Source organism: Dermacentor andersoni, chromosome 4 (genome assembly GCF_023375885.2).
Source record: "Dermacentor andersoni chromosome 4, qqDerAnde1_hic_scaffold, whole genome shotgun sequence".
NCBI classification, from domain to species: Eukaryota; Metazoa; Arthropoda; class Arachnida; order Ixodida; family Ixodidae; genus Dermacentor; species Dermacentor andersoni.
Genome location: NC_092817.1, coordinates 91,045,502 through 91,253,005, shown reverse-complemented (window position 1 = coordinate 91,253,005; position 207,504 = coordinate 91,045,502). Strand labels below are relative to the sequence as shown.

At 44.4% G+C, this 207,504-nt stretch overlaps 9 protein-coding genes and 1 pseudogene across 15 annotated transcripts; 6 read left to right on the top strand and 4 right to left on the bottom strand.

The window, feature by feature from the left end:
* Positions 1-26,427: 26,427 nt before the first annotated feature.
* Positions 26,428-26,608, bottom strand: LOC126537216 (U2 spliceosomal RNA; annotated as a pseudogene).
* A 2,633-nt stretch (positions 26,609-29,241) lies between these two features.
* LOC126536464 (uncharacterized) lies at positions 29,242-39,387 on the top strand. Its single transcript, XM_050183427.3, has one exon. It carries the CDS (start codon positions 29,476-29,478, stop codon positions 30,106-30,108), a length of 633 nt encoding a protein of 210 aa, XP_050039384.1. The 5' UTR covers positions 29,242-29,475; the 3' UTR covers positions 30,109-39,387.
* A 739-nt stretch (positions 39,388-40,126) lies between these two features.
* LOC126536463 (uncharacterized) lies at positions 40,127-59,432 on the bottom strand. Its single transcript, XM_055074022.1, has 7 exons — positions 59,405-59,432; positions 57,613-57,663; positions 52,602-52,734; positions 50,216-50,378; positions 43,338-43,522; positions 41,903-41,926; positions 40,127-40,382 (listed from the first exon to the last, which is right to left on the bottom strand). The coding sequence occupies exons 2-7, from the start codon at positions 57,619-57,621 to the stop codon at positions 40,219-40,221; spliced, it is 678 nt and encodes a 225-aa protein (XP_054929997.1). The 5' UTR covers positions 57,622-57,663; positions 59,405-59,432; the 3' UTR covers positions 40,127-40,218.
* Positions 59,433-80,762: 21,330 nt separating this feature from the next.
* On the top strand, positions 80,763-89,777 carry LOC126536461 (coiled-coil domain-containing protein 43). Its single transcript, XM_050183425.3, has 5 exons — positions 80,763-80,996; positions 81,093-81,192; positions 81,306-81,450; positions 82,125-82,210; positions 83,959-89,777. The coding sequence occupies exons 1-5, from the start codon at positions 80,832-80,834 to the stop codon at positions 84,144-84,146; spliced, it is 684 nt and encodes a 227-aa protein (XP_050039382.1). The 5' UTR covers positions 80,763-80,831; the 3' UTR covers positions 84,147-89,777.
* A 38-nt stretch (positions 89,778-89,815) lies between these two features.
* Positions 89,816-105,684, bottom strand: LOC126536460 (tubulin epsilon chain-like). 3 transcript variants are annotated; one of them, XM_055074020.2, is made up of 13 exons: positions 105,405-105,684; positions 105,154-105,245; positions 104,945-105,051; positions 104,605-104,673; positions 103,088-103,203; positions 101,627-101,748; positions 101,068-101,134; positions 100,576-100,696; positions 99,147-99,298; positions 98,075-98,215; positions 96,368-96,508; positions 93,533-93,707; positions 89,816-91,007 (listed from the first exon to the last, which is right to left on the bottom strand). In XM_055074020.2, the coding sequence occupies exons 2-13, from the start codon at positions 105,176-105,178 to the stop codon at positions 90,852-90,854; spliced, it is 1,392 nt and encodes a 463-aa protein (XP_054929995.1). In that variant the 5' UTR covers positions 105,179-105,245; positions 105,405-105,684; the 3' UTR covers positions 89,816-90,851. The 3 variants fall into 3 exon arrangements, with proteins under 3 accessions (XP_054929995.1, XP_054929996.1, XP_050039381.1); XM_055074021.2 differs by having other exon boundaries at positions 105,154-105,240; XM_050183424.3 differs by having other exon boundaries at positions 104,972-105,051; positions 105,405-105,683.
* Positions 105,685-106,009: 325 nt separating this feature from the next.
* Positions 106,010-124,019, top strand: LOC126536451 (uncharacterized). Its single transcript, XM_050183412.2, has 6 exons — positions 106,010-106,301; positions 106,793-107,084; positions 112,767-112,958; positions 114,773-115,211; positions 116,457-116,778; positions 120,709-124,019. The coding sequence occupies exons 1-6, from the start codon at positions 106,259-106,261 to the stop codon at positions 121,137-121,139; spliced, it is 1,719 nt and encodes a 572-aa protein (XP_050039369.1). The 5' UTR covers positions 106,010-106,258; the 3' UTR covers positions 121,140-124,019.
* Positions 124,020-125,484: 1,465 nt separating this feature from the next.
* On the top strand, positions 125,485-134,000 carry LOC126536450 (uncharacterized). Of its 2 annotated transcripts, none has more exons than XM_050183410.2 (3): positions 125,485-125,683; positions 126,095-126,214; positions 129,046-134,000. In XM_050183410.2, the coding sequence occupies exons 1-3, from the start codon at positions 125,657-125,659 to the stop codon at positions 133,879-133,881; spliced, it is 4,983 nt and encodes a 1,660-aa protein (XP_050039367.1). In that variant the 5' UTR covers positions 125,485-125,656; the 3' UTR covers positions 133,882-134,000. The 2 variants fall into 2 exon arrangements, with proteins under 2 accessions (XP_050039367.1, XP_050039368.1); XM_050183411.3 differs by lacking the exon at positions 125,485-125,683 and adding an exon at positions 125,725-125,942.
* Dolk (Dolichol kinase) lies at positions 133,972-135,919 on the bottom strand. The gene has a single exon (XM_050183417.3). It carries the CDS (start codon positions 135,606-135,608, stop codon positions 134,082-134,084), a length of 1,527 nt encoding a protein of 508 aa, XP_050039374.1. The 5' UTR covers positions 135,609-135,919; the 3' UTR covers positions 133,972-134,081.
* Positions 135,920-136,010: 91 nt separating this feature from the next.
* Positions 136,011-175,075, top strand: LOC126536454 (sialin-like). Of its 4 annotated transcripts, none has more exons than XM_055074018.2 (10): positions 136,011-136,733; positions 137,790-141,225; positions 142,898-143,148; positions 149,124-149,307; positions 155,273-155,403; positions 158,551-158,700; positions 159,793-159,925; positions 165,130-165,285; positions 170,984-171,069; positions 172,420-175,075. In XM_055074018.2, exons 2-10 carry the CDS (start codon positions 140,850-140,852, stop codon positions 172,630-172,632), a joined length of 1,680 nt encoding a protein of 559 aa, XP_054929993.1. In that variant the 5' UTR covers positions 136,011-136,733; positions 137,790-140,849; the 3' UTR covers positions 172,633-175,075. The 4 variants fall into 4 exon arrangements, 3 of the variants coding, with proteins under 3 accessions (XP_054929993.1, XP_050039372.1, XP_054929994.1); XM_050183415.3 differs by having other exon boundaries at positions 136,015-136,733; positions 141,007-141,225; XR_008613709.2 differs by lacking the exons at positions 136,011-136,733; positions 172,420-175,075 and adding an exon at positions 170,272-170,442 and having other exon boundaries at positions 140,664-141,225; positions 170,984-171,070.
* Positions 175,076-176,059: 984 nt separating this feature from the next.
* Positions 176,060-205,530, top strand: SCOT (Succinyl-CoA:3-ketoacid CoA transferase). The gene is made up of 16 exons (XM_050183416.3): positions 176,060-179,677; positions 179,770-179,839; positions 180,348-180,447; positions 180,948-181,081; positions 182,721-182,813; positions 186,368-186,517; positions 189,855-189,961; positions 190,819-190,879; positions 191,009-191,116; positions 197,648-197,753; positions 199,255-199,349; positions 199,823-199,944; positions 200,572-200,647; positions 202,048-202,224; positions 202,704-202,805; positions 203,248-205,530. The coding sequence occupies exons 1-16, from the start codon at positions 179,568-179,570 to the stop codon at positions 203,287-203,289; spliced, it is 1,653 nt and encodes a 550-aa protein (XP_050039373.2). The 5' UTR covers positions 176,060-179,567; the 3' UTR covers positions 203,290-205,530.
* Positions 205,531-207,504: the final 1,974 nt, after the last annotated feature.

Sequence of the window (207,504 nt, the reverse complement as noted above, 5' to 3'; positions counted from 1 at the left end):
GAACAGACAATGACGCGACACATATTCACCGTCAATTAGCTTCAGGTGACGCTGGTTTCGTCGCCAACTCCTAGGTGTCAAAAGACGATGAAGCGTGAATGACATTCCATAGCTACATGCTCGCCGGTGTGGATCTCTTGTCCAGAAAGACCGTCAGGCACAACAGCTGTCAGTTCACACGCTGTTGATTTTCGGCAATTAGCCGAAAACGGACGCGAGCACGACAACACACTCACGCCACGTGGACAAGAGCAGAGTCCTCGATGATTTATTGTGGGCTGTGCGATGGTCGCCGGGCCAACATTTTAGGGCTAAATTTAAACCGACGTAGCATGAGCGCGCGCACAATTGACGTCACGTTAGCGAAAACAACAGCGTTCGACCGATGGTACGACGCGCTGGCGCAGCCAACGTAACCGGACGCGCCCGGCGTCCAGCGACGATCGCCCTCGCGCCGATAACGTCGGACAATAGACTGTTTTAGCAGAGCGCGTTGCTTACACTTCGCGAACGGCGCCCCGTGACGTGTCGCCTGACTGCCGTCTCGCACAGAGCCCCTGGCATTAGGGTGCGGCGGCGGATATTTCCTTGAACGAAGCACAACTCTAATTCTTGAGCCAAATTACTCCAAGAGGCTGTCATTGCTCCTACAAGAAATCAAAATGCCTAATCGAATAATTAACATAATTCGGCTAATTAACATTTTAATCGATAACTTTACAGCACATATTTCAATCTTACGCAGGACGTTTTCCTCCGCCTGCTGGACGCGGTCCTACGCGACATCCTCTCGGGTACGGAAAACATCCTGGCTGCTCTCGCTTTGAAGAGCACTTTCGACACCATAGGTCATGAGCTCATCCTGCAGGAACTCATCAACACCAACTCGTCAAACCAGATCGTCTGCTTTCACTATGCCCAATAGAGGCACTCCTCAAAGAGCCATATTATCTCGATCCACTACTTTTCATCATCGGTATGGCTCGTCTCGCCCGACATCTCGAGTCCATACCCCAGTTGGTCCAAATTTCCGGAGACCCCCACTACGGCGTGCCTTGTTGGACACGGACCCTTTTCCTGGTATCACTCGAGTTCCCCGACCACATCCAATCACCGTCGCATGGTGCGCAGGGGCGCGTCGACCAGGTTCCCGGACCTGTCGGACAAGTTGGCGACACCCACTTCATGCACAGCACGTCGCGCTATTGTCTCCACCCCTGCTTGACTCTTCCCGAAAGTGAAACGGGAGGCTGACACGGTTCCAGGTAGTTGATCTTGGTCCCGAGCAAAGCTGTTTTGCAGCTCTGAAAGGTGGTTCGAAAACAAGCTGTCTCCTCCACCTGAGGGCTCTCAGGCGGGGAGGCTATACCAAGGCAACGCCGGTGGTAATTCACCGGTCGACCCGTCGGACAGTGGAGCCACTGGAGCGACCCAATGGGCCGAATGTGACGGCACTTGCACGGGTGCCTGCCGTTGGACGAAAATGACGGCACCTGAGCGGGCTCGACGATTGGCCGAAAATGACGTGACCCCTAGAGACCGAATGGGTTAAAAGCGAGAGACAGGGAGAAGAGACACTCATTCTTGCATTCATTCATTTTCTTTCGTTCTTCTTGCCATGGGCCGCAGCGTCCTATTTGCTGCCGGCCGTCGATGACTTTATGACTGTTCATTACTTTGTGTTATTACTGTAAATAATATAAATACACCACCAGTTTCATCTCAAAATCCTCCTCAACGTTGGTCAACTCCTGCACTCAACGGCAAGATCCAATAGCCTCATAATTAGAAAGTGGTTTTGGCACGTAAAACCCCATAATTAAAAAAAACAGACTTGGGTTATGCACTGTATGCCGATGACATCACATTATGGGTGAACAGAGGCTCTCTCCGACACAAAGAACATACTCTGCAGGAAGCAGCACAGACAGTACATCTCTTTGCGGAGGGCTTTGATATAAGCTGCTCCCGGCAAAATCCGGAATTTGTACGGCTGTATGGCAAAGGTCTACGAGGCAAACAACCCTTCGACTTGAGAGTTGGTGAACACGCCATACGTATGGCGTGTTCACGCATAGTTGTTCTCAGGGTGCAAGGTAAGAGGAGCGCGGACCACGCACGACAGTTAAACAAATTGCACGCATGGTACTCAGTAAGGCCGAGGTCGAACAAGCCGATACGCTCACCCGTACCGCCTACAAGGCTGTCCTCAGACTACTAACAGGAACACCTGCGAATCGCCTTGTAACCTTAGGGATCTACAGCACCTTTCAGGAGCTGAGGGTCGCAGTCCTCATATGTCGCAACGAGAAAGACTTAGCCTCATGCCCACGAGTAGGGAGATCCTACGTAGCTAAGGGTATCCCATGCGGCCGCAATACAGTGACGAAGACTTCGTATTCCTTTTCGCCTATATCCGAACCCAAATCCACATCGCGTCTATGCTGAAAAACATGAGTTCCTTGTACCACCGAGCGCGTCGCGACGCCAGAGCCAAACTCGCAAAACACTACGGAACTCACTCCGACACACCTTACACGAACGCAGCCCGCTGTGGCACACGTGGCTTCTCGCTGGCCGTCGTTGGCTCGGCCTGCAGGCCAGGTATATTCACCTACGCCTTGTTGTACCTGGCGGTCCCTCAGAGCGGGGGACGCCCCACCAGCGACATGCAGCTGTCACGGGTGCTGTTTTGCTTGGCGATTCTCAAGAACAGAGGATGCTCCACCGTGCGACATGAAAATTTCACGGTTGATATTCACGCCTCATCATTCACTTCGCTTCAAGACAGCAACGTCGCCCCTCCTGACCGTGACGAAGAGGCCACTAATCGAAGACAAGAGCACCACGTTGGAGACAGCACCACGTTGGAGACAGGTAAACAAAGTTGGAGACAAGTGGGGGTTCGGCGTATGTGATTGGCCAGTGAATTCCCTCGACGAGGGAAAGAGGGAACCAAACGGCATGAAAAGCGGACCCGGATGGCTGTGAAAGAAAGGAAGAGACGCTCGGACATGGAATTACTCTAGCATGTAGTGTGCTCGATAGTTGGAGCCGTGTTGTAAAACTGAAATATGTGCTTTTTTTTTACATATAATCTCTTTTTTCATTCTCTTCAACGTCGCTCGGAACCTTTCTTTCTCCCGGCACCAGGCACGGCACCATACATGGAATCTTCGGGGCCGCACGGACCCCCGACTTCACAACAGCCTCAGCCAAGACCAGCTCGGCAAAAATGGCTCCCGCCGTATTTGCCGAACGTCGTCGCACTCTGCTTCGTGAGCGGCGTCAACGTAGGCCCATCCCGTGTAAGTGGTTCCCCAGTTTCACGGGCCACTTCCTCCGCGTCCGCCTCGTCCATTGGCAGCTCACACGAGTCTTCACTAGTTCCGGAGCCAGCTATGCTCGCCCGCACATTGGCCGTCTTCGTGGCCGAACCGTCGGCAGGCTTCGCAACGTGGTGCCCGACACTGTTTTCAGATGTGGCCCGTACTCCGACAGCGAAAGCATAAGGGATGCCTGCCTGGTACGACGACAAGCGCCAACTCACCGCTAATGTTGAGCTGGTGCGGCAAGTCGTCGAGCTTCACGCCAGCTTTCAACCTGAGTGTGACGAGCCACGTTGTGGAGCCCTTCTCTGACATACCCCGCACACGCCAACGCTCCCGGGCAACTTCCGTGACTTTTCCGCATGGCGCAAAGGCAGAACGTACATGTACATCTTCGTCCGACACGTTGTGTAGCAGCCAGTGAAGCTTCAGTCGCACGCCCTCGGTCGCCAGGTCAATCACCAGGCAGAGGCTTTCTTTCACAAGCAACTCACCGACGCTGATAATCTTCGTTACTGCTTCGGAATCCTTGGAATCCTCGGAATCCTATCGCCCCCAGGGCGATAACGTAGGGGAGCTGCTCACGCTGAGCTAACGCGATCCGTAAATCCTCGACACGGGCGGGCCTTGATATCGGCGCTCGCGACCTCGCACCAACGCCAAGCGTACGCTCTGTTTAGAAGTATCTGTGCTAAAATGTGCACACATCGACGCTTCGCCGTGCTATCTCAGTGGCTGCATAATTAAGCGTCATTTCCTTCTATAAATCACTATCGAAGGATCAACATTTGGGCAAGTTGGTAGTGGTTGAACATCTTGAAGGGCCAGTACAAGACGACAAAAACAAAAGGCAGGAACACACGTTCAGCGCTGTCCTGTGTGTTCCTGCCTTCTGTCTTCGTCGTCTTGCGCTGCTCCTTCAAGAGAGATCACTATCATCATCACACAGTCGCTGAGCGGAAACGCTGGTGCGCGTGCGGCAATGCTCGGGCCAGCAGCAGAAAGCACAACAGTGGTCCTCACTCCGCAACCGAACATCGATTTAGAACAACGCGTAGCCGTCAGGGGGTGGCACGCCGGGCGTGTGCCCCCCACCTCCCTCACTCTTCCCGTCCCCGGTCAAGCTCGCCCCCCCCCCCCCCATCTCGCCCCCCACCCCTCCAAAAAAAAGAAATTCACAGTTCCGACCGAAAGTCGAAGCACCGATTGCGATAGCAAATTAGTAGATATATGTACGAAGTAAGGGTAGTAGTTTTACTGGCCGTATAAACTTGCAAACATTCGCGTACTAACTAAAATAATTATACCATGTGTAAGCGTGACTCAGCGAGGACGTAGGAAGAAACACACAGAGACAGCGCTGGTCTTTGCGTGCACATCTCTGCTTCTTTCTACTGCCTTGTTCAGTCGCACTTACACATTCTATCATGGATTCAAACCAGCTATCCCGTCAACGTGTTTTAACTAAATTAACCAACACGGTGCCACGCGCGCACAGGTAAACATGAACACACCTCACTCGATGACAGCGGAAAGTGTCTGCGAAAACGCTCGAGTTAGGAATCGCGGCAGCAGCAGCAAGCCACTTGACCTCCATGCATCTGTTGCTTCAACAAGAACGAAACGTCGATAGCACAGCGCATGCGAAGCTACCGGCACTATACGCGCACTCTGCAAGCATCGCAGATGGCTTTTAAGATGAGGCCCGCGCGGGCACGCACTTTGGACTCGTCGCAGATCGCTTTCAAGACACACGAGCGCCGGCAACGCATCCCTACGGCGTCCGCCAAAGGCGTCTACTACGACGTCCGCGATTCGCGTGGCCAACGCCGTAGTAGACGCCGCGGTTGTCTCCACTTTGTACGGAGCGGTGGGCGAGGAGGACATCGAGGCTGATTGAGGCATCCTAGCAGCCGCCGGAGGACACCCACTCCTCCCTCGCGCGCCATAGGAGAGGCAGGCCGCGTTCCTCGCTCGCGCACGCGATTGAATTCCTGTCGAAGCGTCTGGCACAGTGGCGTCTCCTGCCCGACTCCTGCAACCCTGTTCTCTTGCGAGCCTGCGTCGCCGGTAGACGCCGCCACTGCGGCCGCGTCGCTGATGGACGCCACCATTCCAGCCACGCTCTCCGCTTCCTCTTTGTCCATGAGCATCTCGCTCCTGTCCACTTCTCCGCCTGCGCTTGCAACTCTGGCGTACGAGCGAACACAATTAGCCTGTTCGTGCCCGAACGCTCGGCAAGCTGCGCACCTGGGCACTCGGCATTCACGTCGGGTGGGTCCAGTATATTGTAGCAATGAAGGCATAACGGCGCACGTCCAGACACAACCACGAGCGCAGTGCCGCTACCAAGACGCATTTGACGCGGGATGCGGTCTGACGTGACACCCTCACGCAGCGAAAGACGTACTAGACGAGTCGTAGACGGCGCCCTCATGGTCCTCGGCCGATCATTGATGACTTCCTTTACCTCTCCATACTCTCGGAAGGCTCATCGAATGGCCTCAGAATGACGTCCAACACGACCCAGTGTAGCTTAATCCTGAGCTCTTGCCGCGCCGGATCAATGACGAGGCATGGCCGGTTCTTCACCAATAGCGGTCCGGCGTCTAGCAGCGTCTGCTTTGCCTCATCTTTCTTCATGTTCAGCAGCCACACGTGCGACATTTGGTATGCACCAATTCCACTTACCTGCTGAATTCCTCCAGCATCCTTCAAGGGCTTCCGGAAATCGTCGATTCCATACGGGCGACCAGTGACGTCGCAGTGCAATACAACTGCGCGTCTTTGTCCTTCACCTGTTGTAACGGAGGCAAGATGACACGGTAATCATTGGGCAACGCCGAGCACGGAGCACCACGGCCGGTTTCGCAACTCTCGAGGAGCCCTCCATTCTGCGTCCGTACCGCACGGCGTCCAGAAGCAGAATGGCAAAGGTGCTACGCGGCACTGACTCAAACAGCAACTTCAAGAGTATTGATAGCCCTAAGTTTAGGGAGCACATGCACCTGTGAGCACCTATGTATTGGGTTAAACGATCAAAGCTTTCTAAAGGCTACTGTATTCGTACATGTGTGTGCGACGACGTCGCACATAACTGTTAGTCCAACATAATGAACAACTCTCACAATCACAGCGAGTAGGCCATGGCCAGACGAGGTAGTATTGCTTAGTAGTTGGCTGCTAGTAAAAAGGCTGCTTAGTAAAAACTAAGAGCCTTACTGGCTAGAGGCAGCACTTACTAGCTTTACTGTCACTGGCTAGTACAGAACTAGTTAGAAGGTAGTAAAATGCATAGTAATCTAGTAAATGCGTACATTTACTTTACTAACTTTATATTTAAGAGTGTAACTGCATGGGGTTACATGTAATTGGTTACTGAAAAAAAAAGTAAATGAATTACAGCGAGCGCTACAGACTAAACACGTAATCGATTAATTGCAAAACTGCCATAAATGTAACTGATTGCTAGTAATTAATGACGTATTTGTAGTGTACAAATCTGCTTCAAGCATACATGCACTTCCGCAGGTAGGGCGTAATAGAAACCGTCGCGCACGGAACGGTCATCGATGCGCCAAACCGAGCACGACGCCAGCGGCAAACTGGCACTTACGTCAACAGATCGCAGCGCATGCGCAGCTACCGCAGCCCGCAGCGTAGAAGCATTTATTGCAGGGTTTCTCGGGCAAGTTGCCATGGTTTCCGCCGCGAGAGAGGGAGCGTGTCGGGCAGAGAGAAGGTGCAGGGGAAGGGCAAAGTCTCGTTGCTTGGCGGGCTTGGCGGATTACTGCGCTGTTGGCGCTCACGTGCCTGTAGGCAGCGTGTATCTGTAGATTTTTGCGACGGCGAACATGAGAGAGTTAGCGGAGCTTCAGAGAGGGAAGCATCGTGCAGGCATACTGATTTGGTGTGCCTTATAATAAGAGTAGAGCATACTATGCACTTCGATTCATAGGTACCTAGATTACTGATAGCTAGTAAGGTTCTTGTGATGATCCTCCTGAACATGAGCAGCACTATGTCTTCTTTCTTTTATTGCACAAAATTCGGAAGCATGAAAGTTGGCGTTAAATTTTCTGATATTCGATATTCGATGAGATATTCGGGGTTTTCTTGATTCGATTCGATATTCCATTCGAAATATGCTATTCGGTATTCGCACACCCCTATGATTACCATTAAAGCTACGTAGCGGCACATCGTATTGCCGACGACATGACAACAGATGCATGAAAAGGGCTGCATGACGACGACGCAATCATATATACAGGGTGTTTCGTTTTTTTGGTTGCACCAAATTAAAAAAAAAAATGGCGTGTGGCAGATAGTACAATTCTAACCCTTGATCTAAATTACGCGATGGGGGACGCCATTACTCCCACGAGAAATCAAAATGCTCAATTGAATAATTAACACAATGACGCTAATTAACTTTTAATTATTTATTTTACGGCACATGTTTTAATTTATGAATTTCAGCCGGTGAAATAGCCAGGCGTATTCTCTTAGAACGAATTCTCAGGCCTGCTCCTGCTTCGAGATATTAATTTTCCAAGTGTCCGACGAAAAGCATTGGCGTTCCAGTTACTTTTTTAGAAAAATGCAGACACGCAGACCCATGAGGACGCGTGTGTCCCGCACGAGGATAGATTTTAGGGCAATGAGAAAAGAGCGGGGGTCAGAGGGAAGGGAAAGAGGAGTATTGTCGAGAAACAGTGAGCAATGCTGTCCGCAATGTCGTTGTGGTCATGTGCCTGCACACAGCGGACAGTAATGGTCAGACGTGTCGATTTGTGAATTTTACGAATCTGCTCACAAATGTGCAACGTTTTGGTTATATGCTTAAGCTGCTTAACTGTGTCGAGGCTTTCAGTATAGATGTGGGCTTCGTTGTCGTCAGGCAAGCTGACGAGGGCTTCCATCGCATCGTCTATAGCCTGCAGTTCAAATAATAAACGACCTGGAAAGTCCGTTGCATAGCTGCGGGTAGCTTGGATCTCAGGGTGTGTCGAACTTGAGAAAGCTATTTGTCTTCCTCAGTGGTTTAATCGCCGCGTCCGTGTAGATCACACAGTGTCCCGTAGGTATATGGTCGTTTCAGTAGTGGGAACAGGTTGAACATGCATCGCGGGGAGTTTTGTCGTCTTGTTAGTTGTTATTGATGTCTAATTCCACGGCGGAAGAATGCCTAAAGGTCGTTGTCAAGCCACAATCTCATGGAAATAGGACTGCAGCGCCGCGACTGTTGGTATGCGGTATCTTTTAAGCTGTCGCTGATCGTCGCTGTCGCTGTTGCTGTCGCTGATCAATAAGCTCGGAAATGGCGTTAAGTTGCGCGTGCTCTTTAGCGGTGGTACAGGTCTCAGACGTGGGAGGTCAGCAATGACACTTCTGTTGACGACCTCCGGTTTATAGCACCGCTCAGCAGTCAGCCGTAGGAACGGCGTTTGATATACGGGGGTGTCATTTTTTTTAAATCGTTAACAGAATTTTAAGAAAGTTCGACTGCGTTTACATAAAAATTGGTACTAGCTTCGAAACTCCTTCCCAGTGGATGCGCCTTGTGACATCACTGGCTTCATTTCGTGTATTGCAATGTGTGCGCTAATGTAATGAGCTTAAAATTTAATTAATGACATATTGTTAATTAGTCAATTAGCATTTTTTTAAATTTCCAGTGCAAGTAATGTCTGCCCATTTGGGTAATCCAGCTCAATAAGTAGATTTCTGCTACATGCCGCAGACCATTTTTTAAAAATTCTGTCAACGTTAAAATAAATCACCCGGTATAATGCGAGGCTGCAGGACGGAGCTCACAAGGCAACGAGATACGTCAATGCGGGTTCCACCACTCCATGGCGCAATTCTGCGAATCAGGTGAACAGTTTCTGCTAATGTCTCGCTGACATTCTTAATCCAATTCACGCTAGACCTCGACAGGTGAACTTCCGAGACGAGAACCCGCCACTCTCCATTGTCGGGAATCAGTGATGAGCCAGTGCCGAGTTGGGAGTCGCTATCTCAAACTAACTTCCTGCCCGATTTGTTGGCAACCTCTGAGCAGGGATATTTCTGCGTAGATAGCTAAGGTCCAGTGGTCTGCACGTATTCGTGTAGCTCATCGATACCTTTCTGCAGTTGTTGAGAGTGTATGACTCTCAACAGTGTGACGTCATCGGCGTAAATGAGAAATTTTCTGTCATGGACGTCCTGCAGTTTCCACGTTAGAGGCATGAAGGCAGTATTAAATAATAGCGGTTCCAGAACGGAGCCCTGTCGTACCCCATGGTTTGGTGCGAAAGAACCGAATTACTGTCCGTGTACACGTATAGAAAATCTTCGGCAGCACAAGAAATGCACTATTTTCATCACTTGAAGCGGGAAGCCGAGTGTGTCCATGTTTCGTGGGATGGTCTCGCGTTGTACATTACCGTGCGCTTTGGCTATTTCAGTAGCCGGCACAGTGAGCACCAGATGACTGTAAGGTGATACATGCAGGTCTTCATCTACGAATATAGCTATAGACCATCTTTCATACCCAAATACGGCCTGAATCTGATCTGAGCTGGTTGGTATGTAGAGTTGCGTCCGAGCCACCACCCAAGTTGAGTTGCCAGCCTTCGCGCAAGCAATTTGCGGATAGTTGGTGTAAAAGAAATCGGCCGGAGAGTTTCAAAACTTGTTGGCGGCTTTCCTGGTTTACGTATTTGCGCCACTGTTTCCACTCAGATGGGAGATATCCCTCGATCCATACGCCATTCATGATCTGGCCGGAGTAAAGTTTCTCAATGGTCTCACCTACCAATTTCTTAAAAGGCTCATACGGAATACTGTCATGTCCAGGCTTTGAACACTGCTTTGTGCCTTCAGTTGCAGCGAGTAACTCGGCGTTTGTAAAATGCACTGTGATGCCGAAAGTCTCAACTGCGTCAATTAAAGGACTCCGTGGCTCCGTGGCTTACGTGGCTTTCGTGGCTTACGACGGCAAGGTCACTTGTTACACTTGTTGAGCGGACAAGCGTTAGATATTATTGCAATTCAAAAAAAAAAAAATTGAATCCGATGACGACACAGCGGCTGCTGTAGCACCATTTCTTTCGGAGTATGAAGTATGCGTAAGTAACGCGATTGGTGTTTCTGCAGAATGTATATGTGAGGAAAAAGCGGCAATGCAATGTGTTGGGACTGTCCACTGATAGGGGAAGGCGCCTTGCATGGTGTGATGTCAATATAGAAGGTCAAGTTTGGAGGTTTCTTTGCGTGTACGCGCCAAGTAGAGCACATGACAGGGTGGACTACTTTCTCTCGTTGACACAGCACTTACAAACTGACCGTGTATTGCTTATCTCAGGTGACTTTAATTGTGTGTGTAGTGCACATGATCGGACGCCTACAAGACAGCGCCACGATACCAGTGTTGACGTCTTGAGTGCCATGACGTGTCACTACTAGCTTGTTGATGTAGGGGAACACAAATGAGGCCCATTTTGCTACACAGACTTTCAAGGTACCTCTCATGCAAGGCTCGATCGGATTTATGTATCATTACCCATCCTGCCTAGACTATACGGCTACAATGTGCGCCCTGTGTTCTTCAGTGATCATTGTTTGGTGTCGATTTGTTTTCGCAACCGGCAATTTCAAAGTTCGCGGATGAGCTGGGATTTATGGAAAATTAATACCTTACTGTCACATAAGCCTTTTCCAAAGTGCGTCCCGGAAATTCTTATTGAAGTATCAAGTCGCAGTTCTCTATCTCTCCGCGTAGTAGGAGATATTCAAGCAAGTTAAAATCATAGCCATTGAAGAAGCTTTCATATTGTCTTCTGAGAGAAAAATGAGAATATAAAGAGCTGTGTAAGTTGCTATACGAGCTATACGAACTTGAATGCCTGCATCTTGGCAAGTGCATTGAAGACATCTACAACATTAAGGTACAATTGCAGACAACGGACACTAAGAGATACAGAGGTGCACTAGTCCGAGCGCTTACACGTTGGTATTTGGAGCAACAGCCTTGTAGTCTTTCGCTTGCTGTTGAGCGTCAACATACTCTGTCGAAGCAAGTGCTCGAGATAGAGGATGCCGGAGCGATTGTTAATGACCAGGCTAGAATAGTGAAAGCGCTCACGGATCATTATAAAAATATTTTTCAGTGTCATAAAGTTATTAATAGTGAAGCTGTAACGGAAAACTGTTCCGCTGCTGCCAAGTCAAGAAGAATGTGATGATTTTGATAGATACATATCTATCACAGAAGTTGAAGCAACCATTACTTCGCTAGCTAAAGGCAGAACTCCTGGGCCTGATGGCTTGAGTGCGGAAATTTGTCAGTGGTTTTGCTCTATATTAGCTCCCTTTCTGCTTAAAATGTATGAAGGTTACCGGATTGGATACCTACCTACCCGCCACGCTCTATGAAGGGCACACAGTACTTATACCAAAAAGAAGTGATGCAACTAAATTGCAGGAAGTCGAGGAACATCGCCCCATATCAATTTGCAACGTGGATTATAAAATAGTTGCGAAGATATTAGCTAGTCGCCTTCAAGACGTAATTCGATCCGTGGTGGGAGACCACCAAACATTAGAGGAAGATTAATACAGACAAACATCCATGTTGCGCGGTCTGTGCTGGAGTGTGTAGAAGAAAGTGCAGGTCAGGTCGCGATAGTTCAGGTTGATCTTGCAAAAGTATTTGATAAGGTTAATCACTACTTCTTGTTTCGTGTGTTAGAGCACATAAACATTGGGTCTCTTTTTTTTTTAAAGGCATCACTATCTGTTATGCTAATGGCACAAAAAGGCTAATACTTAATGGTTGTTTATCCTATTTTATCTTCCTGGGGGCATCGGTAAGGCAATGCTGTCCCTTGTCCCCTCTATAATGCGCTTTGTGCTTAGAACCGCTTTGTGCACGAATGCTGAAGGATCATGCTTTTCACGGGTTCAAATTGCTATCCAATGAAATCCGCGTACTTGCCGATGCAGATGACATAGCCTTCTTTTGTGCTGCCAAGAAAAGTGTACATAATGCCCTTGCCGTAACGCAACAGTTTTGCTCAGCTTCTGGCGAAGCAGTTAACCTTTAGAAGAGTTCAGGGTTTTGGTTCGGTCTATGGTGTACGATACCAACCAACTTCGCAGGTATTCAGTGGAGGCAAGACATGGGTGTACCTCTCTCTTCCAATGTGTTCCTAGCAGGTCGACTTATGTATGTCTTGCAGGTATTACACTGCTCACGACTTAAGTTGCAAGCTTTCCATCGTGTGTTTGCTACCTATGTAAGGTGCTCACGTTTGAGGCCATGCGACGTGATAACCTTTCTTTTTCCTCTTGAGAATGGGGGTCTTGACCTAGTTCACCTTTTTGTTACGCAACTTGTCTCCCGGTTATTCTTCCTTCGTGATGTAAACAATCCATTTCTAAGAGAGATGTTACAACTTCGATTAATCAATTACCTTCCAGAAATAGTTGTGTCGTCATCTGTTAGAGATGCACCACGAGCTCCTTGGGGCTTCTTGAAAGAGGTTGTCGAAGGATTTCACTTTCTTAAGGCTCGCTTTAGTACGGATTATATTTTCACTGCCTCCCGCAAAGAAATTTGTGCTGCACTCATTGACACATTGTTTCCTGCTCCCTATTACCGTGCGCCGTATTTGGAATGCCATTACCTAGATGTGCTTAAGCGTGTCCGTCGAATGATCATTCCTCCAGGGATCAAAACTTTTTTTCCTTAATTTACATTCGGTAACCCTCCCTGTCAAAACCTGGTTAAAAAACGTGGCTGTTTCGTGCCGTAGTCGACAAACTGCCGCTTCTTTCCACACGCTGAAACGATCGATCACTGTTTTGTAGATTGTAGGGACGCCGTGTTCTTCTGGGACATTCTCCAAAGAACACTTAATACGGATTTACATGTCACACCATACACAATTCGTTTCCTACCTACCTTTTAAAGATCTCTGTGACCCACCATGTGATATGTTCATGGTACTTGGCCTACATAGCCTTTGGCGCAGTAGAATGCGTGACAGGCACGCTGAACCACCGCGAAGCACTCGGTTGTTTTTTTCAGGAATCCGTTGCCCACTTTCGTAGTGTGCACGCTGCACAAGAAACAGCGCCGGGCTGGATGCCTTTATTGGATGCTTGCACGTGTCTGCCTGACTTTTGAATGCGCTTTCAGCCGCCTTAAATTTCTGTAGCTATTTGATTTTGTTATTTTATTGAACCGTCTGCTCTCATGTAATTAAAAAAAAAAAAAAGGCGCCGCGGCGCCGGGGAAGCGTGCTCGTCTCGCAGTCCGGATACGAGGGTTCGACTCACGCCCGAACGTACGAAAATTGTTTTTTTTGAGCCTTTGATTTTCTTTGTTTACAGGAGCCTCCCTAAGAAATTTGGCGTCAATCCGAGCATTTTTTGACGCGTTTTTACTCTTTGCGCCGTCGGCCATATTTTCCCAACCATTCATTATGGTCACGCCGGATTTTCTGCCTCATGGGTCGTATAATGCTTTCGCATTAATAATGTAGGCTGTTGTGTAGATATTATATGCTCTAGTGCTTATGATAAGTAAGACAACGTTTTTAATGGCAAGATATAAGATTGAACGCTAACTAAAACTTGGTGGCACATGCCCAGTGCACATCCCCGTCGCCCAGGTGGCACATAATTTTAGACTGCACATCAATGTGATCGGCCCACCAAAACAACAATAGCCCCTCACCCTGAAAAAAAAAAAAAGTAACTGCGCTTGTAGAAGGATGCTCCGCATTAAAATATATTTCTTCGCACAGTGATCAGGAAGTACGAATGATGACTGATATCATGACTTTCGTTTTTCTTATCTTCGCAGAGGCGAAATATTCAGGCTAGTGAAGCGCGGCGCGCTAGCACGACGCAGCCAATGTTGCGGCGCAACGGAATCAGCACGATAGTTTTCCGCATGGAGGAAGGGAAAAGAGAGGAGGGAGCATACAGCAACGCAATTGAAGCCAAACCTGGTGGCCCAACACGTGAGCGCACGTCAAATTGCCAGGGTGGTTTTAGCGTCCCCGCCCTGCAGGCAGAGCCACGCCAGGGCAGCCGAATAAGCGCGCACCGAATAAAAAACTATTGGCGTAGGTACTGGGAACCAAACGCCTCAGCAAATCTCGATTCTTGCGCCGTGATCGCGACGCAAGAGGTCACGTGTTGGGCCACTGCTATGGCTTCACGGAGCGTTCGCTTGCCAAGGCTGGCTGCGTGACGTAATGCTCCCGCCTACGTTTTTTCCTTCATGGTTTTCCGCGTCGGCTTCAAGATGGCCGCCTCAACGTGCTCCTCCCTCCCCTACCGTCCCAGCCTCACTGCCGGAACCGAACCGGCCGGACTACTTTATCGTTCCCGCCAAGCCACCGAGCGGCTCTCAGGGAGCGGCGGTCATTTGTTCAAATTGCAGAGCTCGCTAAACGGACGGCACGCACATAGTCGATGACTCAGCTACCGCATGTAATCTCGACAAGCGGTTTTGTAATAGCATCCTCGATCACTCGCACCGGTGCGCACCGGGGCGCCTTGGTGCGCACTTTCATCCTCGATCAACCGCACCGGTGCGCACCGACCATCCTCGATCACCGGAAGCGCACCCTGTTGGAGCGGTTTTCCATTGCCCCGTCTCGCACCGAAAAAATCGGCGGTGCGCCGGGGTGCAATCCCGGCAAGCACTGCGGGACGCGCGCGCGCACTGCCGACCATGCTGCCGACTGCAGAACCGCGGATGCTCTGACCCGATAGCTGCGGTTGCAACGGAGTTGACGGAGTTAGCCAGTGGAGATGTCGGCAATGAGAAAGGAAGCCCTGCTAATTGCCGCAATCGATGAGCTTTTTTTCAAGTTCATCTGACAGCGAAGACGGCATGCTGATCGACGTCGTCCAAAAACAATGTGGTGAATAGCGGCCGAAAGTGGACAGCTTCGTTGAACGGGTCGTCAGGATTAATTCTGAAATCCATTGGTGTTTGCTTGCAACCAGGTATGTCGGAGCACGCAGTTTGACAAGGTTCGAGCGCTTGCCGCAGATGCTCAGCACCTGCAAACAATAAAATTTGCGCGCGCGCGTTTTCGCGCACGTCTTGCTCGCCAGGGGCAAAGTAGCGCTGCATGCAAGAACCCTGCACGGGGTGCAGTTTTGTCCTCGATGTTGACCCTTCGCAGTGCGCCACCACGGCGGTGCAAAGCGCACCATTCTGGTTTCGGGGCAACCCCGGGGCAAGGTGATCGAGGACGCTATAAGATGCAGGTTCCTCATATCTTTGTCACAATGCTGCGTCATCAGCGATTCGGCGCTCAGTCTTTCCGCACTAGCGTAAGCTTGCACTGCCGTCGAGGGTGGGTGAGTGCAGAGACAAATTAGATTTGGCGATCTGTCACAAATCGGGAGGCAGGCCTCGCAAGTCGCGCGCGTATTCATCGCCTATCGGTGACGGGTCACGTATGTCAGTGAATCGTCTTTTGCTGCGTGTGTTCATGATAACACCCGTAGTTAGTGGGACCGAAGTAGTGGAACCCAAATGAAAAGCGCGCTGAAAATGTTTAAAATTTTGATGAAGTGTTGGCCATTCGCTTTGCGTCATAAATAAAAAAGGTCGAATCGATTTTCGTTCGTGTTCCAGTGGTCGCGAAAAGGAGCAACACGTTGCGATTGGAAAGATACAAATCACATGAGAACGACTTCATAATACGCAAGACGGTATAGGTGGCGAGTAACTTTTGCTGAAATTTCCGCACAATCTCAAGCGTCAGGGAAACCACGGCCACCTGACGTGTATAGGCGATAGATTTAGCACGTAAATTTATTCGCTAGTTCGTATTAACGCTCAAATAGCGGTCAAGGCAACCAAGATTTCAAGCACGGACGAACTGCCTGTACTACGTGTGCAGCTGCCGCCATCTGTTAGCTGCATTTCACAACTGAACGGGGAAGGCCATTCACGCTATGGAGAGATGGAGCTTCACGGCGTCACCCGTTCTCTATCACCCGTCGTAGTGTTCAGTGGCCCGTGCTCCAAAAAAACATTCGCTTAGTAATAAAAACGGTGCTCAATCACGCCCTAGCGCAGCTTCTTATATGAGAATGCGAGCTTTCGAATTTCAACTAGAGTCAACAGAGCCACTGTGAACAGGGCAAACGTTTTTAATGGTGAGCGTAGAAACGACGACGCCACCTGGATAGCACGTGACATTTGCGCGCGAACGACTTCTGCATACAAAGCATCGCTGTGAACAAAGATGTTTTGTCAGTGTTGAAGGACTCTGAGCGTCACCTGGACGTCTAAATGCTAAGCGTGGAGTCACCTCACGGTCTGCTCACGGTCGATCTACTCGCTCTAGGATGGCAAGCTCAAACATGCTTTTTCGAAATAAAAAAAGCATCTACTAACCTTGTTTGTCTTGTTTTCGTTGGCGCAGTAACAAGATTCCTTCTGGTTGGGTCAATGCCTTGAGCCTTGGTTTCACATTGAAACAATACAGCAAATAAAGGGCGAAGGAAGCGAAGAGCGAGCGTAGAGCAAGTGGTGCGCGCACTACGTTTATGTGCCCACGGCTCAGTGAGACAGCACTCGTGACACTGTGCTTTGTCTACCCATAGCGCGCACAAGAATGTAGTGCCCCTGAAACCCATCCCTCTCAAACTTTGCCGAAACTTCTAGCAGTGGATGGAAGTGAAGTTGTTATACCTCACTGCAGAGGTACAAATGCGTGAGCTTCGACGGTACTTCGATGGTACTAACGCAGTAACGCTGCTGCGTTACCACCAATACAGTTGATTGGCTGTAGGGCGACGTGAAACTCCGAGACTCCAAGATCGCGATTACTCTTCTTCGGAAACGGTGGTTCTGATCATGCCAGGTCTGCGTTCTGGACCAGCGTAATTATAGTAAGCAGTCAAAATAAAAAAAGGGAAGAAAAAATCACTCGGGAGGTGCGCGAAAAAAATGCATTGCTATAGTACGTGCCTGCGAAGGCCAACATTAGCATATTGCCAGTAAAAATGGTTAATTTTTTTATTTGTGCCACCAAGACGCAAACAGAGTGCGTATTCAATAGTTCCATGACCCATGAGCGCCTTCGATAGTTGCTGGTGCCTTTTAATGTGTTAGAATTAGGAGTTTCAAAGGGGAAAGAAGCGTATGTGTGTGAAGTGTGGGAATTCGGTGGTATGGTAGAAGGTATGGGAGAGCTTAGAAGATATATATATAACTGAAGAAGTAGAATTCTCGTGCATGTCACGGATGAGTAAAAGAAATGTGCTACATGTCACGAGTGATTTTTTTTAAATATTGTTAACGATAAAATAACAATCCTGTGTAAATATTATTCTACTTCTTGAGCTAGGTTACTCTGAGAGTCACACATTTTTCACTGCTCAAGAAATGAAAGTGAATGTCTGACCAATTAACAACTTTTTGCTTGTTAACTTTTAAGCTAATTACCTTAAGCCACGTATTCGAATTTACGAATTGTAGCCGGTGACATTTAAAGTCATATCCACTTTGGATGTTTTCTGAGGAAGCCAGCAGTTTCAAAGTTTGCAACAAAATGCATTGGTGTTTCAATAACTTTAGGCTTCAAAAAGAGCAACGGGAACAACAATGCATTTTTACAGCAAGTTTGACTATGCTTAAATCAAAACTGGTGCTAGTTTCCAAATTTGTTCCAAGTGAATGTGCCTTATGAAATCGCTGGCTTCAATTCGTGTGCTGCAATATGTGCCCTAATGCAATTAGTTTAAAGATCAATTAGTGAAACTTTGTAACGTAATCAATCGCGCATTGATTTTAACTGTGTGTAATATACCTCTTCGAGTATTCCAGCTCAATAAGTTGATTTGTGCTAAATATCACAGGCGATTTTTAAAAATCATGTTAACGTTAAAATAAAACACTCGGTATGTGTGCAGATATATATATTCATATAGTGCAACTTGCACTGACGGTGGTCTGCTCCGGAGCACCTTCAGTGCACTTCGTTCCTCGTAGAGGCAGGGCGTGTGTCGAGTGAGCTCTTGAAGAACACTTTGCTATGTGGCGAACGCGCTTAGAATCATGGATCCGGGACCTCAAAGAGGTGCGACGTAAAGCATTTATCTCGCGTTTACCGCCAGGCACGTACCCAGGATTTTTTTTCGGGGGGGGGGGGGGGCCCACCACCTCCATCATCATCATCATCATCATCATCATCAGCCTGTTCTTTGTCCACTGCAGGACGAAGGCCTCTCCCTGCGATCACCAATTACCTCTTCTGCGCCAACCGATTCCAACTAGCACCCGCGAATTTCCTAATTTCATCGCTCCACCTAGTGTTTTGTCGTCCTCGATTGCGTTTCCCTTCTCTTGGTACCCATTCTGTAACCCTAATGGTCCAACGGTTATCTAACCGGCGCATTACATGACCTGCCCAGCTACATTTTCTCCCTCTTGATGTCAATTAGAATATCGTCTATACCCGTTCGCTCTCTGATCCAAACCGCTCTCTTTCTCTCTCAACGTTATGCCTAGCAATCTTCGTTCGATCGCTCTTTGCGCGGTCTTTAACTTGCTCTGAAGTCTCTGCCCCATATGTCAGCACTGGCAAAATGCACTGATTGCACACCTTACTTTTCAATAATAATGGTAAGCTTCCAGTCAGGAGCTGGCAATGTCTGCTGTATGCGATCTAACCTATTTCTATTCTTCTGTGAATTTCCTTCTCATGATCAGGGTTCCCTGTGATTAATTGACCTAGGTAAACGTACTCCTTCACAGTCTCTAGTGGCCGACTGGCGATCCTGATCTCTTGTTCCTTTGCCCGGCTATTTATCATTATCTTAATCTTCTGCTTATTAATATTCAACCCCACTCTTACACTCTCTTTGTTAAGGTCGACAATCATTTGTTGTAACTCGTCTGCTTTGTTGTTGAATAGAACAATGTCATCGGCAAACCGAAGGTTGCTGAGATATTTGCCGTCGATCTTCGCTCCTAAGCCTTCCCAGTTTAATAGCTTGAATTCTAAGCACGCAGTGAATAGCTTTGGAGAAATTGTGTCTCCCTGTCTGACCCCTTTCTCTATAGGTATCTCCCTGCTTTTCTTGTGTAGAATTAAGGTAGCTGTAGAACCTCTGTAGATATTCTTACGCGAAGGACGAGTCAGTAAGACGAGAAACTATTTACAGATTATATTTACAACAACGGTTGCAGCGCTGACCGGTTAGATTCACAGCGCGAGCCCAGTTCGTTCTTTCTCCTCTTTTCTGGAGTGATGGCGCCTACGCGCCTCGTTCAAACAAACAAATACCACACGCATGTAGCAATATTTTCCAAGCTTTTTACGTAAGCGTTCTGTACTCCTTGATTACGTAGTGCCTCTACGATTGCTGGTATCTCTACTGAATCAAATGCCTTTTCGTAATCTATATAAGCCACATAGAGAGGCTTATTGTACTCTGCAGATTTCGCGATAACCTGATTGATGACATGGATGTGATCCATTGTAATGTATCTCTTCCTGAAGCCAGCTTGTTCCCTTGGTTGACAAAATCCAGTGTTGCCCTTATTCTATTGGAGATTATTTTGGTAAATGTTTTATATAATACTGGGAGCAAGCTAATGGTCCCATAATTTTTCAATTGTTTAACGTCTCCTTTTTTGTAGATTAATAGAATGTCTGCATTCTTCCAGTTTTCTGGGACCCTTGCAGTCGATAGACACTTCGTATAAAGAGCCGCCAGTTTTCCAAGCATTATGTCTCCTCCATCTTTGTTTAAATCGACTGTTATTCCACCTTCTCCTCCCGCTCTTCATCGTTTCATGTCTTGCAGGGCCCTTCTGACCTCATCGCTAGTTATAGGAGAGTTTCTGTATCCTGTTCATTACTGTGTCTAAGTGAGGTATCGTGATTCCTCTGGGTACTGTATACAGGTCAGCTTAGAAATTTTCCGCTGATTTTACTATATCTTCGAGGTTGCTGATGATATTATCCTTCTCATCTTTTAGTGCATACATCATGGTTTGTCCTATGCCAGGTTTCTTTTTTACTGATTTCAGGCTGCGTTCATTTTTTACGGCTTCTTCAGTCTTTCTCATGTTATAGTTTCGAATATCAGTTATTTTCGCCTTGTTGATTAGTTTTGACAGTTCCGCGAATTGCGTAACGCTGTGCGGCCGCCAGTCCCACACAACCGCGTAGAGCGTAGGACTCTGCGATTCTAGACGTACTGCGCTCACCGCGAAAGGTTAGAAAAACACCCACATAAGCACAGCAGAGAAGCGGCTACGTGAGGCGGTTCGAGCGATAACTGTAGAAGCGTCATTCAAAACAAGCAATTGTTCTCTACTTCCGGCGGCGTTTTCCCTATTTCCTTTTTAAATAAAAAGACATTGATCCATAAATATTCTCATAAACAACGATTAACTTTTTTATTATTCGCTTTTGCTCGCAGTTTGGTTGTTGCCTTGGCTCTCTCCCTTAGAAGATCGCTTAATTTCTCAACTCCTTGCGATTTTTGTTTCCAGTTGCCAATTTTGCACGAAAAGTGCTATACAATTAGGGAAAAACATACGAGGTAACGGGCGACAGTCATCTTGCTTATGGGTTTAAGGGTTATTGCAGGGTTTCATGATGGACGCTCTTTCACATTATTTTATTTCCCACCTTATCTAACCCATATCACGTGTATATGGTTCCGGGCAGCGCTTCCGGCGCATCTGCCAGCGTCGCGGCGAGCCGTAAGTCAAGGAAATAATGAAGCAAAGGGATAAGTTAAACGCAACTGGCGTTTTCTCCGGCCGCAACTCGTTCCAAGAGAGTACAGAGCAGCTGAGTAACAGCCGCATCCCTCTCCTGGTCCCAGGATCAGCCTAAACAAAGGAGGTTGAACTAACAACAGCAACAGCTATGCGCGTGACGGTTGAATAGATGGTGACAACTGAACGCATCTCGAGTTAATCGCGCGGGTGCGGAATCTATGAGAAAACCGTCCTTCACATTACAAGATATGCCGATAACTACCACCATCTAAAAGGAGTGAAAAAGGTAGCATAATGCTGACCGATGAACAGCTGCCAAGTCTCAACATTGATCTGGCGGCGTTTTAGGAATGTGTGAGGAGTGGTGGCGTGGGTGGGGAGGGGGGGGGGGGGGGGTATGCCACTTGATTTCGGGGGGGGCCCGGGCCACCCCGGGCCCCCCCTTGGGTACGTGCCTGTTTACCGCTAAATCACCTCTGAATTTTTGTTGGACAGGGTAATGGCGCTGTTTACTATATTCTTCGGTCATTCAGCATTGGTCAAAGCAATGCAGGCCTCTGCTTTAAACAGGTGAGGACAGGATGTGTAAGTGCTAGAACCTTCACTTAGACTATTCATGTTATTCTTAGTCCTTGATAAGTACAATGCAAAATCTTTTGTGGAGGCCGTGTTCCATTTCTAAAAAGGTGTAATTTTTGAAGTGTCTGATTTGTCTGATTGCCACCTGCGCGGCAATCAACACTTTGTAGATTTTGTTATACAACAGAAGATATGCGCTAAAGTGTCGCTTCTTTGCAGCGAGCAATTTGTACCATAGTACTGCCAAATTCTGGAAAAGCAAAAGGACGAATTCTGGGAACCGAGAACGGTACATCAATTGATTGTACGTTACTGTGCACTGTAGTGTGATATGATATTTATGGAGAGGATCCAACCCTTGGGGGAGGGTCACACTGGACAGAGAATGAAGGTCTGACCAATTTCCAAGGCGTGTCTGGAAACGTCTTCGCATTGAGCCGAGCTTAGCAGTAGAACAGAAGCAGTGTTACGAATATGAGTCTCAGAGCGTAAATTGTATTACGTGTAAGACCTCCTAATAACAGTCGCATCAAGTTTCACAAATGTCTAACTCTGACTGTCTCATCTCTTGTTAACCTGCGGTGAGAAAGTCGATAGAGTCCTCTTGTATTCTTATAGTTTTGAGCACTTCAGTGTATTTCTGACATGTTCCATCGCCTGGCTACCATCCACCGGCTCTGGACTATCAATCCCGAAAAAAATAAAACAAACAAATGAATAAAAAGAAAAAAAAAGAAAGCAAGGAGAAGAAAAGGTAACCATTCTTTAACACTGCAACCCAGACATAAAATAAGTTTATAAACTGCGCCTTTTACAACATGTAAAGCGGACAAAGGAGAAAGAGAGAATTAGGGCTGAAAGGCAGAGAGGTTAACCAAATTAAGTGTCCGGTTGACTACTTTGCGCTGGGATGAGAACAGAAAAGGTGAGGAGAAAAAAAAAGACAGATATGAATAGCATATATCCGCAGCAACACAGCTCTAACATATACCACCGATATACAACTTTAGGAAAATTCTTTATGCCGTCTCTCTCTCTCTCTCCCTCTCTCTCGGAAAATCCTCTTAAGCATTGCAACAGTTTCCCGTAAGCTATAAACTCATATATCGCTCTTGTCCGCTTTAGAGTCTCTGAGCACATGTAGTTTACAGAACTACGTTATGTTTTCGACGCTGAGTTACGGATTTTGTAACTCCTAATTGCTAAAGCACCGCAGCTGTGTAATGGGAAAGATGTGGGTTCGGCCCCCGCCGCGGTGGCAAGCTGTCGTCTCTGCACACTTTGATTTTCCTTTGAAATGATTTCAGCTGCGTTAGTAAATTACCCTCCTACAATAAAAAAAAAAAAAAGAAACACTCTTAAGAGGAAGCTTTAGCTCGGGCCCAACTCCGACGCGGCCTATTCAAATACATGTGAAACGCAAAACGTTTTTCTGAGATAACCTCCGGATCGTTTTTAATGAAGTTTGTTGCATTTGAGAGAGAAAATTAAATTCTAGTGACTGTTGGAAGCGGAATTTCGATTTAGGTCCTGGATCTTGTTAAAAGAATTTTCTAAAATTCGGATGTTCGAAAAAAATAGAAGAACGAAGTTTACAAATTCATAACTCTGCATCAAAAACTGATATCGCGGTTCTGTAAACGGCATCCATTAGACCATTTAAAGCGGACAAATTTGATATGTCATTTTATATCTTACGTGAATTTGTTACGTTGTTTACAAAGGTTCTGCAAAAGCTGTATTTCCATATTACTAAATTTTTTTTAGATTCATGTATAGCATATCAATTTTGTCCGCTTTAGATGTGCTATTAGATGCAATTCAAAGAATTGTATTATCGTTTTTCGTTTTAGAGTTACAGAGTTGTAAACTTGATAGTTTCTTTTTTTTTTGAAAATTTGCGATATTTGTCAAATGTTAATAAAAAATTAACGACCTAAATCAAAAATTCGAAACCAACAGTCACTAGATTTTAAGTTTTTCTTTTAAAAGCAACAAATCTTGTCAAATTTGGTGCAGTGGTTGCCGAGAAAAACGAATTCTCCTTTTACATGTATTTAGATAGGAGCACCCGAGCTAAAGCTTCCTCTTAACGCGAGAAGACGCTTGGTGCGCCAAAAAAGAAGCAAGTATACGAAAGGCGGGTGGCAAAGCCGCCGCGAAGTTCCCGCACCGTCTGGTCGCCACTTCATAGATTTCGACGCCTTCTGCTCGGGCCTATGGAATAGTTTATCAGTAAAAACGGACTACACCGCGTTCAAATAGAATCATAGATCGAACTTGGGAAGTTTCAAGCGCTTTTACTGAACCACAACGGCTGAAATGCGAAAAAAGAAAACGCTTTGAAATCCGTGACGTCACACTGGCCCTGGCGTTCCGACGCGAAATTAAAAAAAGAAACTTCACGATCATTCCCCCCGGCACACTCCTCGTTAAATAGACGGCAAGCGACGGCATGGCGCCTCTTACAAACAGATACATATCCGAATCCGGTGGCCTACCACCGCTACTACCCGGACCTTTACACGGATAGATGTAGATTCTGTGAAGAAAGGGCGGACCTACAACATATGGTTTGGGCTTGTCCTCGTACACCCATACAGAATAATATAATGAAGACCAGAGAGCAGTGGGAGACCGCGTTGCTCAGCTGTGCACCGGAAGACCAACTCAAGGCAATCCAGCAGGCCGAAGATGCCGCCAGGGCCCAAGGGCTCGAGGCCGTCATTTATTTTTTTCATTTTTTTTTCATTTCATTTATTAATACTATCAGCCTCATTGAGGGGATATAACAGGAGTGGAAAAAACGGAACTGAACAGCAAAATAAGTAGTACAGAACATATTGAAAACCATAGTTATACATTAGTTAAAGGAAAAAAGATCATCTCGTGAAATGCACACATAAACAAAAACGCATCACTCAGAAATCAGAACAGCAATCTTATACAGCAGCAATCTGATCTCATCGCCCTATACTAGGGCCATAGATGAAATTATCTAAGTGGCGTAGGAATTCAGCCAATGATGTCGACCGAACAGCAGAATCTGGAAGAGAGTTCCAGTCTCTACAAGTTCGGGGAAAATAACTAAATATGGTAGAGGCCTTGGTCTCAAATCTGCTGTGCACAAATAAAGTTTATTCCTCCTCCTTCTTCACGATCATTTTCTCGTCTAATAAACAACCCATTACCGCGGAATAAGCGGGAGTTCTTGAAGAATGCTTAATCAACGTAGTCGGCGCCTGTACACTTAATCAGGTATTGATATTTAGTGTCCCTTTAAGGGTATTGTAAATCAACAAACACATATCAATGAATTGTCCTTATTTCTCTGACTTCATCGCTTGTTTTCTTCATGCCAATAACACAAAACTCGAGTCATTCGGTTCCCTTTGTTCTTCTCGTTCGTTCGATGTGATTAATTATTTGCTGGTTTAATATTGACAGTTCAGGGGAACAAAAATGATGTAGCTACCATCATTGTGGAATCAAATATTTATTGGAACTCCTTTTCTCACGTGAATTGCGCGATTACGGCGTTTGCACGAAAGCATGCCATCTTGCACATCAAGTGGTGCAGCACAGTGCACCGACAGCAGACAAAATGGGAACACACACACACGCACATGTGCGCACGCACACATGCACACACGCACGGACTGTTGCTGAAACCACAAGTTGCATGTAGCTATACCGGGTGTTTCTACGAATACACTAAGTAATATTTTAAAAATTGCCTAATTGAAATAAAGGAACGGTTCCCTCAGAGACATGCCGTCAGTGTTGCCGTACCGACCTCGTGGTGACAGGTGATAGAGGGTAATCAGTCGCTAATTAACAATATATATTAATTAACTTATAAACATTTAGTTTCAAAGGGCTCACCGCAATCGTAAAATTGAAGCATTCTCAGTACAAGCCACGTACCATTTATTTGTTTTTTATTTTATGTAGCCCCCCTCACGCAATGTCCCAAACTCTGGTACCTAAGAGGTAAATAAATAAATAAGCCATATCAAGTTTTGGATCAGGAAAAGCGCGATTAGCCGTGGCATTGTGGCACGGCGAATTTCGGCTATCAGAGCGCGCGAAATGGAAACTTTGGGAGGCTGCAGCGAGCGTAATGCCGCGCCCCTCGAGGCGACGTTCTGCTTACGTCACACAGCAGCGGGCAGCCAGCGCGCTGCGTCTCCGTGCTCCTCGCTGTGGGTGCGACTGAGGATCTCCGTTAGCTCGGGTTCGTTTGCCAACTTTGTTCACGAATAAAGGTCGAGATTCTTTGGTCATGATTGTAGGTCGATCTTCACTTTAGATAACACTTCCGAAAAATAAAAGTCGACCTACATTCCCGTAAATGCGGCACTTCTGTAGCAATAAAGGATATCACGTGGCCTCTGTAGAAGGCAACGGAGACGCCCTTAAGAGAAAGCCGAAATTTTATCCATCTGCAAAGGAAATTTGCTTTTCCGCGCTGCCGTCCTTTGTATCCTACCACGGATTTGAAACTGCGAACCACGCAAACGCAATGACGTCATCATATATGCCTGTGTCGGATATGCAACGTCGAACGAATATGGAAATAAAGCCGAAACCGATACTTATTTTTATGAGCGCGAAGAAGTATCAGTTCTTTAAAGTTAATTTTCCGGGTGGAGGTCGTAGGGTTTTACCGCGAAGCTGCATGTGGCTAGGTTCTAGAAAAAACTGCGTGCGTCTATCGAGCCGTATAGATCGAGAATTTCTCCCCATACGTGGGTCAATCCCGAAGATAGTGAAAAATTGGGCCGTTCCGCGGCGGAGGTGAAGCACGCTTTAAGCCCTCCGCCAACTTGCAAGCATACATTCAATATATTGTGTCCAAATACAACCCGTATCAGATATTAAGCTGATGCGAACAGATACTACACTTTGACCCCCCGTCGGCCATGTCAACGTTCGCACCGCCCTCTCTTTCTCGGAGTTCCAAGCGCTTGCATATCACCATGGCCTCCGAGATTTACCCACGCGCGCGCCGCGGTGGATCTCGGAGGCTATAGTATCACGTTTCACAGGAGCAACGGCCAGATATCAGAGGAAATTTGTGGGGAACCAATTTAGTGTGGGCATGCTTGTGGTTTTCGAGTGACCTAACAACCATTACTGCACTGTGGGACGTCGACCAACGCACGATCGCCTTGGCTATACGGTGAAGCAGTGTGTGCCCTCGGAGTGCGGTGAGGTGCGTGTCTTCCTACGTGCCGGGATTCGTTAATAAAATGTGTCGTGCCGCGTTTTGCCTCATCATCTTCCGAAGCTCAACATCGTGGAGGAGCTACTAGTCGCGCCTCGCCTACCGTTAATGTGCGTACAGCGTTTGACGCTCGGCATTGGACAGTACGCCATTAAGGGGCCACATACACAGCTTCGCTGGTCATCTACCTTCACAGAGTGGAATGGCATTGATATTTTTTATAACGTAAATGCATCTCTTTCACGTCTGCGGTACCTGGTTCAGATACGGCTGGCCCTTTGACGAACCAGCTTGGTATAGCTGGGAAAGGCCCTTTGTGTAATGATAAGACCAGGCATGTGACATTTAATGGTCTTTTACTTGATCATTACAAGCCTTTCCAATCAGGGAAGTCGCACGATATGGTGGCTGGCTGAATTGTTTAGTTGGTTTGCGCTAAAAACATGAAGACGCGTGATTTTCTAACCAGTACTTGCAGCTTTAACTATCTGAGATTTCAACTCCCATTTGAATACTTCGTTTTTGCTGGTTTGTCGTGGTTTTAGCGGATCGCAAATGAGACCAAGACTAAGGTAGAAAATTTCAGCTCGTCTATTACTGAAAGAGCCAATGTGTTGGTGGCGGACGTTGTATCAGTGGGGTTTGCGTACCTGCGACTCAGCGAAAATTTGATCGCTTTGTGACAAAAAATATCCTGCAGTGTGGTTTCTCTCTCTCTCTCTCTCTCTCTCTCTCTCTATATATATATATATATATATATATATATATATATATATATATATATATATATATATATATATATATATATATATATATATATATATATATATATATATATTCACACATACAGTCACAACCCTATGACGCCAGCAGATAATGAAATCAGGAAAGCATAGGGGAAGTTATTCGTCGTTTAATTGAATAAGCTATCCATATCTACCAGGCTTTGCTTGCATGTTTGGTCGGGCAGGTATAGCTGAATGAATATTTCGCAGACATCCGGAAAATTTCGCAAAAAGGCAATAAATTTTGCAGCTAGCTTAATTTCGCCTGCCTATTTATTGCAAATAAAATCCGTCAGAGTTGGCCCCAATATCTCGTTGCGTACCATTCTGTGCCCCGAGGTGCACCAGACACCACTCTGGGATAAACTCCCCCCCATATATATATGATCTCAGAGAGCATTCTATTGGCGGCAAATAATTCTAGCAGTTTCAAGTTTCTAAATCATCAACACCTTTTTTGTTGGCTGGGTCAGCAATGAAGATTGCTCTTTGTTAAATTAGTTGGTTGATAACCACAGAACATATTAATATATTAATGAGCGTGAAATGAAGCCGGAAACTAGTTTTAGGTTTGAATTGTCTACGTGTTTCTAAAACATGTATTAATATCTGCTAACATTTGTTTGACTTACTTGTTGATGAGAAAGCCAATTCAGTAATGAATTGTTCTATTAAGATAGCCTTGCTTGCTTCGCGATTGATGGCTACGAATGAAATTCACATTACCTTCGTCCAGTATAGCCGGGGTTCAATGCATATTAACTTGTTATCTAGACTAGAGTGTACTAGAGCATTCTAGTACATGTTTCGGAAATTTAACAGCGCAGAACAGACAAGGACGAAAGAAAAGAAAAACACGACACTGGCGCTGACTCACAACTGAAGTTTATTTTGAGGAAAGTCACATTTATATACACAGGCCAACATGTCAACAACTAAGCGATTGTTCAAGCAAATTTGCAGCCATCCTGGTTACTTGTCGAAACACGCGTGGAAAACATCAGTGCGTCATTACGTGGACAAAACCAGTGCGTAAAAACATAAAATACCATAAACTCAATAGAAAACTTCTTATCAAACTTAACAACAACCTACCGTGAAACACTTTCTTCCAAATATCTCAATTCTTTTTTACTAAGAGTGACACACGGTGCACTGATGCACCTTTCCCCTTCCCTATCAATATATAAAGCTGTCGTGTTCTTCTTTTCCTTCTTTCTTGTCTGTTTTGCGCTGTTAAATTTCCGAAACATGGATCACCATCAACTCGCCCAAGTTTCTCTTCTAGTACATTCTATTCTAGGCCAAACCACATATTTCGATTAGCTGTGCTCAGGAATACGTAGTCTTTTCATTCTTATTTTTACTTTTAGCGTTCACTCACAAATTCTTGTTGTGACATCGATCTGCGCAAGTGAATGAGCACGGCCGCTCGTTGGAACGAGAAACCGAAAACAAAAATGCCTGTTTCGTCTGACGAAATTGTTAAAGTAGTCTGGCCACCACACTCGACAAAGAAGCCATTGGCCATGTTTCAAGCCGGTCCAAAGCCGCTCCAATCGCTTTCTTTTTAGCTTTCGCTGCCGAGTTCCTTTGCCTGTGTTATCGTTTCTCAGCAGGGCGAAGGAATGTCCCAAATAAGGGGACGACGATGCGTGCAATGAGCAACGTCCGTCGAGGTCGAGTTAAGCTTGTTTATCGTGTGCCTTACTGGACAGCGTCGTGACAGCGTTCAACAGCAAAGCTAATGCGGCTCGAAGATCTTCTCAGACGACGACGATGAGTAAGCGGTCGGAACGACTGTCCGCGGAACGGCCGACGGTCGAGGGCTCGGAAAGAGCCAGCCGATCGCCGGCTGACGGCGACTTGGACCCGGACGCTGACGAACTCGAGCGATTGCGCTGCTCGAGCGTGCAAACGGAGCAAGTGATCGCCGAGCGCAACCGACGCAATGCTCGGCAGCCCAGCGCCGGTTACCCGGGGTTGGCGTTCGGCGGCTCGGTGTTCTCGTCCAGCACACTGATGCGCTTCAGGTTGATTGCCAACGAGCTACACAACATTACCAACGTGCAGCTTAAGCGTGCCGAGGGCGAAGTGTCGGCGCTGCGCAACCGCATCAACGCGCTCGGGGAGAACTTGGGCCGCGAGGAGACTGAACTTCGCCAGGCGAGCCAGGAGGTGTCACTCGTCAGAATGGAGAGTCAACAGGAGGAAGGCGACGGCAAAGAGGACGGTGAGATGTCGCTGCTCGACACGCAGCTGATCGAGTCTAAACTCAGGTACGAGGCTGTTGCCCGGCAAATCGCGCTTCTCGACGCCGAGTTCGAACCGACCAAGGCAGCTTCGCCGTGTGGTGCCGAAAACGACTCAAGCTCAGTGGCGTCGACGTCTGACGCCGCCGCACCTGTTTGACTATTGCTGTGTTTCGCACCTGACACTGTCAATTGAGTGGAAATGTGAGTATGATCTTGTTGTGTGTCGCAGTAGAGAGCTTTCAGCGCCTCTGTGGTCAGTGAAGTCAGGTGAGGCTGTCGCGAAATTGAATGTGATTTGTAACGAAGCTTGCGCTAGTTGGTGTTTCGGTGGTTTGAAAGAAAGCAGGTCGGAAATGGCCCAAACTAGCGTTGCTATCCGCCTACAGGTGACTCAGTGTTTCATCTTCTGTACGACTTCCGCAGCATCATACTTGTTAATTTCTTACCTTCGCTCAAACCTAGTGTGCCTTTTAGTTGTCAAGCTCCTGTAGTGTCAATATTGTTGTTGACGGGCTCCCAGCAATTCTATAATTGTTGGAAGACTGCTGCTGCAGAATGTCACTTGCGGTGACAATGCAGTGAAGTAGCTGAGGCATACGTACTTGGGCACACAGCCAATGTCAGCAATGAAGCAACATTCTACCATCACAAGAAATAAAAAAAAAATGTATATATATATGTATGTATTCAGAAACCTTATTATGAATGTGACAGCAATTGCTGACATTTAAAAAAAATTGTGAAGCAATAATGCATTGCAGCTATAGAGGCATATTTACGTGCAATCGGAGATGGTAGTAAAGGGGCATAAAATTGTCCTGTCCAGATAATAAAACATGACTTGCTTGGTTTTTGAATATATATGTCAACCCCATCCCTTGAAAAATCAACCTTCAGATGTATTGTTAAACAGTACTGGCTACATTGTTGCAATATTGAGCAGAACTGAAACTTTTTATATTTCTGGTAGAAAAGCCACCACATGTCCAAGACTAATGCTTATATAAGTGCAGAGTGTTGCCACCAATACCGCACTGGTAGTGACATGGTTGAGCGTAAAGCATGAAGAATGTGTCACTGATAGAAATGTTCTATATATTTATTGTGCTGAAAAGTAATATTTTGAATTACATTTTTATCTTGGTGACTATTGCAACTGCACTGGGGCCAGCCAGGATGCTTGCATGGTGACATCTGTGGTGACATATGTTGAATTGTGAGAAGTCTCAGCCAGTGTTCATCTGTGCTTGAAGGCACGCCAATAGGTATGAGTCTCAAAGCATACTGTGCCCCTTTTGGCTGTTGCTTTATAACACAGCAGTATAGCATTTTCTCTGTGCTTTTAGTCACAATCTCTGTGTGATAAGTGCACATGCAGATACTGCAAAACAAGCACCCAAACTCAGCCATCCGTTTGTGATAACGTCTAGTGCTTCCTCTGGCTATCTGTGGCACAAACACTTCAAAGCCCGTCTTTAGAAAAGATCTATCTAGTGCCTAAATTAAGTTGTGGCAGCTTTAGATTACAGTACTGCCCTAAGCCACATGATCTTTGTCATGTGGGGAGTGTTTTCCTTGTAGTGTTCTACAGGGGAGAAATCTCCTTTGATAGGTTTGAGGGTAAAGTCCATTTTCATGATGTATTCTTTCTTAGATATCCACTCTTGCAGTTCTTTACACGTGTCCTCTGCTGACTGCAAGCAGCTGCGTTAAACCATGCCTTAAATGCAGCTTTAGGTGCCCAATTTTTGTGAAAAAGCCTTTTTAAAAAAACCTGAGTGCCTTTCAGGCGCACTCCTCATGGAGTGGTGACCTGTACAGTGACTTGCACTTTTTTTTCTAGCACCTTTATTAGAAAACCTTGTGCTTACAGTTGCTCTGTCTAGGCTCAAATTTGGCAACAAATGGCACTTTTAGGCCAGCATCATTCAGTAAGACATTTTGCACCTTGAATGTCTAGTTCATCAGCAAATAAAAAAGAAGCCTACCGTTATATGTGCACTTCATGATTGGAGACTAAAGCTGCTACTGAGACGACTGGTTATGGCCACCTGCCAGCAACTAAATGTTTCGGCAAACGAGGCAAACCATGATTTCAAGTGTTCACTTGAGCGATGTAGACAAAAAAATGCAATTTTGTTGTAATATTTACTGACAAAGTATATTGGCGAGAACTTCAGTATACAGAGCAGGCAATGTGCATAAAATTTTATTTTTAAATTGATAGAATAAATGCAGGAAAGTGTAAATACTTGGAGTGCCATTTGTGGTAGTGAAAGTTATGACTTTTTGAACAATTAATAACTGAACACACCAGAACACTCCCGAGCTCAATTATGTGTCCTGGTTTTACATCATAACTACCATTGCAGTGCTGCCTGCATGTATTGTGTTTGCTGTTGTTAAGCAAGTGGCAGCTGTGTTACTAGCAGGCACATGTTTTGCTAACCACGAGTGTCGACTTGTCCTAGTCCTGAGCACCACATGTAGTGATCTGTATCTCTTGCTGCGGTGCATGAGGTCAGCTGTTCGATCCCTGGCCACATAACTGGTCAAGATGACAAAATTTAGGCAAGCCTGCGTAGTGAGAATTCAGCACACTTTTGACTTCTTATGGGTTAAATTTTATTATAGCCATTTAATAAAGCATCCACCATTGTCACGCTGTGGCTTTGGCATATAAAATGCACTATTTTAAACACAATTACTTATGGGGCTTTTTCAAGTAGGTTGAATGGTGCAGTAAACTCTTTGGTGAAAGATTATCCAATTACTAAAGAATGGGTGCTAACCTTGCTATTTCTTTTTCTTCTTTTCATCTGATGCTGTTCTAAAGAAAAGAGAAGAAACTGAGTGGTACTGAAGTTGGTTTCATTTCTATGGGAAAATCAAGGGCGCAGGGTAGAGTTTAGGTGAGGGTCTTGCTTTAATTGAAAACTTTGATCAAGTAAGCAGGAGATGCTTCAGTGACTCTTCGTGGCTGTACATTTTGACTATCGGTGGCAGGAGGCGAGTTTTTTCCGGCCTGTCATTTGAGGAAGCTTTGAAATATTCTAGTGTAAGTGTATTGTGTGTTTTATGTACACCGTAATGTGCCTAAATGATACTGTGCCTTGGTGAACATTGTTACTACTACTGGGGGGTATTCTATAAATGTCCACTTAGCGTACATGTTCATTTTGGCTGCTGTTGAAGTGCTGATTGGCTGGGCTAGGGTTCCAGGGAGAAGGAAACAGGCACCCACAGTGAGTTTTCTTGTCATGGGCTCAGCTCTGGCCAGTCAGTGGCAGCTGAAATGGACAGTTCACTAGGTGGACATTTACAGGATACCCCATCACTCCTCTGTTATCACACTGTATACATGCAAATCTGCTCAATGGAATGAGTCTCTAATGATGATGAATCTACCTACATATAGAGCTGCTGACAGAATTTTTAGAACATGGAAACCAGAAAAAATATATGACATCATGCAGACACTGCATGAGAGGACTGACTGAATATGTGTGCAACTTATACAGTGCACCACTCAATTCTGGATATGAATTTGTGCCTTAAGTAAACCAATATTAAAGTGACCTATTGTAGTAACCTGTGGAGATGTATTTGCCACATCAATGCTGTGCTTTGCCAAATGAGCGACTTTAATCTATATCTTGAGCACAAAAGACCTATATTGAGGTTTTTGTTATTCACATTAGTGAAAATTGGCTAAAAGAAGCTCGCTGATGAATAAATCCTTCATCACTGCAGCAAATCCTCGTTTTTTTCTTGCACTTTGTTTAGAAATATTTTGTCAGATAGTATCAAATAAACTTCAGCAACAGCGATTGTACACGATAGCAGTTATAAAGCAGGCTGCTACATAATAGGTTTATGGCCAGTTCACTGCGTATGCTGTGCCAGTATGTGCCTTTGCTCAAGCTGAAGCCACCCAGCTCTCTGTTGTCATGGTCATAAACCAAGCCTAAACTATGTGTCTTAGCACTGGTTGAGCTGTCTACAAATGAGGCCCGCCAGTGATGTTCAGAAAGTTCACACACCACTGCAGATGTTTGTGGTAGCTAATGTAATATTGCACTAGCAGTTACTATCACTGCCTCGCACTTGAGGTGAAATTGATCGTTTTATTTCCTTGACTTCTATGTTCTAATAACTTCTGTGAGCAGCTGTGTTATGCCCAAGAGACGCAAGTTGGCTGACTGATTTCTTTGTTTACTTAACATATTCTATTTCTCACATAGAATTTGGGAAGTTATGGTCCTTGTAAGCTTTGCAAGAAATCTATTGCAGCAACAACTTGGTGCCTTCATACATGTGTAAAAGTATCGCTGAAGTTATAAAATTATGCCCATAGTTTTACTAAACTTAACTTTTTTTGGGCATGGAACTGGCTTTTTTTTATGTCATGTGTTGTGAAACTATTTTTCCAGTCATGGTATATGTACCAAAGACCGTGGCTTATATAAGCTGTAAGCATTGTAGATTTATAAAGCTGCTACATTAATTTAGTGCATTGATGGTGCAGTCATGAGACTTTACATATTGCAATTTTTAAGGAATTTATAGAGCAGCCATTAAATCTCTATATCTTTAGAATAGCACTGGCATTTCCTGGTTAGTGCCACAGATTTCAGGTCCTTTCTTAGTACTGCCAACTGTTGATGGTATTTTTCCTGGCAGGCAGCTATCAAATGGTTCTAAGATTGCAGCTCATTATTTCACCGATAGTGCTTTCTTGGTACTTGTATCGTTACTGTGTCATGCAACCATTGTTGTTTTGTATTCTGTAAATTTCAGTGGTAGCGTGGGCTCACTCTTTATATGTTAGTTTCATAGTGATAAAGTTGTGTTGGCTCTAACCACCACCTTAAAGAGACACTCAAGGCAGAAATGTCAAGATTGATTGCTATATTTTCAGAAACAGCAAACATGTTGGTTTTACCAAGAGCAGAGGTTTGGTAAGCAAAGAAACCGTGAAAATGAACAACAAATGCTAGGGCTAATTTTAAATTCCTGAAGCAGCATTGTGTGACACAAGAAACCTTGGCAGCAACTGACAGATGCTAGTTAAGTCTATACTTTGAATATGTTTTAAAACATGTACCGGAAACCTTGTGGGAGGGGGGGGCTTTTATTTTTTCCATCTTGCAACAATGCAGGTTCAATATTGCAAGAATATTGTGAGGTCTTGCACACCATGCAGTGTGAACCATGCATCATAATTTTGGCCATCATACTGTGATTTTACTATGCTGACAAACAAACTAATGATTGGTCATGCCTGATTTAGATTTTCCTTTAGTGTCCTTTTAGTGTGATGGAGTAATGTGCTTATAGTTTTATATAAAGTCACTGAAGGAAAATTATTAGATGGGAAATACTAGTTCTCATGGGTAGTCTACTGGTATATATATATATACTCACAGCTCCAGCATGGAAGTTCAACCACCGTGGAAATGATAAAGGGTGCTTGGCTTTGAGCATCCTTGCGGCATTGTGTATTAACTTTAATGAGACAGTCTGGCAGGTATGACGATTACTGTTCAGTTCGTTGCAAACTACCTGTGGCAAATGTTCCTTTCGAAGACAAGGTCTTTGTTGGAGACTTCAGATTGATTTGGGGTTTGTGGGAACTATGTATCTGACTGCTTTTGTCTCGTCAAGTTAAAAAATTTGAGGCCTTCTAGTGCACATAGAACAATGACAACAACAACAACCACCACTACAAAACACGCCAAAATGAAGCTTGGGACGAAATAGATGCAGCAGGTTAGCGTGACTTATGTGCGGAGCAGTAATAATGTTTATTTAGCGCAAAAGGGCCAAAATTAAACGCGGATGTGCTCGTCCAAACTCGACGTGCCTAAATACGGAAATTGAAGTGTGAGTTTACCTAACGAAAAATATGGGCCGATTCCAAATGTCGTACAGCCAAAAATGTGGGATGATCCCGAAGATAGTACAGTCTAAACAACAAACCACCTGATGCACTAATGCATAAGTGGAATATGAACCAAATGTTAAAAAATGTTGCATTATAGTATTGAACAGAATGTCTAATATACATTTTTGCACCGTGTTTTAAAATGAGGCAAGGATGAAAAGGAACAAAAGGCTGAAAAATGAAATTTTATGTCTCAATACTCGCAACGTAATTTGCAAGAGGGCACGAGCCATGTTCTGAGGCAACAACAGTTGGCAAGTCACTTCACCTGGGAGCCAATCTGTATGCAAAAATTCAGATTGCTCGCAATTTATGTTAATATCACCATGACACTAATATAAGAAAAGCCGTGACACATAGCCATGTGTACATTAAGTATAGGTTGATTTTATAGTTATCTAGTCTTGAAAGTGATAGTTTTTGTCTTAGAACTACAACATCATACGTTGTTAGTGAGCCGAATATGGTTAGCTTGACCAAGAGACACAAACTGTTCAGCCGAGATAATAAATCTGGATGCATTGTTGAGATGACTCTCAGAATACCTGTACGAATATTTGCCCTTAACATAGACCTCGTATTGAACAAAAAGAGAGGGAGAAAGAGAGAGAAAGAGAATACGAGAATTAGCGGAGTATCTGAAGTTTTTAGCCAACACAGGCAGAATTACTTTTACCAACTAGCATGCTCCAAAGTAGTAGCCCTGACTATCTGGCTATAGCCAAATATGTGAAGGAATCGCATATCAAGCTTCGATTCGAAACGATACTATTCTATTTTATTCAAAGTTAGCCCAACCCAAGCATGACAGGTCGCAACCACATTCATAGTCCTGAGTTTAAAGCCCAGTGGTGGCAGTGTGCAAAAAATACTCCCTGTTCTAGTTTCAAACCTGACTCACAGGATTCTCTCTCTCTCTTTTCGGTGCTACTTATAGGAACAGGAACACACCACGAGAAACAAACAGACAGCAGTGTCAATGTGACATAGTCGTGCGAACATAGTCGAACATAGTTGTTATTCTGCAAGAGATTCGAAACTTGATGTAAAACAGTACCCCTGTCGGGTTGGCAGATTTAGCGTTACTTCAAGTGCAATTTAGCGTAATTTTTACTCTACATTACTGTCATTCGCGGTCGATGAGTTGGGGAATTCTTAATAAGACTAGCGGAAATTGCCGTTAACGGCCGAATGTTAGTTGTGAATGATCATTTTAATACTAATTCACAATTATTGTTACAGCTTATTCTTAAATATCAACAAAGCTAAACCATCCTTTTCACTCCCTCATCCATCGTCAAAGTGCAGAGGTTCGATCAAGTTGGAAAAAAAAAAGAACGTCGTATGGATTGAAGCTTTTGTTTGCAAATTGCCTCTCTGAATTTTGGACATCATCTCTCTTCTGCTGCTGACCATGTCAGTGAAGTCGCGGTATTTCTCTCTGCCTAGCACAGGATAACTTCTAAAATGAAGAAAAAAAAATATTGGACAGCAATCTGGGTGTGAAATTTCCTAAGAGAGTAGTGAACTTTCCTAGTGTTTTATTTTGTTCCTAAACGTCGTCGCTATTAGCTTCGAGCCCTCCACGGAGGATCATGCAGCCCATACATGGCGTTCTGCTGTTGAGCATGAGGATGCGGGTAGGGTCCCGGTCATGGCGGCCGCATTTCGATAGGGGCACAATGCAGTAACGTTTGTGTGCTTCAATTTAGGAGCACGTCAAAGACCCGTAGGTAGCAAGCAAGGTCCATGTTGCTTTTGCGCTGTTACCAAAATTACGATGAATCCCAGGTGGTCAAAATTAACGCGGAACCCTCAACTAACAGCGACCTTCGCAGCCCACCGCGCAGTTTTGGGACGTTAAACCCCACAATTTTATTACTTCGAAATGCACTTAGCATCACCGTGTAGCTCTGTTCCTACAAAACGACAATGGAATGAGGCACACTGGTGGTTGAAAGTGTTGCTACGTTAGCAGTACAACAAGAGTATGGCCGCGTTACTGTCATTTGCCGGTCCTAACAAAGGTATTACTGTAGTTCCTCGAATCTAAGCACTCCGCTAGTTGTATCTTCATGAGAGAAAAAGAAGTGTTAATGCTGTTTTATTCGCTTCGTATCTAAGTGCGCTTTCTCACTTTGGTCCATTATCATGACATGAGCACGGAAAAGACAAACCATTAAAGAGGGACACTCAATCGAAAATCAAGTTGAGCTGTATTAGTAAATCACTTTTCTACAATACCATAACAGCCACTCTCGCCTTGATAGGAGGCGTGATAAGCCACTAAAGACGCAAAACCTAAGGACGGGGGGGTAACGCCGCCTTGAATTTCCCACGCCAGCTGAGTGTGACGTGCATTTTGAGGGTGCCTACTTCCTTCCCTTTACCCACTCCCCCATATAGGCCTGGAACCATCATTTAAGTATACCATTTCTCTGCTTGGGCATAGTATTAAGTTTTTGTTCATCGGTAAAGATGGACTACATTGTATTACAAAGGAGCCAAAGACTGAACTTCGGTTACACTTACAGCGCCACAATGGTCGATAAACAAAATATTAAGTACATGACGTCATGCTGACATACCGGCATTGAAGTTGGGCCTTCATTTTATCTTTTAGTAATCAACTTCCTACAGCAACATTAACGAAACGGACTATTTTAATGATAGTTTTATCTACCAAAACTGATTTATTGTTTCTCCTTAAATTCGAATAAATGCGGTACCTTTACGCACGGGGCTGCTTTACGTCATTCGAACGGTGGTTGAACGATCGCAGTGCCGGACAGCTCTGTGGTATCACGTTCTGTAAAACTCTGTGCCGCCGTGTTGCTTTAGGCGCATGACGCACGTTGTGCCGAGTTGTGACATCGATTGTTTAGACACGTTATCGGGCAGAAATTGTGTGCATTCGCGTGAAGATGGCAAGAAAAACGAAAGACCGGTGTTGCGTAGCCTCCTTACTTGTGTCGAGACGCCGAAGTAGCGGCTTGCCACTTTCGCTCGTGACGAATTGTTCCGCCGGGCGGCGGAGAACACGTGTCGCACAGAACAAAGGGTGGCTTCGTGGCCGGTGCTCTCGCACAAATGCATTGTTGTGTACTTCCTCGGGCCCCTTGTTGTCATTCTTTTTCACCCTATTATGTGAACTGGCGACTGGAAAGCAGTAACAAACGCGCCCGCAAGGAATTGACGTTTTGTCATACCTCGCGGATCACTCGTGCAAGAAATGTGGGAAGTGTGCAACAGCTAAAACGAACTCCGTGCCAAGCATGATTTTTTTTTTCTCGCCCGTACTCATTTTTTTTAAATATTTTGATTACCCGCCTTTGTATTGTGCAATGCAGTGCAGGCCTGAGGGAGGAAAAAGAAAAAGACGGCTGCCTCAACTGTGGAATAGCAGCGAATGTAATTGTTATACCGTTTACAGTGTTTGAATATTTTGTATATATCAATTTTTGCATTAAACAATGTGCGAAAGTGTGACTTTCTTTATTTTCATTACTTGCGCATTCATAGGACACACAGACCGAGGCCACATTGTTTTATTTTTGTCTCTCTGACTGTGTGTTTGTGTGTGGGGGTGGGAGAAAGAGGAGGACGGGATGGGGCAAAGATGTATGCAAAAAGCACTACCCGAAGATATGAAATCCGTATGCGAAGCCAACTTACAGCGTCTCATTTTACGCTGTCCCGTTTTCAATATCTATACAGACGACAGCAATATTTTTTTCTACGTGGCCGTATGGAAGCTTTACGGGACGAAATTTTCGAAAACCCCGATCACCTAGTAACGTTCACTTACTTAGGCGTTGCTAGCGGCCTGGCTCGCGCGATTTAGTGGGTGTCTACTTCTCCTTCGTATCTTCCTCCTTCCCCACCGGCACCCTTCATCATCATCATCATAATCATCATCAGCCTGGTTATGCCGACTGCAGGGCAAATTCCTCTCCCATGCTTCTCCAAGGGGCCGGCACCCATCGGTCCTCCCTTTTCTGAATAAAAGAATTCATTCATGAAATATCAGATAGGTCGTCTTTGCCCACGGGTTGCCGTTGCGAATCGCTGACAATCAATGTTGATTTATTGTGGACTCCTGAGAAGCGGAGTGGAGGGGGGGGGGGGGGGAGGTATTACATACATTCGTCGTCCATGTGTACTGATAGTTCACGTTTAGAATGCCACTACTTTGTGACCGTATGACCAGACGAAAACGTGCCGCAGATATCATTCAATTCGTCTTTAATTCTCCGTCCAGTCCTCGGTGAGGGGAACAGGAGCTTAGTCGACAATGCACGCCTGGCCGTCTGTTTCCATTCACGAGACCTGCTGCCTCTCAGCCCTCTTCGTGGCCAGGTAATCCTGTATCTCGAGTCTCTTGTAGTGCTGGTTCCAGTTGGCGGACACGACGGCCAGGTACGCGCAGAAGTTTGCCAGTACGGTGACGAGCGTGAACCAGGAGGCGTCGGACATGCCCAGCACTTCGAGGTGAAGTCGATGGAAGCAACAGAAAAAGAAGAAAAAGTCACTCGCTCACCAACATCATCTGCCTATTTAAGATCATTGCATATTGCCATCTCCAAGAAATATCTCCGACTTCCCCTGTACTGCCTGAGCTGGACCCACCCTTATATGCTTGCACGTCTAATCCCTCCGCCTACAAGAAGTCGATTACAGCCCAGAAATTAAGTACGAGCTCGGCCCACAAAAACTGCACTGCGCCTGCTCTCTGCGTCTCCGCTGCTCCGAAACATAGTTCCCGAGAGACGGCGATATTGAAGCAAATTCGCATTGGCGGTAACGTCGCGGAAGTGAGCGAGCGTAATTGGCCCTACAGCATCTGTACAAATTCTGTCTGAGCTGGAACAGCGGTTTATTTTCCAACCGCATTCTATAAGTTGTCACCGAAAGTAGATGATATTTGGTAACTTTCTAATGTTCTGAAAAGAGTGCGATGGTGAAAATTAGAGGATAAATCTCACTGCATTCAGCAAATTGATGATGACATGTTGGGTTAATGTAATAAACTAACAGGGCTGTTCGGAGCCAAAAGGGTGAAGTTTAAACAAATCCATACGTGGTATATGCCGCCACGTTCCCATAGTGATAAAGCCTGCTGTATACATGCAGCGCGCGCAGGAATGAACGCCAGGTTTCCCTCTCATATTCTTTTACTGCGAAACTGTCCTCTCTGACGTCGAATTGCATCCACTTTACGTGTTTCCCAATAACGAACGACACTGCCTTGAAGGGACGAGCGTGTATTCATACGCAAACAACCCTTGCATTATACTGCACTGGATGTTGCATTGCCATCGAGGGTGTAAGCTCCAGTATTCGCTAGCTGCGGCATCGCCGAGATCAAACGAGGCTTTCTGTGTGTCAGCGTAAGGTTTCATGTGCGCACTCCGTTACTGCACTGTCAGTCTTACTCGTATCCACACTGCAACATAGCTTGCACTCGTAAAAGTGAAGAAGGGTGTAAATGTAAGTATAACTCGCAACGTTACACATTTTTTAGATGTAAGGGTGTGAGTTATAGCCACATTTACACCCTTATTATTATTTACAGCGCATATGCATAAGAATGCGAACAACACAAACGAAGCTTGTGGCTACTTGGCCGTCGAAGAGTTCGCGTCTGTGAGTGCACCACAAAAGTGCGCTTTGGAAAGCCATATTTAGAGCAGGTGCTGTACGCATTTCTGTCTATGCGAACCAGCTGGTGGTTGTAAAATTCTCGGAGAACATAATTGCTTCCTTCTTCCCTGTAGCAGGCGCACGCGCACACACACGGTGAAATATTTCTTCCATTTCGTGCCCCTCGCCACTACGCGGCCTGAGTTGGGGAGGCCAGGGCGTCACGACAGTGAGCCCGACAATTATCAGCAATTAGACCGAACGTAATAGCTTTGTGCTTCTGCCGTGCAACTGAATGCCCCAAGCGCCCACGCTAGTTTAAAGAAAAGAAAACGAAAGAAAGAACAGAACAATTACTGACCTCTTATTTCTTTTGCCTTCTTCACTGTAAGTGCCACAGAAAAAGAACGAGCACAATAATTACGTATGCGAAACAAAGAGAGGGAGTTCGTCAAGAGCACATTAAAAATTTACTAAGAAATGCACAAATTCAGAGCGAAATATACGAGGCGCAATGTCTTAAAAAAGAACATCATTAGCATCGCAAAAGTAACCACGTACTCCCGCTTATCAATCGTAAGAGCACAATAAGTGTACACAACTCTATCTGCACAGTTTCTTCACTGCACATCTCCTATTCTTTCGTTGACTGCTTATGTGGTGGCGGCTATTCATAAAACACTGTCGCATCTGCAGCGCTCTCACCGCACTGCACGTTGTCGGGATGAAAAATGTTCCTTTTGTTATCGCGCAGCGACACAGCTATATATATATATATATATATATATATGTGTGTGTGTGTGTGTGTGTGTGTGTGTGTGTGTGTGTGTGTGTGTGTGTGTGTGTGTGTGTGTGTGTGTGTGTGTGTGTAAACTTTTCTTGATTATGTAGCGCCGTCGTTAAAACATATATGTATTTTCTTTTCGGAGCACTGTATGTAAAAAAAATAAACGGTGTTGACCCAAGCAACTGCGCCAAGTATAAATATCTGCAGTAAGCAAAGCCGCAATAAAATGCATGCAGTCCATGGCAGGCGAAGAAACCGCTTTTCATATTCGCTTGACCATCTTTCTCGTGGCGAATATATAGCAAAGCTAAACAATACAGCTCGATCCATAAAACACAAAGAGGTCTTGTGAACATGTAGGACGTCTTTGACTAAACAAGGACGTGAATAGATTATTTTTTTCCCAAAAGATAACGTACAGGTGTGTGGAAATCGCCTGGAAGGCTGGACTATTCTGCAGTATATATTTTATCTGCGACGACAGAGCACTCCGTGTCTCACTCCATGTCTCTCTGGGCACTCACTGAAGCGATTTTGGTAAGCGTACATTAAACGTCTAAATTGAGGACATTTTTAGATGTTTTTGTCCAAGATCGAGTGCATAAAATGTCGAAATGGGGCACTTCACGAGTCAATTATACCCGTCGGAGTGAGTGAGCAAATGACGGCGCGCGCACATAATGATCCATTGCTAAACAAAAGCATCCATAATTGTGCAGTAATTTCACACCACAATTAACTCTTATTGTTATATGTTGCTTCCAACGCAGATCGCAGTTGGAGTCTATAGGAGATGCTAACCACCTGTGAAATTCTCCAAAGATGGTAATTATAGTATGTACAAGACGGGGAGGTCGTCTTTCGTTTGTATTTAACAACGTTTCCGTGCGTCCCCTGCGTTCCGGCGCGCGATCTATTCCCCCGTATGCCTGTCGCACCGCAGCTGACGACAGACTAAGCGCCAGAGCACGCTTCACTGCAGCACACGGGTGCGTCGCATGCGTCGTACCGTACAATTCGAGGTGCCCCATCTTGACGCCCATGACCGTGCACTCGTAGATGCCCGCGTCGCGTTCCTTGAGTGGCTTGAACAACACCTGCTGGCTCGCAGCGCTCAGGGACACCCGGCTCCACGTAGGGCGAAGCTTAGAGCCGTTGTGGAACCACGTCACCGCCACACCGGGGCCCGACACGCTGCGATAGCGCGAACGTGGGTGCGGGATAGAGTGGGGTAGACGTTTATTTTCGCTCGAGGTACTGAGTCCTATACGGGTGAAGTACACACATCAAGTCTTATGCACTGGACCAGAATGCTCCACTGTGTTCGTGTAAGTTCTCAAGGAGGCTCATCCATTCGCTCCAGGACAGGTGTTGATTTGAGAGGGCAGAACGCTTGTCCTGTAGTATGTACATTTAGAATGCGGGAGCAAGCCAACAGCCAATGAGCTGTGTTTGGATAGCCCTGGCAGTTAACTCGTTTTGAATACAGCCATGGGTCGGGGCCATGGCTCGCGAGAGGCATGTGTTATTACACACGCGGTCATTTTACAGACGTCGCACAGGCTCGGTCTACCCTGAACCTGCAAAGTTCCTTATTGCTCCCAGTGGTTCTCCATCGACTTGTGCTATGTTGCCTTCCCCTTTGATATTCCATCTGTCGTCTTTGTGGTCGTTGCTTCCCCATCATGGTTACCTGGCTGAAACGGTTTCGCTTGCAAGAATAGCGTAACTAGCAGTTCAGTAGTACAAAAAAGAATCCCACGTTTTTATGTTTCTTTTTTTTGCGTTGCTGCAAGGAAAAAAGAAAAAGACGCTCGCGCGCTTAGACGTATAGGTGCGCGTTAAAGAACCCCACGTCATTGAAATTATTCCGGAGCTTCCCACTTGCAGCGCTTCTCGTGGCCCGTGTATGGGCTTCGCGACGTGTGAGCAGCCGCTAAATTAATTTGAATTTTTCACTATAAGGCTGCGTCGGGAGGTGGATCACTTTTTTTCTCCGACGCGCCCACGTAGGGAGCATTCATATACGCACGCCTGCGCGCTTTGAACGTGCGTGTGCATCAAGGCTCCCCAACGTGCGCCGCCACGTTGAACGCCTTCGGTATCGGTGTTGCGGACGCAGCAGAAGAGAAGAAGGAAGTTGAAACGCGCAGCCAGCTTGCGGCTGACGTCACTGTGACAAGCGCGGCGGCGTTGCATGCTTACAGGCGGGGTTCCAAAAGAGTCGTTCACCGCCGCCGCCGCCATTCTATACCGCCGCGCTTTGTCTGTCCGGCGCCTACGTACTGCAAGGCGCGCTGTCGGCGCGTGAAAGACAAAAGAACGAAGTCAGACGAAGCGAAGCCAGCGCGTCATCAGCAGGCACAAAGAAGCGCTGACGAGGAACGAAGTGCGCCGGCTTGCTGATTTAATATATTACTTAATTAGCTCTATTCCTTGCCGTCATGACGTAAGCATATATGTTTACGCCAGACACGTACCCAGGATTTTTTTTTTTTTCGGGGGGTGCCCAACCCAAGGTAACTTTTCTATGCAAATGAGGAGGAGGGGGGGTACCTTTACTAGTGCAAATGTGAATAATGCCCACCGTTCGCCACAAAGACGCGTAAACCCGCAAAAGAGAAATGAAAACTTTTGGAGGACGCTTAAGCTTCGCCTTTAGAGTGGAACGTGATATCGTTCAAAGACCCCTTTTCGTGCCCCCCAGCAACTGCCGCTCATGTAACCGTAACGTTTATCGGGAAGCGCTGGGTGCGAACGCTATGCACGAAGGCGAGCTTTCTGGTAGAAACGCGGCCTCTTGCGTGAGTCGATATGCTGTTATTGTTTCGCACATTTTAATATTTCAGTCTGAGAATAGCTCACATGAAGGACATGCGCTGTCGGTGTTTTTTTTTTCTTCATTACATTTGTTTGTTGGCTGCCGTTCTCAATATTCCGAGGAATAACTTTGTAAAGAATGAAAGACAAGGTATGAGCAACTTTGGTGGTAGGGAAGTGGTTGGGTATGCGTGGTTCGGAATTTGGTTCGAAATACTTTTTGCCGAGGCGATGACCGACGCTGGATTTTCTGCGACTTTGGCTCCTTAACGCTGTCGCGTTAATAAGGTGTATCTCACAGGTACGCCTGTGAGATACGCGTCTCTTTTACTTGGCAAACAAGGAACCACATCAAATGGAGTCGTGCAGGAAAGAAGCGCAGGAAGAACACTGCCAAGAACAAGTAAACAAGCGAAAGTGTAAAATAAAGATTTCTAGCATCGTTTCCTTTTTTTGTTTTGAATTAGCTCTTGAAGAATTATACAGAAATATATATTTGCGAAACAATCGCAGTTCTTTGTAGCCCTAGTTTACTGCTCTATCAAGTGCCAAAACGGACTCCTATTGTTATTAATAATTGCGTAACGATGCGCGGCCGCCAGTCCCGTACAACCGCGTAGTGCGTAGGACGCCGCGGTTCTATAGACGTACTGCGCCCACCACGGAAGGTTTGAGAAACACCCACATGAGCACAGCAGAGAAGTGGCTACGTCAGGCGGCTCGAATAGTAACTACAGAAGCAAGGTAGAAGCGCCATTCAAAACACACGGAATTCTTCTCCGCTTTCGGCAGCGTTTTCTCTACTTCCTTTTACAGCGAAGCTGTTTATGCGGACCCTGTGCAGTCTTTGCCGGACTTCGCTAAAGCGGGGCCACGTGGCCTAGCGGGAGAGGAAGAGAAGAGCTCAACATGGGGAAAGGGGCTAGAGTGACTTCCTTCCCCCTGCGAGAATTCTATCTTTAACGCGAATCTTATACGGTTGTCACACTGCATTTTCGGGCGATCGAGCCAGATCGGCATCGAATTTATCGACGATTGATTCCACCCTGCCGCGAAAGAAACATGTTATGCTGGCGGTTTGCGGCCAACGAACAGTGCCCAGCCATTGAAACGATTGAAACGTGATACTAGGAGCGAGTGGCTGCCGGCAAGAGCCGGCAGCCACGACAATCGTCAAACCAATCCTGCCAATCGTCAAAACGATTGCAGCGCCCGCATCTCCAGTGGTGGGCCTTGCGCCCAATATACGAAGCTTTGGATTAGTGTGGTTCCGCACGTTCCATCTCAGTTACAACTATGGGGAGAACACGAGTAATGCGTACTCCAGAGGAAGAAGCTGCCTACCGCAAAGTCGAAAATGAGGTGAAAGAATGGTGAAACAAAAGATTTACAATATAGACTGCTTGCGTAGTTTGACTTGCATGGCTTAACACTCGGTGTAACTAACACAGATTTGCTGTTCGACCACCTTCACGGAATGGAAGGGACGGTGATTTTCCAAATGAAAAGAAGTTGGTTCATAAATATTTTCGCAAACAACGGTTAAATTTGTTAATTTTCGCTTTTCCTTCCTGTTTGGCTTGTGCCTCGGCTCTCTCCCGTTGTAGATCGCTTAATTTCTCAACTCCTTGCGACTCTTGTTTCCAGTTGCCAATTTTGCACGAAAAGTTCTGTTTAGGGAAAAACCAGCCAAAGTAATGGGTTTAACGGTTATTTAAGGGTTTGATAATGGACGCTATTTCGCATCATTTTATTTTGCAACTTATCTAACCCATATCACGGGTATATGGTTCCGAGAATCTGCCAGCGTCTCGGCGAGCTATCACTCGAGAAAATAATGAAGCAAAAGGAAATGTTAAAACAACTGGCGTTTTCTCCGGCCGCAACTCGTTCCTCGAGCATACAGACCAGCTGACTACGAACCGAATCCCATTCCTGGTCCCTGGATCAGCCTGAACAAAGAAGGCTGAACTGACGAAGCAACAGCGATGTGCATGACAGTTGCAATAGATGGTGACAACAACGTATCTCGAGTTAATCGCGCGGGCACCGAATCGATGAGAAAACTGCCTTTCACACCCCAGGAGACGCTGTTAAGAATGGCCGTACGGGGTGGCAACGTGCCAGCTTTCAGCCCGCTGCACGTGTTCCAAGCCCACCAGTCGGGGCGCCTTCCGAGAACTGCGGACGGCCGGCGGCCACGTGGGGCGCGATCAACTCCGGAAATTGGTACTTGGCCGAGCCACCCGGGACAAAGCAGTTCTACGAAGCCCTCTGACGTCGGCACTGAAAGCTGGGCGGTACCGAGAACTGCGGATGACCGGCAGCCACGTGGCGCGCGGTCAGCTCAGGAATGTGGTACTTGGCCGCACCACCCGAGACGGAGCACAGTTCTACGAAGCCCTCGGTCGTCGACTCCGGAGCCTTTGTGTGTATGGGTTCGCACCTGTGTGTTTGCGTGTGTTTGGGCGTAAACGATAGTGCGGGGCGGCGGCAAGTTTAAATTGCTTGGACGAACCTTCCCGCCATTCCTGCTCCGTCCCCGCCGAACGATGACGTCGAACTATGACGTCAAGCGGAGAGCTTATAAGCAGCGTTTGCCGGCTGCTAGGGAGTGCTCGTGTCGTGCTCGTTGTCGGGAGCTGAGTGCTCTGTCATGCTCGAAATGTAGTAGTGAGCTGTGTGCTCGTAAACTGTTTGCTGTATGTTAGTTTTGCGGGCTCCATATGGGAGTCGCGCTAGTCTGCCAATGTATGTCCTGCTTTAAATGTAAATCCTGCAATTAAATCCTGCTCGCCTAGTCCTGTCGTCCCAAGGTCCTCGCTACGACTACGACCGCTCCAATGCTTACAACGCCGATGACAACTGCCACCACAAAGGAGTGAAATAGGCCGGAAAATGCTGACTTCCGAATAGCTGTAAAGTCTCGAGATTGATTGGAATGTGTGTGAGGAGTGGTGAGGTGGGTGGAGAGGGGGGGAGCCGCTTAATTTCGCCCCCCCGGGTACGTGCCTGGTTTACGCAGATGGCATTCAGTCTCTCTGCGAGACATTGCAATACTATACTTGATCACCCTAAAACACTTGTTATAGGAGGTATTCACTTTCTTCTCAGTGTTAACAAGATTGACGTTCTGGTCTTCCCGCTAGAGTCCACTCTATATATCTGTCTCCTTTCAAACAATATCATACCCCAAGTTCAAAATACTAATCATATTAGGTTGATCTATGGCAGCAAACTCGATTGGCTACCGTATCTTGAGCACGTTGCTGAGAAAGGAAGTCTTGCTTTCGCAATATCACGACAACCGAGTAATAATCGAGCAGGCATGAGAAGAGACGGACTGCTAAAGATATAATCCATGTATGCGAGACCTATAGTAGAATTTGGGTGTGTTTTCTCCGGAGCTGCCGCTTAATATTGTAAGATTCGTTCCCTCATTCTCCTATAACGCGATGTGCTCCAGCGCCTTTGCCTTCGACTCCCCACGTTCGTAGCAAACGCTCTCCTCTGCCTCGAGCGCCTTCTTAACAGTGGCGAGAGTTCCATTGCTAGCCGTCCAAACCTTCTTGCGACTGTATGAGTTTTGTCTAAGCGTTCACTGGCTCCGCTCTCATACGCCACAGGTGGTTTCTGAAAGAAAAAAAAAACAATTATGGGGTATTACGTGGCAAAAACCACCGTCTGAGTATGAGGCACGCCGTAGTGGGGACTCCGGAAATTTGGACCCCCTGGGGCTCTCTAACGTGCGCCTAAATCTTAAGTACACGGGTGTTTTCGCATTTCGCCCCCATCGAAATGCGGCCGCCGTGGCCGGGATTCGATCCCGCGACCTCGTGCTTAGCAGCCCAACGCTATAGATAGCCACTAAGCAACCACGCCGGATTAATTGTTTTTGAGCAGGCGCTACTCGAACCTTTGAATGCAAAAAAATAAAAAAAAAATTAATACCAGACTTCGATGTTACCGACTCCCACCGAAATTATTTTTGGAAGTGTCTTACCAAACAATGCCAATTCTCTCATGAATTCTTTATGGCTTGTCGGGTTATCACTTCTTGAGACACCTTCAGACCAACGCTATAATAGTGACGGATGCCTCACAGAGTAATGAAAAAAGCCGGTGTAGTAGCTTTCTTCTCCTTATCTGGATTGGCCCTTTTGGATGAGACTTCCTGATTTTACTCCTGTCTATCGAGCAGGATTCTCGGCTGCAGCTTTCATCAGTAGCTGTTACCACTGCCCTCCCTCTGTTTATCTCTTACAACGCGCAAAACTCGAAGCGTTTGCAAGCATTACATCTATTGGCTCCTTCTCACTTGCACTTTCTTCGTTTTCATTTGTCCAGCACTACATTTCTACTTGCACAGGTCTGGCTTGGCAGTATCTCCTTCGTGTATACATTGCAGTGAACCGGAAACAATTGACCACTTTACGCTTGCTTGCCGGTGATTTTCCTCACGAATAAGATTTCTCGAGGTCCCCATGAACAAGCTGCGCCTCAGCATGAATGTTCCCGTCATGCTTTCCTTTGGAGCTTGTTTGTAATGTTTGCAATGGAATGCAAGGCTTTATTCGTGACTCATCGCCTTCTTCGCCCCCCTCCCCCCTTCACAAGAAAGATTACATTTGTTGTTATTATTATTTTTATAACATATACTTTTTTATTCAATACAATATGATGACTGTTTCACTGTGAGAAACGTGCAATAACACGTCTTTCCCCAGTAAGACAATTTTTATCTTCTAAAATTGCTTGATCACTTTGCGCAAGCCGCCCAATTCTTGGCCGATCGGTGCACGGTGGCTACGTGCCACTTGTGCAGTGGAAACAAGTTGTTTAAACGGCATTGTTCTCGAAAAAAAAAAGACATTTTTTTTTCTACAGTAATTCGCACCGCCGACAATGGACAGCCAGCAATATCCTTCATTTAGATGCACAAAGCTGCCATCGCAAGTGCTTGCATGGTTCCTGAAGGGCACGCGAACACTTACGCGAATGGTAAGCATGTTTCGTGCTTCTTTTACAAAGAAAGCGATGCGTACGAAGCGTACACATTGTGCCTACCCAGGACAGATCAGCTTGATGTTCGTTCCAGGCCGCTCAACTCTTTTGAACTCGGCGACATCCAGTTCGACAGTCTCCTCGTCTTCGGCCTTCTCAATGCTCATTTGACCGAAGAAAGACTTGTTGGTCGGTGACATGGTGTGCTTCGCCTGGAATTCTTCGTCTGGAACCATTCAAAAACTAAATGCAGTCGACTTCTACTAATTTCAAGCCGCTTAACTCGACTTTTCGCTTAATTCGGACGCAGTAGAAAGTTCCGGCGAGAATCCATACATTGATATGGAAGGAAACTTACTTAGTTCGAACACGACAACATGCCGCTGCGGTTGACTGCACCCCCACCGGCACGGCACCCCTCACGCAAGCAGGGATTACTAAAAGCTTGAAAACCAAGAAATTCAACAGACGGCACTGCTGGTTCTCTAGGCAAAGACAGTAACGGCGGAAGCTTGTACCGCAGTGATCACGACAACTTTCTCTCTGCCCTGGGCGATGTCTTTCTTGAGAATATTGTCACCGCCGACGACACTGTTGCGGTCTGTGGGCCACTAGCTGACGACGATACGTAGAGTTAATGTAATGCTGTATTTACGTAGCCGGCTGTCAACCATGGCAGACTACTTTAAGAAATAAGAAAATATGTTATTTCCTTCATTTTTGCGGCTATTGGTTAATTCGACTTTCGGATAATTCGAATTAGTCTTGCGATCTCGCAAGGGTCAAAATAATCGACTGTACAGGTATGCAGTAACACCTTTCTATGCCAAAGAAAATAAAACGGGGAAAGATCAATACAACTATGGCTTCTGCGCAAATCTGCCTTGCCAGAAGTTGGAAACTCGAACGTTTGTCTATATATAGGCATATACAACTATAGTTTTCACGCATAGACCGATGGCTACTCCATTGTTTGTTTGTCAGTGACTGAGCACTGGTTTGTGACAATGTTCTTGGTCGTGGAAGCATCTCCGCTATTCCGAAACGTTCGCCGTTGCACTGAGGTGATGAAACTAATTCGTTATTTCTCTCGGGTTTTCACGTAAAACTTCACTGTACGACCCGTTGAGATATTTCTTTCCCTGCTCTGTTTACGCTTAAACGTCGTGGTCACACTTAGACTAATAGCTCCAAGCCCTTCTGAGACAAACGCGCTCGCTCGGCTACAAGTCTGCTTGCTATAAAATATTTTTCCTATAAAGGTATTTGCCTACTCAATTTGACTATCTTTAGTGAAGAAGTGCTCTGGCCTGCTTTGTTTTAAAGGTGTATCACTATAACTGGCACGGAACGAAAGAAAGACACAATATGATGGACAAAGCTTTGACTTTCAATTGACATATTTTATTGGATGTACGTTTATCTAAGTCACATGCTAACTGCACGAGTCACTTTAACAGGAACCAAAAGAGCAAAAAGAAGAAAAAGAACAAACATGATTGGTATAGAGTGCACTGCGATAGCGGCGAATCGGAATAAAGAAACCAACTGCACGGTTTTGTTGTAATCAAAGATCTGAAAACATTAATTCACAGTCCAAAAGGTTCATCGACGACTGGCTCACACATTTTGACTGATGTTTATGTGTAAGCTTCGTATTTTATATATAAGAAAAAAATTATAAGATATAAAATCAGTCTAAACATGTGCATGCGCCAGCCGCCGATAACTCTTTTGTACTGTCAGTTAGCTATTTTATATATTCGATGACAACGAAAAAGTCCTGCTTTTCTTTTTTCGCTTCACGGCTATCGCAGTGCGCGCTTCACCAATTATATTTGTTCTTTTTTTATTTTGCTTGCTGTTATCGTGAGTCGTGGGGTCAGCATATGACATATATAAATCTTTACCTAATAAAATATGTCAGCTGAAAGTTAGTACTTTGTCCGTCGTGATGTGTCTTTTTCTTTCGTCCCGTCAGTTATAGCGTTACCCTTAAAACATGAACCAGTACCGACTCGTCCAGTTTACTATTCTTCGTAATGGCTCCCTATGCTCTTTTTTTCCTTTCTTTCACGTTACTCCCCCCCCCCTTTTTTTTTTTTTTTACTGTGGAGGAAGTGAGGTTTTTTGATCGCTTGACGCTTACCCTCTAAACTGATTTTTTTTTTTCTGCAAGCCGTTTTAATAGCGGTAGCCTATCTATGCATTCTTCTTTATATACTTGCAACACGGACGATTATAGTTTTCCTGAAGCCATGTGCGCTGCTATATATCACTACTGTCATAGCTAAACGTAACAACCCCTGAAAGATGAGTAAATGCTTTCCAATTACACAAAAATGTTTAGCTGTTGCAACGTTAACCATGTGGCGAGCTTCCTTTCAGGCTATCGACTTCTTCGGCCATACGGCGAAAGGGCCACATACACCGAAGAACTTCGACCCACCGCATGGCTCCTGGCAGTATTCGGTTTGAACGAAGTCCGGAAACGCGAACAGCTGCCGCGAGATGGCGTATCGGCGTAACAGCGCGGACCTGCAGCTTGGCCCCGTCATCGGCACGGTGATGTTCAGCGGAACCTGCGAACACCAATCAAGTCTAAGAACTTCGCTTCAGACTGAGTATGCAAATTACGCCACAGCTCAACCTACTTGATGTATAAGACCTTTAAAGGGTTAATTTTATCGAAAATATCGGACACTCCTATGCAATGACTGCTCCCACGCGAAAGAGTTTCGTTAGTGTGTGTAAATGACGATGGCACCTGTTCTTGAAAACTTGAGTTTGTGCAACGGAAATAGCCAGGACACGAACGACTTAGACGGCCGCTGACTTCCTTCCACCTACTTTATTTTGGAATCGTCAAACTAACGTTTATACCTACAGATGTGTTATAAAAAGAAACATCAGAGCTGAACGCTCAGAAACTATGGCTGACTTTCTTTAACGCTAATATTTACGCCAGGGGCGCTGATAGAGCGAGCATCAGCTTTCCTAATGTCGGTTGCTTCAGCAACGTCTCTTTCTGTTTTCGCTTTTTGCATGTCTTAGAAAGGTAGTCGTATACAAGTGCGGTGTGCATCCGCATGTGTTCCCTTATGCCCTTTTTGCTCTGCGCAAACTCAGTTTTGAAGAACAATGCACGCACTATGTAGCCCGCGAACAAATTATTCTGTTGGTAACTGTGGGATTCTGGCACAGGACCCACGTTTGTAGCTGTTTCTGTGGACATGTCTGGAATGCCTTACTTTGGTCTACTGGTCTCCGACATGATCGACCTGCTGACTTCAACGCATATGAATTCAAGCGGACTGTCATTCCTCAATCGATACGAAGTTTGTACGTGATGTGGGGTTGGACCGATTTATATACAGAGCTCAGCAATTAAAATAGTGTCGTTAGTTCACGAAGCGAAGAGGCAGCTTGTACTAAGCGTTCTAGAAAACGACAACGCAGAATTAATGCAGACGGCATCGGTGGGTGTCGCCTTGTCGTGCAATTCAAGGACAGGTTATCTTTAGCCGGTACATATTGTAGTGAATCAGTTATCAAACACCTTACATGCTAAGGTTGCGTTGTTGCTCAGCAAGATTAATCGTCTTCATAACATCGGAAAATAAACTATGAAAAGTACTTCTCGCGGTGTAATGTATAGTTATAACAGTGAATATTCTCTTCCCGGAACGCAAATGCGCATGTATGCACTACCTGCGTGCTGAGCCTCTCGTACCGTGTGTCTTTTACTTTTGGACAACGCAAAAAGCTACGCCATCATTCAAGTTCCGGTAAGTTATTTAGAGCACGACGACTATGCTCTCACAGGGCACTATACGCCCGGTCAGCAGTCAGCTGCGCTCTTTTCGGAGCATTTGGACAGCTAACCTTTGTTCGAAACTGGGCCGGTGACCTGAATCTCGACGCTCTCTCTCTGTCTTGCTGTGAATTGGTTAGAAGAGTGTAAACTACACATTTTTAAAGGAAAGGTTTCTTTCTTCGATTGCACAAGTTCCCCTCTCTTTTAATTCCTACATCAGCATCACTATCGTCGTCGTCGTCACCGTCATTATATCCTTGCTTTCCTTCCCCCATTACGTCCCCCTTACCACCACAATGAGATGATTCAAGCTCCTTCTCAAGAGTTTGTTCATAGTAGACCTCTTTAAGAGAGAGAGTGCCGAGCACGGTATATGTATCAAATCGTGTCAACCCTGTCCTCGCCCTCATTTGTCAAGCACAAGCTAACTCACTGCTCATCCCCTGACGCATGCACCTCCATCGTGTCTTTCTCAAAGAGGAACCCCTCGCCCTGCCGACATTGTTGAGATCTCCCAAACGACCCGCACGTTCTCTGGGTCTGCTATCCCACACCAACTATCTCGTCGCCCACTGAACTCGCCCCCACCCCACCGCCGAGTAGATGACCCATGTAGTGCAACGGTGTCTGGAGGATTTCGTCAGCGCCGCGCTGGAGTGCGCCTTCAGCAAAACGCTAGACGCCCTGGACTTGTGAATTAATCAGAAACGTTTGGTGAAGATTTCGTGACCCGATCAATACTATTTAATTAAGAGAGAACTAATAATAAGGCGTCTCCTCCCTCTTTTCAACTCGCCTGGGCGCCGGGAGGCATGTAGAGGGCGTTAATGCTGGTGCGCAGCTGACAACGTCCGTAGCGTTTGCGCAGTCCCACTTCGCCGCATCGGTCGCAAGGCTCCCAGTCATCCCAGCTCGTGACCACGCCGTACCTTTGCAAAGGGCCCTCGAGGTCGAGCTTCTCTGGCACACAAACAGCGACAGTGCCACGTTGCCGCTTAGCTTTCATGCAGCCACGTAGGCGTGAAAAAGTATATAACCATTCCAGATGAGGAACTTCCCATGGTTCCTCGTGTTGCTCGAAGTGGCACACGCTGAAAGCACTTGTGAGATTTAGAAATTCTCACGCCATCTGGGAAGAGGCAGATGAATTTGCTAGTATTGCTAGTTGTCAATGCCAGGGGCGCTATAACGTAAAACTATTCCAAACATTTCTATTCCAATTCTGCAATCAGCCTTCCGCGATTGGTCAAAAACTTTTTTGAGCCACCCCCACTTCAACTATAGGTCGCGCGACGTCACGAGAACCGCGATAGCTCCCCATCTGATATGACGTGTACACACTGATTATGCATGATTTGACCGAAGAACAGAAAAATAGTTATTTCTGATTCGATGCCTTTGCGGCACTAGCCTTCGGCTATTGGTCGAAAGTTTTCGGGCAGCACCCACTTCACCTGTCTGTCACGAGGCGTCACAAAACTGCAAAAACTCACCGCGTCAGAGAAACGTGTACGCGTCAAAGATTCATTAATATGCCGAACAAAACTGAATTTTCTTCTGAATAACCGCTGGCTGCCCCGTTCCGAAAGGAATAAAAGGTGGCTGCTGCCGATCGCTGATGCACTAGCTTCTCGCACCTGTCGGAGAGCAGGGGTTTATTTGCGTGTAATGAAACATTTTGCGTAGCCGTGTAACGTTTTCGAGCACTTTCGGAACGTTTACCACCGCGTTCTGCCAACTCTTCTTTGATGAGGATCCGTTTTAGTGTCATTCTTAAGCTTCCGTTGCATGCCGCGGTGATTTCCGACTAGCCACCGCAAGCTAGGTAAGGGAAATCGGCCCAATCGCAGACGCCGGCACCACCCTCTTCATCCAGTTATCGATATTCAGTGCAGTGGCTCGGCCCCATTGAATCCCTCTCCACTTCAGCGTGCTCCTCGCCTCTTGTCAGCCAATTAGATAAGACAAGCCGCTCAGTGTAGGCAATGTTATTCGTTTTTCAAGCAAACAAAAGTAACCTCCTATGAACGAGGAGAGCGTTTGATTGGTCTGCTTAGACAACCCTACGGGTAACCACCCGATGCTTGCGTCAGCGGTTACGCAAATTTGACGTCAGAAAATTGGAATAGAAACATATTGGAATACTTTTACGTTATAGGGCCCCAGGTTTCGGGTGCCTTACTCACTGTCGGTACGATCAATAAACCCGCTAAATTTCTCACCACAACGGACCACCTAGCTTGAGAGTTAGTCATACACATACTGCTTATGCGTATATTTTACTGTTAGTTACTTATATGATACGCAGATATTAATTGTAACCTGCCGAAAATCAGCACATGCAATGCCGATTACCAGTTCTTAAGAGGAAGCTTTTAGCTCGGGCCCAACTCCGATGCCGCCTACTCAAATATATATAACGCGCAGAAACGATGTTATTGGATAACCACTGGGCAGATTTTAATGAATTTTGCTGCATCTGAGATAGAAAGCTAAATTCTAGTGACTGTTGGAAGCGGAATTTTGATTTAGGGCCTGAATTTCGAACAGCAATTTTCAAAATCTGGTAAGTGAAAATATAGAAGCACGAAATTTACGAATTCGTAGCTCTGCGCCAAGAACAGATATCGCAGTTCTATAAACTGCATTCGTTATAGCATTTAAAGCGGACAAATGCTAGATATCAATTTATATCTGACATGAATTTGTTACATTGTTTACAATGGTTTTGCAAAAGTCCTACTCACATACTTGTCCACTATTTGAAACCCAGGTAAAATGCATCAGTTTTTTTCCGCTTCTGATGTACTATTAGATGCAATTTACAGAATTGTGATATCGTTTTTCATTGCGAAGTTGCAGAGTTTTAAACTTGGTCATCTTTCTGAAAATTATCGATATTCAAGAATCGTTATTAAAAAAAATTTACGAAATAAATAATTCGTCGCTAACAGTCACTAAATTCTTTCTTTTTGAATGCAACAAACCTCATCAAATTCGGTGCAGTGGCTGCCGAAAAAAAAAATATATTTCTTACCCATATTAGAGAGGAAACCCCAACCTAAAGCTTCCTTTTAAAGCTGAGTTAGTATAGGGCTTTGTGTTCACTTATCCGGTTCAATTCAGTTTTATTCCTGCCAGAAACATTCTCGAAAGGTTCCTAGACTAAAATCTTCCACAAACAGTGAGGCAGTGCTAAGGAACCTCTCTGTGGCAGTGTGAAAGACATCCAAGCAACAACTAAAATTCATCACCATGGATGAATCGCATGACATATGTATTCGTCTCCTACCAAATCGCAAAAGGAAATAACGGGTGCACACCCAATCGTTTAATTACGATCAACAGGGAGCAAGAAAATATGTGATAAAGAAAACAGGCGTACATACCACGAAGTTTTATAGAATATCAAACGTGAACAATAAAAATAAGTGGCTGGCATTTATAACAAGTTGTAGTTTTTGTAAGAGGACGTCGGTAGGAGCGCGCAGAGTAGTCAAGCAGCCGAATAGGCGTATATCTGACTTTGTGTGTATGTGTGTGTGTGTGTGTGCTTTATAGAGATGTTCACTGTGTCTCAACCTGCGCAATTTCCTGGGAGCTACGCAGTGATAAGCGGCAGAATAAACTGTAATCATCATACCGTAGCCATCTTGCAACTCTTCCAAGTACTTCTTATGTTGCTGCTCGTCACCTGGAAACGGAGAAGTGAAAAATGTTGTTACTCTGCTCACGACCATGTCAACTAAACTGTCTCGCCCGATTACTGACAAGTGTAGTGCGCGTAATTGTGGCATTCACCGCGTGCCTTCACCGGCACATAAGCCACCACAGAACCGAGGAGTTGCAAGGAGCGGAACGTTGTTCATTGTTATTCGTTATAATCCATTTGACCTAAGGCTTTGCATATCGCAAACATGCGGTACTTTACTTCCCGATTATTTTTCTTTGAGAGGAGTAGCCAAAACGGCGTACGTTAGCTTTCAAGGAGTTACCGAAAGCTGACTTCTCTGCGTGAAAACTGGGTAGTGGAGTGAAGCAAGAAACCCACGGAAAGGCGACTGAAAGCGCGAGGCTGATCATAAAGGCGAGTCACTTGACAATGGCGTCCCGTACCGACAACTTGCCCGCCTGAGGCCTGAAGTGTGTTTTGATGCTATCACACGTGACACTAGCGTGAAGTCTCGCACTTACGCAACCTGGAGACGTCAGCATAACCACTACGTTCCCCAGGCGCTGTATACGACTCGCTCTCGGAAAGTGCACGCGCCGAAGGACTCGCGGAGGCCACTCCAGTTCGAATTGGCTCCCAGAACTGTGCACCCCGCGGTCCGAACCAACAAGAGATGGCGGTCTTATCTCGCATGCGCTCCTGCCCATGCGCTTCGCTGAGAGCTTACGGCACCATGGACACCTGACGATCCGGCATCTTGGTGGACTGCCTCGTGTTGCTCCCACTCGTGACTCATTACCTTCCTAAGGAGCTACGGAAATCTTTAACCGTACTATAGCTTGCCGTTTAACTCATGCTACTCCTTCAGCTACTCACATCGTGCAATAAAGCGTTGTTTTTTCTGACTCCTCGCCTCGTCCTTGCTCGCGCCTCCACCATTACTTCCTCGGCTAGGCAATTTGTTCGCACGTCAGCCTTGGTACGAAGCAACCTTCAGAGCCCCTAAGTCACGCATACCATGGCACGCTAATGCATGTTGTAATGACGTTTAGAATGGTAACCTTTATAGGAGGCTATGGTTGTAATTGCGAACTTTGATGAACATGGTTCCGAATAAATTGTTTGTCAGAGATTCGGCTTACTTGCATAGTTATTTCTTACTTCTTTCTCATTGGCAATGATTCGTTCATTATTATCTGATGATATTTTGCAGGTTTCGCTGAAACCGGCGGTACTTCGGAGTCTGTGCTTTCTGTATTTGTCGCTGGCCGAAACATCTTTTTAATGCTAAGAACGTTTTATGCTGCTGCTGAAGCTGACAATTATCACAGTGCTCCCCGATTTATTATCTACAGCGTAAGCAACCGGTGCGAGTGCTGGATGATTATCGCTATACTGCTCCCCGACGTACCAGCTTCAGCGTATGTGCAAATGCAGGATGTTTTCAGTGTTTGTTTCAAACAGATTGTGGCGCTCTTTGGCCATACCTGGCCTTTACGCCGTAAAACAGCACACATCATCATCATCAAACGGATACCGACCTTATTGAGCCCTTCAGCTGCTATACAATCGTACCTTCCCCGAACGTCGCATTGTATTTAGCTTTGTAGCAAAGGCTGTTGGCACGGCTCAATATAGGGCGCTTTATATTACGCGCTCTGCAACCTCAGACATAAACACATAGTATTAGCCCCCAAGAAACGGACACGTACCCACGTTGCCGTGTGCGAATATGAAAGTGATTACCCTGGATGCTGCTTACCTGTGTGCGGTTCAATCTGTCTTGGCACGGCCACTGCGGCGAGAAGGCGACATTTGATAAACGTGAAAAGACAGCTCAGACGCCGACCTTGCAGAGGTGAGAAAAAAAATTAATCAAGAACTTCACGTTTCGACCCCCAAAGGGGAGCCTTGTTCACATCGAAGGATCTATACGCTCATACGACACAGTATAGCGACCTCGCATGTTGGTAGAAAGAAGTACTGCTTCATTCTGCCTTTAAACTTTTTTTCTCTCTCTCTCAGATACTCTCTTACTCTAATATGCGAGCTCCGTGCACTGCGCAAAGCAGAACTCGGCGCAGAAAGTGATCACAGTGTTGTGATAGGCCGTTCACCCCGCGACAGCCTTCGGTCACGGTTCGCACGATTGTGGGGAACGGGCCGACGGCCTCGTCGGGATGGTTCTCGACCCGGATGAATTATGACCAGCGCAGGCATACCTCGTTCATGAGAGGTATCAGCGATCAGCAATGATACGACTGTCACCTGTCAGCAGCACAAACTGGCGTGTCCAAGCCAGAGATGCGCTCAGTATGACCCGGCCACCACCCCTCAGAGAGTACAATCGGCGTCGGCGAAAAGGCGACCTACCTCCGGATTGGTGGGACCTGATGTCATCGACCCCCTGGCACCGGATTGGGAGAAGTGACTAAACAAAGTTCACACGCGGCATAAAAGGAGCTACGGACGGCGGCAGTGAATCAGCGACTACCACTTTATCATCAACTTTTCTGTATTTCTTTGCATTTCTTTGTATATTTTTACATTTTCTTCTACTTATGTAAATATATAAGTGTTTGTTCAACGCCCTGAATATCGGACCCAGCCTCACGTTCACTCACTCCTCCACGACGAAAGAGGATCCCACGTTTTCGAACCCCGAGACGCAACAGCAGAAGAAAAATAAATGCACAGGCGTTGGACATTGATCCGCGATTCCATCCACGTTCCTCGTACAGGGGACGCTGCTGCAGCACTCGGTGAAAAGCTCCCACTGTACGAGTGTGCCCGAGCACTGGCGTTCACCACGAATGTAGACATTGACGAAGGCATGAAATGCTCGTTTCTTGTGTCACCGCCCAAGTTCACATCCACGTCTTATCTATACGTATGCCACCACTATTTTCATCTCGGTTACCTCCAGATACGTTCATCATTGCTTGCTCGCGGCCACGAGGTTAAACCTCGTGGCCGTAACCGTATATGCAAATTCTCGCGAGTAACAAATGGGTCGCCGTTTTATTTTCGTTTCCCTGTGCACAATGGTGGATACACGCTAGCGGAATTAGCCAAGAAAGAGGTTAACAAGCACCTTATTCAACGCGCCAATAAAGGCTGCGTTAGAAAAACAACCACATACATGACAGCGGAATTTCATGAAGGGTGCCTGTGGCGCATTGTTTGATGTATTCGTGGGGTTCATAACACTCCAAAGCAACACTGAGGCTATGAGGAATGCCGCAGGGTGTTAAATTTGACACACGGGGGTTCAATTTAACGTGCACCCAACGCACGGTATACAAGAGCGTTTTCTGCATATTGCCCCCATTGCATGGAAGGCCACGGGCGAAGCCGGATATCAAACCTGCCACTTCGTGCTCAGCAGCATAACGTCGCAGCCACCGCTTTACCGCGGCAAGTCTTGTGCGATTTCACATGCAGTTTGTATCCGTGGGGCAGAAAGAACCTATAACGTTGTGTACCTGTTCGGTATCGCCAACTGATATTGTGGGAAATCGGACGCATCTGGAGGCAACACTTTGTGCTTGACCTCCCTTTGGAGTGGCTCAGGCTGCTGCTTACTTTTTTGTCCTGCAGCAGCGCTTCAGCAATCGCCGCCATGGACCGTGCAAGGGAAACCACGCGGCTTGCACCAATCTTACCATCGGTGAGTAAAGCTAATCTGCGTTGCTTGTGGGCGCGACATCTCCTATCGGCGAATACTTGTTGCGGCCCCTATCTCGACTCCCTTAGACTATATGCACACGCAGAGTCATAAAAGTCAACACGAACGTCCGGTGTCTAAAACCAGGCGTAAATACAAAAACTGGAGCGAGTCATGCGAAGAAAGCTCCTGTGTATAAAACGTGTCCTCCCCTCGTTGCAGAAAAGCGGCTTAAATAGAGTCAGCTTCATGGTTCGTCAAGGTTTATAAAACAGGCGTTCTTAAAAGAATTAGCACATCGTCAACATGCAATAGAAACCCTCAGAACAATATTGCCATTTCAAATACCCTTGCCCTTGTCCGAGCTAAAGCCCCTTGTTCGACGCGCGTACGGCAACGTTGCTGCCGGAAAGGTCACAGAGGGGCTTTAGTCCGAGCCTTGTCTCTCTCCGTGTTCGTTCTATGGTTTCTTCCCTATAGCCGTAAGCTACCAATTTCTTCCGAACTTTAACACATACAGTAGTGCTAACAGAACATATCCTATCAGTCCAAACAGATAGTCAGCTTCTATACTGTTTTTCCCTCTAAATCCGGCCGCTAATCAGGACGAGAAAGAGCCGCACCGTCGAGTAGGTACTCCATCCTGTAACGCGTGGGCGGTTCCTCGTTGTCGTGGCACACGTAGAACCCGACGTCCGCCTCGCTCACGTTGGCCAACGTGAGCGCGTGGTCGGCGGCCACCGCCACTCGGTCCAGCGCGGGGTCGTCGTGCGCGTCGGGCTTGAGGCGCTCGAAGTCGCCCTCCATCGGGCGCCGGAACCACTGGCGACCCGTCGGCGAGGCGCCTTCGTCGCTGCTCGCCGCGGTGAAAATAAATCACTCGCGACGCTGTCATTGCGTCGGGACGACAGTTCGCGCGTCGCGCGGCTCGAGAATTATATACGTAATATAATTAATTGTGCGGAAACCGTCGACGCGATTATCGTAATGTAAGCGGATAACCAAACCCTTCTAGAAAGCCGCTCGCTTTATTAAAGGGATGATGCCCTCGAAAGTGTGCGCATCTGATGCAGTGCGGATATTTATCGTTTCTTGTTTCATTTGCATCATTACGTAGAGAGCAGAGTCGTTAACCAGCACGTTTGTAGCGGTTAGTGTACGTGGCTACACGCGCATAAATGCCGATTCGTCGTACGTGCGTACTGCTGTCTGCAGGGGCGCGAGCGTACGGCGTGGAAAAGCGTCTGCGTGCCACCATCCTCTCCCGCAGCCGCGCACACATCTGGTGAGTGCGTCGGGAGAAGCTCAGCAAACAGCACGTAAACCGACAGACGTTTAAAAAAAGCTCCCGCGCCAACAGCGTGTGCGCCTCAAATCGCCCCCTTGCATCGGCGCCTGTGTATCTTCGGTGAAAGCCTGGCCACCACCGATCGCCTGGCTCGAAAACAGGCGAGGAGGCCGCGATTAAAGCGATTCGCTTTAAGCAACCTTTATTTATTTTTTTTGCGCTGAAATTAATATTTCGTTGCCTCAGGCCGACGTCATAGCACTTCCTCTTTCCATGACGATATTTGAGCAACATCGTTTCGCTCTACCCGAGTGGCGTGCTGTGTTGCTGCACTGTTGCGCGCAACTCCTACCTGTGTGTGGAGCACTGAGCAGAGAAAAGAGCGATAACGATTTGATTTTAATCAGTCCTAATTGATGGCACAAATGAGCGAAGTTATTATTATTATTATTAATATTATTATTATTATTATTATTATTATTATTATTATTATTATTATTATTATTATTATTATTATTATTATTATTATTATAGGACAGACGCCGGCTTTTTCGCTCGATGGGCCATTTGATATTTTTGCATCCAAATACAAATTTGCTTAAGGCACTCTATAGGTACGGCCACCTGTGCTTGCTGTTATTAGTACACCAATAAACTTCCCTTAGTAGAATACCGGTAGGAAGCCTTTTTGAGACGGTGGCACACCCGTGTCTTTGAACTAAGGAAGGGACAGGTAGATGTAGTTCCCAGTAGTTCCGTACTGAGGCTCCCAGGCAAAGTTACTGCATGAGGTCCTGCCTGAATACTTGCAGCTCAAGCTAGCTGGCGTTCTATGCGTAGAAAGTGTTTTGTGTGCAACCTCCACGACGTCTAACCGGTCCCCCATGTGTATATGTGAGGCCTCCTCAGTATGTAAAGCAATCCGCTCTGGTTTCCAGTGTCCTTATAAATTTTGTGTTCTTAAAGATACGCAGTGTTATACCACAATAGCTTAGCGTCTACTTGTGAAACAGTTTTTTTTTTTCGACTTTCTGTACAACAAATTATGTGTGCAATAAACCTTCCAGTTTGCTGGTGCATCTATGCAAGTTGTGTTTGAGTTGGACAGCGTTGGGCCTTTTAATTCTTAGGCTGTCACATGACTATAGTAATTATTTCATGCTCGCCGCCTGTAGATTAATAGTAGACGTATTTAGCAGAGCGATTACGGTCTGCTTCGCTCAGACCGGTGTATCCTAACAATTTGCACATAGCCGCTCACGTACGGCGGGAACGCAAATGTGCATGTGCACCATGCTTATAGGGTATAGCGGAACCTTGAATGCTTCCCATGTTCCGCTACGGAGCCGATCGAGCGGAGATATGTTGTTTTACAGCCAAGCAGATCTAGTACGTCGCTGGTGTCCCTGGGAGACGCGCTTGTTAAGTATAAGCGAGCTCAACGCATCAGAGCATGCATGCATCGCGACCTGTGCTCGTGAAATGCGAGGCGAGCCTGCAGCGCTCTGCTAAACATGTCTATTATCTTTTGGACCAGCAACAGCCTGTACCACGATTTGCAGGTTACCCCCGTATACAGAAATGCGCCTTAACTTGAAGGCCGTGCTTGATCAGGGCCGGACTCGACTCACTCGCTCCTGCGCGCGGTCCGGCCGTGGCTTGACTTGGTCAAACGAGCCGAAGGAAACGCTATAAGCGCGTTAGGGATGTTCACGCCGGGCGTCATCTGGACCAAGTCAAGTACAGGCTTGAAGTTAAAGCGCATTTCTGAATACCGGAGGCTCAAAGAGTTCGATTTGTTGATTATAACATATCCATAATTGATGCGACACAAAACTATAGTTGTTGCTAAACTCCGTAGTCACTGCGTAGAGTTTCGTAATTACTCTTTGAATACGCGTAACATGGCTGAAACATTGACGGCAGCAATAAAGAATTCCAGTACAGCTGTATATGTCTTTTAGCTTAAAGGGACACAAAAAAAAATTATATGAGTATACCACCCAGTCCGTAACCCTTAATGACCATCGGAGGGAAGATAACCGATGGTCATTAAGGGTTACGGACTGGATCCCAAGGGAAGGGAAGCGTAGCAGGGGGCGCCAAAAAGTTAGGTGGGCGGATGAGATTAAGAAGTTTGCAGGGACGGCATGGCCGCAATTAGTACATGACCGGGCTTGTTGGAGAAGTATGGGAGAGGCCTTTGCCCTGCAGTGGGCGTAACCAGGCTGATGATGATGATGATGATGATGACCACTAGTAAATTACCTTTCTACAATACCAAGAAGGCAACTTTTACTGAGAGAAGGCAGAAAAAAATCACCGGTGATTACGGTACCCTCTAATGCGAAATTTGAGTGCAGCCGTTCAGGTGTTTTGAATTGGCGATATACTGCGGCAAAAAATTTGAACGGCAGGGTCCTCTCGACGGTGGCACTGAACCTTTGCTCGGGCAGCTCGTTTAGCATCAGCGGCAGACGAAGCACTTCCACTGGTTGCGTCGTTCATTGTTCATAAAGAATAGAGCTACTGTATGTGGCTCCCGCAGGGAGCCATATGCGGGAGCCATATACAGTAACTCTAATAAAGAAAGCTTGAACAAGGGAACGCGTGGCTCACGCGGAGCGCATTCTGTAGCGGCCGGCAGCGGCGCGGCCGCGCATTCCAAGAGCGCATGCGCGGAGGGTCCGAAGCCCAAGCCAGCGCTTTCGGCCCATATATGGCATCTGTGGACACGCCTGCCGCATACCTTAGTAATGACGCCATCGGAGACTGGGGGATGGCGCACGCTACTATGGCGTCATCTCACCGCCGTGGAGCACGTCTCGTGCGGCACTTCGATTTCCTCCTCTCTCTTTCGCCATATATACTCTCCTTCTCCGCTTTCCTCCTCATGCTTTCGCTGTACTCTCCGCCTCCGCCTTCCTCCTCGCACTCTCTTCGTTATCGCCGTCCTTCATTCTTCGCTGCGCTCCATGTTCGCTCTTTTTCATCCTTCGGTGGGCTAGTTCGTTCCACCGGTTACGCCGACGCCGATCAAGGCCGATGCTGAACGCAGAAACGGGCGCCTAAGCTGCGCTATAAAATGTGTGTTTCGCCCGAAGAGCAAATCATTGACAGCGATAGCAAGGTTTATTGCCTTGCGCTTGGACTCCTCGGACGATGTTCTAACTGTGCTTGGGTGCGACATGTCGGTGCGACGCAGCACGCAATACAACTCCTGCTGGGTAGAAGGAACATCGCCCTCGCAGCTACCAGGCGTCTCACGACGCTGGCGTGGAGGAGCGTCGCCAGTGGCGCTGCAGGCGTCGCAGCTCGATGGTGCACGATACCGACAGGAAACAGTCGGCATTAGTCATCGCCCAGTGAAATATCAGATAAAGTTAGCTTGACGCTTACTGCACGTTCCGCTCCACATCAGTGTATACGCACAGAAGCTCAGCAAGAACACTAGTGTGCTTAGTCGTGTGTACACAACGCTAATGTCAGCTGCGGAGGGCAGAACGCTATATATACCATGGCTCCGCCATCAAGGCCATTGAACATAGCGTGGACGGCCCGTGGACTTCGCTTCGTTTCTTTTTGTTTTTTTTTTCTTGCAGCCAAACGCACTCCGCGTTTCTGCAGGCCCTGTAACCTTTGTTATGCCTGGCGGTCCTTATGGACAAAGAATGCTCACCGGCGAGCGTGCAGCTATGGGATGTCATTCACGCTTCATCGGCTTTTCGATGCCAAAGCGCTGGCGACGAAACCGGCGTCACGTCAAGATAGTTGACAAGCGTATATGTGTCGCGTCTTCGTCTGTTCAACGGCCCGGAGCTGATGAACGGCACGAGTTCTGGGACCCGAAACTGTAACGGGGTCATCGGCCATGTGCAACTTGCAAATAGCCTACGCTGACGACTTCGTGGGAACAGCGTCGACCCCGGTTTCACATGAAATTGCATCTTCATTGCATAGAGGGCGTGTTGAACGTTGGATGCGAGGCGGAGCCCGGCGCGGGGTAGTGCGACACCATGGATGGGATTTCGCAGACTGTGCGACAGTTCCAATTGACCGAAAGAAAGAACATTGCAATCCCTCGACGAGTGAAAGGGGGTAACGAAGTGCCTAAAAAGCGGACCTGGATTATTGAAGGGTCTGGAACAAGAAAACCATATCATCATGTAAATTTGCGCATAGAACCCTCTTCTCATCTCTTGGACGTCGATCTGGCCCTTTCTTTCCCCCGGCAATTGGCATGGCATCAGCCATAGAACCTTCGTGGCCGCTGGGACTTCACAACACCTCTCGTGCGAGCCGCGCATGCGCCCTCGAGCGGTACAGCACAACAGTGGTGACGGCGCCGATGGCGTTTTTGAACCTCAAGCGTCTGTATAAGCGCTTCGTTTTCTACATTCTTCGCTCCACAAGTTTCTTGACACCTACTTCGTTGATTATCACCACGCAGGCGGCGTTGCAACACCACGCTGTCAGCTTTCACCATCGCAGCCGCACAAATTCCTAGTTGGCCTCCAACGTGGAGCCGGCATAACGTGACTTACGAAACAAAAACTTCGAATTACTAATTAAACAAACAGAGCATGTAAATTGCCGTTCTAATGAGATATACGCAACGTAACTTTTTATTTTATAATTAATGATCATAACGTTTCAACGCGAGTTTGGAAGCCCGACCATGGAGCATGCGATGCATTACATTTGATAGGGACCACGCCGTCGCCACACGATAACCGTTGCGGGACAGTTTCGCTTGAAAATGCAATAGCAAAAGATGGCCGGCGACGCCAACAGTGCTAACGCGCTTAAGTAACTGAACTGCCATAGTTCAAGTCCTCAATCGTTTATTTACTTTAAGTCATATGTATTGCGAACTCACCGCTTACAATATGTAAAATTGCAATATGTCCCGTAAAGTTATTATTTTAAGCGTTAATTAGCGAGGACTTGATAATGAGCTATTTATTTATGCATTTTGATTTATCCTGTTCATGATGTCCCCCTCAGAATAATTCAACTCAAGAAGCAGAATTGTACGACATGCCAGAGGCTTTATCATAAATTCCTGTTTACTATTTCAAAAAAGCAGTCGCAGGTCAGCCCGAAAGGGGAAGAATCGATAGCGATAGCAAAGTATTAGACAACTTCATCTTAAAACTTATTGTGCGCAACAAACAGGGACGAAGAATAGAAGAAACACAAGGACGAGCGCTTTCTAACAACTGGTTTCATTTTTGAAGAACCACCTGCTTATATACCCACAGATCTGCGCGATCTAGTCAAACAGAGCACGCCTATAGCATAGGCGTGCTTCGACGCGTCTCCGAAACTTGAGATTACGCGACCTCCAACGGGTTACGCGACCTATAGGCGTGCGGTAGAACAGCGCACATGATGCGACCAGCCATCTCTGCTCGGCCCAGACCTTGAACCCGCCACAAATTATATCCAACATATAGCGCGCAGGCCGTGTATGCAGTCAGTCGCGCGGACAGCCATGCGGAGCCGCGCGACCCGGCTAGAGAGCGGGACAAGCGCTCACCCGCACCCCCTAGCGCGCGCTTGATCACGTGCACCTCCAACATTGTGCGCGCGGGAGGACGGCGCTAACCAAGCCGCCACCATTCTCGGCTCACACTGGCAAGCTTTTCCTCGCACCCACAGCATACAATTTCTTGCGATTATTTTTCTTCTGTTCTCTAGTAACAGCTGATAGTTGTTACCATCTCATTACTGTATAATCCATCGTGACGCTGGACATGTACGAGCGTCTGTCGATAATATCGTTTTCAGAAGTGTAAGAATGGCTCTGTTCTCATTTCCTCTCGCAACCATCGGTTCTTCTGAACATCCGATATACTGATAATTCCCAAAGCTGCATAAGCAGTCAGAACAGCCACAGCAGAGGTCTGTCTGTCTGAGGTCTGTCTACTTATCTACGCCATTGTTATATTGGATTATTGGCCACCGAATTCGTCATTCGGTTAAAACAAAGGGTAGGTATAAAATTTTGCGCTTCAAGTGGCTAGGCGTTTCGTGCTTCAACAAAACTGCAGTCGGTTAAGCATACTTTTGTTGCCGTTTATATGGTCAGAACAACATTCGCAGTGAAACACCAACTTTTTTATTCCTGTACATGCCACAACATGTGAAAATGAAAATACGTTTACACGAATGACGTTCTCGATTTGTCATCGTGACTATAGCGTAGTCCACTGCGATTGCATTTACATACCAGCCATGAGTAGCTGTCTCCTGTTAATAAAATGTATATTACCGTACGCGAAATCTTCGCTAATAAGTGCAACAGTGTGACAGCATCAAAAGTGTAAGAAAGGACACCATATCGTTCCTAGCTCACTCATGTTCGTAAGTGTTCATATCGTATTCATATGGAAGCTAAACATCTATGTTTTTTCCAAAGCTGGTCGAGTAGCCTAATCTGTATTTAAAAAAAAAAAAAAGAAGAGAACATTCATCTATGGAAGACAACCGTTTACTTGCAGAAAGGCAATGCCCGCAAAACACGCGTGCTCGCGTTTTCTCGTATCAGTACTCTAGAGTACGCTGATATGGCAAAGGGCCGGAGGACAATTTCTCAGATGTGCCACGCCACGCTTTCCATCATATGTGCAATATGTTTTCATACACAGTCAGTAAAGTCAGCACGATCTCATTCCCATTTTGCGGCTAGTCAGGCTCTCGATCGGCAGAACTCGGAAGGCGTCATGTGGCGCCGGAGCCGGTTGCGGCATCAGCGGTTGCGGCGACGACGACTGCGAAAATTAGCCTGGTGTGTCCTTATGGCTGCTATCACAATAAATAACACCCTATATAGTAGCAGGGGTAAAGAAAAAAAAATCAACAACATAGGTTGGAGCGCGTATGCACGGCAGTTGGAGCGCGTATGCACGTCCTTGAAAATAAAAGTATGTACAGCCTGTTCGTTCTACCACCACCAAGATATTGCGCCGCACTGCAGCCCATATTATATGATAACAAATAAAACTGAAGAAACTGTACTGCGGAACGACTGATGAAACTGAAAATTATACGCGTGATGAAGAGCTTGTGGGTGAGAAGTTGGAGATCGGAGGTTCAAGGTGTAGAAAAAGGTTTATGTACATTCTAGTGCCTGCCTCAGCTCGGATACCAGGTGGCGCTCTCCGCGAGACAAGAGCTCCAAGTAAGAAGAAAAATAAAGATAGGTAGTACGGCGTGTGTTCAGTTATGCGTCCTGCAGTCCATGTATCAGTTGTATTTTCTTTCGCAATCTACAACATTTTTAGGTGAGAGCGTGCATTAGAACGCGCTTATCTACAGGCTAAGGGGCACTCGTAGCTGCAGGAAAGTCGAAGCACAGCCATCTACCTCCGAGTACCACGTTGAAAGGGACACAGCGGGAACATATAATCCTCATTGTCCCAGTGATAGAGGCAGAGGTCAACGGCACAGCATATTCACTAGAAAGAGTGGCACATTTCGCAATTGATGCACTTCGGCTCGTTTAATGGGCTGGCATGAAGCACCAATTCTTTTCGGCAATTAGCCGGCTCTCCGTGGCTGTTGGCTTGGCCTGCTTGCAGCGGTTGTACGCCATCTTGAGCAATTTCTCACAGGAATCTTGGGAACCGTCTTGTCGTCGTGCACCTCGTGACGAAAGCCGTCAATTAAACAGCGCTTTATAAACATGCAGGCTTGGAACACTATATATTTCCGCAGTGACGGCGCGGGAGAGCCGTTGAGTGGAGTCGTCCTGCTGCCGGAATGGCATTGCCAGCATTTCAGTGCTCATGCTGGTTATGAACTTAAAGGGGCCCCGAACCACCCCTCGGGCTTGGCGAAATAACATAGTCCGCGGGTAGCATACGCTGTTGTGAACATCTCAGCCAAGTTCTGCTGTCGGGCGCGGTCTGTGGAGCTCGCAAACGGAGCGCGAAGTCACCTTTTCTCAAACGCTCTCGTTTCAAAGACCCCATGATCCTCGCTCTTTTCTGTGTGCTGTATTTCGTCATAAAGCACACTGCAATACGCGGCTGCTATTGGTCGCTGCGCTCGGCTATACCGCGGCCGCCGCTAGATGCCGCCACGAGTCCAGTGGCTAAGCGCACTGCGGCTCCCTGAGGACAGCCGCGTTTGGCTTACGTTTAGCGCGGCATAGGCACCAAATCAGAAATTTCAACTGCGCGCCACGGTGACGTCTCCGCCGTAGCCTTCGCAGTGCAAGGCATTGGAGGAGGAAGGGGAGCACAGCTGAGGCCGTGTTTGATTGCCGATAACTCCGCTTCTGCTGAACGCATTGAAGTACTATTTGCGGCAAAGTGCTTCTAAACTAGCCTATCTTCACTTCAACTGTCTTTCTCAACTTCGATAAAAAGTGGTTCAGGGCCTCTTTATGTCGAATGCTGTTCTTATGGATATTACAATGACGCCGGCATCCGGTCGTAATAATGATCGAACAGGAAGAGGGAAGAGTGGTCGACATAGAGCAAACGGCCGGCTGCAGCTGACATTCTGTAGTTAGAATTCAGAGGAAGAAGTGGAACTGGAGAGGTCATGTGTAATGCATAAGAGCAGATTAAAGGTAACAGAGTGGGTCGACAGAGTGGATCGCTTCGCGATATTATAGGCCATTTGGGTAGGCGGAATCGGGTTGCACATGTAGGACAAGGGTGACTGCCAGAGATCGCTGCGACAGGCCTTCGTTTTGTAGTGATAATAAAGTGGACTGAATATGATGACGAACAGGCTCTCAAAGCAAAGCCTTGGTGCCACTGCTCGTAATCTTGTCTACAAGTCATGGAAACAACGCAAAACAGAGTCGCTGTTAAAGCTTAGCTGAACTATATATATTGTGCGTGTGCGTGTGCGCACTGCGAGAACGTGCGTTTGCGTGACTACAAGCCTGAGCGTGCACGTGAACGAGTGCGTGCGTCTGCGCTGTGAGAACCCACGTGCGCGTAACTGCAAGCATGAGCGCGCACGCGTGCGTGTGCGTGCGCTTTTGCGCTGCCAGAACGTACGTTCGCGTGGCTGCAAGCACGAGTGCGTGAACGTGTACGCAGTGCGTCAGCGCTGTGAGAACGTACGCGTGCGTGACTGCAGCCATGAGCGCGTGAGTGAGTGCGTATACGCAGTTTGATTGCGTTGCTCGCGCACAGACGGGCGTGCGTTAGCGCTCGTGCGCTGTGTACGTGCATGTGGTGTGCGCTCTCCCGAGCTACAGAGTTCTTGTGGTGTTCGGCCGAGCTTGCATGGCAGCTGGCGTTAACGTGTCTGAGCGCGCGTGCGTGCGTGATCGCGCACGCAAGCGTGTGCGCAGAATGTGTGCGTGTGGGTTTGTTCGGCACGCACAGTCACGTTGCTGAAAACACGCGGTGCCCGCGGTCGAATGGATCCCAAGAGGGAACGGCGGCGCCGACATACGAAAGCATTGGAGAACTGAACACCGTTCCAATTATTTTGGTCTTTATTAAACCAATTTTCCGTATTCAGGCGCCACCTTGGGACCAATATTCGATCACGAGCACTATGCTGCTGAACGTGACTCTGTATGTCAAATTGTGCCAAAAGCGGTGTGTGCGTGCGCAATTGAGGCTCTCGTGAGCTCAAGGGTCCTCGGCAATAAGCAGCCAGCACATGCATCCCTAGAGGCCCAAGCTACATATTGGACAACTTCGGTCAGTGGATATGTGCGGCGGTTCAATGCGCAAGATGCATATGGCCCAACCATGCATCCAAAGTGTCCGAAGATAAAAAAGAAAGCTTTAAGACGGACAAGGACAAGCGCTAAGCTTAGTGTCACTTCGTGCTAAGTTACCGTAGTTATACCACAGAAAAAGATGATACCACTTACAATTACAATTACTTAATTCAAAATTTCAATTGATTACAGTGACCAGTTATACTTGTGCACGAAAGTAACTGAGGAATTACTAAAAGTATGACCAATTAATTTTACGTTACTTTCCTTCCAACTTTTGTTGGAAGTGCGAATATACAGTAAATAAAGCGAGTCGACCCGGCTCTTTCAGCGCACGTGTGTATAAACCCTTCAGTGTATTCAGAATAGAGAATTTTATATTATGGTCTGCGAACGACTTGGAGCATATACGCAAGCCACTTCGGCCCCATTATGAGCTAGGAAGAGTTTGTGCTTTTACGAGTATGGCGCAAGCCGCTTGCGTTTAATTCCCAATGTAGGGTTCTCCAATGTCGAGAGGGGAGATACGATGACATAACCTACCAGAAGCGGCAGGCCATCTCGGCGCGGCCACCTTTGTCAACACTCTTGACGTGCACTTCAGGTTCAAGCAGCATTGTAGAAGGGGGAACCAAGCGTTTCTCGCAGCTGCTGGCCACGACCAGTGTCGCCCCTGCGTGGGAAAAGGGAATGCTTCGATTGCTTCAACGATGCTGAGACAGGAAAAAAGAATAGGGTTAAGCTTCGCCCTTAAAGATCCCCTCACGACGCCACATAGCAAATTTTCCTTGTATGCTGGAAGTTGTTACGAGCCCTCTTGGGAGCGTGCTACCTGAAGAATTTTTCAAATTGGTTCATTATTAGCCGAGATAGACATATTTCAGTGCCAGGAAGCATGATTTCAGGAGGCGAGCTTCACCGCCAATAAGGACACTCTCTCCACCTGCCCCATCCAGCCTCCGCAACCTTCCCAAAGGAGGCGAGGCAAATAAAACCAGCAGTACGGCGCTGCAAGTTATTGGGAGAGCCTTCATCCCGGAAGACATCGCTGACGTCCTCAACAAAGGGCCCAAGTTCAGCTCCGAGCCGAGGATCCCGGCACATGAGCTTCTTTCCTTGAATAGAAGAGTTTCTAACAAAGCCGCACCAGAGGACAAGGAGAGGTGTCTGCTGGACGGAGCTGACAGCCTGGCCAGAACGGTGTCTACAAAGGAACTCGCCCAAGACACCCCACAAAACGTATCGTGAATTTTTTCAAGGACGATGACATTCGACTCCTGCAGGCCGACAAAGAAGGAGGGTTTGTAGCCATGCCGTCGGGCATATTTAATGAAAAAGCTATGCAAGCCATCCAGAAGAATTTCAAGTTGACGAAACAAGCCAGGAAAGAAAAAGAGCCGTGACGAGGTGCTGTGTCAGCATCCCGTCTCTGAATATTCAAAGAAATGAAACCGTGTATTTAGATAGGTTTTAGAATTTTGTTAATCTTGTGATTCCCTTCCTATACATCTTCTGCGTTCTTGGGCGTGCGCATTCGCATGTTCAACGCTCCCTCTTTTACTTCCCGCTCTCCCCATGGCTATATATATTCGGCCGCTTTTGACCGCAATAAACAGTTGCAAGCGCCTTGTCCTGTCATTGTTGTTTCTTCATTGGTGTCCTGTTTCTGTTGGCCCTTCATCCTTTGAGAGGAACACTCTCTCCACTTGCCCGGTATAGCCTCCGCAAGCGAAATTCCTTCCTTGCGTTCTCCCATACCCTATCTCGAGGACTGCGTGACCGCATACGTACCGGGCCCCGTCATTTATTTTTCCCCCTCGCTCTTTTTCTACGCGGCGCACTTCCGCTGACGGTGTAGCGCGCGAGCTGTTGTGTTTGTCTCGTTTCGCGCAGCGCACGATTGTGCGCGCTATGCACGAGAACACCTTACTAGCGGTATAAGTCAGCGCTACACGAACCCTAAGGTATACAGACACAAGCGGACCACAGAGCATGATCGCGCGCCGGAACACGGTATTGAAAATGGCACAGTTTCGATTCCAGAGCGCGCGACCGAACGACGTAGGAACAAGCAGACGAAGCGGAAGTACATCTGTCTTTCTGCGGTGCGAAGTAAAACGAATACACGCAGACATTAGGTTTGTGTGTTTTATTATTTCTCTAAACCTTAATTCATCTATCGATGCAACAGATTACACAAATAACATATGTTGCCCTGAATAATTCTCGAAGTCATGAGTCACTAAAAGTCACGAAGAGCGACGTCACAGCGAAGAGACATGTACGTAGGCGCACTAGCATGTAGACGTCATCCCTCCGGCTTGGAGCGTGGCGTCCGCGAGGAGAAGGGCAAACGGCGTTCGGTTTGAAATATCAACTCTTTCCGCGGCGCGTATTGCGATGTATACTTAGCAGACACGATCGTTAGCGCGCATTGTATGCACGGCGCTTGTCAGCTCAACATGGCCAGACCTGGTGAGGGACTCTTTAAGAGTGGAACGCGATAGCGTTTGAAGATCCCTGACTGCTTCTCACGCTTCCTGGCAACTGCAATTTATCTAACCGTAATATTTATCGCGAAACGCTGGCAGCGAACACTATGCACGAAGGCGAGCTTTCTGGTAGAAACGCGGCCTTTTGCGTGGGCCGATTCCGGAGGTATTGCACATTGCACTTCCACCCCGAAGTCACAAGAACAGCCGCGCCAAAAAAAAAAAGAAAAAAAAAAGAATGACACCATTTACAGGTTTCTGTTATTGTTTCACATTTTAAATATTTGTCTCAGAAGATTTAACATTAAAAGCATGCGCTGTCGGTGTTTTGTTTCATGACATTTGTTTGGGGGCTGTCATTCTCAAAATTCCGAGGAATAACTTTGTGAAGAATGTAAGACGAGGTATGAGGAACCTTAGTGACAGAATGGTGTGGCAATATAACCCGCATATACCGCATATGTCACAAAGCAAGGCGTGGCCAGCATTATGCATATACCTAAATATATACGGAAATTTTCGCTCACGGACAACGCCGCCGGCGCCGACACTATAGATTTTCTGTGACACGGGACCCTTAACGCTGCCTCGTTAGTAAACTTGCAGAAAAGCACTTTTGTTTTTAAATGTATAGGTTTCTCGAGGTCGAGACGCAGATTTATTCGCTCAATCGCCTGTCGCGGGAAGTGGGACTTCCTCCATTCATCCGCGCCCATCTGCATGTTCTATTCGGCTAGCTGGCATTGGTTTATGAAAGGTGCAGTAAAGGCCCTTTTGATTATTTGCACTATTGTTTGCCGTTCCTTTGTCCCAATGCAACCAGTAAGCGCATTGGGCTAACGTGGTGGACAGCGGCAGGCAAAATGATGCTAAGCGTAAAGTAAGCGATACAGAAACGGTAGATTAGATGGACGAGATTGGGAAGGACCCCGCTGTGGAACTACTGAACATCAAGCTTTCTAAGAATGAAATCAGCAGCAAAAAGAAGTTTGATAATTGGGAGAGTAGTGCTTTGTTTACTGTCTGAAGCCATATCGTGGAGTAAAGCGCGAAGTTATAAAATAAAATCTACCAATGACGAGTTGATTATATATGCATTATATATAATGACAAGTTGATTATATATCAGAGCAAGCAAATGAGGGAGTGCAAAACATAGCTTGACCCTGTCGATGTCAGCAGTGCCAACGCAATGTCACGCTACAAGGAAAATAAAACATTGATGAACAACAGCGGTTTTCTCAGGCTGGAAGACAACATTCCTATAGTACCGAGATTAAATGGGCCAGGACTTGCTTGCTACTTACCAGAAGCAATGAGTAACGTTGACACAAACAACACGCAGAGCTTCATAGCGCTGGCATGGCCTCTCTTTGAAGACGGAGGCCACTCGCCTCACAAACGTGCAAGCAATGTTCGATAGTGCTTACCGCAGTGCTGGTCGCAGGTTGCTTGGCACGAGGCTCGAGGAAGTGTCGCGAGCTTCGCTCAGACTTCGTTTCGTCACTTATAAGTTAGATAACTCGTACAACCGTGCACTTCACGAAACAAAAATGCCTCGTAATGAGCCCAAGATGTTTTTTTACATTTGGTGAGTGAGTTTCGCTACCTGTAGATTAATGATAATAGCAAAAATAATTGGGAATAAAGTACTTTTAAGGGTACCTATTGTTCTGTCAGAACTTGACGTCAGAATTGTTCAATTACTACTCGTAAGTAGCGCACATATCTGTTTAATCTCAAAATTCTTTCTCGCAACGCCAGATTTTGCAGCAGCTATAATTCTGCAACTGGCATAAATTAATAGAACACTGTTTCTTCATGCTGTGCGTGTCCGCCCTTTGTGAGGCTGGCGCTCGTGTCGCCTACAAAGACGATATACGAAGTGCGGACACCGCACGCGGTCGCACGAAGCCGTGGAAAATGGCGCGCAGATTTAACGAGACTGATGTGGATTAGCAGGTAAAGGACCACTCAGTCCGGGACGTCTGGTGCCGACATTCCTACCATGCATGCTGTACTATACGTCGAAGCCAGTGTTCACATGGAAGGCTCGTCCTCAGCCACCTAAGGTTTCAGCGCAGGCGAACAGCACTGAATATAACCTGTGTAGTGCATCTAACAACGCCCCCCATATATAGAAACACGTAACACAATCATATGGCATTTGTGAATGGGGGTGGCGTTTCGAAGCTGGGTTTAATTAGAGCACGCAGCAAGCACACTGCAACACTGCACGCTCTGAACCATATGTGCGCGTGGTTCGGTGCAGCATGCAGCGCATGGGCGCACCCCAATTACCATATCGCAGGCGGCGAAAGCGGATGCGCGCCGCGCTATGCTAAAAGACTGCAATTATATGCAGAAAGCTTACCCTCAATCTTCTGCCCGATTGTCCTAGTTTTAAGCTAGCGCGGAGCGTACTGCGATTGCCCGTACTCGCGCATTACGCATGACACATACACCGTGTGTTTTTTTTTCTCTTCTCATTTTTTTTTTTTTTTTGACGTTTAGGGCAGATAGCACTATTCCGCCTTTTCAGAATAGTTAGTTGAAGAGGCAGGCGATGACCATCAATGGTGGCAGCATCAATCTTGGTTCCATTTCATTCTCGTCCCACCGAAGCTCGATAGGTTCCACTCCGCATCAAACGTCGTGGGTTCGAGTGCTTTAACTAACTTTGCCTTAATTAACTCCAAAGGTCGTGGTTCAATGGGCATTTGAACTCCACTGGACGTCCGCTGAACTACCGCTTCTGGATATCTTGGTCATCCGTTGGACGTCCGCAGATCACCTAAGGGCGTACGGCGGACATCCGCTGGACTACCAGGCGCATACTAATTGGCAGTCCGAGTGTCTCGCGGGTGTCTAGAACGGATATACGGATGCTCCACGGACGTAAGAATTCGTTTGTGTTTTCATTGCGTCCGTCAGACATACTGTCACGTGGTGGTGACGTTGAAGAACACAGTAGCAATATTGTGAAAGACAAAACTAACTTTTATTGGGCGAACCTGTGCCCGCAAAACAGGCTACACGGTCGGCGATCGTCGAAAATCTGATCAGCGGGTCAAGCGTGTCGGCTTTTATACAGCAGTTAAAAAAAAAATTAAATTATGGGGTTTAACGTGCCGAAACCACTTTCTGATTATGAGGCACGCCGTAGTGGAGGGCTCCGGAAATTTCGACCACCTGGGGATCTTTAACGTGCACCTAAATCTAAGTACACGGGTGTTTTCGCATTTCGCCCCCATCGAAATGCGGCCGCCGCGGCCAGGATTCGATCCCGCGACCTCGTGCTCAGCAGCCCAACACCATAGCCACAGAGCAACCACGGCAGGTTTATACAGCAGTCGTCGAACGTTCCAGACTAATCGTTGGGACCCGCGTGCCTTCCACAAAGTTCTACACCATTCGCGTCAGGCGATGAAATCAGATAACATAAGGTTCGGCGACAACAGACAGCGGATAGAAGCATCGATAACTTTCCAGAAACTACGGATACATGCAGGCTGTAGGAGTTGAGGAGGACGTCGGGATGAAAACTTGGGAGGTTTATTTACATTATTTACAGTGAGAGTCAATTAACAGTCTTACAGTCATTACGGGCCGCTCGAAAGAGATGAATCAAGGAATGCTCAAGGAATGCTCTTCTGCTGCTCCCGGTCTGCGTCTTTTAAGCCCTTCGGTGTCTCGAAGACACGTCACGTTCGGCCAATGGGAGAGCCCGCTCAGGTGACGCCATTTTCGGCCAATCGGCGAGCCTGCTCGGGTGTCATTTTCGGCCAATGGTAGGCGCCCGTGCGATGGAGTCACACCCGGCGAAGAGAGTCGCTGCTCGTGTGTTTGTCCGAGGGCTCTCTTCTCCCTGCGGTCTTGCCTTGCTGACTTGCAATGCGCCGTCTCAATAGATGGATGGGGGCGACGCCGCCAGGTTTTCACGGCGCATTACAGCCGTCTTGCTTCGGGACTCACTCTACCCGCAACAGTGCCAGGCTCTCGCTTCACCTTCGGGAAGAGTAAAGCAGTGAATAGCTCCACCGGCGGCACACGAAGTGGGGTCCGCCAACTTGTTTGCATGTGCCGTGCCTCAGGAATGTGGTATCCGTGCTTCTGCGCTCCTTAATTAGCTGTGGTGCGATTCGATGTGGTCTGGGGAACTCGAAGTAGGCTCAGGAAACGGTCCCGTATCTAACAAGGCGCGTCCCGCGCTGTGCGATAACATTTGTTAGGCGGCGAAACGTGGTCGCCCGATAAAGACAAGTACACGTGTCAATACATAGGACAAACCATGGACCATTAATGGATATCTGCGGGATGTTCATTTTTATTTATAATCGTCTGAATGGCGCAGTTGGTGTAGACAGCCTTTTGTAGAATATCTGCCGCAAAGGTGACGCAGTATTGACACGTACCAATGAAAATACAACTTGCACCCATGGAACACAGATTACAAAAGCAAGCTCTGTTTACATAAATTGCACAGACAATCGGTTTCACAGATAATAATGAGACGGTCAGACAAGCCTGGTAGCTTGCGATCACGCTGTGCTTTAAAACCAGTCCAGAAACCTGCCTCCGTGGGTACCTGCATGCCCTCCACCAGAAGAAAAAAGAATCCCAAGGGCGGGTAGAATTCGATCGAATTTGGTCTATTTACTGGTTGATATTTCGCTGAGAAACGTTGATGTCTATATTGAACAAAACTAGATGTGGTTCACGTAGCTTGAATGAACTCGAGGCAGATTCTACGTTGGCATTTGCAACCGCAGAAATTATCAGCAAGGGAGCAGTTCGTCACTAAAATTCGAACAAAGTCCGGCTCGGTACATATATTGGCAAAATGTCCAGCACGAATGACCTAAGGACGCCCGCAGGAGGATAAAAAGTGGATGTTAAAAATTAGTCCGATAATGATATCCACTGGATGTCTCCAGGACGACTGCTCTTGGACTTGGACGCCAGGATCTTATCCGGACGTCCGACGGAGTTTCAATGCCCATTGGGTATGAGTGCGGGCTGTAAGTGCAGCGGAATGTTGTTGACACGATCATGGTCTATTCCAAATATTGGGTGATGCGAATACGGTATAAATAATGTCCAGAATGCGTTATGTACAACTACGTTGCGGGAGGAAGCGAATACTTTGTCATATACAATGCTGGATGATACGAGATGAACATAAAGCAGAACATTCTTGAAGATTCGTGCTAAGTAAAACCCGGGCGTGAACACGCTGTCTTCATCGAAGGCCGCAACGCACGCTTCACAGTGCTTTTGAAGGTCCCCGAGATGAACTGCGGAAAAGTAAGCGATATCAGTGGTACGCATGCTAGTTATGCCCAGGCGATATCAAGGAAGTTTTGTATACGAGGTTGTGCCCAGGCGATATCAAGGAAGTTTTGTATCACGAACATTTCACGCGAAAGTAATGGACAGAAATAAGCGAAACTGTGTGTCCTTTTCTTCAGAGGTCACTTTTGTGAGTATGAACAACTTTTTTGATCATACAAATTTTGGATAACGAGGCTATGTTAATTTGTGTCATAAAGGTTCTGCTATTAAAATGCCGATTGTATTATAAATTTGATCAATAATTAGAAACCTCTATCATAACCGCGCACACTGTATTAAATAATGTTGGACTTTTTTACAAGTTTGTTGGAGCGATGAGAATAACATTTTGGGCGCGCAAAGTTACGCTATCGAGTTGTACCGCGGCTGCAAATCGAGTACGAAACGTAAAACGCCGTTACATACACCTGTGGCGAAAAACAAAACCGAAACTATTTGTACTACAGCATCGTCTCTGGCGGTGGAGAAAGAACACCCTCAAACCAACTAGTTGAAGCTATTCAATAAAATTACTTGCGTATACTTATAGTTGCAGTCATCTGTAACTTTATCAAGCGACAGAGAGAAAAAAATTAATGAGTATGCTCCCACTTTTTGATGTGGATAATGTGAGGGAGACGCAGCCAGTGTAGCAGACGGCAGCCCGCCTAGGCGAAGGCGAGTACGGTGGGCTTCGCGGTCAGCATGGCGGCTGTGCACAGCGATTTCGAACTCTGGCTCACCGACAAATTGCGAGCCTTAAACATTGATCCGGACGTTTTTGGGAGCTACATCACTGGCATACTCGAAGGGAATGAGACGGAGGACGAGAAGTCCGAGGCGCTCCAAGGCATCCTCACAGAAGTTTGCGTAGGGAATCGCATGTTGCATTGCGCGAGCTTGCATTCATTGAAAGTTTTCCGGTCCACGCCAGCCGATCTTATCTGCTTGTTTCTCTGTCGACAGGAGGATGCGCTGTGCGACGTGAAGGACGAGATATTTAATAAGTGGTCGGAATATAACGAGCGACCAGCCGAGGGAGACGTGCGGGTGAATGATGAACAAGGTAGAAAGCATGCGCGCTTGCCGCTGGCATGCAAGGTGCATGTTGCATTCGTGTGGAGTGCTGGTCCGGAGCCTTACGAGTTTAACGACGCGCTTTGTTATTTTGATGCCCAGGTAAATACAACGTCGAAGCGAAGCTCGTGAGTCTCATGGAGGAGCAGGCCAAATCTGTTGTCGCTGAAAAGAATCTATCTGTGGAGGAACAGAAGTTGCGACAGGCCATTCTCGCGCAGTACGGCGAAGTTTCCGACGGAGAGGAGTAAGTTGGTGGGATTGTGCGGTGTATGCTGGTGTGCGAGTGACAATCGTTCCACCGCAATAACGCAGTTACACTTTCCTAAATTGTCGATGGAATGTGAAATGGTGAACGGGTTTTCTCAGACGCTTAGTTACGAAGAGTAAACACACCGCGCGTATCCACGTGTGTTAGTCAACGTTTAAGTCTGATTTGCCGAAGCTGAAGGTTAACCTGCATGATGCAAGATAGCCATAAGGAGTTGCGTTAACTTTCAAATTCATGCTAAGGTACTGTTTTGTTGCTGTAATTTTTACCTAGGAAACGGTTCATAAGCTTTTACTTAGTATTAGTGCCATGCATTAAACTTGTTGAGACTTGGCATGATACAAGGTAGTTATAAGGAGTTGCATTAATTTTGAAATTCGTGCTGAGGTACTGCTTTGTTGCAATAATTTTTACCTAGGAAACAGTTCATCAACTTTTAGTCAGTATCAGTGTCATGCATTAAGCCTGTTGAAACTTGGCAGACTTAGTGCTGCAGCAGGTTTCATATACATTTGTCTGTATCTCATGCTGTGTACCTACAGCCAAGTTTCAATCTATTTCATGCAGGACTAGATAGATGAAGTGAACTGTACTGTCCTCTTAGAATGGATGCCGAGATTTTCATTATCCACACTGTATCATATGTGCAGGGATGTGGTAACAAAGCCATCAGCAGAATTGGTGGCCACTTCTGTGGCCTCAGGAGCAGCTCCCAAGGAGCATTATGTTCCAAAATGTATCCTTTTGTTGCTCACAGTGTGAGGGTTCTTGTGCTAGTGCAAGTCTTGTTATCGGGTATGCACATTTTACATCAATTCTTTGTTTTCCCAATATTTGCTTTGTGCAAAGGACTGCGTAGTTGCGACAGTGCAACTGGACACGGGCTGACTAAGAGGGACACCACATGGTACCGTGTGGTGTCCCTAATAATTCCAGAGCCACCCATTAAGGCAAGTCTTAGTCTAATGGAGGCTCGAGGATGCGAAAACCCACAACTTAATTTTAATTTCCCCAACACTACAATTTTGTCTTTGTGTTGCAGAACTGACATTGTTGCTGCTTTTTCATTTGCAGTTTAAAACATCTTGGTTTCTTCTTGAATATGTAGGCTTTGACAGGCAGCACAGTGTTTTGTACTCGTCTAGGTGATGCTGTGGAGACCACATGCTTTACTGTCATAATCTTACATTGAACATTTTAGGCTAAAGTGGTCCAAGTCAGTGACGATGACTGTGTGTTAGCTCCTCCACATATCACAACTATAGTGTATCATGTTAATGCTGTATCGAGTCACATAATGCTTTCGCTAAAGTGGTCCAAGTCAGTGACGATGACTGTGTGTTAGCTCCTCCACATATCACAACTATAGTGTATCATGTTAATGCTGTATCGAGTCACATAATGCTTTCACATTTCTGTCTGATATTATGTAACAATATTTTTGGGCCATGAACATGGCTGCAGCACCGTGGAATCTTTTCAGGCAGTGCAGCCACAAAAATTATTGCTCTGTGCATTTTGTGGTGATGTGGATATAAGATGTCCTCTGTGTAATAGCTTTTTTGTATGCAATGAACTAACATGCAAGGCTAATGCTACCTTTAATTTCCCGTGATGTAAGGTTTTCATAGTTATGGCTTTCAGTTCGTGGCACACTGTTTTGTTTTTCTTCTTTTGTTAAAGAATGCTGGCGGTGCCATATATTCCTTTAGCTGTAATGTTGCGTGTTAAATGTGAAACCGAGAACAAGAATTTGGATTGGCTTGCAATTTGTGCATTAAGACATGTACAATAAATCTGGAGTAGTCTTTGCTATCTAACATCCCACCAACTGATGCAAAAACACAGGAAGTCGACCGCACCTGTCTTTTCTTCCTCTTTCTTTCTTTCTTTCTTGTTGTGTGATCCTTGGCTGTGATCCTTAGCAGGCAGCGCTACGGAAGCTATACAAGCAATGCAATTACCAAAATGTATCACACTGCACATTTCGAACTGAACTGGCCTTTGATCTGCAATATCTTCTACAGAATAACTTCTTGATACATAACTGCAATCACATGAAATCACATATTGCTTGCATGCAGTGAGCTTCCATTATGTAATGCACTATGTTTTGGTCATGGATGCAGGCGCTGCGCTATGGAAGCTGCGCAATCAGTGATATATTGTTACTGTAATCTGTGAAGTTAACCTTGCACCAAATTACTTGGCACATTCCGGTTTCATGCTGTCACGTAGCATGCACTATTTTTTGGTCACAAATGCGCATAGTGTGAAAAATTGCTCTAGCCTCCGCAGAATTGCCTGCTATGTATGAGACAAACTATAGGATAACAATAAAGCTGAAGGCATGAACATGGGACATGCACGTTGCGTCTTGCATGTTCCTTGTTTGTGCCTTAAGTGTTCATGCTATTGTGGCGCCGCTTTCATAATGCCAGCCTTGCAAATCTGTTCCTTGACTGTTTGTGATGGGGCTGGCAGTGCTTGCGAGGAACACAAACGCCGAGAATGTGGCCCACGCCGAGAAAGAGAAACGAGAGTTGAGCAAGCAAGAGCACGAGCGCAAGAAGGCCCAGGACAAGCTGAACCGTGAAAAGCAGAAGCAGCAGGCACAGGAGCGCAAGGACAAAGAGCGCAAACGTACCCAGAAGGGCGAGCGGCGCCGGTAGCACCGCATGCCGACTCGCATATCCTCGTGACTCCCGCCTTTCCCTTGTGGAACGTGTTGAACAGACACTAGGAATATTTTCTCAGCACTTGCAGAAATGTTAACGCAGGCACAGTTGGGGTATCGCAGCTACCTGAGTGGTCGACGCGTGACAATTGGTTCACAAACTTCCTGCATCCTTCCTGCCTCAGGACCACAAGAGGCGGCTATGACCTATTGATGAATGTGGCTGGACTAGAGCTTACCGTTTCAGCTTGAATAAAAGCCAGCCATGAACGTGGTGGATGTTCCCACACTGAAACAAAATGCAATGCATTTGCCATAAATTGTCAATGGATGCACAAAGCATTAATCAGTTGTTTTGAAATTGCATGTGACGATTGGTTCCCAACAATCCATAACTCTTTCTACATGCACTCCCAATTACCATTGGAACCAATGGCAGTTGAAACCTGCAAGCTCTGTTGCGGTGTTGGAGAATTATCTCAGTGGAGGCCATGGAACATGCAGATGTCAGTGATCGTTGCTTTCACTGGTGCACTGGGAAATGCATGTGTGGCACGGGTATTAAAGTCACTGGATACTACATTCCCATTGCTAATGATGAAAGGTGCTTGATGCATTATTTCATGCTCCATATTGACTCACTATGAATAAAGCCAGCTGTGTTCACAGATCTGGACATCATGCTGAAACCGAATGAAATGAATTCGCCAGTAAAAGCCAATTGATGGATGCACGGAGTTTGATCGCTAGTGAAATCGCATGTTGTGATTATAAATGTTCTCCTCTTGAGATTACTGTGATGTAAGGTGCCTGTGACCCATGCGAGTCTGGGTTTGCATTTCTCCTCGTGCTGATAGCATAGCATGTGTGTTGTTCGTTGCCCGCCTTAGCGTGCCAGCGTGCCCGAGTTTCTGCCCTAGCACCAGGAACGTGACATATGCCCTACGGTGCTCGTATTAGAAAGGCGGGAAAAACCTGTAGTAAACTATAAGTACCCTCAGGCCTCATTGTCTTTGCCATTGTGATGCCTAAGCAGTTGACAGCTTGTTGCTCTTCCTTCATATTCATGGGTCAACCTGATTGAAGTACGCTCCGTTGTGACCCTATAGTCCTTTGTCATAGCAGCAGCAAGAACCACTGGTGAGTGTTCAGTTGATGCAAGGGTGTGCTGTTTTCTTCTTTTGGCAGCTGTTTTGGTGGTGCATAGTTTTCTTTTGTCATTGACCACCTGTATGGTTAGAATTTAAATGCATTAGCATTATTGGCATTGAATTGTGGAGGCGTATAATTTGTGCCAGTTGTGAGGGAATATATTTGAAGTGGGTGCCCTCCCCACAGCTTTGATCTATGGTCACCAATGCTTGAGATTTGACATCTTGGCTCAGAAGATGCAATTCTTACTGCATAACAAGCACAGAACACACTATTTTGTTGTATCACATAACTGTTGTAAATTATGTGGAGTTCTTACTCTGCTTGGGCATGAGCTGTTAGTTTTGTTGTCTCTGATAAGGAGGTGATGATACACATTTGGTTATTGTGCAGCACTACTGTGGAACCTTCAGTTAGTTGTTTCAGAGTGCTCTTGTGCTGATGAGTTTAAAGCTTCCACGGCGATAATGAGATCATTGTTATAACACTCTGCTTATGTTTCATTAGATGGATTTTAGCAAACAAGCAGATAGCCTTCTGAAAACAAACCAAAAAAGTGGTATGGTTTGTTTAAAGATAGCTGAAAAAAATGGAATAACCTATTCAAATTATGTAAATATTTGTCTTGTTTCAATATAAATTTTGAAGTTTCTATTTCAATACTTTTGTTTTCATCCTACCGAATAGCTAGAATTCATACATTGAGGGCAAAAGGTCAGAAACCAGTAAAGAACGTTGATTACAATATAATCTTTTGCAGTCCGATTAAGGTAACGACTCCTGTAATCGCTTTTTTTTTTCTTTCTTATGAGAGTTAGGATCCAGATGAAAGCTCCAGGCCACATGGAAATTTTGCTATGTTAAGTGGCTTGTGACTGCATGAATATGCACGCTTTTGCCAATTTACTGGCTCACATATCTACAATACCAACGAATCAAAAAGCCCCAGCAAGTGACTAGAAAACATCACAAGCAACTTGGTGCGAGCAACAACCCAAACGTGTTTACAGTAACAGGGACTGGTTCTATCTGCCACGCGTTATTGTTATGCAAGTGAAATGTTGCTCTACATGACTGTTGCAGCACTGCTGGAGTGCTTCGGGTCAATCACTCTAAGGCACCATTAGCTAACGCAGCCCTGGGCACCTTTTCATGCTTGCTACAAAAGTGGCAGAAAGCTGTCATTACCATGAGATTAAACACTTTAAGAAATTAAGTCGGATGCAGCTAACACCTGAGCTGGGGAATCGAATCGGGCTTACTAGTGCCTCCATACGAAATCACTATTGACCTGTGCGAGTATGAGCTTTCCAAGTAAATTACAACACCAGGTTACAGAAGCAGTTCTGCTCTTGTTTGTCTCAAACTTGAAATCTTCCTGGTGAAAGTGTATTGACAAAACACATGATCTCTTAATGTTTTGTGTGCCCGTAGCAGTTCACAAGCCATGGCCTAGCTTTTGTATGTGCAAACATACCTATTGCATTTACAACAGTGTTCTCAATGGCTTTGCCTGTTTGCCACCTTTGCTCGTGCAGTGTTTACCGGCACATTTTCTCCCTTCTCTAAACTTGTCTGCAAGTAGGTAAAGCTGTGTTTTAACCTTATGGTTTGTGAAGTACCACTGTGCTGTAACCAGACTACTATGTCAGTTGCCTAACCGTAGCCCTACACCACACCTTTTCTTCACCAGCTGCACCCACTGGGAAAAGTGCATAGCATGTGCCAGCACGTAGCAGACATTGGCAGAAGGTCGTGTGCAGCATGGCCTCCGATATAGCGCACGCACTCTTTATCTCGGAGACCATGCCATGTGCGGCCTCTCTCATTTGCCATGTGGCGATGTGCACGGAACACTCTGCCCAGCAGGCATGGCAAGCAGTGGAAAAGGGTCACATTTCTGAGGCACTCCAAAGTGGAGCTGGAAACTGACCATGCAGTCCAGTAGGCAGCTGTAAATAAGCAATTAGTTTACGTGGTGATACTGGTGGCCATTGCCCTTAAGCAGAAACAGATTCTTGAGACATGAGTGGCATGCTAATTATGTGCAGGTACATTGAGAAATTAATGGAATTCATTTGGCCAGGACCAGGAGGTCTGTGTTGTGCACAAAGAAAAGCAAAAAGAGAGAATGTGGATGGTTTAGGCAGGTGTTACCAGCACGAGTACTTGGAACATTTACAGCAAAGATGGTGTCCACACTTGTGATTTAGCCCAAACCAAATTTTTGTAGGCTTTTCTTAATGCTTCTACCAAGTTATCGGCTGTACTCTTCCAAGTCAAGCCGTGACCAACAATGAAGGAGGTCTTCAAGAAGCAAACCTTTTTTCCTATGCATCCTGGCAATTCCTGTGAACTCAAATCTTTTATAGAGTTACACTGCTAGTCAATACCACCTTTTCATTTTTTTTCCCATGTCACTCTATGTTCTTTATAGTAATTTATCCGAAGCATTTGATATCTTGAAGGTTGTTCCATGCCATTGCTTCCACCTATAATGGCAGTATTCTTTTTACATGTTCTTGAACCAGGTTCTTGCACTTGTTCTGTATGCCACTTTACTATTGAAACCTGGCTCACATGTACTTGTGTTCATAGCATTTTCAAGCTACTGGGCGGTATTGACTTCTAAATTAGCACTTTCACAAACAGCTACTGTGTACAACTTCCACAGCATATTTACTTTGCCACCGCTAGAATGTCCTAAAATACTGAACATTCACATGCTGTTTTGAAATAGCTAAACATCAGCTTTGCTCAAAAATTCAGAGCGCCCCAGAAAGTTTTGTATTGTGTAGAAGTGGTGGTGCAATGGTCCGTTTTAGATTCATACATGAACGTCATTGTGGAAGATTCGGAATGTACTGTTTTCATATTACCTTCATCCAGTCATCTTGGGCTTGCTTTATTGGCTTTATTTAGTTGTTATACAGTGATATAGTCCAGAGACATTATATGCAGTACATCAGTTATATACTCAAGGTGTTCACTTGCACATTTAATATGCAGCTGGTGCTTTACAATGAAATGTTAAAATTCTGAAATATTCATTTGTATAATTTTCATACTTTTTTTTTTTGGCCATTTGGTGGCTGTACTTGGGCCATACTCAGAATTGAACTTTTTGGGACGTCACTTTCAATGCATGCTGATTGGCGAAGCCGGCAGTTAGAATTCCAGTCAATCCAGTAGAGGGTAGGATAGGACACAATGCTGCATAAAAAAAAATAATCAGAAGTAATCACTTGACAACATGGCTCCTGCACATACTCAAGGCTCCTTAATGTATTGTAAGGTGGTTCAAGATGGGGCTAAATCTTTTCGTGCGTATTAGAACGATTGTTCTCGCTGCAGCAATCTAGTAAACGTACTGAGTGAACTTGGTAGGCTGCAAAGGGAAATGGCCATTGTAGTATTTAGCGTACAGCCATTATATGCGAAGCCTTGTCTGCTGTTGTGGAAAGGAGCATCCTCCATGTATAATCACTTGCATGGGAGCATAGTGTAGCAAAGCACCTGTAGTCTCTGATGTGCTGCCAGTGTAACTTCTTTGTAACCTTAACACTACCTGCTGGGGGATGTGCGACTATGGTACTTAAAGGGTTATTAATGAACACACCAAGCCAATGTATAATGTGCACTGCCAACTGCTTTCTCGCAGCACACTCAAAGAATCTCTCGGTATACTGTCCATGTCTTTATATTGGCTCTTAATATGCACAACGTCAATATAGACTGTGTCTTGTTCAGGGAGCACACCGTTATATTGCAGTGAGTAGAAAGTTAGGAACCCAATGTTCAAAAATTGGAACAAGGCTGTGGCTAAGATTTCTTTTGGAACTGGCTTATTTTTGTTCAGTGCTGCTAGAGATGGCTGTTGCTTGCACTTTTTTTTTTCATTTTGTCAATCTTGCTTCAGTGAAGCAGCAAGAGTTTCACCTGTAAATCAGAGACTGATTGCTTTCAATGGGAAGCTCAAGTTCCAATGGCAGTTAGAAGAAATCCGCTTCTGACAATAATTGTGGTTCTGTTTCATTATAAACTGCTTTATTTTTTTAAACTTTACAATTCATGCTACCATTTAACAAAACTTGTTGCTGAGCTAGTTGGTTCATGACTTAAAAACAAAGATTACGGCACTAAGCAGACGAGGACGAAGTGAGACACAGAGCTTGTATATGTTGTTTATGTCCCACTTTGTCCTTGTCTGCTTAGTGCCGTAACCTTTCTTTTTACGTCATGCTATCAGTTATGTGCGAGAAGAGTGTCCACAATTGTACATTTGTTTGGGTAGTGTGTGACGAGATGCAGTGGCTTTACCTGTAAATCCGAGGCATTGCGTTGCACTAAAATGTGATAGCCCTCTTGAGAGAGGCATTTCTGTACTATAAGCTTGATGTTGGCACTTTGCTGCCTGCTCTGTTGTGCTGCATGTCATTTGCCCCTGGTTTAATAAATGTTACTGGAAGTCGTGCAGGCCCATTGTATCGCTGAAGAGACTGCACGTTGAAATTCTTCGCGAGTTGTCAGTGGAACACATCTCGTTATTGCTTTATTGCCATATATGCGCATAAATACAGAGGTTGTAGCCCAGAGGCCGCTAACCTGTTGTCGCAGCTAAAAACTGGTTGCAGCTCAAAAGGTGAATACTAGAATAGTAAATATAACATCTACAAATTGATGAAACAGTGTGTACATATAATGCTTCACCCATCAACTAATGTATAAACAAAATGGCAGGTGTAAAATGTGACATCATGGCAGTGTATTATCACAAATGCCCTACTCTATAATATACAATACAATACTATCCAATAAATGCTAATGGTATTGTTACTTACAAAATGATCAGGTTCCTTTTCATGAGGTGATATGAAAACTTTATGTTCTACTGTTTACTAGTGTGGGAGAACAAATACCAATAAAGAGGAGACCTTTTGCACGTATTTCACCTATTCACTGGTGTACTTATGACATGGCAGTTCAGAGGTATCACAAATGTCTTGTGCTGCTTTATTGTAATTGTTGTAAGTTAACTGTAATAGTCATTAACCACAGGCGTGTTACGAATACAACTTTGTTTTTAAGCAACACGTTGCATGTGTAGATAGCATCAATTCATTGTCATAAATATAACACGAGTGAGCGCTGCCTCTCAGACCTCATATCATAGTAGGTGCAACATTATGCTAAAATGGCCAATTGACTTATCGAATGCCTACTTAAATCTGTTGCAAAACCATTAAATATTCGGCACTACTAAATGGCGCATGCAGCAATTGCAACTTGGCACAAATGTGCACGGATACCCAGATGGTCCAGTGCCATTTCTTCTGCTACACAATACTGCTACATGAAATCAATCAGAGTGAGCTTGCCTTTAAAATACTAAGCTCAGGTGTGAATTTAAATTGTTTTGATTTCAATCAAAGATGGTTGATAGTATTGCAACAAAGACGGCGATAGTATAAATGCGCAAGCAGCAATATAAAACACTTGGGACCCAAATAGAACATGCAGTACTGCTGCTGTAGAGGCACTTGTAGGTTCACAGTGAAACTTTGATCCTGGGAATAGTTAGCTTGCTGAAGTCGGTGGCCTCCATAGATCGGTACATGGCTGACACTTCAGCCAAGCTGGTCAGGGCTTCTTGGAAGTGAGATTCCTCCATGGAAGGCACTTGGAGAAAGTGGTGCACGTGTGCCTACAAGCATCGAATAAAGCCATGAGTGAGACCCTATTATGCCCAGCTCATGCGAGTCACACTTCCTCCACTCTAACCAATCTTAACCTCACAATGCCCAGTGGACATGCTTGCTTTGATATATTGAAATTCTCATTTACGCATGGGAAACAACTCGAAGCCCATAACTAGAATTTTTTATATCCTTGAGTGAGTCCTTAGTTGCGGATAGTCGAGGAAACCAATGTCATTAGTTACTTAATCAATTAGCACTTTATTGCGATTTGTACTTTTATATCCGGCTATGATATACTCCTTGTAGTCAGGTATAAAGGTCAACAAGCCGTTGTAATTTTCCTTTATGTGGGGTGCTGTCTGGGCTTTCCAGGGTTAGTTAATGCTCATATATAGACGCAGAGGAGACCCCGCACCCCCCCGCTAGTCCCACGTAGAGACCGCCAAGCCGAGCTTGACAGCCCGAACACTGGAACTCTGGACGGCCAGGGTTTGGCCATTGAGTTCGGCGTTGCCCAAGAGCACAGCCCACCTATCCTCGCTGAAGGAGGAGAGATGGGTGATTGAAGATCTCTAGGAAGAAACTTTGTTTGGTGTCAGACTTCAAATAGATTGGAGACAGCATGATTGGCTACAATAGGTTGGCACTATCACTACAAAGCAGAATATTGTGACATTCAGAGCAGTGGCAATGCACGAGGAACATAGATACTCAATGAACACGGATACTTAAGATAACATAGGCACCAGAGCACGAGGACCATAGTTCACTGCCACTATGTTCCTCTCTTTTGACTGAGGAATTTCACACAGATAAACTTGCAACACTGCAGTAGCTGGACATAATTTTATGTGAGCTTCTAGAAAGCCTGTTCTGAAATGAGGCATTATCCCAGTCTCTCTGTCTCTTTTTTTTTTTTTTTTGTGCTGTGTTGGCAAACAGGCCCCCATTGCTTTGTGAAAAGTTGAACATTGTGAATTCATTCCCAGTCTCTATACATATAAAGTAAGTTCTCATCGTTTTCTAGCAGGCACATTAGCTATTAAAGGGACACTAAGAAGAAAAGTAAGTGGAGCTGCATTAGTAAATTACCCCTTCTACAATATGTAACAAGCAACCCTTAACGTGAGAGGCGGCTTTGAAAGCCAGAAAAGATGCGAAAAGGAAAGATAAGTAGCAACGCCGCCTTGAAGTTCCCATGCCAGCTTGACCTCACATTGTAGATTTTGAGGCGTCTGCTTGGGCCTAATTATTTTTTTGGTAAAGATGAACTACGTTGTGTTCTAAAGGAGCCAGGACTGAACTTCACAAGTTTAAAGAACTTTTACTGCACTACTACGCCCCAAATATGAGAAAATACAATGAAATACAGGACGTTATGTTGACATACGGGCGCTGGAGTTTCGTCACAAAATAAACAAAATTTTTCAACTTTACTTTCCCTCATATTGATGAACCTCTGACAGGGGAATGAATGTATAATGGCAATAAGCGAAATTTCGGACTCCGAAAAGTGTTCCACGCACGAACAGTGTGTGCGCTGCTGCAAACATGCATGGCGACCATCAACAAAGTTACCGTCATGTCGAAAGGCACGAAACCGCAATTTTCGTTGCTGACTAAGCAGCGCTGGTTAGGCCTAGCACCGCTGCAGTGCAGCCGACGGAGTGGCTAGTGACAAGCACTAGTGGGAAGCTTGCTGCCAATATGTCTGCACTCGTAGACCTTATCGGTGATCGAGCACGAGATCAGACGCAAGAGCTAGACTGATAACTGTAGTAGCAAGGTATGTATCCACGTGCGGTTGCCTCCGTGTCCGAGAAGCCTAGTGGCGTGAGCGTTTTTGTTTGCACTCGTAGGCCTTATCGGTGGCGACAGCTGAGAGAAGATGCGCAGGCTATAGATTGACAGCTGTAGAACGAAGTAGGGATCCACGTGCGATCTCCTCCGCGTCTAAAAAATCTGTAGGTGATGTGCACGTATTGGCTAGCAGTGTGGCTTGGCTGAAGTGCAGTTGGCAAGCCATGCAAATCTCGTGCGAGAACACCGATTGCATGATTGCATATTCACGGCAGTACAGAGGGTGTTTATGCGATCTATTGTTCCCATGCCTCATAGCATATCGATGGATCATCTAGATCCGCAGCAGACACTTAGCTGACTCATTGGAGCTATCCAGCTTGTGTTTTCTTCTTTTTTTTTTCTTTCACAGACAATGTTGATTTAGGTATTTTTTCACTGATATCTATGTGTATGTTTAAATGAATACTGGATATAGTGAGCATATTTTCTTGGTCAATGCAAGTTCATTATAACAAGGTTCGACTACTGTGGGAGTTTTCTTTACTCTATTGATACTGTAGATTAAAAAATACTATCGATAGTCAATTTACCGATAGTGTTGCATAACTTGGCCTCATGCTTGTATGCTCCTGCATTCGGTTTACAAATTAAGGGCATGCTCGACATGGTTATTTGTATTTTCACACTTGCACACTTGTTCAACTTTTGCAAGCCTTACAGTACTTGCCTTGCGATTATACAGCTTGAGGAATCCAGACCTGAGCCGGCACAGAACATGATGGAAGGAACTAGTGTTGCAAAGTGTCAGCAAAGAGTATCGCTGGTGTATTGGTGCCGCAGAACACAGGCCTGTCTTCCAGCCATCCTGGTTCCAGTGAACAAACTTGAGGCCTGCTCGCAATCTGCATTCAGGCAAAATTTGAAATGCAACACGAAGACCTGCCAACCTTAAAATATAAATACGAGTCGAAGCCCTCCCCTCCCCCCCCCCAAAAAACAACAAAGAAATACTAATATTTGGCAAATAATACTAAAGTAGTGTCACTACTCAAGATGTTGACTTTATACTGTAAAACCTTTAATTTTCGCATGCCCTTAAGCAAATTCTGTGGTTGGGGAATGTTGTACTATATAGGGGCACGTGAAACTTTCAAGGATGAAATGTGAATATTATGCTGACAACTAAAAACTTATTTTCCCAGATAGTTCTGCTGGCTCTATTCCATAATATGCGGCGACATTGATTTATTATACTTGTCTGCACAAGCTTGTGCTTAGTCAGTCCTCTCAAATGCTATGTGGGGAAACTCCAGACTCGCAGAGAGAGGGTGCCATACTTCAATGAGCCAGGCGGCGTGCCATAGCTTCATCAGTGAGGCTGTTAGAGGCACTTTGTTGTCTTTGACCAACTTCAGCTGCATCGCATATGTGTCAGCGTACCGCATTAATTTGGTTTAAAAAAATAGTAAATTTGGTATAAATAAATGGTTAAACAAAGAAACACAAGGAAGTCTCTGTGGCCCAAGTAAGCTATATGACACAAGCCCAAAATCGCAAAGTTTAGTAGCTGTGAATTTGCCCAAAGTCCAGCACATTTAAAAATATATATATATGCACATATAGTTACCATTGTCATGGCAACATCGCACATGTAATTTTTGCACTGCAAGCAACAACCTGCACCTGTTGCCTTGATCACACTTCATATACCACTCAGAATAAAGTGTCATACTGACTCCTGCTGTAAAAAAAGAAAAAAAAAAGGAAAGAGCAAGGATTTGGTTCTTTTTCATTTTATTTAATGCAACTCAAAATGAGTACAAAAGCTATAAAAGTGTGCTATGCAGGGCTTGGACTATGATACTGTCAACATAATTTCATAACATTCTCATAATTACATTATAGCAGTTGCTATAATTTACCACTCTTACACTGAGGAGAAGCTTGGGAAGTCGAAAGAGGTGCAAAAATAGAACACTGATGGCACCGCAGCCTTGGAGGTTCTCACACCAGCTTGCCGTGGCACGATGTATTTTCATGGCATCAGTTAGCCTTATAACGGTAAAGATGAACTACAATACGTTCTAATGGAGCGAGATACATTACTTGGCAATTTTCAAAAAAATTCACTGTGGCACAACAGCCAAAATTGAAAAAGTACTTTGAAATTTGTGACATTCCTACTGACATATTGGTGCTGAGGTTTCAGAGAACTTAAAAAAACAAACATAGAACTTCCACCTTTATTTTCTTTTTTTTAATAATCAACTTATTACAGTGAAACTGACAAAAATACAGTTTCATAAATACAGTTACACCTCGATATAACGAACTTCAATATAACGAAATTCTCGATATAACGAAGCATTTAACTTTTCACAACCTCTTTTCCATAGAACATGTATTTAGAACCTCGATATAACGAAATTTGACTATCGTGGCAAAGGAATGCCGAGAAAATAAATGGGAACTTCCGCGGATGCAGATGATCAAATGGCTGAATAACAAACAGCTGCTTGCGAACGCACTTTTATAATAGCGCGCGGCGCGACACGAGCGGCCGCCGAAGTGAAGCCGCATCACGTTCCGTATAAAGTCTAAGTGGGATACGATCCTATCGCGCCCGGCGCACTGTGTGCTTTAGGTGCGAGTAAAAGTGTGCGAGGGTGAGACAAGAAAGATAGTGGCTTCACGAGTGCCGCCTTCCCACGCGAGCAAAGGAAAATAGGGGGGGGGGGAGGTAGTGAGCTCGCGGTAACATGATCACGCGCGCGCGAGGGGGTAAGTTGGCGCGTGTCACGGCCATGGCTGCGCATGGCTGTGAGCGCGGCTGAGCGGATACGCAGCCGCGTACCCTGCTTTAGAGGTAATCTGCCGCGTGTGCAAAGAGTGGGCGTGGCGAGACGGCGCGGCACCATGTAAGCTGTATTACTGCGCATTTATTATTACATGTTGCGTAATCTCGAGTTTCAATGACGCGTTGGAGCGAGAGGTGGACGAAGCGTCCGCTCCCCGCTGCCGGCATTTTTGCTATCAGCTGCGGGGGCGGAGTGCACGCGAAAGCGTGGCTGGCTTATTCGCTTAATTCGCACCGCTGAGAAGATATCGTCGACGTACGTGGCATAAAGCCGCATCATTCGTCGCCGACTCCCAAATTTATCAAAATGAATTGTTTTCTCATTCAAGCTTGCTCTATTTTTCGATTGCCCAATAATTCGAAAAATTCTGCAGCCCCTTCCCGTGTAAGAAAAATCGATCGGGGACTGTAGTTATTTGCATAAAAGGTGGAATTTCAATAGAACGAAATTTCGATATAACGAAGCAAATTGCCGATTTTTCCGACTTCGTTATATTGAGGTTTAACTGCTTTATCAGTCTAAATTGATTTCCCTCTAGCATCCTTTTAATGTGTAAAAGAAATCAGTACACAAATTATGCCACGTCAGATTTTACATTTCAGCATAACCCGCACTGATAGTATGCAAAATTAATAGTCGAATGCTGGTAAGACATATTTAATACAGAGGTCCAAAATAAAGTGGTACAAATCTTGTAGGCTTGCCTCTCAAGGTTCCTGCGCATGTCAGCCATGCAGACATCTCCTCTGGCCAGAAGGGCACAGGACAGCATGGTTCCCTTCTTGATATCGCAGTGCACTAGCTGGTGATAAGGGCTCAATGCATCCGTGAACATCTGGTCCAGCCTAGCGGTGAGAGATTGTGCCATGCCATTTTTTTAGACTCACTTAAACACACGCAAAAGTACATGCAACACATGTTGAACAGATGCCACAACTTCGAATTTTCAAGGCAATGTAGTTATGCAAAGCACCAAGAGATAATTATACAGAAACAATAATTTGACAATGACAATCTAATCTCACAACAAACACTAAGGCTGGAACGTTCAAAACAAATGTGATCAGGTCTGCAGAGTTCAAAAAATGTGCAATTATATGTTCATAACAGATGATATGAGATGCGAGATGCTGTGTCTGCGCAGAATTAAGATATCCATTCCAGGGAACAGGGACCACAACAAACAACACACTCTCTCTACCATCACCTACTGATCACAATTCAAAATGCACACTGCAGCTGTAGACTTCTAGTGAGCATGGTGACAAAGATGAGGGTGCTGTGTCCCTTTATCAAGCACATTGTAAAATATGAAGCACGGTAGTGGCCATCGATCAGGTGTGGCGCTAAACATCTGTGCCCATTTAATATGGTTTTATGCCATGAATTGAAGCAGCTGATGCGGCTTGGTGTTAATTTACTCAGGGGCAGTATTCTCGAACGAACGCTTTAGCAAGATTTCGCGTGACTCCGCACAGGGCGTGTCGGTGTATACAGCCTAAAGCGTACGCGGCCAAAAGCGCGCTATCTTTGTGCAGTGCCAGGAATGCCTTCAGTCGTATAGTACTTTGACATGTCTGGTGCCAAGCCACGCAACATCTCACGGAGGTGATTGTATCCCCAAAAGTGATCACTTAAGAATACCGCCCCAGCTCACACTTCAAGGGAGGGAGATGTGTGGGACGCCCTCCCCCAACACATGCCCAACATTTTCCCTAACCGAAGTGAACAAAGGTTTGTGTAATGTGCGATGGGTACCTATTAGCATTTTCTATTTCAACAATTTCTGGTGCATCTCAAGCATAAGTCACTCTAATCAATTGCTGGTATAGTTGTGTCTGGATATTGTTCAATCTTGACAACCATTTGCTTAAAGTTTGCCATAATATTTCTTTGTGACACAAACTGTAGTCTCAAATATTTAATCATTGCATACTTCTGCTCAGGGCAAATGTATTGCGATGAATGCACAATGTGACTTGTAAAAAAAAAAAGAGCTTCAAGGTTTTCAAGGGTGTGAGAAAAAGGTTCTCATAAAGTGCTCATAATTAATATCACTTTGTTGCTCATATAACATAATACAATAATCAGCATTTGAGAGTACATATAAACTTTAAATGTATACTGCAAAAACTTATTTTCTGAATCTGACTGTTGGTGTGCCAATGATAAACAAACAAAACAAAAAAGTTCCTGCTGCCCTCTTCACCCACCCAACTTCTAGAGCGGCTCATAAATCTGCCTCTTGCTAGGGCGAACATGCCTGCAGCTCAGCTATGACGGCACATTTTTGAAAATATGTGTGCCAGAATGTTCTTTACAGAGTGCCTTATATTTACTAATTAAGAAAACCCCAAACTAACCTTGGTCATTAAGTTCCCCATGGTTAAATAAGCAAATGAAAGGTGCACCTGCGAGGTGGTAGGTTGACGTCTAGAAGCGAGTAAAGCGGTGTGATGCTGGACACCAGGAAATGCAGCTTGGGATATGGCACCAGGTTGGTGCAAACATCGTTCATGTCCACGTTGAGTGTGCCCGAAAAGCGTGCCGAACTGCAAATGCAGGCGATGCCTTAATATAAGCACATCACACAGGATCACCGATTCATCAACATGCAGCACGCCTTAATGAATCAACAGCTCGGTTGACATCTTGTCTAGTCAGGGTACAGAAAGTTGGTGCTTATCGCATGGAACATGACAAACACAGGCGTTTTAGCTCCCCTGCGACAGTCTTGTTTATAAGGAAGCAATATAAGGTGGATGGGGGATTAAGTATGCACAAAGCAGATGATGCAGACATTAACAGGAGGAAGGTTTTTATTGTTCCACTTGAGTGTGGAAGTGGACTTCTGGATTAGTACTAATGATTCCAGATGATGACGTAAAGTTAGATTTTGTTTGGTGACCACCATGTTTGCAATAACTCCAGTTGGTGTGCAGGCCTGCCACTGTGGAACGTTGGGAAGTTATACCAAGAGGTACCTTTACCTGCATATGCGGACTTTATTATCAACACAGTGCATACACTGTAGCTGCATGCAAGCTACATACTAAAAATAGTGCTGATAAAGGCAGGAGGCCCACCTGCATGAACAATCAAGCTGTGTCACATACTGCAGTTGCTATGCATTTAGTTACAAGAACACAATTTAAGAGTCACCACACCATCATTTCGAAAAGACCTGTCACTGTTTTGGATGGCACTTACAGCTCTCCCCTGAGTGGCCCTCTACAAATTGTCTTGCTTTTTTTAACATTGTTACAATGTTTTGCAAAGTGCCTTCAATTTTGCAGTGTCACTCTCAACACTATCACATCGATGATTCTCCCACCTTTACAATATAGTATGGGAATTTATGTAGGGGTCACAACTCATCTTTAACCTAGCAGTGTTTCTTGAGGTCAAAGGCAGTGCTCCCCAAAGATGTTCCCCAAGTGAAAAGGCAGATGACGGGCACTTGACAGGAATAATTAGCCATACCTGGTCAGATTGATCAAGAGGTTGGCCACTATGTTGTTCATCTGGTCGAAAGGCCTGGCTTTCTGTCCAAGGATGCTGCTCGCACTACTTGCTACAGTCTGCTTAGCACTTGCCTCAGCCTTTGCGACGCGATCACAGATACCAATCAGCGCCTACAATAAATCAAGGCACAGGCTCTAGTACACGATCAAAGCCTGATTGATTGTGTTATAAAGGCAGAAAGCAAATCTTACCAATAAAGTGTAAACTGCGCTGAAACTCTGATGATGCTAAGATATCAAGATGTGCTATCATTAAGCCCTGTTACACCATATCCTATTTTTTTTCCTATCACTTTTAGTTGCAGTAAGCATAAAGTGCATTTACTAGCAACATGCGTGGTGTTGTAGGTCAAGTCATGGAATACCAGTGCTTGATTTTCCTTTTCAGTGGCACTATATAACACATTGTGGTTTCACAACATCTACAGGTGGCAATTAACTCTAGTATACTGAAAAGATTTCACAAATTGACATCAACAGAACAGATTAAATTAAAAAAATTTTTCAGCAGTATTTTAACTGAAAAGTTAAAATGCTGAAAAAATTCTTGATACGAAGACAATTTCCACCCACCCATTACAGAAATCTTACTTGTATATAAATTACTGTCAAAAATGGCAAAATAATGCAACCATTCACATTACTAAAGACTGGCTCAAGTTCAGCATCCACCGAAACATCTATGTTCCAGCATGTTGCGTTTGAACATATCTCGCACACAGTAACCAATATACGGGCACAGGTCTTGAGTGCCATCAAGGGAACAGGCATCTAGGGAACAAGAACAATATTGAACTGAAAAAATACAAAAAATATTCTACCCTCCAACAAGTACAACAGGATATTTTCCACTTTTGGTTTCCTTATACATTCTGACTTTCACTACAATGAAAGATTATTGAGAAAGATGTACATCCACTTGAAAGTGTCCATTATTTGTTACAGTGGAGGCTAACTCATCAAAAACAGCAAACTGTACACACAGGACAATGATGCTACAAGACGTGTTTGCTACAGCAACATCCAACAGAACACACAAGGAACCTGGACAGTCGGTACCTAATTTAAGTCTCTTTTAAATTGGGAATTCAGTTTGAGACCAACTTTATTTGCACATCAACAATGAGGATCTTTTGGCACCATTTTATGGTTCCACACAGGCTTCAGCATTATCCGCAACTGTGGTAGCCCACTTTATGTCTTTGCTTGTCACAACTAGTCAACAGCCTGAGGCAACTGTCCAGTTTTACTACGCTTTGTTTAACCACAAGTTTTAATGAGCACAAACACAGGTGCAATCATCAAAGTTACAACAAACTTAAGACAGTTACTGACTTTCTGGATTCCTTTTAATATCATGGATAGCTAAACTATACTCCTTAGCTTACCTCATTTTCTGCTGGACAGGAAATGTCAGCAAATCTTGCAATCTTTTCAAGGGCAAAGACAGTGTTGTATGGTGATGTCACAACGTCGTCCACAGCAGAGGGAAGCACGGGTATGCAAAACCTGGTTCAATAAGCTTTTAAGAGTGTGTTACATATCCCATATGACACATGTTTATGTAATATGAGAGAACAAAAAAGTCCTGTAACAAAAATGCACCTGCTAGTTTTCAAGCCAATTGTCTATATGCATAAATTTGAGAGAAAAATTAAGCAGTCCTTTGAATTAACAATGAAGATATATATCTTTGTTTTGCAACGGTACCACAGGGTCACAAAATATAGGCATTCTACAATGCGAGACTTCTAACATGCTTTCTCAAGGGCACTTCAATTGCTGACACCTTTCGCTTTGTTATGTGTGATCAAAAACTTCAAAGACGACTTCATAAGCAGACATTCGCCTTATATTTGTTGTATTACATAGTTTCGTACCTAAAGACCTTAGGAAATTCTTCACTCAGCATTTCAAGAACAGCAGTTCCCAAGCCAGAACCAGTACCTGAAAAAATTTATTGCATCAGAATACAATTAAGAAAATCTGAAAAAATAAACTTGCAAGAGGTCTGATATTCGTTTGGTGCCATAAGCTATCATCAAGCAATGCTAAACCTAAATAATATGAAGCATTGACTGGTTATAGAAGCACAAACAAAATAATTTCACTCACTTATTGTGACTGATCATATTAGGTGATTGGCTTGTGATAAAAGGGAGCTTTATACTTCACGCAAACAGGTTTGAGTACCCAAAGGAACCGTTGCGTATGCAAAGTTCCATACCCGGCTTGCATTCACTTGTACTCCTTTGGCATTCTTTTGTATACCTTTTTGCGTTCTTTTGTAAGCATGGTGGTTTGAATCCCCTAACTTTGCATACGCAAAATATGTGATACATGTGAAACAACAACACAAGTGTTTAGAGCCAGAAGGAACACGCTTTATTCTGTGAGCATGCCAAACGCCTATAAAAGGAGCACATGAAAGAGACTTACCGCCACCTAGTGAGTGAAGAAGGAAAAAAGTCTGCAGGCAACTACAATGCTCAGCCTCCTTTCTGATGCGTTCTGCTATCTTTTCCCGATATTTTGCGCCATACTCGTGAAAGCCGACAGCCCTGCAAGAAGAAGCGTTAACAATAAGAATGATACCTGCACACAGTACTAAAGTTAGCTTACATTAAATGCTGCTGTGTCGTGGTGTCACACAAGTACTTGAAAAATTATATTGCAGGGTTTTACGTACCATAAACCGCAATTTGATCATGAGACACACCATAGTAGGGGACCCTGGATTAACTATGGCCACCCAGGGCACTTTTACCATGCACCTAAATCTAAGTACACGAGCTTTTTGTACATTTCGCGCCCACTGAAATGCGAGCGCCATGGTCGGAATCGCGCCAGTGACCTCAAGCTTGGCAGTGCAATGCCGCAGCCACTAGGCTACCGCAATACGTTAGACAAATTACCAACAGTGCCATTGCTACATATGCCTTTCTAGTGCCAGGTTATGCATCCCTTTGTAGGCCACCTTTCTTATTAAAGCAGCAGTGTCAGTAAGAGAATCAAGGTGGAGCAGCAAAATGCAAATTTTGTAGAGCAGCGTTTTCTGTGGACAAAAACAAAGCATTCGGGCAAACAAGGAACTTCCTTTTTTGTAGGCACAACTGTTGTTTGGAAGAATCTTGAAACCGTTAAAGGGGCCCTGAACCACTTTTTATTGAAGTGGAGAAAGGCATTTAAAGTTAAAATAGGCTATTTCAGAAATACTTTGCCGCAAAATGTACTTCAATGCGTTCAGCAGAAGCGTAGTTACTGGCAATCAAACACGGCCTCCGCTGGGCTCCGGTGCCTTCATGCCTTGTACTTCGAAGGCTACAGCGTTGTGGTGCGTACCCACAATGCTCTTCGCCTTCTGAATATCACCGTAGTGCGCTCTTCAAATTTCATTTTGGATGTTAACGTAGACGCCTTCTGCCTTTGGTGCCTACAACGCGTTAAACATAAGCCAAACGTGGTTGTCTTCAGCAAGCCGTAGTGCACTTAGCCAGTGGACTTGTGGAGGCACCCCGCGGCGGCTGTGGTTTCTATGCCATGTAGCCGACCGCAGCTTTATGTCAGCTATCGACCAATAGCAGCCATCTAAGGGAACGACGAAATAGTGCATTCGATGATGAAATAGTGCGTCTAGAAGAGACTAAGGACAGGGCCTTCTGTTGAAAAGAGCATTTGAGAGAAAGGTCACTTCGCGATCCGCTTGCGAGCTCCACGCACCACATATGACAACAAAACTTTGCTTGGATATGTATTTGGCAAAACTTGGATAAGTACTTAATTTAACTGCACAATCATTTTTGCATTTCCATAAGAACGTGGCTGTTGTGGCCAGGATCTAAACCTTTGTGCGAAGAGTAAGTGCGAGTAAGCGCGAAGAGTAAGCCTTATTTTTCTTACCAGTTATTTCCTGAGCCTGAGACGTCTGTCACAAACTGATGGTTGCTCAGCATGCCTCCCAGACGTGTGCGCCGGATGGAATTAATTACACCTTCCTCCATGTCCACCATGACTGCCTTTTGTAATCCAGAGATAAAAAGAAAAAAAAGATGACAGTCACGTTCCCCGTCACACTACTCCGTAGCTCTTTGACCAACATTGCTGGCCTGCTGTTATGCTCTGTTATGATATCTGCTCTACTTTTGCCTCACTACTTCATGCCACATAAGCAGACTCATGACATACTAAGTTAAGTGCTACGGCTCATAACACACAAAAGGGACACCATAAGAAAAAAATAGATTGACCAGTGGTAAAATATGCTTCCGCAATAGCAGAAAAAGGTTAATGTTGTCAAAAGAGGAGACTCGGTAAGTGAGAAAGGACACCAAAATGAAAGACGGGTGGTGGCACCATCTTGAAGTTCTTGTACCAGCTACCTCAAGACATCATGGCCTTTGGCAGTGTTTGCTCTGGTCTGGTTCATTGTTTATCAGTAAAGATGGACTACATTGTATACTCGAGGAACGGGATGCTCATGCTAGCGAGTTTGGAGAAAATTTACTGCCCCACATTGGCCCACATACGAGAAAATACTTTGAAATATGTGAAGTCGCACTCGTATACTGGCACTAGGGTTTTGGTGCAAGATTCAAGGAATGGAAGTTTGGCCTTTAATTTCTCTTCTTGAAATCATCTTATTTTTGATAATTTAACAAGAGTAGGGTTTTGAAAGAATACTTTATCTGTCTAAGCTGATTTGGCGTTTCTCCTAAGTGTTGTTCTTCACTGAAATAGCATACAGCTTCTGCTTTAGAAATACTAGATGCAAGTGGTTTGGGTATACTGAAGGGAGCTTAGTGCACCTCAAAAATTAGCGTTGGCAGCACTAAGCATGCACAGATCTTCTAAGTATGGGCCAACTAATTTTAATGCTTTATTTAGCGGTAATAATAACAAATTTTTGAAACATGTATTTCCTTCCTCCGTGGAGCCGGCAGTATTACGAATGAAACTGCAAGCTCCTTGCTGTAAGCACAAGAACAATACAAGGGTCAGATGTTTATTGCAGTATTGTTTATAGCAATTGAGCACATTCAATTACAATGTTCAAAATATGTTGCAGGGCCCCTTTGAGGTGCAATGAGCACTTGAGCATTGACAATGCCAAATACACCCGTAATTTGCTTCAGAGTTTGCCGTCAAGCAATGATATAATTCAATTATTTATATGTCTTCACACTAGCTACTGTTGGTCATCTTATTTGCAGGATACAGCAAAGAGCATTCATTCTTGCTTGCTTTTCCTAATTAAATAAACATTTCATTTGTTTATGTGTCATCTATTGAACTGTTTAACATTTAACATGTGTAAGACCGCATCCGCCAATGCAGGATCTAATATCGAAAGATGTAAAGAATTGAACGGAAGGGCGTGCCGTATGTGTTAGTGTCTAGTGGATTTTGTTCCGACTTACCCTTGCTCTTAACTCATCTTTGCCATTCTGCGCCATGCGAAAAAAATTCCATACAGCAGTGTCGGTCGTCTGGAAAGATGCGCGCGAAGCACAATTACAACGCGCTGAAAGCAGAAAGCTATCATGCACACGGTTATTGAATAGAAGTTTAAACAAGTGAGTAGCGCCTTTAAAACTCTTCATTAGATGATGTGGTCGTTTAAAGGTTATCGAAAATTCGTAATACAATATTCCATTGTTAACAGTTTTAGCAACTGCGAGCCGTTGCTTTATTGCTTGTCTAGTTCGTGCTTTCAAAACTCAAGCGCCACTCACACACGTCCGTTCACGTTTATCTTACCCGTACGACACAAGAGTGACTCCTTACGGTTCGATCCTCGAGCAGCATGTGTTCGCGCAGCACTAGGTCCCAGAACCGACAGCCGATCTGATTTCCGCACTGGCCGACTGTAAAATTAGACAAGTAGGAGAGCTTTGTTCCGGCACTGGCGGCACGATCGCGTAAGGCAGTTCTGTGCGACACAGCTTTAGTATATAGAATGAACTCACCTTGCACAACTATTGACTGCGTCATGCCGTAATACTGCAGAGGTGTAAATGCACAGAGGTGCCAGTCGTTCGCTCTGTGGCTCCTTCCTATCCTGCACAAGAGCAAAACGTCAGCGGGGAGCACGAGATACAATAACGTCTTTTTCTTCCAAAGCGCTTGATTTTCAAATATATCGACTTTGTAGACAAAGCGTTTGACTTCCAAATAAACACCTGATTAATAATCCATGCAAGTGAAAGAAAATACCTACCGATAGAATAGTTAAAGGAACCGCATGTGAGTCACGGATCATTCTTTTCAGGGAGTGCAGAGCGGCCCAGCGGATGATCGTGCGAAGCCTGAGGTAAACAGCATGTCTCGCATGCCATCACCTTATGAAAGCGACAAGGAGTGCAACATGGGTGGAAAGCAATGACAGAACAGGATTCATAACAAAACAGTGAATGCAGCGTAAACGAACAATACCAACTCCGGCGAACCCGGAACCGCCATGACATCAAATACCGGCTTAAGGCGTCATCGGTTGCCATAGGAACAGACAAATAGGCCGTTTCTTCTGAGAAGACATTGTCGCATTTTAGACCACAAATGTAAAATTTCCTTCAGGAATACGTAAACTACTTACAAATACACAACTTTACTGAAAGTAGACACTTTTTTGCGTAAAACAAGGATATTATGCAAGAACATAATCTTCAAAGTGTTAATTATAAAGTGTTTTAAGTGTCGTAGCTTCTAGTCTGAACCAGTTGTAGTCTGACTCAGTCACAGTTAGACAAATGCACGACTAATAATCAGTCTGAACTATTCTTCCGTGAAATTGTAGGCGTTTGTAGCTTAACTGCACTGAACGAATCGAGTAACCCAAACAATCCGCCAGACGCCGCTCCTCGCTTCGCACGCAACGCACGCACGCACACTGGCGCAAGCACATACAAACAAAAAATCAACAAGTCGCATCTATGGAGGGTGTTCGTGATTGTTGCTGTCTGCATTGTTATTTGAGAGTTTAAAGCGATTCGCGTTCGTCTAATTTCCGCCAGTCTGCTCTTCTGAAGCTCTCCGAAGACCCTTCCACAGTCCAGGTCAAAGGGATTTGCGTGTATGATCTCCCACGCTAGCATGGAAGGCGACAGGCCTCTGAATGGTAAGAAGCGTCCTTCCATTCGACCAGAGAGGTTCGCGTGACTAGTCCGTGCATCCGTGTTATTGCGGCTTGCTGCCGGGATTCTTGTTTCTTCCCCGTGCGTCTTTTCATCGCGTAACCGTTGAGAGCAGTGGGCGCATGCTGCGAGCTTTCTAGTTATGTTTATGTCTGCAGAAAACGCTCAAACGGCATCGCGATTCGAACCTCGCACACCTCCAGGTGTTACAGTGGAGCGCGAACTCGAAGCCTTCAGCTGTACAAAATGCGCGCATCCTTGACGTCGCGCGGGGAGCGTGGGTTGAGTGTATTTTGAGCTGCTTGACGTATTCGTAATTCTTAAAATTTTGCGCAGAGTTTCATGCATTTGAGCTATCTATAAGCGCGGTCGCGCGGATTACACATCTGCGGTAATTGCTGTTCCTCGGTGACCGGCGGACGCCATCTCCCTCCCACTTCTTTGTTTCTCTCTAATTTTTTTTTGTTATTTTCAGGTGATCTTCCGAGCTTCGTGCCGGTGGAGACGATTCTTAAGGAAGACGTTTCTCCGATCACCGTCGAAACCGACAAGTCGGGCTCGCTGATGATGAACCTGGAGACGCGCGAGTTGTTCCTCAGCAACGATGCTGCGTCGCCACAGCAGCAACAGCAGTCGCAGCAACAGCAGCAACAACAACAGCAGCAACAACAGCAGCAGTTTGCGCTTTCTACTGTGCTTGAAAAGACCTCAAACCTGCCCAAGGATATAGACCTCGCATCCAAGCAGTGGGACTGCAATCTTTGCAGGTACACATTACAGTTAGCCAGCATGCACGCAGTAAACCAGTTATGAAGCCCAGGTTAATCGTGAATGAGATAAGTTTTTAGCAATGATTGCACCAATCTTTTGTGACTTCTGCTTTGGCAGCTTGTGGTACTCCAAGATGAGCAGAAACCTACAACTCAGTCAGAACATTGGTTTGTTGGTTTCCCACACAGAAAATTAACTGGCTTGAAAGGACATGAACAGTATGCTACCATATATTGTTCTTTAACTTGCCATTCTACATAACTGCTCACACTGCACTCAAAAAGGACTAAGTATTTGGTACACATAAAGCACACAAACGAAAAAGGAAAGCTTAAGTCTTCTCGTTGTCTGAGTGTGCATAACGGAGAAAGAGGTGAATTGCATATGTTATAGTCACAAGTATAGGATGATCCAGTATGACCAGTATGAAGAACACACAACCAGCACAGCTTCTACAGAAACCCTTTTGCTGATACTTCCGTAGTAGCTTTCCCCATTATGCCATGCTTTCTATTTCAGCATCGAAGAAAGGAAAATTGAGTCTAGAGCACAAATCAAGTGTTTAATTTCATACTGGTCCAATGTGTAATGAATGAAACCTTCTTTTCCTTGCCTACTATGTGCTTAGGCTATCAGGATATAAAGCATTTCCGCAGCTTCTGCATTTGAAGTACTTCAGTGGGCAACCTTGTGTGACTATTTTTGAAAAAAACTTTTCCTGAGCACACTTTTGCTTTACGATTGTTATCTCCTAATGCCTTTAAAGTATGAAATAAGTATGCATATAAGCTTTCAGCTGGTAAGTTGGCAGCAACGTGCCACATAGCTATGCTCTTTGGCCAGATGGCTTATCACAAGCGCACATTGTGCATTTTCGCAGAAATCTATAATCGGGGTCCTTCAATCCCAGTTTTTAAATGTGGTGCCTTAATTAAAAGATGACAATAATTTTGAACCTCTTAGGTGGAGAGAGAGATTCAGTTATTCTGGAAAACATTCTGGAATTCGGGGTCTTTAACAGTGAAACAAACTACTACAATTGCAGTGAATAGCATTTGCCTTGCTTAGGCTTAAGTACACTGTTTCTCATAGACAAAGTGGAAAGGAAGGTTGCTGTGAGTTGGAGCTTTCCAACTTATGTTTACATTAAACTTTTATTACGCTTATTCTTCAAGACACCTAACCATTCTCGCATTTTCATGTCTTTTTTGGGCGTATTGGGTCTTTTCATGCACTTGAATAGGAAAGCCTGAATGTTGAATTGTAAATGGGAAGGCAATGAATATTGGAGCTGCAGTTTCATCCGAGAGATAACACGAGACACAATGAAACCAATAAAACAAAGTGATAGTGATTGTTTAGGAGCGTCACAAAATTTTAAAGAAATAAAAAAAATCTTAACAGCTGTATTTCTGGAAGCTTCTTAACTAACACTACATTATTGCACCATCTCCTTACAGTAATTTCCCATTTTCATGCCTACATATAATATTCAGGCGAAGCTTGTATTTCCTCACTCGTGTCGGTGTTGGTGTCACCGTATGAAAAAAACCCAACTTGGGTGAAAATAAAAATTGCTTGTCGGGCTGTGGATTCGAACCACCAACCTCTGGGTTGCGAGATCACCACACTAACCAATTCAGCCACTGTCGGTTCATCATATGCTACCATTAAAGTGGTTTTTTATATGTATGAAGAAGTAGACTCAGTGCAATATGTGAGCCAATCACAGGTGTCCCCTCCCTCCGGAGGAGAGGAAGGGTGTGATCGTGTGTTTGCTTGCCTCGCGCCCGCCGTTTCCCGCCAGTTCAGGCCTGGCATTCAGATGGGGAGGCTGCGTTTGGTTCGTTCTGCCGAAGAGCAGGCTGCATTGAACGAATGGCAGTGGGAGTGAACTGCGCATCGTGCGTTTGGCCGAAGAACAGGTGCGGTTTGATGAACACCGCCGGGAACTCACTCGAGAAAGGGCTTGTCGTCTACATGCTGACCTCGCCGTGAGGGAGCGTGAAGCCGAGGCATTGCGACAGCGAAGAGCCGCAGATCCCGAGCTTTGCTTACATCGCTCTTCACAGTGGTGGAAGGGCGATCAATCTTTTTTACTCTGCTGGGAAAATCGGGTGTCATCTTATTGTCTAAACTAGTGCATAACTTTTCGGAGTAGCTTTTGTAAATGCCACATAACTTTTTTTAGTGTTGAAAGAGCAAGGTTGTAATTACCTTCCAATCTGTTTACAACTGAAAGTTTGTCAATACTCTGCAAGCTGACGCTGACAAGTTGATGCAACAACAAGCTTGCTTTAACTGTTTTTTTTAATCATGTTTAGTGTATGTTCACGATAAGAGCTTGATGTGACAAACATAATTCTGCAGAAACCCACAAAGTGCAGGTAGGTTCATGAAGGGCAAGTTGCATCCACCTCATTAATCAATGTTTGTATGCTTGAGTTGTTTGCTAACTGATCCTTGTAAAGCCAACTGCTGGCCTGCTGGCTAGCTCCACTACCTGGCAATTGGCAGGGTTTGAACATGGCAGTTGTAGTTGGTTCTATTCCTGCACCAGAATAATTTTTCATGAACTGCAAAGCTGTATCTTCCAAGAATCCACATGGATTTCCTAATTAAATTAGCCACATCCAAGTGGATGTCAACTTTCTCTTTTGTTCTGAGAATTGGGTGGGTTCATGGCATGGTTGCACCAGTTTAGAAATGTTCACGGAAAGCAGCATTTTGGGACGGTATCACGCTTAACTTCCGTTATGAAGCCAACTTGTAGCTTAGATATTGGTACAAATTTTGCCTGAAGATGAGTGTCCTATTTGTCATTTTCCCTGGCATGTGTAATAGATGACTTTGTACAGTCAGTCTAAAGTGACCTATATGCAAGATTCTCATGATACGATTTCTCTTTAACTACTATATATATGTCGCTCTTTCGTGACTTCTTGCCTGTTAATGTTACTGTCCTTAAGATTGCATATCATATTACCATGCACTACTAGCACGTGGGTGTTTTTGCAGTCTGCCTTCATACAAGCCGCAGCTTGTAGGTCTTGCTCTTTTGAGAGCAGCTCACTAACAGCATCGACGCTAAGATTTAAGGGTCAGTCCTATATGAAACTTGCATGCTGTACTAGCAAAATTTAACAGTACTGATGTTGTTGTAATTGTGGTTTATGCCCAGACATTTGCTACCTTTTTTAATGCTTTCAAATGGCCAAGAAGGTGGATGCGAGTAAAGCAATGAAGTACTTGTGCTGAAACGAGACCGTGTTTTCAGTTGCTTATTTTCTTGCGTGATAGTGGTACAATGACAAACGCAAATGCTTCTGTTGCCATCCCAAATACTGTATCTTTTAGCCTATAGCCCGAGGACAATACGTGTTTAAAAGTAGAAATCTTGGGTGATACCGACTATACATGATTTAATAGTTTACGAATATAGATGTGTTTGAAAAAAAAACACCTGACTGCTCTAACAACATATTACTCCACCACGATGATCATCGTTGTGCATATGCAATATTTCCACTTAATACTGGCAGCTCTCGATGTGCAAAAAAATGCTGTTCACGATGCTTAACACCTTAGCCGTTTTGTTTTTTTCACGAAATTTCTTACAAATGACGCTTTTCTTTTTTTATTGCTGCTTGTGGATATTCTTGTTATAATATTCTTGTTTCTCGTTCTTTTTTTATTGCTGTGTGTGAATACTTCTGTTTGAGGCGTTGTTGTGTGCCATTTTACGTAACCTCTGAGAAAATTAGCATTGTCGTTGCCTAACACAGCACATTGCATCATGGCAGAAGTGTTAAACTTCTGAATTGAATTATGAATTGAATTATGGGGTTGTACATGCCAAAACCGCAATTAGATTATGAAGCACGCCGTAGTGGTTACTCTGGATTAATTTGGACCCCCTGGGTTTCTTTATTGTGCACTTAAATATAAGTACACAAGCGTTCTTGCATTTCGCCCCCATCAAAATGTGGCTGCCGCAGTCGGGATCGAACCCACAACCGCGAGCAATGCCATAGCTGCAAAGCTACCATGGCAGGCACAGAAGTGTTGATTTGATGTGCAGCCGTTTCCGTAGTGTCACCTTGACTGTGGTGCTTAATGCCTCTTTGCGTCTGCATGCCCTATGTCACTTGTCTGCTTGGCAAGTTTGCACAGTATTTATTTTTCATAAATAGCAAAAACGTGCCATACCATACCTTGAACTTAAATTTATCCAGTTTGTTCGCAGCCGCTGTCATGTCTACTAGTGCCGTTTTCTCGCATTCTCACATCGCCTTTTCCCTCTCCCATCCATCCCCCATGTATGAGAATTGAAATTGAAAAGTGGAAAGGCTGTCGTTCACTCATTTTGTGACTGTGTTGGTTCTACCCATTCTCTGCCTTTTCTCCTTACCTCACTACCATTCTATCTACCTCCCCCCTGATCTGTTGCGCATTAGTAGAATGGTAAGCGCTGCAGTTTCTGCAATGCTTTTGCAGGGAGTCAGATACAGCTGTCAAGAGGGTATTGTGGCAACACCCAAGGAGCTCCAGAGGGCATTTTATCGACGCAATAGAGAAGTCCAAACGCGTTTCTCGCATCGCCTTTGCTCTCTGCCACACTCCTGCCATGTATATGCATGCCCTGAACCACGTCCTGACGCGACTTGCAAGACAGCAGCAGCAGTGGAAAAGTTGAAGAAATAGGCAAAGAAAGGTTTGCTATAAAAGGAAGCAGTGGAGGCTTGGCGTTACGCTGTTAACATCAATTTTAGTCTGCATACACGCATTTGTGATGTCTCCCTCTGAGCTCTCCTCTTTTTCTTTTTCGACTGAGGTTTTGCTGACCTCAGTCATCACCACATTTGTCTGAAACTATGTAAACCTGTAAAGATGGGCCAGTGATACGTGCTTCGCCTCTGCCAGACGCCATTTTTTAGAACATCGGACACGAGAAAAAAGTGCTCCAGCTGGAGAAGAAGAAAGAAATCGCCGAGCACGTACTGTCGTTTGTTGACTAAAACATCAGTTAAGCCCTAAACAAGCATATCTCATCCAAAATGCTCAAAATGAGGACATTCTGCAGGGAGGAGTCGCACTCATCCCAAACGCTTTGGGAATATGAGGGCTTGGAAGAGCACGGCTCGTCCAAAACAGTTAAGGAGTTAGAGTGGCTGCTTTTCAGTGCTTCGATTTGTGAGCATATGTGCAAAATTTCATCAAATGTGAATACTGTTGATTAATCAGTCCTGAAAAGAATAAATGAAGTAGTAACACCAAGGATGGCACAGTCTTTTTTCAACAGTTTCAATGGCACTGAGAAGGCAATTGCTGATTTTCAGCTGAATTTCATCCCTGTAGACTATAATGGGTGAAGACTGCTTGCAACAGAACATATTATTTTATACTGAAATTCGTCCCTGTGGACTATACACCGGGTGAAGACTATAGTCTGGAACATATAGTAAATGCAAGTGTGAGTGAGTTCCTGCTTTGTCTTGAGTTACTTATCTGTGTTTTTCTTCACTTTGTGCTTTCCACTCATTCCTGTGTGCTATAGAGCTCAGTTTGGGAACTCGTGTCATACTGCATCAATTGACACGTCTGCATGGTTCAACAACCGAGCATTGGGAAGCTGCTCTGTGTCTTACTTTACGACATGCCTCCCGGCCTTGTTGCAGCCCGCTGCTGAAGAAGGCACTGCAGCGTGAACGGTTGCAGGCAATGCGCCAAAACCCGTCGTACCGGGAGATGGAGCGGCTGCGGCAGCGCAGCATGATGCAGCTCAAGCGGCAGGACCCTGGCTTCCGCGCCTTGGAACGGGAGCGGCAGCGGGCACGCATGCAGCTGCGCCGGCAGGACCCAGGTTTCAGGTCCGTCTTCACCGACTGGCTCGAGAAGCCCACATAGTTTTGTCGGACTGCTGAAGTGCCATAGCACCTTTGTTTTAAATGCGTATACTTCCAAACTTGTAGAAACTCTGCCATGCACTTCTCATATGTGAAAGGACGACACGCTGCCAGTATTATGGTTGGGAAACACATATCCTAAAGGGGCCATGACACCCAAGTTTTGAGCTTGAATTATGGATTGCTTATTTAAAGATATCCGTCTCATAGTAAGCTGTCAAAATTTAAAAACATTCTATGTGTTAGAAAATTTGTATTAGAATCTTTTTATATCGCAGTTGCACTGTATGGCAATCTGGCAACACTAGCTGGGGATGCAATGCATCACACTCCCCAGCTGCGGCTCCCTCGGAGTGACAGAAGCCAATCTTGAAGGCCATGCTTTTGTGCACTGTTAGCACAGGAAGTGATTGTAGGAGCCAGAAATATGCTATGCGTTATCTTGTTTTTGCCACTGCGTTTCGCCGATCAGCCGCCGGAGATTGTTTCTACAGGCATTCTCTGGTTTGTGCTGCTTTTATTGCCAGAGTGAGAAAATCGCGGTCACAATTCAGTGGTGACGTGCCTTGCTGCACAGTTGTGGGCCGAGCAAGTCGTCTGATATGGTTCCTGACTGATTCAAAGCAGTAGTAGCCCGCAGTTCCTGCGTCACACGACACCTGCCAAAGTGATGGTCGCTGTCAGTGAGAGGTGCCTAAAGGCAACCATTTCAGATTGGAATTTCCATTTGCATTTGCGCTGAGATCAATTGTGTGTGTGTGTGTGTGACCATATCGACATTGTCATGATGTCGTGATGCAGCAACATTGCAGTGATAATGCCGGCTGTCACTCTATCGTGCTGTCAGTTTTCGCAGGAGACCAAGTCAGAGATAATGCACATGCGCACTTGAATGGTATGTTTATCATAAAAGGCTTGCTAGCGTACTCTTAAAAAGGTGCAACAGAAGGATTTTGTGTATCGTGAAAAGTTCTTGACTCAATTTGGACTGCTGGTGGTGAGCACTCGCATAACTCGCAAACTTCCCACTTTGGCACATCGTGATGACACTAGTTAGGCTATGTGCTGAAGAATGCAAAACACGTAATTAGCAAGCGAAATTCAAGCAAATGTTTTCATGCTTCAGTGCAAGACCAAGCACAATGTGTGTTTAAGGTCTCTCTGGCTGCTGACAAAAACTGCGATAAGAATGCTTTTTTTCCCCTGTCAATTCATTTTTTCGATCGCTTAATTTTTGGGACACCTTCGTGGTCTCCTTAGAAAGGAATGCAGTTACATCATGTTTGTGTCAAGCACACAGAACAGCAAACATTGAAAATAGGCGATGCACATGCGTAGGTGTATAGTGGCAGCAAGAATATCTAATAGACTTTAGACCTTCAGCAGGGAATATATATATGAACGAGAAAAAAGGAAACCGAGGAGCCCGATTTTATTAGTCGTATCATAAGAAGCCAACAGACAATGACACCAAGGACAGCACAGGAGAAATTATCTGCAGTTCTTAATTGAAATGATAAATGAATGGAAATGAAAGTGGATGAATAAACAACTGACCGGAGGTAGGATACATATATATATCTATAGAATGTGGTTCAGGCATGATTTGATGGAAGTGTCAGCACTGAGTTTTCTTCACAAATAGCTGCAAGTGTTCTAAATTTCAAGCTGTGCTAAATTCATTTGATCTCTAGTGTTTGTTCCGTGTGCTTCGAGCCACGTGTGCAGCCGTTAATGGCAGTGACATGTGCAACTTGGCGTCTTCATCTTTCTTAAAGGGCCATGGAACGAGAACGGCAGCGCAGGCGAATGAGGCTGAAGCGACGAGACCCAGCATTCCGGGAGCGAGAGCGAGAGCAGCAGAAGACGCGTCTCCTGGTGAAGCGCTCTGGCGACAAACTACCGGTGGCCCTGGACGTGTCGTCGTCCTCGTCCTCCACGGCAGCTTCCACAGCAGCCATCACTCAAGCCTCCTCTTCGCAGCTGGCACTGCCTGCGCCACCTCACCAGCAAACCTCTGGGCATGCTCTACAGTCGCACATGCCGGCCCACCATCCATCTTCATCGTCGCATCCACATTCGCAGCAGTCGACTTCTCAGCAGCACGGGAAAGGAGCCCTCAGCAATTGCCTGGTGCCTCATGACATGCCGAAGCGAGATGCCACGGCTCTGTACGGTCACCTGCAGCGAATTGTTGGCTACCACAACCTGCTGCAGGTAGTTAGTCATGCTCTTTTAGACTATTCTTAGCACTTAGCCGGTTACAGTCCTCCGTCATTGCTGTCAGTCATCCCCATCCTTGCTTGAAGGGACACTATAGAGAAAAGTGTGTTTGGCTGCATTACTAAATTACGCATCTACAACACCAAAAAGCCGCTCTAACCATGAGAGCAGGCTGAGAGCAGCCAGAAAAGCATTTTTATTTCTTGTGCAGACTACGTGTTGTCAAACCACTGCCTTGCCTAATGTCAGGTAAGGAGACACAATCTCTTCATTGTTTTTTACTGCACATCTGCAACAAGTATTTATTGAAAATGTTAGACTGGGAATTATTTGGGGCAAGGAATAATGCACAATACACATCTTTACAACCTGAGCTTTGCAGACGACAGCATAAGTTAAAGGGACGCTAAAGAGTGGCACTAGATAAGCTTAGGCTAATTTTTTCAAAACTCTATCTTCGTTAATTTTCCATGAAAAAGCTTGATTACTTAACCTATAGGCTACCAAATATTATATATACCGCAGGGACCTCCATACTGATTGTTGCCACTTATGGGCACTGCGAAATTTCTGCTGAGTATTAAATACTGAAAATATAAAAATCTAACCTCCGCTATCGTGGACTAGTAGCAGTATCCCTTGAGAGCATTTTTAATCAAGTACAGCGTATATTGCTTGTCACGCCATCCCTAAATACATTTTTGAACCAACCGTCCTCCATCCTCCAACCCGACAAATCGCCGGCTTTGGTAGCCCATATGTTAAAGAGGAAAGGAAGGCTAAACTTTTCTTTATAGAATTGCATGCCGAAATCCCAGTGCCGGTACGTCATTGTAATGTTGTGAATTTCAAGGCTTTTCTTTCTCTCGTATTTAGGCCATTGTGCCGTGCAAAATGTTCTCAGAACTTTCTTCCAGTTCAGTCTCTGGCTCCTCTTGAATTCAGCATAGTACATCTTTATTGATAAACAGTTTACTAAGCCTGAGCAGGCTGCTTCAAAATCCATGACGCCATGGTGAGCTGGTGCAGGAACTCCATGGTGGCGTTACCACCTGTATTTTGTTCTTGTATCTTCTCTGGTTTACCAAGCCTGCTCCTACAGGAAGAATGGCATTTTTGGTATTGTAGAAGCATAATTTGCCAGTACAGCTCAACCTACTTTTCTCCTTAGTGCCTGGCAGTGGCAATGGCAACATTCTTGATGTCAGCATCACTAATACCTTTCCCACTGTGGTGCAGGCACGCCCTCCACACCCCGAAGATCCCGGCTCATCCTTCAAGAGTCCTTACTTTGGTGGGGAGCCGAGCAGCAGCTTGATGGGTCGCCGCATGGGTGGTCCCCAGGGCCACCACGGAGGTGGAGGGGGCAACAGCAGCAAGGGGGGGCACCCGTCTGGTGGGGGAGGCCGCCAGAAGGGCTTCCTGGATGGAGGACCCTGCCATCCTTTGGGTGAGATGTTTGCTGCCTCATACCCGACCATGCGGGACCAGGGCCTCGCAGCTGCCGCAGGTGCACAGCCTTGCGGTGCCCTGGATGGGCCTCCATTGCTGCATGCTGCCAGTGAGTGAATGCTCTCCTTCTTCTGTACTCACAAGCAACTTTCTGTGGAAACAAAGGGAGAGCTCCATGTGTGAAGTTTCTGCACATGCGTTACTGCATGTAACACGTGGTCTGATACTCGCCATAGATTGCTATATAGACAGCAAAGTGGACAGTGGCCATCCTTAGGTCCGTTCGAATTCTCATGACAGCTTAGCCAAAACAGCATCGAAGTCGCTAACGACACAGGCTACTTTGCTGACCAAACAAAATGGCAGCTGATCGCCCTGCCTGGAAGCTTTGTGGAAAGTTTGCCTGCGCACAAGAAAGCATGGTCAGGCTTTCTGTTAGGCTTAAGGTAAGCCGTGTTGTGTTTTTCTTTGATTCGCATGTAGGAGTGTTAAAATGTAGCTACACATACTATTAGTTCTTTTTCTTTTTAGTTTCTTTTGTCAATGCAAGGTGGCATCAAGTTGCAAAGACAAATTCGTCGACTGCATTCTAATACTTGGGCTTAAAGCTGCCTTCTTGGCCATCAAAGTAGGCAGGCTTCAGTGCTGGACTTGGAACACACCCTCTGTGTCAGTGTCTCGGAGCAGATGCTGAACGGGTGTTGCTTGCTGCTTGTAACGGTCTTACATTTGCCAAAATGCAGAAGAGCTAAGTGAAAAAATTATTTTTTTAACAGACAAGTGGCTGCACAATTATGACTTGCATAAACATAAGAGGCTCTTTTGAAAAAACCAATGTTATCACACCTACTCTGGCCTTAGATGTGTATCTTTTTGTCTGTAGAAAACATGGAAATGAGGTATTGCACAAAAGCTTTACACTGCCATCTTTAATTCAAGCATAGCATGTACAGTAACATAAATAAATGCCTCTGCTCAAGAAAATTTTCATAATCACCTTTATTTGCTAATATAATAATTTGCAAAAATAGTTTTTGAACATCAACATGCTCTGACACCCTCTAAGCCTAGAGCAACATATGAGCTCGAGCCGTTTGCAGGTTTATATTGACAGCCGAAGCCAGTTTTGGTAAGCAGACCTTGCCTTCTGTATTTCTGGCTAGGAAATGGTCATCTAGCCCAGCTAGATTATTGCACATGAATGAAGTTGCAAAGTGCATGTCGTTGAACACTCTCTGCTCAGCTCACTAGGCTGGTTTACTATTCGGCACTGCTGTCAGTTTTCATTGTATTTCTGGTTGCATTATGAAAGCTGTTTGTTTGTTTGTTTGTTATACCCTCAATCGCCATAGCCTTGAAGAAAGGATTTGGGTTACAATCATACGAGTAACAGAAAAGCAGCCCAAAATTTTAAAAATATGCAGTTTAATTATGCAATGGTGATGGCAACATAAAAAACACTAACTCCAACAAACAGTAAAGATGGCGTCAGAGTAAACGGAAATAGTACCAAGTAATAAAGAAACAAATAAGCTAACGAGAAACAGCTAATAAAGACTGATAGCGGTGTGTAAGATGCACACATATACCAAAAGCCACAGAGAACACACGCCGTGAATGCAGATATACATTATACAATGAAACCTCATTAAACCGTAGTTGGTCGGAACTCGGAAAGAGTACGTACTAAACGGTTGTACTACTTAATCGAAATAGTGTGAGATCGCCCACTTACCTGTCAAAAACGGAACTCTGAGAGAGTGCGACAAAAGGGCAAAAAACATACAGTATTAATTCTTTTCGTGTGACAATAGTCTGTTGTTTTCTTTTGATGCTGCAGCGGCCTCAAACTCCCTTCAGCTTCAAGCCAGCTTTTTCGCAGCCCCCTTTCCTCGGCAAACACCCACACGAGGCCAATGTAATGCGCAGCTTCTGCCACTGTCGGGCCTGAATCGCTTGTGCTGTCACTTTCCGTGTCGTCCTCATCACTGTTGTTAGGCGACACTTCGGCAATAACAGAGGCAACGAGGGCGAAAAGTCGAACCTTGTAGCCGACATCTTTTCGCTGTCCCAGCAGCACTGTCAAGCATCTTCCCCTTTGCATTCCGAATACCACACACCATAGTCAAAGGTAGATCCCTAGATCCCTCTCGCATGCCAGTGCCGACTTTGTGACACGTTCGATAGTACGGATGATGTACAATTTTTCTTTTATGCTGAGCACCCTATTTTTGTCCGTGCTTCGGCATGATGCGAGTCCTAGCTGGCACAACGCCACAACACAGGCCACCACTAGCCAGCCACAGCTCTCCCTGGCTCGACGTTGAAATGATGTTGATGTTAATGTGGCTTCACCCTTCCAAGCATCCTCTGCATTTACGCTTGGAGGCTGTCCTGATCTTTGAGGCTTGGTCTTCTGCCTGGTATTGTGGCTCGCAGTCGAGGGCAAGAGACGGACTCTTGGAGCAGATGAAGAGGAGATGAAAAGCTTTATACAATATGTACATATAGCAGGTAATAGCATTTAAGTAGCGGTGCCAAAGAGCGTACCAGACAGATGGGGCGGCTGGTGGCGACTCTCTCTCTTAACAATGGGCCGGCTCTGCCTTAAATCCCTTTGGGCGTCCATTGTCAGCAGAAACGAGGCAGGACCGGTGCTTACGTCAACTGTGTTGCTTTCCTCTTTCGTCAAAGGAGAAGTTCAAGCTGCGTAAAACCGGTATCCACAACAGGGGTCAGCAGTTCTGTGGAATTCTGAAGGCTGCCAATGGATTCGTCATGGTGCTCTTTGTCCCCGGACTCATCAGTTTGAGCCACGGGAAGGGTTTGGCAGTTTCCTGGAACTTTGCCAGTTGTCACCAAGGGCAACCACTTCAGAACAATGAGGTGGGGAGGGGGAAGCACTCGTTGCCTCCATGTAGGCACGCAGTGCGGCACAACACTGGCCAAGCTATTGCCGTGATTGCACTACGAAAAGTGAGAACACTATGTGTTAACCGATATGTGTGCAATAAGTTGGTACAGTTTATGCGGATACAAAACGCATTATGTTCACTGGCTGCTGAGTCGGTGATTTGACTTTACTACTTTTAAAACGAAACTATTGTTTAAGCTGATATGGTTTAACGAGGTTTTACTGTACATGTAAGAAGGGAAAGAAATTGACATGACATTATCATTCAAGAAAAGAAGTTAAAGGGACAGACAACCGCTCAGAACATGAATTGAGATGGAATGATTCCCTATCGTAGCGGCTCAAATGACCATGCTTTTCTCATTACACATGGATTTATAATTGTAATTCATCACTAAAAGTCACAAAAAAATGACTTTTGGCTCCCCACGCGGCAAAAACATGAAGCTGCATAAGAGGTCCACCACGTGACTTTCTACTAGTGTACACGGTTCCACGTCTTTTTGTTAGTATTGAAATGCAGTATACCTCTTATTATTATAAGCTTTTCCTGACTTACAATGTTCAGATAAGCCTTCGTTTTTAGTGAGCAGAAAAGTGGCGCTGCCTTCGTTTCCGTTGGCTCGTCTATCGATAGAACAACGACGACAGGGGCCAGCTAGCCATGGCGTAGGCGTGTACTTGGGGAGAAATGCGGTACTAATGTAAGAAACATCTGTACAACAATGCGAACTTCTTGCACCAGCTTTTTATTTTCAAAAGTGGTTGAAAAGGTCAGAATGTAGGTGGTTAACCACAGTTACACTCACTCCTGTGAAAGCAGAACGATGGGCAGCTTTCACAATTTGCGAGGCGGGCTATCGACATCGCTCACACTTCTCGGCGTTGCTGGAGGAGGGACTCTTACTTTTTTAGAGTTTGCTCAGATCGAAAAATTCTGCTTACTAAATATTCACATGCTTTTGGAACTAACCGCTGCAGATGCAAACACTACCGAGGGTGAGTTTGCGTTGCGCCATAAAAAACTAAGTCCCTTTAATAAACATCAACTAAAAGGACATTGTCAGGGTTAGATACTATAGAAGCTGGTCAAACATTAGTGTTTCTTTTTCTCTCTTTTTGCAGCGAGTGCCGAAGGTGGTGGCGGCCGAGGTAGCAGCAGCCACCCAGCGGCTCTGCTGGGGAGTGGGGGTGCGGACCTGCTGCCCTCGGTGCCTGACTGCCCCGAGTGCCTCGAGGCCCAGCGGCAGCGGTCGCAGTGTGGCCTCTGCCAGGGGCAGGACCAGCAGGCAGCAGCAGGGCGCCCCTCAGGCCGGCGGCAGCGCTCATCTCGCCAGTCCACCGAACGCTTCCGCTGCACCGTCTGCTCCAAGGAGTTTGGCATGAAGCACCACCTCAAGGAGCACTACAAGTCCCACGGTGACCGCAACCTGTGCTGCCCGCACTGTGACTACCGCACCTGCTACGGATATGCGCTGCGCCGGCATGTCATCATCCGTCACGACCGGCCTGCAGCTCGCCAGGCGCAGGTCATCCAGCAGCTGACCGTGCAGTGACAGACATCTTGCATGTGCTCCTTCGTGCTGTGACTGTTCAATCCTGATGCAAGTGTACATGTCTGAGGAGAAACGAGCAGTGGTGCCTGGCTGGCACATCACACCTGAGAGACAAAGAGTGACAAGAACGGTCATGCGGAAATGGCGGTCTCTTCCCACTTTCAAAGTGCTTGGCAGGCCACTTGTTTGCTCTTGGCACATGACTGCCTGCTAGGAAATTGCAAACAATTTTCGCAAAAGACTGGGAGGAATGAGGGGGTCACACAAAAAGAACAGGATGGCCATTGCATGTACAGCTCCGCTACATTTCTGCTGTCCCTGTTCCCCCATAAAGCAATTGTTGCCACAGTGTGAGCATTATGGGCTGCGCTGTTCAGCACAGAGGATGTAAAACATCCTGTGGCTGCTAAGCTCGCACCAAGCACCCAGGTGTCTTTTCAACATCAGTCAGACCTGTTTCCAAGTTAACTTTGCATTCCAACTTGTACCAGTACAATGAGTGAGCGCTGCAGCAAGCAACATTGTTGTGGCCACCTCGCTCGCAATCACAAGTTTTGTGCAGATTGGCTGTCGTCACTCCGGGGGGTCTAGTCATGCTCTGTGCGATGAGCGAGGCTCCCAGGCTTAGCAAGGCTTGTGCTTGCAGCCACAGTAGTGCCTGCCACATACAGTGGTTCTGCCCTGTGAGGATGCTTTCCAACACTGCATAACGATGTGGTGGAGCTGCGGTTGTCCTGAACATTAGAGTTGTGCGACTTGTGATGGGAAGGCATGAATTACGAAGGGACAAAGCACTGTCAATGTCACACTTCTGCGATGCTCTGTTCACGCAGGATTGAGACATGAAGAAAGCGCTCCCTCAAACCTGTGACTATGAAATATGAGCATAAACATATGCAATTGGGATGCTTTATTTACGTTGTGCTGCATTGTAGTTAAAATTGGCAATAATTGATATTATATATTGCATTAAGCTCAGTTCACAAGAAGCTTCAGAGCGGGCATGGCACAATGCAAACACAAGATCCTGGCATAAGGGGTGCTTGCAGGTTCTGTCAAGCACAATGTACTGCTGACAAAGGGAATGATATAAATGGACTTGAGCAGTTTTAATGGGTTTTAATTTGTAAGTAGTAAAGAACCCATTGCTGTATCGAAATTTTGTAACAAAAGTTTCTGCATAAGGGTATCGTGCTGCACATTCTAAATGTATAATTTTTTTTTTTGGGGGGGGGGGGGGCTTACTCACTGTCTGCTGTGCATTCGTCACAGCCACGGGTCTTGAATTTTTGCCATGGTAAATGAAGGCATGTAAGGTGTATTTTTCAATTTTAACTTACTTGGTGACAGAGTAATGGAGCTTCTGACAATGTGCAAAATGAGGCCCCTCAGTAGTCTGAGCTTCCTGTAAACTGCTGTGTACAGTCTGTATGTCCAGTACTGGGTTGTCTTGTACAGTCGGGCATCCTCACAAAGCATGCTGTATTTTGTGGTTACAATGTGTTGCACTGAAAAACACTTAAGTAACTTTAGATGAGCAACTTCAGGAACTGTTTACAGCTCCTAAAGCGGTGTGCGCCTTTTTGTAAAGTCCGACAGAAGTAATGCAACGATTGCAGGGTTTTACGTTCATATATTGGGCGTTTCATTTTTGTTTCATTTTTAACCGGAACAGTCTGTGCAATGCATGACAGATCATAATCAGAAACATTTTGGGTACAATTCATACTAGACAGAGCGGGAAGACAGTTCCATCCATGCGTTTTCAGTTTGTTGATGTCCCTTGTTCATACTGTAACCTCCACATACTGTTGTCTTCACTGCTGCCACATATTTAATTCATAGTGAATAGATTAATCACTTACTGCCTTGACTGACGGTGACTTTCTTTTTTTTCCATTCACTCTTGCTTCAATGGCCATACTGTGTTTCAGTGAACATAAGAATTGTTTTTCTGGGTGATATATGTGCGCACAATCTACCAGCCAGCCCCTTGTTACTGTGAAAATTTTTTTGGAACAGGGAGGAGGCATTACCAAAATTTATGTAGGTGTACTTTTGGTATTTTCTTGAACACACCAGCAAGGAATTTTTCTCATGTTATATTGGTTTTCCTGCACTTAACTGTCTGGCATAACAGAAAAAGTATTATGCTTATGCAGGAGAAAAACAATCCTTTCAGGGCAGCCACATCAGTAAAAACAAGTGGCAGCTTAGTAGATTAGTTAGTTGCATGCAGATTTCCTTACCTTATTGTACACAGTCGGCAAAATGGGCTGTGTTCCTTGAAAGCATGTACATCGGATTTATCGTCAACATCTACGGTAGAGCACCCATGACAGTAATCATGCCTCCCCTGTGTCACGTTGGACAAGTGTTAATATATGCACCCTCATCAGGTGCATTCTCGTCATATGTACATTCACACAAAACCCAGAGTCGAAGAATGCAGCGTGTGCAGTAAAAAGAAACAGTTGTGTGCTCTACAAACTACGTACGGCCCAAGCTCTCCTATAAAGGCTCGTTGATCATTTGACGACTATTGATGCACGCAAGTTGGCTCAGGGTGCATGTAGTGCACATAGCAATCTTGCTTTGTCGATCAAATTTGCCAGCATTGCCTTTTTTTCTGTGCGTGTGCCGATGTTGACAGGCATTGTATGGCATTGCACGCATACTCTGGCTTAACAAACTCCATTTACATTTTTCTTTATTGCGGGTCCCTTCTTTTATCATAGAGTAAAATAACAATGTACATCCTTGCAACCAGTCTTACGAAGCGCACTTTCCGCGACTTCATTCTGCACGTGAATTCATCATTGATCTGTATTGCATAACCATTGTGTGTAAATGTGTAAATAAACATATTTGTAGTTTGGACAGTTTGTTCAAAATTTATTTTGTTGCATCTGCTGTAGATTACTTATGTAGATACTTATGATTACAGGCTTTGCCAGCCCTCTCTGTGAAGGTTTTGGTGTGTCCGATTTGGCATGTCCTGAGAATGATGGTCGTACTGAATGTCCCATGAGCTTGAATACCCTGTAGGCATTAGAGTAATCTTTTACATTGCACTTTATAGCAAATAATTATGAAGCAAGCCATTACTTTCAATGGCTTTTGCTTAAAGTTTGTATGGAAGGTTTGTCAGTTTATTTGACTACAGTCAGGCCTCATTATTACGAAACTCGTTATAACAACCTAATGAATGTAACAAAGGTATAGCGTGCTTCCGTTAATTCTACTTTGACGAGACCAACAATATAGATCGAGTTACCTGGTGGGTCTAATTAAACACAATGCAGAAAAAAAGCCAAATGCACTACTGATTCATTTGGCAGTACTTGACCGATTCTAAGACGCCCCAGAATCAAACGTGCTCCCGCTTTCTATGTGTCCAAAGTAGAAAACTAACGTAGCCATAGCATCAATGCCCCGAAACAAAGTAGAAATCAAACGCGCACCCGATTTTTTAGCAAGAAAAATGGGTAAAGGTCCAACATGGGTTACAGTGGCGGCCGGTTTTCTAAAGTCACCTTCTCCCCAATACAGTCGTATAATGCAGCAAAGTATACAAACGCGGTTTCCGGCCCAATTTTACTGGGGAAACTAAAAGAAAGCGTGCGTTAGAAACGAGTAAATACTGTAAACAGACATTGCTGGCTACCATTATTACTTGAAAATCTTCATAGGGCAGGCCGAAATTAACTCTTTTTTTTCGACGGCAGATGGTATGGATTAAATATATGGTCGCATACATACATTCACTGTCCCATATATGCTCTGCCGATGCAAACGCTGCTAGAAAAGAGGTCGATTTTGGGGTGAGGCGCGTGCATACTGCCTGGTCAAGTTCGAATTATTCGGCGAATGCAAATTTTAGGATCGGATTAACAATAGTTTGTGTAAAATGTACGAGCGCCGGCCGGGACCTTGTCGGGATAGAATTAACCAAAAAGATAACATTAACCGGAGCCGCATTAACTGAAGTCTACTGTAAAATACTGCGCAGGAAAATAAAATGACGAGGAGATATATATATTCACACCGCTGACTTTACATGTATTCCGTTGTACCCAACTTTTCGGTCGTACAAAACTCCTTGCGCGTGACCAAGTGACCACGCGAGTTCTGAAGCAAGCATTATGCTCATTGTAAGTTCAAGCTGTTTAGTTTATGACTGCCGACACATGCCATCCATCCTAGCCATGGTCGCAACGTTTATTTGGAAGGAGAGAACACGTTCAATATTTCGCACGGCTAAATCTGGCCAAAACTTTGTCAAATGTTCGGTTGTTGCGAGCGACGCTAGCGCCCCTATACGCACATCCTCGTGGTTACCAAGACAGCCAAGACGCTGCTGGCGCCGTGACGTTGAGTTTACGATTGCGTTTAGGAACATGGAACGCAACTTTTGCGTGATTGCGATTTGTAATAACGGACACATACACGCCCCCTTAACCAAAAGGTAGCTGGGATGTCGGCGAGCGGAACTGGCCTGTTGCGTGACCGCAGGAATGAGCACTTTCGGACGAACATCAATCGTAAGTGAACCCACAGCGCTGTATGAACGCACGTGCGCGGTTCTGTGCCGGTGCATCCCGCGTTGTTGGGAGAAGTAAAGAGTTGCTGCCCCGAGCGTTTCTCGACGATCCACTGCGCACAGCGTCCCTTCTTCTTTCGTTAGTCTTCCAGGTCGTTAATGCAGTTGTGAGATCGTTTAAAACCGAAGCCGGCCACCCTCACGTGTTGTGATAAACGCCTTGGCAGTGAAGTATGTCTTGTAACGTGGGACAGCGCTGGGTACGTGCTCTCATCATCAGAAATTATAGTTGAAGGAGTGTCTTGGATTGACAGAATGGAGCAACAGTTCTTTATGGCCACTCTGAATGGTTCGAGCGCGTGCCGGCTTCTCGATTCCGTTTAAAATTGTTTAATCACGTGACTATTTTCAGATGTCGTTTCAGAAGATCGTAGGCTGGTGCGAGCGATGTCGGAGCGATGGACTGAAGAGTCCAATACTCCTTTACCCAGTCGGACCGACCGAAGCAGTCAAGATGTGCAGCAACATGGAGGTAAGTCCAAAAACTCGCGTTTGGTTACCGGCAGTCAGCACTTGGGGTGAAAGACGTAATTAACATGCATAGTGAGACAATATAATGAGGGCAAAGTGCGCGTTTTTGGGGAAAACGATCTCCCGCACTTTCATATTGCGCCGTCCGAGTTGTAACGGTTTCTTTCCTCCGAACAACGCATCGAGGGATATCCTTGCGTTAAAAATAACAAATGAATTAAACTGGATTATGATGATAAAGAAATAGACAATAACAAGGGGGAAGGGGCGTTATGGGATAGACCGCGGTTATTTGGAGATGCCGGGCGGTTGGGAACAGCGGTTGTGCATGTCAGCTTTAATATAATCAGATGGAAATTAATTTGAATAGTCTATGTGTATGCCCCACGAGGCATCAGCTGGTGGTTGCAATTGGAAATGGTGCAATAACCCAGCCGGGCCAGTTGGTTCAAGCTAAACTTTCGAACTTTGGGCACCATTTTCATGATAAGAAAATTATGCAAAGTATGTCCTACTTTGCAGAGAGCAGCACAGAAGTAAATAATGTCTGGTGCGGTGCAAAAGGCATGTATTTTTGCAAAGTCCACCAGAAATTGCTGCAGTAGCTTGAGCCGTAACGTAAGCTTAACTGGGCTTAACAGGGCTTAGTGAATATCAGCATAGGCCGGACGGCACAGCACCTGGTGGCACCTCTTCTATCTTGTAGCTTATGTGCATTTATTATTTTTACTGGTGCGTGTTCAAAGATTGCTAAAAAGAATTTGCATGCGCTACCAAGTTTGGAGAAGAGCCGAAGAGAGCACTTGCTCGCACAGTGTTATTCATAGCATTGACATCTGCAGGGTAGAAATGGGCAAAGATGAGTAGCGTGGTTTTGCTGTGGTTATGGGAGTGATGCAGTCGTTGATGTGTGTTTATAAATTACATAGTTTGCCTGCACTGCTTTAACACCAATGTTCCCCATGAACATGCCCTGCTGATTTGGTGCAGTTCAGAGAAAGCTTTTACTATCATTTAATGGTCTTGTTAATAAATGTATTGTTAGTATTCAATGATTTACCATTTTATATGTGTGTCCCTTTTAACCAGGCCCATTCCTCCATCTAAGTTGTACCACCTCATGTGCAAGTGCTGCATACTGTATATGATCCTCAGTATGCAATTCTTTAATCTTGCTCTAATTATGTGTGCATTACGCATAGAACCTCATTATATAATGTGATTAAATTACTCATCATTTTGGTTTCTTTACCAGAATGTATCCTGTATGATCACAATCATGTGATCCCTTATTCAGAACAGCACAAATATGTGAAATTCATAGGTACCTGTGGTAGTTAGTTAGGCCCTGGGGTTTCTCACCAATATAAAAGTGGCCTCCCTCTATGCTGTTTCCCCCAGGGAAAGGGGGGGATGGTAAGTATCCACTCCATAGCTATAATGAGTGTGACCAGGTGTGCTTTCAAGCCACCGTCCTGGTTTCGTGCGACCAGGATGCCCAAGTTTGTCTCACTACAGCCCCGAGGGAAGCAGCATTTTTTCGTGTCTAAATGTTGACATAGCATTCTTGTACTACTTGCTTCAATTTCTCAGCTATAATAATTCCAAACAAGATAGAAGTTTATATGAAGATTGAGGTTTGAAATGTTCAACAGTGGTCGAAGAAGGAATGCCGCTGCATCCAACATTTATACAAAGGACCTTGCCTTTGTTCTCTATTACAATAACGCACCTAGGTCTAATACTTAATAGCATTAGGTGATTTTAGTTAATTGTTGTGGTTAATTGCCACATCTTACTTCTCTGATGTACGTCATTGCTGACACTGTAATTTCGAAGAAATGATCACTTTATTAAAAGAAACACTATATTTAAATATTAAAGTATTCAATGAAACATCCGGTATAATTCTGGATAATGCTGAATCGGATACACACTTGTGTCAGTGCAGATGCATATGTACTCACTCACAGGGACAATAAAGGGAAAAGTTATTTGAGCTGTGTTAGTAAGTTACCCATCCAATATACCAGAAAAGTCACAAGAACGGAAGGAGGGTGGCGCCACCGCCTTGAAGTTTCTGCTCCAACACACTGTGACGACATGGATTTTGGAAGCGTCTGCTATGTTTAGTTAAATTTTCATCGGTAAAAATGGACTACATTGCATTCTAAATGAGCCAAGTACTAATTTGTAAAACTTAAGAACTTTTACTGAGCAACAATGGCCCATATGTGAAAAAATACTTTGAAATCTGTGACATCACGCTGATGTTACCACCTGGGGTTTCGCTCCCGAAATTAGAAAAATTGAACTTTGACCTTCATTTAACATTTAATGATCGCCATATTTCCAATTCAACAAAATCACCAATTCAACAAAATTAAAGTTCTTGAAAAATGCTTTATCAGTACGAACTGATTTAATGTTTCTTTCTAGTGTCTTAAGGTTGGTCAGATATTTTTATTGTGACCCCAACATGAACACTGGCACATTCCAGTGTTGGAACTTGTGTTTATTATAGCTTGTATTCCAAATTCAGTCATGTTTACTGAAGCAGCATTTTAGTAAAGACACGGTTGACATCTTTACCTGTAGTTTGCCAGTATGAAATGATCTGAACTTCTCTGCACTGTAGTTGCACTTCCTTCTTACTGAGTAAGCTTGCAGCTGTTCATTGCAGTTTATTGCATTGCATGAAGAAACCTTCGTGTACTTTATCATTTTATCCAAACACACAGTGCAGATGTTTTGCAAGCTTATGTAGCATGTTTTCTCAGTCATTATTTCGAGCAAGTGTTTAACCATTTATTTTTCTTCTTTTCTTCACAGTGTTCAGACATGGTAAATGGCATCATTCAGGCAGACGTCGTCAAGATAGACATGCCCAAATTGCGTGAAATTTTCACGGAGCCAAGCCCAGTTGAATGGTGTGACGATGATGGAGGATATCATCGTCATTGTGTCAAATTGGCCAAATCAAGAACCAGTCCTTCAGCAGGTTTGGACCCAAAGGATCAGAAGAGCAGAACACATCATACTTCTGCCACCTCTAGTACAGCAAAGGTGACCACTGGACCCCTCCAAAGACATGCTATTGATGTTTATGACAAGGTGCCTACTGCATCCAATGCCAACACTTCACCGGACTTGGACCCAGAAAATTACAGGGATAGGTTGTGTCAAGATACCGCTGTTTCCATCAGCGGTGACGCAGTACAGGCAACTGCCAATCCATTTGGAGAGCCCACAGTTAGCGTTGGTGACAGTGAACCCATTGCATTGTTGTGTGTTGAGCCCCCAGGGTACGTGAGCCCAGTGAAACACGTGTACAGGACATGTAACACTTCTCCTTCTACCTGTGGTGGTGCAGGACAGGTGTCCATCAAACCAGTCGAAGAGCCAACCGTCAACATTTGTGACAGTGCAGCCAGTGAATCACTGTGTGCCGACTCCGAGGTGTGTATGGACAAAGAGGAACGTGTCTGTAGTGCACGTGATACTTCTGCATCCACCTGTTGTGAGGCAGGACATGTGACCATCGGCAACAGTAGAGTGCTTGCTGTGCCCACTTCTGGCAGTGCACCCATTCAATCGTTCGGCGCTAACACCTCGCTATGCATAAACACGTGGAACCATAGGTACAAGTCACATCCTTCTATCCACACGCCTGCTGCGGCCGTAACAGCACCAGTGAGAGTTACCACATCATCATCTGTCTCAGCTTTTGATGACTCGCCCACCATCTCCCCGAGTGCAAACACATCGTTGGAAGTGGAGACGGAGAAATGCAGTGACACAGGAGGAGGTCCTGTTTTCTACACGTCTCTGATACCCAAGGGGGTGACAGTGAAAGTTGTCACTTCATCAGAACGTCCTTTCTGTGTTGTTAATCATGAACCTTCAAGCCCTAATCTCTGCCCAGAGACAAAGCAAGAGAAAAATGCTGATGAAAAGTGTGACATGTTCAGCGTGTGTCAAATGGGAAAAGTACTTAAAGTGAAAATTGTTGCTACATCTGAAATGGATTCCTCTTGTCACATCTCTAATAATGTTTCAACTCCCACCCTCCTTGCAAGAGGTGTTATTAACTCATGGCAAGAGGTCATGCCAGGGGAACTAGAGGATGAAGTAAATTGTGCATTCAAAGTATATCCGCATCAAATGATAGAAGAGCCAGCGGCAAGGAATGTTTCTACGTGTTATCTCAGGAGTGCGAGAGCCTTTGTTACCCCAGTATCCTCATCTCTACAACTAAATACTGCAGATGGATATGCTGTAAAGCAGAAGGAAGTGATGAGTTCGCCATCTGTAAGCCTAGAACACAAGCATTGGGAGAGAACAAAAGTGCCTGTAGTTTGTGAAAGTATCTCAAGAAATTTAGAAAAAGGCCATGCATCATTTGGTGCTGCCACTGAAAGTGCAGACAGTGCGTGTGCCACGGAAAACAGTTCTGTGGAATTGACCAACGAGGAAGAGATGATCGTACCTGTTCCAGCTGCCATGGTAACTAACGCTGCCTTCACATCTGCGGGAGCATCTGACACAATTGACACAAACAGATTTTTTCACATGAGACGGAATTTGGCATTACCCTGTGAAACCTTATCCACAAATCTGTCTGCACTGCCGCAAGAACAAGGAGTTAGAAATACAGCAGACCACAATTTCATTGATTCAATGGGACATTGTAGTGATGTGTGTGACATGCTGAGCATAGCAGGCCAGCCGAAGAATGACCAGATAGCTAGTGAAACGTCAGAGCTCGCCAAACCTCTGGGGGAAGTGCGAGCTAATACTGAAACTGCAGGTAATCAGAAACCTGTCATTGTAGAAACTACGATAAAGTCTCAGAGTCAGCTTGATCGAAGTGGTGTAGGCATACAAGAAAGCTTAGTCGGAGTGGGCAAGCTTGCTTTGCCAAATATTTTTGCATCTTGTCAAGAAGAGCAAAGAGCCGATCAACACAACCTCACTGTTTCGAAGGACTTCGGCACTGAGCTGTTCAACTTGCCTAACAGAAGTGAAGCAACCTTAGCAGAAAACTTAACAATAGCAAGCGAAATTGAAACGTCAATGCAGCCACCTCAACCTTTAGAAAAATGTGGGGACGCGGAAAGTGTCGTCACTGACTATATTTTTTCTAGCCTGCCAGGTTCCCCATTGAGTTCGCAAAGTGTAAGTGAGGCAGAGTTACAAGAACAGTTGGCAGTAGTGGATAAAATGCCTTCAGTGGAGCTGCCCAGGTCTTTACAAAAAGAGGGAGAAGGCACTGACAGTGCAGTTCACTGCCATAAATCCCTTGATTTACCAAATACAGATAATGAGCTTTTCAACTCGCAAAGCATAAGTGAAGCAAGCTCACCAGGAAACTTGAGAGTAGTGATGGAACCCTCGACTGACCTAATCAGACCTTTCAATGAAGGAGGGGTCACTGAAGCTGCTGCTACCTCCAACAACCCTCTTGCTCCGTCTTGTGCAATCGGTGAATTACCTTGCCAACCAAGCTCCAATGAAGCAAGCTTACCAGAAATTGCTGCTGTAGCAGAGGAGACTATGTCATCGGAGCTACCTATGTCCTCGCAAGAAGCATGGATAAACACTGAACATATTGACAGCTGTTTCGACCCTGTTGCTTTTCCATGTGCTACTGGTGGACTGTCTAGTTCGCAAAGCAAAACAGAGGGAAACTTACCAGGAAATCCTGGGGCAATGAATGGAACACCCTCGATAGAGCTGAACAGATTTCTGCTGAAGAAAGGAGAAGGTACCGCAAGTACTGTCAACTGCTGTGAATTTTTACCTCAGTCTAGTGCCATTGGAGAACTGCCACGCTCGCACAGCATTGGCGAGACATTGCAAGCTAGCATCCTAACAACAACTGAAGCCATATCACGCCCAGAATCCTTATGTAATGAACAAGCAGATACCGAGGGTACGCATGGGCACCACGAAAACCTTGTCTCAAGGGCTGCCACTGGTCGGTCGAGTTCACCATGTAGAAGTGAGGCAAGCTCACCAGAAGGCTCAGTGGTAGCAAGTGAAACCTCTTCAGTGGAGCTAGTGGGGTCTCCACAGAAGGAACTTGGAGGCACTACACAGACAGACATAAAGCAATGTGAAGATTCTGCTGCATCAAATGCTATCACTGAAATCCCTGGTTTGCCAAACAAAACTGTGGTTTGCAAGCTGGGTCCTGTAGAGGATCCCCTTACAGCATCATTGCACATTGCAAATTGCATGTGGAATATGAAAACTTGTAGGCCGCAGAAAGTTGTCGTGCAGGCTGCTGGCACAGATTTAAGTACAGATACCTTGTTGACACAGGAACCTCCTAAGAATTCCATTGGCCTTAAAGTTTTGCACTACACTGTGTTGAAAAACAATGCAGGGAGTGAAGCTGGCTTCACTGATGGCTGTCTTTCACCAGCACCCTCTACTTTACCTCAGCCTCCTATTGGCAATTTAAAGAGAAAGAGGAGTCCATCAGCAACTGCAACTCCCACCAGTACTGCCAAAGCGGCTAGTAGTGCAGGAGCTGACTCTGGCACATTGCAGCAGCACACCTCTGCTGCATTGTTGCAGCCATTGAATATTTTGAGCAACAAGCCTTCGAATGATGAAGTGCAGGAGGGTGTCACGACGGTTTCCATGGGAACAGATTCAAATAGCAAGGCAATGCAAGCGAGTGGCAGCATGACTCAGGGGCAGCCCATTGTCTTTTCACTTTCGGGTCTACGGAAAAGAACGCAGAAAATTGTGGTCAATCTCCCACCCAACATTGTCACCACACGCAATACGCAGACTGCAACTGTTCAGAAGACAAGGACAAAAGGACGGAAGCCACCGGCCAGCACTGCAAGTGCAGATACAGGCACAAGTGCAGCAAAACAAAGCAAGGAGCAGCAAGAAAAAAACCCTACTCTGCCATCGGGACAAAAGACCAGTCGTACTGGTTGTGCAGTAATGGACAAGTTGACCACGATCAACCAAGCCCTGGCCATACCGATTACCAAATGTGCCACACTTGCACCCAATTCCAAGAGAAATGCAAAAGCACCGAGGCGAGGTAGTAAAGCCTGCTCAAATAAAAAGGTGAAAATGCCACAGAAGTGGCGGCAGGCAGTTCCAAGAAGAGAAATGAAACAGACTCCGAGCAGAAAAAGAAAAGGTAGTGTTCAGAGTGAGCAGGTAGTTCCAGACATCTTGCAACCTGTCCTCAGCCCCACGTCCAGCGAGCTCGACTCCGTAAGCTCAAAACCAAGCAAAAGCAGCTCATCTGGCACTTCCAATAATGCAGCTGGCTCCGACTCTACTTGTAAAACAAGGAGTTCAGCCTGGCAGTCCTTGAGCAGCTGCAAATCTGCCGAGGAATATGTACATATTATAAAAAACCGTCTGTTCCCAATCGAGGAGAGTGGGAGTGGGTTTCCTGGGTACCACCCTGTACTTGCAACCCGTCCACCTTACAATGGGGACAAGAAGTCACCTGTGATAGCACCAAAGCGTAGACGAACGACTGCAACGACTCCTGCGAGGCAGACAACTGAAGCAGCTCCTGCTAATGTTGGCGTCGAGCTAGAGCGCTACGTCTCCGAGTTGTCTACCTCCACGGACGTTAGTCAGTATGACAGTGTTCTGTCAGAATTGTTTGACTCTGTCACGTAGTCATGCCATGGCACCAGTTTCTTTTCACCCTCTTAAGATGTTAAGGGGCTTCGTGGCGCAGGCCACTGTGCATTGACCTGTAAATAAAAGTACATGGTTCATGTCTTTTTATTGCAAAATAGCCTTGTATTTGTTCTTGTGCTAGATGGGAACCCTGCTGAGACTGCACCAATGCTTCAGTAATTGAACATTGAAAGTTTTCATTCCAAAGCATACAAGGCTGTCATCATAGGGTACACAAAAACTGGTAGTGCTAAATTGTCCACTTGAGTTGTGAATGCTTCAAGGTATGAGTCTAGGCAGAGCACCACAATTAACAATAGTGTGTTCAGGTGCCACACCGTTGGCACAGCCACAAACAGCAATGGGAAGTAGAATCCAAACTGTGCGACAATGGCGGCAAGTGTCCCCTCCACGGTCTTTGATGTGCCGGGCCACTGGTGTTTTCCAAGCTTCGACCCAACAACTGATGCTGCAGTATCCCCTATGCCAAGAGCCACTGTACCGCTAAGTAAAACTGGCATTTTCTCCGGGTCTCCAAATCGTCCCGGAAAGAGCAGTAGGGACGCAGCACACCCAATGAACAGGTAGGTGGGTGTTAGAATGAATGCTCCGGCATCTTTTTCGTCAACAAACATGGCAAAAACGTTCTGTATGCACGGCCCTACTGGTGGAATCGACAACGTCCTAAATACCTCGAGGAGCACAAATACCCCGAGAATGGCGCCACAGGCAAGGTACATAAGGTCTGGATCTAATATTACTCCTGGTAAAAACACTGACACAATCGCTGCATGGAAAACTTTGCGCACCACAGTGGAACTTTCACTGTAGTTTGTAGTGTACCAGTACACAAACAGTCCTGCTATTACTAACATGACAATCCATGAGACCATAAGGCAAAGTCTTGTGTAGCTACTGAAGCAGTGGTACGCAAGCCAACTCAGGGGTTCTCCGTTGACCATGACACTGCACAGAGGATAGACGAGCAAAATTGCCGAGGTAAAAAGCCCCACATAAAACCCCGTCGGTTTCTGGAGTGCTTGTATTTTGGTTACTGCTGCCACAAACAAAGCAAGACTGAAGAGTCCTGCTTGAAGGAACCCGGCAGAGGCAGAACACTTGAGGTCACAGCGGTCTCTGTATATGATGTTGCACGCAAGGCTGCATCCGGAAACAACGACGAACGTAGTGATACCTTGGCAAACGAGCAACAGCTCGCCGTGAGTGAACGACTTGGGCGAGTAAGCCGGTAACGACGTCACGAGATAACTGAATGTCCCTGCCGTAGTCACTGCGGCCGCTGCACTCCACGGAAAAGAAACGCTAGTCGCTGTAACGAGTAAAGTCGTAGTCCATACAGTCGAAAGGGCATAGATGAATATGTTCGTGATCTTAAAAACAACGGCGAGAGACAGAACAAGTGCCTGACTGCAGACCACTTCGGCGAAGGTGTAAACATCGCCGTGTTCGTAGCTATTGCCAGCGGTGAGCAAAGAAAAAGGCAGGAGGAGGCTCAGCCACAGTCCGCTATCGGCGTGCGGCCTCTGGTTGAAGTCCGGTTGTTCAGACTGCTGCCAGCGCAGTAGGAGGAGCAGGATTACCAGAACTGCCACCACAGTCAAAGACTGTGCGACTCTGCCGAGGAGAACAGCAGTGAGAGCCACGCCGGTAGCGACGACGAAGTGTTCCAAGCGCATTCGCATTCCTTGGCTTGCGTCAGTCATGGTCAGGCCCTTAGTAGTAGGTGTTTACTGGCTGCGCTATGACTTACGGGACATCGGAATTCACTGATTAGCGCGTCCAAGACTCAATGCGCAGCTGCAGCAGGAAAATACGTGCACAAGGATTCACCTTCCGTCGGCGACGAATTGGCACGGGAGACGCCGTGTGTAGCTTGTACAGAGCACATCGTAATGCATCGTTCGTGCTCATTTCCATTTCGCTAAAAGCGGGGAAAGACCCACAACAACGAAATAAATGGCAGCTGCGAGGGCAGTAGCGGACTTCAACGCCAACAAGCCGAACAAGCAATGATGGACTCAGCGAAACGAAACTACAACGCGACCTACGAATGCCTACGAAACAGCGGCACAGCGGAGCCAAGTCAGGCCAAATAACTGGCCGAACCTTGCCAAACCACGCCTCCTCGCCAAACCAGCGTCTGGACTATGGCCATTGCCTGGCCAAAAACGTCACTTGGAGACATTGTTGCGGTGCACACACGTGCCTTTGGCGGTTTCGCCCCTTCCACACTTGTGAAACCTGGGCGCTTGAACCTTGAACTACTCTTTGCCTTCTTATGACCGGCAATACGTTCTGTGCGCTTGGTGTCGCGTCGCGTTTGCGCCTTTGCGAAAGCATTGGCGAAAGTAGCAGAAATGTTTGGGACCGGTGCTCTCCGTAATGATCCCCGTGGAACGTGAACAGTCGACCCTTCACTTGTCCAGAGTTCTGCAACATATTTTTACCCAACAAAAGCGAGCGCAATGACACGGAATGGGTGGTCCGCAAAACAAAACGTTCAGGAGCTCTGTCGAGTGCGTCTGCGCTGCGACGAATGCACCGGCCGTTCTTGAAACCTGTCCCCTAGTGTTATTTTAGTAGTACTGCAGCTGTGGCTGAATTCCACTACACAGATATTCCTGTTTATAATCGAATGCGGCACGTCTGCTAGGTGGGATCTAGCGCTCAACGAAGTCGAGGCTTACCTACTACACGGTTTTAGGATAGTCGATCTGTCCGCGTACTTGTCTTTCTGTTCAAACAACTATTGGAATCTCAAGTGAGAATGGCAGAATGTAGCAGAGATCCAAATCATGGACGATTGCGACGCATTCCATGTGTACAGGGTAAGTTCGTCTGTATAGTGCACAAAATATTTCTGCTGCTGGTAGCGTATTTGCATGCTTTTTTACCTGGACAAAATCTCTCGCTTCTAGACACTGCTTTATAGAACGGGTGTCATGCGGCGCACTTTCGATCGTGATCGAATTTCTCGGTCGTGATTGGCTCTTTTGAGCAAGCTGCGGGACGGAGCCGATCGCGGTCGAGAGTTTCAAACAGGATCGGGCTCGATCGCAATCGAGTGTGGCTGTGTGACATCAGTATTGCACATACTCAATTGCCGTATACCCTCAACTCTCGCTTCGTCTTCATATATAGTTGTCCGCTAATTTACGTAGGAATTCATACTTTTTGTGCGAACTGTTGTTTATCCATAACTGCCACGGAAATAGCACTTAAAACTTGAATTCAATACACTTGTAATTCTCTGCTCTTCACTGTTTGTCACTTCCACCCTGGGAGTACGGTCAGCATTGTTAGGTGCACCACTGAGACTGGCTGACTGCCGCGGTTTATTTATGGGCCATTCTTAATTAGCTGATCGTTTGCTTGCTTGCTTGCTTGATCATTTACGCGATGTTTATTCCCTTGTTTTCCTCTTCTTTTTTGACTATAGTCCCAATGCTGTTGCGTTGCCCTGTTACAATATTAATTGCATGCATATTCTGTGTTGAACCTGTTGCTGCTATGATCATTGTGTTTGTTTTTGTTTCAAGGTAATAGAAGCGAACTGACAAGCCTTGTACTGTATAACCGATAAGAAAGGCTAGAATTGTTCAACTGATCAAGCATTGACACTCAGTTCTAACTGCTGTTGGCATGGCTGTGCAATTCATTTCAAACATTTCTCTTAATGTCGAGCTTCCTGCTAGTCGGATGGCATGCTATGCAGGAGCCGTTTATAGCTGTATGTCAAATTTTTTTTTGCAAACTGTTGTTTATCCATAACTGCCATGGAAATAGCACTTAAAACTTGAATTCAATTCACTTGTAAATTTTAAATCTAGTAATTCATGTTGTGCAAAGGAAGAAACTTACAAATTGCATTTTTCTGTATGCAGGAGACGACCATGTTAGCTAGATGGGCATACATTTCCTTGAAATAAATTTTGGCCGCTGCTATGTGCCAACTGTTTAAATTCATTGCACAAGGAAAACAAGAGGAAGAAATTGAGAAAATTGGCTGTGTTTTACGCATGCTTCTGTGTTCATGCTGCAAAATCTAAATAAAATATAGCAAGCGAAACGCTTTCTGCAGTTAATTCTTCAGTCACTTAACACATCATCATGTCATTCAGTGCACATATAGCTTCAAGTTATTTGTAAATTCATACTGGAAAAAAAAGAAGACATCTGCATTATCGATTTTATTGGAGATGAAGAAAAGAAATCAATTACATCAGTAAATACAGTTATATTGAACCGTTATCACTGCTCATAGTTATTATCATAGGTTAGAAAACTCTGGAAAATGAAATGGTTAGGTAATTGGTTAGAAAATGTAAGAGTATCTAAAAAAATGCATTTCAAATATTGCTTATGCCAAAAATTGAAGGTGCTTGGAAATAGAACCACTTAATTTGGGGCTTAAGTAATAATTATAGTGGAATTAAGTACAGGAAGAGCTCCCACATTCAGATACTAAATTATTCCAGACATAATTTGCTCATTATTTGGAGCATGAGCATTCTTAATCAGAAGGGAACAATTTAGGTTTACGTTACTTTGTCAAGTACTGTACGAAGTGATCTGTGTGCTGTGACAAGCTAAAAGAGAAAAAAAAAATCCTTTTATGTCAGAAATAGTTATGCATTGAGGCTGTTATGAATGGAAGGTTCCTTTCACTATTACTCATTGCCTCATTATAAAAATGAGCCTTAGAGTTAAGAAGTGCTGATGGTTGGAGGAGTTTATCCATAAAAATGATTAAGCTGAAACAGTGGTTCCTGAAGTCAAGGATCAGATATCTTTGTGCCATTTGTCTTTATCGTACTCTCTTCAGAACTCTGTATGCTGTGCATTATTTGGCTCAAGAACATGTTAACTAGAAAGTTATTTCAAATACTTTTATGTTAGAGCATTTGCATGTGGTGGGAGCTAAATGTAGCATATTAAGAATGCAGTATTATGTGCAATCTATTTCATGGGGTCTCCCTAGAACATTCTTACTTGACGGGGTACTGACACACACTGCCCATGCTTTTTGTGCTTGAAAGGATGACGGCAAGAACAAAGGTTAGAAAACGAGTGAATTTAATGCTTAATAAGATGCTCGAAATGCCAGGTCTGGCATCATCAACATTATTGTGATGCGACAATGAGAAAAATTTGCGGATGTCATGTAGCAGTAAAGCTCGGGCACGATGCCATTGCCAGTAAAAATTAAAAAAAAAAGTGAGAGAGAGAGACAGCTGTGTGGTGCTTTTTCCAGCTGCACTCGTGTGTGGCAGCTGCATGTAGCAAAGGCAGAATCGGAATGAGCCAGTCTATTGTGACATCCTGAAGCATGCATCCACATTCTTGGTGCCAAAACTGAAACTATTTCATAGAAGAAGGAGCATTGCAGTAAATTATTTAGGGTACTGTGATGATTGCCAGTAGTTTTTGTACAGTTTTGAAGTCCAGGACCTTCATTTAATGAAAAAAAAAATGACTGAAAGCATGAGTGAGTACTTCTTTAATGGCCTTCGATTGTGGTGTTTGTTACTGGGTGCACTAGTAGGAGTTTTAGCATAGGCTAATGTATTTGGGAATCGCTCCAGATGCTGTGGTTACTTTCATAAGCACTCAATTCAAATTATTGTATCTGGCCTCTTGTTTCATCGTGGAACACCCTCTGTCTTCCTGTTACCATCCTCCTAGCTGCCATTGAACCTGAGTATAAATGATGTGGCCAGTTCCTTTCAGTGAGGGCACCTTCGAATCCTTTTCATTATCTCATTAGTAGTTTCTGGGAAGAAGTAAAGGTAATGTTTTTTTTATATTGGTATGACAATGCAGTGACTGGAATAGCTCTTAAAGCTCTATTGGCACTTCTGGGAACTACATGTGTTTCGCCAAATTAACATGGAGACAGTTAATGTTTTTGTAAATAATCAATTTAGTGATTGTATAGAGCATAGGAAGAACTATGGGCTTTTTAAACAAGTATGCAGCATGTGACATTCTTGCAGAAGAAGGTGGAACAGTAGAATCTTAAGTGTTGCATGTTGTGGGTGTTCACAATGGACCTGATGCAAGTGACCCGTACCCGTAAACGCTTAAACCCGTAAACGCTTCAGCGCAACATGTAGGGCCTGTAATGGCATTGCGTTGGTGCCACTGTGCTGCCTGTAAAGAGCGGTGCCAGTGAAATTGTATCATTTTCAGATTATGAGCACTGATAATTTTTTTTTCACTTTTTAATAATCGGAACATTTAGGATAAAATGCATACGCTGTGAATGAAAGCTTTCATGAGTTCAGCTAGCACGCTGTGATTCTAAAAAAAATTGGTTGGATAATTCAATCAAAAAGATAAACCTCGTCTAACCAACTTTTGTGATTGGGCAATATAGCATCTATTTTGCATATAAAACATAGGAAAATATACAGCTTAGCTATAGCTTACCTATACATAAATAAATATAGAACATCATGACAACGGCAACACCGAAAATTTGTTAATTCTCGCAAAGCCTGGGCGCATGGTGTTGAATGCCAAATTAAGAGTGTCAATCTGCAGTCGCTTTTGCAACCTAGACAGTGATTCATCAGATTAGAATGCCTTACCAGAGCAGAAATTCACATTTGTCGTGGAACCCATATTCTGTAAACTTCTGTTGTTGACTGTACGTACACATACTTTGGTACATCTCTGCTGTACTGAAACTCACTATTGCTAAATTACAAATTTTTTTTTTCGTGTTTAAATGATAAATATCTATGCTGTGTGGGCTGTTCAAGGTCTTTCATTTAGATTACTGGTATGAGTGGCTGGTCATGTACTGGAGGGATTGGCACTTGTTGCTAGTTTGAATCTGAAGAATACCACTTGTGTATCGATGGATGTGCCACCATTTTCAGCCCTCACACCACATTTAAGCCATGTTGGCTATATACTGCACGCAATCAGTTTAAGTTATGTTTAGTTCACAACTGGACCTCTGTGGAGCTGTAGGTTGGGTGTGGGCCGTAGTATGGAAACTATGGTGGTTTCTGCTGTTTACACATGGAGTCAGTGATGACAAAATTTTCTCCTTCTCCTATTACTTTCTTCTTTTTTTTTTGCTCCCTACAGGATGGTTGTCAATCCCTACAAGACACATTTTTGTCCTCTTGGGCTTTCTTGCCCTTGTGAATGTCTACACTCTCAGAGTGAGCCTAAGCGTGGCCATTGTGGCAATGGTGAAGCATCCTGCAGAAGAGGTGGTCACTGTAAATGGAACAAGCTTCATCAATTATACCCAGTGCCAACCAGATGATGATTATCATTTGACCACTTCTGATCCACCAGCAGGTACTGCTCAACACTGTCTGACATCAGTCTCTCTCTCTCTCTCTTTCTATCACCACTTCTTTTGCAGTGCAAGCAGATCTTGTTCTTAGTATACTTTTCCTGCAGTGAAGAAGACAGTGCCGAAAACAGGGCTAATATAATGTAAGGATTCCTTTAGCTTGATTCTATGTCTCTCTTGTAAACTGCTGCTCTTGACTGGCTGGTCCTAGTGACAACATATTCAAAGTACTTCTCAGACTACTGATGAAGTGTGGAAAAGAAAAAGATTGGAATAGAATCATTGCTTTATGCCGGTCTGTGAGTTTTCTGTTTTGAAAGATGGTTTCACTTTTGTGTGATGCAATGGCCAGTGCATTGCCTTTTTTTTAGCTGTGACTAGTCAAACCAAAACAGTATTTTCTTGAGCCACCATGACTGCATTGAAGGAAGTTTTTCTTTGTATTGTAGCTAAAGTTTGGTCTTATAAGCTTTTATGCATAAAAGAAGAAAGTACAAGAAAAATCTTGCAAGCAAGAAATTGGAAACATTTTCTTTTTAGGAAAGCTGCAATATTATTCCCTGTACATTACTTTAAGTTAGTCATTGTTAAACTGGGGTCTACATGGCCTCAGTGTTCCTCAAGAGAGTTCAACAGGATCCAGTGGGACCATTCCGGGGACTTGACGAGCGCTGTTTATCTTAAAGAGGGAGTGAAATGTTTGACGAGGCGTTTGCAGCAACCTACCTGTGGGAAGCCATGTCCTGAACTTTTTTTACGCCAAGCCAGAATAAATAAATAGAGTAGATAAGATAAGAGCACTTTGATTTTGGCCATCCATAATGGTAACTTCGTTCCTACTTTTGGCACGTAGCTTTACCTGTCCTATTGATTATGGTCTCTCGAGTGACATCTCAAACTAGAATGAAACACTGGCTGATGAAGGTATAATACTATGCAAGTTCTGTCCCTAAAAATGTCTGTTTACGTGCATCTTTGCTTTCTCTTTCCTTTCTTTCTTTTTTACTGATCCCCTTGGGAGTGACACTTCTAGAGTACTCTATCAATTGCTGAAAGTCGTCATTCATTTCCACTGCCTTCTGTGCCTGCTGAGCAGACTGTAGTGTTAACCACCGAGTGGTTAACAATGGCGATGGTTTATACATGACATGACTTTTGAGATCGTGCATGTACCCCCAAGATTGGAGGGCTAAACGCATGTGGGCCATTCAACATTTTCTGATACATAGAGGTGAGCTCAGTCAAGCTTGACAGCTGCATGTTGATTGCAGAGGCCGTGATCTCACTTCCTTGTCTGCATAGGAAACCTGTTGCTGGACAGTTTGGTCAGACATTGTAACGTACAGTGCTCAGTGCAATGCACTTACGTGCAAGAAATGGCACGAACACAGTTTATGCATTGTGGTTGTATGCTGCGTGACAGCATGTGTGATGGAGTCTGCCCAGCGAGAGGAACAGGTGGCTTAAACGGCCTTTTTCTCGTTGCATTCCTAATTGTTGCTTAGTAAAATCTGGTAGTAATGTGCACATGTGCCCTGATGGGGGCTATTGAATAAACTTATGTTAGGTCAAGTGATCTGCGACTGTCAAAATGTTCAGAGTCACTGCTTTACACACTATCTGTGCGGTTGACAAGGCTGTTTTTTTTTCCACTTTCCCCTTTATCAATGGCAGGGCAGCGTGGTGATCAGGCGGAGCGCTTTGACTGGGATGCCCAGGTGCAAGGCCTGGTGCTGGGATCCTTCTTCTACGGCTACATCTTGACAGTGCTGCCAGGAGGTGTGCTGGCTGAACAGTTTGGGCCGAAGTGGCTCATTGGCCTTGGTGTTGTCATCACCAGCCTGCTGTCCATGGTGCTCCCCGCAGCTGCACATGCCCACCACCTGATTGTGGTTGCCATCCGCATACTTCAGGGTCTGGCAGAGGTAAGCAGAGAGGCACACGCACACATACTTCTCTCTTGATTTTCAACCCCTTCAAACTCGCAGAGCATCTGAAACTGCATCTGCCCTTCCTCGCAGAAAAAAAAGTGGGGTTGTTTACAGTCAAGCCTCCCATTTTTGGACTTCACTCCCTTTGCAATGTCAATGACATCGGTGTGATGCCATGAATTTCACATTTTTGATAGCGAGCTTATTTTTGGCCAGCAAAACTTGCCAACCCATCGCAATCAGCAAAAGTAATCTATTGCGGACAAATCAAAGAAGTTTTTGGGCATGTAAGATCCTCTGGGCTGAAATTCTCCACCATAAGACAGCCTCACAGCCTGCAGGGTTATCTGACTGAGCCAGCTTCTGTACTCAGTTGGCTTAGTCAGAGGTTCGAATCCTCGCAAAGCTTTTTTTTTCTTCTAAATCTGAAGGTGGTAATGTTGAATTCACCTCCTTCAGTACTGAAACATCTCCAGGTTTGGAGTGGCGCCTGACACCGGCTGAAAAGCCGAGAACTAGTGGGGCTATACTAATCCAACTAGAAAGGCCCACTAAGCTTCAACAAAGACACTCCCTCACCAGAGCAGGAGTTGGCCTCCCCGCTGTAATATTTATTTATTTATTTATTTATTTGAACATACTATCAGCCCTTTACAGGGCCAAGATAGGAATGAGTACAATAACGTATTACATACTGTATACACCAACAAACACTAAACACACAGCAGTGCATATGATCAGGTATACACAAACAATATTAAGAACAATTCGTGACACTTAGTACATCAGCTTGTGGTACTTAGTACAGCACTATAGGGTAACAAAAACTGAAATCACCAGCAAACTAAGAAGAGTATTGTTGAAGTTGGGCCCGAAACTGCTCGCAGTCTCTCGCGCTTACCACTCTCTCCGGCAGTTTATTCCATTCTCTCGCAGTTTGCAAAAAGAAAGAATATTTAAAACAATCCTTAGAAAATCTACCTTCTTTCACGTACTTTGAATGTTTATTCCTCACTACCCGCGACGTTGTCTCGGTTATGTAGCGTTCCTTGTTTACCAGCACCATATGATTCATAATGCTGTAAAAGAGGCTCAGCCTTTTCTGTTTCCTTCGCATTTTAAGCAAAGGAATGTTTGCCTTTTCATAAAGTGGTGACACCGAGTCTTGTCTTCGATATTTGGAAAAAATGAAGCGCAAGGCACGCCGTTGCACACCTTCTAATTTTAGTGCGTTCTTTTGGTCGTAAGGATCCCATACTTCGCACGCATATTCCATTATAGGACGAACTAGCATTTTGTATACAATAAGCTTAGATTCTGCGGATGCTTGTTTGAAAGTCCGTCGAATAAATCCTAATCTTTGATTTGCCTTGCCTACTATATTGTCAATGTGGGTATTCCAACTCATATTTGCAGTCAAAGTTACGCCCAAGTACTTGTATTCGGTCACTCGTGTTAGTGGGGTACCCAATAGGGAGTAGTTGAACTGTAAGGGGGCGTGTTTGTGCGATATTGTCATGCATACAGTTTTATCCAAGTTCAGTGACATTTGCCATTTTCTACACCATTCATGTATTTGATCTAAGTAAGAATTAAGTTTAAATTGGTCAGCTGCGGAGGTTACTTCAGTGAAAATAACGCAATCATCTGCAAATAATTTGACTTGAATCGATGGGTCTGCTATCAGGTCATTGATAAATATTAGGAATAGCAGGGGTCCCAGCACAGAGCCCTGCGGCACTCCGGAGACGACCTCACATATTGTAGACTGGCTTTCTTTAACACTAACGAACTGTCGGCGATTCATTAGAAAAGCTTCGATCCATTGGACGACTTTGCAGTTACCTAACACGACTCTTAACTTCAATAATAATTTCGTGTGACTAACCGTATCGAATGCCTTTCTAAAGTCTAGATAAATGATATCTACTTGGCCTCTTCGATCTAGCACTTCACAGATGAAATGCACTGTTTCCACAAGTTGGGTCACTGTCGAGAGGCCGCTACGAAAACCATGCTGAGACTCACTGAAGAAATTTTTGCTCGTCAGAAATTCTCTGATGTGTTTGGAGACAACGTGTTCAAGAATCTTACATGGCGTTGACGTTAGTGCAATAGGTCTGTAGTTGGAAACACATTTAAGATCTCCGCCTTTTGGTATTGGGATTATCTTACTTAATTTCCAATCGTCAGGTAGGGCCCCCGACGACAATGATTTTTGAAAGATAACTAAGAGGTATTTGGCCACTACTATATTTAGCCACTACCTCCCTGATGATTCCTGCAATTAACCCATGGCCCTCAGTCCCCAGCAGCTGCGGAGCACCTGACAAGGCGGTGGTCAGACCTGTAACGCAGCAGAGGGTGCTAAGAATCTCTGGACCCAGACAGGCCGCCAATGGAAACTGACCCTTGCTACCTTTAACACGCAAACTCTTTCAAGTGAGGCTAACTTAGCTGGATTCCTTGATGAACTCTCAGGCATTGTTTGGTGTATCATTGGCCTTAGTGAGGTTAGAACTGGTGAGGCTTATACAGTGCTGACTAACGGCCACATCCTCTGCTGTAGAGGACTCCCAGATAGGAAGTTATATGGAGTAAAATTCCTAATACATAAGGACATAGTGGGCAACATTGACGAATTCTACAGCATTAATGAGAGGGTAGCAGCAGTCGTAATAAAGCTGAATAGGAGGTATAGATTAAAGGTGGTACAAGCCTATGCATCTACCTCCAGTCATGATGATGATGAAGTAGATCAGTTCTATGAATATGTAGAATTAGCCATGAGAAAAGTTCAAACTCAGCATACTGTAGTAATGGGCGACTTCAATGCAAAAGTGGGGAAATTGCAGGCTGGTGAACAAGCAATTGGCAACTACGGCATCGGTTCTAGAAACACTAGAGGAGAGATGTTGGTAGAAATTGCGAAAAGGAATAAGCTACAAATAATGCACACTTCTTCAGAAAGCGTAGCAACAGAAAGTGGACCTGGAAAAGCCCTAATGGTAAAACAAAAAATGAAATTGATTTCATACTTTCTGCTGATCCCAGCATAGTGCAATATGTAGAAGTGTTAGGTAGGGTAAAGTGCAGGGATTATAGGTTAGTGAGGGCTAGGATTCACCTCAATTTTAAGAGAGAAATAGTAAAATTGGTCAAGAAGAAACAGGCTAACCTAGACGCAGTACGGGTAAAAGCAGACCAGTTTAGGCTGGTACTTGCAAACAAATATGCAGCCTTAGAACAGCAAGTTGTAGATGACATAGAGATAATGAATGAGACCATAACTAGGCTGGCTTTAGAAGCAGCACTTGAAGTGGGAGGCAATGCACCAAGGCAATCAGTAGGTAAGCTCTCCCAAGCAACGAAGGACCTAATAAAGAAACGTCAGAGAATGAAACAGTCCAACTCAAGAGACCAGATAGGATTTGTGGAACTGTCAAAACTGATCATCAAGGAGAAAATAAAGGATATTTGAAATTGTAATGTAAGAAAGACTGAGGAAGCACTAATAAATGGATGCAGCTTGAAATCAGTAAGAAGACAACTCGGCATAGGACAAGCCAAGATGTATGCACTGAAAGATAAGCAGGGTAATATCATCAGCAATTTCAGAGATAAATTAAAAGCAGTGAAATAATTCTGTACTGTCCTATACGATACCCAAAGCAGCCAGGATACCTCCATTGAAAGTAGTAATGAACAGGTTACAGAGGCTCCTTCTATAACTTGCGAGGAAGTTAGAAGGGCCTTAAAGGCGGCAGGAGAAGATGGAATAACAGTCAATTTAATCAAAAATGCAGGAGACATCATGCTAGAAAAAGTAGTGGCTCTCTATACGAAGTGTCTATCGACTCTAAGGGTCCCAGAAAACTGGAAGAATGCAAAAATTTTACTAATCCACAAAAAGGGAGATGTTAAAGAATTGAAAAATTATAGGCCCATTAGCTTAATCCCAGTATTATATAAAATATTCATCAAGATAATTTCCAATAGAATAAGGGCAACACTGGACTTTAGTCAACCAAGGGAACTGGCTGGCTTTGGGAAAGGATACTGTACCGTGGATAACATCCATGTGATTAATCAGGTAATCGAGAAATCCGCAGAGTACAATCAGCCTCTCTACATGGCTTTCATAGATTACAAAAAGGCATTTGATCCAGTAGAGATACTAGCAGTCATAGAGGCCTTATGTAATCAAGGAGTATAGTCCGCTTACATAAATATCTTGGAACATATCTACAGAGATTCCACAGCTACCCTAATTATCCACAAGGAAAGTAGGAAGATATCTATAAAGAAAGGGGTCAGACAAGGAGACACAATCTCTCCAATGCTATTCACTGCATGCTTGGAAGAAGTATTCAAGCTATTAAATTGGGGCGGCTTAGGAGTAAGGATCAACAGCGAATATCTCTGCAACCTTCGGTTTGCAGATGATATTGTCCTGTTTAGTAACAATGGGGACAAGTTAGAACAAATGATTGAGAACCTTAACAGAGAGAGTTTAAGAGTGGGGTTGAAGATTAATGTGCAGAAAACAAAGATAATGATCAATAGCCTGGCAAGGGAACAAGATCTCAGGATCTCCTGTCAGCCTCTAGAATCTGCGAAGGAATACGTTTACCTAGGTAAGCTCACAGGGGACCCTGATCATGAGAAGGGAATTTACAGGAGAACAAAATTGCGTTGGAGTGCATACGGCCGACATACGACATACTCAGATCCTTACTGGAAGCTTACCATTATCACTAAAAAGAAAGGTGTACAATCAGTGCATTCTACCGGTGCTCGCATATGAGGCAGAAACTTGGAGACTGGCAAAGAAGCTCGAAAACAAGTTAGGGACCGCACAAAGAGTGATGGAGCGGAGAATGATAGGCGTATCGTTAAGAAGACAGGAAGAGAATGGTGTGGATCAGAGAGCAAACGGGGATAACCAATATTCTAATTGACATTAAGAGAAAGAAATGGAGCTGGGAAGGGCATTTAATGCGTAGATTAGATAACCGGTGGACCATTAGGGTTACAGAATGGGTGCCAAGAGAAGGGAAACGCAGTTGAGGACGGCAAAAGACTAGGCGGGGTGATGAAATTAAGAAATTTGCAGGCGCAAGTTGGAATTGATCAGCACAGCACAGGGGTAATTGGAAATCGGAGGGAGATGCCTTCTTCCTGCAGTGGACTTTCTATAGGTTGATGGTGATGATGACCTTTTATACTGAGCATTTAAATATTTCATAATGCAATGTAATCATTATCCATTGATAAAAACATTAACTAGTTCCAAGTAGTCGGTTTCACTGTACATGACGTCACGAGAAGCTGGTGTGTGAATATACCAACGACTACATTGTAACATGTCTTCTTTGTTTCCATCTTTGCTGGCTTGCCCGTCCTCCACTTATGGCATGGTAATACTAAACTATTTGGTATTCCATGCACGAAATTTATGCTTCTGGCTTATAGCTTAATGTTTCATTGTAGTGTTAAGGAGGGCTTCACTCATGAGCTAGGCTAATCTATGAGTAAATGACAGGTAATATGCTGTCCAAACCAGACAGATATTCACAGGAAGAGGGAGACTAAGGCTGGAGGCAACGATTTGACAAGGGAACTTTTCTCCGTCAGTGAGTGTCAGAAAGACAGGTTCCTTAGTCAAAATGTTGTCTCTTGTCTGCGACATCTCTTGATCAACCACTAGTGATCAGGTATAATGTACTGGTAATAGCACTATACAGCGCATTATGAGAGGTATTGCTAATGTGACTGGTATGTATTTTATTGCAGGTAATGTGCTGACAATATGCAGGTAGTACATACATACTGGACAAGTTGCCTAAAGAACAGTCAGTTTTGGCAAAGGAAATGCTCAGCTGGGATTGCTAACAAAAGTAGCCAGGAAACAGGGCTGAGCAGGGTAATAGTCATTTCATGTGACAGGCGTGTATATTGCGATGCAGGGGGTTGTGTTCCCTGCCATGCACACCATGATTGCATTATGGACGCCGATCACTTCTCGGAGCCGTGTCATCTCGATCGTGCAGTCTGGCTCTGATGTTGGTGCTGTGGTTGCCATGATGGCATCTGGTGTTCTAGCTGAATCAACATTTCTTGGTGGCTGGCCATCTATCTTTTATATCTTTGGTGAGTACTGCGTAGTCTACTTTCAGGATAAACATTTATAAGTGTTGTGTATGCATCATACAGCATGTAAGGCATGTAAAAGGGCACTTCTGGTAGTGTTTCTTGGCTTTTTATGGTTCTTCATTTTGAGTTGAAGAGAGAGAAGTAAACATTGTCCCAAAGGTCATTGCATGCTCTTAACAGCAAATGATCGTCTTTGTACAAGGTTTGGTCACACTTTTATGTTCATGATCTGTTTTTCGTCCACTTTGCTCTATCGTTTACCTATTTAATCCTAATTTTGATTCCTAGCTTTTAGATAATCTTGAATGCTATCTCGCTACCTTTTCTTGAACTCTCCTTTTCTCTGCCTGCCACTGGAATCTGCCTTTTGAAAGCCTGTTACCGATGTAGTCCTTGTTTCTTCCCATTATGATGCCAAACTACATCTCCATCTTCAAATTTGACTGCAATGTTTGCTACCCTGACGATTCATAGGTTGTGGCTGCTACAAACTTTTTTCCCATCACTCTGCATAATAATTTTAGCATGCTCACACCTGATAGAGGTTTTTCAACAGTGGACATTATAGAAATAATTTTGGGCCACATTTCATGCAATACTGCTGGTCTTTTTCTGTGTTGTGTATCACTGTTTTCTATATTTGGCCTCACAGCTTGAAATGTGTTTTTGTGTTGTGAAGAAGCTCTGAAAATGCCATTGCATTAATCGTTGGTGACATAGTGGTCGGATTGCAGTCAGCATAAAAGTATGTTTTCTTTTTGACTTTGCTTGTCTCTGTTTTACGTAGTGTTAAAACTTGGCTATACAAGCTTGTCTCACCTGTACACTGTTGTCTGTGTGCCTTATACATGTAACTGCTTTTTGTGTATGTGTAGTACAGTAGACTCCTGTAATGACAAAGTCAAAGGGACCTTTAAAGTATGGTCATCCCATCTGAAGTTTATCTGAACAGAAGGGATCTGAAAACTCAAAATGCATTACTTTTGGTGCATCCAGAAATATTATATCGGATTTGTGTGTTTCAAAGCCTTGCATACCATAATGCACCTTTAAGCTATAGAGTAATTGTTCCATCTTAACAAAAAACTGCATGAAAAAGACGTGAATGCACAGTTTTTTGTTAAGATGGAACCACAACAACTCACCCAGCTCTCAATTTTAATGAGTAATTGTTGCTTGCTGGCACTATGCAAAACCTGTGTGCCATCACGAAAAGTGACATTTCACCTAGCTTGCTAAAATGTTGTTCAGTGTCATTGCCTATGTTAAAAAAAACGAACCTCAGGATTCAGGGCATTATCATCTGCATCTTGTGTGAGCACCATTGGGCGGTGTCCTCACCACAATAATCAACCTGCAGAGCCACATTGAGGCCTTCCGCAATTATTGTTTCTATACTGTTAGCCCTGCAGGTTTCCACTTCATCGACCACACTGGTGCAGATGTCTGTGTCCCCGAAAACACCGTTTGCTTATTACATTGCTAGCCGAGTTTCCTCCTCCAAGTCAGGCAATCAGGGCCTCTCAATACGCCAAGCACCAAGCGGCAGTGGCGGCTTCGGAAGTTCGGCTTAACCGAATCAATGGTTCGTGTTCAGTGGTCTCCCTTTGCATTGGGCCTGTGGATAAAGAAAAGCCAGACAGATGCTGGTGCCTGGAGTCCACAAATGATATATTTAGCCGAGCCCGCTCAATCAGGCAAGAAGCCTGATTCTGCTGATTCCACTGCTCACGCACCGTCAGCCTGCTGGGCGTGCTGTTGTCGTTTTTTGTGACTGAACCATCGTGGTACGTAGTAGCGCACTTCAGGCCTATGGGAAACCAGCCAAATGCTCACGCACCCCTCTCTGCAGTGTGCTTAGACAAAATCTCTCAACCGCATCAGATAGACTGGACAACAAGCTTTGTTGTAAGAGAGAGGCTTAAGACACTGGTCTAGACCGTCCTCAGTGCAGAAATAATGTTTTGAACACATTGTCGCACTTCTTGAGGAGATGTGGGCTGAGTTATAGACATTGAGAATCGTCTTGCGTTATAGCACATTCATGTGCAGATATTTTCTTTTTTTTTTTGCTCATGCCTCCTTCTACAATATTTAATGCCCTTTACTCCGTTATCCAAGTGCCGGGTAGCCAGCCGTCTGCACACTGGCTAACCTCCCTATTGTTGCTCCTCCTCCTCACACGCTGTTTCTCATATCCAAAAATTCAGCTTAACCGGGTTCACCTTAACGGGAGTCCACTATATTTTAGCATGAAATGCTGCTTATTACAGATGCAATGCATATATAATTTCTTTGAAAATTATAGCTTTTAAAATAAAAGGTAAGTCACGCTGGCAGGATAAGCTCATAGTACAAGTTAAACACAAACTAGCACACTGGTGTGCAAATACTGCATACAGCAATAAAACAGTTGAAGACTTCTACTGAAACAACTGTTGGCTAGATAAATTACGTGCACGAACTTGTGTGTTTATATATATATTTTTTCAGTTTGTGTGCATTCTTTATTCATTAGGCATCATTAGGAGAGTGAGGACATGCTAATTTGTTACAAACAAGGAAATTGCAGGCTTTGATAAAACTTTGAAAGGCTACCAGCACTTGCCTTTATAATGTGCTGGCTGACTGTTAATGCAGGATTTTCCTGAAGTTTAAGGACTTTTGATCTAAACCCATAAGGTTTTTCAGAAGACAGTGGCATGCAGAACTGTGCAATGGTAGAGTACCTCAGCTCCGAATATCACATCTGTGTGACATGCCTGAGCTCTGATAGGCAAGTTCACTATTGCTGCAGGAGTGAAAGAATGTTTTTCTTTTTAGTTTGCAGGCTTCCCGTATGCACAATGTACTATATTAGTGAGGTGATCACGACTAAGCATTCTTGATCACTTTCAAGAGCCAGTTAATTATATTGATTGAAAATTCTGTCTCATCACATTTCTTGCGTTTTCGGAATCATGAAAAGGGTACAGCTACTGAACGGATTGAGAACTTTGAATTCTTCAGTGTGTTTTGTCAAGTTTACAGAATGTGGACGCCTTGTGAGAACTCTCTAAAGGAATATCAGACATGCATACATCAACTATTTTATGTCTAGCGTACTTAGAAAGCAGCTATCCAGCCACTTGAAACATATATGCCTGGTGTGCAACATTGTGATAAACAATGAAAGGGAACATGCTACATAACAACAACGAGAGCAAACACCCAGCCTTCCAACTCATTTTTCTAAACCATGTTACAATAGTATTCAGAACTGTTTCGAGATGTATGCAACATATTTCAAATATTTTCATCTGTGTTCTTGCATTTCATGCACTACCTTGGCATGCACAATTGTGCTCATGGTACCTGAAAGGGATACACACAGAGAGGTTACTCATTGAAGACACTCAAACATGACTGAGGCTTCTTAAAGGGGCACTAAAGGCACAGATTGAATTAACTTTAATTGTATGGTTACCCCTTTGTAAACCTTGCAATGTTTCTTTTATGCAGAGAGATCACTCACAAAGGAAAATCTGATTGTAGAGGTTCAATTCTTCCGTGATACAAATTGCCTGTGATGAACAGGGTATCTCACGTAGATGCGGTGATGATTTCAAAGGTCATGCTTTGCTGTTGTGCCAATGCCTGCTTTGAATCAGAGGCCAACACATAGAAGGCGCCACGTTCCCGTGCAAAGCACCATCAGAGCAGTGTGAGCAATCCAAGTGAGTTATTATACTGAAAAATGTACTTGGAACAGGACAAACTACATATTCTTTAAAGGGCCCCTCACCAGGTCTGTCCATTTTGAGCTGGCAAGTTCAGAGCATATATTGCGCGATAATGATCGTGTCTGCAAAGTATTACATCGCTACGTGCCGCGGAAAGATCTGAAATTTCAAACCGAACGCCGTTTTTCCTTCTCCTTGCGGCCGCCGCGCTCCAAGCCGGATGGTGACGTAGTTGTGCCCCTGCGCCTGCGTAGTTGTGCCCGCAGTGTGACGCCCCTCGTGGTGGCACGTGACTTTGAGAATTATTCAAGACTACATCTGTTATCTGTGCGATTTGTTGCTTGAATTGACAAATTGAAGTTTAGAGAAATAATAAAACACACAAACGGAATGTCTGCATGTTTTTTGTTTTACTTCGCACCGAAGCAAGAGAGATGTACTTCCGCTTCGTCTGCTTGTTCCCACGGTCGTGCGGTCACGTGTGCAGGTACCGAAACTATGCCATTTTCTACCGTGTTCTAGCGCGTGATCATGACCTACGATCTGCTTGTTCTGCCTCAGTATTCGTGTAGCACTGAATTATACCACTAGTCAGGTTTCCTTGTGCACAGCATGCAAAATTGTGCACTGCGCGAACGAGGCAACAGCTCGCATGTGACGCTGTCGGTGGAAGTGTGTAGCGCCGAAAAAAAAAAAAAAAAAAAAAAAACTAGGAGGAAAAAAAAAATGAAGGCGGGCCTGTGACGTGTCCGGCACGCGATCCTCGAGGTCCGGTATGGGAGAACGCAGGGAAGGAATTTCGCTCGCGTAGGCTAGACGGGGCGAGTGGAGAGAGCGTCTTGCTTGGCAGTGGAGTCTGCCTGCTGAAATCATGGGTTCGCAGCACTGAAATATTTCTATCTCGGCTATTAATGAGCTGATTTGAAAATTTTTTGTGGCAGAATGCTCCCTAGAGGACACGTAACAACTTCCAGCGTATAACCAAAATTTGCCATGGGGCCTGGTGAGGGGCCCTTTAACATTGAAATGTAATGTAATTGGTTATTTCATGTTGTCTGTGGTTGGGAGGGGCGGGGGGCTGCTATTTACTTATTGTAAATGGGACACATTGTGCCATAGGATCAAGTACCGCACTTTCACAGCGGTTGCACCTGTTCTGTCCCACACTACATCATTCTGCTCGCTTGCGAGCGCTCTCTTCTTAGTAAGAAATGGCACTTTGGACATCTTGCACCACCACTCAAGCACTTTAGCTTGACTTAATATTTGCCTTCAACAGCAGACGCAAGCAAGGGCTATGTGACTGCTCTTGAGGAACAGTGGTTGAAGTGCTCGCATTCGATTAGAACACGAAAGTCGGTTACTCAAGACGAAACCGTGCTTGTCTTGCATCTGCTGTATGTGGACCTTTATGGAGACAGCTTCTTGAATGTTGCTACGGTATCCTCTCGCTCATCAGAACACCGACACATACTCGCTCTGTAATGATTTCACAAGCGTGAGGCAGAGCGTTAGTGAATGACAAAGGATGTTAGTGGATGTAAGAATGTTAGCGAGTGCTGGCGAGTTTGAGCGGACGCATATAAGAACAGGAGTGGATGTCAACGTCAGTGCAAACAAAAGTCGCTGATAGGGATTTTTGTGTGGGCGTGAGTGTGAGCGTGAGTGACAGTCGGCAAGTATGAGTGGACATGAGTATGTACTTCAGTCAGTGCCAGTGAGTAGGAGTGTAGGGGAGTATGAGCGTAAGTGGGTGCCGGTAAGTGTGAATGGTAGGGGCTATAAATGCGAGTGAGTGTTGGTGAGCTTGAGCAGAAACGTGGAAGAGTGCAGGCAAGTGTTAGTGCACATAAGTGCAAGGGAATGCATAGCTCGCGAAAAATATTGGTGGGTGAGTATGAATGAGTGCCTACTTGTCCTGCAGACCTATGCTCTAGACTCTTGAGAGCACACGTGGGCACATGCTAAAAATCATTTGGGCAACATGTGGACTTTGCATCCATGCATAACACTCTGGAGATGACTCGTTCTCACATCTTGGCACTAAGGCATGTACAGCTGAGAAATTATTAAGAATGGTGTTTAGGAAGTTACAGAGCAGGTAATAAGGCATGTACAGCCGAGAAATTATTAAGAACGGTGTTTAGGAAGTTACAGGGCAGGTAATTTGGTGCATAGTTGCACTGCAATATTCTGTGTTGAACCTATGCACTACATGCGCCCTGCGCTGTTTGTTTCAGGCTTTGCAGGTATTATCTGGTTTATAGCCTGGTGTTTACTGGCATTTGACACACCTAGCCAGCACCCCAGAATCTCAAGAGAAGAACTGGAGTTCATTATTGCCAACCAGGGAAATGAACAGGCGCAGCTGGTTTGTAATTCCATTCATGGTGCCTATTTCCTTTCCTTATCTTTCTGGGGTGGTTTTGTGTGCAGAGGGCATGTCTCTCGTTATTCATGATTGAAACGAAAATTTTCAGTTCTTATGTTACTGTTAGCAGTACCCCAAGTAAAACAAGAAATTGCAGCCTTTGCAGAACGTTTCAGTACAACAATTTTAGGGAAGCATCTATCATGACATGGAGCTTCCCATGGGCACATGAAGGTCAACTTCAAAAAAATTGCGAACCACATAAAATGTCTACTTTCAGATCACGTAGGTGTAGGGCAGGCTCCGTGCAAGATATTAATGTGAGTGGATTAGTCACAAAAAGGTAGACATTTTTTATAGCAAAACAATAAAAAAATCCAGGAGGAGGGACGCAGTCACAGTGCGGCATGTGAAATAGCTTTTGTGTGCTGCAGGTGGTGTGTGGGCACTAGGTTACAGAAACGACGTTACAAAATGCACAAGCTACATTTATACATGATTACAAAGCTTGCATGCCTAACCTATGTTGCAATGTAAGGAACTTTATTGTCACACTTGCGGGTGTGCTATGTAAAGAGAATGGACGCGAGACACCACATGCAAATAAACTATCAAAACTTATATTGCAAAGGAATAGTAGTCCGAATACAGGCAAGAAATATGAGATAACAACAAATAAACATTTCACAGAAAACCGAACATCTAATACCTAATGTGGCATAACAGCAGGACAGAGTGCATTAAAAAAACAGTATGAGAATTTAGCAGCTGGCTCACAGTTTAACCGTCCATCATCTGACATAGTGTGGCAACGTCGGTTTGCCAGTGGAGTTTTGTTCTGTAGCTCCTGTGAACATAGAGGCTTGGTTGATCATAACTATCGGCGGTGGCAGCGACTGGCAGAGTTGGCGATGACGGCACCTGGCCTTGCACAAAGTTGCAGGCCAGCTTTGTTCCTGCGGGTCTCATAGCGCCCACCCAATCTGAAGTCGAACGCGTCTCTCCTCCAACTGCCGTTCTCAGACCTGCAGTCAATCCGGCACCTGGCTTGGGTGTGGTGTTTCCTTATTTTGCATGTTTTTTTGCCAGATGCCCTGTGGTGAAGAACTTTTGTTTTATTCTGACTTTTTCTTTACTTTTGAGGTTTGGATGACTGGGGGGACAGCTGTCATAATTCCGTCTGGTGTCCAATGCCACTGTCTGACTCCTGCTTTGCGGTACAGTACCTGGTGTCTAGTGGGTGTCTTGCGGCCTAAGTTTGTTATCGTGCTCGCTCACTATTTGTAGTAGGCCTGTTTGTTTTACAAAGGATGTTTGGGCACTAGGGTGAACTGATGAACGCCCTCGCTGGTGGTGCCCAACACTGTCCTGTGCCGCTCGAGCCCGACGCCCTCGTAGATGGTTGGGGCTCCTGTTCTTGCCTCAGTCACCTGCGCTTGGGCTCCTTATAGAAAAGGACGCATTTCACTGTGTTCAAAGGGGTTGGATATCCCTTTGTCTTGCTGCCTGAGTCTCTTCATGGCATTTCTGGACTGTACATGTCAAATGCAGGGGGGGCCATAGCCGAGCAAGTGTAAAATTCCTGCAACAAATTGCATGCTTATTTGCCTTATAACGCCGGATGAGTACCAGTACGAGTTTGATAAATTATACCTACTGTGGCATAGTGAGCTCTCTCAAACGCAACCACCCGAATGAACAGAGGTACTGCCGAGCTAGGCCTCTCTGAACGACGTGTGTAGGAGGCTATAGTCAGCTCCGATTGCACCATGCATGGCATTGACAATGGCACCATCTGCACACATGGTACATGCATGATCGAGTAACGGCTTCTTTCCTCTACACAATGATACTAAAGTAAGGTGCATGGGTAGTACGGTTATAAAGGTATAAGCGCTAATGCTGTAACATGTTTTTGTTACATGCATTTCTAGCAACTGAACCCCTCTGACCAATCTTAAAGGGGATCTTAACCACCCCTCAGGCTTGTTGAAATAACATAATTCGTGGGTAGCGTACACTGCTGTGAATGTCTCAGCCAAGTTTTGCTGTCGTATGCGGTGCTTGGAGCTAGCAAGCGGATCCCGAAGTCACCTTTCTCTCAAACGCTCTCTTTTCAACAGAAGGCCCTGTCCTGACTCTCTTTTAGATGCTCTATTTCATCATTGGATGCATTATTTCGTCATTTCCTAAGACGGCTGCTATTGGTTGATAGCTGACATCAAGCCGCAGTCGGCTACATGGCGTAGATACCGCTGCCGCCGCGGGGTGCCCTCACGAGTCCACTGTTTAAGCACACTGTGGCTCGCTGAGGACAACCGTGTTTGGCTTAGGTTTAGCGTGTCATAGGCACCTAAGGCGGAAGTCGTGACATCTACGTTAACACCCAAATTAAATTTGAACTGTGTGCCATAGTGACTAGAAGGGCGGAGCATTGTGGCCACGCCCCACTGCGCCATAACCTTTGCAGTACAAGGCATTGAGGAAGGAATGGGAGCACAGTGGAGGCCTTGTTTGATTGCGAATAACGCCGCTTCTGCTGAATGCATTGAAGTACTTTTTGTGGCAAAGTATTTCTGAAATAGCCTATTTTTACTTTGAATGTCTTTCTTCACTTCGATAAAAAGTGGTTCAGGGCCCCTTTAAAGACGTTACACATTAAAAGGAACAGGACCACCATTACCGCTTCCTGGAAATGACAGAGAAGTGGGAGCTTTGAATATCAGTGCGGCTATTGGGCATGACCTCCAAGATTGAGTAACCGACGCAGTGTGCTGAAGATCTTGGAGCCATGGTTTCGGATATGTGTCATATCTCCGCTAGTCACCAGGTGCCTGTGTCATCAGTGTAAGTGCTATTTAAAGACTTTAAATAAAGAAATTAGGCAATTACTGATCCTGCAGATTTGCTAATATCGTTTTCATAGTATATGAATACACATTTGTAACCAGTAGTTGAACTGATATTTGGCTACCTTTAACGTCCACCTGGTTTCAAACATGCAGCATTCTTAACATTATTGTGCCAAGGTTGGAGTTGTTCGTGGGGACAAAAATTGTAAGAATGCCAGGGTGCTTTTCTCGGTGGCCAGAGTGTTTATTTCACCTCTGCAGCTCTTGTGCATTGCATTTTTTTTTATTCCCATAGAAGCGGAAGGTTCCATGGCTCAAGATATTGCTGTCCATCCCTGTTTGGTCGAGTGTCCTCTCACACTTTGGCTTCAATTGGATTCACTATATTTTTCTCTCTGAAATGCCCACATACCTGACATCAGTGCTGCATTACAGCCTCGGAGCAGTGAGTTGTCTTTTTTATTTGCTTAAGTTAAAACCAGAACTGAAACCGGTTAAGTGGTTTCTCTTCAGACTTAGATGCCCTTGTTTACGTGAATGAAAAGATTTTATCTCCTGCTTTTAATAGTACCGGTTGATTTAGAGACCATGGTGCAGAGCTAAAATTTATTGTTTGTTGGAAGAACTTAACTGGTATCATTCTTTAAATTGACCATTTGAGAAAGTGCATGGAACGCAGTATCCCTTTGCGTCAAAAGTGACACCATAGTGGTTAGAGGTGGCATGCATGTGAACCCGACGTAGCAGATGCAGGTCGCATTGCTGCCATGCTGCCAAAAACAATACAACCATATCGTGCACCTTATAAACATCAGTCCTACTTTGCCCCACTTGGATTTTGGCGTTTTTTTGCATTGAATGCGAGATTTATTAGTTCTCCATTTACTTTTATCCAAGAATGCACAGCATCTTTTCTCATATTCTCTTCCTTTTTGGTGACTCCTTTTTTATTTGTAACAAACCTGGGTTCAGGTTTTGGTGGCACACTTGTGGTGTTGCCTGAACCACTGCAGTGCATAAAGACCTTGTTGCCACACCGAGCTCACTGGTGCCTACATCTGTGGCTTGTGATGACATATGGTCACCACATTCAGTTAAAGTGATTTCATGTCACATTTAACACAAATCCAAGCTGCAGTTGGCCTAGTTGAAAAAATTGTGCATGCCTGTGTGTGTGTGTGTGTCTAAGAGAGAGAGAGAGAGAGAGAGAGAGAGAGAGAGAGAGAATTGCATACAATTAAAGGTTTCCAAACTGGAGGTGGTCAGGTGTAGTTACACAAGCAGATGCTGTAGGACACAAAAATTAAAGAATGTAGGGCTTAACATTATTCCTGACTGAGGAAGCAGTCTTTGTACATCTAGAGCTGTCAACTGTAGGGTAAGGCTACCTTTCTGTATAATGTTTCGGTACGTACTATGACACATGTCTGCAGAAAAACACTATGAAATGCAGCCCTATTATCATAATTCTTGACTCGGGGTGCGAATGTAATAGGGTTGCATCAAAAGGTGGTTGGCTTGTGTTTTTGTCTTGCAGAATGGATTGCTTTCTGCAGTCCCCTACGTGCTCGGAGCCTTCCTGTGTTGTGTAGCCAGCCTAGTGGCCGATGTCTTTCGAAAACGTGGCACCATGTCTATCACCAACAACAGGAAGCTGTTCAATAGCTTAGGTATGTGTGTTCCAGCCTGGCAGTTGCAGACAGTCATGTGCAGGATGTTGTCACTTTGCACTATAAGCAGGATCTGGGGAGTAAGAGAAATGCCACCTTGATGACGACGATAATGAGGAGGATTTATTAAAATGTGGATGGGTTATTGACCTAGTAGGGATAATGGAGTTAAAGCATGTACCATGATTTGATGGTATGTAAGTCTGAAGCTCACGTACCACCAACCTGGTTTGCAACATTAAATAACTTAGTATAATCTTCTCTATGCTCAGGACCAATTATGGCACACCTACTGGAAATTTTTCATCAGTATCATTTTTGGAATTCTTTGCCTGCATTCATTAAGGAGAGTCCTACAGAATTATTTAAAAAGAACTTGCAAATATGCTTGTTAGACATGTGATTCTTTCATATTATTTATGCTAACCACTGTCCATGTTTCCTATTGTCGTGCACATTTATTTTCAGCTTACATCAATACTTTGTACTTTCTTATGATGTGTTTACTACCGTTCAGCACAATGTAATTCCCCAATGTGCAGACCCATAGGAGGTCTTGCTCTCGGTTTCATGACATTGAGACCTTCTGTATTTCTTTATTTTAAGCAATGTATTTCAATATGTGTTCTTATAGTAAGGAAAATAAAGCAGACGTCATCCTCTGTGTCATCGGAGTTAGTAACAAGTGCAGGCTTTATGTTTATTCTTCAAACAGTTCAAGTCTTCTTGCTTGTCTTCATTTTCGCTCTGGTTTCATGCTGGTTTTTAAAAAGGCAGCAGCATGATTTAGCATTTTTTTCACTCACTCACTCACTAAATAAATAAATAAATAAATAAATAAATAAATAAATAAATAAATAATATTGTGTCCATGATCAGAGGAGGTGGATAAATAAATAAATAAATTGCTAGGAAGGATTGGAACAATATAGTGGGTCGTTCTCTCCAGCACTTTCTAGTGGGTCGTTCTCTTCAGTGCCTTTTGCTCATGAACGCCGCTCATGCTGAGAGTCTGTGCCCTGCACTAACGATTGGTCCCAAACGCCGGTGACTAATGAACACCTTTGCAATTGGTGGAGGTTGCTTTAGCCTACAACGTCAACCCTAGAGCTTCGATCCCGTGCCCTATGCTCAACCATGCCTAAAGACGCATCCCAGCAAATGCCTCCTACTCCATCCCAGCAAGTGCTTCCTCAGTCGGTCCTGTGCTCTGGTGCTTACTTCAGAAAGTCACGACACCCCTTTCTAGACTGTACCGCCGCACAGCAAGTGCTCAGCATGTTCACCCCTTGGCTTGCACTGCTCGTGTTGTCATTGCCGACATTCTATACGCCATAGAATTCATCATCCTTTCCTTGTGCTCTCATGATGTTATCCTCGGCTGGGACTTTCCCTTGCGCCACAATGCCGTTATTCATTGTGCACGGGCCGAAATAGAACCCTCACCATCGTTAGATTTGCCGCTCACCGACAGTTCTTTGCTTTCGAGGAAACTGCTTGCCCAAGCCAACACCCACATTCCTCTGAACACCTCAACGGTCGTGCCTATGTCCTGCAGCAGAATCTCGGACGCTGTTACACTACTGTCTCCATCTGACCGCTTTCTCACTCCGAAAGGTCGGCTGCTGCCTTTTGCGACAGTGGGCATCACACAGGGCTACAGCTCTATTTTTGTTTGCAACCCGTTTCCATACCCTATGTTGCTGCTCCGAGGAGAATGTCTTGGCAGTGCAGAAGGGATCAAAGACGTGCAAGTTATGGACGTGCCCAATGACAATTACTGTGCTAGTTCCAGTGCACTCAGTGCTGTTTCTATGTGTGACCTATCGCCCGATGATTTGTTCGGTTCTTCTATTGCCGATGCCCTTACACCGGTCCAGCAGTCTCAGCTTTTGTGCCTTCTAGAAAAATTTCTTTCTTCTTTCGATGTAGGGCAATCTTCACTGGGCTGGATGCCAATTGCTACACATCACATCGATGCTGGTGTGCAACCGCCATTGCGGCAATGTCCGTATAGTGTATCTCCTGCAGAATGTCGTGTAATCAATGAACAACTCGACGACATGCTTCTCTGCAGGGTGATACGCCCTTCCAGCAGTTCATGGGCATCCCCTGTCGTCCTAGTTACGAAGAAAGACGGTTCTGTGCAGTTTTGTATGGACTACTGCTGCCTGAACAAGATCACTCGCAAGGACGTCTGCTCTCTCCCGCACATATACGACGTGATTGATAGTCTACAAGGCGCAGAATTCTTTTCATCTCTAGATTTGTGCGCAGGGTATTGGCAAGTACCCATGGCAGACACCGATCGGCTGAAGACAGCTTTTGTCACACTCAGTGGCTTATACGAATTGAAAGTAAGGCCTTTTGGACTTTTGGACGTACATAACATTTGAGCGCATGATGGACACTGTTCTGCGTGGCTTGAAGTGGCACACGTGCTTGTGCTATCTTGAAGACATTGTTTTTGCTCCTGACTTTCCCACACATCTTCAATGGCTCTGGTCTATTTTAACGTGTTTAACATACGCAGGGCTACAACTAAACCTCAAAAAGTGCCGATTTGCTGTTTAGCAGCTGACAACTTTATAAGTCGTTTCAAAGGATGAAATTCTCCCCAATCCAGCCAAGCTTTGTGCCGTTGCTGAATTCCCTAAACCTACATCCGTGAAAGACCTGTGCAGTTTTGTAGGGCTGTGTTCCTACTTTAGACGCTTCATCTGAAACTTTGCCACCATCATATTGCCCCTGACGAAGCTCCTTGAATGCAGTGGGCCCCTCACTTCATGGCCGTCAGTGTGTGGCGAGGCATTTGCAAATCCTGCACCGTTTGCTGACATCACCGCCAATTTTACGTCATTATGACCCGACAGCCTCTACAGAGGTGCACACTAATGCCAGCGGTGTTGGCCTCGGCGCAGTCCTCGCGCAGCGCAAACACGGGTTTTCTGAATGCCTTATAGCTTATGCAAGTCGCATGCTTACAAAAGTCAAAATTAACTACACCGTGATGGAAAAAGAATGTTTGGCGATCATCTGGGCTCTTAATAAGTTCCGGCCATATTTGTATGGCTGCTCATTTGATGTCGTCATGGACCATCACGCACTTTTTGGTTGTTGTCACTAAAGGACCCCTCAGGTCGCCTTGCCTGTTGGGCACTTCGCCTGAAAGACTATGATATTCGCGTGTTCTACCATAGTGGCCGCCAGCACTCTGACGCTGACACCCTCTCGCGCCCTCCTTTGCCCTACGACAATGCCTGCTGCTCCGCATCCCAGCTTGCCGTTTCTTCCATAGACCTTCGTACCATCATTTCCAAACGGCGCAAGAACTACTGGATCGCATCGCTGATAGACTGGCTTTCTGATCCATCGGCACAACCAACCACTTCCGCGTTACATCGTCAAGCCCACCATTTCGCCATTCCTGACGACCTACTCCACCGACACAATTACAGTGCCAATGGCCGCTAGGGCTTGCTAGTAGTACCCCGCAGTCTGTGTTCTGAAATATGCGCGCCATTGCACTCTAACCCACAGTGCACACTCGGGAGTATTCGAAACTTACCAGCGCATTTGACAGCGGTACTACTGGCGTGGATATGCAGCTACGTTCAGAAGTTCGTTTGCTCTTGCCTCAATTGTCAATGCCAGAAATCTTCACCGGGCCTCTCGCCAGCCGGTCTGCAACCGTTACCTTGCCCTACCCGGCCGTTCAGGTGCGTCAGCATCGATTTGTATTTGCCGCTTCCCCTGACATCTGGTAATCGCTGTGCCAGCGTGGCTGCTGACCACCTCACACAATATGCCGAAGCTGTCGCCCTCCCAACGGTTGCAGCACGTGATGATGCCTACTTTCTGCTTCGCCGATTCATGCTCCATCATAGTCCACCGCAGCAGTTGCTCAGCGATCGCAGACTAGTCTTCTTGTCGGAAGTCGTCGAAGCTATCCTCAAAGAGTGCCACGTTGTGCATCGCACAACTACTGCTTACCATCCGCAGACCAATGGCCTCACAGAACGCCTTAACTGTACTCTTGGCGACATGCTTGCAACGTACATAGCCTCCGACTACACAAATTGGGGTGCTATTCTGCCCTTCATAACCTGCGCCTACAATACCGTCACTCAGAGCATCACTGGCTTTTCACCCCTTTTTTTATTGTACGGCTGGGACCTGTCGCACACAGTCGACACCATCCTTCCGTGCAAGCCGGATGCATCTGAGTGTGCATCTATTTGTGCCACAGCCAGACATGCTGAAGAGTGTTGTAGTCTTGCACGGGCCTTTACTTCAAATGACCAAGAGTGCGAGAAGAGCGTTCGCGGTACTACCACTTCTGCGGCTACGTTCCTCTCCGTAGTGCCTGTGTGGCTCTCAGTCCCCTCCACTGCACCTGGGCTCTCGTCGAAACTACTGCCCAAGTGTGAAGGCCCCTGCTGTGTTGTTGAATGCTAATCTCCGGTCAACTACATGATCGAGCCCATTGAACACTTTTCAGACATACGCCGTTGTCATTGTCAGTCAGACGCCGCCGTTGTCAGTCACCTCAAGACCTACTATGACCCACTCGTAGTGACAAGCTGTTAGGTTGCTCGGTGGCTCCCTTTTCATTCCCGGGGGTAATTGTAGAGAAGGATTAGAATTATATAGTGGGTTGTCCTCTCCAGCACTTTCTAGTGGGTCGTACTCTTCAGCACTTTTTGCTCATGAATGCATGCCGTTCGTGCTAAGAGTCCGTGCCCTGCGCCAATGGTCCGCCAGTGGCTAATAAACGCTTTTGCAAAGTAAATAAATAAAGAACTAAATGAATGAATGAATGAACGAATGAATGCAAAGAAATAAATGAAATTGTCTACAATCCAAGAAGGGGGTTAGCAGCACCTTCCACCAGCCAGTCATAACTCATGCAGTCACTTTTAAAGGCAAAGCGTTAGCACAGTGTGTGAATTGCATGGCAAATAATAGTTGTGCCTGTGTGCAAAAGTGCAGCTTTGTAATGTGTTCTTGTCCATGAACTTAACTTTCTTGAATCTGCTGCAGTTGCATACCGTATAATGAGAAAACAAAATTGTGTTACGATACGTGTGCAGCTGTGAAGTGTGCAACTGCAATGTGACCACTGCGCACTTTATTTGTTTGTGCTTTTTGCCTTCATTCTTCCTCCTCCACTGACTACAACTTTCACGACTCTCCAACTGCAGGTGTACTGGTGCCTGGCCTATTCCTGTTGCTGGTGCCCTTGGCTGGCTGCAATGGTTTCTGGAACATGGTACTGCTTGCCGTTGCAGGTGGCTTTCACGGAATGGGGCATAGCGGTTTTATGGCTGCTTTTGTTGATCTTGCACCAGACTTTGCAGGTAAGCATGCTTAACTTTGTTTTTCTTTAGGCACCCTTAATTTACAATTTGGTGGTGTGCTCATTGCAGCATTTGAGTTTGCATAAATGTATGATAGCCAGTTAGCCCCTTTAATTTATTTCAGCATCGATCGTGCCTTGGGGACATTCTGACGACATTTCTTGCGTGACCTCTCTTTTCATTTTTTGGCGTAGTAGACTTAACATAAACTAAACATAGTTATCACTTGCAGTACATAGCAGCAGTGTACCAAACGCGTTACTGCCATAAGCTTAGCCATGCATTCAGAAAGACATATATTGCACACCTCATCAAACCCACCGTGTGTCTCTAGACACACACTCCATATATTGAAAATCTTTTAACAGATGCGTGCCTAAAGACACATTCTCTGCTAAGTAGCTGGGTGTGCTTGTTTGTTCTAGAATAAAACTGCTTTATACATGAGAAACAATGTTACAGGAATACAAAGGACAGAATGCAAGGTGACAAGGACTGTGTGATAAACCTGCAGTGGTGGCTTAATGGCTGTTGCGTTGTGCTGCTAAGCACATAGTTGGGGGTTTGGTTCCTGGCCATAGCAGCCGCATTTTGACTGGGGTGAAATGCAAACACTTGTGTACTTAGGTTTAGTTGCATATGAAAGAAACCCCAGATGGTCAAAATTAGTACGGAGTCCCCCACTACGGCGTGCCTCATAATAGCGTTGCTATGAAAGTTGTTTAGTGACAAGATGAAACGAGATGCAGGAGGAAGCCATAGGGAAGGACCAGCCTGCACAGAGTACAGCCGAGCCCCCACGCCTCATTCTACTTCTTCCTCTGGCCGAGAGGATGAAGAAATAGTACTGTTGCACAATGCAGCGACGATGTCATGGTTTTAATTTAATTATTTTTTGTCTGGTTCAAATCCTTTGGAAAAACCACAGTGATAGTAGCATATGTGTGCAAATTTATGCCAAGGATCCTGGCTAGCTTCCACCAGAAGTGTGATTCATTTATCAAGTTCAGCATAATAATTAGGTGTGGCGCCTATGAATATATCAACCAATTAGCTTATCCTGCAATGTCTTTTATTGTTTACCCACTGATGTCTTTGTGTTTTGGAATGGACAAGACTCATTTCGTAAGGCAGTAGGCTGTACAATAGCCTTTCAACGTTACCGTTACGCCCACTGTGCTGAATGTTTGTCTACAGCCTGAATATTGCTGCGTTAACTAGCATGCACCACTGCAACTAAAATCATGGCTGTAAAAGTCCATAATTGTTGTTCACAATGAACACTGATGTGCATTATGTGGTTGCCCATGTCTGTGTTGCCTTGGCAACTAATGTTTCATTACAATTAAAATGCTTTACTTATTACTGGCATCCATTAGTGTTGTAAGGAGAAGCCAGTGCTGCCTTATGATACATTCATAAGTAGTCAGGTGCACACAAGTGACTGCACAGACAAGTTCTCGCTTGCTTGACTTGTGTGGTGCACGGAAATAAGCACTACAGCTTTATTTGCTAATTAAACTAAATATAGCTAACATTACTAAGAATAACTAATATTAACCCACAAATGTCTGATATTCTTATCTCTTGTTGTTTTCGTTATTGCCTCATCATGACCAATTAAATGCATTTCTTGGCGAACATTTGCCACTTTGACAGTACCTATCTATCTAGTCGCTTACGTCTTGGTGCTCACATGGTCATTTCGTTAACGTGGTATGTGTACCAAAATTGGCATAGTATGACAAGAGTTTATGATAAACATAAATGATAGCTCATGACATGCATGTCATGTAGGTAGGTCATGAAACAGCCACCTACGTCTTGTTGCTGTCATGGTTGTTTCGTTAACTTAGTATGTACCAAAATCGGCACATTATGACAAGAGTTTATGACAAACATAAATGATAGGTCATGACATGCGTGTCATGTAGGTCATGAAACAGCTGCCTATGTCTTGGTGCTGTCATGGTCGTTTCGTTAACTTGGTAGGCTCCCCGCACACTATGTCGCATAACATCGATTCCCACAGGGCATGCGATCTGCTGTCCTTTTTTTTTTATGTCGCTTTGCTCTTTGCCTTGTGTAAGAGCTGCATGCATCTTGTCTCTCTGCTGGTGCTGCTCTTGGGCAACTAACCTTCTTCTGATATGAACCTTGGTTCTCTCCTCCACTCTGCATTGATTGCCTCACAAGTAGCAGAATGCTGCAAAAAGCACACAGTTCAGTATTTAGACAAATATGATAATGTGATACCGACAATGCCCTACTATGGGGGGCGAGATGTGCATGCTTTCCTGGGCAACTGTGTGTACGAGGTTGAGTCCTATCATGTGCGCATCATCACAGTAGTGGTAAAGTATATTGTAAAGTAGCAGTAATGTCTGGTATTGGATCAGGCCATTAGACCACTTTCCCCTGTTACCAGCTTGCACCCCCCCCTTCCCCCACACGCACACATTTTGCTATCATTATCTCGTGATCTTGTCCCCTCTCGCATTTGTACATCTATATCCTCTCTTGCGCAACGAGAAGCCGGGTTTCCGACAATACTAATTTGCCCAATTCTGAAGTGTAAGTTCGAAGAAAACAAGAAAGAAAAGGAATAAACAAAATTCATTCTATTCAAAGTGTTGTTTCATATATAACATGAAACATTTTCGCAACATCGAGATGAGATGGAAAAAAACAAAACTTCACTATATTTGTGCAGATACAGTAACTTTACATCATGCTGTGGTTGCCTAAAGATTTCGGTCATGTCCCGGTTTAGTTTTGTTGCTTCGCCACGTTCAGTTAAGTTGGTTGTGTCGAAATAAAGAGGAAAAAATTAAAAGAAAACGATGATGTGGCCAAAAGGTTTGTAGTAGTGAGCTGGTGACTCGATATAATATATCAAAGCTTGCCAAGTCCTCTGACATCTTCTGTTTCTCTTGAGCATGGAAGCTGTTCAAGATCTCTCTTATGAATAGTTACCCAATACAGTTGAACCCAGATATATCGAGCCTGGGTACATCAAATTATTGTCTATATTGAACAGTTGTAACATCCTCTTGAACGTCCGATGCAAAAGTATGGTGCCAAGCTACGCGTATATTGAACACTGTGCTACGCCGCGCCGCTTCCCTGCAAGTGCGTTTCTCCTAAGGGGTACGCAGTCACATTTAAGCAGTACATGTCATAGAGGAAAAAGCATGGCGTATATGATGTATCTCAGTTTTGGTCACTGTGCATATAGGTGACTTGATCGTGCAAACTGTAGCTGTTCGTGATCGGCAAGAGCAGATCACTACTCTGCTTTGAGAATGCGAATGATCTCCTGGTCCGATACGTGTTGCACAGAAAGCATGGATGAAACTATATTTTTTTTTCACTGAGTAGCTGCGGGCACGAGATATTGACCTAGAGATGAGCTGTGCCACTGGATTTGGCTTTGTAAATCAGGGCTTCTTTCCGTGAACGGCATTCTAGGTTTCTGAAGGCGGCCAAGACGAATCTGACCTCAACCACAACTTGGACAGATTTTTACGTTACGGTTTGAATTGAATGAAACTACTGCACGTCAAATCAACCCTTCGCGGAAGGACCATTACGGCAGCAGTGCATAAGACCCACATATGCTGTGCAATTCGGTCCATGCTGAACGTGTTTTATTTGTTCTCGCTAGGGTTATATATGAATGGGAATAGACTCAGATATTTTGTACGCTGAAAGCCACTTTCAAATCTAACTGCGTCTGTGTAGTGTTGGCAGTCGCCAATTAACACAGCAGCTGGAAAGAAAGGGCCGAGAACGAAGGGACCATGAGGCATTGGAGCGCCAAGTGGCTCACAAGAAGAGACAGGCGCACTTTGGGCGGTTGCGAAGCGAGTATGACTGGTTCTAGCAAGAAGTCGGTTTCGATACCAAAACTTGACGCAACAGTTTGCATGGCTTACTCATTGCCAAAGTGTGACAATCTGCCATTTAAAAGCATACATGTGGCATGGCACGCTCACATGTGATTCGCAGTACAAGTGCACTGATGATGGCACAGCGCATATCCATACAGGCTAGTTTGCTTGTGCGCTTCGTCTATTTCTACCTTATCTTGAATAAAAATGTGCAACAAACACTTTAAGGCGTGCAAGGCGCACTATGGTCTCTCATTCTGGCAACGCAGGCTTTTAGGGTTAGCATTGCAATTGGTAGACCACTGCGCAGTGCAAATGACTTAATTAAGACATTCGGATGCAGAAATGAAGTAAACTTTTGTGCGCATGTCACGGCCTCGGCGAAGCAAATCCATAAATTTCCACTTTTAACGCTCTTGGGAAATTGTTCGAGATGTGGAGAGGTTTCAGATAAGCTTCGGATAAGCATACTATATATTTAGAATTATCAGTATATTGACACGTGTACTTATTTATCCTTTTCCCGGGGTCTCCATTTCACCTACTAACAATTTAAGTTATCGTTCAGCGCAAGACACGCCTGCATGATTGGAACTTACTGGAATGTTTTCGATGGTTCTATGCATTGTCTCTTGTCACCGAAGCTTGTGTAATCTGATTGTATGCGCAACACGAATTGTGTAATATTTTCTAGAAGACATATGGGCACCAGCGATTACTCTGGAAGCTTCGATGACTCATGTATGACAGCTGACGCGCTTGACCAGCAGATCAGATTTTCGACAATCGCCGACTGTGTTCACCGCTATTGTTTTGCTTTTAGTGTAGCCTGTTCTTCTGGGCACAGGTTCACCCAATAAGAAGTTACTTTCACCGTTCACCGTTTTGCTACTGTGTTCTTGACCATCACTACCACATGACAGGATTGAACTATTTTGCGATTCCCTTCGAGTTCAATATATCTGGGTTCGACTGCATGTACATAATCTGTAGCTTATTTATGCTTCGGTATCGGAACATTTATGTCGTAGCTCCACTTGAAAAGACAGGCATATAATGTCTTGCATTCACGGAAATCTCTGATTTGTTTCAGATGTTGCTAACACTCGGCCAACAAAATGTTCAGCAGTACACAAACTAGTGCCTTTCAGTTGTATTAGACTATGAAGCTGAAAGAGCAGAAAAATGATTGCTTCTGTTGCAAGAAATAAGGAGTGTGAGTGAACGCGCAGTTACTTCCTAGTAGCGACCTTTATCTGAAGAGGTAAATATGCTGCTGCTGCTCATTTCTTCCTATTGGGCTTTTTGCATGCCTCTGTTTATATTGCCTTCCGTCACTTCTCTGCAATGCTCGTTTCTCGCATTTTTTTTGCTAAATAATCTGGGCCATTCTGAGTACTAACTTTGTTTCAGTGCTTACTCATGTTTGATGTATCTAACGAACACATGTGTGCACACACGCAGACACATGCGCACGCGTGCACACTCACATGTACGTATGCACGCACAGAGAGAGAGAGAGAGCACAGAGAAAAGGCATTGGTATCTCGGAAACAGTTCCTTTGTTCATGTAAGGATTGAGTATTCCTTACCAAAAGAAGCTAGTTCAGGCCAACCTTATTGCAATTACAGAAATTACTGTGTAGATGTCATTTGTGAGCCTTCTCAATATTGTACTGTGCATTCATCTGTAATGTGATTAGCATGTGTTCCCTTCATATTGAGATGAGAGCAAATGAAATGCAAGAATTTGGGAAATGGCAGTAGTAGTCTAAGAAAAAAAACTCGCTGTCTGCCTCCACCAGGTACCCTTCTGGGAATATCCAATGTAATTGCCAGCATTCCCGGAATTGCCATACCAGCCATGCTAGGCGAACTGCTCAAGGAACGGGTACAGTATTGCACCTGATGTCTTTCGTGTGTGAATTTGCTGTGTTCTTCACCTGCATATTCTTAAAGACGCACTGAAATACGTTTTGTACATGGTAAGAAAACATTATCAATCTGCAGACAATGCTGGTGTGGACGTGTGCTTGCTTTTTCCTGCAGCCTTCCCAATACCTACATTTCTTTGTGCCTTAAGCAACATCAGCAGTGAAATTATATGAGGCATGATCGCCTGCCAGCCACTGGGCACATGCTTGCACCACCCTTTTAGGTCCTCTAGGAAATGGGAAGCAGTGGTTGTTGCTGGTACATTGTTGGTACGTTGTCGCCCTTGGGTGCCTCTGTGGGGCACCAGCCTCAACGGGTTACATTAAGCGCACTGCAAAAAGAAAAGTGTATCAGGCGGAGCATTAATGTCAGCACTGCCCCAGCTTAGAATAACTGCTCAAGAGGAATGGATAATTCATTATTTCTTATTTCTGGTGTTGACTGTGTCCTGTAAAAGTGCTGGCTAAATTTATAGTTCCGTAATAAGATCCCTGAGTAGCACGCAAGGCTTCCAGAGGCTTTGCCATGTGTCACTTGCTTACAGAGTTCTGTCACTCCACTCATCTGTGTAATTCACACGTGCATCAGTTGGCAAAGTCAGCAGAAGTGTAGTTATGTGATCAAAAAATTTGTGTATCAGTTTATTCTATGACTGCACTGTTATGATGAGTCACCATTTGCTCTACATGTTGCCAGTGTTATCCTCACTCTTGCTTTAAAATGTATTGGACAACATCAGACGAGGCTGCTAGCAGCATGTTCATGTTTTATCTTTTGTAGTGTCCAGGACAAATGATAGAAATTTGATTTCATAATCTATGACATAACATAGGTTGCGCTTATTTGAGGCTTAGGATGGGGTGCAAAGAAGATGTTGGATTTCGTCAGCATGCGCATTCTTTAGTTACGTTTGGAAATAGCATGTGCTAGGTTTCTGAATGTTTACAGTGAAATTTTAATGGCAGTAGCTGGATTTTATATAGAACTTTCCATCGGTGGGTGAGGGCACCTCTTCTTTGAACTGTTGCATGTGAGTGCAAAGTGTGCTTGCTGCTGCTTTTGCAGTGCTTTTGAGTGGGTGCTAGCACAGATTCACAACAGTACAGAGTGCCTTATGGTGACGCCCAGTTAACTCTCAATGTGTCTGCATCTGGTACAGATGCATCATGCGATGTATCGGGATGCATTTGCTTCTTTTGTGTATTGCCATCAGACGGGTCAGTTTGTTTTTCACATTTACGAACAAAAACAAATGGAAATGTCATCATTGCCTAGTTCAGCTTGGTTCTGCTTCTTCTGGTTCCAGAGTCCCCTTGAAGCGTGGGCACTGTTTTACTACATAGGGAGTGCAATAGGCATAATCACAGCCCTGGAGTTTATCCTGCTTGGCTCATCAGAACTGCAGAGTTGGGGAGTTGACACAATGTTCAAGGTTGTCGTTAAATACGGCACTTCTCAATCCATCCATCTTGGAGCTGAACCAACAGGGGATGAGAACCAGTCGCCTCTTACAAGCTAGTGCTTGTAGCAGATTTCACAGTAGAGGGCGCACCTTCTTTATAACACTCGATAGCTTGTGCATTATTGTATAGCGTGTGTGTACCACATCTTTGCATTTGTCGCTCATGTGGTAAACAGGCCAGTAACTGCGGTCCATTAGGATGGCTGTACAAGCTTTTACAGATTTGTGTGGCATATTCTTGCTTTTGCAAGCTGCCATGTGCGGTCTCTACAGTTCCGGGCACTGTTTCATGGGATGGTTATTACTGAGGACTTTTGAAACATCGTACAGGGCCCAACGAATTAAATGTGATAAATCATGTTGATGCGATGGGCTGCTTCCCATTTGTGACTAAAATAAGGTGAAGGTTTTGCTTGCTGTATCCCAAAGCAGTAGTTTCCATGGCATCACAACAAATGCCAATAGCAGACTGCTCAAGTTATTGCTTGCATTTTTTGAGCACTGTATTCACATGCAACAGATGCCTGGACTTGGTATGACCATGCATGCCTGTGCTGCAACTTGCCACTAATACATAAACAAGCAGCCTGAGTTGGTTTATTGCAATTGCTTTGTTACACTCTTGAGATCGATCATCTGAAACTTCTTTTGCTGGCTTTTATGTCAAGTTTGTTTTCCTGTCATGAAATTTTAGCCTGAAAGCTGGATTTCTTGGTTTGATGAGTCTTCCCGGCCTGTTTCCCTAATTATTTGCCCTGAACGTGTTTCATACATCTGCAGCTCTTCTACCATGTTTAGGAAGTTATCATTGTGGCTTGAACTGTGATATGCCTACAATCCAACAGGAACAAAGGGCCTTATAGTGTGCTGTACTTTAAACAAGCTTTTCTTTTTCTACAGGATTGACACTTTAGACGAAAGAGGTAAAAGAATTAGTGTTTATAATTTTATATGTTTGTTGGGTGATGCATTGCACTTATTATTGCTTTATGGCCATCAGCTTATGTGAAATATATTGAGTGTACTCTGTGCCCGCTGAGCGTTCTGCTTGAATATTTCTGTTCCAGGTATTATTTTTGTGATGATTGTGAAGTCTAGAAGCCTTACTAGTATTAGTTTGGTGGAAGTCATTGTGGAGAAAAAACTATCTCCTCACAGTTGAAAAAAGCAGCCTGTACTTGAAAAACGCAGTCTGCAGCTCCTCTGCTTTTAATGCAGAGCTGGTCCCACGACTTGTCTTTTGTTTTTTTCCTCAGACATTGCGCTTTATGCTGTGTGAAAATCTTAACTTTTCCATGGCTCCCAGCAGCCTGGAACAATTTTTTAGTTGACTGTACCAGTTGCGGCGGTTCTCGCCTACTTGTTTTGTGGTTTATGCTATTGGGTAATGAAAACAAGCACTTGACTGAAGTTCCATGGTGCTGGTTTTGTTAATGGTGCCACACTGTGATGATGGTAAGAAAAGTTGAAAGGTCAGGTGTGAGAAGTTGCAAGCCATTAAATTCACTACAAAGTTCCTGATTTTGTTGCATGCTTTTCTTCACTTCATTGTTGCTTTCATACAGGGATATGCAATGTGAAGCAGAGATGTGCAGTTTATATCTCTGTTTTAATTGATAGGTGCCCCTATTGTGTGGCTTTAAGCCCATAGGTGTTTTTGCTTTTTTGTTCTCTTTTGGTCTTAGTTCTAATCTGTTTTGGAGGTATATGGGAGGAGTTGAATATTGCTTTGTCAGAGTGGTATTTCTTGTATTATCAGACATGTGTACAGGTGCTCTAAGCTCCACTGGCACAGAACTGATATGTAATCTAAAAAGTGCCTTTTTCTACTTATAATGACAATATATGAAGCTTATATATGATGAGCTGAAACTTGTTTACTTTGAAAAAGTAGTGGGCAGTGCCACGTTTTCTTCGCTTTTATGAGCATTTATGAACAAAATCACAAATAGAATCCTGCAGGGAGTGTGCTGCTATTCCCGTATCAAAGTTTACTATGTGTACACTGGTGGTCGAAAACAAGAATTTTGTAAGTACTAACCACTTTCACAGGCAGCATCTCAACAAATTTTATGCAAACTACACTGGTGCACTTGTTGAACACTTGCACCGCTGTTGATAAGCTGAGCTTGTTAAGCACCCAACATGATTTACACTATATTTATATTCATTAACATTGTGAATGTATTTGTTGTTCTAGTGATTATACACTGCCACAGTCAGCACAAAGCCGGTTATTAGTCATATTATGCAAATATTTAATGAAGTTTCTTACCTCAAGCAACTTATTAGTTGCGTGCGGTTACAGTTGAATTATTTTTAATAGTAGCTACATGGCCAACTTAAGTGCCAAATGAAAGTGTGTAAGCCAGATGTCAAATTATAAAACTTTTTTATTGCTGTGCATTTGTGCTTTTTGTACTCTGTGGTATTGAAATGCAGCAGTCTGACTTTTTAATTGCTGCCATTTATTGCAATAAAGTTTTGAAGACCTGTTAAAGTGTTCTTGAGTTGTGTTGTTTAATTTTCTATAACGCTACAGAGGATTGCACGTAGCAAACTTGCAGACGTGAGGGAAAGTTTGAAAACTGCAACTACTGACACAATTTTTTTTTCAGGCTAGGCGTGTAGCCCGAAATTGAGCCTAGAATTGTGTGCATATACGCACAGGTAGCTGTTTCCATACCCTGTGTACATGTGCATACATGCGTATATATTCTAGGCTTCGGGCGGTGAATAAGTTAGTTGAATGGGTGTTTGTTTCTTTCTATATGAATGCTTTAATTTGTGCCTTTATGTCTTTCCTGTGCATTAGAGGTATTTCTGTGAAACTTCGAGGAAACATTGTATTTCTGTGAAACTTCAAGGAAACATTCCATATCTATGAACTCACCAAAAGAATGTTAATACATGTTCTAATACTTTCTGGATCAAGGTACAATGCGACTGCCTTGGCCTTAGGCATTTCAGGCTCCAATATGTTTGCTTGGCAAGTAATGTTAAGTCAAAAAGCATTTTTGTTAGCCTGGAACACAAAATATATGTTTAATGACATTTGCTTACTTTTGAAAACTGTTTGCAGTAATCTGCATCATGTTTTCCCGCAATAAAAGAACTTACTGGAAGAAAAATGACAGATAGGCAAGTGGCTGGACTTAAAGCTGTGGTTTACTGAAAGACAGCTGCCGTAAGAAAAAAACAAAAAGAAAGAAAAAGAAACTGCTGCCCTGAGTGAGCTCCGCTCCCTCAGGGCAGCAGTTGTTTGGGCAGACACACATTTGTGGTAAACATAGTTTTCTTGCTTTGCCCTCTTTCCTGTCCATAGTGCACACATTGAAGCTTCAGTGCATTTTCTCTGTTGCAAGTCCAGCATGATTTCCTGTGAATCATACTACTTTTGTTATTTTGCCACTAGAGAGCATGACACATAAATGACCAGCCATCTAGCAGACTGTCCAGCGTCGAATATATTTGCTATATTAATCACTAGTACAGGTTTTGTTGCCTGAACTAAATCGCACCTCTTAACGAAGTTGCATCCGATTAAAAGAATATCTTTGTTATAAGCAATATTTGTTAGAGATATTAGCAATAAACACTTTAGGTTTACTTTTAAACATGCTTTTAAAGCAGTAACATTGCCCAGTGACGTCAGCAGCATCGAATCGGGGCACGAAATTTAAATACGGTCTCTGCAAACTCGTTCAACCGAATTATCCAATAAAATTTTGGACATTAAATTTTTGAGCAGGGTTGTATGTAACAATGCGAATTTGGCAGCGAATATTTCGGGAATGGTTGGCCATTCACAAATATCTCGGGAGGATTTTTAATGTGATTAGCATTCTTTGAGAACATCACCCAGTTTACCTGTCTCTGTCTTTACATACATGCATACATACATGCTCCCTCTTGTATGTTTGCATACAAACATGCTCTGTCTCTGCATACATACATGTCTTTATATATGTATGTCCGTGCCCAGCCTCTCTCACGCCAACTTGGTCACTGGGTGATGCATGGTCAAATTGGTAGGGCATCGGGCTGCTGTGCTGAGGGACTCAAGTTCGAAACCAATTGTCAGACCAATTTTAGTCACTGGTTATGAGCTGATCTTCAATGAACCTCTTTCACGCCAGCTTGGGTCACTTGTTGTGTGCCTGGGAAAGGCCTGGGTGTATGCCACCCTTCTATAAACATATTTCTCGTCAACTTGAGTCAATGGGTATGTGCCATTCTTAAATTAAACTCGTTGACACCAGCTTGGGTCGCGGGGTATGTTCCACTGGCTATGTGTCCCTGTTCAGTAAACCTGTTTGACAACAACTTGTGTCACTGGGTATGTGTGCTGCTTTTTGTATTAATCGTCATATAAAACATACCATCACCATTTATGCACCCATCATAAGATATGTAGTCTGCTAATCGCATTAATGTCGCCAATCATCTCCAAAGAATGGACGCACCGCCAATTTTCTTTTCACTGTGTAGCGTTCATTTATATTTTTTCAATTATCTCCTCCTTCCTACCCCCTCTTCCATTTTTTTTGTGCAATAAGAACAAAGATGAAATGAAGGCAAAAATCTGCGGATTCCACACACTGTGGGAATCAATGTAATCGAAGCTTTGTATGCCATTTGCTTGGATTGACGATAATTAGCAGTGGCGTTGCGGCAAATGTGTAATTTCTTCAGCGTTTAGTCCAATACGAGAGTCCTGAGTTGATGTTAAATGTTACCACGCATGCACCACTGCTGTTTGTGTAGTCCGCAGAACACACAGGGGGGCGTGTTTGCTTGAGGTGCTGTGCGTCATTGTTCATAATCTGTGAGAAGGTTGAGCATTATTATTGCATCACATGGTACATCGTATTGTGACAGAAGTATTAAACATAAATTGAATTATGGGGCTGTACATAATTCAATTAATTATAATTCTATGTATACATTGTAATTCACGGTCTGCACCACGTTTCACTGCGTAGCAAAGACACTCCTGTTCCACGCAGCGCTGGCTGGGCTGCATAAAGTTGCTGTATATGCGGGGCCACATACAGTAACTCTAGGAGTCCATGCAGCCGAGCGCCATCTGGTGGGTGTTGCAAGAAACCCAGCGGTGCTTGCGAGCCAAACCACTGCAGAAGCGCCAGGAAAGTTGCTAGAAGAGGCAAAAGAAAGCTTTGCTTTAAAATATCTTCCTCTCCTTTAAGTCAGAAAATGCTGAATTATAGATTTTCCTTTTATGAATACAATACATGTAAACCTTATGTGCCGCCTGCAGAATATACCTCAGGCGGACTTGGTAAAATACCTGGGTATAATACATGATAAGCTTGGTGCATGCGCATTGAATATATACATAAAAAAAGAGTGTGCAGTTGGAATGCCAAGAAGCCTTTGCAACAGTCGATAGGGGATGTGGTGAGACTCTCTTGTGATGATTTATAAAATGTATGTATGGCCTATTTTGGAATTTAGATGTGTTCTATATCCAGGTGCGTCGGCATATAAATTACATCCCCTTGTTCTTCTGGAACAAGAAGCTTTACACCTGTGCCTTTGTTTACCAAAATTCATTGGCAACACCGTATTATACCTAGATGCATGTTTACTGTCTCTTTTGTGTAGATTTCAGCTATTAACGGTCCAAACATTCATAAACATATGTGATTTCCCAGCAAAATTACAGATGGTTTTTATTTCTCAGCCTGTAATATTTTTCAATCTTCCTGGCCTCGGTTCCACACCCCTCAGGTCGTTTTTGTGCAGGCACTTGTCGGTCCTCTAGATGTATCATTTTGTTAGATTCGTCCTATGGGCAGTGAGAGAGAGAGAATCTCCAGATTATATTTGATGATATATATTCAAAGAAAGCGAAACACCTTTCTTACAATACATTAAATGGGCTATTACAAAATCACTTATATCACTTATTGGAACTAAGGTAAGTTCCGTAATAATGACTGATGCATCACAAACCGACGAAAAATCTAGTATTGGAATTTTCTCTTCCGCTTTTGACTGTTCATTCTCTTCAGGACTTCCCGACTACATACGAGTATCTTTAGCTGAATTTCTGGCAGTTACATTGGCTTTATGAAAAGTACGTCAACTCATCAATCTCGGAAGTGGTAATACTTGTAACGGATTCTTCATGTTCAGCTCTTACTGCAAATAGTGGCATTTCAAGTACATTTCGTTATCTAATACCCTGTCACTTAACACTGATTAGATTGATATGGGTACCTGGTCACAAAGGATTAGTTATAAATGAATTAGCACACAGCTTGGCAAGAGCTGCCCTTGGTGGTCCAATTAATTCTCTCAATAATTCCTGTATCAGCTTTCATAACAGCTGCTAGGTTCAGGGGATGGGCAGTTATGCAAGATTCTTGAAACCTATCATTAACAAATTTAACTGATTACCGACACCTCCTATTCCCCTGGAGCAGAAATTTCTGCCGCAATAGAAAATTTGAACTCCTGTTTACCAAATTCCGATGTCGAATAAAGCTATTATCTGCATCGATCTGGTCTGGCATCCTCCTTCCGTGTGCTCATCCTGTGGGGAGGACAAAACAGTGTAACACTTTTTCCTGTCATGTTGACATCAAGAAAACATACTTTAGAAGGAAAATTTCATGGTGCTGAATTGAATAAAACGATTCCCGATATTCTATCCTTCGGAGTCTCTGGGACATTATCGTAGGGGTGTTGGTGAAGCTTTGTGAGTTATATAATTGAATCAGGACGATTTCCTTGCTAAATTCTTAAATTTTATCAGAATTTATTCTTTTCAGCTTTTCAAGATTTCTCGATAGGGCTTCTTTTAAGGCTCATATAATAATTTTTAATAAACCACCCGATTCTTGGCCAATTCCCACTCTCGAAGGCAAGTATGCAAGCAAGTTAATATTATTGATGATAGTAATAGATGCTAGGATGCTTCGATGTCCTCCGCGGGCGAGGGGGACACCGCGGCACCCCAATAGATGCTGAAGCCCCTTAATAGGTGCGGACGTGTCGCGCCATCTAGACGGCAAATAACGTACTGGGAAACGCGCCCAACCAACCGGCCGCAGTCGGATGATCATCAGCACGGGTGAGAGCAGTTCTTGATATCGTGCATACGTAAAGTACCTTTTCTGCAGTGCACAAAACGTTAACTTGAGCTTTTTGCTTACACCCACAAAGGATGGCCGCAAGAATAGTGCTCTGCAGGATTTGCGCTCCCTTACTTGGAAGGAACCAGCAGGTTGCTGTGGTACGTCGTGTTTACTGTCTTGGGCTGCATGTTGCGAGATGCTGCATGGTGATAATTATCCGCATATCATTTACACGACACACAACTCTTGTAGCGCAGAATGAATAGTGACAGCGAGAATTACGTAAACACAATAGAAGTTCGGTGTTGTTTGCTGCACAATTTTTGCAAGGGGATTCGATGGTATAATTTCGCACGTTGTCGAAGATGCGAACATGATCCGAGGGCATTCGTACGAAGATTTTCGTGTGCGTTCGTCGCACTAAGCGCTAACAGCAGTACCAAAACTTGTGTGAAACCAGAAAGATACTGGTTTTCGGCGTTTTTTGTTTTTTTGCTTTTTCATTGCACCATCGCCTGCTGCCGAAGTGGTATCGGCATATATTCACGTGGAAAGATTTGTACGGGGCATGGTTGTGTGCGTATTCCGACAGTGTCATGTGCAGTTTACGTTAGATCTGTAACTATTCACACTCTCTCTCTTTCTCTCTCTCTCTCTCTCGCACAGCGGAGTATTAGTACGACATCCAGCAGAAATGCCCAGTTTTGCAACTCGGCCGATGAGGCCATCAAGGAAATAAAGAGCGGTTCGAAGCTGCTCGTTGGAGGTGCGTAAAACGTCAGCGCAGCGCGTTTGTTTAAATAGCGTTTGTATAAAGCGCATTCATTAAAACGGGTGAATAGGCGGGCAAATCAAATGCTTTCCTTGCAGTGACTCCAGGCTTTAGCCACAGGTTAAACTGGAATATAAATTGGCAAACTTCAGCTTGTTACACCACTTGCAAAAAAATGCGCTATTAGCTTTGGTTTTAAAGTTTACTGCATGCGGCAATTCAAAATGCAAGAAAGAAAATTTAGCATTGCTAAAAAAATATCCAAATAGGCAGTCAAGTGTTAAAACACACATTTAAATGGCCACAATGACAGGCACTGAATATAATTGCTAAATATTACCAGGAAAAATGAATAAATGAGGAAACAGGAGAAAAAAAAAAAAAAACAGTGCACAGTCTATTTTCTGATTTGCCCACTGTCTAGCTTGTCTGGTGCCTTGCCTTGCTTTCCTGCAACTTCGTCAAGCTTCACGAGTGCTCAATGGCTCTTTTAGGATTTGGTCTCTGCGGGATCCCTGAAAATTTGATCGCTGCACTCTCAAAGACAAGTGTGAAGGACCTTGTTGTCGTCAGTAATAATGCCGGTGTGGATGGCTTTGGACTTGGGATACTCCTCAACACGCGACAGGTCTGAAAACTTGTTTACTAGCATTTCTTGGGATGCTGAAATTGTAGTGTCTGAAGTGCTAGATGGAAGTTTCAGAATGCGGCCTCATAATTGTGAAGGGGTGGAGCATGATTTCTCATTCATTTTTGGTTGGCTAACTAACTGAAATAGAGTTCCTGGAATGACTTCATTACTTTTGTATTTCTCTGTGGTGTACACCACTAAGTTATAAATGGAAATTTCGGAATGTAATCTTGTGAAATGATGCAGCATGACTTGCAGTTATCTTTGGCTAGTTGATTGTGTTAAAAAATACATTTTATTGAAATCGCTTCAAAATTTTTGCCTTTCTGAGAAGTAAAATGGATTAGCATTGGAGTGTCGGCCACTTGAAGTCACTGTGAATGCCGTTATCAGCTAAAGATACTGTTGAGTGTCTGGTGCAGAAGAGTAAGTGATCTGTCTTGGACAGATAGCAGAGGCCATCAAGCACACAACACAACAGCACTCATTCCTGGCACAAATCCAGAGGCATGCTGCCCAGCAAGAGCTCCTCGTTTAGGTTAGAGAGCTCAAGAAAAAGATGCTGTCACTTTTGAAACCTCAGCCAGTGCGAATGTTAAAACTCACACTCTGCTCAAACAAGTATAGGTAAACAATTGTAAATAGATTGAAATAACAAACTACTGTGATGTAAAGTGCTGTCTTGGTATCTAGCACATAAACTATCTTTGTCGCTGAGCAGATTTGCTGAAAAATAATGAATTTTGAAAGCTCTCAATGAGTTATTTTGTCTTTTTTTTTTTTGCTGCCTTGTTGGTTCAGTGTGCTTTGTGGTGTCATGCTACTTCAGTAGTGAAGTGAATATAGGTAATTCATCATTATTTGGCAGTAACAGTCTTTGTAGCCCAGATTTTGTTCCATTTAGTGTTATTTCTTAAATTCTCCAAAAAAACCTAAGACGTAAACATGCTGAGCTCTCAAGTTGTGATACATCAGCTCTGTAAGGTGTTTACTTACATCGGTTTGGTTAGGTTTAGTACTTCAAACAACACAAGAGATGGAGATGAGTACAAAGATGTCTATATATACAACTTGAACTGGCTTGATACCAACTCGAAGGAAGTGTTCTATTGCATTATTGCGAATAAGGTTTTGGGCAAACACAACTACGACCTTATGGTGTCCCGCTGAACGAGACAGTCTTTTTTTTCCCCAATGGGCTGAATTTTGAGCTAACATATGCTGACTGTCAGTTGTGCCTAATAATGCCTTCTTAACATTTGTGTGGGGTTGTTGCTTGTTCACCTTCTTGTTAGTGCCAATTACAGATGTATGCTGTTTGCCAAGAGTGGAATGGGAGGTCTTGATCGTACGCAGTAACACTTGAACAAACTTTGAGAGACCTCGTGTTCACTCATGTGGCAGTTCATTTATGTGAGACACAAATACATCAGCATCTGTCAGTACCCGAATTCCACAATTACTCATTCAAGTAAGGAGTAAGTACTATAAGTGGGTTTCTATCAAGTGGTATTTCATTGCACAGCTGTTGCCTACCCACTTAATTTTCTTGCAAGCACAAGCAGGATGTAAAGGGCTCACTTTCTGTGACATGATGAATATGAATGTTAATGTTATTTCTTTTTCTCTTGGTTAGGTAAAGCGGATGATCTCCTCGTATGTTGGCGAAAATGCAGAGTTTGAGCGACAGTACTTGTCAGGCGAGCTTGAATTGGAATTTGTGCCGCAGGTAAGTTCATATAGAATACCAAGGTGGCAGCGAACATTTGTAGAAGTAAGTGTTAAAACAAAGAGTGGGTGCACTTCATTTCCTAGGGTTTCTTTTTTTTTCATCAGATGCATGTCTCTTCTCTGAGAGACAAACTTTATAAAATAATTTGTTGTGTATTTGTTTGTTACAAATTATTTATAGAATATGTTTATTGTATATCATCAATAAAATTATTGTACTGATGGCACAAGTACTTAGCATGCTGGATGAAATATATTGATCAGCTCTTCTATTTCCATATCAGTTTCAGTTTATTATTCTTTCAAGTTTATAACCTTTTCCCCATGTGTGTGTGTGTGTGTGTGTGTGTGTGTGTGTGTGTGTGTGTGTGTGTGTGTGTGTGTGTGTGTGTGTGTGTGTGTATATATATATATATATATATATATATATATATATATATATATATATATATATATATATATATATATATCATGATTACCAAAAATTGGGCCCCTCGGTTGCTCTTTTTCTCTCATTCATTCATAGTGACGGTCTCAAATCTGACACACTTGATGTCAGATTAGGTAGCATATGAAGGTCTTTTAGCCACGTGCCTGCTCTCCTAAGTTCACATGTTATGTGATGCCATTGGCCAAAAAAGGATGTCATCCACCCATCTAGGCTCTGAGTGGCACTGGCTAACCCTCTGAGGGCTCGACCTAGCAAAAATACTTACCCAAGTTAGTGGCCAAATTGATAGCCATCGCCGTAACACAAATGGTAGTGCAACACATCTGTAATGTGGAGGTTTTGATTTCGGCTCCTAATGGCGGCAATTTATCCTTTCATCAACTTTAATTTTTTTTTTCTGTCTTCATTATTTTCTACATTTCAATTGCAGCCACAGCCAATTTTCCCAATGCTTGCCTTGGCTTCATTGTCTGTTGACTATATGTGGTCATGATTGTGTCAGTGTGTGTGTCAGCTGAGGGTTATCCGTAATTAATTTAGTTATTCTCATACCAGCTGTTTCTGACATGAAAGATCACATATGTTTTGTGACCTATAATAACATCAAAACATACTGTTATGCTGTTTGTTCATCTAAGAATGATTTTTATTGTAAGCCGTGTGTTACATCAAGTCAATGCCTATATTATGGCTCCTGCATGGGCCTTTTTTACTGGTGAGCAGTTAATCTGCCTGGAAATGGTTTAGGCTCAACAGTGTTGATGTGGCATTAAGGGTTTTAGTGCGACGGCATAAAGTCAACTTTTTCTTGTACACACAAATTAATCAGGCTAAAGACATCATGATTTATTCTCAAGTTCCCTAGCAACCTAAACTTTATCTTACTGTGACTGCTAAGCACGTTGGTGAGTTGTACATTGGGTGAACCTTGCGTATAGAGAACAATGCTACCCTGCTTTGTACACTAACAATCCAATGGAGGTCAAAGGCTCCCAGAAGGATGAAAAGTGGAAATTAAAGAAACTTAAGGAGAGCCAGGGTGGGTAAAGCTAGCCCGATACAGATGTTTTGAGTAGAGGACTTGTCTGTGTCAAGACCTTTTGAGAAAGTCGAGCTGTCTTGTTGTAATTGGCACTAAACCCTTGTTGGCATTTCCAGGTATGTCACTCAGCTTCCGTTTGCCACTTAGTGTCATCATCCTTGCCAGGGAAACTTTTGCTAAGGTTGCGAAAGAACATAAAGGGACAACACAAACATCATTTTTGTTGTTCGTTTCCCTCATTTTGCATCCGTGTCTGCACACCTAACGTTTTTCTAACATGAATCCCTACCAGCTTGCTCAACTTTGTTATTCTAAATGTTTTCTTATTGGGTAGAAAATGTGTGCATCTTCACAGCTTTCATTTCCAGCTGCAGTGGCTGCATTCTTATAAGGACAAAAAAAAGTGTTCGTGTTTCTAAATTAAGCTGCACAATGAAGGGATGCTAAAGAGAAATACAGTCACCAACTGGTAATTTGGACTTGGTAGGGACTATGTGAAAGTGAATATATGAGGAGTCCAAAATATTGGATTCAATATAAATTAAGTGATTTTATTCCACAAGTGGCCAAAAAAGCTTGTCAATGCATTCCTGCATGTATATATTCTTGTATGGAACCTGGTGAATCTATATTTTGACTTTTGTCATGTTGTTCCTACAGATAGATGAAAACACTGTCAGTTTATGCACCTATTTTCATCCCTTGGCAACTTGAACTAAGATCGACCACACTACGATAGCCGAATGATCACGAGTTTCTTCATAACGGTCGTTTACTTAATCACTTCCCTCGTTGGCAAAGTGATTGAGGATGGAGTTCGGACTGTTTGAAGCTGCTTGATGCCTCTGAGCGACAAAAATTTGTAATAGCACTCAGAGAAGTTGCTTGTGACCGAGTCGCTTTTTCATACATAAAGGAACAAAGAGGAAGTGTGGAATGCACATGACAAAGCACAAATGTAGCCTTTAGAACCTAGTGCCTTGGTTCAGCTTCTCCTACTGGATAGACTAGGCTTTGCATCTTTTGGTTTCGAAGTGGTGCCATTGATGTATCAAAACAAGAACACTGCTCTTTCTGCTTGGCTTGTGGGCCGAATTAGCATGTAGGCATGCAGGCAGAGTCCAAATTATCAAATGGCACATTGCATTGCATGAGGTGTTGGGCTCGTCCTTACACATTACGTCTATGAGGTGAGTGGCAGTGCTGTGAAGCTGCGCGTATAATCGAGCATGCCCGCATAATTACTCAGTGACTGTACAGACAAACTTTGATGTAATGAATTATTGGATATAATGAAATAAATCTAAAATGTTTCTTGCAAATATCAGCATGTAATCAATACATGCTTGAAAGAAATATAGGGTACAACATAGATATCTTTTGCATAAAATGTGACTTTATTACATCAAGGTTAAACTGGGTTACATTAAATAGCATTTGTAAATTACATTCTTGCAATACCAAAACAGTCACTCTTGCTATAATGGGGGGCTTGGTAAATCAGAAGAGACACTTAAATGAAAGATGAGTGGCAACAGTGGTCATCCCACACCAGTTTGCAGTGACGTAGCAGATTTTGACAGCATCTGCTCAGGCCTAGTTAAATATCGGTTGAGAAGGACTGCATTACATTGTAAAGGAACCAACTGACTCAAAGACTAGCAAGTTTTGAAAATTCAATTTTTCTGCGCAGCTTAAATACAAAAAGAAAGAAAATACTTCGCAATCCACGATGTCACATAGATATGCTGCTGCTGAGGTTTTGATGCAGAACTTAAAGAGGGGCGTGTGACTTTCATTTTGTCCAGTAATAATCAACCTTTCCCTGCCAAATGAATGAAAATTGTGTTCTGAAAGAATAGCACTCTGAAACTGAATGAATGTTTGTCTGCGATCCCCAGGTGATCAAAAATTAACCTGGAGCCCTGCACTGTGCTGTCTTTCACAGCCTAGTGTGCATCTTCAGCACATAAGACGCCATAGATTTTCAGAATGTGCGTACGTGGAAGCATGCTGTCAAAATGTCCGAATCTTGATTCTCTGTGTTTCTTTCTTGAAGGGAACCCTGGCTGAGAGACTTCGTGCTGGTGGAGCGGGCATACCGGCTTTCTTCACACCCACTGCCTATGGCACACTGATTCACAAGGGTGGAGCCCCAATCAGATATGACTCTAATGGCAACATTTCCATCAAAAGCGAGCCGAGGCAGGTGAGACACACCTCGCCCAAGAAGGTTTGCAGCCTGGGGCCTCGGGGAATTTTGTATGTGGTCTGCGCGACCATTTCGATCATTCAGTCACACAAGTAGGATGCCTTGTTTTCTCAACTTAGAACAAGAACTGGCTGCATGTCTTAAGGAAGGAAGAAGATAGGCTTGCCAATTGTATGCCTCTAACCGGTTCGTGGTTCTTCCATTCGTATAGTGTGTGCAGCAGAGGGATTAGTGATACAGAGTGAGCAAGCTTTCCTTTTGGTTCTCAGTTCGAAGGCACCCATAGCTTCCTCTACACTGCACAGTTGTCGAGACAGAGTAACATAAAGGTGACTCGGCCCACTTCACTCTGCCAGACATTCCATTCCTGAAGCATGCTTGAAGTAGGAGTGACAGTGTCTATTGTCAAGTGGCCTCGTACAATTACTGACATAACTTGACAGAAAGGTAAACAGCATCTTTTAAGCCCTTTAATGATGAGACCTAAAGGTAACATAAGGAAATGTTTATTTTTCATCTAAATGTGGAAAACAGAGAGAATAAGGATGTGCAACGACAAAAAAAGATATTTTGTGGAAACTTTTTCAGCAATAGGTAGGCAACACTAGGCAGAACATTGGAAGCAAGCGGCACCTCAAGCCGCCTGTGGCTTTGCGTGGAAATTGTGCAGACAGTTCTCGTCGGATGTAGAAGGGAGGTGCACTTGTGTGATATTACTGCAACCAGCAATGTTGCATCAGTCTTTCTTGTCTGACCATGCTTTCAAAAGAAAGTGATTTGTACGAAAACTCTTTCCTCGTCCTCTGTTCCTGTTCAAATCCAGCGAATGATGCTTGCTGCGAGTCATTCTGTGTTGGCTGAAGACCTTTAGCCAGATCTTTCTTATTTAAAACCAAAATTCAGCAAGAAAAAAAAATTTTTTTGTGTTGCCTGTAGGCAACCTCTCCATAAAAGGTTAAGAAAATGACCTGAAAGCCCTACAAATCATCAGTCAGCTGCTTCTAGACTAAAATGCTGTTTTCTCTTGAACCTGCTGAGATTGCTGTATACTGTATGTAAAAAAGTATATTACTGTGTTGAGGCATTTCTCATTTCCATCATGACCATAGTCATAAATTTACGTCATGAAATATTTTATGACACATGCACACACATTGAGTTTGTGTAGCACATGCATTTGTCATATGGTGATATCTTGTTGTCGAGAACGAAGATAGAGCAATTTGTTTCATGAAAGACTTTTCATTACTGGAACAAATCCTGCTTTAAGTGGACCACACTTTGCAGCACAAAATTGAATGTCAGGCTGTCCCTGTTGAACATAGCATGGAAGCTTTAGCTGTAAAAGAAATATACAGTGGAACCCACTTGTAACAGTATTCAAGTGCTAATAAAATCCCATTTTTATAACGAATAATTGTTATAACCAGGGTGAATGAAAGAAAGCAGAGGGGACAAACGTTCAAACAACTTAATTAGGCAGAAATAAGTACAGTCGGACCCATTTACAGTCGAAACCCGCGATAACGAAATCCAGCTACTACGGAATTCTCATGGCAATGAAATAGTTTCGTATCCCCGGCAAATGCCCATAGGCTTTAATGCATTTCGTACTTCTCGACAACGAAATGTCGCTGTACTACAATTCCGTATCAACGAAATTTGCTGGAATGTAACCTTGCACATTACCTACTCACGCAATGCTAGCGGGCTCCAAGATGTGCTCAAATGCAATTGCTTTGCACTAAAATTGAGTAAAATACCACCACTTTTCACTTCCTTGGGTGCCGCCACTTTTGTTTACAAAAACAACCAAGCGCCGGAAGCGATCGTGCCGGAGACACATCATGGCCACCATCTTGTTTGTTGATCGCCTGTTTGAAGCAGCAGCATGTTGCTGCCAACATGCGACGACGGTTATTGCAAGCCTACTGCAGTGCGTAATGTGCGCCTCAGCGAGGAAAATGCAACAAAAACAAGAAAATCCATGTTGGTGGGATGTAGAATTGTTTATGGCACTTGAGGTGGCAGTCGCAGCATGGAGTGCCATGCATTGTGCCGTGATTCCTTGCTTCAGGAATGGTAGTTTTGGTGCCACCTGACAGGCATTACATGGGGATTCGGCGCCAGACGTAGATTTGCGCAAAGGGACCGTAATCTTGATGGACTGCCCTCGGGTATACAAGATACGATCACTTCGTGCTCAGCACCGGACGCGTTGGTGCTTACGGGCACTTGAGAAATGCTGCTGCTGCATGTGTGTAGCACTGTTGCTCTGCATCCAGCGCCGAGTTACGCAAAGTCTCGCAAAAGTGATCATATCTCTGAACGCAATTGACCGAGAGTACTGCTCCACGGCAGTGCTGCCACTGCTGATCAACACATGCAGTGCACTTTGTACTGTCGGCAATGCGGTTCACTATCCTCGCAAGCTTGCCAAAGTAGGCAAACGGAATTTTGACTGTAAGATTTCGTTCTGCGACGCATTACCTATCTGTGCTGCCTCATTTCGCAAAAACGAAATTTTTGTGAAAACAAATTTTTTTGCATTGCCTGCCAATTTCGTTATTGTGAGGTTCAACTGTGTAGCATTACTGGTTTTAACTATACTCGAATGTAACAGTGAGCAGCAGCTGCAATGGGAACATTAGTGTGGGTTCTACAGTAAATTAGGCTGCTTGCTACAATGTTCCCATGCTGCGTTATTGGCTATAAAGAACAAATCTGGCTACTGGGTGTCTGCGCCAAAAAGAAAAGAAATGCGAAATCCAGGAAAATAAAAAAAAATGCAAGCTGCTCCACCACCTTTTGGCCATGCACCCTGCACGGCATGCCTTCGTTGCCCCTCTCTTTTCTTCCTTCCACTCCTCCAATGTTGGCAGAAAGGTGAAATTAAGATGGAAGAGGGGCACGCAAGGTCGGCCATGCCACAAGGACGTACCTTGCAGGGTGGGTGGCACAAAGGTGAGTGTGACATAACAGCTCGGGTTTGTTTTCTTTCTAGGCAATGCGACAAAGGCATGGCATGTGGGATGCGCGGCACAAAGACAGGTGTAGCAAAGTGGCTCGCATTTGTTTTTTTTTTAAGGATTTTGCATTCTTTTTTTTTCTCAGTGCACACACCCAGAAGCCAGATTTAACTGTTAATACCTATAATGCAGCATGGGGGCATAGTAGTAAGGGGCTTACTTTAATGTAGAGAACATACGAACGTTGACGGTGCGTCGGCTGCTCATTGTTATATCCAATATATTGTTTAATCTGATATCATTGTAAGTCGGTTCAACTATGATACTTTTTAACAGTACAAAAGGAATTGTGTTTTACCTTGCAGCACCAGGTATTCAACGGCAAGAACTATATCATGGAACATGCCATCACGGGTGATTTTGCTCTTGTTAAGGCGTGGAAAGCAGACAAGGCCGGAAATATAGTCTTTAGGCAAGTCGTGTTCTCTGTATCCTTTTTATCTTTTTTAGTTATGAATAAATTTTGAGATATAGAGTGGGCCTACTCTGAATCAAGCCTGATGGGAGCATGAAAAACTCGGTATACAGCTTTCTGTTGCTCAATACGTGCTACATAAAAGTGCTTTTCCGAGCGTGACAGAAGCCCGCAAATACATGCAAAATTGCCATGCGACTGTTCGCTCGAGGAACTTTGTGTGTATTCGCGGGCTTCTTTCATGCTCGGAAAAACACCGTCACGTAGCACGTATCGAGCAACAGAACACTGTATTGGGAGTTTTTCACTTCGCTCTACAATTTTTTCATTTACTTTTTATCTCATTATAATATTTGAGAAGTTTATTAATCAATGAAGCCTAGTTTCTTAGTTAGGTGGGATGAAAATATTAATCTGAGTATGTCCAAGCGATGGCAAATAGTGTTACCTTGATTCTGTCCAGCTACCTGGCATTTGCATATTTTTAATGTTTGGCTTAAGTTACGTAGGACACCCTGTGTGTGTATATATATATATATATATATATATATATATATATATATATATATATATATATATATATATATATATATATATATAGTACGAGTGACGGTCTGCTTCAGACCAACATCAGTTGCATTTTGGTACTTGAAGAGGCAAAACGTGTATTGAATGAGATCCTGAGCAACACTTTGCAAGGTGCTAAACGCAATTAAAATCTTGGATCTGGGACCTCAAAGAGGTGTGACGTAATGCTAATGCATTTATCTTGCATTTACTGCTAAATTGCCTCTAAATTTTTTTTACTTCCCTTCTCGAAACGACTTGAAACGTTGTTCTTGGTACTTTTCTAGGAAAACAGCATCGAATTTCAATCCAGTAATGTGCAAGGCAGCAAAGTACACAATAGCTGAAGTAAGTTCTTTTGCCGTACTTCTCAATTGTCTTGAATCTCATTTGCATGTCGAAGACACTTAATGTCTCAAAATTATGTTACTCAAAGTTATGTCCCGAGTTTGCTTGCTTCTTTATTTTTGCAATCAGGTGGAAGAGATTGTTGAGACTGGTGCCTTGCCTCCTGACCATATCCACATTCCGAGCATCTATGTGGACGCCATCTACAAAGGAACAAGCTTTGAGAAGAGGATTGAGGTATGTGTTGCGTGTAATTTAATTTCATAACTCTACTTTAGCTCCTTCAGGCCTGCAATGAATTCTCTCCATTAAAAATTTATTTTAAAAGGGTACTTGCACAAAAATTTTGTCTCTCGCTTTTGAGGCTTTATGAGGTAGCTGTTGACCCTGCAACTACAGTGTCCTGCCAGAATTTCTTAAACGAGTAAAAAGATAACCAATTATATCCTCTCTGGACCATATAAATATACCCGCCAAGTGGAGCATGTATTATAGGTGTTTCTACATTCTGGGTTGTTTACAACGTTTCACTTCACATCACAAAAATCAGAGGTAGTGATCGCAAGCCGCTCTCATACGCACCAGTCCGCCTAGTGCAGTGGTCGCAAGCCACACAATGACCGTGCCTTGCTCTAAGCTGGATGCATGCCGCATAAACCACTCATTCCTTGTTCACTCTGCTTTTCTGCATTCCACAGAAGATGTTAAACTTGGGTTTTCCACTGTCGCTTCTGTTAGAACATACAGCATCCTTCTCACTTTCTCTGCCCTACTATACCATGATGTAATGTTTTCAACAAGGTGACCACAATGTGGCTTCAGTTATGGCATCGACCCACACATCAGTGATACACATAACCCCCCCCACCTTCCAATTTTCATGATGTGCAGAGGTTGCCCTTGTAAAAAAATCATACACCATGAAATTTGGTGCACTTTCTAAATTCATCACTTTAAAAGATGTTATAAGGAGGCTGTCAAACTGAATCTGAACCAAAAACCATACCAAAAACTGGCAACAACGGCGCTTAATGACACGGGAAATGTGCTTTTTATTGCACACCTTGGTTCAACGTACCTTTGCTACCTCCAAGCAGATACCAACACTCTTTGATTTTTCAAATCTTTCCTTGGGCGCAATGTGCTTGATTTGGACTTCTTGCCTGCACTTAGTCAGTGAAAGACTGCAAAACACATAGGTTGGCAAACTCATGAGTAGACTCACTCAGTCTCAGACCGACCCGTGAACCCGTGAGTCTGAGTGAAGGCCGGCTGAGTGGAACTTTGGTGAGTTTGAGTCTGAGCGATCCCCACTGAGCAGAATTTTGGTGAGTTTCGGTGAATTCTTAAGCAAAAAATATACATTTGAGCGTCTCTTCAATGAATGCCTCTACAATGAAATGACGTGTATAACGAAAAAATAATTTTGTTCCAGTTGTATTGTGAACTTTGCAGGGCGTGACCTTTACAACAAAGTGACCTGCCCTAAGCACTTCCTTTTGAAGGCGTTCAACTGTATATGTGAGTGAGCCTTAGTGAGTTCTGTTTATTTTTCCGACCTAAAAAAAAAGAAAACATCGCTGAAATTTTGGCAATGGAAGCAGCGCGATGCAGCTTGTAGGGTACATCGCACGAGTGCATAAAAAAAATGATAAAATAGGAATATGCGGCTTTCATTCGCTTAGCCGTCTAGTCCACGCCAAACTGGCGCCCCCATGCCCCTTCCTCCTTTGCTTCTAAATGCCATTTTACAATTTTGCACCGATCCTTGTTGCAGCTCCAGCAATGCAATTTGGTGCCGCTAAACCGAGAGTTAAGGTGCTGCACCTTCGACCCCCTCCCCTTTATGTAATACTCCATGTAATAATCAGAAATACAGTCAGACAAGGCTAGATTAGATGCTACAGCACTGTGGGCTACGATGTTACAAGAAGTGAGCAAGACAGATGCTGTCCATGTTTCTCAAGTGTGGTAGGCTCGGTCAGCTCAATCACCATTCCTGTTCAGCACTTGCTCGACCCCTCCCCTATTTCGTTGGCGCTCTTTCTTTCGTCCGGGAGCGGTGATGGCTAGTGTTCAGTGTGACTGGCGACTGACATGGCACTGCTCGTTTGTGGGTTGGGCTGTGCCTCTATACTCTTGTGGCAATTTCTACAATCAGTGGTAAACCTGTCGCTTCTGCGGCCAGACTTTCCAAGTGCTCAGTATCCAGCTGAGCATTCGAGAACAAGGTCAGCTGAACTTTCAGCAGTGCTCTTGTGAACCACAATTTGATTGAACGTTGGGGACGTAGCTTTTGTGCAGACACTCTGGTGCCTCGGAGGACAGGACAAAAAAGAAACTAAGAGGAATAGAAGGAAGCATGATGGCAAACAGCTAGTCTCAGGGCTAGCTGTTGATTCTGTGGACAAACTAGGACTTTCAAAATTCTCAGTACCTAGTGCAATGTTCGACAACTCAAAAAGCAAAATGGCAAGCTCCCGGTGTGCTGTCGTGAATTGTAGCTGAAATGTGGCATTTTGTAAAGTCATATTTTCTTTGTGCACAATTTTAGCAGCGCTTATGTTTTGTTTGTGGGACAAGCCCTCGTACAGCTCAATGGCAGATAGGAAGGACCGAGTTCTAACCTGAGCTGCCAAAAATTTGCATGCGTGCCACACAGACAAGTGCATGCATGCACGGATGCACAGACACACAAATAAGAATTTCTATATTTTTGAAAGATCCCTTTGCATATTTTATCCCAAGGAGAAATGCTTTCTGCATGGCCAAGATCAAGCGTCATACTCGTTTGTTTCTTACAAGACATTATGGTGCACAATAAATAAAGAACCTTCTTGTATGTTTAAAACTGTTGTGTGCACTTTTTCCTAAATGTTTAGCATTTGTTATGTCTCTGCACGTGCTAATAAAGGTCTCTTAATTATTGGTCTGTCAAATTCACAAGAAAGTCCAAGTTTGTGAGAGTCTGTAGGCCAAGTAGACCTGCCTGAGTTTGAGTCAGGCGAGTCCGAGTGAGCCCACCTAAGCAGAATTCTGGTGAGTGAGTGGGAGTGAGCACCAAGCAAAAGATATAATTTTTGAGTGAGTCTAAAAGAGTTCTGTTTACTTTGCCATAGGTCTACTTTGCCAACTTATGGTGCCATGTGCAGAAGCATTGTATCGGCATTTAGCACAAACTGTCCTTGTTAATAATTCAGTAGCGTCAGTGTGTTCACCTGCTTTTATTAAAAAATAAAAAGCAGAAAACTGAGCGAGATGTCAATTGCTAGCTTCTTTCATTGCTGAAGTTTGAAGTTGTAATTTATGTAATACAATGTCAATGTGGGCACTCTATCTAAGAAAAACATACAAAATGTGCATAAAGAAAAAAAAAGTAGCTGTTCTGCCTGAAAAGCAAAGCATTGATTGCGAGAGCAAATTGTTAGACAGCTATATGCTGGAAGGTTAGTAATTTTATCAGGTGTACAAATTGCTGCAAACATTTGCTTACTAACCATATTGATAAGCACAGTGTCATATGCGCACAGGCAAACATGAACACATCTCACTCTATCACTGTTCACACTCGCTGTCAGAATGCTGGCATGATGAAGAGCAACGGCAGCAGCAGCGAGCGAGTTCCCTTTCATCCTGTTTCTCGCCTCAATGCGAACTAGGCGTGCGAGAACACAGCGCACAGAAAGCCATCAGCTATCTCTGGTTGGTTAGCCCTTGAACCCACTGCAGTTTACCTGAAAAATAGAACCTGTGTGGCTGCACTCAGCCGCGGCCACAGTAGAAGCAGAGATGCACACTACACTGCCTTCTCCCCCCTTCCCCCTCCTACTGTCTGTACATCTCCCTGCCTTCCTCCCTCGTGTGCGTGAGATGACATTGCTGCACCAAGCCACCAGCCTTCTCAGCTCGCTCTCCCATGTTTTCCCTCGCACCTACAGTGCATGGTGCGTGGCTGCGACCTTATAGCACTTGTACTTTATATGGAACCTCATGGCGACACCGATGTTGATGACGACAGTGGAAATTTGCCTGGAGCTATTATATAATTGCTATCGCAATAATAATAATAATAAAAAACAAGTATTCAGCATGGAACTGTGCTGCTGGTGCTCGCGTTGTCAATATCTCAGTGCCTGGATCTACGCTGCATCCTCAAAGCCAGTTCTTATAGTTCCATTCAAATACTATAAAGGACAACAACAGTTCTTGAGGTCTGCAGGGAAAAACACTGACTGCAAATGGAGACTTGTCTGAAAAATTGTTGTTTAGCAGGACCACAGTTGTTGTGCAGACGATTGAGTTACTTAGCAAACACGCGGAGGATGTCACTTGTGTACAATTGTTATCATCCATCGAGTAAGCACGTCTTGTCTTAGGCAGCCTATGGATTTGCTGTCTCGATTTGTACATAGTAATTAATTATTTCCCATCTCAACATGTTTGGATTCCTTCAAAATGATGCGCGGTACTGTAATAGTGCCTTTAGCTAAACTTTACTAAATGCATCTGGGATGTGCCCTTCCTCTTTTTTATTACTTTTATTGTCATTGTGCATCAGATGTGATTGTGTTGTATCATATTTGGTCTACATGTACTAAAAAATTCGGCAGCATGTTACACTCCTGTAACATCTGAAGGCGAAAGCGCATGTACCGTGATAATCCATTAAATTATACGAACGGAGGGGTTCACGAGACGCAAGAACGGAGACTTCTTGCAAGACATGAGTCGCAGTGTGAAGTAAATGTATGGTGCTTTATATCGACCTCCTCAATGACACATGCGAGTCTCTAATGCACTACCTAAAGGTTCTTTCATTCTCTTTCTTTCCATCTTTCTTCCCTCCTTTCTTTCTTTGTTCTTTCCTTCATCCCTTTTCCATTCCTTCTTTCTTTCCTTCGTCCTTTCTCTTTTGTTTCTTCACTCATATTCAGCCATTGCATCTTTGCTTAGGGGGGTATGAGCCATCCCTGACAATATTTTTTGCATCACTGGACTAGAATGCCGCTTTTTCAGGTATGAGCCATTGCAACGAGTCACTTAAGGCTTTCACCTAAATTATGTAAACAAGCCTTTTTTTTGCCAAGCAGACCTCGCAAAACTTTTCATTTCATTTTTTTAGGACATTGTGCATGTTCGATGGTCGTTTTTCTAGAATATTTGTATTTGATTATGAAATTTCACTATTTGAATGCCTCTACAAATTACTATCTTGGCCATGGGCCAGGGAGCCCATTGCTCCCACCTGACAAAACCTGCGCATGCACCATGTAGACAAGTCAGTAGCACTGTGTGGTGTGTTGCCATCACAGGACAAGATGAGTTTACTGCACCGAACCTGTTCACTAATCGGTTAAGTGTTGCAAACTGGTTTGCAAACCGTTATAAAATTTTATTTCCGTGAACCGGAATGAAATCGGAGTCTGTTAAACCAAAACTGAACCGGTATTTCTTTTGGTTCGACACCCTGGTTATAATAAATAATTTGTTGCATGTTTGAGGAAAACAGACATCATATTGTGATTACGAGGTTGGCGGCTATCTAACAGAAAAAAAGCTACAAAAAGATTTTCTCACATTTCCTTCCATCCAGCAACTTTTGTAATGGACAAAACCAAAACAGAGTTGTGTTTTCAGTTTGACAAGCTTTATTTTATTTACATATGTTACTTCAGTGCCTTGAATCAGAAAGATTAAATGGGTTTTTCTGCGAGGACATTTAAGGTGATTTTAAATACAGTGCAGAAGTAGTGATATTCTTGGCAGCACACTATTTGCGGTTGAAGGTGTCAAGATCCAGAACTAAAACAGCATGAAGTAACAGAACAAGGAGGAGAGACAATCAGTTTGTGCTGTTCTTGTTCTAAATATCATTTACCAACTAGCTTAACAGCAAAGCTCTCTCTATGTCAGGATGTATGTAGCAGTAGTTGACGGATGGACGAATTCACTAAAGAACGTCTTTGCAGGGCTTGTGATTTCAAAATTGAAGGCAGCCAGTTCAGAAGGCCGACAAATTTAAGGACCATATAATGCGATTACTTAGCATTATGGCTCATCTAATTCGTCATACTGTTTTACATGCAAGTTTGCCAGAAATGATGTGCCCAGCACCACATTAGAGAAATATGTGCACAAAATGCACAGTGAAATACATTGTTGTGCCACTTGACATTTTCATACACTGCAGAAAAATGTCACAGTGTGTCATTTGTGAGGCAAGTGGCATAATTTACCATAATGGCAAAGAATAAAATGATAAAATTCTGCACTTGGTTATACTCCAGTGGCCACAAGAGACCACTTAAGTGTTCTTCACTCACTCTGTTAAAGCAAAGCTCACGAATATATTTTCCTGCTTTTTCTTTCACTTTTGTCGGTATGTACTTCTTAATGCAAATGCAAATGTTCGACATTGATGCAATATGAAATCAGACTTTGTGCTTAAACACAGGGTGCATCTTATTGTCATGTATTATAGGTGTTTGCTGATTTCCTATCATTGATTAAGGAGTGAAAAAGAGGGAAAAGTCATGAACCTTCTTAAAATAAAGCCCTAGAAGATTAAGTGCATGGCTTGGTAAATTTGCTTTTGAATGATCTTAATGTATGGGTCCGGTGAGGCAGATGTCTTTTGTTTAAGCGCTCTAGTCATGCTGTCTGTTATTCCCAGTCTGTAAACTTGGACTTGTGTCTTTTGTTTAAGCGCTCTAGTCATGCTGCCTGTTATTCCCAGTCTGTAAACTTGGACTTGTGACTGCTTTGCAGAAAAGGAAGCTGAGGGAAAAAGCTGGTGCTGCTTCTAGTGGAAAAGATGACCTGAGAAGCCGCATTATCCGAAGGGCAGCTTTAGAATTCCAGGACGGCATGTATGGTATCCATTTGTGGTTGCTATGCTTGGCAATGTTTCAGTTAAGTATGTGGGCTTCTTGTTGTGTTGTGCTACGGCTACAACTGCCATCTAGCCTTTCCCACGGCAAAACAACCTAGCTGTGCCGCTTGTGGCTGGGAGTGGTGTTCACGAACGCCTATTCTTATTGTTTGGGAATGGCCGAGAGCCCAGTGTGCAACTCCTGTGGGTGTGAGGAAACCATCGAGCACCTATTGTGTACCTGCCCTCACTAGGATGTACCACGCATGCAACTCTGCAGGCAACTTTACACCGACTGGACTCAAGACCGTTCACCGAAATAAAGATACTCGGACCATGGGCACACTTGTCAGCGGCACAAAAAGTGATTTGGGCACTGGTACAATACTTGTAGTGCCCCGGCTTAAGAGACCGTTTATAGTGTCCCTGTGTATAGTGTCCCTCCAACACGCACTCAGTGCTTACTCTCTCCCTTTTTTCCTCTTTCTATTCCCCTTTCCCTCACCCCCAGTGTAGGGTAGCAAACTGGGTGCTCGTCTGGTTGACCTCCCTGCCTTTCCTGTCATTGCTCTCTCTCTCTTGTGATACCAAAAAAATACAGCGGCACATCAACACTCCGGCAGGATATGTGTTACTTGCCTGCCGAGTTCAGTTCCTTGCTGCCATGGCCACACTCCTGTAGAGTGGAATTAAGAAACATCCATCGGCTGAAATAGTAGCACGGGCTTCAGAAATTGGAAGCCGTGAGAGGCTCACACCTCCATTTTCTAACCTTTAGTTTCTGTTATCCTTATGCAGGACACACAATATCCATCCTAACTGTGTGATTGCTGCACAAAGAAATGTTGGCCACTTAAACCGAGTACAAGAATCCGTGCAGTAACCCTATGCAGTGCCTATTTTTCTAGACATCTGCTGTGTCAGCCGTGAAATGCTTGGAACCACCACATGTCACGTAGAAGAGGCGTCATCACCTCCCTGCGAGACTGCATAAAACAGAGCCAGCCATGGCTGGTGTCTGGTAACCAAAGAAGCCAAGGCCAGAGGGCAACACTACACCATTAGATTGGCACAAGCTTCCAGGGGTTTAGAAATGGGGGGAGGAGGCACTTGAGTCCTGTCAGTCCTCGGGAATGAGAGAAGCTCAGCGTCTCCCCTGCCCCCCCCCTTGACCCAACCACTTGTAGAACACTTTCGAAGGGTCTTAATATCAAGGTGATCAAAACTTATCAGACGACTGCCTCAGCTATGCTATGGTACAGCTAAGGTGCAGCTTTTAAGCATAAAACATCACCTAACCCAGCCAAACTGAATATCCAATCAGTTAGTGATATTAAGTAATTAGTTACACAACACTAGCTTTCTAATGCCTTACTGCCCTATTCTTTGCATGACACTTGTTTATTTCTCTTTAGCCTTTCTCTTATTTTTCTTTAGCCAAGTGATCATGGCATTTCAAAACATGCATTTGGATTGCCAATTCCTTAGCTTGTGTCTCCCAAAGTCAACCTTGGCATTGGGATCCCTGTGCTTGCAAGCAACTACATTCCCAAAGGAGTTCACGTGGTGCTCCACAGTGAAAATGGAATCCTTGGAGTCGTAAGTGAGACTTTTATGATCGAAGCTGTCAGCTTTACTCTTGCTTCATAGTTCGCTACAGCTTTCAAGTAATGGGCGTATCCCATTAATGGCAATGTGCTGTTTCTTGTTGTAGATGATCAAACAGTCTGGTTAATATAATAAATTATTATTGCGTGGATTTCTTTAATTGCTTCTCACCAGTGATTTACGATAAGAAAATTTGCTGAAATGTAATGAGGCTTAGTTGTACATTTTAAGGGTGTAATTTACATGTACTCTTCAGAATAAAATCTGCAAAGCCAGTCGTATACCATTTTGTATGCTTGTTTCATTACTCTTAAATTGGCTGTCAAGTGATAACTATCTTCAATGATAGTGCAGCCACATTGGAAATTTAAATCTCTTTTCAATGGTTCAAGGCCCAAAGCAGCTACATTTAAAAGTTTGTACTGGAGAGCTTCCATTCTTTCTGGTTAACAAATTTTCTTCAGGGTCCATATCCCACAGAGGAAGAGGTCGACCCTGACTTGATTAATGCAGGCAAGGAGACGGTCACCGCACTGCCTGGAGCTTCCTACTTTGGCAGTGACGAATCGTTCGCTATGATCCGAGGGTAAAGGATTTGTCAATTCTCACATGCAGGACTATGATTGAGTCTCACATGTATGTGCAGCTCTTTCAGTGAGCTGGTTGAGGTAGATTTACTCAATGGACCTAACTGCCAATTTACTGTGCAAACTCGGTGTACTTGGCTCAGATCCATGAAATCACACCCTCACTGGATGAACCAAAGCATGATTAGTTACCTTTTAGCCTCATCCCACTTTGTCTGCAGAGTTAAGTGGTAATTGGTACGTTGTGTGAATTTGCCTGTAGCAGGAGCGGCCATGTAGTCTGCAGTTATGTAAGCCTACAGCTGCTTGCTGCTTTTCTGTTAGTTTAGCCCAAATATGGCTGTGCTCAACCAGACAACAAACCACAGAAGTTCAGTGAAACTACAAGTTGAAAGAGAATTCTTTAACTTGGCTTTGTGGCACATGGGTCATGGTAAGGGCTTTTCTTAATCATAATTTGATACAGGACACCTAAACGGTTTGCTGTGTTTGCACCACTCTGGACTGTCTCACTGAAGTTGAGGACACACTGCATGGCATGAGCTCATGAACACTTGCTGAGTAGTGTAGATACCTAGTTTCACATTGTCATCCCCCCCCCCCTCCCCACCTCCTCCTTATTTCAGAGGCCACATTGACCTTACAATGCTTGGCGCAATGGAGGTGTCACAATATGGGGACCTTGCTAACTGGATGATTCCGGTGGGTTGCCATTCTGTGCTTAATTAAGCTGTGCTAAAGTAACAATGAAAAATGCTGTGCTACATTTGTTCAATAGCTTGTCTTTAAAAAATATCATAGTACCAAAAAATAAGTTGACTAAAGAACGCTGGCTGACAGAATGTACAGTACACCATGATCATGTAGGTAAAACAGTGTGCCAAGTTTTCCATTGTGTCAGAAAATTTTTTAAGTGGCGTCTGTTGAATCGGGCTTGCTTGTCTTCGTCACTGGCTCCGTGACTACTTGGGGTGCGGCTACAGTCTAACTGCTTACTTTTAGCCAGAAAGACGAATAGTGTCAGTCCGTGAAGACAAACATTTTAGCTTTCCAGAATAGCTCTGTAGTTAAAACAAATCATTGTTGTGTGTTTCTATCCATGAGACAGTTGCGCACTGACTTCCTGACCATTAATTTGAAAAAGAAAGCTCCACCTATTGCTTGACTGCATACAATTATGAACTCTCCCTCCACTCTATGAATTTCTGACACCTAATACAATAGTACACTATTTTCTCTTCCTTTTCCTATTTCTGTGGCCACTGTTGTCTTGTTCTGACGGGGTTGGAATGCAAGAGCGCTAATGTGAGTAGTCTTGCATTCCACTATGGTGTCTTCCATCATGGTGCCTATCATAGCCCCAATGTCACCGCAGGAAATTATACCCAGTTGAAGCTCTGTGTATGATATTTTATTGCAATTATACGAACACCTGATGCACATTCATATTGTTGATGCTTCTGCCATGATGCTGTCACTGTTATCGATGCCTAATGTGCGACCTGTGTACGGAGGGTTACGAGGTCTCTAGAGGCGCAAGCAGTGCGTAATGTGTTTTGCTCCAAAAATGACAAACCCAAGTGAATGCACCATCATGCGCCGCTCAATTGGCCCTACAGAGGTGCCAGGACAGCATTCTGCCTTAAGCTGCAGACATGAGTATTGTGCTCATACACACCAGCATTCCTGCTGACCAGCTGTGTTGCTCACTGGGTTGAGTGGAATGGACAATAAACACAACCTTAATTATCTAATCCTTTCATTGGGCACTGAGAAATGCAGATGGGTTTTCGTTATTCTCATATTGTGTGCCACTGGCATGCGATGCCCACAAAAAAATGGAGGTACACTTCATTACGCCAGCATTATGAGATGTCTTGTAGCTACCATGAAGCTGTTTCTGCAGTGCAGCAGCAGTTTCCTTACATGCTGTATCACGCCAACATGTCGCCCCCACAAATTTTTAGAACATCAAGTGCAGAACTTGAGCAATGCTAAACCTTGCCATCGTTTTCAGTCCTTTACCCTTAGGGGAAACTGCCATTTTTGTTTTTCGCTATGGCGTTCATATGCCCTGGCCTTTCTTTTGTTTTTTTCTACAGGGAAAAATGGTGAAAGGCATGGGAGGTGCCATGGACTTGGTTTCCAGCAAAGCAGCTGGCACTAAAATTGTCGTCACCATGGAACACGTGGCAAAAGGGGACAAGCCTAAGATAAAGAAGGAGTGCACACTGCCGCTCACCGGAGAGCGCTGTGTTGACCTCATCATCACTGAAAAGGTGTGTGTTGTGAGCTACGCGCTATTTCCTTAAAACTTCTGGCTGTCCACTTTTGTTGAATGCGTGCCTTTTTGGTGACAGAAGAATCCTCCGAGTGTTGCAAACAAAAAATAGCACGGTGATCTGTTGTAAAGTGCAGGGTTTAAAGAAATCACAATTTTGTTCATGAGGCATTGTTGAAATAAGCAGTGAGACCAGTTCATTCCTTCTAAAAATAAAATTTCACTCACTCAGCAAAGAATGAGTGAAATCTCCAGCCTCGCACATGCTTTTCATGTGCGAGGCTGGAGCTCGTGTAAGGCGATTGACGGGTTCTAAACCTCTCTGCTACGAGTACTGAGTCGCAGCCCTTTTGGGTTCGGGCTTGACGTGTGACAAAGGAGGTTTGTTGTAATAAGATATATCAACTTATTATTGTTTATGGATGGGATCATTTGATGAGATCAAATGCATTCCAATTCTTTTTTTTTTTTTTTCAGTGTGTGTTTGAAGTGTGTGAAAAGAAAGGCCTCACACTAGTTGAGATTGCAGATGGCCTTAAGGTCGATGACATCACCAATAGTACAGCCTGCCCATTTGAGGTGAGCATGTTGGAAAACCCCGAAGGTCTAGAGCAATGGCTCTCTACATTGAATGCTTCTGGGAAACCGTGTTCACTGACAAAAGGAAGGAGTCGCAGTGATATTGTGTGACAAGGAAATGCAGTATGCTCCCTTAAGACAAACTCTGTTGAACTGCATTATCTGATAAGGTGTATGGACTAGGCACATTTATTTTCACTTTAACTCATTGCACATTCAATGAGCTAAACTTCTTATAAAGCTAATAAGTTTTTGAGGTCCCTTCATGCCTTTTGTAAAAGGCTGTAGGCTCACCAAGTATTTGATCACTCTCATTCACCGATAACGCAGTGAGATTTTTTGAGGGCGGTAGATTTGCAGGCCTTAGAACCTTTGTGAAATCTGCTGGGTAAGGGCACAAAAAAGATTAATTGATGATTTCCTTTTTTTATTTCTCTTATAGGTGTCACCAAATTTAAAGCCTATGCAGCAAGTTGAGCTCTGAAGTTTACCTGTGACCTGAACTTTATTTTGACTTTGGAGACGATACTTTTGTACGTTACAGTATGTTGATCTTGTTGTGAACATGGGAACTGCAGTGGCTAGGTGCGGTGAGCGTTGTGCACTCTGATGTGCATTATACGCAACTATTTTGTAATCTGGCAACATGCATTTTATAATTTCTTTATAATGCTCTTCTTTATTTTTTATTTTTATTTTTTTGAGACAATCATCGTTGGCACGAAAGAAAAGTAACAATATTTTCGTGATCGAATGCCATATGTTAGGTTGCTTTTTATGGTCTATTGATGCATTTCTAGCTGTTATTGTTGCGAACAAGTACAAATGTAAGTTTTTTTCTGGTTTGGTAATGTATACATTTATGCCAGCATTACTACCATTATAGTGATGGCTTGTTATGGTTAGGGTCCTTCGTTTTCTAGTAAAACCTGACAATTCCCAATTTTTGCACCCTGAAAAATATTGATGAAAATAGTGTTAAACTCTGTTTCACCCTGAAGTTTCCCCCTTTGTAAGGGTTATAAAAGGGGCAAAGACCTGCAAAATGCAGATGTTACAAATCAAATGCATGTGGTCCACCTTTCGTGAGCAAGTGGTTAAGATATATCCTACTACTAATAATATTAATATATAATAAATATGGTATTATGCCTCATTTTCATTTGACACTCAAGCATGTATAAATATATAGTATATTCAGCACATGCTGGCCCTGATAAATACATGTGTTTACACAAATACAACAATGACACATTTCATCACACATTCTGCATGTCGCACACACGTCTACAGCAGTTATATGGTAGGCAGGCAACTGATGCAGTGCTGACATTTCTGTGCATAGTGAATGGTTGCTTTGATGTTGAGAGAATGTTTATCTAACTAGGTTACGCTCCAGGAGGGGTGGCTGATCCATTTAGGTTGTACTACAATAATTTTGTTGCTAGAGCATGCCACATTTTTGGACGCATAACCCGCACCTAGAATGTTAAAAAATTTTAAAGTAAAGTTGTAGTGAAGGTTATGTGAAAATTTCACCTTGAGGTGTGGCTTCACAGCAGTGCTGCACATGCTGCCATGAAGTCCTGCCTCACGGCCAGGTTCTCCATCATTCAAAGTTCTGTTATCTCCTAGAGAACCTCACCCCTCTTCCCACTCCTGCATGGGGAGAGGAGCGAAGAACTGACCATGGGCCAAAGATACGACTTAGACACGTTGTGAATCCGCAAACAGAGACTGTTCTTGCGAAAATTTAAGTGCTGTTGTGTGCAGTTATTTCCGTGGACTATATGCACCATTCTTTTTTTTTTTTCGGGTTGTTGGAACTAGAGGTGTGGGTTATGGGTGGTGGTGGGTTATACGTAAGAATGTGTTGTATATTGGGAACCAGTAAAATGACTGCAGCTAATGAGGACAATAAGTCCGATAGGCCTATGATCGACACAACTATGCTCCCAATTTTTGTGATAATGTACGTCAACAACGGCATGTAAGATAAAGAAAATCATCACACCTCCTGCGAAACATGTTCCTGTGCACTACTTTTCGTACTTTTGTTGCTGTGTTAAAAAGTGCCGAGAACAAAATGAAGAACAGATCACCAAACTCATCTCTCTTTGTTGTTCTTGTTGATACTATTTTTTTTCAAAGTTTATTAATGATGCCTGACAACAAGGATTTCTAAAGATGAGTTCATTCCTGTGAGTGATGTTGCTTGTCTAAATAGAACCTTGTAGAACATTGGAGAATATTGCTTGTGTTAATCGCTTGTAAAAGTAAAAAAAAAATATAACCTAAACTTTTGGCTGCTGCGTGACAAAACCCTCGATTTCTTCCCAGTATTTTTGCAGACAAACACATACCCTGATTTTCCTCCATTTTCCTCCTTAAAAATAACACCTAATTTTTGCCCCCCGAATTTCAAATAGTATAAAAACTGAAAACGAAGGACCCTAGTTATGTTAGCCTACTCCAGCGTGATACCTGTGCTGATCTGATAGTGTTAAAGCTAAATAATTAGATTATGCTCTCTAGTCTCTCGCTTCTCATTGGGTTTTGTTTTCTTTAGTTTGTGCCAAAAGATACATTAACAAAGTGTGTTGCCAACTATTTCATGCTTCTGATGTGTAGCTGACTGCATTTTATGCCACTAAGTGAAACATACAGCATAGTGCCCTGCTGCTAAGAAAAAAAAAGATCAATAAATAAAACGGTTTTTACACAATTCATTTGGTTTTGTGGCAGCACCACATATTTGTGAACTGTCACTGCTTTGATTGTGCAAACTGAATTACATTTTCGGGCTTCCATGTTGATAAAGGCTTGCCATAATAAATTGAAAATTATGTTTGTTGAAGAGCTCTTGTCAGCATAATTATGCTGGCTTTCCAAAAATAAAAGTAATGTCATTCTGGAGCTTATGTGTAGCACTGACTCAGAATTAAGGTTCAGGGGAAGGAAGGGGAGCATGAATTGAGCATGTTTTGTTGTCTTGTGCTCAAGATACAAATGTGCTCACGCAAAGTTGATTTATATGTGTAGGACGAGGTTTTTAATATTTCACTCTTGGATTCTATGAAGTGGTTTGGTTTAATCTTCCAAAGCAACCCAGAGGCTGCGAGAGAAGTTAAGGGGAGATAGGAGTCCACAGGCTGAAAAATTATTGGACAATAGATTCTTGGAATATGGTATTTTTGGAATCTGGATCTATTATTCTCTTTATCTGCCAAGCTTCTTATCTCTTACGTAGATATTTCAGCCATAATGTCAGTTCTTTATAAACACATAGGGCAGGTGATTTTTAACCTGTCAATGCTAAAATGGCACATATTTAATGACTGCACTGGTGTTCCTGGGCCTCGAGTGCCGCCATCCTTAAGTCTACTGAAGTTTTGAATGTGTGTGAATGGTGTAAATTTTTCCGAATGTTATTAATTACATGAGGCTTTTGTTGATTTTCTTTTTAATTTTCTCAAAATACTAATTTTACCCACCCAGCAAATCTGTTACCATAGTATTGCTGCAATATAACAGATGTACCTATTGTACATAGAATAATGTCTTTCAGCATGAAGGTAAATGTCGGGAACACATTTTCAAAATTTTGGTCTTAGTTGTTCAAATTTGTCTTGTGTGTGATCACTGCTATGTCCACATTCAAAACACTGGACTCAAGTGTGCTATAAATTAAATAATAATGGCCAAATCACAAAAGTGCTTTCATCCTTGTGTGCCTTATGCTTTCTAGTATTTATCTGTGCCTCTTGTATATTTTGTGCAGTGGTTACTTGTCAATTCTAAAAAAAAGGGAAGTTTTTTTTAGATTACCTCATGAAACCAGCACAAAATGATTACCTGCAGAAAAATATAGCATTTTTAGAATCAGAAAAAGAAACTGAACAAATCTGCCATCTTTTTATCAAATTTGGACCAAAATATGAAAGACAAGTTTCAAACCCTTGCCACTTCTTAAAGGGCCCCTCACCAGGTCTGGCCATATTGAGTATTACATCTGCTGAGTATTATCACTATGCGCCGCGAAAAGAGCTGAAATTTAACACCATACTTTAGCCTTCTCACGGGCGCTGCGCTCCCTGCCGGAGAGTCGACGTATTCGTACAAGTGCGCCTACGTACATAGCAGTACTATGACGTCACTCACAGGGACACGTGACTTCGAGAATTATTTGAGGCAACATCAGTCGTTTGTTTAATCTGTTTCTTCAATAGACGATTTAAAGTTTAGAGAAATAATAAAACACAAACCGATGTCGGCGTGTTTTACTGTGACAGCAATTATGTGGACACTCAAGGCACATTTCTACCGTCGTCGTCGTGATGTTCCGTATAAAGTCCAATGGCAATAACGTCACTGCGCGTCGTATGCTGTATGCACGAGTGATGGCATGCGAGGGAGTGCAGGCGATGGCGGCTTAATCTCGCACGCGCAAGGGCGGAAGCGTGCCGTCTTCCGTCGCGCGCAAGGCACCGGGGGGAGGAGGGCGCGTTTTACTACGGCGGCTGCGGCGTATGGCGCGGCCGCGCGGGCCCTGTCTTGAAAGTGAACTGCGATGAGTACAGTCTAGGTATGTGCGGAGTGCTCAAAGCTACGTGTGCGCTGTGTTCTCGACACTTAGTTCGCGTTCAAGTGAGAGGAAGCACGAAGGTCAGTTCACTCGCTGCAGCTGCCGCGCTACTTC

Coding starts and splice junctions, on each gene's coding strand:
- LOC126536454 (XM_055074018.2), top strand. CDS start 140,850: ATGTTTAGTTCACAACTGGACCTCTGTGGAGCTGTAGGTTGGGTGTGG. Junction 141,226..142,897: donor CACTTCTGATCCACCAGCAG/GTACTGCTCAAC, acceptor TATCAATGGCAG/GGCAGCGTGGTGATCAGGCG. Junction 143,149..149,123: donor TACTTCAGGGTCTGGCAGAG/GTAAGCAGAGAG, acceptor ATTGCGATGCAG/GGGGTTGTGTTCCCTGCCAT.
- SCOT (XM_050183416.3), top strand. CDS start 179,568: ATGCTGAAGCCCCTTAATAGGTGCGGACGTGTCGCGCCATCTAGACGG. Junction 197,754..199,254: donor ATTCCAGGACGGCATGTATG/GTATCCATTTGT, acceptor TGTCTCCCAAAG/TCAACCTTGGCATTGGGATC. Junction 202,806..203,247: donor GTACAGCCTGCCCATTTGAG/GTGAGCATGTTG, acceptor TTTCTCTTATAG/GTGTCACCAAATTTAAAGCC.
- LOC126536463 (XM_055074022.1), bottom strand. Junction 50,379..52,601: donor ATACTGCCAGGAGCCATGCG/GTGGGTCGAAGT, acceptor GAATGGTTCCAG/ACGAAGAATTCCAGGCGAAG. Junction 43,523..50,215: donor ATCAAGCTGATCTGTCCTGG/GTAGGCACAATG, acceptor GCGCTATCGCAG/CGTGTCGGGCCCCGGTGTGG.
- LOC126536464 (XM_050183427.3), top strand. CDS start 29,476: ATGAGTAAGCGGTCGGAACGACTGTCCGCGGAACGGCCGACGGTCGAG.
- LOC126536460 (XM_055074020.2), bottom strand. CDS start 105,178: ATGACGCAGTCAATAGTTGTGCAAG. Junction 103,204..104,604: donor AAGATGAGTTAAGAGCAAGG/GTAAGTCGGAAC, acceptor GGATTACAAAAG/GCAGTCATGGTGGACATGGA. Junction 93,708..96,367: donor ATGCGCAGGAACCTTGAGAG/GCAAGCCTACAA, acceptor GCCTGAATGCAG/ATTGCGAGCAGGCCTCAAGT.
- Dolk (XM_050183417.3), bottom strand. CDS start 135,608: ATGACTGACGCAAGCCAAGGAATGCGAATGCGCTTGGAACACTTCGTC.
- LOC126536451 (XM_050183412.2), top strand. CDS start 106,259: ATGATCTCCCACGCTAGCATGGAAGGCGACAGGCCTCTGAATG. Junction 107,085..112,766: donor TGGGACTGCAATCTTTGCAG/GTACACATTACA, acceptor GCCTTGTTGCAG/CCCGCTGCTGAAGAAGGCAC. Junction 116,779..120,708: donor TCCATTGCTGCATGCTGCCA/GTGAGTGAATGC, acceptor CTCTTTTTGCAG/CGAGTGCCGAAGGTGGTGGC.
- LOC126536461 (XM_050183425.3), top strand. CDS start 80,832: ATGGCGGCTGTGCACAGCGATTTCGAACTCTGGCTCACCGACAAATTG. Junction 81,193..81,305: donor GCGGGTGAATGATGAACAAG/GTAGAAAGCATG, acceptor TTTGATGCCCAG/GTAAATACAACGTCGAAGCG. Junction 81,451..82,124: donor GAAGTTTCCGACGGAGAGGA/GTAAGTTGGTGG, acceptor TCATATGTGCAG/GGATGTGGTAACAAAGCCAT.
- LOC126536450 (XM_050183410.2), top strand. CDS start 125,657: ATGAGCACTTTCGGACGAACATCAATC. Junction 125,684..126,094: donor CTTTCGGACGAACATCAATC/GTAAGTGAACCC, acceptor GACTATTTTCAG/ATGTCGTTTCAGAAGATCGT. Junction 126,215..129,045: donor AGATGTGCAGCAACATGGAG/GTAAGTCCAAAA, acceptor TTTTCTTCACAG/TGTTCAGACATGGTAAATGG.